Raw genomic sequence first — 287,650 nt, forward strand, 5'->3', positions numbered from 1 at the left:
GAAGCACTTATTTTTAAGGGAAAACTCTCCCCGTGCAATTGCAGGCAAGCTTCGCGCCGCGGAGCGCGCTGGCGGCAGCGCCCTCCTGCCCTGGGGACACCCCCCGGCAAGGGAGGGCACCGCCCCCTCCCCGAGACCGGCACAGAGCCGGGCTGGGCTCCCCGCCCCAGCCGCGGGGCTGCCCCAGCCCCCCGGGCTCCCCCCACCCGCGGGCGGCTGCACAGCACACACCACGCAGCCTCGCAGGGCTTTCCTGGATTTGTCAGTCTTTTTTATTTATTATTACTGAAGTTGTGGCATTATTTGCAATGGCAGTGGTACAGACCGGCTCAGGAACCATTGAAACAGATTTGTTTTCAAGTAAAGTCTAAAAAATAGTTTGATTCATAGCTACATCCTGTGAATGCAAAAAAAAAAAATTCCCACTATAAAAATAAATTTACATTTTGTAAATAACAAAAGCAAATATAGTGCCCTTTGGCTTAACCAAAAGAAAAAAAGACTATTGGATGTCGAAGTTATCCACATTTCTGACATAAATAGAAAATATAAGTTAGTATAACTCTTAAAAAAAGTTTTGTACAAATATACACTTGCTTTTTCCGTTTTTCTTTTTTTTTTTTTTTTGCACTGAGATCAGCAGAGATTAAACATTTCATATAAATGACTTTTAAAGCTTTACACTTCTGGCCAGTGTACTCACATCAGGCATAATACATTTCTATATAAAACGTAATACATTGCACAGTTGTACGTTAACACTGCTCCGTGCGCGGCCGCGGCCGGCGGGCAGGCGCTCCGGCTCCCGGTCCCAGTCCCGGTGGGCGCGGGGGGGCCCCGGCTCTCCGCGCCGCCCGCCCCGGCCCCCCGCACCTCCCAGGCGCCTTGCCTCCGGCGGCGGCGCGCCTCTCCCGTGGGTGCCGTAGTGCAAAAGTCTGGGGAGGAACAAAAAGGGGGGGGGGGGGGGGGGGGGAAATCAGGAAAAATAAAAGAGGTGGGGGGAGGGGGAATAAAAGAGCGACGCAGAAAGCGGCCGGAGCCCCCCGCCCACCCCCGGGGCGCGCCTCACCTGGCTCACCGGAGCCGCTTGCGGGGGGTCTGCTCAGCCGGCATGGCGGCGGGGGGCGGCGGGCAGCCGGCCGGGCGCTCCGCCGCCGCCTTCGGCTCCGCCGGCCTTTTCCTCCTCGCAAAGAAATCTGGACGGGGGGCGGAGAGGGGAGGGAGGGTGTCCGTCAGCCGCTGCGGCGGGACGCCCACCGCCCCCCACGCCCCCCCCCCCCCCCACGCACCTGTGATGCGGGCCGTCGGGCCTCTCCGGCGGAGCCGCATGCCGCGGCGGCGGGGCGCGGCGCGGTTCTCCCGGCTCAGGCGCCCCCCGGGCCCCTTGCCGGCAGCGGCGGGGGGCGGCGGCGGCGGGGAGGGGGGCGCCCGGCGGAGGGGGACGCGGCGCCGCCCCACCTGCAGCGTCTCCCGATAGAAAGCGGGGACGGCGCCGCCCTCCACCTCCTCCCAGCGCAGGCGGCCGGGCCCCGGCAGCGGCGTGTCGGTGTGGAAGTTGTAGTCCCAGCGGCGCTGGTCGTCCTCCCCCATCTCCCGCAGGCGGTTCCGTAGCTCCCGGCCCAGCTCCTCATGGTCCACCGGCCCGAAGAGGCTCCTGCAGACGGGGCTGCGGCCGTGCCCGGCCAGGGCTCGCCGGGCGGAGAGGCGCTCCAGGGCGGCGGCGGCAGCGGAGAGGTGCACGTTGGACATCGCCGCCGGGGAGGACGCGGGATGGGTGGGGGGTGGGTGGGGTGATGGGATGCGGTGGGCTGGGAAGGGGTGGGCACCCCCCCCCCTCCCGCCGCTCCTCTCCTCGCCTCCCGTCCCCTCCGCGCTCCGGCCAGCCCTGCCTCCCGCTTCTGAGCCCCTGCCCCCGGCCGCCGGGCTTTTAAACCCCGCTCCCCGCGAGTGCGAGCAAAACAACCATTAGCATAAGAGTATTTCCCCGCCACCGGCCCGCCGCGATTGGCGGGGACCCCCCCGCCACCCCCCGGCCCCCGGCGGCAGCCCTCCTGCCCGCGCCCTCCATTGGCTGCGGCGGGCAGCGCCGCGCCGCCGCCGGCCGCATTGGCCCGGCCCGGCCCCGCCGCGGCCCGGGGGGGCGGCCCCGGCGCTGGCCCGGCCCCGGGGGGCGGCCGCCGCGCTCCCCGCCCGCCGCCGGCCCCGCTCCCTTTGTCTGCCGCCGGCCGCGGCTCCGCCGCCGCTTCCTCCCCGCCGGCTCCCGGGGTGGGGCTTTCCCCCCCTCCGTGTTGCCTTTTGAGCGTGTAGGTGTGTGTGCGGGCGGGGGTCGTCTTCTTTTTATTATTACTGTTATCATTTTTCCCGAGGGGTGTCGCCGGCAGGTTTTCCGGCATCCGTGGGGCGCGGGGGTCTGGAGCGGGGGAGGTGATGCATGTGGAGGAAAACGGGATCGTTTCTAGCTCGGTTTTCTTTTTTTTCTTTTTTCTTTCTTTTTTTTTTACGCTGCTGCAAAACAAAGAGATGCTTGCAGATTTCAAAACAAGCTGAAGGCTATTTTTAAAAATAGGGCTTCTCAGCCTCATGGAAGTAATAAGTTGCAGCCTTACTGAATAGAAATACATGAAAACCACAGCATTTTCCTCTCCTAACTTTAAAACCCACATAATACGTGTTTGTTCGCTGCAGATGAACTAATCTCGCTATTGTGTTGCCAGGGATCAGCTGGCTTGTGCTTTACATTTTCTGCAGGTCACTGCAATCGTTGCCTTTTGTTGTTCTGCGATGGGGGAGTATGATGGGAAAAGGAGGGGGAGCATAATTGACATGGTGCTAAAATTGGGCCCAGAACATCATCGTAATTTTGATGCACGCTTTGGAGGCTTATTGCCACAGTGAGATTTTCATCTGCAAACAACAAGGGAAAAGACGGACCTTTATTGCTCCTTGTGCATTTGGGTACACCTGAGCTCTCCATGCACCTACGGCTCTTGCCTCTGGGAAGCTCGAACCCTTGAGCAAAGACAACTTGGATGGTTTTACTCCCTAGAGGGAATAAAATTTTAAATCCTAGGGCGGTGCTGCCTGTGCAGGGCTGGAGGGGTTGCAGCTTTAGGCCCCTTAGGGCAATGCTGACCGCAGGCAGGTGTCTGCTTCAAGAAGAGGGGCAGTAGTCTTTGCACCCATGGAAACCCCTTCCTTTTCCCCAGCTGGGCCAAAGTAAGCCAACTTCCTCTGTGCTGTTTCCACAGGCAGCCCACGTGTGTGATGGAGCAGCCCTCCAGCACTGCTGAGGGCACTTGCTCCTGCCCTTGCCATGCTGGTGAGGAGTCTGGGAAAGCCGGGATGGCCCCTGTGGGCTGCCAGGTCCTGCACCTTCAATGGTGCTCCCAAAGACTGGCCATGCCAGGAGAGACCAGCAGCGCCCGCGATTTCAGACCCATGGACCTGGGGTTGGCCATGGCTGGTGCAGAGAAGCAGAGAGGAGGCTACAGCCTGGGTTACAGTGCAGAAAGGGTCTTTCCATGCTTGGGCTGATGAGCAGTGAGACACTGTAGCAGGTTTGATCTCCTGAAATAATTTTCTGATGTCCATGGGGGCAGGTGGGCTGCTCAGTGGGAAAGGTCTGTAGCTTCGCAGTCGAGAGAAGACACAGTGAATGTCTTCAGGATGCAGATCCCCGCTTGCTTCCTGGGCAAGTGTAGAGTCACGCCTGGCAGAAGGCTGCTGACTGGCGGTACAGACAGACCACTCTCATTACACAAACAGTGTATTTCGGGATACGTGAAAGCATTTTTTTAATTATACCAGTTTAGATGTGGTGTTCTCAAACAGATATTCTTGGTTTCCTGTGTGAGTTGGACCACAACCTACCAATGTGGCGATTTTAGGTAAATACTACCACACTGTCCTTCCCAAAATAGCCCTCAAGGGTGGCCATGCAGAGGTCTCCTGGCCCAAATGATGTCATTCAGCAAGCAGATCATGAGAAGGCTCTCATAGTTCCTTATCACTAAAAGCACATCATCTTAAAAAAGGAGGAGGTGAGCACCAGTTAGCAAGGGTTCTGCCATGGAGAGAAGGGGTGGGTCCTGGGCCAAGCTGGGACAATTGGGGAATGTGTTGAACATGGCACAGCGTTCAGCTGGGACTTCTGTCAGCAGCCGTCAGATGCACCTCTTGGGATGTAGGATGGGGTGGTTTTAAAAATAAATGAGCTATGCAGAGAAAATGCCTTGAGTTCCCCAAGAAACCTGCTAAAAAAGTGCCTTCTATTCAAGACGCAAGGCAAATGGCAATGGCCGGGTCCCTGCAGACAGGGGCTCTTTGTGAGGAGTCCTTGCGAACCTGCTGCCATCCACCCCCAGCGCCGGGAGAGGCCAGCGGCTGCCTTTCCTGTTTTCTGCCTCCTCGGTTTTATACATTCCTGCAAGGCAACCCAAGCGAGCAAACCTCCCTGCTATTTGCAATATGTGGGCGTGCCCTCTGCAAAATCCACATCGTGGTCCTTCCAAACCGTTTTCAGAGGTTCGCCCATATTTACACAGTGCTTGAGGGATGCTAGGAACTATGGTTTGAACAGGAAAGAATTTTCAGGGGTTGCCTGCTGTTTGAGGCTGCTTCACCTTCCAGCTCACCTGGGAGGTAAAGCAGCTCAAGTGTGAGGTTAGCAGCTCTTTTTTTTTTTTTTTAGCTCATCTTCCTCACTGCCAGTGCTCCCCATTTCTTTGACCTGTTTTTTTCCTGTCCCATTACGCACTTATGTTTTAAGCTAGTGGTGATGATGCTGGGGACTTTCCGCTCACAGTTGCCAGTTCTGGCAGTGCCCGTGCTTCTCTTCTGTGTGGAGAGAGAGAGCATCCAGCCCATTTGAGGAGGAAATACTGCCTGCGTGGAGAAATGTTTTTAATTTAGTGAATCCGTGAACTCTAAGGCCAGAGGGGTATGTTATGATCCTCTAAACCAGCAGTTTGCCTAACACGAGCCACAAAATCTTACCCATGAGCTCCTACCACCAAGCCCATTAGCTTCTTTAGAAATTCTTGCTCCAGAACACTGAGTGGAGTAATTACCACTATGGTTAGAACAATGCCCCATAAGAATGAAACATTTTTGCTCAAAATATCCAAGTCGTATCTGCTTATGTCAGAAGAAACAATGACTTTAACTAGCGTGTATTCCTGCTGCCTGCTCTGCTTTGAAAGGGTGAGGGGAGGGAAAGCAAACTCCTTTATGGCCTGTGCATCACTGCAAAGGGATTGTGATTGCAGGTTTATTGCATCTGACTATTTCTGTTTGGAAAGAGTCCAGGTTGACTGTCAGAGCCAGAGCTGAGTCTGATGGCTTGGAAGATGGGGGAAGAAAGGTCCTTGCACTGTAAACTGAGCAAAGAGGATATTTGATAAGTTATGAAGGTAACAAAAGAGAGAGCCTCAGCACTGTCATTCCGACTGGGCTGGTTGTTGCAAAGCTCCGGGTTAACTTCTGCAGCACAGAGGGCCTGGTGAGACGTTTGTGTATGGAGGTGAATAGGTCCCCATGACATGGTGCCGCAGAGGAGCACTCCTTCATCTTCTCGAGAGTCTCGGGGTGCTCATCTCCTGCAGGAATTGTCCTCAGCATGCTGTCAGACAAGCAAACCCATTGTTGGGCCCCTGAGGCTTCAAGGTTTGTGCTTTGCTCCCTTCTCATTTCCTTTAATACACCATTATTGTATACGCTCAACGTTTAACCTGGGATTCTTCAAATGCTGTGCGATTCCCATGCAATTGCTTTATTTCAGAACATGTTATATTCCATAATTGCTTTAGCAGAGACGCAGACCAATAAACATCAGTACTTTACCTCCCGTGCACTTCTCTTACTGTGCTTGCGATCACAAGCAATTTGCAGCTTTGCATTTATTCCAGTGGCAATTTTGCTTGGTACTTTGGAATCCTGCTTAAGGAAGCCACTTGCAACTAAAGTTCAAGTTAGCACAAACTGCCTGAGCTTCTCATCGAGGCTTTTTCACCAGCAAAGTAACTATTTGAATTATTAAAGCTGGTGTACATTCAGAGTTTTCCATTTCTTGACACTATCATAAAAAGTCAAATTATTAGACTAGGCAAAACTACACTAGTTCAGGGGTTAAAATGGGAAAAGATAATCTGAACAGAAACCTGAAAAAATTCTGGTAGTTTTAATTCAATTTGAATTGCTTTTTTGCGTTCTCGAAAATATGCAAAAGGTAACATCTCAGAAAAAATGCGTTATTTCATTTAATGTCATTTAATTTTTAAAATTATTCTTTCTGTTCTTGGTTGCTAAAAGAAGAACTAGCCTTGCTGTCCAGCTGCTGCCATCATTAGGGTAGCACAAAGGTAGCAGTGAATTTAGCCTAATCTATTGATGGACCTGCCAGTGCACCAGGGGCCATCACATTCTCTCTTCACAATTTTCTTTTCTCTTTCCATGATGTTGTTTTACTAGATGAAGTCCACTCGCCATCTGGCCCTTCGTGACTGATTGGAAGCCTGACTGGTTTGTGGGATGCTCTCCGTGAACCGTGGTGTGGCAAGCTTTGCTGACACCGTGCTGGAAATGGAAACGCTTGGAAAGCAGGCTGGGAACGGTGGGTACCAAACAGCATTTTGGCCTCACAGTATGTACCTGTGGAGGGTGGCTCTTTTTTCTGACTGTCTGTGTAGTCATATTTGAGCAGCAGTTAAATACTCCATTTGTTTGTACTCCCTGCCTTCCTGCTGATATCATTTTTGTGAAAGTCATGCCCTACGCTCATAGGTACGGTTCGTTGCCACTCTGCATAGCGAATGAGAGGTTTGCACTTTGCTTGTTTTGACGTTCCCCTTGCCTTTCATCTTGATCCATGGTAATATTATTTTTGGAACAGTTTTCCATAGGTTATTTCTACTTTCTGTAGTGGGAGTGGTGGTGAAGGGGCCATTGCACAGGTTTTATTTTTGGTTTCATGTTTCTTAAGTAACCATTTTAAATGTTGATAGTCTTGCACAAGTCCTGAAGAGATTGTCCATGGCCCAGACTGTTGCAGAGGGGGAGTGCCTGGTCCAAAACCAAGCCCAAGAGCAGCAGTAAGTGCATCAGGGTGGATCCCAGCCCATACCTAGAGGAAACAAAATCTAATAAGAGTAGGGAAAAAAAAAAAACCAAAACACTGAAAGATGCTTGAAATCTAACTATGAAAGCAACAGACTTGCAAAAAGTGGAGCGTGTCTAAAGAATCCTTATGATAAAGACATTAAAACTAGTTTCAAGGGAGGGGAGATGAATCCAAGTCTCAATCACCCCGGTCGTGTCCTTTTCCCCGCCCCTGGCCACCTATTCCCGCCCGCTCCCGTGCGGGCTGAAGCCCTGGGCGGGCGGCGCCAGCGCGGGCAGCCGAGCTGGCTGAAAACTGGCCGGGGCAGCGAATGCCTGTGCTCCGGCCTTGCCCTCCCTCTCGGCTTGGGCACGCTTCTGCCCCTCCTCTGCTCGGCGGGCCGGTGGGGGCCCGCGGTGCGTCCTCACCCTCTGCCAACCTCTGCCTGCTGCAGAATAACGGGGCGGCAGGAGCATCGGCCTGGCTGCAGAACAACGGGGAAGCACGCGGCGTGCCCCCCCCGGTTCCCGTGGGCCCTGCCCCCCTCCAGGCCGGGGGGCCGGATTTGAGGCAGGGCGGCGGCGGAGCTGCCCGCGAGATGTCCCCCGTGCGTGGGGCAATGGTGCCCTCTAATGTCGGCTGGGCCCGGGAGAGGCGGGTGCTCGCCCCGCTGCCCCCGCTCGCCCGGGCCCCCCCGGCCTGGCCTCGCGGCGGGGGTGGGCTTCCAGCGCGATCCCCCCCGCCCTCCCCCGAGGCGTTTGCGGCAGGTTGTGTTGCCGCACCTCGGAGAGCCCTGACTCGTTGGCGTAGCAGCTCCCGGAGATGTCTGCGTTTGACGCGGGACTTCAGATGCCGCTCGGTGCATTGCGGGAGCCCTTGGCTGGGCTGTACGTAATCGTAAGACGCTCCCCACTTTCTCGCGGCTCGCCCAGAGAGCTCTAGGTAAGGTTTGCTGGGGAGTCTGCCCTCCATGCCACCAGCCTGCAGACAGCCCTTTGCAGCTCAAGGGAGAGCAGCTTATTGAAACGTGCGGGTTTTAAATCTATGTGGTGTGCACAGTTCTTCTAGAGTAATAAAATATATTGTAGCTATATTCACTGTCCTTTAGATTTTTCAAGTTGTTCAGAGTCCATATGATTCACAGAATCACAGGTTGGAAGGGACCTCAGGGATCATCTAGTCCAACCTTTCTGGGAAGAGCACAGTCTAGACAAGATGGCCCAGCACCCTGTCCAGGCGAATCTTCGAAGTGCCCAACATGGCTGAGTCAACCACTTCCCTGGGGAGATCATTCCAATGGTTGACTGTCCTCACTGTGAAAAATTTTCTTCTCATGTCCAATTGGAATCTCCCCAAGAGCAACTTGTGTCCATTCCCCCTTGTCCTCTCCATGGGACTCCATGTAAAAAGGGAGTCTCAGTCTTCTTTGTAGCTGCCCCTTAAGTACTGGTACATGGTGATGAGATCCCCTCTAAGCTTCCTTTTCTCAAGGCTGAACAACCCTAGTTCTCCCAGCCTTTCCTCACATGGCCGGCTTCCCAGTCCTTTGATCATCTCGGTGGCCCTTCTCTGGACCCCTTCCAGCCTGTCCACGTCCTTTTTGTATAGCAGGGACCAGAACTGTACACGGTACTCCAGGTGTGGCCTGACAAGCGCTGAGTAGAGCAGGATAATGACTTCTTTCTCTCTGCTGGCGATGCCCTTTTTGATGCAACCCAGCATCCTAATGGCCTTCCTGGCCGCAGCAGGACACTGTTAGCTCATGTTGAGCTTTCTGTCCACCAGGACCCCCAGGTGCCTTTCCACAGAGCTGCTCTCCAGCCAGGTGGATCCCAGTCTGTGCTGCCCTCCCGGATTATGTTTTCCCAGGTGCATGACCTTACACTTGTCCTTGTTGAACTTCATAAGGTTCTTGCTGGCCCTTCACAGGGCTGCTCTCAATCCACCCTTTGCCCAGCCTGTATCCGTGTTTGGGATTTCCCCAATCCAGGTGCAGGACCTCATACTTGGTCTTGTTGAACTTCATGAGGTTCACATGGGTCCACATCTCCAGCCTGTCAAGGTCCCTCTGGATAGCATCCCTTTGTTCTACTTGGTGTCATCTACAAACTTGCTGTGGGTGCACTCAGTCGCACTGTCCATGCCCCCGACAAAGCTGTTAAATAATACTGGTCCCAGTACGGACCCCTGAGGGACACGACGTGTTACTTGTCTCCATCTGGGCATTGAGACATTGACCACAACTCTTTGAGTATAGCCATCCAGCCAATTCCTTATCCACCGAGTTGTCCACCCATCAAATCCGTTTTAGAGACAAGGATGTTGTGCAGGACAGTATCAAATACTTTGCACAAGCCTAGGTGGATGACATCTGTTGCTCCTCCGTTAGGCTTCAATGCTGTAACCCTATCAAGAAGGACATCACATTTGTCAGGCATGATTTGCCTTCCATGAAGCCATGTTGCCTGTCACCAATCACCTCTCTGTTTTCTATGTGTCTTAGTATAGTTTTCAGGAGGATCTGCTCCATGGCAGAGGTGAGACACACCAGCCTGTAGTTCACCAGGTCTTTCTTTTTGCCGTTTTTAAAAACTGGGGCTATGTTTGCCCTTTTCCAGTCACTGGGAACTTCACCAGTCTGCCACAACTTTTCAGATATGGTGGACAGTGGCTTAGCTCAATGGTAGCGCAAACCCTGGAAGTCCAAGGGAAGGCGATGCAGTTGCAGAGGATGCAGACCTCAAGGCACATACCTGGTTTAGTGCAGGGCTGGCATGCCATGGGTTGTCCTGGGAGCTTTGTCTCCGCTACATCTTTTTGTGGCTGGTTCCCTCTCTACGAGCGGGTGGCAAAGTAATACGGTGCTGTGGGATCTGGCTGTTCCTTCTCTCACTCCCCAAGTTGGATTCCCTCTTATTTGCCTCTCCCTCGGGGCTTGCTCCCTCCTTCCCCTGTGATGAGGTGTTGAGATATCATGCAATGACGCAGCACGATGAGATAATTTCTCCCCCCTCCCCACCCCTTGGCTTCTTGTTTGTATTCTGTAATTAATTTATCTCCTTGCCTACAGCTTTAACTTTACTTTTAGTGTAATAACGTTCTGAGGACACTGCATTAAATTTTATTTGCTTTTAATCTTGAAAAGCAATCGTTTTATAATCTCCCTGCTAGATTCATAGCATTAATTTTGCTGCATGCGTTGAATGTGCACCACAACATAACCTAGCCGGTGGTGAACCTGCAAAGGGGGTGGCTCGATGAGCTCCCTTGGAGGAGTCCATCATGGTAATTTTACAGCCAGTTGCACTATAATAAGGCTGCCCTGCCCACAATACAGTATATATTCCTATAAAATAGAGTTAGTTGTACCTGGATCGAGCAGCGTACTTTAAACACATTTGTGTCATGCAGAACAATTAGTTCTGTGACTCAGTGCTGGGAGCTCAGCCTATGTTATATATGGGGCAGTGTTTAAGCATTTGTACATGCCACCCACAACAGCAGTCACAATAAATCCTGCTAGTGTTTGGCATCCTGCAGACCCAAAAATAAACCAAGTGCCATATCTCCTAATGGAGCAAAGGGGGTGGAAGAGCGTGGCTAACACTGGCTTAAAGGCTTTCTAATGGTTTGCATTACATCCACCAACATAGCTATTTATTAATGAGCCAGTTTTCGAGTTTTGGACAGAAGCTGAAAGGACCTGCTACCTTGTGCCGTGGTCAGAAATGTTGCTGAATACTCTGATTACATGCAATTGTAATGCCCTTTGGTAGATGGTGGAGGCCAGGAGAAAGCTCCTTTTTTTCCTGCGCTGTGACCAGGTTGAAAAATCATCAGGTCATTCTGTACCCTTAAAAGTGACACTTACCAGCTGCTCTGCCACTTCTTGCAGGAACTATTGGTAAAACAAGCTTGTAGGGCAGTGAGCTCCAGGTGCCCCACCTTGAGTTTCAAACAGAGTGAGCTTTGGACTGAATGAGGACAGGAGGATCAGGCATCAAGAGATGCACTAGTACCTGACTCTTGATTAAACTTTAATTTCATAATGGTGCAGTTAAACCCACACCCTGGTGCTGTGCAGGATAGCAGGTATCTCACTGTCCCCAGCAAGCGTGCAGTCACACGTAAAGGCATTTCAAAATGACATGGTACAAATTCTTCTAGTGTGAGCCATGAGCCACATTCTCAAACATAGTCATGACCAAATGAGCCTGAAACAAATGTTTTCCTAACAGCAAAAGCAGAAGAGGAGCTGGATGAAAGACCTGTCAGCCTGGAAATCGTAGGCAAAATTCCTGGTGAATTGGGGTCAGGGTTTGAGCCTAGAGCCAAGTAATCCAGATCTTGCAGCTCTTCTCAAAGAAAAAATGAGTCAGTTGGTCATCATTGGTATTCAAAGGGAAAATATAAACCAGGTGAAATCATTTAAGCTGACAGTGGCCAAGTGGTAGTAAGTTTTCTCTGGAAGGAAAAAAATATATCTGGAGGTGTTATGTTTATGAAGTCTTATTGCTTTCTAGATCAAATGCACTTGCTTTGCAGATGGGGGAATGGCTTTTTTTTTTTTAACTGCCAGCCTGCAAACTTAATCTAGAGCCTTTCCTTTTCATGCACCACAACCATTAAGCAAGATCTTCTGCTGACCTGCCCCTGCAGTCCTGATGAGGTCCTTGGCCCCTCCACAGTCACGCAGGATTTGAGGCAGTTGTCACTTCACCTGAGCACAGCCGGCTGAATTTGGCAAATGATTTAATTGCCGAGGCTCAGGAGGAGTATATCCTACCACTCCCCTGGCTGTGCTGGGCGATAAATAAAAAGAAAAAAATCCTTATTTTGTCTTGAAGCAATGAGGAGAGATCCTGGGAAGAGCTGCTGAATAAATGGGTGTTGGTTTTATTATGAGTCTCCAGGACCCAGCCAGGTAGGATGCCAGGGGGAATTTCTTCCTAATACCCTCCCTGGGGCAGTTTGACAGAGATAATCCCTTTGCTGTCTGGTAGGGCATTAGGAAAATGAGTTGGGATAGGCCCCTTTTTCTAGTGGCACTTTTTCTTTGTTTCAAGTATCCTGATTATTTACAAAATCCTCACATCCAATCACTGCTTTGTCAGGACTGATTCTTAACCAGTTTGGATTGAAAATTTGCAAGACTTGCTTGATTTCTGGAAAAACCAGATGGTGGATCCTGGTTTTAGCACATGGAGACTTTGATGTAGGGAGCTGTGTGTTCCAGATATGGAACATGTGAACCAGGGAGCAGAGCTCCAAGTGAGCTCTTCTTGGGTTATTTCTACCCTCTCCAGAGTGTGACAAGATTGACGAATGCCAAGGGTACTGAGAAGGTGAATGACAAGGGTCCAGCGCAAGACTATGCAGGCATTGTTGTGTATGCTAGCCTTGCATTTGGCCTTAGGAATGGCATAGAACTAGGCAGCAGCATCAAAGCAAAAAGCGTCAAAAACAAATATCGTGACAGTAAATGTTTAGCGCATCCTGGTCACAGCCACCATCCGGCCCTCCCGTGAGCCACAGCCAGCTCTGGTTACTCTTGTCCTTTAGCAAGTTTAGAAGCACTTATTCCCTCTCTGTGCTCTCTCCAGGACATAAATGCTTTTGCCACTCTTTGCGGAAGGGTCTGGGTCTCTCCTCTGGTGGCAAGTCCACAGCAAATGCTAATACATTTGCTCAATGACAAAGAGTGAGGGGGGTTTCAAGCCTGCGATCATCATGGGCACAAGCTTTAAAAATAATTTTAAAGTATTTTTAAAAACTAACTAGTTCTTAGGGTTTTTCTCTTAGGAAAACTTCTGTGTCCCACTCATGCCCTACTTTACATTGTTCCTGATGCCAGAGTTGGATCCTAACAGTGTGCAAAGTTTGCTCTGATTCTTTACAGAGAGAAAAAATTCATTCATAGCTCCTGGTGTTGTTCCAAAATAATTCTGAGGAATTATTGTAAGCAATGTGTTTTTAAGAGAGCACTTTAAAGACACAATTGAGCAGGTTTGGAGTTTTTTTGTGTGTGTGTCAGACATACCTGCAGCATGTTACAAATGCATCATCACCCTTTGCTCTGAAGAAATGCCATGCCTATACAGATTGAACTGGAAAGAAGAGAAGTGAATGGTACCAGGCAAGTGCTGGCCTCTTAACTGCAAAGTTTCAGATGTATTTGAAGTGGGACTTATTCATATGATAGATAGAGTAGATTGACTGTAGGGATGTGTCTTCTAAACTTTTCCACCTCTTATCTATCTGTTCATGCTACAGTGGTATTCAGTGCTCAACACTAGTTTAACTGAATTACCTTGAAAATTTTCCCCAAACTGCTGTGAATATTCCTGATATCCCACTCAAGAGCCATTAGTGAGTCCCCACTACAACCTCCACGCTAAGGAGCCGGCGAGGAAATTCCACCTCCAGCAAAGGAGGTTTGATTTCTTTTTGTCTCAGGTGAATTCAAGTGAAGGGTGATTGGGAAGGCCAGGGGGAAGCAGTGAAGGGTCTCCAAAGTCTTCTGGTGGTTGAACAAAAAGCCAGCAGTCTTGGGACTGTCACCCCTCTTGTATTCCTAATGAAAATCAAGATTGTAAGCGTTCTCCCCAAGCAGGCTTGGCTATAGCCTTTATTGCTGATGCAGGGCTGGCAAAGCAAATACTGCCAGCAAATACTGCTAGTATCTTCTAGACCTTTAAAAACTGCATTTTTCCCAGGTGAGTTGAATGAGAGGCAGGAGGAGTATGCAATCTGCTCCAACTTGTAACTGCAAACTCGGGAATTTGCTCTGGCCATACAAATCCCATTCCAGACTTGAGCTGAAATCAAGTTGTGTTTGTTAGAGGGAAAAAATTACAGGCTAAAGACCTTGGGTGAGGCTTTGAAAGGCATTTAGAGTCCAGATATATTAAGAGATGTCCAGCCACCTTTGGGATTTGACCACCTCTGAGCTGCTGATAAATCCAGCCCTGTGTGACTGTGGATACCTTTGTCCCACCTCTTCTGTCCAAGGGCAGCAAATATCTGCAATGTAGGATTGTCTCCCAGTCGCATGGCAGACATAGCCAGCTGGGCACAGGGGTAGCCGTCACCTTCCCTCCACATCCCACATTGGCTCCACACAGGTCCTGAATCCACATGGAGAAACCAGCCAGCCAAATGGAGCAAGGCTGGGAGGGTACGCACGTCTCCCCTGGCCCTGAGCAGGTAAGGGTTTGTCTGAGGATGTAACACAGACTCTCCTCTGTGTGGGGAAGCTGTGGCTGGGATGTGCAATGTTTTACAGACACATGCTTTGCCCTTCTTTAATTGCTTTATACAGAAACATACATTAGCAGACACACTGAATACACAGCCGTATTTTGTTTGTGCTGTGTATAGCTTCGTCGGAAGGCTAACCGACAGAGTGATTCTTGTTACATTGTGTTGCTGGTGGTCTCCCGAATCCTCGAGAGTTATAAATCAGGCAATTGTTTGATTCTGACACAGGAAAATGTTTTGGTAAATGCAGGAGGCTCAAGACTAGCCGAAAACGTCTGGGGCTCCCATTGTGTGCAGAATGTAATGTGTGCAGAGGAAATCTGCGGCATTCCTACAGCAAACCACAACAAGAAGCTCCATACAGCCCCAATCAGTTACAATTCTCATATAAATTATAATGGCTTAAATGTTATTTAAATGATAAACAGCTTTTGCATTCCAGACATTACTGCGATTCCAGAAGGTGGCTGTATAATACCAGCTGAATGAAATATTGCATATTGCAGGCTAAGTATGAGGCTTTATTTGTGTGTGTGTTTGTCACATCTAGCGTATTTTTTTGGCTATAAACCTTGGACTTTTAACACATTGTGTGTATCTTGGAGCCCAGCGCTTCATCCATTATCCAGCAGCGAGTAGTCTGAAGGTTGGTCACGCCAACATGCCAGTAAGCTGAAGACGCAACCACAGAGGCGCCAGAACTATCCATCACTTCTGGGCCGTCACCATCCCTTATTAATGTATGCAGTTTTGCCTGGACCCTGCTCAGCAGCAGATGATATAATCACTCCTTTATTCACAGTTTCCTACACAGATGGCCATGTCGTGCTTACTTAAAGCAAGTGTGGCTTGACCATTAGGAAGAAGAATGGCAAGTCTGGGGGAGATCATCCCTTGCTCAGGAGAGAGCTCACCCAACAGTCATGGGCTTTCACTATGGGAAGAGTAATTTTTTTCTTACTAGTTCATCAGTGTCCTAGCGTAGCAGACCACTAGAGGCTGGTGGCACTTGCTGGCTTTTGATGCCTTCACTTGAAGAAGAAGGTCAGAGGCTGCTTTCTGGGCAGCACAGCAGCCCTTCTCCACTGCATGGCAGCAGCTTATTGAAATTTGAGGGATTTCTGTTTGCCCAGGAGAGATTTTAGAGCAGAGGTAGGCTGCAGCCACGGTAGCACCTGGGAGATGACCCTGGAGGTGGTCCTCTGACTGAGCTGAAATATGTCCTAAGCAAGGTGCCACTTGGTGTGAGCAGGCATGAGAGGCTCCAGCGAGGTCCTGCTGGAGCCAATGAGTCTGGGTGGGTACAAAGAACTGAGCTTTTTCTTCCTATTTGGTCATGTTATTCTTGGTGTAACTCTTCTGAATTCAGGCCACGGGATTTTTCCAAAACTCTTTTACAATTGACACAGTCTCTGCCCCATCTGCATATTTTGTTGTCAAATTCCAGCGTTCAGAAATGTTCTCTTTTAGTTTAATTTTTCTAGAATATTAGAGGGGAGAAACTGCCCTGTGGTTAAACAATGGGACTGGCATCCAAAGGATGATGGAGTCTGACTCCAGCCTCTTCCACAGACTTCCTCTGTGATTTCAGGCAAGTCATTGAACCCCTCTGTCTGCCAGGGTCCCATCTGCAAGACAAAGAGGATCTAATTATTTTCCATCATCTGAGCCTCAACCTCTTTTTGTGTTTGCAGGGCACCAAACAGGGCCTTGATATTAGTTAGGGCTTTGGGGCTTTACCATTAAAAAGTTAATAGTAACCAGCCATATTTCAGATAAAATGTGATTTGCAGTTTAATATGCTAAGTAACAAAGACTTTACCAAAAGAATGAACAATAGCCTTTTCCATTTCACAAAATAATTTGCCAGGCAGAATAAGCGCACCAGCATTTTTATAAAAACAAATTATAAATAATTGCTTTTTGCAATTTAATACACACATAGAAAGAGCCAAAAGAGTTCAGCAGCCACTGGGAATCTGATTTCATTGCCGATTTGGACTGTCTCCGTAGTTTTTATGAAAATCCCCGAAGACTGTGCTATTTTGTAAACTAAACATGGCTTTTTTTGCTGGCCATGTGGAGTCTTTTTCCATTCATTAGTGAACTGCTTTTTTTGTGAACACAATTAGACAAAGGAATAAATCAGTCAACAAACATGGGACATAATTTTGGCAATATGGGTCTGTCTATGCTTAACTGTATAAATCTCTCACCAAACCACAAATGAGACCGGTTCTCTTAGGGTCAGGGTCAGGGGAAGAGAGGGATCAGGCCAGATCCTGTGGATTTGACAGCTCACGCCAACCATGGCTGGTGTTGAGCGGTTTCCCTCATTATGGCAATTCAGCATTCCCGCTATTGGGAAATTGCTTCAGGATATTTCTTCCCTTTCCTCTCTCATATTTCAGAGCATAAGAAACATCACCAGGATGATAGCTCCCTGAGGGCTGTGTCTCTGTAAAGGGTTTTTATGTCTACCCTTGCCTGAATATCTGCATGCCTCACTGGTTTTGGTGCAATGCTCTTGCAAGGAAAGGAAGGTATGCTCATAACTATTCATCTTGCACCTCACATCCCCCCTGGCACCCACCAGCATGCAGCCCATAGAAATGCAGTTTCTCTTTGCAAGGAGAAATGAAAGCTTTGTTGGACCCAAGAGACAGTGATTCTCTCCCCAGCATGCCCATCCAGCTGTCCTGCCTGCCATAGGTATGGGTGCATACCCCCAAGGGCAAGGTGAGTGACCTGTGCTGGAGCGGGATTTGGTTCATCCTACTGGGATTTTTGTGTAGCTGGAGAGACCTGCCAGCGCGCATTCATAGAGGATTTGAGGCCTGAGAGATGCCCTTCATCACTGGGCAGCACATCTGCACTTCTATCCCTCTTCAAGGCTCTTTTGAGGCTGTGAGGCTTCTTTCGACCGCTGCAGACAGGTGAATCCCACCCAGAGTACCTCATGTTGCTAGAGATCATATTAAGCTTCCTCTGCAAAAAATACACATTGAGAGAAGGATTCAGGATTTATTTTCCCACAATTTATCCTTTTTCAACCAACATTTTCAACTGCTGGTATTGCTGTGGGTGGATTTCCTTTCCTCATCCATATGCCCTTTCAGCTGGCCTTGCTTCCTGTGTCCAGGAATTTATGAAGAGATTTCTGCCCAAGTAATATAAACAGTAAGTCTTTATAAGTTTTTTTTTTGGTCAATATGTTCCCAGGTTTCCCACTCTGTTTTTCCAGAGATCACCAGATAAATAGGCCTCAGGAAAGGTATACCAGGAAGGCAACTATAAATACTCCAAAAATATTGAGAATAAGTGTCAAGACTTAATGCATAGCTAATGGCCTAATCTACAGTTTCATCACAAGGCATTTATCTCCTTGCATGCTTTCACTGTAGTCTCCCTGAAATATCTGTTCATTTAAAGTTTATTTATCCTACCCAAGAAAAATAATTTCCTATTCATAACCTATTCCTTCCCAGTTTTTGAATTAATCTTTATTTTTTAAAAGTGGCTTGTCAGTATCTGAGCGCTGCCAGTGTTGTAGTTTAAAACTGAGCCAGGAGCCTTTAGATAAAAATGCACCACCAGCCTATTCTATCTGTCATTAATGGTGCATTATCACTGAACTGGCCCCTAGCTGGATGACTACAAATGCAGTGTTCAGTGGGCACAGCTGGGAACAGAGTTAATCTCCATCATACTTCGGTTCCTGCAGACATTTTCAGACGGGAGGAGGAAGATATGCTTGCTGCCAGTCACACTGGCTGTTTTTCCATTGGTGCTCATGCTGCCACATTTAGTCCCTACATAGACTGATTCATGGGGCAAGATTTTAAAGATCAGGTGCTGAAAGTCAGGGAAGTCCAACTTCCTGGACAGAAGACCTTGCAGGACACCAGGATGATTTGGGGCTGCCAACATCTTCCAAGTTTGGTGGTCATCCAAACAAGCTCATCCCAGCATCCTTGGGGCCAGGGCAGTATGGACATTGCTTGGCTCATGGCTTGTAAAGGTGGCTTAAAACTGCCACCCTCTTCCCTTTGTCCTGTCCATGCCAAAGTGCAGGGATAGGGAGATAAATGATCCTGCCCAAAGAAACTATTGCTAGAAGAGGATTGCTGAGTTGGGCCCAGGGCACTTTCTTACTTGCAGCGTGACCTGGGACGCTAAGGAGCACGCTTGGACCCTGACCCATCAGGTGGCATCCAGTGATGCACAGGGACTGAGTCCAGTGATCATAGCTCATTCTCTGTGTTCATCTCCACACCAGGCACCGAGTTTAGGTCCCCACTTCTCAGAACTGTCTTCTGCCCCAGAGGCTGAAAACTGAAGTTTTGGGGGAGGGGTTGTTTGTTTGTTTGTTTGTTTGTACACTCCATTTCCCTTGTCAATGCCAGTAAAAAGAAGCTAAATTTGAGTGAGAGCATGTGGCTGGTTAGCTGTCTGCACTGCATGCCCCGGGCAGGACAGGGCTCGTATCTGGTAGAGGGTAGCTGCGTCTGCAAGTCATTGCTTCCCTCAGTCGCCTTGCTGGGATCTGTTTTCAGTTGCTGCTGAGACAAACTCACCAGTCAAAATATTGATGCTTTTCAAGTCCAAGTCAGCAAGTTTCCCGTAAGCAGTGTTTTACATTGCATTTGCATGAGTTGCTTTTTTGGTTGTCTCAAAACCTCCATAAACAGAGTTCTGTCATTAATTTTACTCTTCTGTTCAATGCTGGTAATTTGTACATTGTGCCTGTCCAGTGCAAACCAGGGAGTGATGATGTTGGTGCTGTGCTGCAGGACACTCAAAGTGCAGGCAAATCCATTGTTTCATGCTGAGATGAACCAAATGTTGAGCACTGATCCTTTACTGAATTGGGATACATGCTGGGTAATCTTCCTTCTTCGGTACAAATAGCACTTCTAGGGCATTGTAAGTTGGGTTTGTTTGAAGGCTGGTATCACTCTAGGAAAATAATTCTTTAAAGGTGCTTTTTTTACTCATGCTCTGGCTGAGTTTGTGAAAGGTTGTTTCTGTGCAGCCTCCAGCAGTACGGTACCTGCCCATTAAACCTTTGGCCTTCCCCCTCCTTCGCTAGGAGGTAGAGCCTGGCAGCCCTCACCAAATCCTGGGATTCTGCAGCGCATGTGTTGAATGAAACGGTGTGCCTGGAGATCTTACAGTTCTCTCTCCTTGGGCTTGGTTGGAAACCTGGGAGCCCTGACAACTCTGGATCCAAGCCAGCAAGCGTCTGCATATGTCCCTGTATTGATGTGCCTGTGGCAGCCTTCTCAGTGAGTCAAGCCTCTGTTTCTGAACAGAGGTGTTACTAAGTTAGAGGGACTGGCTGACATGGTCAATGACGGAGCCTCAGGCTGGAGGCTCTGCATGAAATGTGAGAGCTGGACCAACCAAAACCTCAAGGTATTCAACAAGTTGAAAGTGGCAAAAATTTGCCCTAAGCTCTGGACAGAATATCTACCTGCATCAATGCTGACTGGATGTGTAGCAACCCTAGTGTGAGGACTGTGGGTGATGGTGGTTCTGCGTGAGCCAATGCTGCATGCTTATCAGGAATAAGGCAAACCATGTAATAGGTCATTTGAGGAGGAGCGTGACCAGGACATCCAGGGAAGTTGTTACTCCCCTTTGCTTGTTGCTGGTGAGGCTGACCCAGTGTTGGGCCTCCCAGTTCCAGAGTGTTGTAGACAAACTGGATTGGACCTGGGGGAGGGCTACCAAGAAGGACAGGGGTCTAGAGTCCATCATCTTTGAAAGAGGTGGAGGGAATTGGGCTTGTTCAGCCTAGCAAAGAGGAGGATGGGGTGATCTAACAGCCACCTGTAACTATTTGAAGATCCAGAGACAATGCAGCCAGTCTCTTCTTGGTAGTGGTAGCTGGTACCATGAGGGACAAAAGCCATAGCTTGAGAAATTTGGATTGGACACTAGGAAAAACTTCTTTCCTAGAAACTCAGGGTAGGAGCAAATCTCTTTTCTTGGAGATTTCAAAGTTTGTCTAGAAAAAGCCACAGCTGAGCTGATATGTTCAAGCAGGAGACTAGATGAGATCTCCTGAGGTCCTTTCCTACCAGAAGTTGTGTGATTCTGCAAAATTGTGGCACTGGGATCTCTGCTTTCTTTTTCTCTTTAAAATAAAGATAATACTCAACTGGACTTCCAGGCTTCAACAAGTAAGAAAACAAACTCCCAAGCAAACAAGCAAACAGACAAACAAAACATTATGTAAACAAACAAATAAACAAAGGATGAATGGGTGTTGTTTATTTACTTCCACTGTTTGCAGTCAGCCTCATGAACTGTATAGATTTAATACTTTTTTAAAAAATGTTTTTTGTATTGGCTGGTAATTTGTAGTCTGAGTGGAGTCACATGTGAACGTTTGCTAGCTCAGTCTTGCTAAATTTGCAGCACCTGGTGAAAGAGAGAAAATGGCTCAGCTAGAGGTGTTGATAAGAGCAGCTCTAACTGTATATAAGATCTATGCTTGTTCTAGGATATGTATAAATCTACTGCAAGAAGCATCAGGACTTGGAAAATCTGTTTTGCCATAAGCTTCACTTGCAACCTCCAAAAATAAATTGAAGAGCCTTTCATGAAGAATTAAAATAAGTTGTCTCTTCTGAGCCACCAGAGGCAGTAGAACTGAAACAGTTAAAGAGTTGCAGAGTTTGTCATGTGTTTTTGTTTGGGGCAATGTCCACTTTCACTCCACTGTGACTCTCAAGCTGGTCTTTGTTGTGATGGTACTTGAAGCAATAAGCCCACCTGGGACAAGGCTGAAGAATAAGGTCTGTGGTTTGATGCATGGTTACCTCTGATCCTGCCTGGCAAGTAAGTAAAGGGGAGGAAAAGAAAAAACAAACAAAGAAAGCAAAAAATATCCCTGGCATGCTGACTCAGCACCTTTCACAATGTAAGCTTTGAACTGTACACACAGGTTCTGCACCTTACCTATGCTCCATGTTCCTAGCTAGAAAGCATCTTTGTGTCATTTTCAGCCTGTCAGCCTGCAGTAAGTCATTCTATGAGCGCTATGAATGCAAAAGCCAGCTCTGGAGGTGAGGAAGAAGCCTTGGGAATCAGGAGCAAGACCCTAGGGGAGAGCAGCTGCTTGGGAGAGGTCAAGAGGGAACGAGCAATCCTTGCTGCCTACCTGATTGCAACCCTAGAGCTGACCTTCCTCTTCATGCAGATGGGAGTCATGCCTGTGAGTATGGGTTGTCCTGCTTCACAGCACGCCTTGCCTGTAATGCCAGGCTGTATAGTTTTCCAGCAAAGTCAGAAGAGACTTTCTAGCAGGAGAGAGGAAAGTGTATTGTTACCTAGCAGGCAAGTTGTGCCTGTGGTCAGGGTATGCCCAGGCAGTAAAAACTGTTTTATTACTTGTACTGCAGTAGCACCTAGAACCCTTTCCTGGCCTGATGGCCCTGGGTGAAGCTTCTGTAGTTTGTGTCGTCTTCCTTGCAGTGGGAGAGTGACTCAGCAAGCAGGCAGCAGAAATGAGAGGTTTCAGATCAGAGGTTCATTTTTCGGAGTGTGTAATAAACCAGCTGTGAGTGGGAATCATTGCTTCTCACTTACTGGACTCTTCTGTCTGGTTTCATAGAATCATTTGGATTAGAAAAGACCCTTAAGATTGAGTCCAACTGTAAATGTAACGCTGCCAAGTCCACCACCAAACCATATCCTTAAGTGCTACATCTACACATCTTTTAAATAACTCCAGGGATGGTCACTGAACCACTTCCCTGGTCAGCCTGTTCCAATGGTTGACAACCAGTTTGGTGAAGAAATTTTTCCTAATATCCAGTCTAAACTTCTGGCACAGCTTGAGGCCATTTCCTCTTGTCCTATCACTTGTTACCTGGGAGAAGAGTCCAACACCCACCTTGCTACAACCTCCTTTCAGGTAGTTGTAGAGAGCAAGACGGTCTCCCCTCAGCCTCCTTTTCTCCAGACTAAACAACCCCAGCTCCCTCAGCAGTTCCTCACAGGACTTGTTCTCTAGACCCTTCACCAGCTTTGTTGCTCTTTGGACATGCTCCAGTACCTCTATGTCTGTCTTGTAGTGAGGGGCCCAAAACTGAACACAGCATTTGAGGTGTGGCCTCACCAGTGCCGAGTACAGGGGCATGGTCTCTTCCTTACTCCTGCTGGCCACACTATCCCTGATACAAGCCAGAATGTTGTTGGCCTTCTTGACCACCTGGGCATACTGCCAGCTCATATTCAGCTGGCTGTCAACCAATGTCCCCAGGCCCTTTTCTGCCAGGCAGATTTCCTGCTCTTGTGAGCACCTGGATCTATGATATGCTAGCCCACCCCTGCCTCTGGTGAGCCCATGCCTTCTGGGAGATCTCTGTGTTGATTTAGTGCCTCCAGAAGCAAACTGCTCCCTCCTCCTGGGACTAAACCAGCCGATGGTGCCCTGAACCTGTAGGCTGAGAGAGAGTTTTTTTGTGGGAGATCAGTGTAGTTGATCACCGATCAGTTATAGGCGGCTTGGGACATGGGTGCAGAGCACATACCAGGGAAATGGGCAAGACTGGGACACCTCCACACCTGCTGAGAACTGAACTTGGCTGACAGTTTTAAACTCTTAGCAGATAGCACAAAACAAAAATGTGAATCAGAAATAGCTGTCGCTTGAGCATACAACTTTTAAGTAAAAAACCTCAAAGGATTGTGCATTTGTGGTTTTTTGCAAGCTCAGGTTGGGTGTGTGCCATCCAGATTATAAGTAAAAGCAATATTTTGCCCATATTGTTCTTGCATTGATTCTGGCTTGCTCAGTTAAACAGCTCTAAGACCTTACCGCAGTCATCTCCTGGGTGGTGCTTGGGCTGCCCCAGCTGTGGGGTCTGATGGAAGAACAGCTACCTAAAATCTACCTCACCCCCCTTAGCTGAGGCTGAATATGTTCAGCTGTGTTGGACTGCAAAGTTAAAGGGTGGTTCAGATTTGTTGCCTGGTGCAAAACTGATGGTTTTGATCACATCCTGCTGATCTTCATTAGCAGATGGTGTGGGATGGAAGGTTTTGGTCTTTATTAAGAAGCCTATGTCTGACCCGTTGAAGATTTCATCTGTAGGTATGGGGAAGTGAAGGAAGTTCTTGTTTGGAGCTGTAGTCCTCTCCACACAGATGTTAAGCTCTTTATTCAGAAATATAGCATACTTCATTTCCCCTGACCTGTTGGGTGGGTTTGGTTTTTTTCTTTTATAGTACTTGGCAAAGAGCCTAGGTTTGGATTCAGTGGGGTTTGGCTACCTCCAGACAACCTTTGGTGTTCTCCAGCTTGTGGGAGGTCCCATTTTCGGAAGGTAAGTGAGAACAATTCTCATGACCCTTTTCATAGCTGAAAAAGGCCAGGCGTTTTTATACTTTAATAAAAAACTGTTTGGTTCGTGGTCCTGTTGAAATGTTTGAAGATTTCATAAATGGGCAAGGGGAAAATAAATACTATAATTAGAAATACCGCAACATAGAAGCAGCCTTTATATTAACTTAGCTTAGTTTTAATGACACACATTTAAGCGTAACAATATACCGGGAACAGGCTTAAACCATCAGAGTCCTCAGAGTCCAGGTCCTAATGGCTTAATCCTGCAAATGTTTTATAGCTGTGTGTAACCTTAGAAGTGTCTTGTGACTGGGAAATCTAAAAAAAGATGGTATTTATTGATGTTAAGTAGAGCTGTCAGTGAAAATAATTGAGGATCATGTTATTTCTACAGCTGAATCTCACTGTATCTACATCAGTGCTTAATACAAAGCTAGACTTGCATGACTTTAAAAAGTGATGCATCGATAAGCTCGTCTATCAAAAGAAGAGACGAGGGAAAAGGTTCAGGTTTTCTGCCTCTCTACCCCATGGGACATAGGCTCCTGTTCCTAATGAAATGTAAATGGACCAAAAAAATTCAAGTAGTGGGGGAATGCATTCACAAAAAGCAGAAAAAATGTGAAAGAGCAATGTAATCCAGTGCTATGAAACTAAAATTAAGCTCAGAAAATCTAGCTTTTCTTCTTAGTCCTGCTACTGATCCACAAAGTAATAAATGGATACGGAGCTGGTGTGTGCCTCTGTTTTCCTGCATGGGATTTACCATTCTGGTTGATGTAGATTGTGAGCTCTACGGGATCCTCTGGTACATGGTGTGCAGATCCTTCAAGGATCTGATCTCTAAAAGCCCTTGGACACTACTATAATACACATTTTAAAATCAATAACTGTAACACTAAATTCTTCAGTGCAACTTGGAAGAAAAATGTGTTCCTAAGAATGGAAGTGCTGCAAAGGCCCCAATTTGTATGCTTTTTCTATCTATATGAAAAACTAGAGTAATATTTCAGTTCTGGATCTGGTGCCATCTGAAATCTGGTTTTCCTCCGTGCATGGCATTCACTGATGTCCAGAAGAGATGCTGAAGAGAAGGAAAATGTCAAACCAGAATCTGTCTGGGTCTGCATTCCCACTGGTTTAGATGGAACTGAAGGTGTATGTTGCCAGACTGAAGCCAAAACTTGCAATGTAGTTTTGAGATAAAAAGGCTTTTCCTAGACATGAGGCTGCTTTGACCTCTGTCTGAAGGTGAAGTGAAAATGAGAAGAAAGGGTATAAGAGAAAAAACGTGTGGTTTAGGTTAGTTTTCCTTTTGCTTCTTGTCTGATGCTGCTAAACAGCTATGAAGAGATGAAGCACTGAATTTACTCATAAGAAACAAAACCAAAAAAGCCCTAGACTGTCTGGTTAATCATGGTCTTTAGGTTACAATCAGCTAATATAAACTTCTCTGGCTTTCAGGTAGGCAAAGAAGTTCTGACCTGTACCTCTTCCTCCACACAAACCCCTTTATGCTTAACTTTGTAGACCAGTGTTGGCAAATTTTTTGGTTGTTTCTGTTAGTGTAAGCATAACTAATTGCTATGCAAGGTAACATTTATCTACCAACTCTAATATGGAACTTCAATAAAAAGAAGGAAGGAGTACTTAGGGTGAAAAACTTCATCTAAGGCCTATTTTATGGTCATCTTAGTCCCAGTTGCTCAGAACCCTTTCCATGGTACTCTTGGACATTGTCCAACTTAGCTTTTTTAAGTATCTTGGAGTTGAATAAAACCAGAACAAAAGCCTCATCTGGCTGTTCTGGATTTTTTCCTCAAATAGAAGCAAATTTGAGTCCCTGTTGTGAAGTCCTTATTGAACCTAAATAGAAAGTTATTTATTTATTTTCTTTAAGTGGTGCTGAATGAGAAATGTTGCTTTGAACATCCTCTGGAAAGCCATTGGAATAACTTCTATTATTCTGTTATAACTTTGACCTACTAACTAAAAATTAGCTAGCCTAATTCCCTGGTCTGAACCAACTCAAAGAGTTGCAGAGTATAATTGGAGGGTGCAGTCTGCTCTGAAGTGATAATACTGGCTGAGTTACTGAGCTGCCGTAACTGCATCTGCCTGTGGCTGGTCTTCAGCAGCTATGAAATAGCATATATTCATTGACATGCCAGTGGAAGGGACTTAAGCAAGCACATGTTATCTTGTGCTTACAAGTGGTCTGGAGACAGGCCGAGTGATGGCAGCTGTCTGCACATTCCCCTGTTACACCAAACTGTCAGTACCCACGTTCCCAGGTGGGCAACTGGTGCTTCAGCACTGGTCCTTGCACTCCTACTCCAGACAAGGCTTCCCGTTTTGGGGGGCTTCTTTTGGGGTATTTTGGGGGTTTGGGGTTTTTTTTGCAAGGCAAGGTTTTGTATTGCCAGTAGTCAGCAATGAAGTAGAGGTTACCCAGTGAGCTGAGCTCTGCTGAATATCTAGTCCTTTTCTGGGAACTAAGCACTTCTGAGAATCTGATCAGTACTTCCCATGGTGGATAAATGAGAGTGAGATGGGCATCCAGCTCTGCCCATCTGGGTGCATCATGCTTGCAATGACCTGCACTGTCCCACTTCTGACAGCCTTGTACCATTTCTGTATCAGGTTTGCAGATCAATTTGGCACCCAAACTGCCTTAATTCTCTCCTGTGTGTCTGGAAGTGCCTTCTTCCTGCTCATGTCCATCTCCACCAGCATCCCCCTCCTCTTCCTTTCCAGGCTGCCAGCAGTGTTCATGCAGGGGCTACCAGGTAAGGTCGGATATGGCTGAGTGACTTTCCAAATTGTTTTTATTACACAGTTCCTCTTGCTCATGTTGCTGGAAATCAACAGGCTCAACAGCATGAAGGAAGGCAGGAGGAACATTTGATGGTTATTGGGTGAAATGGTGAGAACATGATACAGCAGGTGTATTGGTTATGGAAAGCAAGGCTGGTAACCTGTAGTCCCAGGTCCATTCTCCTGTGTGATCTTGAGCAAATTGCTTGGACTACACCATTCAGATGCAGGTGATGACTGTGTGCTGGCAGCAGTGCTATCCCAAGTTCTCAGCTGCATTCTGGTAACCAGGATATTTTGTAGGAGAGCTTTTCTCTTCCTCCTGGTAAAATGAGCATATTAGTCAAAATGAAAGGTGGTTACAAAAATACCTTCCATTACTTACCAAGCTGTTCTGCTTTACAGAATCACAGAATGGTAGGGGTTGGAAGGGACCTCTGGAGATCATCTTATCCAACCCCCCTGCTTGAGCAGGGACACCCAGAGCAGGGGGCACAGGAACGCGTCCAGGCGGGTTTTGAATGTCTCCAGGGAAGGAGACTCCACAACCTCCCTGGGCAGCCTGTGCCACTGCTCTGTCACCCTCACAGGAAAGAAGTTTTTTCTCATGTTTAGCTGGAACTTCCTGTGTTCCAACTTGTGCCCATTGCCCCCAGGCCTGTCATTGCGCACTACTGAAAAGAGCCTGGTCCCATCGTCCTGACGCCCACCCTTCAGATATTTATAATTATTGATAAGATGTCCCCTCAGTCTTCTCTTGTCCAGGCTGAACAAACCCAGATCTCTCAGCCTTTCCTCATAAGCGAGATGCTCCAGCCCCCTGATCATCTTGGTAGCTCTCCGCTGGACTTGCTTAAGCAGTTCCCTGCCCTTCTTAAACTGCGGGGCCCAAAACTGGACACAGTTGGCCTTTCCTAGACGTTTCCAGTAAAGACCATAGAACCTTTAGCTACTAGAAGTCCATGTAACTTGTGCAAGAGGGCTCAAGCTGATAGGGTGTTAAGGGTCGTCTTCCCACCTGGGAAGTGGTTTACTTGAGTGGTTTGAGCCTTTAGTTTCCTGCAACTGAGGGACTGAACAAGTTCCGCTCAGTGGTGTGCACGAGCATTTGCCCTGGGGTTGCAAGGACTGTTTTGTGGCAGGCACAGATTCTGAGGCCTAAAAATTTATACCCACTGCTCAGACCCTGTGACAAGTTTCTTTCAAGGGATTTGTTTCCCTGCAGGTGCTCAGAAGGTTATTACAGACCTGACTACTCCTTCCCAACGTGCTGATGCTTTGGGGAAGCTGGGTCTTTGCTTTGGAATAGGCATCATCATTGGCTCTGCCCTGGGAGGTGTCCTCTCCACCAAGTTTGGGTGAGTGGTCCACTTGTTCTGCGTTGGCCTTGTTGCAACCATTGAGGGAGCTGCCTAGAGGTATTCTGCTTCCCCCCAGCTTTTGATGGTATCTTACTGCTGGTGGTAGTAAGGGGCTGTACCAGAACTCAAAATTTTGCTTTCCATCATGTTACAACAAATTACTCCCACGGTTTTTAAGAGGACCTTGTTGAAAAACTTATCTTCTCTCTACTTAAATTGATTTTAAAATAAGTTGAAGTGAGAAATTAAGTCTGTCTGTCTCTCAGTTGTCTTCTCTTTGGAGTGGAATGTGCTGAGAAGCAGCCCATATTGCATCACTCACTTCTAAGACACAGGGTTGAACAACTGAGAAATGGAAATCAGGAGCAGTGTGAAACTCATGGGGAAACTGGTGTGCTTGGAGGGTGCTCAATATAGAGCAAGACCTTTGGAAAGGAGGAAGCAAGCTTGGGACAGCAGGGGTAGAAGTGTGAGGAGGTCTAGCCCTGTCACATGAAGATGAAGCACAGGCCTGCCGCTTGCTGGTTTGCTTTGCATGGCCTGGCCCCTTTGTAGCATGCTGCCTCTTTCTCTTATGTGCTGCAGTAGGAAAGAAGTGCCTGATTTTACTGTATTTACCACTCTGTTTATTATTAGTAAAGAAAGCTCAAAAGCTGGTGAGCATCAGAGAACTTTGCAGGCAGGGAAGTGCACGTGGCTGTCATCTCCCTGGAAGATTTCAGCATTTCTATGGTAGGGGAAAAAAATCCTTTGTCAACTTCTGAGCGTTTGTTTTGCTCTATTTCTTTTATTATGGACACTTGCTTCTGCAGATTCAGGTTAGCATGGAAATAACTTTTTTGAACCTTTGCGAGCATTCTAGCTGCTCTGCATCGTAGGACAGAGGCTAAAAATCACGCGGGGAAGCTCTGGTTTTCAGGAATTGGGCTCGTCCTGGAAGGCATCAGTGTCGCTGGTAAGTGTCAGTGTCCACCAGGTGTCACCGCCGGCGCTGCTGCAGCCGCCTCTCACCCTCACAGCGCCCCCGGCCGCCCTAGCAGCCTGTGTCCCACCCCTCTCATTTGTACAGCAAGGCTAGCTCGTTAAAAATCAGTTTGCATGAACCTCAGGCAGCGAAGCCAAATATCATTGATTTATTTTTTTTTTTCATGATCCTTTTCCTAGCGTCATAAGCACTGCGGGCTGTATATGGTGCTGTATCACCTGGGCGTTTTGCATAGGGCACACTTGGTTATGGTGTCAGGCATCATGTGTTGGTCTCTGAACCCCGTGGTGTGTCCACATGCATTCAGGTGCTGCAGTGATGCTACTTTGCATCTCAAATCTTTGTAAAGCTTCATCGAGTAGAAGACTTTAACCTCGCTGCCTTAGGGAGTAGCCCCTGAAAACTCTGTTGCTGTACCTTGGCAGTGTTGGGACAAATTAATTGCTGCAGACAGTCTCAGGAGTTTTCTCCCTCTCGCTTGAAACCTCAAATTGTTTTCCTTAATTCTTTTGTGGTCGGTGCCCGTTCTGTGTTGGCCAATTGACACAAGGCTGGCTGGGAGGATTAGTTTTGTCATTGTTATACAGTTACTTAAAATGAAAATTGGGGATGTACATAATATTAGTTCAGGATTTTAAAGTATTTATAGATGTTGATGGTCGAGTGGGGTTCTAGTAAGTACTATTTTTAATCAAATAAAGTGATTGTATCCCTCCTCTGTGTTAACTGTAAAGGTTACCTCAGTTCTCAGCTTAATCTTTGGTTATATGCCCATACTTTAATATCAACATTCAAGTAGCATTGTTACCTAGCAAAAATCTATGGGGTTTCACTTTCCAGCCTGTGCATCAGTCGTTGGTTTATAGAAAAATCAGCAGTGGGAGAGAATCCCCTGTTTCAGTTAATTAGTTAGAGACACTTGAATGCAGCCTGGCTTTTGGAAGTCAGGGCTTGGTGCTGTCAGACAACAGGAGGCTTCCCCAGGTTGCTGGATATTTTGAAAGCTTCTGGCCCTTACGTTTTGTGCCTGAAACATAACGCTGAGAAAAGCGAATGTTGCCCGTAATTATGGGGAAGTAAAGGACCTGCACCTTGAAAAACTACATAGCTTTTGACTTTCCCATGGCGGGGGGTTGTTTCCCTTGCATCCGGCGGAGGGCAGCTCAGGCTCGCAGATCACATGCTGGTGCATCCCATCGCAGCGGTTTTGGGGCTGCTCCTGCCATCCCACAGCGGGGCTGGGGCAAGCAGCCCGTCTGCCGGCAGCATCTGGTTTTCTCCACGAGGATCTGTGCCTCCCCCTGGAAGGATGGTAGGAATTCCCATTAACAAGGGGCAAATCCCAGCGTGCTGGCAGGATCTTTCTGACCATCCTGATGTGCAGAGAGTTGATTTGATTTTATAAAAAGCAGCTCTAGGCTGAAGGACTGCACAAGGAGGCCATTCTGGGCAGCTGGTAGCTACCTTTGCCACAGCCAAATCCCACCTTGCTCTGACATGGTGCTTAGCTCCTCTGCCAGATTTCTGTGCAAAGATTAGAGGAGTAATCTACTAATTTTTAGTATTATGGCTGATATTGGTGGTGAGTGGGAACTCAGCCCTGTGAGCAGATGAAGACAGCTCTGTGCCATGAAACAGCCCCCAGAACATCCCCAGCACCTCTGCAGCAGTGACCTGGAGGAAAAGGAGTGGGTGTTGCATTATGGACATACCCAAGGCTCCTTGGCCCTATTGCCATGTCCCACAGATTGCCTGTTAATCACCCCTGCCTGCTTCCCACTTTTCTACAGCTGTACTTGGAGCTGCGTAATCACTTCCAATTTTTTCATAGAAGAATGACCCAATCTCCTTCCTTTGAAAATAAGAATTTCTGCCATGTCATGGAAGAGCAAAGCTGGAGACTTCTGTCCACTCTGCATTCTTCGTTCTCCCTCACCACAAAGCTGGCCAGCATTCCCCTTCTGTTGTTGATAGCATTATTCATATGTTAGCAGTGGTTTGTATACAAGAGAGGGGGTAGAAATCAGTCTCAGTTCCTCAGCTGATGTCATTTTGGTATTATTCCACTGTATTGTTTTTACCACTGATGTACTTGACCTAAAGAGCAGGTCTGTTGTTGTTTTCATTGTTGGAATATTATTTGTCAACCCTTAATAAATAAGGGAGCCCCAGGGAAGTTGAATGGCTTGTTCTGATTTGCATAAGATTTTTTGGATGTCAGACCCTGATCTCTGCTCCTAAGCTGTAGCCACCAGCTCCAGCCCTTCCTCTCCCTCTCTCTGAAGTGCTACAATTTCCCCCCATGTTTTCAAAAACTTCAAATGAAGTAGTAGCAAAGGAATGGTGACTTTTAGTCAGGTCTGGACATATTTAATCTGTGAAATGTGGCTGTGCCTTTTGCAAATCAAGGAGCTGCTTACTAGCTGGCTTCACCCTACTGAATTTAATTGCTGGAGACCTTGCTCTTAATACACAGCCCTGTCCACTCACCTCTGTACAAACAGTGCATACAGCTTTGAAGAAGGTGCTTTCTATGGGCAGGGTGATGACCAGGCAAATTTATACCACCTGAGGATCACATATAAGCTGATTCATTAACACAAGCATTTGCAATCTTAACCATTTGGAAAGTGTTTTCATGTTCGTATGCTTTTTTTTTTTTTTTTTTAATTGGTGTTTTCTGGTCAGTTGGATCAGGATTGTAGATATAAAATACCTAGCTTGAAAATAACTTCTATAGTTCAGCTGAGGTCACCAGGTTCTTGGAGAGTCTGCAAACTGCATCACAGCTCATCCACACAAAGTGACTAAGAAAAGGAGCTCTATTTGCTCTCTGCATGTGTGCCCCCCTCCCTGTACGCTTACTGGAAAGCTGTTAGGGGACCACAGGCTGTGGGTAAGTGTGTACCCCTGGAGAGAAGTGATATGGTATTTGTAGTAGGCTTTTGCAGCAGCACTGTGGGTGAAGGGTGAAAGAAGAAGGCTGGATTAGTCTTCAAAAGTGGAGAGATGAGCCTAGGTAGCTAATTACAGAGAATTCATCCTTTCTTCTGGGACTATGATTAATAACATTTGGCTTCTTTCTTCTTTCTAACAAGGACATACAGAAGCTTTGCTGCATGACCCAAGATTTGTTTGCTTTCTATGGACAAGGAGAGGTTTCTTCATTTTAGTGACTCAGCTGTAGGCTTAAATCTCTTGGAGCAATTATTCTTTTGAACTTGGGATTTTCCTGGCCAAACCCCTTTGGTCTCTTATTTAATATTATTACAGCAGGCTTTAGGGATAGGTTTTTTTCCTGGCTGTGCTATTATCCTTCTATCTCCAGGGGAAAAGAAGGAGCTTGTTTGCCCGGAGTAGAGAATTGCATCTCTTTTCAATAAGCCATTTGAACAATGTCCTCTGGCAGGGAATTTCTCATCACTTCACGGCAGAGTGGAAAGACTGTGGGTGTTGAAAGGGCTGAAGGTTGGGAGCTGGGAAGGCGGGTGGGAACGTGGCAAAGGGTGAAAGGGTTGCACTCTGTTTCGGGACAAAGCAGGGCATTCTGCTGCTGGGAGCTACTCCTGCTCTCTTCCAGTAGAAACAGTGGTATTTCTCTGCCTGGGATGATGTTGATCAGCCAAGCAACATGGATCAGTGACACTTGTACAGGCGTTGCTTTGTCCTCTGTATTAAGGGACTCTGGGGAGAGGGAGGTGGTGTCTGCTTGCCAGTAAGTCATCCGCAAGCTGCAGTGTGATCTGTCGCTGTCGGTCAAGCTCTGTGGTGCTTTGGGAGGCATGAGGAAGGAATAGTGAATGGACTGTTTGTCAAGGAGCTGATGGTTTGGGGAAGGTGCAGAGGACCTCAGTTGTGACCTTCTGTGAAAAATAAACCAAAACAAAACAAGATCCAGAGATTCTTTTTCTCATTTACTCTGCATGACAACAATCATAGTTTTGAAAGCCATGGTCCCAAAGATTGTCTGTAAGGTCTGTGTTATCTGGGTCTGGGTAGAGGACCATGCATATCATCCCTCCACAGCTTCTTGGTTCAGAGTTCAGGTCTAGGGCACTTTTCTCCCTTCCTCTATTCCCAGCACCAGGGCTTTCTAGTTCTTATGACTTGTTTAACCTTTTCTTGAACTTAAGAAATGTCTCAGTGCACTTTGGGTGGAGTTCACCTAATCTTAGACATCTACAGTGGAGACAGCTACACCTAAATTTGCTGCTCAGACTCTGTGTGGTTAATGGAGAGGTACAGGTACTTCTACAGCACAATTCTTCACCTCATGAAGCAGGCCTGAAATAGCTCAGTGAACAGACTGCTTCGCAAGCTTTCTGTTTGCTTAACAGCTGAGTCCCAAAACTCCAGCTCTGGTAATCAACACATTGTGCCTGTGGTCACAGTCGTGGAGTTTGATGCTGGATTGTGAGTGTACCAGAACTCACCAGGATGCAAACCCTGAGCACTTTCCCCTGTCTGTGCTGCCTTTGTGCAACAGACAAGTCTGCACTAAGCTCATCCCCAGCCCTTCCTTCCTGCAAACCTCTACTGCACCTACCACTTCTGGCCACCAATTTCAGATTTGGGTCCGCTGGCTTTCTCCTATTTACCCACTGGTAAACTGGAGGTAAATACACTGACACTGCAAAGGTGCCCTCGTTCCTGCTGTGCAGACCTTCAGAAAACCTGGCGCTTCCATCCTCTCCCTACAACCCCTGGTCTGAACGTCAGTGGAGGAAAGCATGATGATGGGGCCAAGAGTTCTTCTTTGGTCCTTCACCCATAGGTGGGGCCCTTTCCCAAGAGAGGAAGAGTGGGGTTCAGAGCAGGAGCTAGCAGCTCATGGGAGGGAGAGCCCAAGTCTTGCGGCTGCCCTCAAGGGTATGGGCTATGGCTGAGGAGGGCTGGGCTTGGTTTGAGTTAACAGGGTGCTGGTTGACAGCCCCTTCCTGAGCATTGTCAGGAGCTCCCAATTTTCCTTCAAACCCCTCATTCTCACTTAGCTTTCTGCAAGGATTTGGTGGGAGGGCTGTGAGTGTGTCTGTGCCAGCACACAAGGGATGTCCACCTGTCCCTTCTCCCCACAGCACCCTCCTTCCTCCCAGGCATCTCTGCCCTCTTGGTTATCTGCTTCATCTTCCTGAGGAAACCATGATGAAAGGCAAAAAAATACCCCAAAACCCATAAAGGGAGACCTTCCTTGTGTGGCTCGTTTGTGCTGCTTAGACAGAGAGTTGGGTTTTGGGGGCTGCTGGGAATTGACTTGCACCAGAGCCACGGGAAGTGGGGCTCCTGGCATGGTTTGCCTGGTGTCCCTCTGGGTTGACAGTGGTTACCTCAGCAGAATGACAGGAAATAAAAGGGGGGGGGGGGGGGGGAATCTATGGGGGAGCTAAGGAAATGTCCTTGCTGCCTTCTCCACCTTACATCATGCTTGTGCATGGGGGGAGGCTGCCCTGCCTTGCTGCCCCATGCCTGGAGTCAGAAAGTGAGGGGGCGTTGGGTGAGCGAAACCCTGTTTTGTGTGCACGGTGGCTAGATTGCAATCAAAAGTGCGTGTGTTTGTGAAGTTACCTCTGCTAAATAATTATGGCTGTTTGAACACCACTCCCCTCAGCCGATGCTTTGAAAGCTCGGGGTTTCTGTGCGGCACAGTGCCCTGCCTGGTTGATTGTTAGCTGTGTTTCTGCAAGGTTGCATTGAGGTGGTGGCTGATTTTTCTTGTCAAGCCTGGCTTAAATGTGCCAAGTAATAAGTGTAAAAAATGAAAAAAAACCACCCCCAAACAACCCAAAAAAACCCCACTCAAAACAAAAACAACAGAAAACCCAAACTGGAATTTTATGGAAAGGCACATGCTATTTTGGGTCTGGCTCTGCTAGCAGAGGCAGCATCGAAGGGCTGAACATGACCATTGCCGTGGAGGTTGCACAATAAGGCAGCCTCTGCTCATGACTCACTGGACCTTCATCTGCTTTTCCCACTCCTGGAATATTTCTCAACTGGGCAGCAAATCCAGCCATATCACTCGGGATCAAAATCTATAGAAATACTGTTTTCTTTGTTAACAGAAAATAGAAAGCACAGAATAAGCTGTGGTTAAGTCCCTGAATTGGGATTTGGGACTTGGCTCTGCTACAGTTTTCCTGTGATGTGAGTAAGTCATCTTGTCTCTCTGCACTGATGTTCTTCATGCATAATACGGGGCAATGAGATGGTTTTTCCTTCCCTCTCCCAATACATTTACAATATTGCTATTTAGATTATACAGCCTTTGGGATGCAGACTCTCTCTATCACGAGGTGTGCTGATGCAAATACCTACTACCTTGGGGAAATGTATCCAGTTTTTACTGGATGTATCCTCTTCTTCATTCCCTGGTGTCCTGGGTAGGCAGAGTCTTTGTGAGCCCAGCTACTATCCTGTGTTTTGGGCTTTTTTTTTCTTTTTTTTTACATCATTTATCAACAGCAATAGTCAGCCTTTTGGTGTTTCAGAAAAGCAGCAGAAGGCTGGGGGCTGAAAAGCAGGGCTGCAGAGCTGAGCCCAGCAAGAGCTAGCAGAGGGACCTGGAGGGCAACATGGGGCGGCACAACCTTCCTTTGTTCATGCCTGCACATGTTCATATGGACAACTCTACATTTCCTAATCCTTTAGATCCAAAGGGTCATGCTTCCATTTCATTTTGATCTGCTTTGGTGAACAAATCCAGCCTTGTGGTGAGCTCAGGGCAGGAAGGATGTGGTGCTTGTGTGGGAAGGACTATCAGACAAGGGAGGGAGCGAAGGTCGGGATGAACGGAAATGTGCAGATTTGGCATGTGAAGGGTGGACTTTGAGGAGTTAGGATTTGGGGACCTGAGGAGTGAAGCTCTGCAGGAGAAAGACTTAGTGCTAAAGATGTAATCTAAAATCTAAAAGATGTATTGCGTCATCTGGGGCGGTAAGATTGGGGCAACAAGGGGCTTGCACTGGAAGGAAGTAGTTATTTCCAAAATGGACCTTAGTTTGCTATAGGGGAAGAAAGGAGTCAGCATATCCACTGCTGCTGCCCTCCCCTGTTTTGTTCCTGCCTGAAATATGGCTGCTGTAAAGGATGGGTGGAAAATCAGCCCTTTTGGAGGAGTTTGGGGTTGGGTATTAAACCCTTCCTGGTGCTTCTCTTGGCCATTGCTGCCAGATGGATGGGACAAGCAGGAGGCTGCCAGGTGGATGGGGAAATGCAACACACTGTTGTCACAGGGTGCTGGTCCATTGTGGCCCTGGGTGAAGGCCAGGCTGCTCGGATGGGGTGCTCAGAGGGTAATAAAAAGTGTGTGACCTTTGCATGAACTGTATCAGCTTCCGTGGCCCCACCCGGGTTTTTATTTCCTTGCAGGCTCTTTATGAAGCCCTGCTCCTAGGCAGCCACTCCACCAGCCAGTGAGAGCCAAAGGTATGTGAAGCATCCAGGCAGTGAATGCAGCCAGAGGGCAAAGGAGTTTCTGAATGGCCATCTCCAGTTAACTCTAGCTTGCTGGGGCTTGTCTTTTTAACCTGACAAATCATGGGTATCACAGCCAAGGGAACATCAGAAATGTTCTCTGTAGCATTCAGAATGCAAGCTCCAGACTGCTCGGGCTGAGCCCTGTGCTTTGCCAAGTGGTGCAGCAAATGCCCTTAAGCACCACTGGCAAGCAGAGGTGCTGATCCAAAGGGAAGTTAATGCTAACGGTGTGATCTGAAAGGCTGGACGCCAGGGTGAGGGTCTACCAGTGCACAGTGGCACAGTGCTGTGTGTTAGGCCAGCAGCGGGTCTGTGCCATAGCACATGCAGAAGCACTCCCAGTTTGCCCAGCTGATGTTTGCAGGAGGCAGGGCAACATGCCCTGTAAAGTTGTATCCCATTTTGGGGGATATGGAGTAGCAGCTTTAAAGGAGTAGCACGTCTCATTGTAATTAACTTTCTTGGGAGGTGGCTTGGACGGCCTGGGAGAGAGACAGACCCTATACACTCGTTAGAATCATTTGCTTTGCTTTACAAACACCTAAAGGGGCTCTGCTCTGCTCTCCAACTGTCCTCTAAAGCAGAAGCACAGCGATCAGGCTTTCCAGAAATGACTGTGATTTTCTTTCAGTCTCCCGCTTGGGATATCTAGCGTAGATTTTCAGAGGATAGGAATTTAGCACTTTTGGAAATCTGGTCTATTTAAGGTAGTTCAGGATCTGTAAACTTTGAATGTGTTTGAGTGTCTGAGGTTTTCTTGTTTACTTGTTATTACAGCAACTGTTGCCTCGATTTTAATTTATTTTTCTTGGTGGAGATGGGATTATACATCTAATCCTTTGTGGTCTGTATGCAGTATTAACTTTCTCAGTCTCACTAAATATTCCTTTATTCCATGATATTCTAGGCTGAAACTTTTGGACTAATTACTTTACAAAACTTCACTATGAATCCTTTTGAAATCTGCATCATCTTTAGTTTTATGGGATTTGGTTCATTTCTCTTTCACCCCAGGATATGTGATCTGAGACTTATTGAAGTTATTGGAAGTGTTTCCTTTGAGTTTGGTTTTAAATCAAGCTCTGGGTAAAGAAATTTGTAAAGGAAGGAAGGAAACCTAAAAGATTCCTGCAGGATATTTCTTTTAAAAACCCAAATAACTAGAAATCACCTTGGAAAAGCCATCTGGGGAGCATCTGAGCAACGCTTACAGGAGGCCAGAGTCTTAAATGCTGTTCTCAGACTTTAAAAAAAGGGTGGGAAGAAAGACAGTGATGGTTATTAAAGCTGAGGGTGCTCGTGTGTCAGATGTTTAAGCTTACTTCCTACAGAAGCTTAGAAAGGCTTGCTCCTGGTATAAAGCTGTATAACAGATTATCTCTGTTGTGTGTGATGGCTTTCCTCCCCTCCCCTTTCTAACTGTTCAGACATGGTTGGATATGAGACAGACGATGGATCAATTCTTCTGGCTGATGTTTTCTAGTGAGTCCTGGATGTTTCCTGGTCTTCCAGGAATTACTTTTCATGTTAGAAAGAGACGTACTTCTAGATGGACCTATTGATGTTTAGAAAATAAATTTTGAAACAATTTGTTGAAGAACTTCTTTAGGATAACTGGAGGAGCCTGTGGTTGGTGACACCAGGCTCGTGCCTTGCACTACATCCATGTGTGTTCTCATTGCATACAATTATATGGTCTGGGATGTCTAATTGCCTCACTGTAATCTGTCCACCCTACCAAAAGTTGCATCATTTTGATTTTGCCTGGGTGCTGTGTGGCAAGCATTTCTCAGATGGAGTCCCTTGGCCCTTAAAGGATTAATAAAGTGTTTCCTGTGCTATTGTATAAAGCCTGATTATTATTTTTTTTAGTTGTTTTATTTCCTTGGGATGGAGTTTTAGCAGTGGCAGGGAAGAATTTGCAATAGCTAGAAAAGTACATCCGTGGCGCAAAGCTGCTCTGAATAGCAGTGGAGCTAAATTGTTTGAAAGGTTTCCAAAACACAAATGCTGCCTTGACTGTTACAGCATCCAGTGTGAGCAAATCCCATTTGCCCTTGTCCAGCTGTGCTAATTCTTCCCATTCTGTGCTGGTGAGAAGGTGGGTACCCACCAGGAAAGGGAAAGCAATCAAGAGCCACATGCGTTAGTCACCTACCTCAGCCTAACAGGACCCAAGGTCAGATGATGAAAAAATGACTGCCAAATACCTACCAAGAACAATCCAGCTAGAAGATAAGGCCTCGCTTATCTGCAGGTCTGCCCTGAGAGGGGGATGTGGCAGCAAGCTTGGCGCCAGACAGCGGCAGCATCTTGTGAGGGGGAAAGCACAGGAATGCAAATGGCATGGAGTAATGGGGCAATGAAGCCGTCTGATGGCACACCTGGCCACTCTTTTACTGTGGATGAGGATCTGTTTCTGGACTTTGGAAATGAGCCATCCACAAGTAAATGTTTAGTCAGCCTTGCAAGCTGTCTGAAATGTATGACGTGCCTGTGACAGGGTAGTTTTATGGGGATGGGGCTGACCTTTCTTTGCCAAATGTGATTCTGCTCTAAAGAAATTCTACTTGCAGAAGAGACTCTAAGGTGAGGGTAAAGTTTAGCGTTCTGTCCCAGAGAGCTGAGCTGTAAGGGAGGAAAGGGAGTCTGCCACTTCTGCAAGGATTTATAAAGGACACAGGGGGCTTTCCCTTCCATGCAGGTTGTGCCCTTCAAAACAAGCCCTGACTCTGTGGTTTTGGCACAAAACTGAGGGTCACTGTCAATATTTAGCTTGCAGGCATGAGTGGAGCTACTTGATTTTGTGTAGGGGCAGGCTTCTTGCTTTGGACAGGAGCTGCAGCTGTAACATGTGAAGGCAGGTAAAAGGCAGTGCAGTGGAAAGCAGGGCTTGGTCACAGTGCTGGAGACACCATGGTCTCTGGAGCAAATGGGGATGTGCTGCCAGACACCAAACAGCCATCTCCACCTTGAGTCAGTGACCCAGGGGCATGCTGCCAAGAAGCAACAGCTAGCTCTGTGGGGTTAGAGTGGGGCAGAGTGGGCCCCCGGGAGGCACTGGGCAGTGTAGGGTGAGGGGGGCAGAGAACACCACCAGCCAGGCACAATGGCTTGGCCAAAACCTGGTTAAGAGTAGAAAGCCAGATGTTCAGGCTTTGGCTGTTGGAGACCTGCAGCTCAGACTGTGATGGTTAGATCTGGGGCTAGGTTTTAGCTCACGTGGGAGAGGAGCGAGTTACAAAATGTGGATCTGGGTTCAGGTTACAATGTGCTCCCCAGGGCTGTTCCAGGTGTTCAAATAAGAACTTTTGGCCCAGGCCCATCTCTAATTAGGCATATTCTTTAAAAGTATTTTCTTTCCCTGGCTCCTGTGCTCTTGGCTTGTCTCCACTAGCCCTCTTTGTGCTAGAGCACAGTTTGCTGGATATATTAATTGAGCTGTTTACACACCTGGTTTCCTGCAAGAATAGACACCTAGCTCCTTCTTTTGAAAAATCTAGCCCAGAGGCTGTAAACAGGAATTGTGCTATGTCTGGAAAAGCTGAACTGCTTCTTATCTGCACTCCCTCGGGCTGTGGGAGCAGCAGCAGCAGCTGCAGACATGGGTCAGTTGAGCATGGAAACCAGCTTGCACACTGTTCCCACCAGTCCTGTCCTCCTGCCTGGCTCAGGTCGTCCAGCAGCTGAGGAGCCACCTTCTCCACAGGGTTATTCCCTTTTATTGTGACAGTGACAGGAGGGGGCCCCACCTAGCATTTGGGTCAGCTCAGATGCATATTTTGCCTCATGTATGAAAGCTGCGGATGTCATCCTGGAGTTATGTCCTGTGTAGGACTGCTGATGGCACCTTTCCTTTCTTTTCATGGCTTTACCTTCCAAGGTTAGTTTCTGTCCAAGCTCCCCAAAAGCAGTGGTGAATTCATCACCCCTTATATACTCTTCTAATCATGGCTGAGGGTATCTTTCATAACCTGTTGTGTGGCTCAGTGAATGACTGTGGAAAGAAAAGGTTGGCAAGGTGCAGATCAGAATAAACACCTTGTGGTGTCTTTGGGCTTAAAATATATAAGCACAAATGAGTGCCATTGCACAACTTTGATTTCAAGGTAGAAGAGGAGGAGGAGAAACACAGCACAAAATCACTTGGCTGTTACTGTCAAGGATTTTTTCTTCTGAGCCACGTAGTATTGGAAAACCCCATAGAGCTTCCTCAGATGCTAAAACAGACTTTCAGACTCTGCTGGAGGGTCCCCCTTCACACCAGCGTGCACTCTGTACTGCCTTAAAATAAGCCGATCTTGTGGACACGCTATCAGCTTCTGAATCCCACTTTGCAGCCATTGTTTTACTGGGTGATATTGAGTTTTACTCTGCTGCTTCATTTCTTTGCTGAACATTACTTGAACTTCATCTGGAAGATATCAGCTAACCCCTGTGTAAGGCCATGAGTTGGGATGGTTGGTGTACTGTGCTGTTGGTGGTCCACAGGCTATCAACTGTGATGCTGATGTGCTGGACCTTGGCACCTTTAACTATCTGTACTTCTTGAGGTTTCTGAAGCACTGCTGGTGAAGGTCCATGGAGGAGTCCCCCCTAGGCAGGCCCTTGGGAAGGGGCATGCAGATGCCTGGGCTGGGAATAGGGAACAGGAAATCAGATGCACCTTAGGGTAAAATTTGCTATCCAAATTCCAGTCCAGCTAGGAACGGAAAGTGCTGCTGTTCCCAAAGCACTGGGCTGGACTGGGATTACTCCAAGACCCCAAAGGGGATGCAAGGGCATCCAGTGGGGAGTGAAAGAATGCATGATATTAGCTTTCAGGTGCTTGTGCAGTGGGGGAACTCCAGCAGCTCTGTCCAGGACTGGCACAGCTCCTGATTGCCCAGCAAGCAGTGACTTCGTCATTGAACTTTATCTTGGCGTTGATTCCTGCTTGGCTGCTGAGTGTTGGTTATATGCCATAAGTGTTACGAGCTGTAAGGGCTGGGAAATCTTGGCTCTGGAAAGAGGCCCAGAAGGACGAAGGTGGCAGGTGCTTTTATCCAGGCTTGCGTCAAAACCATTTGTGGAGGAAGAGGAGAGGACTTGCTTACCTTTTCCTCCTGTGTAATCATGCCCTTTTCCAAAAAAAGAAATTGGGGCTTTTGCTAGAAATCAGTGGTAGCTGGATCCAGTGTGAAGTGGCATGACCATTCGTGCTGCGCTCTGTGCTCCTGCTAATGGTATCAAATCAAGCAGGAAATTGTTTTTGGAGCAGTGAAGCATGTTGAAACCCAGCAGAAGGCAGCTGTTTGCGTAACTGGAGTTGTGGGAGAGCTGCCTCCCTTGTTGCCAAGCGCTTGACTTCCTATGCTGGTGAGAAACCGCTTCTCTGCTCCAGGCGGCATGAGCAAATCCCCTTAGGCTTGGGAGGCTGGTCTTGGTCCAGCATCCATCATTCCTGTGGTGCCTGCCTCACCACTCTGAAAGTCTCCAGATGCTTTTCTGCAGGGGTCTGAACTACCTGATTCTGACTCCTTAGATCACCACTCATCCCTCTCCTTAAAAACAAATGGCCTGCAAAATAAAGGATTTTTTTTCAGAGTTTCAAATGCATTTCAGTTAACTCTCAGCAGAGGTCCACATCTGGCAAACAGCCTGTGCTGGAAGTGAAACATTACTTATGCCTCAATCTGAGCATCTGTGTCATGTTTTTATACCCTGGCTGGGCTTCCAGCACTGGTTCAGTGCCCTGGTGGTACTCGCAGTGCTTGGGTTGCTTTTGCAAGGGTGCGTCCTGTTTGCATCTCCTCTGGCTGCACTTCAGCAGCTCCTTTTCAATTTGGCTCTTTCAGCAGCTCCCAAGTGTCTAATAGGGGCTTGATGTTTTTGAGGGGCTGTCTTGGCATGCTGCTGCTTTTTTACTTTCTGGCAATAATGTTTGTACCTCTTCTTTCCACTCTGTTGTTGTACACTGGTGTCCAGGCCCTGGCCTTGCTTGTTGGAGGTGGCTTCATCTCATCTGTATGCTGATGGAGCCTCTGTGCAAACAGGTTGGCCTCCCTGTATTCTGCTTGGCTCTTTAGCCCTTCATCCCAGGGCAGAAATAAATCCCTACAGTACTACAGCAAGACATCATGGCCCATAAAATAGCATTGTTAACATGGGTCATAAGATTGCGTTAGCCAGAAAGAATGAGATAAATCTGTGCCTGCAGAGACAGCAATTGGCTTGATGCAGATGGGGCTTAAATTCCTGCCCCCAAAGACTGATGCTTTGGCACAGAAGGGAAGGACCAAGGCAGTGCTGAGAGGTTTCCAAAGCTGCCATGGAGGTATAAAGCCTTTTTTGTGTGCAGACTTATTATGTCATTCTTCGGTCATGCAAATGTCACCCCATAAGAAAGACTTTTTCACATTACTGCCTTGTTCTGGAAAAGTCCCTCCCTGATTATTCATGACTGCTGACTCCTTCAGCCATGTGCCCCTTTCCTAAGGGCTGTAGGGTGGAAAGAAATTCCCTGACGCACTGAAAGGCAGGAAGAAATCCAGTGCACCTGAACTGAGTCAGTCTGAAGTATTTTCATCTTTCCAGTTGGGTAATTAATTTCTCAGGCAGCCCAGTTACGGTTAGAAAAGTTGTCTGTTCTGCACCAGTTACACAAATGTATGTTGGCAATGAGACCCCAGAGTTGGGGTGATGAGCAGGGTGATTTCCATACTCTGTAAAAGCCTTGGTGAAGTAGATTAAAAACTAATTTTTAAAAAAGCTGTTGTTTCACTTTATAGTAACCTTTCAGTGTAAGCGCTTGATGGTTTCTGGGTGGTTTGGTAATAGATGATGAAGCCTTTTTATTTCCACCTGTCCCATCCATGTTTAGGATTGGAGCTGTCAAATATTTCACTGTCTAGGGCTGTTTAGTGTCTAACGTTTTTAAGTTGCAAATCCAATTCTTCTCCCCTTGCCACTTAATTGCTCCTTGTGGCATTGTTATGCCCTGCACCTTCAGTTTTGCTCATTTGGTTTGGGAGGAAGACAGGACAGGGTGGGTGGGTGCACCCTCGGAGACTTCCCAGGTCCATCCCAAGCATGCTCCCTGTCTTGCTTTTCAGCGCTACTTCTTTTCTTTGTTGCACTAAGCTGACCTTCCATTGGCCTATGTCTTTTGTGCCCAAATGAGGGGGTTAAAGAAAAGCGGTCAAAACACCCTGTTCGGTGGCTGCTTTAACTGGTCCCTCAGGCTTTGCCTGCTCCAAAGCCATCCTACAGTCTACAGTGCTTTGGCCCAAATTTCTTGGGATCTAAACTGAAGCACTTATTAAGTTGTACCCCAAAAGGGAGTCACATTTCCTGATAACAAAATACTATCCATCCCATAAAATGAAGTTAGTATGAGCCTTAGAGGCTAATATTCCTGCAATGCAAAAGAAGGAAGCAGCTGCAGAATCTGAGGAGCAATATACTAAATTAATCTCAGTTTGAAACCGCTACGGTAAGGTCTATTTTCTCAGATGAATGCCATAGTTACAAGCAAAACCATGCCTCTATTTCTCTGCTGGTATTTTACCAAAGGGTAGCTGTAGGGAAGGGTTTAATTTCTTTTGTTGCTTTATCTCTGGGAACCACTTCAGTTCCGTTTCAGTGACGTTTCTGCAAAGCGTAAGACTAAAAAAGGGTTTATTGTCTCTTTGAACTGCCTTTTGCTCTGAGGAATAAGGATATAATTGTAACGTAGGAAGGACAAACTGAACATGTTCAGGCTTGTCCTGCCCAATCTTTCCTCATTTCTTTTCTCTCTCCCCCCTCCCCCCCCCCATAGCTAGCAGTCATGATTGGGATTTTCCAACCGAGAAAGTCTTGGCTAGCCTAGGAGATAATATGCTCTTAGCTAAAAGAGCTCTCTGGATGGCTGGATGTGCAGTTTCTTTTGATGCCAGCCAAGACCAGGGTTTGCCACTTTATTTGTGTTCGCCACCAGAGCATCAATCTCTTGCTGTTTGTGTCTGTGGGATGAGTGCAGAGGGAGTCTCAGGCAGATCACTTTCATATTCCCTCTGGGATAATTTTTTCCATGTGTTTAGTGATCTTTCAGTATTTTCTTATCTTTTTCAGCCATGTTTGGATTTTATGAGAAATAGGTCTGTGGAAGAAATTAAAGGCAAATAATAACCAGACTTAAAGCAACCTGAAAAGAACATCTCTAAAGCCTTCAAAAGTTGTGGTGTTTTTGCTTTTAGGAAATCTCATTATTAGTGTAGTCAAAATATGGGGTTTGTTCGCTCTATCTGTAAATACAATAAGTTGTATTTAGTTTATGTCATTTAGTAAAAATTGCCTTTGACTGAGGCTGGTTTATCTACTAGCCTTGGTCTGAAGCAGGGATTAAAGATAAAGATGTTGGTACTGAACCTATACCATCTTTTTTCTTCAGCTGCTGCTACCCAATGACTTACTAAAGAGAAATGAATTTCGAGTCCTTTCCTGCTGCTAATCCAAATCTTTCTTCTATGGCTGGGCTCTTTGTACCAGGTGCTGCCATTTTGATGGATTTTGGCAGCCATCATATCTAGACTGCTGATGTTGGGCCTGATCCTACAAACCATTTTCAGCTCTTACTGACTGTGTCTTTTCCATGATGCCCCTGGTGGATCTTTTCCAACCCCTTTTCCATTATGCATCCGGGATTGCAGTGTTTCTCGCTAATTCCTTAGGATCCCCATGGCTTGTTTTACTTTGCCTCTGTGGTTCTTACTCAGTCCTTCCTCAGACAAGTTTCCACTGACTCAAATTTGTGCTTTGAGTCAGGGATCCAGAATGCGTCTCCGGGGTGAAGCCTGTTTCTGGGGCAGCGGGTTCCTGTGGAGCTGGGCCAGCTGACATCAGCATGCGATGGCAAGGGTCCTTGGGAGGAATTCTTGAAACAGTAATAGGGATGTCACACACTTCCCAAATTTACTTATGTGTGCTCCTCCCACCAGCGGTGCTGTAATGCACAGTGCTGGTGGTGTGTTCTCAGGGTGCTGCAAGATGCAGTGAGTTGTGGGTTTCCATTCCATCGGTGTTGTGGCTAGGGCAGCAGAAAAGGCTTCTGGGGGATCCAGGGAAAAGAAGGAGAGGAAAAATGTGGTCCACTGGTCTGAGTGCTAAACTGGCATGTGAGAGACCTGATTTTTAAGGCTTCTTTTCCATCATGATCTTTATGGGACCTTACCAGGGCACTTGGGTTTTCTGCGCTTCATTTCCCTGTGAGAATGTATGGAATGTTTGCACCACTGTCACCCATCCGGGGATGTTATGAAGATAACCTGTGAGATTTAAAGGGTGAGTTTTTCAGCTGCTACTGCATTAGTTCTGTTTCTGTATATAAGAAAGGAAAACTTTATACAAGAGCTATTATGAGGACTGCTGTGGATCCAGATTGGAAGATCCTCGTACTTCGGACACCTCAATATTTTCCTGGTGCTGTACAGATGTACATCCAACAGGCTTGGCAGCACTTTGAAGTCCATGTTTTCTCCCTGCTGAAAATAAAATTGAAGTGAAACAAAAACATACAATTCTTTTTCATTGTGCACTGAAAAGAAAACAAAAAACCCCAAGAACAACAAAAAACCCAAAACCAAACAAAAATACCAAAAAACCAAAAACCCCAAACCAACAACCCACTAGTCACCTCAAAAGGTAAATAATTTCCTCATCAACCAGTTTGTCTGTTTATGTGGACATATTTGGTGCACTGAAAGCAGCCAGCCTTCTGCAAGGCTCCAGGATATAAACAAGCACCACTCTAAAATCATTGTCACTGCCAGCCACTAAAGAACATAACCCATTGCTGCCTTGAGTTACCTGGTTGTAGCATCTAAAATACAGGTGTTCCCTAACATGTCCTGCCAAAACAGTGTGTGGCCTCTGGCTCTTGCAACACCAGATGGCTTGAAAAATAAATCTTCTAGGTACAGCAAACCTCAAACCGGGCCAGTGCTTTGCTCACTGGAGCTACAGAAATGTATAATCGGAGGTTTCCAAACTCCTCTGCAGACAGCTGGCTGTTCACACAGTCCTCACCCCTCCTTTTTTACCAGCTGCTAGTTACAGTTAAATGCAACTAAAAATACAGTAAATGCTCTGCTTGCAATTTTCCACGCAAGTCTGTCAGGTAGCTTGCAGTTGCCATCATTCGGTGGTGAATGGAGCAGGTTTCTGCTGTAAGCGTGTGGCTGGGTGGAGAGGCTGCCCATGAGGCTGCCTAAGATGTGGTTCCCACCAAGCACTCCTGTAAATACCAGTTCAGCATAATGCAGCTGATACTAACTGGCATCCCTGTAGGTGGTCTCTGTAGTGGGGCCAAGACGAAACGTGGTGTGGAGAATGAACGAAGTGCTTTTTCTCCCTAAGGGGAGTGCCTTCAACTGAGAGCAAAAGTGTGTTAGGCAGAGTTGGAAATGCAACTGCTGCAGCAGGTCTGCAGGTAAAGAATGTTCTTATTCAGGACTTTGGCAATACTGAAATCCACTGAAATATGCAAGATGCGTAGAAGATTCTGCAACTACATTTGACTGGTATGAAGTTCTTTAAATCTGTTTTCAATTCATTGCTCCAAAAAGTGCAAGCAACTTCAGTTAATATTGAATGTGCTTTTTAACCCAGATAAATTATTTTCTACTACGTGAAGCAAAGTAGTTGAAAATACATTATTCAGTGCAAAGTATCTTAGCTGTTCCTTGGCTAGCGTTTGTCCTACAACCTGTGTAGGGGAGAAAACTACTAAAATTTGCAAATATGAAACACCTCCTTTCTGAATATATTTAACATGCAGAAACCATTGCCATTATGGCATGAGGGAAACAAAGTACTTAATTGGGAGAGTTCAATAAATATAGTAACAGTGAGACCGCTCCTGGTTTCAGCGCAGGAAGCCTGCCCAAGCAAGCAAACAGTGCACCTTTAATTAATGGTTTCACCATTATTGAAATGGGATGACTCACTCTTTTCATTCAGATGCCCCCTTCTAGGGTCAAACTCTTCATGAAATCAAATCAGCTGCACCACAGCCCTCAGGCTCTGTCTTTGCTGGGGAGAGGGTTGTTTTCAGGGGGCTTCTTGTGCAACTGAAGAGGTTGGACTGGGATGCTGGGAAGTCTTCCACCTGATGTGTGAAGTGCTTTATTTGTGACCTTTGGGTATTAGCATTCCAACGTTGCTTCCCGTACAAAATTAGCCCTAATGTGTCCTATTTCATTAAAAGGTCTTACTAGACAAAAGGCACTGGAGCCCTTGATGAAGCACAGCAAGACTTTTCACACCTCCGGGTGGGAGGTGTTGCCTCTACTGTTGCTGCCACTACTTGTTCCAAGGCAAGATCAGTCTGTGCTGTACCTCTGGTAGGGTGCTGCATTTACAGTTACCTACCTCAAGGTAAAGAAGTAACTTGTTTTGCTAGGGATTGTGTAGCTTAAAATTGTCATTCACGTGAATGCGGTCCTGGTAAGAGATGAAATTTAAGTGTCGGACTTGGTTAGTCAATGACTTCACTATTTACCTCATTAGCCTTTGGATGTGGGGTGTGGAGAGAGCCTTTCCTTTTGTGTGACATGAGGATTGCTCTCCTGCATTATTGCAGTAACCTTGCCAGTGCCCTACTTGCAAAAGGGACTGGCAGAGGAAGAAGCTCAAGTCCTTTGGTGGGCCAATGATGGGACACCTCCAAGCCCTGGCAAAATAGGTAGTTGTCTGCGGCATCGGACTGTCCACCCACAGTCCTGTTGCCGACTTGCCTGTGCCAGAGTGGCAAGAATGCATGCTCGTTGAGGAAAGCCAGAGCATCTGGTGTCTGTGTCTGGTTTTGGAATGTGGGAGAGGTACACTTGGAAGTAGCAGTCACCTCCTGTCTCCTTAGTGCCAGCAAAGGCAGTGGCCCTGGCTTGCAAGAGCTTTCTTCGTGCTTTCTTCCCCAGCCAAATCCTACCCCTTCCCCTCACAGGAACTATTACGACCCCACCCCTCATCCTTGGGCAGCAAAATTCAGCTCTGCCCACATGTTGCTTTGAGCCAGCTCTGAGTGAGTGAGTGCATCATGATCGATGAAAGGTAACAACTTCAGCCAGCGCCAAAATTGTGGATCCTCCAAAGCCACTGCCGTGAGCCAAGACCTGACATGCCGGGAGTGCAGCCCAGGTTACTATAGCAAATCCTCAACGGTTTCCTGCCCAGCCGAGTCTTCTGGAGTGCCATAAGGCTTCTGGTTATGAGCGTTGTAACCTCATAAAAGCTAGAAAAAGAAAAAGCTTGAACTCATTCAAAGATTATTTCATACCACCTACAGTACTCTATGAAGTCAGACATGCTGTAACGTATGATTAATGATGCGTTCGGTGGTGAGTCACCAGGTAGTCTAGCAAGCACTGATCACTTTCTAACCAGTCTGTGCGTGGGAGTCCTTACCCAGCGACACACCCAAAGTGAGCGTTTTAATAATTTACCACATTCTGAGCTTGGAAGAGCAGTTTTTGTTGCTTAATTAAAAAAAAAATACTTAAAGGTTTTGCCATGCATTAGGAGAAAACTTTGATCGTGAAGAAGAAGATGGTGGGGGACACCCCAAAAACCTGTTATTACATTTTATGGTTACACCATCCAAGAAAAAGACTGGGAAAAATCTATTTTTAAGAGATGGGGGATTGCAGCTTTGTGTTCTAGTGAACAGTCATTTGATAAGATACATGAACATTTCTTGGACTGAAATCTAGCATTGTCCTTTCCCAAATGAGTGTCCCAAGTGCAAAGTGAGAGTTGTGGTTATTCTTATTTATTATCCAGAATGTTTGAGGATTGTAGGAAAAAGGCAGTATTTTCCAGGGAATGAGTAAAAATGAGCCTCTCTGGTTTGTGAGATGGTGGTGGGAGACATGGTTTTGATTCCTGCTGCAGAGGAGGAAATTGCACTTACGTCTCAATGTGATCTGGTATCCTTTCTCCAATAAAAATCGTAGTAAGAAGCCTAGGGAAGAGAAAGAGTGGGACAAACTTGCGTAATACCTCATCAGTTACTTTTGTAGCTTCCAACTGTTTTCAGCGCAGGGGATTTCCTGACATGAATGAATATGGGTCATGACTCTTTAGTAACCTTCAGTGGATCTTTCTTCCAAGTGCTTGTCTAGTCTCCCCTTGTACCTGTCTAAGCCTTTTGCTTCCACAACACCAGTAGCAACAAACTCCACTGATATTCTGTATGATGTGGGAAGAATTAGGCCTTTCTCCCTGTTTTGAACCAGTCTCTGACAGCTTCATTTGGTGCTTCCCAGTTCTTGTGATGGAAATGACCATGCCAGTCACTCCCTAACTCCCTGATCCAAGTCCCTCACAGACTTGTGGAGGTTTATTAGATGTCCGTTGGTCATCTTCCCTGGGTGAAGGCTTTCACCCTCCTCAGGTGCCATGAATTGTCCTCGTTGCCATCCTCTGAGCTTGTCCCAGTTCTTAGAAACCTTTCTGAGGCAAGAAGACCACGATTGCATGCACTAGTCAAAGTACTGGTGAACCAGGAGTTTATACACAGGTCTAACGAGGTTCTTTTCTCTGTTCACTTGCTGTTTCTTTCATGGTAATCCCTAATATTTGATTAGCTGAGCACTGAGCCAATGGTTTTGTGGAATAATCTATATGATAGTCCAAAGGTCTCCCTCCTAAGTTAATAATAAGTAATTCAGAAACCATCATTTCATATGTGAATTTAAGACTTCTTTTTCTTGCATGCATCCCTTTAGATTTAATCTGCAGTGACTTTCAGCTGCCATGTTATTGCCCAATCCCTCAGCCCTGTAAGAGCCACATGCAGTTCCTCACTGACTACTCTTTTCCCCAGTACTCTTTCAGTTGTGTATCCTCAGCAAACTTTCTTACCTCGCTGCTGCTCCAGATCACTCACAGATAGATCGAACAGCACATGTCCCGGCCTCACCAGTGGGATGCCTCTGTTGTGAGAACTGACCGCTTACACCTACTTTCTGATGCCTATCTTGACCTGCCCCAGCTCATCCAGTATTAGCTCTGCTGGGATCAAAGCCAGATGTTGCAAGCCCCCATTCAGGGAGGGCAGCTCATCCTTGTCTAGACTCCTCCATTTCTAGACTTACAGGGTGATACCACAGAGCGTGAAGCAATCAACACCTTACCCAGCCAGCTGGCTAAAATCTTTTGGGGAGTGCAGTTTATTCACCCATTTGTTATAAATGCATGTAAATGTGCAGGTGCTCGGTGCACTGAGATGCCAGTGGGACTGTCTATGCCGTGCAATATGGAAAAGCAATAATCACATACAAGTGCAAGCTCTGAATTAGCAAAGTGCAGTATTTTGAAATAGAGTGTTTTACCAGAAAAGAGCACACAAGAATAAATGACACTCAAAATTAGTGGTGGATTATGGGCAAAGCATGCAAATCCTCCCATGTCTTATTGACATGTAACTGATATGCGTCTTCTGGCATTTAACCAAGTTCCTCGGAAGAGCGTTGCACTGGATCAGGCAGCAGGATGGGCTGGCCCAAGTAGGCTGTTCCAGCTGCCTGGGAATTAGCATCCTGCCACAACCATCCCCTTCATGCCCTGGCAGCAGGATCTGCCGTATTTGAGCTGGGTCTGTGGCAGTGGCCAGTTAGTTCAAGCTGCTTTGCATTGCTGGGATTCTTTCCTGCAGCCTCGTTGCTGTGGAGCCCCTGATTGACAGCCAGCCTCATCTGTTCGCACAGATGACCAGACCACTTACATAGGGAGCTATGCCAAAGGAGGATTTTCTCTGTGGGAGAAGCCCAAGTGTTTTTATTTAATGCCCTGCACTGAGCTAAAGTGTTTTTTCTGCAACGTTGAGTGTCAAGTCCCACCAGCAACCCTTTTTGTGCTGGGTCAGTGACACACACAGGAGCAAATGTCCCTTAAGGGAAGTTAAGCTGCAGATAGCTCCGATGACTTTGGAGATGGCTGTGAACTTCTGGTCCCATCCCACACCTGGTGTCCCCAGCACACAGCAGCTCTGATGTGCCCTGCTGCTGCACTCCTGGCTCTTTGCCCTGCTAATGCACCAGTGCCAATCTTCAGTATCCCTCCCTCACCCAGTTCCAACAGAAATGGGTGATGAAGGATGCCCAAACCCCCCTTCATCTTTTTTTCCTTTCCCACCACCCAAATTTTCCAGATGTGGCTGCCACTAGAAATAAGCGGTTGAACGAGCGCTTGTCTATGGTGACTCATTCTTGCCCTGTAAGGAGCTCTGCAGAGGGTGTGGATGCGAAGTCTCAATACCTCCTTGGATAGCCTGCAATAGTGTCAGGTTCACTGGAATGAAAAAAGCCTCCAGCTCCCCCCAAAGCAGCAGCAGCAGCCAACTTCTGCTGCTCCTCATCTAAAACATATTTGGCAAAAAGGAGACCCTCGTCATGGTTTCCAGTTGCGTCAGGGCAGTGAACTCACTCCTTTCCCTGCTGATGCATGGGTGGGGGTGGGTGTCCGCTCAGGTTTTGTGTTCTGTCTCTATACAAAAATCTCAGGCTCCCAGTGAAGGAATGGGAAAATTGCAACCAAAGGAGTCCCACTGAGGGGCTACAGTGAAATACGGGTGATTCATCCCACGCAATTTGTCCTACCTCTTGAGAAGTACCTTCTACCTGACCATAAGGAAGCAAGTGAGCAAGGGTATCTTTCTCCAGCACATGTCCCTTGGAGGCTGCGTTTGTTCCCACTTGGGATTTAACACTTCTTCAGCTGGCATTAACGTGTGTTCCTTGCCTCACATACTGTTTTCACATGGGCATTTGCTTGGACAGGAAAGCCAGGGGGAAGGACTCCTGCCATGCTTATGCATGGCTTTGGGTGATTTTTTTTCTATGAGGAAAGGGACTAGGAATTGTGAAAAGGAAGGTTTGGGGTTTGGTTTTTGTTTTTCTCTCAAAGGCACGGATAATGTGATGGGTGGTACTGGCTGCATTTCACCGGCAGGGCTGCATTGAAGTCTGCTGAGCACTGGGCTGTCTGGGTTTATTTGTGTTATTGTGCCATTTCTTGCCCTGGGCTGTGGGAGCCAGGCACATGTATCTCTGTACATTTGCATGAACGTCCGAGGGAACTGTGATTTTTTTTTGAGGCTCAATATATCTGTTTTTCATTGAGGCTTTTGTGGTTTTGTTTCTTTAAGGAGCCTTGGTGAAATTTTGTGCTTGCTTTTTTGTCTTTAGGAGAAATCCCAACAACATAGACCAGACCACAATTGGTCAAATATGAAATACATTCAGCAAGCGTTGTCAGTGCAGTAAAACAAAGTTCCTTGAATGAAGCCATCCCTAATTTACAATAAGTTATGCACTAAGTTTATGTATCACTATGTTATCAGGGACACAGTGGCCATATGGACCTAAAGCTGTTTAGTGGAGAGCATGGTTTGGTGTCATGGTTTCACCTGAGCTTTTTTTTTTTCACCTCAAGTTTTTTGCTTTTCTTTTCTTTCTAACTCACCAGCTGTTTTTCACCCATAGCTGCCCCTCTAAGGGTGTGAGTGGATGAGCGGATAGTGTGGCCGGACTGCAATCAAAGAAATATTTTGAGAGTCCTTTCAGAGCTCTTTAAGGAATCTGGGCCGGCTGTGAATGCTGGCTTTATGCAGCACTGTTTTGAAGTAGGAGTGAGTCACTAAAAAACAATTTATGCTCTTTCCATGTTCAACTTTGACTTTATTAAGAAAAAGAGAAAGAAAACAAACACAATCCCATTCACTGCTGAAATACACATTGATCCCTTAATCCTCAGGGAATCGTTGGGAACTGCTTCCTCCTCAAAAGAATCACTGTATTGACGCAACATTTAATTGTGCAATTACACACGCGTATTTTTCTCCTCGGCTTTGCAGAGCAGGTCTCTGTGGCTGGAATGCTAATCAGAAAGCAATTGATACCATCTTGCGGCACACACAGCCTGAATGCAGCCTCCTGGCTGGCAGCAGCCCTTAGGTACGTACCTTCATGGGCCTGTCCCAGCCTTTTCAGGCAGGAAACCAAAGATGGGAATCACAGCCCAGCAAGGTCAGAACAAGGACTGAAATTTGGGCTGGAGCTCAAAACTGTGTTCTGTGTCGGTTTGCCGTAGCTTTCCATGGTGGAAGCAGTAGGCTCTGGCACCTGTCCCTCCTTGGCACTGCTTGGGCGCTGTGGCTGGCAGGTACCAGCAGGGACTCTGTTCAAACTTCCTCATCTGTGAGCTGAAAATGTTACCTGTCTGCAAATGCCTGGTCAGTGGCCTCTGTCCTGCTTCTGTGCCACTGCCTGATCTCTGCATGGTGCACGTTCCTTTGTTTGGATTGAATTTTTCATGGAAGTTTTGCTTCAAAGCTACTGGGAAATGCTCTGCATATGTGTTTGTACATATATATATGTATGTATATACACGCACACATACTTGGTTGGCCAGGCCCTGCTTTCCAAGATCTGTGTTTGCTATAAACTCTGCCAGGTTTTTCTGATACTTTGTGTGTGCCACTTCTGATTTCAAGGGATTGCAACACTTGGGACAGAGCTGCAAAACATCACTTCCAGGAGCTGGGGAGCCTCTGGGAGCCTGTGCTGCCGCCTGTGTTACTGCCTTACATCTTGATTCAGAAACTGAACGCTGATTGCACTCGTTTGCCTCATACTAGTTGACCCTGGTGGGAGTGAGTTGTGAAGTAACATAGAGCATGTCCTTGCTTTGCCTCACTCAGAGAGCATGGTGCATTGGGATTTACAGTTACCTGCAAGTAAATACAGAGGCTGGTTAAGCATTAGATGGAAGAAATGCAACCCCTCTCCGTCTGGTTTTGCATGCTAATATTTTTCTTTGGGTTTAATCTGTTTACCATGACATTACTATTAATGGTTTCATCATCAGTTCTGCTTTCCCACCAGCGTTAAAGATGGAGTTTCCAGATGGGCAATCCTAGCTGTCAGTCCCTTATCCATGGCCACAGGCTACCAAGTGAGCCTTGTACCTGGCCTTGCCATTGGTCCAGTGGCAGGTGTGCCCTGGGCTCACCATCCCACTTTTTGAAACCCTTTAAAACTCTTTGAATGGATGTTTTTAATGCATCCACCACACTTGCCTAATGGCCTCAGGAGAATGAAAAGAGGAGGTTTTTGTTATGTTGTTAACCAGCATTTGGCTAATGTTATGGCTCCTGGCCTCCAGGTCCCTCTGCTCATGTTTTCTTATTTATCTGAAAGCTTTAAGTCAGGGCAAGCTGAGGCTGCACCTGTTGGTGAAAACTAGCAAAAACTGCTCTTCCTCCAAGTTCAGCTGTTTGCTCTCTGCAGGTGATTGCTCTGCACCCTCCTGGCAGCAGGACCTTGGGGCACATCAGTCCAATGCAGGACAGGGTGATGCATTTTGTTCCTCCCTTTCATGGCAAGGTTAAAAACACATGAAGAAGAGGGGGCAGCTGCGATCTTAGCTGACAGCCTGAGAGGAGCTTCGCTAGTGGAAAAGCCTAGGGAGGAGCATGGAAGGCTGCTGGCAAAATTCAGCAAGGGACTCTCTCTCCAGATGCAAGAGAAGCAAAAGAATGATAAGTAAGATGCTGAAGTACACAGATAAAGTTACCTGAGTTATTTTGCCCATAAAGCCCAGGATGGCAAAGGTTCTTAACCTCTATTAATCAGCAAGAAACTGGAAGAGGCCGCACAATGACATCAGCTGCTGAAGCTGCTGCGCCCTTTTGCTCCCTTTAATTTAATTGTATTAATCCTGCCCACGTCCTTTTTTCTTCCACGCCACTCAGGAAATCTGCTGCTGGTTTTGGCAGAGCTCACTCTGGCTTCACGTGGCTGCTTTGCAGACAGCCAGGAGGAACGAGAGGGAGGGCAGGAAGGGGAAGAGGATGCGAAAATGTCCCACGGGATCAACCTGCTTAATGTGCCTCATTTGTCTTACTAGTGCCACTCTGGGTACCTTCCTGCTGAAACTTCCTCCTGATAAGCCAAACAGGCAAAACTGAATGCAGCAGGACTCCCATTGATTTCAGCAGAGATGAGATTTCAAGCTTAAATTTAAAAAAAAAAAACGCAAACAAACCAAAAACAGACAAGTGCCTACGAGCCAAGTCTTGCACAGCAGGAGCTGCCAACGCAGTGATCGTTCCTACCCTCAGCCTTTGGCTACGCTGAGGGGTTGGCATGTCTCAACTTTAGGCTTAGCTGTTCTGGTTTGTACCCCTTGTTCCTCATCAGACCAATTAGAAATAAGAGCAACAGCTTAGCCCTTGGTCCTCCACTTGCTTAGCATGCAGATAAGGGTCCAGCAAGCACAACAGAGGGATTATCAGTGCTAACTCCTGTCTGTTTTCTCTGCTGTGGCAATAGCATCACCGTACCCCTTGCCAAAGCACTGTTCCCCAGGGCTGTTGTGGGGTGCAAACCCTCCTCTGCCATCTTGCTGCTTGCTGGACTCCTCCAAACCACCACTGTCTCCTTCCCACCTACCTCCGCAGGACTGCGGCTCCCCTCCCAGCAGCATCCAAGGGTGTGCGTAGAATTTTCCCTAGTGCTGGTGACACGAGCAGCTATAGTTGAGGGTCTGGCAGCATCATTCCAACTTCACCAGTTGCCCCAGCAAATGCATTGGCCTCTGGCCTCCTGTTCAGCATCATTGCAAGAATACTGTCAGGTCAGCCTGGTGGTGTTTGTCTTCCCTGCTGCCAGGAATAATGATTCAGCACATGCACGCTGGTTTTAGCACTCATGTCGCTTTACATGACAGTGTAAACATTTCTGTGTCTTCATATAAGAGGAGAAGACACCATCTACAGTCCCTCACCTACCCAAGGCCCAAAACAAACATCATGGGGAGTTCAGAGGTGATGATGTGTCAGGGCTTTAGGAAAGCTGCCCTGCGTTGCTGCTTTGTAAAACAATTGCTTTTCACTGTTTGAGTGGCAGGATGCATCCCACTGATGCTGTTGTGGAGGGGCGGCACAGGAGATGTTGTCATGCATAATTCATGGATTGTAATGGAAAAATCAGAAAAAAAAGAAATTGAGATACATCAGAAAAAAAGTGAATGACCTGCTGTGTTGATATGGCATTTTTTATGACCCTTGGTTTTACTTCATCTTTCTTAAACAAGCAAACAAACAAATGCAAGAGGTGATTTCCTGGACACAGATGTGTTATCTCCAATTCCAGAGTTGGTCCCTGCCATGGAGGACAAGACAACAGAACAGCTAACCCAAGGGTTAGCTTCATCACCTTTCCATCAACAAATGATAATGCTTAATATGTGGAAAAAGATGAAGCGCTTACAGAAAGCTGTGGCTAAGGAAAGGGATTTTCAGACAATTTTCAATGCTTCGGGCATGATTTTGAGCTCTAGATGTTTATTGGATTTCTCTGACTTCAGAGTCCAGCATATAAAAAGCCACTAATCAATTACAGTGAGCCCAGCTTTTCCCAAATATGTAAAATATCAAGGTTCTCCTTTCCCTTTCACAGCAATGAATTATCAGTCGTATTCTTGCAGTGAAGTAGTGCATCATTTGCTTACTGGTTTTACAGGAGGATCCTTCCCTCATTACTTGCTGTAGTTCTTGGATCTGGAGAGTAAAATATATTTACATTGGCATATGGGAGTCTGGAAAAACCTCAGGAAAAGATAGGGCTGGAAAGGAAGACTTTCTGTCCAATGAAAATTTGTGATGTGTTTTTTCCATATCAGAATGAAAGCTTGAAAGATAGAAATCCCAAAAAAACATTAAGCCAGCTGCAGCTACTTATTTTGGTTATTTTATACTTTCTATTTTGTTAGTAAATTTACTTTATGTTGCAATGCAAAGTAGAAATTCTGGATTTTTTGGATAAAAATGTGGGTCCACAAAGTTGATTTCAATAGATTGGGAACTGTTTGGCAGATAATTTTAAATCAGAGAGTGGCAATCTGCTGCACTAAAAATAAAAAATAGCGATCCAGTAAATGACTAATTTTGTGGTCCAGGGGAATTAGCGGAACAGCTTGGCAGATGGAAGGCAGCAGGTCTAAATTACTGCACTAAGTCCATTTGCAGGAAGATATTATCTGACTTTGTTGTTATTAATAATAATTAATGAGAATTAAAATATTCAGCTGGGATTTTTGCCATCACAGTTAGCGGGAATACGTGTGTGTGTGTGTATGTATTTGCTCTTTGATGCTTTTCTCAGTTGTTTGCATCTCAATCCTTGACTGTCTTGCTCTGGGACTTTAATAATACTCTAGAAATTATTTAGGCTGTACCTTTGTCTAGCACAGAGGAAACACTAGGCTTTTACAATTAGTGCTGCTAGTTATTGCACAAAAAACATATGCCATGGTCTGACAAGGAAAGCAGCAGTAAAAAGTCAGGCAGTAAGTAGTCCTTTATCAGCTGGTTTGTGGGGAGCATCAGTTGGCAGCTTGCAGCTTGCTTTTGCATCCTGATTTTGCAGCAGAGGTTGCTGGAGATGCAGGGACAGTACAGTTGCCTCTGAGTCTGCATGGACTCATATGGCTCCAAAGCCTTCTCTGGTGAAATCCAGGTATTGTTTGCTGAAGTCCAAGGTGCTTTTATGTCAATGCCCCAAACAGACCATGATGGCCACTTAGTTTTGTCCCTCCTGTGACACCAGCCCTTGGTGTTTCTGCTGGGCATTCCCACCCAAAACCTGTGTCCTGTGGTAGGTTTTAAGCACATGTTTTATGAAACTCTTTGGCTAGCCAGGATTCCCATGCTGGGAAGACTTTTAATGAGCTGGTTTAGTGGATAATTGCTCTCACTGTTAAAAAGAAAACATGCTTCTCCCTTTGTTTTCAGCTCGACTCTCCTGAGTTTCAGTCTTCCAGCCCTGGACTTTGCTCCATCTGTGTTTGGCAGAGTTAAAGTCCTTCAGAGTCTGAAATCTTAAAGCTAGGAGGAGTCATTTCCTAATCTTCTCTTTGAAGAAGACAGTAATAATTGAGGACTTATTATTGATTCTGTTGACTTTTACATGGTTTGTGTTTGGGTTTTTTAGATAAGTTGTAGTTGTTCCTTTTTATAATTATAAAACTACTGTTAATAATTGCCATTCACTGGGTCTAAGTCTAAGGTTGTGGCACCACTTTCGTTAAAGATCCAACCTTTGGGGCTCTGATGGGCAGTTGAAGGGGTGCTGATTTGGTTTTGGGTACCTTTGGAGAAAAGTAGGTGCATCAATTAAAAGTGCTGTTTGCTTACCTCCTCAGAAGGCTTGGTAAATCATGTTTGTAATTCTTACAGCTCCTTTTCAAGTGGCATTTTATCTCCAGTAGTTTCAGTTTTGGTTATAGGCTGGGCTGTATTCTACCATCCCTAATCATCTCGAATACTTTCTTCACTTTCCTTAACTTCATTTGATTTTGCTGAGAAATTTCATGGAGTGAAGTGATACTTAGATGAATGAAACTGGGGATTAGGTGGATCCTAACAAGCAGTTGCTGCGCTTTCCATGGGAAGATTTCTAAGCTTCATTAAACCAAGAGGAGCTCTTTTCCCCTGGCATTTACAGATGTAAAACCATTGTATTATACTGTATTATTAATACAAATGATAAACTATCTTGATGGCAATAGCCATCTTATGGTGAAATGTCAAACTGTGGTCATATCTAAAGGCCCAATGAAAGGATGTGGGCTCTTTTATAGCCTTTTGTACTGTGACTTCAAGGGGATTCTTCCTCATCCAAGTGACCAAGCCACTGCAGGACAGAGGAATAATTGTCTTGTTTATGCTGTTTATCCACTTACCTGTATTTTTTCTGTTTGCAGCATTTTTGTTCCTGTGTATGTCGGGCTGGTGGGAAATCTCATAAATATCATGATAACAATGATTTGGATCCCTTTGCAGTCTAAACCAAAGTCAGACCATCATGTGATGGAGCACAGTAAGTATTTAGTGTTTCTGATAAATAGCACATGAACAGGGACAGGGGACTGACATGCCGTAAGGACTCTGCTAAAGGACTTGGGGTTGCATTTAAGAACAAAAAGGTGCCAACCTTGAAATGCTGACACTTCAATGCCTAAGCTGTGGTTCTGGAAGAATATTATTGCCTACCTGCTGACCACTCTGCTGTGCAGAGTTGCAGGCTTCCAGCCCAGTGCTTGCCGCACATCTTAGAAAATGTGAACGTGGAACCCTCACTGGGGGTTGGTTTGGCCCAGCATGGGAGGCAGTTCCACTGTCTCACAGGGGTCCTGTGCATTCAGACCCAACACCAGCTCCCAGCCTCCTCTGTCGGCAAAAAGCTGGTGCTGCAGAGACTCACCTTTTCAGAAAGGTGGTGGTGAGCCTAAGCAGATGGTCTCAGAGTATCTTGCTTCCTGCCTCTAACATGTATAAATAGAGTATTAATCAATAAATCATCTCTTGTAGGAACATCACAGACCGGCAGTGTGTTTAGCATCAGAGAAATCCTATGCCTGATGAAGCTTCCAGGAGTAATGGAAGTTTTCATAGTCAAGGTCTTTGCTGGACTTCCCGTAGGTAAATCTCACCCATTACCTGTGATTGCTGATGTATTTAAAATAAGATGACATACCCTGTAGACCAAGCTTATCTCAAGTTACTGAAAGCATGTTGCATTTGATTATGGAGCAGTGAGGATTCACCTCCTAGCTCGATGCTGGTTACTTTCAAATGCTCTCAGCTACATCGGGTCAAAAGCCCGGGACTTAATGTAAAACAGACTACTTGCCACAGGCTGCTTCTGCGACTTTTGGCAAACCATTTAATCTCTCTACCCCATTCCCCTGGCTGAAAATGTTTTTCTTCCTCTTGTCTGTCATTTTTGTTTAGGCTGTAACCTCTTCAGAGCAGAGGGAAATAATCTGTACTCTGCCAGGAACACTGAGGTTCTTCCTGATTTTACTGAATGATTTTAAGGGGTATGTTTACCCTAAATTTTTTCCGAACAAATAAAACTATTGCTGGATGAAAGGCTGCAGCTGCTTTAACTGTTCACTGCATGCAGGGGAACCACAGAATGTTTTTTCCCTTGTATGTTGATAGTGGTGCTTGTTCTTCTCTTCTTTATACATTCTGCTCAGATTTTTTGTGTCATGGTAGGAACCTGCTGCTAACCAAAACCCACCCCAAACCTGTCTGTTTCCCTACTCCCTTTGAGTCAGTTGCTGTCCTGGCATAGTCCATGTCTCCCAGTTTGCCTGGTTATATGCATCCTTGGTCACAATTTAATAATCTTTAATTTTGCCTATCCTCCAGCTTCTTTCCGCCCCCCCCACCTAGCTTGTTTAAAGACAAGCCAGCATGACAGCCTTGTTAGTGGTGGTGTAAGGAAAGAGTGGTGTTCTCTGTCCTTCCACACAGAGAGCCTTCACGGCTCTTTTCCCGGTTAAATCTAAAAGTGCAGTTTCTCTTGGTTACACTTCCAAGGATTGAATTTTGTACGCATCAAAACATGCTCACATCATGCATCTGAACAAACTAAGGCAATTCGCTTTTGAATAAGTATCCTAAGAGAGGATTTAAGGTACCTTAACTTTTGTATTTTGTATCTTTTTCTAATTCATCTATGTCCAGAGAAGCCCTTGAAGTTTAAATAAGATGAAACATAATTTACAAATTAAGTTCTAATTTGTAAACTTTAAAACCAGTTTACAAATGAAAGTAGATTAGGCTGTGGAGAGTGGCTGAATCAGAAGGGGATGGCATTTCTGGGCTTGGCCAGGTTCCTCTGTTATTCCCTGCTAAGGTTCTGGGGGAACAAGTCCGACTGGAGCTGTAGAATAGCATGCAGGGAAGTAAAGGACTTCTGGGAATTTTTTTCTTTTTTTCTTTTTATGTGTCGTTGGCATTGGGTGAGATCAGTAATGCCAGTTGGTCCTACCACCGCCACTGGAGACAGGATACAGTCTTGATAGACTGGTAGATTGTCCTAATGGTGAACTTTTTAGATTCTTCTGAAACTAAACTTTTAAAATTTTATTTTTAAAAGTATTTGTAAAGTGTCAGCATTTCACAGAATGAGATAGTCAAGTGATGTTTTAAGAGGGTTTTCTTTGCTGATTCTGGCTCATTTCTCAGCTTAAGGTAACATTCATGTCTCTGTTTAAAAATGCCATCCCAAGACCGCATCCATATGTAATCTGCACAATAATTTCCTGTGCGCTCTTCTTTTTCCAAAGGCCGGGTGAGATGTATTTTGTTTTAGTTGTCCCTGCTGAAATGCAAATTCTTCCCTGTTGCAGAAGACATTCTTCTTTTACCGTTGCACAGCAAAAAAGCCCACCCAACCAAAATAAACATCTGCCCAAAACTGCAAGGGAACTTCTAGGCAAAGAGGACGGGAGAGTGAAGCTGAGAGTTAAGACAGGACATAGGCTGATAGTCTGTCACTGAAATGGCTGGAGTATTTCAGTAAGAATAGGAATGGATTCATCTGAGACACTCCTGCTGCAAATACAGTCCTTGCACTGCAGTGAGGAGTGATCAGAATCCTAGTGACTCCTCTTTGCAGGTGTCTCTTCAGGTTACTGACCATACAATGGCAGCTGAAAGGGGATTTGGCCATCACCTACTTCTTGCAGCTCACAGCTGGAGGCTGATCGCCTCATGAGCTCATTTACCTTTCATCTCCTGGCTTCAACTGTATAATTAATTAGATCACCCAAATTACAGACTGTTCTCTATTTACTTTGTAAACAAGTTTGTGATATACACAGAGAAAATCTTCTGTTCCTTATGGATCTCATTGTTGTCTAAAATTAGCTTGTTTGAGACTGAAAGAACCTCCCCAGGAGGGCTACAGGGCTGGGAACCTCCTCCCTGTGTTGCATAAAAGCAGAGACACGGGCTCTGTGCTGCTTGCAGGAGGTTAGCTGCCAAGGGACGGATGGGCAGCAGACGGCTCCAGCACGGCCAGATTACATCCTCAGCTGACCTGGGAAAAGCAAGTCTCATTGCATTGCGGTAGATAAGAGACAGAAAAGAAAACAGGAGGATAAAAATGCCAAACATACCTCTTACCGACCAGAAATGACCAAGGCCTTGAAAATACTGATAAATAGCGTCTTGTGTGAATCTTTGGCTGCCTAATCCTTTGGAAAACCTGGTTTTAATCCAATTGCTTTAGCATCCACATCCCATTTTTAAAGGGACTTTCTTTCACATGCAGAGCAGGATTTTGCAGTGGGCTCTGGGGCTCTGCATCCCATCATATATGCAGTCCAGGGTAGGAGGGCTGAGATGGGCTCCCAGAGGCTGTGCTCACCTTTTCACATAGGATCTTGGTAAGGATTGCTAAACTGGCCCTCCCAAAGCCATGGGCTGCTTTTAGAAATGTCATGTCATTTTTTTGACAATACAGTTTGCACTCCTATGTCTCACTGGTGTTTTTTCTGATCTTTATAGCATCTCACAAACCATTTATCTGCCTTCTGCTCCATAACCCTAGTTACTCATCCCTTTGATGCCATGTTTGCTAAGGAGTTCACCCCTTATTTAGACCCCTCACAAACAAGGCGAGGTTTTTGAGGATATTTTTTGCTATTTTCCATTTTTTTCCTGTTGAAAACCTGAGCCTTGCCTTGTGGATTGAAGCTTATTCCAGCAGCTTCTGTGTGGGGTTTTGGTGCCCCCAGAAGAGCCCTCCCCAGGGTTACATTACTCACATGGCTGCACTCAGCTGACCTGCAGCCTACCCAGGTGGGACCTGCTGAGGTCTTTGTAAGAAATGCTTATGCATATTCAGAGGAGCAGAAAATCTTTTGAATTCAATCTGGTACTGCCCCTGCGTGTTTCACCAAGAAATGTGTTGCCAGTGGGAGAGATGCCCTTAGATGCTGAAAGCGGATGGAGCACAGGGGGTCTCCCTTGTGCAGGTAGCTTTAAGTGACCATGCAGGCAGGGGGAGATGACACCCATCTAAAAAGAGACCTTTGCATCTCCAGGGAAGCTGTGCAATGTGTAATGCTAATTAAAGAACACGGCCTATCCCCCTGCTCCAAAAGAAATCAGCTCATGTGGAGGAGAAAAATCCAAATCTGTCTTAACTTGGTGAGGGATTTCAAAGAGGAAAGGAGCTGTAGAAGCTGGCACATGGTACCAGGAAGAAGCAACAGGTATGTAGGAAGGTTGAACCCCTCCTAGGTGGTACCTGCAGTGGGGTAGCAGGATGAAGGGCGAGCACCCGCTTCAATCTAATCTTCCTGCAAGTGAAATGAAGTGTGGTTTTTCTTTCATTTCTTCACGTGTGCCTTTTATAAACATGTGCGACTCTGTTGCCTCGTTTGTATGTTGTGAGTAAATACTGCTATTTGCACGTTACCTTAAGCTGGCTTGGGCTAAGAGTGATTTCAAAGTAACTGGGTAACAATGGAGTGCTCTCCATGGAGGGGTGTGGTGAAGCCATAAATCTTCACAAGCCCCAGCTCCCCAGCACTTTCTTCAATTATATGGAGAGTAGCAGAGTGGGGCACTCCTCCTGCCCCGCATCCCTCTCCCCCAACAGCATGGGGCCAGCTGGGATGCAGCTATCCCCATTAAGGGGATTAAGTGGAGTTCAGGAAGACTTTGTGGCAGGTCCTCCTGGGGTGGGAGGGTGGTGGTCCCTCCAGGCAAAGTCTTGGGTGCTTGGAGGGAGGCCCTTGTTGCTGCAGGTGCTCCACTGGTAGCATCACCATTGGGCTGCTGGATGCAGTGGAGTTGCACTGGTTTGTTAGGGTGCAAGTCCTCCACCACATTTTAGTCAGCAATTTGGGATCACTCTCCTCACACTTCCAGGAAATGCCAGCAAATCCTTCCCATAAAGTGGGGTTAGTGACTCACTTTGCCAGGCCACAAGCTGTCTTCTGAGTCCACACACATTGCCTCCTGGGCTCTCTTTTCTTCAGGAAAGAGAGGAATGCAGCTCCCTATTTACCCAGTCTTTGTACCTCAGAAGATCCTACAACAAAGGGACCCCTAAAGGTTGTCTGCTTTCTTCTCCTCTCCCCAGCAGGATCAGTGCTTTCTGATGGGCACATTGTGGGGGTGTCCACATGCAGAGATCCCCAGTTTCCTACTGTCTCGGTCCACCTCAGGTGCACAAGACATTAGGGGAGGCAGCAGCCTCCTACCCCATACCAGCCCTTTGAGAGTAATGTTTTGCCGCAATATTTTTGATTTAGTGGCTCTTTGTGTACGAGGGGAGCAAGTGTACATGTGTCTGTATTTGTGTATGTTTGGCATTGGGGGAAATGCACACTATTGTTTTTTCATGTGAGATTAAGCGAGTGGGCATTTTATATTATGCTTTCCAAAAATTGCCTTAATTGAAAAGCAGACCCAGCCTGAGCTATTTCTGCCTGTACTTTCCTGGCTGCCTGTGTCAATACTGCTATCGGTCCAGGAGAGTGAGAGATTTCACCTGCCACCAATGTCACTGCCGAGGTGTGCAGTGAAACGCTGTATTTAGGCTGATGTCACCAGGTTGTTTCCCAGGCAGTGTTCCCCATGGTAAAAATCTAAATTTAGGCAAAAGGGGAGAAGAATCCAATCAGATTATTTTTATGGTTACGGTCTTGTCTGAACAAATGTTTTCTCGCTGCCTTAATGGTTAGTTTGGCTTTGGTGATAAAAATATTTACCAGTTTATAATAAACAGCTGAATCTACAGCCTACATAGTCACATTATTTTAAAGATGAAAGTAAGGAGGATAAAAAAGTTAACATTTAAAGATTAAATTACTACACTGACTTTGAATAGGATTCTGCTCGTGTTTATATCCAGTCCTGGTAACCCCAGGGAGAGCTACTGACACATACTGGAGGTGACTGGGAGCAGGGTCTTGGCCAGTATATGCAGTGCAAGTATACTGATGTATGCTTTTCATTAACCCTCCCTCTAGGTTTGTTCCTGATTATGTTTTCCATCATCTCTATGGATTTCTTTGGCTTGGAAGCAGTGGAGTCTGGATACCTGATGTCATATTGTGGTGTCCTTCAAATGGTAAGTGAAGTGGAAGTCCCCCTCTTGCCACACTACTCTTTCATTTGCTACCTTTCTGACACATGCTCTCCCAAATCCAGGCGTATTATCGGCAGGCAAATCCTACCTCTGCCATGTGGCACTTGGCTTCAAAAAACAAAAGTGATTCCGAATCTATTCTGTTCCTTGGAATGGGAAGAAATCAGAGCAAGAAGTATCCTGAAAGCTGTCTTCCCCTTGTCCCTCTTTGCAGGTCTTTAAGCTGTGGAGCTAAATTTCCTTGGACCGACATGTCCTGGTTTTTGTAACAAAGCTTACATTGAAGCTGAAGTGCGTTGACTCTGCTTTTAATTGGTGCAGGTTAGCTGATTTACATTTACTTAGCAGCACCCTGTAAATTTACGTAAGTAGACAGTCCTACTGGCGTTTTCACGGATGCCTTCAGTGTCAAGGAAGGACTCGTTTCTGCTGTGTGGAAACAAGCACAGCAAGCTTGTAATTTTAAAAAAAAATTAAAGATGGGCAATGGTACATGATTAGGAGACTTGCAAAATGGGTAAGAAGGAAAAGTCAGCTGAATTAGGCAGTAAGAGGGCCAAAAACATATCCTGTAATACAGGAGAATTTTCCTTTTGGAGGAAAAGGAAGATGCTAATAATTTTGTAGAAAAAGTAACAGATGGTTATAAGCAAGCCTCAAGGTAGGAATGCAAGTTAAGCAATATCCTGATGCAGGGTGGTCTTGTTATTAAATCCACCTTCATTTCCTGGGCATTGCTGCAGAGCTCCTGTGGGATCTGGAGGAGCTTCTCATTTGGGAAATGGCAGCTTTAGTTCCTGCCCTTGTGATTTGGATTTGGCATAGTGTTACTAGTTGCTTGGGCTCTGCTCTGGTCTCACCAAATCTGGGCACCTTGGACACCAGCTGATGAGCGTGGCCGTACATCAGCAAGTGGAGCCTGCAGAGTAAACTGGCTGGAGCTGAAGAGCTAGTGCCTTTGCCATGGCAGTTCTGGGAGCGTGGCTTTGGACGAGCTGTCGCTCACTCCCATGAGCTTAACATCTGCTACCAGCTGGATGCACCCTCCCATCCAGGCTCATCAGAAAGAAAACAGTTTGCTGCTCCACATCATGGAAATGCCGTGACAAATGGGGTTATCAGCAGCTGCTTTCCAAAGCATGCTTCTGATCCAAACTCCACTGCTAATAGAGACTTTCCCTATGTCAGCCTTTGTATGCCGGCTCCTAGACCAGGGTCTGCAGGAATCACTCAGGTTTTAGGGGGCTGAGTCACCCTCTGCTATCTTCTTCCCCCTTTGAATGTAGAGGGACTTCCCAAGAGCTATGCTCCTAACTTAGACCTATCAGTTAAATCCCTGTTATATATGTCTACACCGAAATAAAATTTGGGATTGCAGCATGGATATGGTGTGCTTGTTTCAATCTGGCTAATGTGGGCAGCAATAGCACAGAAAGTAAAAACAGCACTTGTACAGCCGGGACAGGATTGGCTTCGTGTTGCTAGATGGAGTTTGGATGCTGCTGTTAGGTCCAGGATATCTGTCTTCAGGACACTGCTGTTAAGTCTGGGATATCTGTCTGTCTTCATTGCTATTGTTTCCCAGGTTAGTTTGGTTGAAACTACTGTAGATAAGGTTACCTGTGCTGCTGTGCTGGTGCACCCTATGTATAGATACAGCCCTGGAAGATGGGAATTATAGCGTTCACTCTGCTTCCTAATGAATAATCAGATGTCAGTGCTAACCAGGGACCTGCCCCTTCCCATAGTCACAGAGTTTCATCCTGCAAAGGCCAATCATACGTATTACCATGCTCTAATCCAGCAGTGGCCTACAGGCTCAGGTGCAGCATCTGCTTTGCTGGGGAGTCTTTGCCTTGGGACATTTGGCACAGAAACTAGCTTTTGTCAGCCAGGCAGTTTTCTTTCATCTATCTGTGCAGTTTCTGTCCATGTTGCTATGCATATTCTGTAGCACATGACTCTGGACATCAGAAATATAGGAAGAGTGAAGCGGTCATAGGGTACAAAATTCATCATGATGCTGCATTGGGTTTTGCTGTCAGAACACCAAAAAGGAAAAGGGAAACAAATGCTTTATTTTTTTTAAAAGCTCAGGACATGTGATTCCTGGTGGCAGCAAAGCCATCTTGCCTGAGAGCTTGTAATGCACTGCTTTCTGCTTTGTTGCTTGTTCTTTCCACTTTATTACTGGCACTTCCAAGCTCTGCTCTGGTTTATGCAGGACCAGATCTTCAACTGGTCCAAACAACACTCTCATAATCTGGCTTTTAAATGATTGTAAAACCTTAGAATTTGTGTCTTTACTTTCAGATCAAGTCTCTGTCTGGAACCACCCAAAGGTGTCTCTTGCAGAGACTGACTGGGTTAATGTTTTACAGCTGCTTGCTGTTGGGGTTCCTTCAGTGGAAGGTGTATACAGGGAATGCAATGTGTGCCAGCTCTGCTCTGCCGAGTCCCAGAGCTGCTTGCATGCCTTCATCTTGCCTCAGCTGGCATTTCAGATGCATTGGTTTCTGTTATACAGTGAATTGATACTGCTGGAGATATAACTGCAGATGAAAGTGCAAGCAAATTCCACCAGTCTGGATGGGTGAACGATGATTAATATCTGCTGACTGGCTTCCCCACTTCACTGAGTAAATTATAGCTTTATTCATAAGGACTATAATGTTCTTTTCAATGAATTTCATCAACCAGATCCTCAGCTTTGATTTCTCATTCCTCAGTTTGCCTTTCCATGAGATATTGTGGGGGTTTTCCCATTCTTCTGGCCTTGCTCTGAGCCAGCCTGTTAGAGGAAATATCTCCCTCCTGTTTCCATCCCTCCCTGGACCTGAAAACCGGTCACGTTTAAGGACTTTTATAGGTGGGAGCAGATGTCACAGAAATGAAGGAGAAAATTAAAATCGAGCCATGTTCTGTTAGCTTTAAACCTCCCTGTAGACATTGAACACAGTGCCTGGGCAGTGCAGGGCACAGCCAGCTGATATGCCCAGCACCGTGTCCCAGGGTATCGCCTGCTCCCAGCACAGGTTGCATGCGCTAAGCAGCTTCAGAAGCACACCAGGAATAGCACAACGAGCAAGGTTTAGATGAGCCCGTTGCTCAGCTCTTTCCCAAAAGTCTTGCACCAAGAAAAGCATTGCCTGATCTGCCAATTCCTGCCAACTTTTAGTAACATTATTGCTCTGTGTTATTATAGTTTCTACTTTTTAATGAGATCGTCTAAAAATGAACGTCTGCTTCTAGCACAGAAGGTGATATTGCAGCCTCCTTTCCCAGCCCGATCAGTAATCCCAGGATGACTTGAATAGCAATGGTCTCTTCCCACTTTCCTCTCCTGCCCCATGGATATTATGCTCCAATTGCTTAACCTAATTTTTCAGCTTCTCAGCCTCATTTAAGCTACTGTGGTGAGAAGCAGCCAATGCACTGTAAACATCTGTTTCTCACAGTTCCTCCCATTCAAGCCAGCTGCAGAGCACCTAGTGAGGGTAGCTGGAATGCTTTAGGTTAGTCCACCTAATTTTCAGTAGGCAACCCAAGTACTTTGTTGTTGGTATCTCAAACACCTCTTTGCAGGGGGAGATCAGCACAGAAACACTGACCCTGCAGGAGGTGAGGCGTTTGCCACCTTTGCAGATGGAGGATGTTAGTGAGCAGCCCAGCTAATTCAGGTAGCTGTCCCAAGAGATCCCATCTGGAACTCCTCAGCCTCACCTCATTGTGCTTCACAGAATCACAGAATCACAGGTTGGAAGGGACCTCAGGGATCATCTAGTCCAACCTTTCTGGGAAGAGCACAGTCTAAACAAGATGGCCCAGCACCCTGTCCAGGCGACTCTTAAAGGTGTCCAGCGTGGCCGAGTCAACCACTTCCCTGGGGAGATTATTCCAATGGTTGACTGTCCTCACTGTGAAAAATTTCCCTCTCGTGTCCAGTCAGAATCTCCCCAAGAGCACCTTGTGTCCATTCCCCCTTGTCCTCTCCATGTGACTCAGTGTAAAAAGGGAGTCTCCATCTTCTTTGTAGCTACCCCTTAAGTACTGGTACATGGTGATGAGATCCCCTCTGAGCCTCCTTTTCTCAAGGCTGAACAAACCCAGTTCTCCCAGCCTATCCTCACATGGCCGGCTTCCCAGTCCTTTGATCATCTTGGTGGCCCTTCTCTGGACCCCTTCCAGGCTGGTTGTCCACATCATTTTTGTATAGAGGGGCCATCCCATCTTGTCACTTTATGATTCTGCAGGACACCAACATATGGGGGGTTGCCTCATGCCCAGCCAGAGAGGCTCCCTGTGGTCTTGAAAGGCAGATTCGGGGCTGGTTTTTGGAGCCCAGGAGCCTCGTGGGCTTTGGCCGGCCACTCCCCAGAGCACCTGTCTTGGTTGCTCCCTTGCTGAGCATCAGCCCTGTCCACATGGGAATGGTTCACAGCACTTGTCAGCAGGGAAGTGGCTCAGCTGGTGCTGGTGGTGGGTTTGTCCTCACAATGCTATGCATATAGCACCAATGACCAGCGCTCATGGCATGGGGCATCCTCAGCACCCTGTTCCCTTTGCCAAGTTGGTAGCCCACAGCATGGTCACCCTTCACCCCAGTGCTGGTGGTACATCTTCTTGCTGCCACTTGTACCCCTGCATGGAGACATGAGTGGCTCAAAGTAATACATATGTTGATGTATTGTTGTAAAAGTTGCAATGGGAGTAACTGCCCATGGGGAATGGGGGCGTCCTGGCTCTCTGGATGAAGGAGCTGGTGCTGATTTATTGTTTGTGGTTAGGCAAAGAGCATCACCTAACAGCAGAGAATATTGGAAAGTGTGGGGCAGGCATAAGTGCAATGAGGGTGGGAAGGGGGCTCACCTCTGGGTCGGAACAGAGCCAAAGAGGTCAGAGAAGGGTGTGTGGGAAGGCAGTGTCACAGGATTGGGAGAAAGAGCTGTCTGGTGAGAAAACAAAGTTGTCATTTAGAAAACGAAATTCAACCAAAGCTATAGCTGGCTGGTGGGGAAGTGAAAATAGCAAGTGGAGGATAGTTTGAGCAATCCAGGGCTCTGTAGTGATACTTGAAGCACCCTGATAGCGGGGGCTGTTTGATGAGGTGGGACTGTGCCAGTGTAAATTGAGGAGGAGGAGTCAGGTGGGAGATAATGAAATGAGGAGGGGAAGGCAGACAGTAGGAGGGGTACCTCTGTGCCAGGTGTCTTGCATTGCAGAGATTCCCTTGCTTATGATATATCTGAAGAATCTTTATCTGATTGCTGGTGGGTCTCCAGGAAAGAGGTGTAAGAGCCTGTCAGGGATGCAATCCCCCTGTCTTCCAAGGCTGGGTTTCCCAGAGTCCTCTCATCTCAGAAGTCATGCAAATGAAATTTCCCTCAGAGTGAATGCCTGGGAGTGTGAGATGCCATTTGCTTTCCCTCGAGAGAATCATTAATTTCATAATAACTTAAAATAATTTAACTTTACATAATGGTCAGGAGTGGACCTAGGCTCCAGCTTTTTTTCTGGGCACAATAGCATGGAGAACTTCCAGGCATAGTATCTGCCTTGGAAAATGCCGCTGGGGTCCCTGGTTGGTATCTACAATCACATCTGATGCTTAGATTTCAAACCACGGGAGGGGGTGGGGGAAGCTTTTCTTTAAGAACTTTTTCTCCAAAAACCAAAGCAGAACACACTAAACAAAAACTCTAAGTGGGACAAAGAGGTAGATATTTATTACCCTAAGGATCAAGAAATCATAAGACATCTGTTCTATTTACTGTGTTTAAATTTGTATTGTTATACAAACTCCACCTCTAGCTGTGCAGCTTCTGGAGGGACAAGTTGGTACAGAGTGATCATGAAAAGATGAGAGAGATTCCTGGAGGAGAGATTTACATTGTGTATCGTCTTATCACCAGTCTGTCCCTCTTGCTTTTTTTTTTTCTCCTCTTCACAGCAAAGGAGATGATTAAAGAGCCAGGGATTTAATTACAGCCAGGTATGCCTAGGGGGAAAACCCACTTGGTGAAAGGACCTTGCAAAAACAAACAGAAAGTTCTCCAGTTTCCTGGCTTTGAAGGATTTAAATCTGTGGAGGGGGGCAGACTGGAGGGGGAAAGCAAGCTATCAGGCTGGAGTTTGCAAAACATATGGTCCTCTTCCCCGTTTGGCAAAGTGCTGCCTTCAGCAGTTTGGTCCTCACCATCAGCTCTCCTTCCAGTCCCTGCACCCTCCTGCTCCTCTGCAAGACCTAAACTACTTCTCAAGCACTTTATGGCATTACTTTATGTCAGTAAACCAACTCCTTTTTCTCCCACCCCAGGTTTTGCACCACCTTCAGCCCATGCAGAAAAGCCTCGTGATTTTTGTTGCCTTCTGCAGTCTGCCCCAGCCAGTGCCCACCTGCGCATCGCACCCCAGCTGGCACTGTGCTCACCCTGGGAACTGCCAGCTGGGCACAAATTCAAAGGCGAGAGAGAGAGGTCCAGTGCATGGGAGGCTGCCTGTGATGTGAATCATACTATCTGCACTAAGGATGGGGCCTGCATCTTCACTGCTAGGCTGTACCAGCTTATCTGGCCTGCAGTGCCTGCCTCTTGGACCTTCTTGTGCCTTTTCATTTCCAGTCTGTTGGGTGAAAGGGTATTTATTTTATTGCTGGGCTCTGTCAAGCCTTTGATCAGTGCTGATGTAGAGTCCTGTGTGCACTGACCATGGAGGACCAGCTGAGCATCTGCGTAACTCCGGTAGCCTCCACTGATGAGGTTAGCTACTTGCAGGTGCCAGCCCTGCTCTGCAGCGACTCTATGCAGCAAGGCTAGTGCTTCACCATTCAGAAGTCTTCCAAAAACTAGCACCCTAAACCTTGAAACAGCAACAATCTTTTCCATCCCGCAAGGGATTTCTGAAATTTGTTAATGAGGTTAACAATAAAATGGGCAATTGGCTCTTCTGAGCAAAATGGGAGCAGCTGTCTTCCCAGAAATCAAATACAGTGATAAGGGTAAAGAGTATTTTATTACATGATCAGCTGAACTAGTGTAATGAATCCCCAGTTTGGTGAATCCAGCATAACTACAAGGAGAGATTTGGCTGCTTTTATGAATTTATTGGGAGAATTACTTGCCTTTAAAGAAGGAGGGGGGAAGGAGAAAAAGATGAGTTGGTTTATCCTGTGACTTGTGTACACAGCCACGGGCAGTGCCTGTTATTTCACTTGCAAACAATTTCCTCTCTCTTTTGTTTATTGATGACAGAAGGCATTCCAGCCAGGTACACTGGCGCTTCCCCGACTTCAAAGGAGGTTAGGTTACAAAGGCAAGTACCATTCAGGCAAAATGAAATGCAGAAGGGGAAGGCCCATCCCAGTAGATCTTAATGGGAGGTTGCATGCAAGGGAAAGGCCCAGAATGAGCCAGCAGGAATAAAAATCAGGATAAATCCCATTGCTGCCTCTTCAGTGCTAGCAGGGCTTATCCATGGGAGTGATGATGGCCAAATCGTCTGGGATGCCCCCATTACCCCCTGGCCATGGCAGCACATGTCCAAAACCTTGCATGGGAGAATGTACATGGACCACCTTTTGCTTCCTCCTTCCTAAATGTGCCTGTACAGGCAGCTGCCACTCATGCAAACCAGGGCACTATGTGCCCAGGGAAAATTGCAGGCTGGAAGTAATGGGTTTTCAGGTCTCAATTCAGACTGGAAGTGAGGCCAGAGCTGCAAGTGACTAGAAACATTATTCAGCACCTAAATCAAGGCACTGGTGTTTGATAGCGTCCAAAGTCAGGATGATGGGCCTTGCCTACTTGGGGCTCATGGCTGGACTGGCAATGACCATGCTAGGATGGGAGTCCGGCAGCCCAGATAACCAGTGGGGAGGCTGCAGTATGTATAACGCAAGGATGGCTGCTCAGCCCTGAAGGGAAAGCAGGTGACTGGGGCTGACTCTTGCCCTCGGAAAAAGTCCCAGCACTGAGTTGGTTGGTTCAGCAGTGGTATTTTACCTTGTGCTTGTATTGCTCCAGTCTGAGTGATGTGGAAGCCTGTGCTGAATGCCAGCCTTGGAACAAGAACCATCCGTCTGCCCCGCTCACTTTGGGGACAGCCCTGGTGGCCTCTGGTTTGCCTATCTCCAGATCCTGCTTTGTGGCAGCGGTACTTGTTCCCTGCACTTAGGTGCTCATTGTGTAGTGATGGAGAAGTTTTTGGGTACGCTGCTCCCATGGCCATCAGGTCAGGCTGCTCTGGGGTGTTGCGGATGATCTACCCCAATGACTCAAGGAAGGGCAGGGACCAGGCTGTGCCTGCACGGTGTAGCCTGATTAAATATGCCATTCAAGTCTGGGCAAACTGAGAAACGTTTCCTTTCCTCCAGTGGCTCAGCAGAGCTGAACTGGGGTTTGGGTGATGCCACCATCGAGTTAAGCCATGCCCTGCAATGGGGCTCAGCCCACATCCCGCATGACTCAGCACAGCCTCAGCCAGGGTGAGCCAGTGGGAGGGACTGGGAAGTTGCAAAAAGTTAATGACGATTTTTCATTTTAGGAGCACTCAGCTTAATGAAACATTACTCAGTGGCTTTTCCACGCCTCCCCCCATCCCCCTCCCCGAGTAGGAGCCACCAGGGCTAGTATCAGTCTCCTCCCATGTCCATGGCAGAGCTTTCATCTGGGATGACTCAGGTCACCCCATGCATCGTCTGAGCATTGCACAGCAGCAGGTCCACCAGTATCCACAAAGCCACTCGGCGGGTGGCAAGGTCCAGGAGAAACACATGGGGCCCATGCCACTGTCACATGATGGCCAGGCACGTGTGAGCCGAGCTCTCAAGCCCTGCCTGAGGGTGGGGATGGGGACAAAAAGGAGGCAGGAAAAGCATTTACTGGGAACCAAAATGTCTGCTTGGCGCGATGTGCCCTCATGTCAAAAATGGCTTGTGTTCTGAAGCAATGTGAAGAGTGGAATTTTAATTTTTTTTCCATTAAGTTGTAGCTTGTTGGAAATGCATTTAATTTGTAACTACTGTCCTTTACGTCAACTTTATTTTATTTTCACTCTATTACTATTTACTTTTTGCTCTTTTAATTTATTTTAATAATTAAATTGCTTTTTCTGGACTACTTGCCATAGATTAACGTTTTCTTTCTTTTTAATAGCTTTCTTATTCATTGTGTACTCATTTCCTTTCAGATGAGTTTGGGTTTCACCCTTAGGACTAACACAGCAAGGTTAAGTGTGGCATAGCATTATTCCAAGTCCAAGCAGAGCACTAAGGTTTTCTCTGGGCTAGACTGCCATTGAAATGAAGCCATCGCACAAAACAAGGGATTTTGAACTAGAGCTCTTCTTTCAAGTTGGAGGGGTTTTCACTTGGATCAAACAAGCTTGGCAGTGATAGGTTAGCAGTTGGACTCAATGATCATAAGGGTCTTTTCCAACCTTAACCATTCTATGATTCTATGGCAGGGAAAACTTGGTAGATTCCTATCTGTCCCTCCCCTGAAACACAGTCAGTCAGGGTTTATTTTCAAAGTGGTGTCTTCCAATTTCTGTCCTCTTGTGTCCACTTGGGCCAGTGTCGCTTGAAGTATGGGAGATGCCAAACAGGGAAATAAAAGAGGAAATCTTTGCTCTGCAAAGTGCTGGAAAAGCCAAATAGTTCCTGGCATTTAAATTTTTTTTGCTCTTCCTTCCCTCCCCCTCTCCCCCGTTTTTATTTAAAATATGTAAAACCAGTTCCCCGTCCCTCACATCTGCACGTACTGCTGGGGCTGGGTATTAGCATCTCCGTCATACTTGCTTTCTGTCTAAAAACGATGAACCACCCAATTTGTATATTTATAATTCAAAATAATGGCAAGAGAAGGTACAGGAAAGGAGGCATTTTCATCTTCTGCATACAAATGTACAGCTTTTCTTTGGAAGGGCTTACCAAGAATGAAGATCTTAGGATTAGTTTTCTTTCACAAAAACATTACAGGTTAGAAAAATTTATTTTTATCTGCAAGTGTCTTTAGAAAGTTTCAATCATCACTGGTGAGTCGGCAGTGATGGTAAACACAGGCGTGCACCCTGAGTAAAGACTTTGAGCTTACAGGACGGATCTATCCCTAGGATGCAAAATGCTTGAAATAATGGGTCATGTCTTCCAACCATTTACTGTGACAGCGATGTCCCTTTTTCTCTAAAGAAGCAAGGGAATAACCCATTTGCTGCCTTTCATTTGCTTGAAGCACTGTAGCAGTTCTCTTTTGAGATTGTTTAAATTGTTACAGATTGGGCTTAATGACGCTAGTGTGCTTCTTTCCCAGGTTATCCAGGGTCTGGTTGTTGGAAAACTCACAAACAGCTGCACAGAGAGGACCCTGCTCAGGCTCAGCGTCTTTGTCTTTGCCAGTGTGGGCCTAGGCATGGTAAGGCTTGGCATGAGATCACCCATGGTACCTTTTAATATCGCAGCAGCACAAGGTCCGTGAGACCTGGCTCTGCCCCTTGAAATGACATGACTAGCTTTGGTGGGTGGTCCTCGGCAGGGAGGGAAAACCAGCTCTCCTCTACCTCTGTGAAAACAGAACTGTGCTCAGTGTAAGCACTGCACCAAATAACAATAAAGACCTCCATGAGTAATAGGTACAAAGATTTTTAAAAAAATTAATCTCACACAGAAACTTGTAAAGTCCCTCCTGAGTCACTGGATTTGCGTAGAAATTCTGCCTTTGGTCTTGTCAGTGACTGTATTTCCTGAACTACCCAGAAAGTAAATTAAGATTATCGAGGGGAAAATCATTGCGGTATGTGGCTGGGAGACAGCGGAGGTTGTGTGCTCTGCTTCTGGAGCTTTATTTTTGCCTAATTTCCCCAAGATGAGAGTATCTGGGGAAGGAGGTAGCAAGGCAATAATTTTGTTCCTCCGTTTTGGTATGAGTGTTACCGGTGCTGATTGTGTCTGCATGGATGACAGTCGATGCCAATCTCAAATGGTAATCGGAAAACTGAGTTGATGTAGGCAGCTCTGCCGGTAATCGTGTTTGCTCAGATAAGCCACGCTCAGGGAACTGACAAATCTGCCCAGGCGGTGGGGATGGAGGAGGGGTGTGTACCGATTGGCCCAAAGGATGGTCGAGCTGCATCGTCTTTTGATGTTCCCTGCAGGATTTGGCCTCAAGCCTTGCTGCCAGGGTGCCGGTGTTCCCATCAGTGCAGGTGGGATGGTTGCCATTGCCACAACTGCACCACAGCCATGGGGAGGTCAGGACCAAATCCTGGAAGGTATCGAGGCTCATGGTTCCCAGCTACATGCATGAGATGAGGCACTAATGCACCTTTGCTAGTCTGAGGCTAAATTGCATATCCGAGATGAGACTGGGAAGGGAGGACAGATGCAGACAAAGGGTTGGTTCTGCAGATGGAGCGTGGTCCCCCTCTCTGGGACTTCGGAGCTCACAGAGATGCTGCCTGGTGGGGTGCTTGGGAATGCCCCCCCCCCGGCTGGTGTTGTGTGTTTTTGTGTGGCATCCATGTGCCACTGATTCGCATGGGACATCTGTGTAGGGCTTGGTGCTCCTGTATGTGGCCCAGGAAGGGCTTTGAAGGTCTTGATTTGTTTTTTTGGTCAGGGTGGAAGCAACTAGGTGGGACTAAGGTGAGCCTGGCCCATTTGGAGACCTGAGCACCCCTAACTGGGCACAGGGCAGGGTGCTGCTGGGACTGACTTACCATGCCGAAGCCCAGTCCCACAGCAATCAGGCAGAGGGGCAACCATGGAGTAAATGGCTTTTGTGCACCAAGGTCTCACTGAGAGGGAAGGCTGGAGTTGGCTGGAGGTAGGAGAGGAAGCCTTGATGGCAGTTGCAGGGGCACACAGGGTGGCTAATGCCCCAGCATGAGGAGGCTTACAGCAACTGTGTGGGGAAGGGAAATTGCTGCTGGAAGTTCATTTTAGACTTGGCAATTACGCCAAGCCCGGAGGGCTGTGGACATCCTGACAGCATGGGCCTGGGGACAAGGGTCAGCAATGACTTCCCACGAGAACTATTCATAGGCAAATGCAGCTGCGGTCCTCTGCACCAGGGATGCCTTATTAAAAAGCGCTCTGTTCAAGTGGCTGCCGAGAAAACATCCGTTTCTGGGGTGGCTTTCCGTCTGGGTGGGGATGAGTGCCATCACAGCAGCAGGCCCCAAATGCAGAGATTAATGTGTGAAGCTTTTAATCCTGCACAGCCGCTGGTGGAGGAGCATCCCACCCGCTGTACCCTTGCTACATCTGGCCTCCAGATGAAGCAGATCCCCTCCCCAGAGGGTGGAAGTGAGGAGAAAAGCTAGCTGTTAATAAAGGACACTGTGAAACCCATCTTCATGTCACTGGGAGGTGGGCTGAAGTGTTTTAGGAAAGCAGGCACTGGCAGCAGCAGACAGACAGACCAATGGTGGTGCAGCTGGGAAGAGGCTGCAGGATGTTCCCAGCAATCGGCAGCTGGAGAAGGGAAGGGGTGGGCTGCGAGCTCAGCAATAACACCTGGAAAAGGAGGGGAGGGGAGAGCTGAGTTTGATCTGCAGATACAAGCCAGGAGTGTGTGGGCAGGGGTGTAGGAAGGCTTGGCGGTTGCAACGGGGAAGTTTTCCTCTTTGTCTGAAGGCATGGCTGTGCCTCGTCCTGCCTTGCTGCCTGCATTTCCCAGGCGTTTGCTTTTTGAGTCTGTCTGCTGAAACTCCTGGTTCTGCCACTCTCACCTGAAAAATGCCTTCAGATCTGCTTAGGTCAAAAAAACTGCTACCTACATGGCTGAGGAGTAGCAAAGAACAGGCTCTGCCTGGCTCCATCCTTTCCAAGTCCCAGGGGAGTGAGGAGCTATTTCCCCTAGTTTTACAGGTGGCACTTTTCTGCCCACTTGCTTCAGCACATGAGGGAATTCCTACAAGGCAGGGGAGGGTTAAATCGGTTTTTTCCTATGAGCTCTGCAATGTTGTCCTGCAATGACATTTGCCCTAGCAAGGAATTATTCTCCCTCCATCTGAATGTTTATGTACCAAATACCTGTTCCTCTGTCTTTGTTCTCCAGTTCCTTAATCAGAAGTGCCTAGATCTTAACCAAAATGTAGGCTAAGAGCCCCTCCAAGGAGAGAAACCTGGCTGTGTGTGACTCTAGAGGGGAACTAGGAACAAACCTCAATATTTCCAAGTCATTAGTGAGCAATGTCTCTGGGCTTCTCCATCTTCTGTAGCCAAGAGGCAGGGACCAGATCTTATGGGAGAGAACTCCAGAGTATGAAACTTGTGGCTAAACCAGTGACAGAAATGTTTTCTAGCCACAGTAACACATATTGAGACACTGGTGAGGGCAGGAGACTTGCAAGAAAGGGGGAATTTCCTTTCCATGCCCCAGAGAAGTCCATTAATTTGACCAGCAGGGCTTGTGAATGAGCTGAGAGCCGCTCTAGCCCCACGGCTTAGGGAGCTTCACTGCTTTTGTTTAAGTATAAAACAGCTGGAGGGATGTCTCCACTAAGAATATGTGCAATAACAAAATCATTACTCTCCCTAATTATGCTCGCTAATGGCACTTATGGCCAGAAGACCTATTCCAGATTACTGAATTCAGTGAATTTATTAGCAAGGAAGCAGCAGAACAGGATTAGAAATCCCAAAGGTATGGCGTTATATAATGCACGGCGCTCATTTATTTTGGCAAGCTCGGTTTAGTTTTAATTATTTATGATAATGAGCTGAAATGCCTTCTCTAGGCTGTTTTGTATAAGTAATGGAGGCTTCCTGAAGTACACCACATGCATCTGCTCTTCAACGTTTCCTCAGGAGTTGGACAAGAGCAGAAGATGGGGGGAAGGGTGCGGGGACGTCGCTAATTCCCAGACACTAAAAATAGTTGCAGCAGTGCTGGAGAAATGTGCTGCCAGATTGTAGGGTATCGTTTGTTACTTGCACTGCATGCTTGGAATAATTTGTTGCAGACAAATGGTGGGCTATGAAAGACCCAGCAATGGCCAAAGACTCACCATCATGTATCAGTTATGGCTTCCACAATTTACCTAAGTCATGGGTTTGGCTCATGATGTTTTTCTAGGTTGTTTCTTGCCACAGAGCCACCACTGGTGCTCCTCATTGACCTGTGGTCCATTTTGTTCTGCCCCTTAGGCCCTGATGCGGACTGTGTGGCACTACTGCATCATTGTGGTGCCACTGGTGTTTGCCTTCAGCATGCTGGGCACCATCACTGACAGTATCCTCACCAACACTGTCCCTTCCTCTGACACTGGTAAGACTCATCAAAACAGATCAGACTGGTCTTTTCTTGTTTTTGAGTCCATCAGGTGCTTCCCAGCTCACTCTGCTGCTGTTGAGTGCTGGGGCACATTCACGGCAAATGCCCAATTCCCCAGGAAATCTCACTTGACAGTTGCGTGCAGTGGGTGTCAGCAGAGCGGATGAATAGGGACCAGTGGGACTAATACAGGATGAGCTTGAACAGCATTGAGCAAGTGTCCTGTGACCCAGTGTTCCCAGTCCTGTGCTGCCCGCTGACATCCATAGTGCTGGACACAGTAAGGGAAGCCTCTCCCAGACTCCTTTCCATGTGAACCCAAGATATGTTCAAGAAAAACAACAAAAAAGCTGCTTTTCCACCATGAGGGTGACTGAGGGGGCTGTTCATTCATACCTTTTAACATAGGGCATCTCAGGTGGGTATTCTGGATCACTGTTTGGAAACATGTTTTGCCTGATGCAGTAATTGTCCCCCTCTCTACATTTTGGCTGTGTTTCAGTCAGAGAGTTACTATATTTCTCTGTACAAGGGCTTTGAAATGCAGTGGTAGACACACAAATCTTTATACCTGTTTTTTTTCTTCTGTCAACAAAGGAAAGATGCCTGTGTTATTGTCATGGGAGCCTTGCTGAGTTTGTCCCAGGAGGGAGCTGGATTAACGGGGTTTGGTTTCTTTTGCTCAAGCTCTTGCAGGCTTTGCTCCCCAAGCCACGTTCACCAGGCACCTGAGAGTTTCTTTGCTCTAGCTGAGTCTTTCTGGGATGCCAGAACCCTTCATCTACCCTAGCAGCTATCTGAGCAGACACCTCTGCACAGACCATACCGATAATGGGAGTTATAGTTTGCATGGCCCATTAGTGGAGTTTATAAAGCACTTTTGAGATGCTTCTGGATGAAGAGCTTTTCTAAATGTCACTTCATTAGTTTATTTGTAGAGTTGACCACCACATCTCCTACAAATGGTGGGAGCCCGCGATTTCTCAGTGTGATACTTCTACCTGGGAGGACCACTTAGTTCCCAGGGAGGTGAGGATGAGGGGTGTCCCAGCCCCTGCGCTCAGATGGGAAGAAAATCTGCTGTTTCATGAGTTGGAGCAATATTCATGCAAGCAGGGAGAACTGGGGGGAAGGGCACCAAGTGGCTTTGGGATGTACAGCCAAGTTGGAATTTATCCAGGCTCTTCTCAAAGGGGCTTTGTGAGGAAAACCAGAGGATTGCTTGGCTTTTAAAGCCCAGAGGCAAGCTTCGGTCAGAGAGGAAAATGGGTTTAGTTGCCTCACCCAGCTCCCCGCTTGCGTATGTTGTTAGGTCAGCTTGTGCCTCGGTGGGACGGACGGTCTCCAAATGGCAGGGCAGGCCGGCAGGGCAGGACAGAGGCAGCCCACGGGGTGGCATGGACAGTCATGGGACAACAGGAGATCCATGGGTTACCTGGGGCTTTCTGCTGCCTGTCCATCCTGGGCTGATGCCATGCCAAGTGCTACTACAAATCACAAAGTTACAGCTGGCTCAAAACTGGGCATGCCAAGGAGGTATGCTGCTGGCATGGAGCATCATGGCACTGGGGGAAAACCTTGTCTCCACTGCTCCTCCCTGACTGCCACCTTTCAAACCCTACTTCCTCCTTGCAAACACTTCCAAGGGAAGAGGCATCTGATGGTTTTGTGCTTGTTTTGGATGCACCCGGGCAGGGGCTGGGGCAAAGGCAGGAATGTCTGACACAGCAGAGCCATGTCCCAGCGAGCTGCCTCTCCGCAGCAGCTGCGGCAGTGATGGCGTGGGTGTCTCGCAGAGAAATGCGGCTATTAAAATGCCTACCATCCGTCTCTGGCCGTGGGTGGCACCCCGCGATGGCTGCTCCACCCGTACAGCAGCTAGAAGGCCACTCCTTCCTATGCAAGCCCGAGACCAGCTCTGCAAAGTGAGCATTTTGGTGGCATGTTAGAAATCCCCACTTTTCTAAGAGCATGGAAGTCTGGCTTTATGAAAAAGCCTTGCTGTCACAGTGTCAAACACCTGAGTGCTATCTTGCAACAACTTTTAGTTAATGCAAGGAAATCACATGTTGGGAATTTGCTTTTGGAAACACCACTTTTGAGCCTTGCTGCTGTCTTTTCCTGATGTTTTTGCCAGTCTGGAGCCAGCAGAGCCCATGGAGGTTTTTCTTTGGGCCAGGGAGAGGCTTTCCAATGAGCTGGAGGTTGGGCTGAGCTCAGGTGTCCATTTCATTGCGGGGCTGGAACAGATAGGGCATTGCAGGAGGATAACCTGTCCACCCTTGGAAGACACTGAGTCACTCATCCTTGCCTTTTAAATAAGTGTCTCAGAAAGGGAACAGTGGGACGTAGGATGGTACCATCCTTTGCACTCATCACCCTGCTTTCAGGACTGATCCAAGGTCGCTTCCTACCACGGCTGATGCCTTTGCCGACTGCTCTTTGCTTATGGCTGGGGCTTTGCACTGAAGAGAAGAGAGTGGAAATGATTTCATTCATTTCCCTTTGATGTTTTTTTTTTTCTCTCTCCTCATCTTCAAAGGCAGGAAGGGAAAATTCTGCCCCACGTGCACATGCTGTTCAGCTGGGTGCATGAGCTGGTGGGAGGACAGCCCTGAGCCCAGGGGGACTTGCATTCGCACAAGCACTCCTTGTCAACCCCGGTCCCTCCCTAAGAATGGAGGTCTTGTTTTTGCACAGAGCCCTCCCACCCTCGGAAGAGGGAGGGAGGAAGCCCAGCAGGGCCTTCCTGTGTAACGGGTCCATATTTCGTGATTTTATTTGCACGTCAGACATGAAACTTTAGGAGGAGAGCTTGCAGCCAGGCAGGGCTTGGCGCATTGATTCCCCCCAGCTTTGCATGGGTTTGCTGGTTTGAAGGCGGCCATTGGCAACGATGACCTAATCATTAAATTAGGCCCAGCAATTGCCCTGTGGGCGTGTGGCTGATCCAGACCAGCACCATCATCTCAGTGCAGCAACAGGATGTGAGCTGGGAAGGAGGGTGAGCCGGAGCGTTCCAGCACGGCCAAGGGTGGGAGGAGGGACGGAGCCGCCCAGCTTGGGGAGCCTCCAGCACCCAACCCTGAAACCTGCGGGAGGAGAGGAAGGCTGGGCAGGAGGGGAGGATGGGCTCCCGGCGGGAACAGGTCATGCCAGGTATGGGAAAAGGGGAAAAAATGCTGGGGAGAGAGAAGAAAATGTCAGAGAGGTTCAGAAAGTGGGATAGCCATGATGAAGGTGACCATGCGCATTGGCAGAGCTGTGCAAAGCAATGCAGGAAGTTTTCTGCTGATGTGGTGACTTGTCCCAGTTGAAGTTCCTGCCTTAAATGAGATCCATCACATGCACATCCTTGCAACAGAGCTAGGGCCATGCTGCAGAGCCAAGATATACAATGTTCCAAAGCTCAAGGGTGTCTGACATGAGTGCTCTAACTGAAATCCATTAAATAGAAATTATCTTTCTCGGCAACATGTTACAGAAGTGCAGAGGGAGAGCCTGGCTTTTTAAGAGGACAGATTTCAGCTCTAGTTCAGCTCCAGGAAAAAAAAAAAAAAGAAAGGGAAAAGAGTGCCTCCTCAATCATAAGAGCCAGTTTGGCAGCTGTACATAGTAATTAGTTTAATTCAAATACCTAGAGGGGAAAAAATAATTGCAAAACCTGCCCAGAAAGTTTGGTGGTTGTGGGATGATTCCCATTGGCAAAGGGTCAAGGCAAGGTCCCACCCATTGCCTTTGTGTTCCCATGCGCGGGAGGAGCACTCGCCAGCGCTTCCTGGGAGAGTTCCCTCTCCGCACAGCTACACCCTCAGCTCAGGCTCATTGCACAAGTATTTTAAGCATGCTGATAAAAGCCCAGCAGTTGCTGGCCAGAATTATGTGAACACCTGGCTGCCTCTTCTCTCCCGGAGTAAGGGATCATTTCCCCTTGGCTGCCCACGTTAAATATTGCACCCAGCTCCACATCTTCTTGCGTGAAGGACAGCATCCTCTTCCCAAACACTGCTGGCCTTGTGCAGCAACAACACCTCAATGCGTGTCTTGGTGGACAATTGATGCCAACAGCCCGAATAACCACACTGATATTAAAAAAAAAAAAAAAAAGAAAAAAAAAAAGCAAACATCATTTCAGAGCAGGGCACAAGATTCTTGCATATGCTGCCAGCTTGCCCCTCCTCCCAGTGTTGGGGGCTAATGATTTTCTGGCTGGCGGGGTGTTTTCTGCTCCCCTGAGCATGACAGCTGTCATGCATGAAGACTGCAGGGCAAAGAGCACTCCGACTGCACGGGACATCTTTGTGTCCCGTGGGATGTCCTGGCCATCTGTGTGTGGAAAAAAAAGAAACCAACCTGCCTTTGCCAAACTGGAGGTGCTTCCCCATCTGCTGGGTTCCTGTTAACAATGCAAATGGGAGAGCTGCTGGAGGGGGAACTGGCCCAGCCAGGTGAAGGGCTGGCATTTCCATCCAAATTGAAATATCCGTTTTTTTTGCAAGGGCAGGGTGGGGGAGTAACTCAAGAGGGTTCAGTCTGTATCTGTGGTTTTATTTATTTATTCTTAAAGACCTAGTTAGACCTAAGCCTCTCACTCCTGCTAAGCCCTTGAGAACTGTTCCTCTGTCCCACACTAAAGAATAAATGGCAAGAGCATCTTGGGTGGAACGGGGCCCTCTTGGATGATTATGATATTGGAAGAATCTGTGATTTGCTTGGAAATCTTGAACATGCCCACAGAAATTACCTCTCCATCCCTAAACCCATGCAGTAGTTACCAGCCCTGTTGAGTGCAATGTTCAGAAGCATCTTCTGGCGCTAAAGGCATCCTAGGAACCCAGTGAAGGAAGCAGTGAGCACCGGCTTGCCTTTCGGGCAGCATTGTAGTCGTCCAGGCGGCTCAGTAAAGAGCGTGGTGGAAACTAGACCCGGTGCCGCCAGGAGTCCTTAGCCTTAATGAACTCTGATTGGACCGCTATAAATTAATGCAAGAAGTTATTTGAAGTGATTTGCTACTACTGCAAGGGAATGCCATCAGGGGTTAAGGGGCTCCCACTCACTTTTCGCTGTTTTCCCATCCCAAGACTTGCCCTCGCCCTGACGTCTGCTTGTCTCTGCTATCTCTCCTAGGTACCATGCTTGGGCTTTGCGCCTCGGTGCAGCCCTTGACCCGGACGGTGGGCCCCACCATCGGTGGATTTTTATACAGACAATTTGGAGTCTCCTCCTTCGGCTATTTACAGCTAATTGTCAATATAGGTTTGTTTGTTTACCTCTTAAAGAGTAAAATCCTGCTGAAAGTGATGAAAAGCCAATAATTCAGCTGCAAGAAAGTAACCCTCTTACTTTTTCCATAGAAATAAAGATGTTCTTGAGTTTTATTTTTTATTTGATAAACCTGGAATAAAACCATTTGAAGAATTCCTTGCCTTTCAGCAACATTTGCATCTAGAGTAAGGGGCAGATCGGTTTGCAAAGGCTTTGGAGCCATGCTGAGGCAGCTGGTGGCCACAGGAACCTGGGACCTATCAGGTCATCCCCCTGCAGCGGTAGCTGTCATTGCAGGCAATAGCTCCAGATCCTCAGCTGTTGTCGGGCAGCATTCCCGCTCGGATTCACTGAAACTAAGGGGATTAGGAGCCAATGCCTCTGCTCTGGTTTGACCTTTTATTTCACCCCCCTGCGCTGGTACCAAGGAATATCGGGGTAAAACACATCTGCTTTTGAGTGTCGTTTTTGCTGCATTAAATGTACCTCTGGCATTCTTGTGCAAGAGGGGGATTGAGGCCAAAGGCTTTTGAATGCTGTGGCCAAACATTTGCTACACCTACAGCTCAATCATGTGCAACCTTGTCTCTGCACAAGCCCGGCAGGAAGCAGGGTAGCTGCCAGAAGCATGCAAGCAGGTTGCAAAGCCCCAGTGTAGCATCCTGTAGTGCCAGTGTCTCCCTGTTGCTTCCAGAAACAGGAGCCAACCCTCCTTCCAGGTTGTTTTTTTTTTTTTTTTTCCCCTCCCTGTACCAAGTGTCTCTTGCTGTTGCTACAGGCTGCTTGTAATTACATACTTTACAACTTCCTCTAGTACAAAGCCTCCTGCAAGAATTGCACTGATATTGGGAGGGGGAAATTACCTGACTGAAATTACCAAGTTTGGAGCATTAGTAGCAAGTACTTCACCTACTAAGCTTATCGTCCTTACTTCCGGAGCCGACTCATGTGCTGCAGCATTGCTCTCGAGGAAGCCCAGGTTAGTTAGTGATAACTGATCCTCCCAAGATAAGAATTCAGTAGTTTTATTTAAAAAAAAAATAAATAATTCAGCTGTTTTTTTTTTTCTCCAAGCTTTTTCATCTGGGTGCTATCAGAAGACAACCATCTCCATTCTTCCCAGTTATCCTGTATCAATTTAACTCAGTCTAGAGACTGCCGAGGTAGAGGAAAAGGAGAAAGCAAGGAGTTCAGCCTGCTTTGTTGCAAAGCTGAGGAATCCCATGGAGCATTGGCACTGTGTTATTCCAAAATCCAGTTTTCTGCCTTAGCACAGCACTAAGCTATGGGGGCTAGAGGAAGGATACACGGCATTAGCAGACAGCAGCATTTTATTGTCGCAGGGAGCTCTTGCGCCTTCTGTAGCCACTGTTACTCAATTATATGGGAAAGCACGGCAAAAAGCTGCATTTATCCAAATTGTGGTAGGCTTTTCTGTTTCCACTGCTGACCAGAACTGGACCTCAACATGCTTTGCCTCCCTGTTCAGGAGGCGAGGTCAAACGCAAATGTGTTATCTGGGCTTTCTCCACCTCCCACTGCCCACTCTGGGGCACCAAAAAGCTGAGCTTACTCACTCTTTTTAAGCCACTATACCACTGCTGCTCCACAAACATAAGTCAACAAAAGATACTGCAGCCCAGAGTATAGTAATAAAAAGTGAACATTTCAAGTAATTTATTTGGAATGGACATATTAATGCAAAAGCAATATTAAGACCAGTAACTGCTGAAAGACATTCGTCAAAATAAATACAAATATAGATACTACAAATAATTTAAGTTGTGTTTAACACCACCAGTCAGTTTTGAATCTTCCTTGCATCTCATAAATAGAAGATAATCGTTCACAAAGCTGTGCCACTCAAAACACGTGGACGCTTTGCTAGAAGTCCTTTATGAAAGTCTTTGGTTTTTCTTTAAATGCATCTCAGGCAAAGCTCAGGGCTCTTTGCTCAGCAGCCTCAATGGGCTTGGAGAAAACCAAGCTGCTTCCAGCTCTCTTCTTCGCTTTCCTTCATTGGTACCCTGTCCCATTTCAGTCCAAGACACTTGATCTGGTTTATCATCCAGTGGTATGCTCTAAAGGCAGCAAGAGAAAGCAGGTTAGTGAGGCGAACAGGACAGCAGGGCAGAAAAGGAAGGGGGAGACTTTAAAGGCAGAGTGGGCGTTCAGCATTACTTTTCACAGATACCGTATTTTTAGCAAATCCCGTAAGGAAAGCACCGCCGCGTGCCATTTCTTATTTCCTTCCTAACATCTGCAACTCTCGGTGCCCTGCATAAGCAGGGCTCCCACCAGAAATTCCCAGTGCCGCATGAGGAAAGGGGGAGCGAGCCCCGAAACTCCTGTGCTGAGGCGGCCGGACAGCGCGCCCCGGTTTCGGGGTGCGGCCGGGCACCCCCGCGGGCCGGCAGCCAGCTGGAGAGGCTGCGGCGGGGGGGGCCCGCTGCTAAAACACGGCGGGGTGAGCGGTGCCAGGGGGGGCCCGCCGCCTGTCCCCGTCTGATCTCCCAAAGCAGGCGGGGTGGGGGGCCATAATGAAATTTTTTTGAACACTGACAAGCCCCAGCGGGAGCGGGTGAGGGGCCGCGGAGGGGCTCACCTGGGGCCGGGCCGGCCGGGGCGGGGGCGGCGGCTCAGGGCGCCCGGGCCAGCCGCCGCTCCTGGGCGCCCGCCGCCTGCTCCATCTCCTGGCGGCTCTTGAAGTCCTGGATGGCCCGCTTGTTCTGGAAGTCGATGAGGGCCATGGTGATGGAGGCGTTCCAGCAGCTCTGGTCCGGGCACCGAAAGTCAATCTCCTTGCGGTCCTTGGTGACGATGGTGAAGTAGATGTACTTGCCCGTGCGCTCCACGCAGTCCACCTTGAGGATGGAGCCGAAGCCCAGCTCCTTGCCCTTGGCCCGCTTGTGTCCGTCGGGGAAGAGGCTGAGGCTGTCCTTGGTCAGCACCACCAGCTTTTTCTTCCACAGCTGGAAAAGGCTGTCGCTCCGCTTCTCCAGCTCGCCCTCGCGGATCACCTCGGCTTGCATCTTCATCCTCCCTCCCCGGCGGCCTCGACTCCGGCTGTGGCTGTGGCTGTGGCTCCGGTGCGGCTCCGGCTCCGGCTCCGGCTCGGGCGGCGATGACCGAGGTTCGCCGCGACGGGAACAATTTATTGCAATGAATCAGCGCCGGGCGCCTTCCGGTGCCTCCCCCGGGGAGCCCGGCCCGCCGCCCCCTCGCCGCCCCGCCTCCCGCCCGCCCCCCCGGGCCGCGCTGCCCGCCCGCCCCCGCCCGTCGGCGCTGGGCTGCGGGGAGGGGGGATCCCCGCGAGCAAAGGGCAGGGTGTTGGATGCTGGGTGTGGGGAGCTGGGTCCCTCCCTGAGGGCCCCCATCTCAGCTGCCGCTGTGGGCAGGGGGACGCTGGCCACCCCGTGAGGGGACCCCAATTTGCGCCCCCCTGCCGTGTGTTTCCTCTGCCCCGCAGGGATAGCCCTCCCCCTCCTCCGGTGAGGATGGGGCCGCTGTGACCTGATTCACTCCCATCTTGCCCCTCTGAGCACTCCCTGCCGCATGTCAGGCCCACTCTGGGGTACGCGATGCTCCCAAAACGACATCCCTGTGGTCCTGGGCCCGGGCATCTCTGCCACATCAGGCATTCCATGGGCATCTGGTTTGGGCCTCAGCCCCTGGTTGCCCCAAGAGGCTCAGCCAGGACCTGACCAAGTCCACCAGCTTCATTTGAGGCCCTGCATCCAACCGGCTCTGCACCGTCACCATCAGCTCTTCCTGTATCCTTTCCTCAGGGCACCCCACCTCTCCAGTTTTGCATTAACACTGCTCCCCCTTATCTTTTTTGTTGTGCCCTGCAATCACTGGATTTACATCCTTTTCCTCCCCCCCAATGGAAGGCACCACAGTTTGTTATAGTCTGACCAGTGCCCAGTGTCATGGGGAAACCAGTAAAGGCTGTGGCGGTTGGAGGTGATACTTAAGAAGAACACACAAGCCTGCAGTCCCTTCCTCTTGTACACCATTCATTTTGTCATCCCTTTACGAGAGTTGACACAAGGCTGATCCAGCTTCCTAGCCACTGCCTCAATGGTGCAGCCAAGGGCAGGGCTGCACTTAATGAACTTATTCACCCTGCTTCCAAAGCAGTATTTGCTCAGCTACGTACTTTTGCAGCATCACCCTTTGGACTTTGAGTCCTGTTCCCCCTCCATCGTTTTTCTTGAATGACCGACACTTCTATAGGTGTTTGCAAGCCAAACCCCAGAGGTGAGTTTACAAAGCGAGGCCTGGCTCCTTTGAAGAGCCTGGCAGTGTTCCCGGGGACTTCTGCAGGGTCAGAAGCCCATTCCCGGGAACAAATTAGAGCTACAGCCAAACTCATTTCCGCTGCAAATCACTCATCAGCTGGAGTATACGGCTGCCCTTTGATAATTCACTGCAGCGTGCACATCTGTGGGGAGGGCCAGAACAAAGCGGGGGGCTGTGTGGTGCTCTCAGGGCTGATGAATGAGCCAGGAATGGTTTGGCTGAGCTTCTCTGGGTGGGACGGACTGGGGAACGGCTCTGGGAAGGCCACACTGACCATCGCTGCTCCTGTAGTGGGGCAGAGGCCGCAGACCACACGTGTGGCTGTGTCCTGGCATGAAGACCTAAGGGCTTTTCCCTGAAAGCCAACACTATAGCTCACTTTTTAGTGTGATACAGTTTATTTTGATTGACTAACCATCAGGCTGCACAGCTACTACAGGTGTTTTCTGGACAAACGCTGGTCTGATCTGTAAAACAGCAAGTTCCTGCCCAAAAGGCCTCATAAGAATAAAGAAGCTGGAGCCAGCCAGGAGCAGAGCTGGATCTTAAGCAGAAATAATTATGATTTTTTTAATTGGGCTCCAAAATACAACAGGGTATGGTCTTTGTGCACAGGAAATGGGACACCACTTCAAAAAGAGCAAAAAAAACAAGGCAGCAAGGCAAGAGCATTCAAGGAACATCTGGAGGAAGGCTTCTGGTGCGGAAAGGCTGCAGGACTTGGCATGTTTGTGCACACCTTGCTTCAAAAGGTCCGGTAAAAAAAAAAAAAAAAAGAATTAGCTTTTAAATGAAACTCGCATCTGTGGATGCAGGGTCAGCAGCCTGCTTTGGTCTCTGTCTTTCCACTTTTGCTTTCATCTAAGTGATTTTTCTTATGCATTTATCCATCATTTTGAAAAATTCAAAGCCTCCCCCAGCTGTCACTGCAGTCAGCTTGTCTTAGCACTGGCCAAATTAGAAAACTGCTAGAAAAAGAAAAGATTATTAGGAAAAAATGTGAAAAAAACCTGCTCAGATTGCAGAAAGGGGTAGGTTATTGCAGAACTGGGACTCTGGTTTCCAATGCATGTCCATTGTAGGAAGGCTGCACTTTTTTACGTAGCACGGGCTTGTTAAATGGGTAACCACATAGAAGGAAAGCCCACTGCATTAAAATACCATAATTTTAGACCTCTGAAACTCCATAAAGTAGGTTTTAAAACCTATTTACCTTTACTGAGACAGAAAGCAAAAGTGACTCTCACTGAACCCAAAGTGGGCAGCAAAGTCGAATCATGGGCAATCTCCTATGGGAACACATCTCGAGAAAGAACAGAGAGTTTCAAGGAGCTCAGAGCAATCTGTTCTAGGAAACATGTGGCAATTGCTTACAAATAAGTAGCACAGCCCTAATCCTAGTGCATGCTATGGTAGCTGGTCACTACGGTTACAGTATATAGCACTAGTTGTGCTTGAAAAAAGAAAAAAATATGTATATTACCTTATTTTTTAAATAATAAGGCTTAATAACTTAGGTGAGGACCTGACAGCAGAGTGCTAATTTAATCTCCAGTGCACTTGGGGAGAGGGATAAGAGATGTGATACAGCCCTCCACTGTGCCCTGGCACCGAAGTTTGGGACAAGCATGGGATGAGTGCCGCGGGGCAGTTTGAGTACATGTAGGTTGTGGGTGCTGTTGATAATTAAGGGCCATGACCCAGCTTTAGCTCTGGGTGACTGCAGCTATCTCTGCCCAAGCTGAGGTTGGTGGCTAGGATAAACTTGTCGCTGCCTTTAGTTTGTGTTTGGTTTAGTTGTGTTACCAGCGAGAGCAAGAGAAGACTTCGGTTTTTTTCTTGCAACCCACCATGTCACCATGCCCGTGCCTTGGCAGTGTATGAGCTCCCAAATACTGTGGCTACTATTAAAAAAGGTCATCGGACACCAGCTCTTCATTACCCCCCAAATACAAGAAATCTGCAGGAATTTGAAAATTTAAGAATGTGTCTTGCGTCTTAGAAAGGGGGGAAATATAACACAGTGGAGAGTGTTAACCAGAGGGAGGTGATGGGATATGCACTGGCATTCATTTACTGGATCCTTTTCCCGCATGGCCATCTCCCTTTTCCCACGCTCATGAGGGATGCTCGTACCATGCACTGCTTTGCCCCAAAGCAATTTCTGTCCTAGTAAGGGCATTTTTAAAAGCCTATGTGGCAATTTGGCATGCAAGTGTGGCTTCAGCGCTCTCCCAGGTGAAGGGAATAGCATTGGGTCACTGCCGGGGGATGCTTGTACACGCATGTGTGTGTGTTCTGTATAGGAATTTGGTTTTATGGGGGTGGGGTGGCCACACTCAGCCTCGATGGATGGGCTGGCGGTGCCACCTTTTGCAGGGTGGGCCACTGGCTCTGCCACAGCACACGTCACTTAAGTGAACACCTGCACCAGAGAAGGGATTTGATCATCATCTCAGAGTCTGAGGGTTCATGTACTCTGCTGCTGGCAACATCGGGTTGCCTTAGCTACATGAGTCATGGTAACGCAGCACAGCAGCCACGCAGGCGCTGCCAGGAGAAGCCTACAGTCCAAGGCCAGGGCTGAGGATGGGTAGGGCTCACGCTGAGGAAGAATGTGAAAAAATGGGGTTTTGGTGATTTACCTCTAGCTCCAGCTCTCCCCATGTGCCCATTGGTGGGAGCTGCTAGCTTTCCTGCAGGATTTAGCAATGTACCTGCCTGCTGAGGTCTCTGGCTGGCCCTGACATCGCATCTCCCTCCCAAGAGATGCAGGAGCTCATGCTGCAGCTATCAGCCATTGCAGGGTACTGGCATTCCCACTGCTGTTGTGTTTTTATTCCCATTGTTGCTCCGTAATCTCAGAGATGTGCATCTCCTTTCCAAGGGCCATCCTAGAGAACGACCCCTAATTTCACTGGTGTTACACCGGTGTCTCAGCAGCAGAGGAAACTGGAGACTCAAGGTTGTATAACTTCTTTTATTATAATGATTTAAACATTATATCTGTTGGGAAAAAAGTTGGTTTACAGGACTGACATAGTAATCCTGCCAGCTAAAGTCAATTAATAACAGAGAAACATATGCTCTTGCATTGTAAATTGTTGCCCTCCAAGTTTATATTAGCGTGTAGACGTATCCACAGGCACATAAAGCTAGAGCTCAGTATAGTGACCACTGGGTCTCCTAGGAAACTTGTACTCAAAAAAACCCCAAGTAGCCGTAAGCGAAGGGTGTGGGTGGCTGCTGTGGAAATGTTGTGAGGAGCAGCACTTTTTTTCACATCTTCACATTTTTTCACATTTTCATAATCCTTAAAATGTATATTTTTAAAAATCAGACTATTTCAGAATATCTCTGGGAAGCTCTTGGTTATAGTTCCTTATTACTCTACTCCTTCAGAAATGTCCTGGGACAAACTGGTGCCATTGGGTCCCCCCAAACCTCACTGGTCAGGTGGTGGGTCCCAGTCCCTCTGCAGGCAGGACTTCGTTGAGGGACGTGGAGTCCATCAGGGGCAGCCGTCCAAGATGGAAACACCCTGTGAGGGGGCTCAGTATCACTTTGGGGGTGTTCAGGTCTTTCTGTGAGTACAGAAGGAGCTCAGGTACTTCTCTCCAAGATGGCCAAGATCAGGTTGAAGAAGCTCTTCTCTTACAGGCAGCTCACTTAGAAGGGTCTCAGCCAGAGAGACAAAGGCCACCAAGGTTGTTTGTTTAACGATTACAGCAAATGAAACACAGCAGTGCTGGAGCTTTTGGGTTAATTTAAACAAGAGCAGCAGCGGAAGCTCGATCTGTGAGAATTTTTTTTGTACTATACGCAAGCCATGCATTAATCAGCAATATCACGTAATCCTGCTTGCTCAATTTACTAATATTTATCTGACTAAGTCTCTTTTTTTCCTAAGCAGCTCGAAATGTCTCATCCCACTGACTCAGTGTGTTATCATTACATGTTGTAAACTGCTGCAGACAGTCATGGAGCAGGCGTGAGGGTATGGGGAGAAAAGATGTCATTTCCAGTAAGCCGGTCCTTGGTTGTGCTCTGAAGGAGCCAGCCAAATAAGGGCTGTCCGACACAAATATGTGCCAACTCAAACCTGCTTAGGGGGACTTCAGGCACTTTTCAATACTGCAATAAAAACTGCGTGGGGGACAGTGCTGCTTTGTGCTGTCTCTCCCCAGCAGCCTGGGTACAACTGTGTGTGCAGTACGTTCCCCACTCTTGCACATTGTGCAGGTGTTTAGTTTGGTTACCAAAAAAAACCAAAAAACCAACAAAAAAAAAAAAAAACAAGAAAAAAAGGAAAAAAGAGGCTTGTGTTATCTGGTCTTTTGAGCTGTTGGTCATGCAGTTCCCTGTTCTGGTCCCCCAGATAATACACGTAACTTTGAGCCTCTCAGCCCAATTTCAAGCCCATGTGGCAGATATACAACAGGTGGAAAGTTGCTGCAAGGTCCATGTGTAGCTGGGCAGGGCTTGGGCCCCTGCTCAGAGGTGCCCGGATGCATCCTCACACAGGCAAGGGGAGTGTTGACCTAACTGGTTGGGCTTGGTCCAAGACTGCTGTCTAAACACTGGCAGACCTGGATATAGCCTGTTCTCATGCTCATCTTCACGAAGCGGCTTGCTGAGTATCACAGGGGGATCCACAAATACCTTGAGTCTTATGTCAGCAGGGAGGAGAGAGCCCCATTGCATGGCTGCCGTCTGCCATGGGACCCATGGTGACTCAGTACTTCCCCTTCAATAAAGACTTCTGCCGAGAGCTTGGGAAGACCAGCAGCTTGCCAAGTGCTGCCCTGAACTATGTGGTTATTTACTGGCCCTTTTGAACACTGTCAACATTTTTTTCATGTCTAATGAGCTCAGGAGATGGTTTAGGCTACAGCTCATGACTTTAAAATGACGGGACATTGCCGCTCTGAAGTGTTCGATTTCCCAAACCAAGTCTGTTTGGATAAATATTTGGGATGGCCTTATTTTGCAGCAGCAGCAATAAATGGCTGAGACCTCAGCCCTGACTGATGCTGTTATGCTCTTTGCATATGAAGTCTCCAGTGATTACAGCTCATGCCATTCATTCAGCCTGACATTGCCTGTCTGCTACCAGCCAGCCTTTTATTACACCGGTGTGTTACAGCAATAACATTTACCAGAGATTATGAAGGGCCAGGCCTTGTAGTAACATGATGACACCACATGCTGAACTGAAGGTTACCACTCCGGATAACCTGCCCTTTCGAAACCTGCAGAATCAGTGAAGTGGCTTTTAGCCGTCTTCTTCCCACTTTTACCTATGTGTGGAGACTCTGGCAGGTCCAGCACTGAGACGCACATACGAGTGGGATGTTCTGCAGCACATCTGAGCGCATCGCTGGGCTGCACTGCCTGGCGTCAGTGTGGCATGCGTCCCGGCATCCCGTCCCGGCTGTCCCACCAGCAGGTGATTGAGCTCCCTGCTTGGCGCAGCCTTCTATCCCTGTTTTCTGCCTTTTGCCTTTTTTGTTTTTAACAAACAGTGTGTAAACTTTAAAAGTAAACACTGAAAGGCAGTGTAGGATCCCCTAACCACAACATCAGCAAACTTGACAGAGTTGGGGGGGAGGACAAAGTCATGGTACTGTCCAGATTTGGGATGTTTCCCTTCCTCAGGCGGGCTTGAGAGTCATCAAAAACAAAACCTTCCATCATTCCCAGCATTGCCGGGCCAGGCTGTGGGGAGGAGCTGGAGGGGGAAGAGCATCCTTTGCCTCCTGGGCAGCCGGCGTGCATGGCAGGACAGGTGGTGGTGCTGACATCATGTTTCGCATAGTCCTTTGGCCACCAAATTTTCTTTTCTGAAGCCAGGACTCTGCATTGTGGCAGGTGTGAAGGGAAGTGGTTTTTGGCATCAGGTGTCCTCTCCTGAGGCTTTCTGCTTCCTTGCCAATGTTTCCACTGCTGTGACCTTTACCTGCTACTATTATCCTGCAGCTCGCCCCTAAACACACACCTGTGGTCAGCTCCCTGCTGGTGCAGCCAGGGGGAGCTGGGGATGCCATGGTGCCTTGCTGGCAGTGCCTGGGAATGCTGGATGGAAAAGCGTGTCTGATATGGTGGATTAAAAAAAATCAGAAGCACTCTCCATACATCAACTTCAGGTGCTTCAATGACATCCAAAAACCATGGGAGAGAAAAAAAAATCCTAAAACTATGGGATAAAAAGAAGGGGAATCAGCCATATGTAGTTTTCCAGTTTTGATTGACTTTCCCAAATCTAACCCATTGCTGATTTATTTCCCCACTCCAACCACCAAATAAAAGCCTATAGGGTGAGCTCAGCAGCTCTGAGTCATAGAATTTGGTGTGCGTAAACTCCAGCTGCCACGCCATCTGTACTTGTCCTTTGCCTTTTCGGTTGTACGGCAGGGGATAATGGCAGCCCACTTGCTCTGCAGTGCCAGGGTTAATATTTGCTGATGGGGCTAACATGTAAAAGCCAAACTTTCTTTTTTCCTGCTGGTTACTCAGCCTGTCTCATGTTTGAACACCCGGCTCCACCACAGCAAATATTTGCAAAAAGTAGCTCAGGGCATGTCCCAGCCCTAGGTCCTGGGGCCGAGCCCAGCTGTCCCGCTGTGAGGAAAGCAGCAAGCATCAATGTCTCCATCATGCTCCTCCTGGTGGTCCCCATGCTGCTTGGCTGAACCAGCAGGTGGGAAAGGGAAATCCTAAGTCATACAAAGCTGAGGATTTTATTTTTTTTCTGCTCTGTTGAAGAAACCACAGTTTGGTGGCAGGGAGCATGGGTTTGCAGAAACTTCTGTGTGTGCTGTACTGAGAGCAAAAGCCAGCACTTTTGGGGATGGACACGAGCCTGGTGGCCTGGTGGCCCAGGGGCAGCCTGTGCCAGTGCTGCTGGAGGCACCAGTGACTGCAGCCTTTATGAGTGGAAAAAAGATGAAGCGAGAAAGTTTGTGATAAAGCAGGGAGGCAGTTAAGGGGAGGAAATGAGGGCACTCAGCACATAACCTTGGCCAGGCCCTGCTCCCTGGGAATGAGCCAAAAATATATTTCACTGGAGCCAGGTCCCAGCACCCAGGTTAAAGTCCCTGCCTGATGAGCGGTGGGAGAAGCAGCCATGATACGTACAGGGGATCAGAAGGGGCAGAGATGTATTGCCCAGCCAAGGGCATCCTGCTGCTTTGCTGGGGGCAGCTTTGTCTCCATCTCCCCTTCCTGGGGGTTTCCTTGGGAGCCTGGCACCTACGCTTTCCCTCTGCGTGCCCTCCGTCAGCTCAGTGGGGCTCCAGCCTGGTGCCTACTACAGCTGTGGGAGGGAAAGTTATTTTCATTGAGCTGAAAATGAAGGAACCCTCCTAATGATGTGTAATAGCTTAAAACACAGAAACCCCCTTACTGTGGTGTAATCACTGAGTGCTTGCTGGGCCAAATGTCATAAAAGCTTAGCTATTAGCCCCAAATTACTGGTGTCCTTTAGAAGAGGGGTCTGAGCAAAGACAAGTAGCACTGACTGTCATTTACCATTCCAGGATGGGTTTATCCAAGCTTTTCCGGAGGTGTTGTAATCAGAGGAGTTGCTACAACAGGGATAAAATGCTTTAAATTCCTTGTTTCCTCAATCTATTTATTGACTACTGGATATTTAAAGTACGGAGTCCTGCTAGCAGGCAGGCCTTTGGAGCCAGGAAATAACCTCCAAATGGAGCAAAGCGAGTTAAATGCCTTGGCAGGTGGCTGGGATGACTAAGTCATTCTTCTAGCCTTACTGGAGCAGGAGTCAAAAGTCATGGAGCTGGACGCATTTCCCATAATTGGAAACCCTTGGCCAGAATTGCAGGATCCAGGGTTGCAGCAAAAGCTGTGGTGGGCTGAGAGTGGCGGGTGGGCCACGGGCAGGGCAGCTCCACAAGGGAGATGCGCAGCTGTGAGTGTGCATGCTTTGCAAAAAAGAAACAAATGAACAAAAATAACAAATCATGCATTTGGCCAGAATAGTGGCAAACGAGGCTGGAGTTTCTGATGCGGACACTGCCAGCCTGGTTTCATTGCCAAGGTCTTTCTAAAAGTCCCTTTGGGCTCACACAGGCACCTCGCCAGCCTTAGCTTTTCTTATGAGACCCTGAATTGTGAAGCTATGTGTGAGGGCAGGAGGAGAAATGCTTGATTTCTGTGAGTCCATCTCCTTTCTTCCTTCTCCTCTACCAGCTGTGTAAGAAGGATGTGGCAGTGCCAGTTGTTTGCCTGGCCGTTGCCAGGCTCACTCATTCCCTTCCCTTCCAGACAGGACTCCAGGACTTATCTGTGGCCACTCCAGCAATGCGTGACAACAGCTAAGCACCTTGCGGGGAGCTGTGCAGGTGCTTCACCACCCACAGATTATTTAACTGCCCTATCGGCACCACTTGGCTCACAGCACCACCAAAACCCATCACCATTATCATCAGGCGCTGCTGGGAAACGCAACAGAAGAGAACGAGGCAGTTGCCCCCAGCGTCCCCTGGGCCAGTTTCCTGGGTGGAGATCTCCCCAGCACTAGGATTTTTGTCTCCAGCTGCCCTCTGAGCCCATTTCTTTGCTGCATGCCAGCCCGCAGCCTGGCCTCTCCTGTGGCTGATAAGAGGAGGAGATTGGCCTTTATCTTTGGTGACTCATGGCTGCTCCTGCTTCACTTGCGCTCCGAGGCCTGCTTGCCTCCTTCATGGGAAAGCTCCTAAGTGTTGACCAGGGGCAGGAGAAGCACAACCACACCTGGACCCAGAAATCCCCCTTAGCCATGGTCATGCGATTGCTTATTGCCCTGCAGTGCCTCACTCACTGCTTCTGCTGCTCCTCTCATTGCATAAAGCAAGGCTATAATGGTAAAGCCATGGGACAGTTTGCTCAGAACTGAATGGCGATTGTGTTGGCATGATTATTAATTAAAAATAAAAATTCTCTCTTATTTATGCCACAGGCCATCACCAGGTGACCAATGCCTTGGGTGGCTGAAGTCATCGCATCTTTCTCAATCCCTGAAAAGCATCTCCTGGTGTCCCAGTGTCACGGGGCAGCTTGTCCCCATGCTGTCGCCAGTTCAGGAATGGGGACACCCGGATGTGCCACCCAGCTGTGTGGCGCTGGGGACTTTGGGTACTTTCCAGTGAAGGGAAGGGAGGTCCCCAGATAGGGGTAGGATGCTCAGAAGCACCACGGCCCCACCGGAGGTGTGGGGTGTTGTGTTGCCATGGAGGAGAAATACCCTCCCAGGTGTAGTATGTGCCCAGTGAGTCACTGCCCCATGCTGCCACCACGATGGGCAGTGGGGGGGAGACTTTATGCTTCCCCCCAGGTTTTTTACAGCCAAGTTTTCTCCCAAAGGCTATTTATTTCTGTGCATGCACATGTTGCATATATGCAGAAGGGGTACTGTACACATGGGGTACCAAGGCGGAGGCCTGGCACCCCCTTGCCTACCCTTGGCTACACCAACATGCCAGCCACAGGGGCACGGCCATGCACAGGGGAGAATGAGGATAAGGGTGAGGATGAGGGTGAGGAGGGGGCTGCCCAAGGGAAGGGCGGCTGCTCAGCGCCACTGGCACACAGCACCCTGCTCCCCTGCCTGAAACAGACCAGGGTGGTTTTATTTTCATTCCCCACAAGCAATTGCTGCAAGTCATCTTGAATGATAAGTGATTTCTCATCTGACAGCGGGGGGGGGGAAAAGAGGGAAAAAGGCCTTAACCTGATGAGAAAACTGGGAACTGGGATGGGGACACAGCCATCCCCAAGGGAGCCAGACTGCATTTCCCTGGGACATCAACAGGTTGTGAGTCACTGGAAAAAGTCCCCTCCACAAAGCCAGGCTGTGATCAGTGATTGCTGTGGGCATTAAGGCCGATGAGCTTTTTTCAAGCACCTGGGACCATGGGGCAAAGGGAGCAGGAGGGCAGAGAGGAGGTTTGGGTTCATGGGGGGCTGGCAGGGAGCCTAGAGTGGGATCTCAGCCCCAACCTTCAAAACCCAGTGCTAAGTGATAGACCTGTCTCCCAGCTCTTGCGTGTTACTCCCATCCAGGTGTTTAAAAAAGCAGGTTTCACTTCTCTTTGGTGAAAGGCAACCTTGTTCTTCCATGTGCCGCAGGGCTGGGGCGGCCTGTCGGCAGCAACGGAGTGACTCAGCCCGCCCACGCAGCAGCCTGCCATCCAGCCCCAGCTATATTTGCCGAGCAGGTGAATGAATCATTGCACAGAAAGACCTTAGACCTTGCCATCTTGCCCATTTTTACTCCTTTTTTTCCCCCTTCCCCTCCCTGGAGCAGCACCAGCCCAGCAGCAGCCCTGGGTCCCTGCCTGCCCAAGGCTGGTGCTCTGTGAGGGGCAGTGCATTGGCTGTCCCGCCGGGCTGTGGGCAGCCCAGCCAGCAGCTCAGAGGTCCCACGGCCGCCTGCAAGCCAAGGGCAAGCCCAACAGCACCGGCCAGGGGTGGAGGAAACACTGAGGGCACATTGCAGCTACAAAGCTGCCGGGTCTTTTTTCTTAATGATTTTTTTATCTCTGGCAAGAGGAAGTCATAAAGCCATTACGTTTCATTGAAACATGAAGAGGGAGGGCATCCCAGCACACAGGACTGAGACAAGGCCAAAGCTCCGGCCTCTGGGTTGCCAGAGAGAGCAATAAAATGTGGAGGCATCGTGGGACTAAGCTGACAGTTTGGCCTCTGCAATTCTCACTGTTTCCCAAGGGAGATTTCTACCACATGCCTGCCTTTTTCCCTCCCTGGTCACGCATTAGGACTGACAGACAAGGAGGTGCCTACAGGAACAGTGCACACATGGGCTGGATGGGTTAGTCCCACCTTGGTGCTTGCTGTGCAGGGTCACAGAGCACAGGCAGGGTGTCTCTATCAGAGTGCAGCTACCTACTGCTTGGCGTAAAATAAAATAAAACAAAAATAATAAAATAATTACTTTTTGAACTCCTAATTGTGGCTCTGCTTTTGCTTTCAGACATCCATCCCACCCCAGCAGCTCCTCCTCCTGCCAACAACCACCCAGTTTTTTATCCAGGAGGTGTTTCTGACTGATGCTCTGTGTGGGGAGGGCTTGGCTTGGCTTCGGAGCGTTTTTTTAGCTGTTCACTGCCCCTTTGATGTGCTGGCACTGACACCAAAAAAGCTGATTGCAGCTTGCCTCGGGGTGCTGGGGCAGGATCCGAAAGTGCCGGCAGCATGGCTGGGAGGCAGCCAGCTTTGATCTGATCCCACCAGTCACCCCAGAGCCCCCAGAAAGCCCTGTCCACCCAGGGAGGCAGCAAAGGCGCCCCCCACAAACCCTACTGCACACTATGCCCAGAGATCTCCTGTGGTGCCACTGACATGCTCAAAGGGGGCTGGTCCCCCCTCCCCTCCACCACCCCCCCCTTTAATTAAAAATTGAAATAATGTAATTGCCTCTTCATTAAAGCCAATTAAAGCCCGGCTGACAAGGGAGGAGGTGGCACATTTTGCAACTCGCTGTGGAGATGAGAAAGCGCATACCGCAATTACGGTGTCTGTTTGCTTTGCCTTCACCCTACACCTTAATCAGGACTGGCTTTGAAATCGGACCCGGGTGAAATGGTGCTGGCGGGTCCCTCGTGCCCAGCAAAACCTGCGTACTGGTCAGGCTGGGTGCTGGGGGAGGCCACCACACGCTGCCACAGTGGGAAAGGGAGGTGAAGCTCCCTCCTCTTCCTCCTCTTCCTCCTGCCCTGCACCTGCAGAGAAGGGATGCTAGGGGGATGAGGGATGGAGAATGAGATTCCGTCATGCCTGGCTGAGGAGCCCCCAGCACCAGGGGCTCTCTGGGCTGGTGCTTGCAGCTCTGCCTTTTGCTTTTCTCTCAGGGATGCTTCAAAGCTGGTGGCAGCTCTTCACTGGGGCCAGAAGCACCCACACGGGTGGTCCCCACCCCTGCTTGTTTTGAGGAATGGCACTGGCCTCGCCCTGTGAGGTGGGAGTGTGTGTTCAGAGGGCTCCACGTTTGCTGTCCCTAGCCATAATGGTAATGAGTTCACAGGGAGCCCAGTCCCAAATGAAACAGGGTATTTGCTGCCTTTTTGGCCTCACTGGGGGAAAGAGACTGAAACCCCTGGTTCCCATAAGATGAAGCTGGGGGCAGCGGAAGGGAGGGTGCCATCCCCTCTTTTCATTGGCCAGGAGATCCTGACACAATCCAAGCCGTCTTTGGGACTGCAGGAGTTTCCAGGCAAAGAAGCTCTACCCAGTCTACAAGTGCAGAGCTGAATATACGTGTAATGCTGCAGTGTTGCTGCTCAGGATGCCAGATCCGTGATTTACCCTCTTGCTGCCCGGCTTTGAAACACCTGAGCAAGCAGCCCTTGCGAACGCTTTGTTGCACACACTGCACTTGCCTACGTTTTGACCTGAACCATGCCTATTAACCTCTTTTTTTTTCTTTTGGTATAATAACAGTCCAGCGTCCTTTGTAGGCGATCTTTCTTCAACAATCTCCTTTTTGATCTTTTCATAGGCTAAGCAACAATTCATCCTATATAAATCTTAGTTTGAAAGTACATAATTTGTTTTTCCCTGCTTTTTTGAAGCGGTAAGAGATGAAACAGCTTAGGGGAATGTCAGCAGCAGTTATATCTTAATTGGTTTTTCTCTGCATCAAACCACCTTGAACTATTAACTTGTGTGCAGGAGCTATATGTGACCTTTACAGCAAGTGCTTTACCTCCCTTAACAAGTTATATCCCATCACTGACTTCAGGAGTTTGCTTTGGTAGTGGCTCTGATACTAATATTGTACCCAACCCTACTTCTTTCGTGCTTTTTCTTTCAAGGAAAATCAGAGAGTTTCAAATGTGCCTTAAGTCAGGAGCATGAAAAGGAAAAAGAAAGACTAGATAATTGGGTGAAATAAAAAATAATATAAAAAAGAAAAAAAACCCAAACCCTTCCTAAGTGTGCCCCTACCACTGTTGGCCAAGTAGATGTTAATGCTAAAATACCAAGGCACTTTCCTCCTTTACTCCTAAAAGTTGGATGAGCGTGGACTCAACAGCCACCAGGATGAATTTACTTTGCAAAAAGATCAGTTTAACAGCTCACAAAGAATATTTGCATGGTGCAAGACTATTTGCATTGGTGATAGACCAATGGTCCTTCTTTTCCAGCATCATTCTGTGCTTTTTGGTTTTTGCCCCCAGTAGGGGCAAATTATTATTTTATGTTTGTGGGTTGTTTGGGGTTTTTTTTCCTTTGGGTCATGTTGCATAATGAGTAAATTCCTTTCCATGCCGTTACCCTTCTCTTCAGCCCTTTTCTTAAGCTGGGATGGGTCTAGTATTGGTTATGTTTAACTTGCAGATGCTGGGGGCAAACAGCAAGGCAGGGCGAGCCAACAGGAGGCCACGGCATTGCTGACACAGCTCCTTTGGGAAAGAAGAATTGGTAGGAGGGGGTGGGGGTTTTTTTGCATTGCGGGACTGTTATCAGGAAGGCGGGTATGAGCTGGGAGGCTGCGCAGAGACGCTCTGGCAATTGGAGCTCGTGCTCACTGGGTTGTGTTAACCTGGCTTGGCATCCCCACAAGGTGTCCCGATTCCCACGGTAAAAACCAGCGCATAAGGCAGCTTGTGCAAGAGGTGAGCAGGCTGCTGGGTGGCGCATGCATTTTTGCTTGTGTAATGGCGAGGTGAACAAGCAGAGAGGAAAGCTGGTCTGGAAACAAAAGCTGGCAGCTGGCAAACAGCTCAGCCTTCATTCACATGATGCTTCATAAAGAGCACGCAGGCATGGACTTTTTTTTTTTTTTTCTTCTTTTTGAATGCTTGTCAAACCTGAGTGACTTATGGCATTTATTGTTTGGGCTTCCTGGCCCTGGCCTGCAAGAAGCTGGAAGTATTTAGGACAGCAGTATAAGCATATGGAAAAAAAAAAAAGCTCTGCCTGTTATTAGTGTGATGACTATAAACTGGGAAAGGCAGGATGAAGGTTTGTCCATGCGCTGCTTACAGGTACAGCAACGGCTGTTTGCACACTAATTATAGTGAAGAACATGGGCAACAAAGGCAAGAAATGTGAGGCAAGTGTTCAGCTTCAGGGTAGAAGCCCTGAACAGCTATTATATTGACACAAAATCAATGCCTCCCAGACTTCATCTGGGCAAGAATACAGATATTTATCCATGGGAAGAGGCAGAGGATAAAGCAGCATGAATGCAGCACTTTTTAAATTTTTTTTTTAACACATTGCCATTAACAACAGGCTATTGAGAGGGGCTTTGCAGGAGCCCAAATCAAATTTAATGTTTTTCCAAAAGCCACATATTGGTGGACATGAAATGCCACAGGACCAGGTGAAGCTTAGTGATGGCAAGGCTTTGGGGCACATAGCGTGTGCTCCAGCAGTGGGAGAAGTAAGTCTCCCATCTAGCTTGCATAATACACTATTTGTGCTTATAGGCTCAACTAGAAAAGACGTTTCTTCCATTTTCTGGTTGAGCTATAATCACTTCCAAAAGCTAGGATGCTTCAGAAGAAGGTATGAATGTTACACCTCAGCGTAACATCAGGCAGCCAGGGCATGTCTCACATTTTAAACTCACCTCCTGAATCAATGAGCTCACAAGGACTGAGCAATTTCTTTGCGCCGTAACTCGTCTGGCCTCTTCTTACGCGCTCCTCTCCAGCATGGGCCTCCTCCGGACTGCGCTCTGCTGAGCTGGCTCCCTCGGCAAGACCTCATTTGCTTGAGGAACTGCCATCAAGGCAGCATTTAACCAAGGATGAATTTATTACGAGTCTTCTTTATTTTAAAACAGGAAAAGCCTGTTTTATAAGGAGAGTGGAAATACGCAGAGACCATTTTAATTTTTCCAGCTGCCACAAATCCTAACTAGATAGTAAACCCCAGATAACTGAACTTACTGGAATTGGACCGAAAGCCTACAGCTCTCAGTTATCCCAAATACAAAGCTCCCATGAAGTTACCCTAACACTGTGCAAAAGGCTCCTGAGAAATCCCTGCCAGTCCCCAATTTTCAGCTGCAAGCAGAATATTTGCCATTTGCTTCTGCATCAGATAGGGCAGCGGGGTAGTACCTCCAAGGCTTTCTTCCTAGACAACCAAAGTGCTGAGAAGCTATTAATCACGCTGTAGCCCGAGTAGGCGACATGCCAAATTAATCTCGCTTGGAGCACTTCCAGCTGCTTTAACTTTCAGACCCAGAAACAGAGATTTTTTTTTTTTCCCCCCTCAAATGAGAAGTTACCAACACGAAGACTGCGTCAAAAAAGCGTGTTCTCACAGACTAAACTTCAGTTTCTTTTATCAGGTTGCTGTGAGGGTAATCAAACATGTATGCATGTAGACTCACTCTTTCGGTATCACCTCAGCATTTTTAAAACTTACCACTTTAATTTTGCATAGGGACCCTGATTTGTCTTCAGAAAACAGCAATATTTTTTTTGTCTTTTCCAACAGTTAATCACTCTTATCTCCTTTTCGTACACCTGCACTCCTTTTATCATCCAGCCTGGATTTGTCCAGCCATGACCTTCTGATAACCAATGCATCGGTCCTTGATACTCTTTTCCGCTGAAGGAACGAGCTGAGCTGTTCAGGTATGGGTTAGTTACTTTTCCTGTAGACAAAGTCTATAAATAACCATCTGAAAACAGAGAAGAGTCTACAAGACACTCATCCTTGCCGTTATCAGCTAGATCTGTAATGGCAAGAGCACGCTTGGTTTTGACAAGATCTGTTTTCTATTTGGCTGCAGACTGGAGTTGACTCTGCTTTAACGAATCCCAGCCCAGCTTTCCCATGGCTTTCCTGAGGATGAACGCCTCGCCAGGCAGCTTCGTTACCCACCCACCTCATTCGCGCTCCCTGAACGCTGGCACATTTGCTCTCCATGTTCTGGAATTTCCCGTTTTCATAAAATTAAAGTTAGCCTTTCAGGATTCATGCACATAAATTACTTCAGCGTGCTAATTTGCAGATGTTTATCTCCAGGTCGCAGCACTCCTATTTAACCATGTAGAGGAGAGTACTTCTTTAGGATGGGGGAAATATAATTCAATTTCTTTTGATACATAAATTAAAAAAGCTGGTCAAATACCTCTATTTGATGTAACTCACATCACTGGCACTGTTATCAGCCAGTTTGCATGTGTGGAAACTCCATTCATCACTCCTCCCCAGTCAGATGTGCCTTTACACTGTTCTGTGCCTGCTGTGTGGTACACTGCAACCTAATGATTAGTTACAAAATCTTATTTTTTTAAATAAAAGTCCAGAACCTGCCTTCTTCCCTTGCTCCTGCCTTAACACTGTAACGTGGCACCAGAGCATCAGTGCTACACCTTTCCTGACTGCAAGGTATTGATGTGGGGATATCGTCACAGGTCATAAACCGCTTTACATCCCCCAGCACCTCATTTAGTCCATGACCAAGCTGCACAGGTCATGTGGAGTCTGCAGTAATGATGTTGCCCCCCAAAAAACCCCAAATCCTACAAAACATTCCAGACTATTTACTTGCAAATTGAGCAAGTTTGTTCTGATTTACATCAAAGAACTGTGTAATCCAATATTTACAAGGACTCCCTTTTCTTTGGGTTTTCACAAGAAAGGAAAGCAGCAGGATGTTCAGCCAAGAGCCGTAGCAGGCCAAAGAGGCAGCATGCCCCTTGTTAAACACCTCACCCTCCACTACCAAAAGCCAAAGGGATCTTCATTTAACCTAGGAAGCATTACGGACCAGACAGGCACCAACGATCATGTTTCACAACTTTAATAGAATATTCTATCTATTCTGTACAAATTGAAAACACTGTATTAAGTTACAAATGTGTAAGGTAAGGCTGGAGCACTCTACATGCCTGGTCACAGTGTTGATACAGCTGCTATTCAACTGCTGCCAGAGGTTGGCAATGGATGCTGAAACTAGAAATGTGTACCCGAAGTGCCACACAACAACAAAAGGTAGTTTTGAAGACTTCAGAGCTTAAAATAAATTGTGGAATGGAATAATTTCAGTGTTGCAAGTAAGACACCAAAACTTCAGATTTATTGAACTTTGATAAATTCCTGTGTTCATAGTGAAAGGTCCTTCCATGCTGGACACTAAGCAGTAAAACTACCGGAAAATATCTGGTTCTTTGGCTGCAACCCACTTCCATCAACCGCAACAGTTTGGCCTTTGTGTTTTGATCTTCATCCAGAAGAGCTGTCATTTTGATGCAAGTTCATTTCTTCTGTCTAGGCTACTACATTGAGACCAATTCAAATTATTTGTTTTACAAGTACCCATTATTGTATGCAAAAGAGGAAGATCTTTCAAGTATATTAAAAACTATTAAAAAGCACTAATTCTGTCAAAGTACTTACAAACATGAATAAATAAATAGTAAGATGAACAACTAAGTTTCAAATATGACACCCCCTTCAACTGGTTTTACTGAGATAATAAATATGACATTTAAAGCTGCTCAAGCACTAGTTCAATCTGTAGGTTGCAAGAAACATTAAAAAAAGGGGAGAGGGAACTAGCAAAAAAGTCATATTGCTCTGTTTCAGCTACCATACATGTAACCCATTTACTTTAGCTTCTCAGCACATTGCTATTCCACAATTTTCAATGGTGAACAAGAAAATGGATAATCCTCGCTTGGTAGGCCAGACTAGTCCCCTATGCATATGGCAAAAGGCTCTAAAGGCCTATTGACGTACTTAGCTACGGTGTACCAACGGCTGTAGAGTGTGATTTATTTAAACCTCATATTTCCCAACTGCATTGAAGTTGCCACTGTACATGTTAAGCGATAAAGAAAAAGTTAGTGAAAATCATGCATTTTAAAACAAATTAATTTTAAGCATTGTTAATAAGATTGTGCTGCAGCGATGGAATATCCTGAACTGCAGGCCAGGTATCCAAATATTTGTTAGAAGTTGTTCAAATATCACTTCCAAGTGGTATTTCCTTGTTACTGTTGTTTGCATTCAGCAGGTTGGCTGGAATCTTTCTATAGAAAGGGAAAAAAAGAAAGAAAAAAAAATTAAAAATCAAAATGGCATCCAAGAAATACCTCAACAAATAGAAGAATTTGGCTATGTGCTTTTGAGTTAGCTAGAGGGACCATTAGCATGCACAAAAAGCTACATGTAAACTCAAGCTACATCCTAAAGGTCTGAACAGCAGTCACAGTATTTATTGGGTTCCCTCCCCCCACCACAACTGCTTGGTACCCCATAATATTTTTAATCTACATTTGCATTCTTTACACTCCACTTTACATCCAGTAGGCCAAGGCTCAAACAAACAAAAGAGCAAAACACCTTCTACTTCCCCCCACCAGAGGCTCAGTTTGACTCTCAGCTCCTACTAAAGAGTTTAACAGCAACCTGCCACCTCCTCACTAACTCCGAGGAGGGAGGAAGGCAGGCTGCTTATTCTAGAGCACGTTTGAGTTTTTCCCTTAGAAGCCTTGCCCTTTCTGCTAAGGTGATAAAAATGTAATTAACGTGTTGATTTCTTCTAGGTTCTGCATCACCAGCAGGTAACTATTCAACAGTTTAACAGGAGGCAAGAAGTCCACATGTTAATCAGAATATGTAAATGTAGGAACACCTTCATTAGGTAGTAAAACAACTTCCCCTTTGGCAAAAGGAAGTGTATTTGGGAAGGAGAACAAGTACTCAAACAGCTAAGAACTTCAGGTTTTACATGGTACTTCTTGCCTTTTTTTTTATTCTTAGAAAGCAGGAGAATTTATTCAGTGAATTTCCTGTTTGCTTCTCCCTTTACCATTCTTAATATAGTTTATAATAAGCAAACAGTGGTCACATAAACCTGCTGAATTCTCGTAAAGAAAAATACAGATAAAATATGACACCTTGAATGTCACTGATCACAAAATAAAATGTTACTTAGTAACAATCCTAAAGAGCAGCTTTATGTGTTGTAAAGGAAGCAAACATGCAAGAATGCATTAAACATCAAGTGGCCAAGAGCTAAGACAACTTAAGTGTTTTGCCTGTAGCAAGGAAGAACAGGTGCAACTAAGATTCCGTTCCATAAGTTTTTTCCTTGATAATCTGCACTAAACTGACTATTTTTCTCTTCCTCAACTAAATTGCTTTAGGGTTACAGTGGTCACTATCATTCCCACTGGAATGCTGGATTAAAGCCAAATGCTCTCTTCTGCACAGATACGCCAAAGACCTTTCAGACTTCTTCCTTCTGGTTTTCCTCCCCCAGCACATCTGGCTAACTCCAACTTTGTACTCTCTCATCTGCCTGGGGTTCCAAATCACACTGACATGAATTCATTTTCACTGATCTGGGACTAAATACAGCACGAATTCCCTCTTGAAAAGAGGGATATGTTTACACATAACACAAAATCAGCATTCTGTCTGTTAAAAAAAAAAAAAATCTGACTGCCACTGGTGATACATTGCATGCTATTCCACTTCATTTAGAGGCAGGCAAAAAATGGCAGCATTTTTATCAAAAAGCGTTCCAGAAGTATCTATTTTTCTTGTAACTGCTTTGTATTTGAACACGGCCACGCAGCATCACATCTCATTCCCCGTGCATTCTGGATAACAGCCATAATGAAGTAACTAACCAATTATTTAGAAAGTACTTAAAAATCTTTACATCTCCCTCCTTCCTTCCTATTCACCAGTTATATCAGACACACTTAGGTTGACCACTGCAACCATTTCAGCCAAATTTTAACGATCAGCCAAACCCCTTATTATATTTTCTAATAAACTTCATTACTCTTTCTTTATACTTGCCTTTATTTCTGTAAACATTTGACTCATATTACTGCATATAAATCTTTATCCTGTAAAAACTGAGTCACAGAGATTACAAAGTTCCTTAAGGACCTTTCAGCGTTGATTACTGCTCTCAGACAGAAAAAAAAAAATACAGTTTAAGGGGTTCTCGGATATGAGTCAGTTGTTGGAGAATTTTGACAGTAATACTGCTAGCTTATGCTATTTTTAGCTTACAGCTGAGGGCATATCTATCTGGACCATATATATAAAAATGTTTAAGCAGGGCATAAGCAACAAGGTAGTATCTCAGATCCAGATTCCAACATAACCAATTTTCTTCCACCATTTCAATAGCACAGCACTGCTCCTCCTGAGCAAGACACCACGTGAGCTCCGTATTGCTTTCAGTTACCCATCAGCCTCGCATAAAGCATCTCAGTCTAATCCTGAGATGACAACGGCACAGGGAGATGACCACAATTTTCTTCGAGTTACAGCTGCCTCATCAGGCACATGCATGTTGAAACTTATCTCTGGCCTCTAATGGCTCCTGTAAGATCAGGGACCAGACCCCAAACTGCGTGTGATCAAGATACTACATCCATACTCCCTCAGGCAAGGCTATTAAGCTTGAGCCTGCTCTTCCTGCTGTGCCCAGACTGCTGGTGACATTTGGTCAGCCAACCACTACCAACCCATTTATTGGCCTTAAACAGACATTGTGCTCTTTTTCTCCCCATACTAGCAAGATTTCCATTCATGCTGTATTTCTCTAAATTAACTTCTAAAGATATCTTAGAAATGGCAAAGTGCATCAGCCAGGCAATAAAGACCAAAGAGACTTTAACTGGCAAAGATAAGGAGGAATTGCATTTTATTTTAAAATAAATTTAGCAGCAAATGCATGTACTGAAGTTCATTACCAGCACTACAAGAGACAAGTAAGAATTCCTTTTGTTGTAAAGAGATTCTCTGTAGTATATAGTCATGAACAATGACTTAAGTTCATATGAAAAGTGGCAGGATTTTTTTTTTTATTTTTACATCTTTGAAGTATTTCATTATTGCTTATTCTGTGCAAGTTGTTTAAACCACTCTGGGCCTTTGATTCCAGTCTGAGACACTGTTCCAACAGAGATATACAAGCTAAATAACTGAGACACCCACCTGTTTTCCCTCTTTTGCTAACAAAAGTCAATATACAGCTTTTTTGCCACTGCCTCTTATTTATTGCACCACTTGTTCATGCCCATTGTGCCAAGAGTGTTTGGGTTGGTTTTTTTTTTTTTAATTCTGAACATTTTTCTTCTGGCACTTGATTACCCAGGAGAATAATGCAAGAAACTTGAGCTAATTAGCTTATGTACAGGCCACTCGCTCAGACATCAGCAATTACATCAGCTAAACTGCATCAGCTACTTATGGACATAGAGGACATGCATCAAATTTAAACAGGGAATTTCACCTAAAATTTGCAGAATCATAGGGCTAAAACGGATGAGGAAAGCAGGTCTGAAGTAATATTACTTTCATGACCTTCATACACAGCCCACTGCTTCTACCCATCCAATTAATCTGGTGTCCTAGAGGATGCGGGCATAAGATAAATGGCATGGATACTTTGGACTTGGCGATTTAGTCCTTTCAAACCAGATCTTTTTCACATTAAGTTACTGCTGAAAGAGACACTGAATTAATATTAATCTTCAATGTTTAACCAGGTTAGTTAGGACACATTCCTAGGTGATTCAAAGAGCAAATCCAGCCTTCACCACCTTACTTTTACAAATCACTTCTTGGGAAGCTTCCCATCTGCTAAAGTAGCACAGGCAGCCCATCAAGATCCCATCTGACTCCCAAACGGACTTCACTGCCAACACTGGAATCAATGCAGGCAGTAGGCACTTATCACTAGCAGAGAAGGAAAAAAGCCTTTCAATAATTCACATGTCCTACCATGAAATAGTCCAGCTAGGAGTCCTAATGCTAAACCTCACCTTTGTTCATTTCCTAATCTATGTTATCAAATGAGAAAAAGCAAGGATATCAAACTTATGCATGGAAATTCAACACAGAGCTAACCGGAGCTAAGCAAGCAAGTGGTCTGAACTGCCTCCTCCACAACTGGACAGAATGCTTGAAAGGTTCTGAAAATGAATTTGCTGCTAGCAGGCCCTTCTGCCACTGTTGCTTAGACAGACTAAGCACCTTGGAGCACATGTAGTCCCCCCCCACAGCAGCTTTTTAGTTCATAATTCAAGACAGCATTCTACATTACCTTGTCAGCTATTTATCTTTTCAAGCTTAGCGTCAGTAATGTGAAATAAAGGCAGCTAAAGGAATAGGGCATGCAAGCACATAGAAAAATACACTAGAAAAAACAAGCTACATTATCTGTTTTTGTAGCATCTTCTGAACCTACTTCCAATCACCTGCTCAGCCTTCCAAAGCCACAACTTATATATAGCACAAGTGCTTTGTGTAAGAGATGATCATAACCGGAGGGAAGGAGGGAAGGAGGGAAGGAGGGAAGGAGGGAAGGAGGGAAGGAGGGAAGGAGGGAAGGAGGGAAGGAGGGAAGGAGGGAAGGAGGGAAGGAGGGAAGGAGGGAAGGAGGGAAGGAGGGAAGGAGGGAAGGAGGGAAGGAGGGAAGGAGGGAAGGAGGGAAGGAGGGAAGGAGGGAAGGAGGGAAGGAGGGAAGGAGGGAAGGAGGTTTAACAAAGCAGAAAGTGTTGACATTTATGTAGCAAATGAGTATGACATAAAAGGAGAAGGTAATATGGAAGTAACTGAAGAGGAGAAATTGAATTTGAATGGAAAGCAAACCAAAGAACAAATTTTTTTGTTGTTGTACATGAAAAGGAAGCTATTCTAAATATAAGAAAAGCGGGGGGAACTGAAAGGCAAAGAGTGACAGGGAGAAACAGGACCAGAAAAATGGAATGAACAGAAGAAGAAATGGAAAACAGGATCAGGGGTATGAGTCTTAAATGACAAAACAGAATTTCAAGTTGACTTGAAAACTGAAGCCAGTGGCTGACAACTGTTAATTGTAAAAAGGGAAGAGAGCTGTGTAACAGCTTATATGTTGTCCTGCTGCAGTCTGTTGTGACAGATTTCTACTACTGCAGCTGAATAAACAGTGCACGTGTGTTGAGGCAGGGTGGCTGGCTTCTCAAAGCTTACCAGATTGGAATTAAAAAAAAAAACAACACACCAACACCCCCCCCAAACACACAAAAAAAAACCACAACAAAAAAAACACACCCCAACCCCAAACTAAAAAAAAAAAACCCAAAAAACACAAAATGCAGCTCAAGTTTGAGTTTAACGAAGGTAAAGAATGGCATTATCTATGCAGAGAGGGAACAAGTTGGAAAGACTAGAGCTTCTCCTAAATAACCAGAGAGGTGGCGGCGGGGGCGGAAGATACAAGTTTAAAATACAGGGGGGAAAAAAACTGCATGGAGCCTGTTGCAGGCATTGTCCTTTATGAGCCATGGGGTGTAAGGTAAGATGACTGTATATAATAGAAGGAATTTTTCTTCTTTTAAATGAAGAGACAGATGAGCAGGAGAGTAATACCTGTGCAGAATCATGAGCTCAAGAAAAGGCCTTTAAGAGTGACTGACTGCCTTTGTCAGGCAGCATAAATAAGAATTATGTTGGAAAAGACATACTAAGGAAGCTGATGACTTACAAAAGTTCTTAAGAAGAGCAGAGGAGATATTTAATAAATAATAGAAACACTAAAGAGACACAACATCAAATCAGAAACCAGGAAAAAGAAGTCTGACAAGTGTCACTATCTTTTATCTTGTATAGATAATATAGTTTGACTGCTACAATAGCAAAGCAGAAGTTAAGCCAGGAAGGCAGAGAGGTCATTCTGAAAGATCTAATTTAATTATATGATTTAAAATGCATTCATCTCTACACACTTTTTTTTTTGTTACTAATAAAACCTAAACTCTGAAGTCACCACTCCCCTATTTCTTTTCCCCACACAAGGAAATAACAAAAACCAAAACAGAACAGAAAACCCTAGAAAACAAACCACATTGCATGGCTACAAATGGGACTCTTGGAAGTTAGGTATGAATGGAATTCCACCTTACCTAGAAATGTATGAATGATAAACAGACTTAAATTTACACCTAAATGGGAAAAAATTGAAAGGAACTGTCAGCATGAATGAAAAGTGAAACGTACAAAATAACACAGAAGGCAACAACTATAACCTTCCAAGATACTGTAAGCTTTTTTCCTACAGAATACCAAATCCTTTAAAAGGATATTTGATACTTAGCACAAATATACTTCAACTCAGAACTAACATTTTGTTTCTCAGCTGTCCCACTTTTTCCCCATTACAGGTACACCACTGCAGTTTGATCCTGCAGAATGCTCATTTCTGCCACTCTAATCCTGTTTGATCGATCTTTCCACAAGACAGACATTCTTTAGTATACAGTGTTTCTCATAAAAGAAAAACAAGCTCAATTCTTGATACAGTGACAAAAAGCATTTACTAGTGATATGACGATGTATCTGAAATTCTGCTCAGAAGAGTGACTTGTTAAGCTGCTGTTAAGACTTTCATCCAGAGATCAAGCAGTTTTGCATGCCTTTGACTTTTTCATCTGTACCTTCATAAAAAAATTAAAAGCTGACGTTTTAAGAACTAAACGAACACAAGCCTGTCATCAATGCCCTAGCTTCACTAAATATAAGTGTCAACTTTACAGTGACTGAAGGACTGAAAAATACCTATCAGAAGGAGCTGAATTTTAAAACCCCAGGTCTCGTAAAGTTTGAAATTCAAAGTTGGGGACTAACTTTTTTTTATTTCTAGCTAAGTACAGACACGTGGAGTCTAACATGCAGCCATCAGGACAACCAGAAAGAACAATTCTAAAAGAAAGAAAATAAACAAGCAAACTAGTTGAGATTTGTCAGACTAATTCTAAGTTGAAATCCAGCCACAGAATATTTGAAATAAGACCTTTCTAAAAGAAGAATATATATTATTATACAGAGACACCATTAAGAAGTAAAGGCACACAGTTCAGAAATTAACTTTTTCTTGGTGCAGGTTGGAAGACAAAACCTGCGTTTTCTCGATTTAAGGAAACATTGACTTTTCTTTTAAGAGCAATTTGAGTGCTGAAGAAGATGAAAACATTGCAGTCACAAACTAGGGTGGTTTTTGTTTTTTAGTAATTTATTTATCTTTTCACGAACTATTACAACCTTAGTTACATTGCTCATGATTATAGTCTGCATTATGACTATGCACACAAAAATCCGTACCTTAGGGTCACTCTCTGCATCTTCCTCTTCTTCTCCCTCCTCTTCCCCTTCCAACTCCTATGACAAAATAGAGATAAACTAACAGAAATTAAAACAGGTTAAAAGTGCAACTTTTTGTAATGGAGAATAAACAAAATAGCAAATTATATTATAACTGTATTCCACAGTGTTTCAGATGTCAACATTAAAACTACTTGGGCTGACTTAAAAGAATTCAGCATCTTCAAAATCTTAAAGCAAAATCTTTAAAAGAAGATTGAAAACAGATTTAAAAGATTCAGCATGGCTTAAGGCAACCTTTCTACATAAGCTGCTGCAGTCTCTCAACAATTTTTTAACTTGTACCTGAGCTATTATTTGGAATTTTACAGTTCTGGTAATAAGTAAATACATCTAATTTTTTTTTGTTTTGGCCTCCTTCCAAAGAGTCTCTATCTATTTGGATTACTATGGGCAGGCTATGTATTCCTGCACAGGATTTTGCAGTATTTTCACACTCTGTTGTACACATGCCTACATCCAAGTAGTAACATCTGGCACTAGAGGCACATTAAAAATACACATACACTTCTATCAAGACCCAGCTTAAAAATAAAAATAAGAAAACGTTTAGTCAATCAACAGCCTAAGCCCAGAGGTCTGCATTGCAGCTTGCAAGGAGAAAAAAAAAGAGACTGCATGCTGAAGGTTGCCAGCTCATGTCAGACCTCCAGCTTGATAACTTCTGATATACTCTACTATGGTGAGCTTGTTGACAGTCAGGTATGTACCTTTAACCAATCAGCAAGAACACCACAGTAAAAGCAGTAAAATAAAAATATCATTATCTGTAAAGGATATTATTTCATTTAAGTATGGTACCATTTAGTGGTTTTGTGCAAAGCCTTTTACACTATGTTTGTACTCACACAACACTACTGTAAACGGACCAGAGGTCTTGGTATACTAGAGATTCCAGCCTAAATTAAGTCTTTATCCTGAGCAGTTGCTCACTCTTCTTTTTTACTTTACATTTAGCAATGCCGAGTCTTCACGCTTATGACAACTGAAAGCTAACAGCTGAATTCCACTACTGCCTAAGCAACAGATATTTAAAAATAAGACTGAAGGTTCATATCATGCAACAGTCAAGAAAAAAGCTCATCTTTAATTTTTGACTCACGTCAGAAAGCAGCTTTTAAAATACTAGGGGGAAAAAAAAAAAAAAAAGGTTAAATGTTCTTGCACAAAGTACTTCTGTGAAGAGGAAAAACAGCCATAGATTTTGCAAGTAAGGAATGCTGAACTCTTTTGGAAAGAAGTATCATACACAAGAGCATTTATGAACAACTATTTTTCTGCTCCATATAGGACTATTTCTGGAACTGGAACATAGTAGGTAATTAGTTATCCATAAAAGATACAGTATGCATCTCACCTCCTCTTCACCTTCTTCTCCTTCTTCGAACTGAAAAACAAACCCAAGGTTTTATTAGCTCTGCTAATATTTGCATAAAATCTTCTGCAGTAATAGGTCTAGCACTTTCAGACACAGTAACTGGAACTAAGCCCCTTAAAGACGCAAAGATTAACAACTCATAGCAAATAGTTGTTTCTCCTATTGTAGTTGCCTTTCCTACTCCCCAGCAATAGGAATCTCTTCCAGTTTTTTCTTATTCTTATAATTAATACTACACACTAGTCTAATCAGAAAAGAAAGAGAATGCTTCTATCTACATGGTGACTAATAAACAAAATGGTGATAGCATACATACATTATCATCATCCTCTATAGCTTCCCCAGTGAAATAAAGCACAGCACGAGGGACTATCCTTTCACGGAAGAAGTGTCCAATTTCAAAATCTGCTGCTAAAGTAAACTCTGAATCTTCATCCTGTAAAGCAAGACGGTTTGATTTTTCTACTAAAAATGTGATGTGCTACAGAGGAACAAACAAAAGTATTTCAAAGTTACAGGTTTGAGAAACATCACACTGTCATCAACATCAACCTTCAGGTCATATGTACTTTCAGTATACTTAGCTTTGTAAGAATAAAAGAAATATTGCAAGTGTAAATTCAGATTTGCAGAACTGAGGTTTATTTTAAAAGTTTCCTACTTTATACATACAGGCTACTCGCCTGCTGCAACACCTTCTACGAAAAAGGCTCATACAGACTCTGCTGGTTCTGACACCTGATGTTATGGAACTGTTCAGACTGCTTCAGATTGATTTTTAAACAAAAATCAAGATACCAGCCACACATTAGCACTAACTGCCTAGGGAAAATAATGACCTCTTCTCAACAGTGACCATTATAGATGTATTTGATCAGCAAGATGTATAGCAGCAAACTGTCAAAGGATTCCTTGGAGGAGTCAATACTACCTCATTTTATCAAGATGAAACGCAACTTTGTCAAAAGCAAAAACAACAATAAAAACACACAGAACTTCGTAAAAGAACCCAAACAGGCGCTACAGAGATGTTCAGCACAAAAAGATATGGCAAAGCAATTGCACCATTTCAGAAACAAACTTACCAATGACTCTCCATCACCAGATACTGCAAAAAGACAAGACAGTAAATTTAAGAAAGTTTGTATAGTCTAGACCACCTCAATATTCAAGAAGACAAAACACAGCAAAAATAAAGACCTTCTCATACCAGAAAAAAGACTGGGGTTTGTAAAGTCTTCACAAGCTATTAAACCTTTACAGGCAATTGAGATTTATCCTAAATTAAACCCAGAGAAATTCCACTTGCAAGAATTTTATGTGCTGTAATAACAGCATCAAAGCTACCATTTTCATGTAAAGATTTTTGCACAGGAAATAATTTTTCTAAAAAGATGGGATCCAAAGGTATGCAGATCACATTTCTCCCCTCAAAGAGCAACACATTTTGTTTCTATATTAATGCTGTAATTACAAGAACTTTATTTTGCTAGAGCACTACAAACCCTCGCCTCTCTCCGAACACAGATGCTACCAAGCAGGTTAATGTTTTGTCATGAATTTGCAAAGCATTGTTGGGAAAAGACCTGCCTGTTACTATAACCAGCAAGGAACAGGGTGGTTTTGGGTTTTTTGTTTTGTAAGCAACGAAAAAAACAACAGAAAACCCCCTAAAAAACAAATTTTCCTCCTCTACTTAGGTGCCATGGTACTCTGAAAGTGATAATTTGGCTCAGTCTCAAGTTGAAAATGCAACTATCAACTGCCAGCAGATGTCATAGTCTTATTTTTCTTATACTGCTACCTCCAGAGTATGTCCTTTAAGTATTTTAAAAATACTACAATACTTTGTGTGCATCATGAGACATACAAGTCTCCATCCCTTTCTGAAAGCAGCAACTCCCTGTAACAAAAATATAAAGTTGTTGAAGTTAAAGGACATTTCTATACCAAACAAACTCTGACTTTGGAAATACTTATCACTTTTTCCTATCCCCATGCAACACAGGGATTTGCAGTGGTATTTAGAAGGGACAGGTAGTCCATAATAGCCCAATGCATGAATCAAGAACTAGTGTCCATTTTGTTCAGTACACCTCTGAAGTCCAAAGTAAACTGCTTCTTCCACTCGTGTTTGGGGGAAGGGGGAAAAAAAAAAAAAAAAAAAAGAGGTACAATGGGAGATGTATCAAGAAGAAGTAATTATTTTGGAATCCATGTAAATTGTTTTAAATATGTGAGTGCGCATCTTACATTAGATAACTAGGAAAATTAGGAAGGTATGTATGGAGCATTAGGGATCACTAATTGATCGCAGAACAAGCCACAGGAAGTTCCATCACTTAGCACAAATGTTTAAATGAAACCAACATGCTAGGACATGACCAACACCAGAATAGATTTCTTTTACAAGTTAAAAACCTCAGATTGATGCATGGAGCCATCCTGTGGTAGCACAAGTCAACTTCTTTAGGGGGTTCTACATGAGGCTCTTTCTATACTAGGAATCCCGTTTACACAGCACACCTAGAGACCAAAATCTACAGAATACCATCCAAACGAAATGACCTGTTTGGATGGACTGCAGTTTGCTATCTTCCTCTAGTAAGAGCAAAGTACATAATGCAACAGCATAAACAGTTTGTAGGTTTAAGCTGTATAAATACAAATACATATAAATAAAACACAAGACATTAAGAATCCTAAATTCTCAATTTCCAGGCTTACCCTTTATTGGGCTGAAGAAGTTAAAAAAAGAATCATTAGGTACTTGTTTAGTAATTGTCCGAACTGTGCCTCGACCCTTGTGTTTCTGTTTTTTCTTGATTGTTTTAACTGTAACATTTTTTCCTTTCTTCCAGTCAATAGTACATCTAGAGACAACACGTGGGAAACAGCATTTTAACATATGACATCAGTGAAAATACAGAACTGAGTATTAGAGCAACAAATATCAAGGCAAAGATGGCTTATCATTCTTCAGATAAAGCTAGCTTTACACACATTGTCAACTGAATCTGCTTGACAAGATGTCAAGTAGATGCACTGTAGTGCTAGAAACTGTGTGTATGTTGGACATATTGGGTATTTCCCTAAATTAAAGGGCTAGTTTGTCTTCACAGAGTAACCACTACCCCCACCCCACCCATACTTTAATACCTCTTTACCCTGTGCTACCGAGGTTTTGTAACCAAGGATGTGATTAAGCTATTCCAGAAAAATCCCAACAGTTGAGAATCATTCTTCCAACAGTCAGACTAGTAGAAAACAATACATTATGTTCTCTCACTACAGGCCAAGGCAGTGCCCAGTTACCCTAAAATTAAATGCACAAAGAGTGGCCAGGGAGAGGCACGTTTTAGCTCTCCAAAGAGCAGTGCTCAGACTGCCTTGGCAGTCAAGTTCAGCAGGAAGACCTTACTTTTCAGTTCCCTTCTGCTACTGTGCAAACAGACGCTTATCTCAATTAAAAGACTCTCTCCATCCACCTACAGTTTTACCCAAAACTGCACATGGCAAAGCCTGTGTGGTAAACACAGCCACTCTCTTCTAACTGAAATCATGGTGTCACCGTAACCCTTAAGCGCCCCAAAATAACTTGTCCTATAGATAAATGGTCAAAGTCAACAGTTTTATAGTTAACCTGTATAAAAAGCCACAGAAATATTTTCCTGCTCTACTTATTCCAGTATTTAAAACCTTCATCAGGAAACATGAACTGAAATCAAAGTTTTGACATACCAGCAATTTTAGAAAGGGATTCCTCTGTAGGGCTTAAACAGAAAACATTTTGCTGTAATTAACTACAGTTTTCTTCAAAATGGACTAGCCTTTTACCTAGGCACAACTTTCACTAAACATGCAAGTAGACGTTTTGACTCACTGTAGGTGAACACTCAATTCAAAAGCTAACATATACCACTAGAAGCCAAAAACTTTTGAGGTTGTCAGGGTGCCTTCAATAAAGCAAGTATTTGGCATTTCTTAAGCGTTTGTTTTTTAAACTAACACACACACCCCTCCTAGAAAAACCCAAAACACATCCTTCAAGGGGAAAAACCCCCAACCAAAACCCAAAAGAAAAAACACCATGGAAGCTAAGAAAAATAAGGTACAAAAACATTTCAGTTGTGTCAGCTCTGCTCTGACGTGGCACTGAACATTGGTTATAGAGCAGAGATCGCTGATGGGAAGAGAAAGCATTACGTTAGATGGAATGATCTTTTACCCAATGAAAAACTGATGTGGTGTCCAACTCACTAGGCTTCCAGAACAGAGATGAGAATTTGCCATCCCACAGTCAGTTTCTGAACATATTTTACAAAAAAAAATAAATTGCTGCATTAGCCACAACTGCCAGAACTAAACTGCATGGCCAGTATGTTCCAGCCTCAAAACAGGCTTAAAGAGCAGATCACACATATGACCAATTCCTGTCAGATTCAAAACAACTGCTGGAATAAAAATTGCTGAGGAGATGAGCAAGAGTCCAAGAGAGTCTAAAGCTACTTATCAGACTGAGGATGGGGGTCTATGAAATGTAATGACTAGAAGGAATTTACCCAGTTATCTGGAAATACAAGGCCTGTTACCTCATTAGCAATCTATTAAATTTGAAAGGTGTAAGCTACCTTGAAAGCGTGTAAAATGCACACTATGTTAAAATGTATCTACATATCTGTTACTTCTGCATGCTGAAGCTAAGATCATCACCATCATCATCCCTACAAACATTCCCAGTTTTTAAGTTAGCAAAAACTTTATTTGATATTAATCATTATCACAGTAAGAAAAAGCAGCATCTGGAAAATGCAGACTATTACTTCAGAAAGGTTTTCAAATGTTAAGTTTTCCTTACCCCTCACAATCAACTATTTCAGGTCCTTCAAATGAAAAGGGATCTGTCTTGTCTGGCTCCGACTTCATCTTGTATGTTTTTGTCAGGACTGAATTAGAAAAGTAGTCATTGGGCCCGAAGTGGAACTCTAATGAGAAAGACTGGAAGAAATTTCCATTATAATTTTGTTACCACTAAATTTTACCATGGTAATTCTGCTGATGCAGTTATTTCAATTCATTCATTCAATTCAATTCAATTCAATTCAATTCCTCTGAACACAGGAAAAGAATTTGATGGCAGACATCTTTCAAACTACAGCAGAAGCAGGAAATGAAGAATGTCAACCAATTCTGAACACACAGGATGATAGAACAACCTTGGGTAGTATTAATATTCAACTTAAAATAATGTAATTACTACATTTCATTCACCTTTACATATAAAACTGCTGTCTTAAAAGCAACCTTAGAAATAAGTACTTAGAGAAAAGTTTTGGTTTTGTTTTCTATGGAAGCCTAGACATCATCCTTTGACTAGGGATGATGAAATCGTTATTCTGAAGTAATTCTGATGTCAGAATAACACTATCAGGAGGTTCTGTTACTCACCCAACTCTGATCATTCAATGTGATAAACTTAGGAGACTGAAACAGACTTTCTACTTAGAAAGAAAAATCTAGGTTGCAGGTCTGTATTTAAACAGTGCACTCCACCATGAACCAGAGGGGTTTTTCCATTTGATAATAGAAAATCCTGCAGAACACTACTGACTTCATAAACTGAAACCTGAAATTACACGTCTTAACAGGTTACAGCCTGAAGCAGGTGTTTCTGCTTATGTTTGAGCCTCCTGTGGCACCTGAAAATTAATTGCAGAACTTCAGCTTCTTACACAGAGAGAAAAAGGCTCCAGTTACAGAAAACTCCAGCATATACAGTGCATCGATTTTCAAAACTGTAAAGCTTTCAAAACCTGCTTCCACAGTGCTACATATTCCCACTTTGCACTCAGGATCAACTATGAGCTACGTAAAAGTAAAAAAAAAAGCTGCCTCAGAACAGGGGAAACTAATAAAGGTTAAATAAAGCAGCATTGCTTTAGTTACTTGAAGTTGGAAAAAGTCTGCAGGTCAGTTCAACAACACAGAAGGGTTCAAAGTCAAAACCCCCAACATCACCATACCTACAGCACAGCATGCGTAACAGTTACCTTAAATATTTTATTTACTCCACCAGAAATATGCCATAAAAACTAGACCTAGTGTGAATACAAAATAGATTAGATAACTGCCAAAAACACTAGACTTGAACATACTTCCCCAGGCACTCTTCAGACTCAGGCCAGAAAATGGTCTGTAATCACCCAAGTCTGCCTTGCCATCCTCTCAATCACATGCTCACAGTTTAAGGAAAGGAAGCCACTGGGAACCATACGTGCACTGGAATATCTGTGTTGGCTTCACAACGTCTACTTCAGCTTTACTGCTATTTTAAAGCAATATGAGAAGCTAGTAAGGTTTGGAGGGTGTCTTCAGCTAGGGCAAATCTCTCTAGCAAACACGCTCAGGGGAAGAGTTACAAACTTAGCTTATCCACTACCAGCGACTAACACTCATACCCAAATAAATGCACAAACCATCACTGGGCTATAAATAGGTAACCAGTAGCACTACTTAGCATGCAGGATCCTGAGGACTAGCAAGACAAAAATATCTGCAGGGACTGCATTTCAATATTTCATTCTATACCTGCTAACCAGGAGACAATAAAAAGCTTCAAGTTTCACATACTATTTGAAGTGTTGTAATAACCTTTCCAGTAGTCTTTATTTGGACATCTTTGCTTTTGATGTCAGCTTACCTTTGGAGCATGTATTTCTAGATTTTTCCTGTAATACGAGATGTTCTCATGAAGTTCAAAAAAAGAGAACTTCCTTATTTTAAGCTACTTACTGATGTTATACCCAGATGCATCATCCAGGTCTGAAAATGCTAGCTAAGATCCTGATGTCCAAATAGATATGTAAGTAGAAATCATATTTATGCAAATGTATGTAAGTTTATTCATATGATTATAATTAAATAAAAGCAAATAGTAATAGCTTATGCTTCATGCAAATAGAAGTTTATATACACAAGCTATAGCAAACTGAACTTTGAAGCACCACTGCTGCAGCCAGGTAAATCTACTTTTGGAGGACTGTAACTACAGTTAATTACTTTGGGTCAATATTAAGTCAGAAAATTCCTATTACATATGTATATTTATTTTAGCGGCAAAACATAATCCCCAGCAGAATTAGTATATTTATTATACACTGGTTATGTGAACTTTTTAGGGTACAAAGCTACCACTGCTGCAGCAATTTTCATTAGCCAGGGAACTCCGGACAAGACAGTCACACACAACTGGTTAATAGGTTTCACTCAAGTAGTTAGGGATGCATCCTTTTGTTTCCAAACACAGAAGGCACATGGAATTTGTCAGCCTTCCACTATTGGATTTCATGTAGCACTGGAATGGAACCTATTCACAGAAATATGCTGTCAAGAGGTTACGAACAGTGCAAGACAAGATAAATCCATTGATCTTTAAAGAGCAGTTCTTCAACTTAAGGTACCGTAAAACAAAGCTGAATGTGAACACAAAAATGCTGTAGGCAAAACCAATTATTCCCAAATAATCCAAATGCCACCAAATAGATACGCTTCAAGATAAAACCTACCAACTTCTTAGAATACTTTACTTTGTGCTTGAACGATAATTTTCTTCATAAAACTCACATCCTCTCCTTCAGCCCTAGCAATATTGAGGACTTTAATTCCCAGTTTTTCCCTGCCTGTACTACTTCCCTTGCCTACTATCAGCGCAAGTGTTTTGCTACTAATAGGAGAAAGACAATAAGGACTAAAACCAACTTTGCTTCAGCCATTATTAACCTTTAAAAGGTATTTTGAGGAAGTCCTTCCATCTTTCTTACGTGAATCTTCAGTGAAGCATTTCTTGCATTTATTTTAGATTTTGTCAGGAGACTAACTCCGTAAGACAAAGAATACCAAACATAAGGAAAAAGCCACAGGATGAAGTTTAAAGAAAGGATGTGCTGGCTCAAGTCCCATCCTTCTCCCTGCCTCCCCCTCAAAAGGGGTTCAGGGAATAAGTATAGCCTGCAGGAATTAAACAAGCAACAGAACAACTTTTCAACAGTGTCTGTTTCTCTGTACACTGAACTTAAACAAGAAAACAATTTCCAAATCCAAAAAAACAAAAGGCAAAGTTCTACTTTAAAAATTACTCATTAGGTACACTTTCAGAAGACCATCTAACATATTTTTCTAACCTTATCAATAGGCACAATATCCATCATCATTGTTTTTGATTAATACTACTAAGTCATATCTCTTCTTTTGATGAAATGTTCAATATAGTAAGTAGCACTCAGAAATTTTTTCCACAATTCATTTTCAATCCAAAAGAAGCCATGTAACTTTATTAGTAAGAATAGCTAATTTGGAATTTGAGAGAGAAGAAGAAAGTGAAACCTAGACAGAATCGAGTCAGAATTTTAATCCAGAAAGTACAATGATGTCAGAAGCATCCAGGCTAAGGATGAAGGAGCAAAAAGTCAGGAAAGCTGAAGGTAAATCTTTAAAAGGCAAAGCATGAAGGTATTAGCCTGGAAAGAAACCCTCCACACACATTCCAGTCAAAGAAAATGGAATGAAAATTTTGAAATGCTGTTCACTTCATTACTACAGTCTTCATGAGAAACAACCAGAGAAAACTCACCATAGGCTGTCCAGGTTCAGAAAACTTAACTTTAATATCCTGCAGATGTTTCAAGATTGGTTCATCATACTCCTAAGAAAAAAAAAAAAAAAAAAGAAAAGACATTCCTATTCAGCAGGCAATATTTTTAAGAACAAAATTTTAACCTAGCTTCCTTGTTCAGCCTGTTCTTAAGAAAGAACCAAACCTTGTAATTATTCAACAATTTCAGCTAGAGTTCAGATTTGGATCCAAATTTCTTAATCATAGTTGCAGATACCATGTGCCAAATTCTCAATTATCAGGCCTCATCTTCAGCGAATAAAGCTGCTGCCGTGCTAGACTGCACAATGGTTACTGAATATAAGATAACTTCATTCAAGGTATTTATTGCCAGCAAGATATACTGAAAGATACACTTCAGGGAAGTCTTCCTTAACAGTGTTAAAAGCAATTAATATAACTGAGGGAAAAACTACATAAGCTATTTAACACAAATTCAACCAGTCCATGGTATGCTTATAATATCGTTGCAAAAATAATCCTTTTGGGGCTAAATTAACAAAACTACAGGGGAATAGCTGTTGCAAGCAGCACATAAACTTGCATTTCAGTAACTAAAAGGGTTGTTACAAGATAATTTCTTAAACAATCCACATAGTGTTTAGCAGTTTGGGTCAGCTGTTCTGTTTGTCCCTCATCTGCCTTCATATTAAATATTATTATATATATAATATTATATTATTATATATAAATATATAATATAATATAAATAATATTAGGGATTCTAAAGACTCAAAAATTTGGTGCCTCGCACACATTTCACAAGCACTCACTACTAATTGGGAAAAGCAGCAACTCATTTAGCATAGGACAGAAGTTAGTCTTTTCATAGGAGAAACTTACTTGTACTAATTCACTTAGCATATCTACGTTCCTAAAGATAGTAAACCAGAAGTCTGGAATTCCTTTGACATTTGTCTCCTCTGCTTCTGCTTTTTCTTCTATTACCACTACATTTTTCAGGTCTCCCTGTGAAACAAATACAGAAATATTTAAGAAACAAAATGCAATAACTTAATATATTAATGAACAGAGGTAGATGTATGAAACATTTGCCATCTCTGAAGCTGTGTTTAAGGAACATTTGAAGTTTACACTATTTTTTTCTGTAAATGAAGTTAAGAGGCACAAAGTTTATTTACACAACTAAACATACACACATTTAATTCAGATTTACTTTCAACTCATCTGGAATTCTTCTGTACAAAGACTATCAGACCAAGTGACAGTTTCACCAACTTGACAAACAGAAATAATTAAAACACCTCTATCTTTCTACAAACAGGAAAAAAAATATTTATAGTTTTTTATTCATCTCATTCCTGTGGCTTCATGTGCCATTTACAGTGTTTCATCTAAAATCTTAAATTTTAACTTTGCCCTCTGAAACACTGTTTTAGCTTCCCAATTTTACAGACTACTTGGTAAAGTTGGTTTTAGTGTAATAATAAAAAATAACCAATGTCTTCAATTATTCATCTTTCGTGATACAGGACTCCCTACACATAACTGACATCAGGTATTATAAAAAAGGGGAATGACTAAGTCACTTCTCCATCCCAAGAGGAAATTCACAGTCTGAATTAGTTGCATTGCACCTTTCCTTTTACACCACTAGATAGCAGCAAATATATAAGATCTTCTGAACAGCAGCTACGTGGGTTATGACTAGCCAGGAATATGAAGCAGCAGTTTACTTGCCATCTAGACATGTTTCTGATGTTATGATTGCATGGAATATGGCCTGTCAGTGCTGCATCTACACAAAGCCTAACAGACCTTTTTGCTTATCCACATGGAGTACCATGTCATGCTAAATCTCATGAGATTAGTAAAAAAAAAAAGAACCATTAGCTTTGTATACAAAAGGAAAATGAAAAGTGGGCCAAGGGAAAAATGCGAAGAAAACCTGACACAATGGCAAACAGCATTTTAAGTAGGTCACTTCTCTGAGAAAAAGCAGCAAGCCATGAGTATACATCTCCAAAAACGATGACAGGAGAGTAAAAGGCATCTTACAGATTATATTACCCCTCCTAAATCTAGATAGCTCCTACTCACTAGACAAGTAGGAATCCACTAGCCAGCACACATTTTATTAGGTCAATTCCATTTTATGACTAGGTGATGTGTGCCTAATCTGTATTTATGGAAATGAAAGCTAATTATGTCCCCCAAAAATAAAGGGAACAGGCAGACAAACAGCCAGCCTTCTATTATCTTGGGGTATCATGTAGCACTGGAATGGAACCCATTATCAGAAAGATACTGTTAACAGGTTACGAACAGTGCAAACAAAGGCAAGTTTTCAATTCACTCAAGTTACAAACTTGAAAAAAGTCTAAACTAAAAGTCTGAAAGCTTTCACTGGACATAACAGTGTCTTCATCATAGGAGCACATTACTGATAAAATCTTTATTTCCAAGGATTAGTCTTTCAATGTAGACACTGTACAGGAATTAATTCTGACAATCTGATATCTGTAGCTCATTACCCAGTTTGTACTCACAGCTAGTTTGTCTTCTTCCTCATTTTCACTGTGCCATTCTGACTCTGCATCTGTGGGTTCAGCTTCTCCATTAATAAACTCTCTTCTCTGTGTTAGACAAATAAAGAATGTAATTGAAGATGTAAAATTACATGCATGCAAACAGAACTGACTCAGCTAGGGGACAAAGATTAGATACATAGTATTCCCACCTTATCAAAAAGGGGTTGATAGAGTGCTGCATATTTTCTCTCTAAATCATGTACTTCTTCATAGAATTTAGCTTCTATATGGGCACATTTCACCTGGAGCTGTTTCAAGGCATCAATTCTTCTTTTCACTGCTTTTGGTAAACTAAAAACCAAACCATTTTTTAAGGTTAGAATTTGGTTGCCTCTGCATTATTTTACTGTAAAATAGGCTGCTTATAACTAAATAACAGTTTTAAAACAAAAGGCTTATGTCAGACACACATATTTCTTCAACACCTATTCTAGAAAGTTGAATCCTCTCGTACCCGAGTTGTTCTCAAAGGCGTTATCTTCTTTTTCATTCCCTGGAGCCACCACCCTCCCCATGTAGTTCAGAGATCTGAAATAAATACCTTTGTTTACATGTAAACTTTGAGACTAGAGTTGTTCTGATCCATCTATAAAAAATATGATCCTTGCATTCTACAGGGGAAAATTTTGATTCACAGTCATACTCAGAAAAGTACACATTGCCCATCTGTACATATAAATACTTAATAATTTAAATAGTAAGGTAAAAAGAAGTTTTTATAGCTTTTTTTTTTTTAAGAGGTCTACCAGCTATTCCCAGTCAAGGAAGAAAAGTGTGAATATCTACTAAAGGCAAAATTTTAAAGTTTAAGTCTACTCTACAGTTAATATAAAACTAAGGTTCAAAATAGGGATTTACAGGTCCTGAACTTTCCACTATGCCCTGGACAGCAATCTTACAGAAATCATCCATCACTGCAATGCATACCCTGTCAGAGTAAGGGTCACAGAAGGAAACAAAGGGGGGGCAGGGGAATGATTTCTAACCACAATAATAATAGCCAAGGAAATACTGAACTGGACAAAGTTTTGTTTGCAATTTTGTGCAAGTAAACTAAAACTTGACTCTTCCCTCCAGAAGTAGGCCACTATGAATCATGGTTTAAGTCAACCATTTTTCTTAGTGATTCATTTGTTCTAATTTCCTACCTTAATTATACAGTAATAACTTTCTATTATGCTTTCAGTCTTCCAAGACTTTTATTATGCCCTGTACTTACGTTTCAATGTAACTTGAAGGAGTAAGGGCTGTGTTGTCAAGACGTTCCTGTAGAGCTGCCAGGACCTGCGGATTTTGCATCACTTGGTCTGCGAGCTTTTCTATGAAGATAGAAAACCAATTTTAAAACAGGTTTGAATATATTTATAGTGCTTTTGTCACACTGTGTGTCTTACTGTACTCACAGTAAAAATACTATTTTCCAGATCTAATATAGCACCACCATAGTTAACTAATAACTCAAGCAAAATTATTTCAGGATCAAATTTCAGAAAGATAAAATTGGGTAATGATAGAAAATGCACCTTTCTTTTGGCAAATATATCACATCTTTGCTTTTAGAAGCAAGTAGTACATTGATGACATAAGCAAATTTTCTGTCTTCCTTTTTATGTAAGAAGGTGCAAAAATAGGAGTTTCTCCATACTCCCTCTATAGCTTATAAGGCACATACAAATTTGCAAGAGAACCACCACTGAATTATACTTCCAAGACATTTGTAAGAGTGTTTCCCAGTTAGTCTGACTCCTGAAAAAAAAAAACCAACCTGATGAAAACTTTGTGCACTGTACACAAAGCAGCATGGCACTATGACCATTTCCTTGACAATTGCTGATTTTTTTACAACAAGATACTTTACAATCTGGAAGACTCCTCAGTCATCACAACAGTTCACAGAAGACTATTTTTATGGGAGGTCAGACCTAAAATGCTTCTGGTTAGGAGTTAAAAATCCTTACTAATAAATGCACAAGTGGTCATAGTGGGAAAACTTTCTTTTCAAATCTTTCTATTCTTTCTCATTGCTCTTCTCCCCAGACATTAAAAAACAATAAATTGCATAGCACACACTAACTTGATGAAGCTTTATATAGGTGGGTTTGTGTGGTAGTTGTTTGGTTTAGTTGTTTCTTTGGTTTTTGTTGGGTTTTCTTAATCCAATTCGACTATAAGGATTATACAATGGTGTCTACCAGTTGATATGTGATTTGCAACTGCTGGTCACAAAGGCTTTCTTAAGAAAAAGTGATACCTAAAAAACATTCAGTGACCGGATACATGAAACATATTTCACTGTAGCTTACAAATTGAGCATTCAGGTTAATAACAATGGGACTGTAGCTCTTCCAGGCACAGCAGAATTAATTTGAAAAGCATTATACAGCAGTTATCTGTAGACCTCCCAAATGGAGAATAAAATCCTCAAGAGGTCATATTATAAAGATGCACTTTCCTACAAACAAGATAGTAAATAACTAGCACACATACAGGACTGCTCATTTTAATAATTATGCTGCTAAAAATTACATGTTGTTAATGTTAAAATTTAGTCTATACTATTGCAAGTGTTTAGTAAGTTATTTCATGCAATAGTGAAGCAAAAACACTTCCACTGTTACAAAAAATATAGCCTTTACTTTGCTCTTGCCTGCAGTAAACATGGAAAATGTCAGAAAGTGAACAGTTAGCCTAGGAACCATTGCTTTGCTTTCAATAGTGAACACATCTGTGGTTTTGTCTGTAAAGGTTTTGGAACTTAGATAAAGAAGCTTGGGCACTAAGCACAGACGGTAGGCTTGTTCTACCTTTGTAATGTTACCTATTACTATGTATTTCTTACCTTTTTTATCGCTTGCATTTTTAGCTGCCTCCACAGAATCTGAAGCAGTATCTTCTGTTTTACTAAAAGAATTAAAAATGTAACATTAAAAAGGCATCATTTTATAAAAATGTCAACATTTAAGAACAAAAGTATTCTGAATTTTCAGTGTTTACTACAGGACAACTTCCATAAACTAGCATCACTACTACAAGACATGTATTTACATCTTCAAGCTTCTCAAAACTGAAAAGTTTGGATATGAAACTAGTTCTCCTAAGATGAAAATGATACAAAGCAAACGCAAAAAGAAAACCCAACCCCAAAACAAAAACCAATGACAGATGAATTCATCTCATTAAGTGCATGGCTGGTTTTCATCTGTACTGGGCTCATTCTGGACAGGAAAACGTTATTACTCACAAGTGAAAAATACAAGTCACCCTTTTATTGTAAGTAATGAAGAAAAACATGAGAAAGGATACACTTATGAAAGGAAAATAAACAATAGATCAAAGCTCTTTGTTTCCAATTTCTATATCAGGTTGTTTTGATTAATAGTAAAAACATTCACTTCTCTAGAAAGTGATGTCCCTGTCCTCCCCACCTCCCTGCCACAATGTCTTCCATCACACTTCCTGTGTTGGAGAAAGAAAGGGCCCAGAATGAGTCAATAGCCAGCAAGCACTCCCTGTGCTCCCTGCCAGTTTATAGGTCACAAAACACATAGTCGGTATTGCCAAAATTAACCCTAAGTCAGGTACAAAAGGAGAAAAGATATCACATATGCAAATGGGTACTGTAAATTACCAGAGACTAGCTTATCCAGCTTACCCTGTGCACTGTGAGCCTTGAAAGGCCCACATCACATATGTATTTACACCAGTTTAACAGTTATTTGTCCCCAAAATGCTATAAAAAATAGAAAATAAAACAGTGCCTTTCACATGCTTAAATCATATTGATCAGAGAAACACTGAGGATCAGTGTTCTTTTCAAGTCTTTGGAGCATTTAAACACAAACACTGAAAACTGCATCAAGATAACACAAATTATGTTAATCCAATAACAGAGTAATTCTGTATCCAATACACTACAATCTCAGCTCCTCCTGTACCAAATGAGCATTTTGTCCTTGTTGTAAGGAAACACAGTCTAGTAAGAGAAAATATTACCATTTTATTCTTATCCAAGTTTGGTAATCCATTCTTCATAGGTTAAAAACAAAAAATACTCTCCCACAGAAGACCAAATTTCAAGAAAACAGTCCAGCATACCTGTTATCTGCCATCTGTGTGCCTGTATCCACCTGCAAGTTGAAAAACAGTGTTTAAAAACACTTTAATGGTAATTTGTTTACCTCAACAGAAGATGAAAATGGAACAGGTCATTGTTTAAAACCTCAATATCAATTAACAGCTGCTGGTTTTGCTAAGAAATTCATCATGCATAATCTCCTGCAGTAAAGTTAATAGCTCCCATAATACCCAATCCAAACTGGAACTTGCTCATAGTTTTTAAACAGTCTGTTAGGTGCTTTCATTTAACCCTTCTACACGTATTTTTTTCTATTAAGTATTCCAGATGTTCATCCATTTCTACCAAATCATAAATCTTCAGTCTGAAGACAAGCATCACAGTATCCTAGACTAGCTCTGCTCTCTATTAAAAAAAATGCAAGCCAAAGAAACAAATACATTATTTTCTAATTCCTTGACAGTATCAAGGTAAATAATTTTTTATCTCTGCATATACTACACTACTATGCCTGATCTGAAAAAAATGAAAGTTCAAATGAATTAAAACAACTTCAGAGTTACTTTTTTCTTACGTCACCTGAGCTGAAAAACATGCCTCACTTGTCTGCCTAATCAGGGCAATCTTTGTGAATACCTGTTTCCACTGCACTAAACTGAACAACAGCCTAAAACTGCTGCTACATAACGAGAAGCAAAGCACTGAAGGAAAGAAAATTATTTACCAGTCAAAGGGGTTTCGACAACAGCTATGAAGGCAGAATCCCCTATATAAAAATTTGCCTTGATTTTTTTTTATTGGGAGTAAGAAAACGAAGAGGAAACTTAGAAGTTGAAGTCTTGGTATTAGCAATGATCAGAAACAAGTTCAGCACAGCTGCCCTGGCCCCCAAGATCTAAATTAGCCCTCCTGAGAAACTAGAGGGAGCCAGACTGCCCAATTTAACTTTTCTGTTATTTCTTTTCTGGGGCAAAATACCCAAGCCTGTACATCTATTTTAGTAATACAGCTTGGGTTCCCCCCCTCCCCATTATGAACAGCTGATCACAAATCCAAGTAATCACTCCATACCATGGCAGAAGCATAGGTAATATCCTCCGCTATCAAGCTTTCAAGAAGCAGATATTATTAGTCTGCAAGTCAAATTTAGAATAAAAAGTACTTTCCATCATTCACAAGAGCCAACAGGTCCAGTTTCTTAGATTCTATAAGAGCCAAACAGGCTGATCTTTAGCCCAGCTTCCTATACAGAGCTACCAAAGAAGAACCTAAGTGCTAATGACATCTTGAGTGGCAGCCAGAGCAAGGGGGACCAGAGATCCCATGCACTCTCCCATCTGGAAAATGCTGATTTTTGTTCTACGCTAGAAAAGCAACACTTTCACAAACACTTAAGTAGAGTTGAAAAGCTTTGTTCATTTACAAAAGTACTAAGAGTATACATTAGATGATTCCACAAGAAGTAAAGCTGCTTAACATCTGCCAAAAAAAAAAAAAAAGCATGAGCCTACCCTATAGTTTAAGTCCAGAATCAAACAAAAGGGGCTCTTTGTAGACTAGGTGTTTCAGCAACCCAGACACATTTATTTGCAAACACTTATTCTTGCCTTAAACATAACAAGAGAAAGCGGCAGTGCGAGCAAACACCTGCTAGAGCAAAACAGAAGAATTTTACTATCTTTCAGCTGAAGAAACAAAGGAACTTACACAAGCCTTTCCCTCTGTGGCAGAGGGCAGGGGGAAAAAAAAAAGATACACTATTAAAAAGTTAAGACTCAGAAAACTGACCTAATAACAGAGTTCAGCCAACAAGTTATACGATCCTAGTCACTATTAGAGGAAGCAATAGTAAACAACTAAAAATGCAAACTTGCATTGCTTAAAAATTAGCCTCCAAGACTTGTCTCTTCCAACATAGGCCCAGTGACAGAGCTAATGGAAAAAATCCACTCCATATACAGCACAAACAACTGAGCAGAAGAATTTGTATTTCCTGCAGGGAACTACTTCTCAACCCCGCTGAGGGAAGACAAGAGTCTTATTCCATCTTCATTTGCATTTGGAAAACATGGAATAAAGTTCTGGTGACTTGAATAATTTTTAAATAGCAGTTGAATTAGTCTCCACTGGTACAGGCATGAATTGGGCATATTCTGGCAAAGCCATTCACCTAAGAAACAAGAAACAACAGCAAGAAAGAAGAAAAAAGGCACCAATCCCTGGTGCAAATACATACTTTCAGTCTTGTTTCGCTCCTCTTGAGTTGTTCCTTCTGTAACTAAAAAGTAAACAAACATATAATTAGGAGAAGCTTTCTTATAAAACTGCTTGCAATTCCCAGTTGCATTAAAGTTGTCTTTCAAAAACTTAACTGCCGCAGAGTTACTAACAAAAGTGTTTGGTGAAAGCTGGTGAGGGCAGGGAAGGGGAGAGCAAGGTGATTTTAGAGATACAAAGTTAAATGGACACCTGGTTGAAAACATACAACAGCAAAGCCCTGAGCCTTCATATTTATTGCCTTAGTTATTTTCCAAGCAAGGGAGCTCAGTTTACAATCAAGACATGAGAAAGCTACCAGAATTCCAAGAAAATAATAGTATATGGTCTTGTTATCACTACCATTGCCAATAAGAGACCAAATTCATATCTTATTTCTCCTGGACAGTTCACTGTTTTCAAATAACTAATGCAAACATGAAGCTTTGGGGAAGGAGGGGACTACACCAACCACTTGTCCCACAAATCAGACTGCTGCAATTTGTCTAGCACAACTGTCACACACCACTAATCATTTAAAACAGCAGGAAACTGTAAACTCGATGCACTCTATAATAGCAAAAATTCATTATAAGAACAAGTAATATCCTGAAGGATGCAACTTTAAAGGAAAAGTCTGTATATTTATGGCAAACCACATTCATAAATGCAAGTGTTCATAGAACAGTTTTTCTCTGCCACAAAACGCTTATGTCTTGCTGTACAAACCTTCTAAACACAGTAGAATATGAAGCAGGAAACTAAGGGACTCCTGAACTCACAGGAAGCCTCCTACCCATAACTGTTACTGCTTTTTGTAACTACAACAAATCAGGAGGGAAAGTTACGACTTCCTTTTCAGAGCTGCTGGGATACAACCCTGTGGGAAGCCACAAACATAATAGTCTGACACTTGTTGTAAGGAAAGTCAGAAGCAATAATGAAAAAATAGTCACGAGGAAGAAGCTCATTAACCTGTTCCACAAGCCCAGAACATTAGCAATACTTCAGCTCACCTTGGAAGTTTTCTTGAGGGAACGCTATTTTGGTTAGAGACGACTTTATAAAAAAAATTGCCTAGTGGTTCTGGTTTCACCTATAACTTACATACTTTCTTCACTACATTTTTATTCTGAAGCCTCGTAGGCAGATGTTAGAGGAACAGAGCCAGACAAATCCTACAAAGTCTGGCATCGTATGCGGTAAACAACGGCGGCAGCAGCACAAACTTTAAACAGGCCCTCGTTTGGGAGACGGGGACCTCGAAATGAAATACTGAGCCCCCAAAATCTCACACCACGCTGAGGGAATACGAGATCGCGGATGAGATCAAACGAAAGAACGGCGTCTGACCGGGGCGGCTAAGGGCTTGACTCAACCCGAGCACCGCGGGGTGAGACACTGAGAAACTGTTCACCACAAACAACAGCCCTCCACCCTCTTCCTTCCCCGCTTCCCGCGGGCGGGCGGGGGAAGGGAGGGCTCGCCGCCAGGCTCCCCGGGGCGGGCGGGAGCGCCCATACGCACGGCCGGAACCGCTCCATGCCCCCTCCGCCGAGCTCAGAGCAACGCGGACCCCACCCCTTCCCTCGGTCCAAACTTCCCAAGCCAGCCTTAAAATGGTGCCTGACAGGGCCGGGCCCGCCCCTCCCGCCAGGCGGCTGCAGGCGGCCCCCGCCGCCACCGAGCTCCACCCCGGAGCAGGCCCTAGCGGCCCCGCGCTGCGGCGGGCGGCCCAGGGACTCCCCGCCAGCCCCACCACCCCCCGCCCGCCCCCCGCTAAGCTGGGAGCTGCGGCCCCGCGGCGGCCTCACCTGCCCGCGCCACCTCAGCCCGCAGAGGCAGCAGCACCAGCCACCACAGTCCTCGCAGGCTCACTCAGACTGCGCCGCCGACCTAGAAAGCCCCGTCCCATTGGTCGAAGCGCGTGCGCCTCCCTCAGTAAAGACACCACCGATTGGTCCTGGCAGCGCCGCAACAGCCGCACACGCACGCGGGCCATGTTGACTATCCGAAGGCGCGGCGCTCGGCCAATCAGAGAGCGAGTGCGGGTGCGGGGAGTTGTGGGGGGAGGGGCAGGGGGACGTGCGCGTGGGGCGGGCCGCGCGCGGGGAGAGCGCGTGATGCAGGGCGGCGCAGGGGGGGCGGTGGCGCCGGCGCGTGCCTCCGCCCTTAAAGCGACAGAGGCCGTGCTCTGGAAACGCGGCGGGCGGGTTCCTGAGGCGGTGGGGTCTGGCCGGCCGAGGCAGGGGAAGGCCGACCGGGCCGGGCGGTGCCGGCGCGCTGCGGTGTTGGGGGGGAAGCGGGTTGAACGCGGTTGTGTGATGCAGAGGAGCGATGAGCGCTGCCCGGCCAACCCGCGCCCGCCGCGCCTTCGGCGTGTCCTTGAGATAATCCCTGCCGAGGGCCGGGAAAGGCGGCTTCCGAGGCGTTCTGTGGCCGGCTGCTGAAGTGTGGTGCTGCTGCCTTCCAGTTTTTTCAGCAGCAACGACAGGCTTAGCAGCGCCTGTCCTGTGCTCGGTCACCCGCCTGCACCGTAAGGTTTGCTGTCCTAGCAGGTACACTGAGCGGGGTTGGAAGGCTTGCATTTTAACTAGATTAATAACACGATGATGGTTTTAAGAACCTGTGTGTCATCCGCATGGGTAAGGCTACACTTGAAAGGTAAATAAAAAAGCTGAGTGCTTCCTATTAAAAAACAAACCAAATCCTTTTGATGCTTCAGATTGAGCACCTTTTTGAAAATGTTAGCCTTTCCAGCATTGTTTCCTCGTCTAGATATGGACATAATTTCATCTTCTGTAAGAAAAAGAAAAAAACCCAAAACAAGCCTCTAAAAAACCCTTACTAGCCCAGCTTCTGTTTGTATGGCAGTTTGTAAGCAGCAGATGCTGGGTAGCATGGTGTTAGGAACAGTGCGATTTCAGCTTCGGAAGCCTCTTAAGAATCTTAGTAAACTTTCACTTGGTAGGAAAAAACCTCTAACCCAGTGGATTCCCTTCTTCTACAAAAGGTTTTCTGCAGGTCTGCAACTTAGTCTTGGAGTTAAGTAATTAGCGACAAGGATTTATCATCACAGTCCTTTCATGGGTAAAATTAAAATTTGGAAATGATGAGACCAAGATCTTATTAACAACTACTCAGTACATTAATGTTGGATTAGTTCAGTTACTATAGGAATGTAGTGACAGCAATATTTAAGGAATTGTTGGTTAACTAGGTACCAATACTGTAATTAATAAGATACTTGCAGGGATGTTGTGGAGTCGGTTGCACAAATAAGCAGATCTGGTGCACCAGAGGTCATGCTCAGTGGAAGGCTCTTCCATTTCTTTTCTTTGCTTCCAACTCCCTTTCCCTGTTCCTCCTGACCAGTCCTTTTTCTAACATCAGCAGGTTAACGGCCTTCCCATAGCTCCATGAAGTTTTATTTTGGGACACCCTTATTCATGAAAGCAGCTACACTTAATTCTCAGTCTTCCAAAGAAAGAACTCTGAAAGGAGGATTTATCTGAAGGTATTCCTTCTCAACCTTTTGTTCTTGCTGCTGGTTCACAGCCATCAAGTGTTCTAAGTTTTTCCTGTCAGTGTCCATTTTCTTAAAAGCTTTCTCTGCCTTCCACCCAGAATACAAACTCCAAACTGTCTCCTACAAAAATGTAGGAGGTTTTGCTTAAGTATGTGCTCTAGTGGCACCTTTTTGCTGTTGCAGGAATACGCTGCAGCCCTGTTCAGACTATTTGTTGCACTACTGCATCTTCTGTGGCATGTGCAGAGTTTGTCTCTCTGCACTAGTTGCTAGCTTGTTAATGCAGTTCTCAAAAATGCTGCAAACCCTCAACTAAATTAAAATTAGGATGGTCTTGTAAAAGATTTGTTTTCTTCTGGACGAATTATTGAAGCCTTGAGGCAGGCCGGAGTGCTGGAAGCATTTGGCTCTCTTCCTCCACTGACATATATCAAAGTAAACATACATTTACATTACATTACATCCTTGGATTTTTAGTGCCCCTCTCCAAAGGCATTACTCTCTCACGATCAGTGAGGGGTTTTTGCTGATTTTTGTCTAACCTCTCATAGCACAGCAGTAGACTTCAGGCCTGTGGATAAGGCACAATCTGTGGAGTCATCTTGCTGTCAGGTGCTCCTACCCTGCAGAGAGCTGCAAAGAGATATTTGCTGAATCACCCTGGCTTGATTTAAACACTCAGCCTAGCATACAAGACAACTTGGAGAACCAAAACTGAGAGAAGGGATTATGGCAGAGCTGCTGAACAAACGCACTAGGCACTGGAAAGAATGCTCAGGCTGAGATCTGTAACTGGCATTTAAAACGTTTGTGTCTTCTGCCCTTGGGTGGGTATTAATGGAAACTGCTCTCAGTGAGATGCCAGACATTCACAGCCTAATTTGAGAGATAAGACTTAGTTTGTCAATTACTTTTTCTGGAGGGGGAGGAAGAACTTTGATCATTGCTAAGTGGAGTGTTGGTACTAAATAGCTAACGTGCTTCTTAATTAATTTGTTCTGTCTCAGGAGACACATCAAGTACTATGCATGTGGTACAGTGTCCTGTATAGAAATTGCCCTGTGAAATTAGAGGGAGGAGTAAAAATTCTTTTCTGTATTTGTGTGGTAGAAATCGTGTAATTAAAGAGGGAGCTGAAGTTGGTCCAACAACTACCACCACCTGAAAACGTTAGCTTAAAATGTACAAAAAGAAGCTGAAGGTATGTACTGCATGTGGCAGAGATTTGGTTATCTGCACATTTAAAATGCATCAGTGGCTTCCTGGAACAGCAGACAGTAAATACAAACATTAGGATAAAGAGGTCAAAGAGAGTACCATAAATGTAATTAGAAACTCATTAAAGTCTTTGAAAAAGATTGGTGACAACAAGACCAGATTGAACAATTCACAAATTTTTTTTCTACCTCCATCTGAGTGATGGAGGAACTTGTTCTCTTCAGTGGAGCAGTATTCACATTTGATGTTAATTTGAATATTCACATTTAGAAAGGCTGAAAGGCACACTCTGAGCAAAAGACAGAAAAAATTTGCTGCTGCCAAGTTTGGCCTTCAGCCAAGGGTGCAATTAAAAACAGAAACGCAGCACTTTTACCTTGCCATCTCTGAATAAATTCTGTGATAGGTGGGAAGTAAAAAGCTCCGTGTTGTACAAACATGAGGTCTGTGTTCTAGAAAATTAAAATACTAAAAATTCCAAGGTTTTGCTGTGGGGATTTTCATTTTCATAATGCTTAGAAAATCACATTCCAGGCTGGCTTCCCTGAGGAAGTGCATGCATACAGGCACATTTTAAAATAAAAAAAATTAAAATACTGTGAAGTCTGTCCTCTCCTTTTTCCTTGCTGCCAGACAGGTGACTGAGACAATGAATGCAGACCACTGCTGCTGCACTCTTTTCTCCTGGTTGCCAGGTCACTCTTACTAGGCAAGTGCAGTGGAATTCACTTAAGTGCCACCTTGATGGATGCCAGGGAAGAGATAATTGTGCTGTTCGGGTTTCACAGATGGCACACATCAGTTGGCACACCTTCACCACAAAAGTCAATTTAAACAACGTGCATCCAAGCCTGGCCGCAGTGTTCTGTCTGCTAGCAAGTTTTCCTTCACCAGGACTTTATGAGTACTGTTATTTTTTTGCTAACTTGTGGCTGCAGAGAGGATAAAAGTGACTGATCTGTGGTAGCTCTGGAGCTTGTTTTTTGTTACAAATTCTAGGAGACTAAGTCTGTTTTTCTGACTCTCTGCCAAGGTCATTGTTTTTATTATCCTGCTGCTTTTGGAAAAAAAGAAAATATTTTACTATGATTTTATTTGGACAGAATGAATTAACTTCCTGTTTGTGTATCAAGGTAAAATACTTTAGCAGCTTCTTTACTGGTGTTACCAATTTGTGTGTTGGTTTTTTTTTTTTAATAGAAAATACTCAGGCTTGTCAACTAACGCACAGATGCTTTGTGAAGCAGACATTTTCCTTGCTGACAATGCTGACTTCCAAGGACAGCTGAAACAGATAGGAAGAGAAAATTGTAATTGGAAGACCAGTTCAAGTATGGGAAGAAGAGTTCAAGTATGGGAAGGTTTTGAGGGCATTATTGCTGGAGGAGTCAAGTGACAAGCTTGCTTGAAGAAGGCAACTTCAGAAAGGCATGAACTAGATAGCAAAACACTGTAAAAAGCAGGGGAGAATACATTGCTGTGTGGAAGAACAATGATCACCCAAGAGGCAAGGTGAGCCTGAAGAGGAGAGGATTGCAAAGGCTCTGAACCTTTATGATGACTATGAAAAGAATCCCATTGATTTTAGGAGACTTTTGACTGTGTTCAACAACAGGAATGCTGTTTCTGCTGTAGCAGAAGAAAAAGATTACTTTAGCAGCACTGACGTTTTTGATAAGGATTCTTTCAAATTATCTTAGTTTAAAATAAGCAAATTGACAGTGAGACAAAACACAGAAATGGCTGCTAAATAATTTTGCAGGTAGAATAAGACCTTAATGGGGCAGTAAATACAGCAGAGGCCCTTATATGACATGAGTATGTATTTAAAAAAAAATACTGAGTGAGGAAGGAGTGTGTGCATGTGGGAAACATACAGAAAAAATGGACGATAACCTTTTGAGAAAGATCTATGCAAGGAGAGTTGTCCCATAAACAAATTGAAGCATTTGGGAAGGGAAAAGGGCATTTAAAAAAAATTATTCTATACTGATGGAGTAGATAAACAATTGAATTGAATGAGGTTTTTCTAAAAACATAACAGGAGGAGAAAAACTAGTGTGTGTGGAGGGAAAGCCAGGATGTTATTATGGAGATGTCATAAAGAAATTAGAATCCAGGACAGCAGTGGATTAACAGCATCTTCTCCATAGTTACATACTAACTAGCTTTAAGCAAGTGCTAACTTGGATCAACAAAAAAGAATTTCTATAACCAAATTACTGACATTATTCGATATTAAGTAGCAACTTCAGAAGCAGTTCATGTTCAGGAAAGTAGTTAAGGCAGTGAAGTCTATGGTTAGAAATCATTTAGGTCTAGGTTTCTCAGTAAAGTTTGTAGATCTAGCCCTGGAGCCTGTCTAGACTGCAGGGAGTTTGGAATTGGAGAACATTATCTGACTGAGAAGCAGTATCTTGCAAATGCAGCCTAGGCACATCCCATCCCTTCATGGATATTCTGAGGGCACATGTGTCTTGGGGGAACATGCTGGGAAGAAAACGATGAGCTGATCATGTTGAAGGGGGTTAGAATCGAGAGTGGTGTAAAAATGCAACTGATCCTCTTCTGTTCACAAACCAAAGGATGGCGAAGTTGCCCTTATGGCTGTGGCTGGCTATTTGAAGTACCACAGTGAAGTTTAAATATGCATTTATACAATTCATTAGAAGTTAGCAGAATAATCAAATACTGAATGCAAAATGAATTAAATTTGTAATAGGAAACTAAAAGGAAAAGTTCTGTAAACCACATTTCAAAAAGATGTTAATGGAATAAAGATAAGCTGTATATTCTTCCCACTATACAAAGGTCACACAATTTGTACTTTACAACAGATTTTATTTTTTGCATAGAAAATGCATGTGCTTTACTGACCTTAATATTATGTGTGTTTTCAGAGGCAAATATAAACTAGAAAAAAAGCCCTACTAAACCTTTCTGTTACTCCAAATATGTTCATTCCTCAGAAGGAGGAATATAAATATATAAAGCAAAGATGTTTTAACTCTGAATTAAGGAAAGGAACATAGCCTAATGGTTATAGCATGAACCTAAGGTTGAGAGAGGTGTCACAGTATGACCTGCAAGTCACCTTGAGGCTTAAGAATACTTGAACATAGTTATGTATGTTGGGCACTCAGCTGTTATATGCAGTTGTGAAGTAGGTGAGGTATTTTTTAGGATTTTATGAATTAGCTACTGCCAGTGAAAGGCATTAGTAGGCAACAGACAACTGTCCTTGCAGACATAATGTGACCAGGCTACATCAGAGAGATTATTAACTCTGGGTTAAACTGTCATGTTAAAAACATCAGTCTTGAATAGCAACCAATTTATAGCTGTATTTCCTAATTGCAAACCAATCCACAAACTGTATCTCAGTATGAAACCCTCTGTTAATTCCCCTTGGCTCTGAACAGGTGATTAGGTACTAAGTACTTTAGGTAACCAGGTGCTTTGGCAGCACTGCTGTTTCCTTGGAGGGATAGCTCCAAGAACGCACCACCCTCCGCCATTAGCCCTTCATGTCTTCCCCACCTGTTTGTTCAATGTATGTGCATTTGCCTTGTACTTACCCACTTGATAGCAACTGCAGGTTGAGCAAAGATGATGATCTGTTCCTTTTTGCAACAAAGTGACCATTAGCTTCTACTATGCAAAGTGTTCTGGGTATACTTATGAAAGTTTTTAATAACAGCAGCTAGAGTAAGTATCATAGTGGAACTACCCAGTTTTTCCTGCTTATGTAAAGATACTAAAGTCATCTGGAAAATACTGTTCTTACTGTGGGACTAATTACTCAGCTCCCATTTAGTAGTAAATTTTGCTGACAATGATGTGTTCCAGAATGCAAGCTACAGTGGATTTTAGATAGAAATCAGTCTGCAGGACAAATTAACCAAAACCTGGACAGCTATAAAAAACAACAATCCTTATGTGGATTTGCTGACTGAGCAGCACCTTCCCAAATTGAACTGGCAACTATTCAACCTGCTACTGTTGTTGCAAAGAAACTTCTTACAGGTTGGCTTTTTTAAAGAATGGATTTTTATTGACTTTCCAGATGACGTTATTCATCCACGTAAACAGGATTTTTACTTTGCACATAACAGAAAGTGTAAACAGAAATTTGAGCATCGGTATATGCTCATTTCTTCAATGGTGACCCAGCACTCGCCTTCTAAAAAAAAGTCCTGTTGTTTTCAATTTGCACTTCCATTCTGAACCATTTGTAGATACTCCTTGTATAGCTTCTCTTGAGTTTCATAAAGCTTCTTTAGCTTCTTAATTTGTCCTTTGCTGAGTTCTTTGCCTTCTGTATCATGGGTGGGAAATCCCTGAATAGTTAAAAGAAAAAAAAAGAGGATATTTAAGATAAATTCTTGGGCTGCTTTTGCTCCTTATGGAATTGTGTTTTAATAATGTCACAATGACAAGCTGTCAGGATAGGGTGCATTTTGGCTAATTTTCTAGAAGTTTGACCACTAACTTTTACTATTTGTCTATGTTGCCTTCTTTGTTAATGAAGGTGCAAAGGGTGTATTTATTTTCTGTCCTGTACTAAGTAACAGAAGCTTAGACAACTAACTTCTAGGTGGTTATAGTTAAGAGAATAATGACTAATCCCTTAACAGATGGTTAAGAGACCACTGTTAATCATACTAGCATATCAAATCCAAGGCTTAAAGCAAAAGCAGTAAGAGATTTGTGTTCTCAATGGAGAAGCTATGATCAGAGTTTTTATGGAGGTTCGCCTTGGCTTGCAGGGGTATCTTCCAGTATTTATGCTCTCCATTCTCACTTGCCCCCCAGGGCCTGGACATCTGCATGGGTGAAGAGGACAGGCAAAAGCAGGATCAATATCCCAGACCAAGCGCTGAAGAAACAGTGCTTTAAGTTTTCCAAGTAATGCCTTTTATCCCCAAGGGGAGCAATCAAGAGCAAAGCTACCCATACAGTGCCTTCAGAGATCCTTTGCCCAGGGAGAGCAGAACAGTGGGCAGAACTAAAAAGGAAGCACAGGACCCAGGACCTCTCTGAAAAAGATCAGTTCTGGCAGAGTTGGCGAATTTGTACTTTTAAGTTAATTCCTTGCCTTGCAACAGGGTAATATATCTGTGAATGAACATCATACATGTTCCTACCCAAAATATCTACAGGGACTTTTGCTCTGCGATGAGTGTGGCCAAAGGAGACCAATGTACAGTGAAAATACCCTTGAAATGATGACTAACAGCTAGAGAACTTTGTTTCCCAATGCAATATGTATGTGCATTAAAATTAATCTATCGCCTTTTCTTTCTCTCCTTCCCTCCTCTCACTATGTTAATGGCACTGCCCTGGAGGTTTTGGAACAAGATCAGCTACGTACACGTACAACTGAGTACGTACAACTGGGGAAGGAAAACCACTCCCTGTCTAAAGAAAAGTCTCTTACGTTTTCATCAAACATGGAATATTTTTCATGCTCTGATTTAAACATTTCATGTGGTGGAATCTTCATTTTTGCCAGTTTTGCTGCCTGCAATATAAAACGTACATTAACAACCTGTCACATATGCAAAAGGAAAAGTAGACTATAATTTTCAAATTAAAGAGCATTTAATTCACAGTTGTTTGTCATGTGAAAAGAAACTTTCAGTGAGGAACAACTCAGTAAGTCTTAGCTGTGCTTGTCTTGGGCAGGGGGGAATATGTTTTTCCTGCTGACAAGCACAGGTTTCTATGCAGGTCACAGCAGGATCAGGATGCAAGTATTTGCACTGAAAATAAACTGAACTTTCACTTATCTGTAAACAAGCACATCTCCACATCCCTTCCAAGTAATTTATACCCAATGCAAGGGAATCGCCTTTTTGAAAGAATGGAGAAAGCTACTTGGAATTTGTGGATGACAAATGCTGTTTATCTGTTTTTCTCTCTGTACACGGTGCTCTCTAGAAGTTTACTTCCTCTTTCAACCCAGGAACGCATTTTCTGTACTGTTTGAGTCATCAGTGTGGCAAACAATCTCTTCTTCTTGTGAGTTCATCTCTGGCTGTCTAGTCCTCATCCAAAGCCTAAAACATTTGAGCTATCTCAATTCCAGCTGTAGAGATAAAATGTGTTTTTACAAAGCACTACATTTCAGAACTCAATCATAGGGAACAGGTGGATTCTTAGAGAGAAAAAAAAAACCCTGTTTTCATACATACCTACAGCACTGGCAAGGGAAGAAAATAATAAATGATACAAGCAAAATCTTCTCTAACGGGCATGTGAGATACTACTTTGGCAATTAAGGAAGTAATTCTGTCTACAGACTGAAATATGTGCTACGAGATCTTCTAAGAAGCTTTTGCAGCCTTTAGGTGCGTTCTCAAAGATGGCTTCTCTACATAAGGAGCTGACTATTCAAATCTGAACTGCAAGCCAAAGTCATTCTGAGCAGACAATGGCAGACAAAAAAAAAATAAGTGGAGGCCCAGTTAAGGCCGGGCAGAGAGCCTGTGTTCTAATGTAATCTTTCCTGCATGTGAGTATTGCTGCTAACACTTTTCTTCAAAACCCGATTAAAAGGATCTGAACACTTACTTCCTGCTCTTGTTTTTTCCTGGCTCCTTCTTCTTTCTTCCTTTTTTTCTCTTCTTCAACCTATGAAAGGCAAAGTTAATGAGTAAAAGGTAACTAACTACTTCATTTGGTTGTTTTCTAAAAAGCTGAGCCAGCTAGCGCCCCCGGATATCTTATTACAGACAGAACTGGCAGCATGACCTGCAGCAAAAATGCTATGCCTTATAATTGTCCAATACTTCCCACTGCACAACTTTGATTTCATTTTCTCTTATTCACAGTTAAACCAGTTTTAACTGTTCAGGATGCTTTTTTGCATGCAAAGTGTATGCATATGAAAGAATACCTACAACGCCTGTAAAAAGAAATGGTCCTGCCATTTCACAGGGAAAAATGTTTTGCAAATGACTTCAAAAAAAGACCATATTTTGCTGATATTTTAAGCTCTTGCCTCAAACTGTGAAACACTACGGTTTCTCAAGAAGCAGTTGTATCCCTTGATGTTCCTAGGGAAACAACTATCCACGTTTAGCCAACTTATAAAACTTTCAAAAAAGAAAAAAATCTCATCTTGCACTTGCTTAGGAAAGAGCTATCAGTTCTCCAAGGGTTCTGCCAGTACTGAACATAACACCGTTTCCAGGGAAAACATACTCTAGCTGCAGGTTCCACCCAGCAGCTATCCACAAACTGCCTTCAAATGTCTTTTTGATGAAAACATCTGGAATTGGCTGAAATGAAACTTTACTTCTCCTTTTTCTAAAAAAACTACTACATGGAAGGAGAAATGTTGGAAAGTCTTTCAAACATTTCTAATCATGATGGAATTTTATTATTTTTTAAAACTGAAGAAAGTGTTACTTTTAAACATTACAAAGTCAAATATTAATGCTAGGAAGTGTCAAAAGGAGAGTTTCTGTACAGACCTTGTGCATGTGAATTAGGATTCACCATCTTTATATAGTAACATGTGAATTCTTGCCCCCAAACCCTGAATATCTCACTCATCCATACTACACTGATTACAATTTAGCCAGCACATTTTCTTCTCACATATCAGATAAATATGGTCTAGTTCTACGGAAAATGTCAACTTCATTTGTACAGACAAAAGAAGTCTGAATTAGCTTCTCATTGGAATCATTCTTCCAGAGAGGTAAGACAGTACACATGCAATACTTAGCATCTCTTAATTATATGAATTAACTCTTTCTCAGCCAAAACCAGCACAAGATCTTAAAAAAACAAACAAAAAGCTTTAGAGGTATTCATTAGGTCCCATACAAAATTTTCAAGAAGCTACTGTTTCAAAAATTCTTCCCCTGAACACCACTCAATTTTGAGTATCAATTCTCTTATTTTCCTTGTTGCTAGTCTGTGAAGATTTTTCTTACAAGTTATCAAAGAAGTGTAAAAGTATCCCCAGCTTACACATTACTTTAAATTTTAAAAATATAGAATGCTTAAAATAATAACCTTTTTCTTTTCTTCTCTTTCTTTCAATAACATGTCCTTATCCACTAATTTAACCACAGTTGGAAGTCCTAAGAAATCAAAAACAGATGAATGAGTTTCCAATGCTTGAATAATCAAAGATAAATGTATTTACCTTAAGATAACTGTTTTCTTTTTGCAAGCTGAATGCAAATACAACTGAGTAATTACACAAAAGTGACTAAGAAATTAGGTGCTATACGAAATGTTCAAAAAGACTGCAATGTATATTTTTATATTCTAGATATATACACCAATATACAGTTCTATAATATATATTCATACATCAGACATATGATATGCTGTAGCTCTGCAGTCCTTGAGTTTGTTGGATTATTCCAGATTAGTCTTGACAGGTTGTTTTCCCAATTCTCATGAAAATAGCAATGTACAAAGTTCCAAGATATATAATTGGGTACCTTCATGATCTTCAAATCGAACACCAAGTTCAGGAAGGATGTCGTCTCGAAGAGCATCACTCAACTGCAGCACTTCAGTTACTACAGAGCATGAAAAATACTTTTGGTGAAGTAAGATGTGGTGAAAGTATACTTCTACCCTGCTACATAGTTATTTAAGTGTAATTAGGAAATTGCCACTGTCTCACACAGGCCAGAGAAAAATATTTTGTTTTGAAGTGATAAACCTTTTAAGTAAGTTCCGCCTTCTTTCAGCTACACTGAAAAGAAGGATGTTTCTTTGCGGGGACTTGAAATTCATAAATTTCTCCCAAGATACCTCATTGTTCCTGAAGGCAAACAGAAAGAAAATTCAAGGCAATTCAGGAATGATGCAACAATTCTGCCAGGGTGTAGTGGAAGGGTATATGACGCAGGAAGATCCTCATGGTTGCTGTAGGATTTCCAGTAAGAAGGGTTAAGAACCCTGTTTTAGAAAAATTACCAATTAACATATCCTGTGCTACACCTAACAGTGCCTTTGAAGGGCTATGATTTTGTTGTTTTGATAACTACACATACGTTTGTCAGAGCACCTGTAATCCAAACATCCTCTGATTTTACAGATAGTTATCTTTATCACCTCGTCTGACCAAGCCATTTTTTTCAAGCAAGCCAGTTGCAGCAGAACATAGAATTTTGATTTGGCTTTCTGGATGCTGATCAGGATACCATGACTAACATTTTTTTTTCCACCTTGCAATCTTATCAAACAGCCTATGATGACAGCAAAGAGTTAAGAACTCAAGGTTTAGCTGAAATAGATGCTATCAAGTCTTAAGAGGAAAATAAATCTTCATACAAGATATTTACTTGGATGAGAAATTTTAGCAGCCAACAAGCAGCAGAACAGTTAAGAGGAATTAAATGCATCAAGAAGACCCACTATGTTGCTGTTGTGAACTTAATTCAGTGGCATTTTTATAGACGGTCTTGCATTTATGAGGCAACGCTTACCAAGCGTGACAGGAGAGATACTTGGTTTAGATGATACCATGTGCTTATAATAAGCAAGTGTTCTCCCTTTCAGCAACTCCCAGCTAGTTAAATGTAAGAAGTAATAGGGGTTTCAAAGGTGATAGTTCTGGCAGTAGAAGCTACATCCAGACACTGTACTAAACACTGCACATATCAGCAGATACAAGTACCATCCCTGAGCCTTCATTTCTTCCATAATTCTCAGAGGTTCAGAAAGCTGAACAGTGAACACAGCACCGACCACCCTAATCCCATAAAAAGGAACAGCCACCCTATTTCATTTCATCGTAGTATTCTGTGTCTCTCTCTTTGTATAGGAAAGCAGTGCATTTTATGGAAGCTTTTTTGTCTGCCATGAACTAAGTAATTATTTTTCTTGTTCCAGAGCAGTTATGCACAGTGAACCACATTCATGTTTGATGCAACTCTAAAGAAGCCTTTAGGATAAACATGGGATAAGATTACCTCATCGACTGTTAGCACTACAAGGTGTTGAGTCTAACCTAGGCAAAGAAATTACACGTCATATCAAGAATATATCAGATACACCTACTGTGTATTCAGTAAAACAGTGTCTGCTCAGTTATAAATATTTACTTATCTGAATTCATGAATAATTGAAAGTTTAAGAAGAAATCCATCAAGGTAGAGAATAATGAGAAACTTATAACTAAACGTATTATTTATGAAAAGACACATCCTCTGATCAGTCCTCTGCCATCTAGAGGAGTCAGCACTGTGCTTCCTAGGGCTGAAACGTGCCCAGTTTTTGCATGTGGCACCTCTACAGCAAAGATGTTTAGGGATTGGGTAGGGGGTTGTTTATGGGTTGCCCCAAGATATAAGCCTTTATCCTCACTGAGGACACTGATCAGGAAACCAGGAGGATAGTAACTTATCACCAGTGCCCATGACCACCCTGGCAACCAGGCAGTCCTTGAGCCTGCGAATATTTCCCAGATCTATTTTCACATTTTCTGTGAACTGCAAGCCAAAGAGACTTAGATGTGAAACAGACGTTGTGCTGATGTGAACAGGAACACTGTGATGGGGAGGAAAAGGAGGAGCTTAAAAAGCATCTTGAGCATGCTGGATGTTAAGACTGCCAGCAAAAGACAAGAGCAGGCATGGTTACAATGAACAAGTTTGTCCTGGTTCTGGTCAACTCATGATACCTTAGGAAGAGGGCAGAGGGTTTCCCACTGTGTCCTAGAAGCACCCTAGAGCAAGGTACCACGTGGCACCAGCACCCATGGCAAGAAATGAAGATGCAGGCAGAGTGACACCTTTACCACAGGGCAGTCAATTTAAGCAGATGTCCTGGGGTAAGTAACCAACAGCTGAAGAGCCTTGCTTCTTTTGAACATCTGAATAACAATTCGTTACTAATAAAAATTCTTCCCAAGCATGGGAGGCTGCACTAGAGCACAGATCTGCTCCACTGTGCATCCTCGCAGAGACAACTATATGGGGTCTTTGCAGTTGGTCAAGTACTCAGATAAAAAACACTGGGATGCACAGTATAGAAATGCTCTGACCGACCAACCGTTGATGTCTTTTGCAGAGGTTTTCTGCAATTCTTTCCCTTGTACAGCTAGCATAGTGTTTTCCATTTTCTGTTTACCACCACTGCTAGATATGTTCACAAATTAAGTCAAAACTCAACTGCAAATGGTAAGTGCAGGTCTCTAGTTTGCATACAATTAAGTTTATAAAATAGAGAATTAATGTTATTAATGTGTTAGCCACTCTCTGTGATGGTAACATTTCTGTAGCGTACATACATTTTGATTCTTACTGAAAAATAAAGTTTTACAAATGGCTATTCTGTGAAATGTTTTGTAAATATAGATACATTTTTAAAAGTTATATGATATGGATGGGGAAATTTGTATTACTCTGTAGGTTTTACAGAAGAAGCATACTTTTTATTTTACTTCTAAGAATACTTAAAGCAATATTAGTTCCTGTTATTTAACATTATTATTATCATGTTTAATATACATTCAATATACATTATTCGACAACGTTCAATATATGTTATTATAATGATTAATATTTAACACCACCCTGCCAGCATCAGGCTACGATAAGGAAACTCCCTTCACTTAGAATCATGCAGAGGCAATATCCCCAGCCATTATTCAGAACAACTTTTACAGTAATTTAACACTACATGCAAGCAAGAATTTAATGGGTAAAGGGAAACAAATCCGTAGCATGTCACTGTAGGTCATGCCAACCACCACTCAACTTCCATACACCAAATAGCTTAATGAAAGATGCCTCCCTGGTCAAACTGCAGAGTGCTCTGTACCCCAACCAAATAGCAACTAGATCCAGCTTTATTCTTACTGCCCAGTTTATTTCAGGCAAAAAAAATCAATACCTTCCAAGTAAGAAACTCAAGTGCCAGTAAGCAGTCTAGCATTATGTTCTAAAAACTATGTACAGGAAGCCCTGTGATATTTAAACCTTTATCACTGTTAAGAGTGAGTATCAGTTTAGCTCAACCATCAGAAAGCAAGGGGGAAAAAAAGCCTCATATAAAATGAGTATTTACGTTAAATATTGAAAGACCAAAGGTCACATTTTTGCCTGAGGATATACACACCAACTTCCCGAATTAATTCAAATCACAGAAAATATTTGCTGCTGGAACTAAGCAGTGTATTTCTCAGCCTCAATTAGGCCTATAGGAGTTTGACAGTAATAGCTAAGTAGTCACATTAACAAATACAGTTCTGTGCTTTTAAGGTAAGCTTATTAGCCCTTAGAAGAACTCAAAACAGTAAAAGAATTAGGGTTCAGGTTCTTTGCCAGCTGAATAGGTTATTATCCAGACACTAGAAGTAATTTTATATTTCTGTATAATATGTGGTTTATTTATATATGTTTTATATATTAAAAATGCCCTATTTTGCCTTCAAGTACAAATCCTGGTGTAAAAAAGTTTTAAGAAAACAAGAATCAAACACACATTGAAGACATGTAAAATTCCACAGGGAACAGCAGAAAATAGTAAGAGCTTCATTAGGAACTAATCAACCAGTAAAATCAAAGAGGTCTTAATGGAGCAACTTTTTTAACACTATATAGTTCTGCTGCCAACACACACAGCATGATCAAAGCTTTTCAGAGGGGGAAAAAAAAAGCACCCAGAACAACTTCTAGCAAACTTCCAAATGAATTCTCCAAAGAGAACACTCAATTACCATCCGGGACCTACAATTCCAACTATGCTAACAAATAAGAACTAATATCTTAGGCTATTTAAACACAAACAGTACCATTGTGCAGCAACCTATGCTTTTAAGAGAATGCAACCTTCCTGGGGAAGAGATCATGGGTACTTTCTTACCTAGAAAGCAAGGATTGCCCTAATGTAGAGAAACAACACTAGTCCTTGTCATTCCAGAGCTTTTGGATTCTTTAGGAAATTAAAAGAAAGTTTAGCAGCCTGTAAAAGATTCCCAAATTAAAGAGACAGGTAGTAGAGATGCAAATATTCAAACCAGCTGATCTAAAGATGTCTTACTTTTATTCTCTAAGCAAAGAGAGGCTGTATCAGCTGGCTCACCCCACCCCACCCCCCCAGTTTGATTCCTACGACCTCTCAGTCTCATGTGCAACAATACAGGAACTCTCACCTTTTCTCTCTCTGGCAATTCGTCGCACTCCTTCTCTGAACTCAGAAAGAACTTGCAGGTATGGCATCACTGTAGATTCAATCTGCAGGGTATTTATTTCCACAGTTAGCTAACCATCATTTAGATATATAACATGTCCTTACCCGCTTCATATTTATATGCTGTTGGATGCAACTTGACCCTCCAGGCAGATCTGTATCAATAAAAATTGTCATTGCTCTATTGAAGTCAAAGGATAGATGATAATTTGCATTATCTGTCAATTTTCTTTTGTGCAGATGAAATTAACTTGTGAAGTTCTGCCTCTCCCCATTCCTTTTTCATCTCCTTCCAGTTACAGATACATCAGTTCCACAGGGTTACGCTACAGTCCAGCTAACTATAATGCCATATAGGGATAAAAACAGCACACACATGAATTTGCCCCTTCATGTTCTGTCTTGTCTTACTTAGGTCCGACTGCCTGTCAGACATAACACCAAGTGAAACCGATGTTAGTACTTATTTTTATTAGAAGATAGATCTGTTCCTCAGATGTTAGCTTATGTTAATTGTATTTATTTCTGATACAGTCCAGTTGCCTGTATTCCTCATACAACCACTTTCCCCACAAAAAGTGGGGAGAGGTTACCGTTGAATTATTTCACGTATAAGTAAATGCTGGTCATGAAAGCACAAAGAAAAAGTCCTGAGAATCCTGCTCTCAATTGTAGTGAATAGCAACAGCAAGCAATTAATGAACAGCAGTAAACAATTACAAAACCAACTTCAGATCAGTGCTGTCTGCCAACACTTCTCTGGAATCCCAAGAGGAGAAGCCAGGCACCCAGGGGATTGCTTAAGTTAAAAGTTTCATTACTTTGGAGGGTGGGGAAGAGAGAGAAAAAAACCGCAATCTTTTGTTTCCCCTACAGTTTCCACGTGTCTTTCCCATCTGTTAAATCTCCATGACAGATTTCTATATGATTAACAGACAAGGTAGTCTGTTATGCTCTAAAAGTGCTGATACGAAAGGAGCTGAGTGGCTCCATTAAAACTTCTCATAAATGTGAATACTATGTAATCAGCTTCACAACTGGAACCATTGCTGACAAGTTTGGCAGGAAGAACAGACCCCAGAAAGTGAGCAACAGTCACATCTCCACTACTCCCTCTACAATGAAACTAGCTCAACATGCAAATCAAGCGCTGTCAGGAAAGCATGCGCTGTCACTACTTTATCAGTCATTTAAAGATGAAAGTTTTTTATTTCCAGAATAACTAACTTGACAGCAACACTTAACTCATTTGGAAAATGAGACTATGGAACCTGAGTTTTTTTGACTTCAAATCTCTTCTATCCCCTTTAATGTAGACTACTGAACCATGGTAATTACGCTAGTTGTTCTTTCAGAGCTTTTGAAGAGGATTACGACTTTTTAGGAGATAATGACTCTACTGGTTCCTTCATCTCCAATTTAGACAAAGAAGCAATAGGCCTGATCCACAGCCTTCTGTAAATAATACGTTTTCCAACTTTGAATGTTCACCTGGCAATTTTTGCTAAGAAAAATAATATCTGCATGGAAGACTGAAAGAGGGTATAACATTTAATGAAACAGCCAAAACATTTGTGATATTATGCATCTTTATATTATAATGCTTAAAACCAGTGAAGTCCTAGGTGATAAAAACAGAATTTTCTTGTGCAAAACAGGTGTTAGCACAAAATCCTTCTGACAAGTGTGCTAACAGGTGTTAGCACAGCATTCTTTCTGCACAAGATTCTTCTGACTCTAGTACCCTTGGCAATGTTACTTTAAAGGAGTGAAAGGACTTGGTTTCTTGTTCCAAGCTATTGCCAATCCTTCCATAAGGCATATCTGTTGTGAATACTGCCTGAATGAAGTGCTAAATACAAATTTAATTTTCATTTTCCCTAAAAAGGTGTTAAGGTGATGCCTTTCTCCTGAAAATAAAAATAATTCTGAGCTAAATTAAAATTCACTGTTGACAGGTTTTGGTATGGAATACTGAGCATCTTCTCTATTATCCTCCTTATATCATTACTGGAGATTTCCACAGCACAGTAATGTAAGCATTTGCATGGGCAATTATCACATGAGTGTTCATTCACATTCTTCAACCATAAGCAAGCTTTCCTCTTCCTTTGATGAATAAAAAGTTTAGCTTTTTTGTTACACCACAAATGTTTTAAATACTCCTTCTAAGGAGGAACAGAAAAACGTTTTTTCTGCATTCAAAGGTGTGACCATACTTGAAAAATAGCACTGATTTGTTCATGTCAAATTTTCTGCATGAACAAAGAGGGCAAAGTTGATAGCTTTAATATGGAGTTATTTTTCCTGCCTGCACCACGAAACATTACTGTTATTACAGGGCCCATCAGCACTTTCATCAGGTATCCCCCAAGTATTTCCAGAAAAATTCTGCATCACAGTGGAACTGCTGGGTGACCAAAGCAAAAGAGCCTTCAAAAGCCAGATAAAAACTGTGGGTACAAATGAGATGAGAAAAAAAGATTGAAAGGCGGATAAAACTCCAGCTGCCTCCAGGCTGGTTTTTGGTGTACCACAAGGAAGTTTAATCAGTGTAATTATATTTTTGAAACTACTGAACATACAAATACTTGTAATGAGTCTTTAGACTATAGCATGTGCTGTCTGTAGTTAACATGTGGTTACTTAAACAGACTCGTCATTCAAAGGACAAGATAATTCTTTTTCTGGTTGCTATACAATTTGTCTGTCATTAACTCAAACAAACCTATTAAAAAACCCAACTCTCATAAAAGAAAAACCTTGCTTCCCAAGCCAATTAATTACTTCAGACTCAAATGTTAAAAGCAGAAAGAATGTAATTCAGCTATATATCAGTAATGAAATCACTTTATCTAACCTAAGCTTTCAAAGGACACAGAGTAATTTTGTACAGTGTACTTTGTCCACCACTTACATTTATGTTTTGACTATTCCCTCCAACAGGAAAACCAATTGCTTCATCACTTTCTATGGCACCAAAAATCTGGTCAAGGAAAAACAAAAAAAGAAAAGGAAGAAAAGAAAAGATTGTATACATCAATTCACAGGTATGTGAAAACTAAGCAAAATCACATGTACTAGGGTTTTGAAGCCACCTAGTTCTCATTTAACACACAATTCACTGCTCTAATTAGAGGATGTTTTGGTTTTTAATTGATAAAGCATACTAAGCATTGGCTTTTAGATTTAGGTCTAAAGCTGTCAGGTTTGACATTCTGACTTCAATTTTTTTTCTACTGTCTAATTTTGCTTGCATGTATTAGGGGTTCTCCACTGTTCAACAAAACATTAGCTGAAATTAAGATGTAACATAGAGGACTCAAATTGTTCCTGCTGCAGCACACACTGCAATTTGGGGTTGTTTTGGTTCATGTGTGTGCGTGGAAGATCTATAGTTTCCTACAAGGTTTAAACAAAGTCTATACAGATCCCTACGTACTTGAAAAATACAACAGTTAATTGCACAGTGCAATAGCAACATGACTACTTGCTATTACATACCTTTAGCATTTGAGTGAGATAGGAACTGATGTTTTCTAAAAGAAGTCTGTTTGGCATTTGTCTGGAAGATTTCTTTGCGGCAATATAGGAGTTACTCTGACTGACTAACGAACGCATTTCTTCTAAGACAGAGCGAGTGTCAATATTGTCACACAGTGCTTCATGAATTGCTGCCTTCTTGTCGTAAAAACTAAGAAGAGAAAGATTTTTTTTACTACTGATGTCAAAAGTATCTGCAACCTACTCTGAAGAACTTCTGTTAGAAGAGTAAGGGGACCTAAAAGTGAGATAATCTTCTGTTGGTCATAGTTTATATTTAAAGGAAAAACAGATGAGCAGGAAAATGGTATTATCACGATGCTGCTGTTTTGCTGCTATGGACAAAGGCAGGCAGGATAATCTAATTGGCAACAACTATCCAAACAAATGACATCCAACACTTTTTCAGCAACTGACCATTTCAAGCTTGTTTTTAAAAGCAGTAGAAATTACTTATTTAGTACCTTCTTGTAATTATGTTGGGTTTTTTTCAATATTGCTCTCCTATCCCTATGTATCAGCCAAGTACTCTGTTTAGTATCTTTCCAGCAAGGAGCACCAATTTGGAAGTTAACTTACCACAAAGTGAAGTGTTATGAAGCTGTTACAAGCAGATACAAGGAATAAATTAATGTAAACCTTTGCAATGTTCATGAATAGGTGTAATAAGCAATACAGTATGTAAAGTACCATTTCATCACACAAGGGGTACTACTGTTTCAAACAACATACTTTTTCCAGAGAAAAGAGAATGAAAAGCGGTAAAGAAAGGAAACAAAAACAAATATCCATGCAGCATATTTTCTGTTCCTCCCACTCCTCTGTCCCTTCTCTTTGACCTCTTTATCTTCCCCTTTTTAAAAAAACTGTCTTTACCAACCTCAAGTTGAAGACGAAATTTTCAGAGGACATTATTAAACAGAAGCATCTGTACTTGGTCCTTCAATAGTCACCATCTCTGTCCACAACAGTGAACGGAACTAGGAACATTATTAGTATTGCAACACAAGATGCTTCTATTTTAAATTTCTCTCATAATGAACTCATATAGGAAGCTGTTCATATTATAAACAATAATGTAGTTTTGTTATAAAAGAGAAAGACTGCAATATTGATACCACTGTCTCTCTCAGTAACACATTTTCAAACATTGGCACTCTGAGCTTTTGTGCTTTTAGTCAGGTCATTTAACTTCTGTTTGTCTCAGGTTGCTCACTGCACTATGAAATGTGTAAAATACTATTTTTCCAGTTGTAACCACTGTGAATTATGAGTCACTTCTCAGACAGAAGGACAGCATTCCAAGTAGTGAAGAAAATTACAGCCATCTAACAAAAAAGTTCTCTTTCCCGTCACAAACAGGGCAACGAGGCATGTGAGAGGCCATTGTACTTAACATAAACAAAAGGGAAATAAACAATTTAATCTATACTTCATAAAGCTGTTGCAAGATGAAATTCACTAGCTTGTATAGAGTTGGGTTACTCAGTGGAAATGCTAGAGACTTATAAATATCACTATATACGTAATAAGTCATTTTGCAAGGAAAAAAAAAGTTAAACACATAGCTACACAACGGCTATTCACAGAGGAGTAGGAATGCTCCACTCACTTTTTGTTCAGTTCCGCTTCCTGATTTTCCCATTTCTGAAACTGGCCTGTCACATCAGTGGGAGCTCGAAGAATATCCTTCACATTTAAAAAGAACTCCTATAAAAGAAGAATATAGCTAAAAATAATTTTAAATTAGACACAACCAATATTTGCTATGAAAAGGCATTATTTCTTAATTAGCCTCCTGAAGTTTATGGTTTCAACACTGTTTAAGCCAGGATCTGTAGAATGTCTGTCAAAACAAGGAAACCCACACATTTTGCACAACTCTGTAAACCACAGTTAGACTGTAATTCAGAGTTCTATCTCTTGGCTCTGCCACTGCATGATACACTCTAATACTCTAACACCAAGCTGCTCAAATACAATACCATTGTAAAAAAGTTTAGGCAAGAGTTCTTCTGGCAGATTTTTAATGTATGTTGCTAGTAATGGAAGCTGAAGAATAAAAATGGCGTTATAGCGAGGACCTATTTTATGTAGGCATCTAACTTGGTGAAAAGTCTTTTTCACTTATTCTGTGGCCCAAACCAAACATTTTACATAAAAAGCAGAATAGCTTCAGCTGGAGAGACCAAGATCAATGATCTCAAAATGCTGTACAGCCTCCTTGTGGTAAATGTGGGTTTAAATCATGGCTCCAAATTAAGCAGGGAAAGGAACTGTACCTGACCCCTTACATATGCCCACAAGGCACAGAGGCAAATGCTCAATGTACGTGATGAGGAAACAAGGTAGGAATGATACTCCCTTTTCCCCTTTGGCTATATTTGTGTAAAGTCTGATCTGGTAGACATGTTATGAGAGTGTCTGTTGGACTGAGTCCTATGAGGAAGCTGAACTGAGAAATTGATCTTGCATGTAAGTGCCAAGCTGCTCAGAAATGTCAAAACTTGGAAAGAGCACCCAGCTGCAGAGAAACACAGTAGTGTGTGGAATTTGTAAGACCTGAATGTTCAATGGTAGCTAAACACTGTGACATCCTGCTTGAATTCAGAAGGCAAACTCAGTCTGTGGATATGGCCTAGATATCCTTGGGTTCTATTCCTTGAAACACATATGGCAACACAAAGCTTAGAGAGCTGGAGGAGGAACAGAAAGCTTACTTACATTCATAAACTTCTCATACTGAATAGCTGACTCCATGGTATTATTTGAATAATCCAGTGTATCCTTCCAGGAGTGCATGAGGAAAGCCAACCGTAACTGTCGTGCTATTAGGAGTTTCAAAATAAACAAGGAAAATAATTATAATCAAAAGCATTTTTATGGCCTCCAATAATGCAGTGGCTAAGAACATAATTTTTAATATTCTTACTATCAATACATCTACCAAAAAACCAAGAACACTATTATCCATACAGATAATACCAACAAGGAACAGAAGAACAAGGAAGCTGTTCTAAAGTTAGTGAAGAAGAAAGACAACTGAAATTACCCGTTTTTGGAAACTCCATTATGTGCCTGAATAACAAAATGACCACAGTCACCACTCAAGCACATCAAAAGCATTCAAATTCCGAAGTAATTTTTACCTGTATGTTTCTTCAGTGCATCTTTTATGGTAATGAAATTCTTCAAAGATTTGGACATTTTACAGCCAGCAATTGTTAAGTGGCCAGTATGAAGAAAATACCGAACCCAGTGATCATTTTCAAAGTATGCCTGCAGCAAAAACAAAAATCCCCGAAGACTGAACACTGTTTATATACATATCATGAAGTAGGATAATTTAAGAATAAAATCCTGAGAATGAAAAGTTATTCTTATATAAAACACACATGATGTTTGAAAAATTAATTGATGGGTTTGTGTAAGTTGCAGTCAAAGCAAAGCATGTAACTTTTTCACTGCAGAAACTGAAGGCCAGTTCATTCACCTCAGACTGTGCCAGTTCATTGTCATGGTGGGGAAATCGGAGGTCAAACCCTCCTCCATGAATATCCATCGACTCTCCTAGAATGGATCCAGCCATCGCAGAACATTCAATGTGCCAACCTGGACGACCCTGTTGAGAAAAAGACATTATTTGGATAGTAGTTCGTTGTCTTCCTCTCCTGCTTATATATCCTTCTCTCATTGTCTGCCCCTAAGCAGCTACACACCTGAGGAGATGAGATACAGTGTTACCAAGACAAAAAGATTCTCAGCTTCATAAAAGTATACCGTTGAATTTAAAGATCAAACATACATCTGTGATGCTTTGACTATTCTGCTTATTATTCTTTTTAAAATTACATAAATATTTTTGATCACAAGGGAAAAATGATATAGAAATTACTGCAGACAAAGCCTGTAGATAAACAGGGGACAAATGACCAGTAACAGCCATTGCGAGCCTGCATACAGACTTCTGTTTTAAAAGTATCAAACAGCCAGATTGATACACATTCTGAATTATTAAAAGAACATAGCAACAGAATCTACAATTGAATACAAGTTCTCCATGATCTATACATTATTAATATGAGGTGAGGCAAAGTATTTGTGTAACATGCCATTTAATAACGTGTAGAAGATCTAAATCCTGATTATAATGTCCTTACCTTTCCCCATGGAGAGTCCCATGAGGGCTCCCCTGGTTTGGAGGATTTCCACAAAGCAAAATCATTTGGAGAATGCTTCTCACTTAAGCGATCAGCTGAAATGCTCAGGTCACCTTTCAAAAGAGAAAATGTAAATATATACATTTTATTTAAACACCAGCATTATGGATTTTCGGCCTCGCTATACCTCACATCAAGTGAATTAAAAGAAAAAGAAAAGAAAACCAAAATACTCAGCCCTCAAAATCCCTCATAATTACCTTGATAATCCTTTGGGGTTTTGATTAATGTTTGGTTGACAGAAAATCTGACAACAACTATCAGCTGCACTGTTTTCTAAGTTTTGACATGAGATTCATCTACAATCTCTCTGCAGGCACAATTCCAACATTGCAGTTACAGAAAAAGAAATACAGAAACAAAAACCCTATACTCACAGATAAGTAAGACTGCAGAATCAATTCACTCCAAAGTTAAAAGGATCCAAATTAAGACTAGGATTTTCTTAATCTGCACACACAACATGATCATAAGATATTTCTTCCACCCCTAATCTCAGCTGCTGCACAGAATGGCTAGTAGTTTGTCAATAGCTATGTTTACAGTTTTGTTATCATCACAGATGTGTTATGCATTATTTACTGTTAGATCCTTACAATCATTTAGGTGGTAGTCTCTTTACAACATCTTTAAAACATAGGCAATTTACCATTTCTGCAGTACTGTCCAAGACCAAAAGTGGTTAACAATACCACCTACCACATAAGAATCCAAGACAGATTAAAGACAAAGTTGTCAAGGTTAAACTTGTCAATTAATTTTGATGTATAGGCTGAGATACCTGCGATCTCAATTGTTCAGAATATCTAACATTATGCACTTCAAGTATAAAAGTACTACACTTTTATTTACATTAATTGCAACTTTCAAAGCTTCCCATTTCTGTTGCCTGTAATAGTCAAAATGACATTATCTGTCAGGGTAAGGACAATCATCACAAATAAGTCAAAGCAGCTAAGCTGACAAGCAATAACTTGATGTATGCATACTCTTGGTTAGTGACATTAATCACTCACCATCGTTTCCTATTTGTAAAAGGACACAACAATTCAACAAAAGTGACTGGATATGTTGTGGAAAAGATACATTCATGTTACCACAAGGACAGTGGTTTAAGGTAGCACCTTTTAGTTCAGACAGATTTCAGCTATGAGGGTTTGAATTAAGAAGAAAAAAAAAATCATATAAATTTTAAGCTGCATCTCTCAGATATTGCTAGTTTCACCTAGTATGAGTGCCCTAATTTTACCTAGTATGAGTGTTACATAAGAACCTTTTAATATTCTTCCACTAGACTTCATGGATAATTTGATACTAAAACTGTACAACCTTAGGAGCAGATAAGTAATGGGTCTGGTTTATTGAGCATTTTAAGCTACTCCTCTGCTATGGCTCAACTCCAAAAAATAAAATCTAGATTTGTATTTAGTTCAACACAACAAGGTTTATAAAGTAAAAAGGGTTCTCAGTATGAAAGAGGAACCCAAATATTTGTCATGAAATAATGACAGCCTTATGTGGAGAGCTTTCACTTGGCTTGTGGAAGACCCAGCTTCAAGTCTGTGTTCTTCCTACTTTGAATCAGATGAACTGGGCTACAGTCAAATGACTGAGCTATTCACTATTCTGAACAAAAAACCACCCCAAACAAGCAAACAAACAAACAAAAAAACCCAACCCACAAACATACTAGAATGAAGAACATTTCTTGGTATTTTCCTATTAAAAATTTTCAGAAAAGTGCTGGCTCAAGCTACAGAACTTTGGAAAAAACATGTATTGGTAAAGGAAGTGCAGCAGGTAAACCATTCAACTCTGACAGTAACTTCCATCCAGATGTCAGTGAAATCAAATGAAGAGATCAAGACATCATCAGTTTCTTCAGCAACTTAAGCAAATGTTATTCTCCCTTTTTACCTTCACCCTCCTGAAGAGCTTTTTGATCACCTACAGCTTCAGGAACCAACTTAGCATAGGAGTGTTTTTCACTGGAATCAAACTTCGTAGTATCGAAGTATACAGATCCATTGGAAACATACCTGAAAAGTTAAAGATCATTATTTAGCTAACTTTCTACCAAGACTTAACTGAATCTTATCCCAAGAATCACTGTCTTAAACTTAAGTTCTCTAGCGAAACCACATACACTATGGTACTGCTCAGCATTGTAAAGATGACTTAGGTGAGCCTAAGTTTTAAGGCCTTACCATAAAGACTTCAGACAAATCATTGAAAGTCATAATAAAATGGACAAAAGGGAAAACAACTAACGTCTTTTGTTAAACACTTAAGAGGCAAGACACAGATATTTCTTCTCTTCGGCTCTGTTATCTGACAATACATCTGGTCCCTTTTAATATTTTGCAATAATATAATATGAATCGTGTTTGTTTCACAGTCCATTTTGTCCTCCTTCACTTTGCTAATTTTGTCCAGCTACAGCCATAACAAAAACTCTGACGCAAAGCTAAGTCCATAATAAAATCTCTGACACAAAGGTAAGTCCTCAATAAAAACTCTGTCACAAAGCTAAGTTTCAGGACCACCAGGAATGCTGATAATTCAGTAAAAACAATTTTGAACTGTCTCCTCCCCCCCTTTTTTTTAAAGAAAATTTTAAAATGCAGGTTTGAAGGAAGAGCATGCAAGAGAAATTATGGCAGTCTGAACCACAGGTTTGCTTTTTTTTCACAATGAAAAGACACCCATGTCAAAAAATTGAGGCTATTAACAGAAAAAAGAGCTCAAAAATTTCAGACAGGACTCTAGCGTGATATGTAGGAACTTCTGGAGTATTTGCTTGATTTTCACCAATATTAGACAATAGCAGAAAAGCAGTTCACAATTCCTTTTTATTTTTAACTTATGTTATTTACAGCTGATTTCTAGCCACCTACTCAGGCACCCATTTTTGAAATCCATTGCTGAAGGCCAGAATTCAAACACAGTTCAGGTGAATGGGACTTTACCTATTTATTTCAATGAATGAGGATTTCACCCCATAAATTTAATAATCTAACTTCTCTCTTTGTAAGACATCATAAGAAGTATAGAACAGCACATTTTCATCAGGTGAGAAATAACAGGTCTTTTACAAAGGAACCTGAAGTTTCTTCATTTGATGAAACACTACTTCTGGAAAAGACTACTATTGCATATGAAAACAGTTCACAGTTAAGTGTTGAAAGCCATCATTCTAAAGCAGCCAGTAGCAAACTTACCCATAACCATTATCCACAATCTTTTTCACAAAATCTACAATTTCTGGCACATATTCACTAACCCGTGTTAAAACATCTGGAGGTAAAACCTATAGATAAAAAGCAGAATTTTATATTTTATATATCTATAACAAAATATTTATGCATATGCAAATATGCACTAAAAATATATGTATTATACATTGGTTAAATATTGGCTCAAAAGCAAGTGACAGTAGAATCTAAGATTCCTATGTCGGGCTTTCTGCTCTGAAACAATCTGCTGTGGCCATTTTTTTCCTCAGCCTTTAAGATGACGTTAACAAAATACTGCAGGAGATGTCAGCTCTCCCACCTATTGCACTTCTGACAGAACAGGCAATATGTCCCTCTGGTTTGTGGTAACTAAATAAACCTTCACTGATCTGAACGACTGCATATGGCATGGTATTTCACCTGTAACAGACAAATCTGTCCTTGATTGTTATCATCACATAATTTCTTAGTGGCTGAAGACTGTTAAGTAGTCAGTCTAAATGCTGAGGTTGGCCAGGCTCTCTTGAGCAGCTAAGACTCTATCTCAAGCTTGTTATCAGTTTATGAACCCATGTTACACCAAGGGGAAGGGACAGAATGCACACATCAAACTTGATCACCAGTTAACTGGCTCTGGTAACATGCACAATGGATTTAAGATTGTTGGAGTGGAAACAAACAGGTGCTAATTTAACAGCTACCTATTCAAATTAAAGAAAATACTTTATCAAGAAGATTGAAATGTGAGGTTTTCAAAAGCTATTAAGGAGCTACACTGTATTCTGGGTATTGAGGCATGGTATGTACACTTTTAGAACAGAAAACAGTTTGTTCACTTACATTGAGTGCTTCCATATCTTTATGAAATTCCCCTTCCCAGAATTTGGGGAGCTTTGAGAATATGGAATTGTCAGTCACCTGACTGCCAAATTTTGCGTCCAACCAGTCAGAAAGCAAATCTTTGGCTTCTTCCAACAGTATCTATAAAACAATAATTGTAAGTGCAACTGATCAAAGACCCCGTTTAAACCCTGCAGAAAGATCTTATTCTAACCAGTGAGGTTTGCGTAAGGAAAAAGACACTTAGCTATGAATACAGAGTAATCTGTGCTTCTACTGTACTTTTATCATATTGCCTTTTATAATCATGGATGAAACAAACAGAGGAAGGAAGATAAATTGATAAGTGATATCTGTTTTGATATCAATCACTTAAATAGGCATGTGGAATTTCTGCTGTAAACAGTGGATGGGACCTGCAGTTATATCACAGCATCTGTTCCCCTCATTACTACTGGATAATCCTAACAAAAGCCTTACTGTGCACATTGCTAAGAAGGGCTTGAAAGACTAATTTGAACATCAGCAAGGACACATTTCAGTCTTATACTAAAAGATGACTTTTTTTTTACAATAGGATATAGCCCAGCAGGTGTGACTGCTTAGATTTTAGTTGTTTTTAAAATTCTGTCACGTCAGTATACACTTTTATAAAGGCACTTGATATTAGAATAGCTGGACTTTTTAACAGATAATTTAAGAGAGAGAGTCTTCTCAAGGTGGGAGCACATACCCTATCCTTTCTACAGTAATTACCACAAATAATCTGAAAGCAAGAAAAGGTGAAAGTGGAAACCAATTACTAAAAGACAGTAGTTATATTGACTGACTTGGTTACTGGGACAGTACCAAAGCCCAATAAAGTGAACAGGATTATTGTCACTAGATGTAATGGTCTTTGGACAAAAATTATCCTGAGCATAATTTTTTGGGATGTTTTTTCTTCTCTGACCGGAGATGGAAACACTTGTGTAGAAAACTGCCACCAGTCCTAGAATGTCATAAATGCATGTTCAGCAATTTATACTGAAACTAATTCATCAAGACAAAAAAGTCAAACAGAAAGTCTAAATATATGCAAGATAAAAATCCCCACTGGAAAGTTAAAAATAACTGAGTAATTATTACAGTGGGAGAGGAAAAAAAGACTGATAAAAACAGCATCCAAACACTACATAGTTGAATTCAAGCATCAATTTTCCTATATTGAATGTAAAGTACTAAAAAGTCCTCAGGCCCACCATTCGTCTTTATATAAATAAAAACTTCCATAAAGTTTCAGGGAATTACTACATGCTAAATACTGTTTTTAAAAACCGTAACAAATACAATTTAAAATTTAAATACAATTTAAAAAGGAGCGCAAACTGACCTCATGACATCTGTTGATCTCTTCTGCAGGGAGTTTTGCTTGCACAGCTTCTTGTAGAGGGTCAAAAGCAGACTTCACTGCATTTTGAATTCTTTCCAACATTTGCTTTTTATCTGGGTCTGTTGTCTCACTTAATTTAACTGAAAAGAGCTACAATGAAAAAAAAAATTTAGAAAGCAACTTGCAGTACAGTAGCACTATGTTCCATATACAATATACTATCTTAGCCACATAGTACCCTGCTAGTGATGAATAATAATACATTATGCCACATAAAAAGCTTTGATATTAAACTGCTGAAATATACTCCTCATCAGAAATAAAGGTGAAGTGAAAAGATTTTAGTTTACATCTGAATTAAGTTTTTCAGGAAGACTTTAAGAATCACTACATCATCATTACTGTTGTTTAGTGATTTTCATTTGCTATGCAGTTGATCACCTGAATTACACAGTTGATTATCACAAATCTGAAAAGGAGAAACTGTAATGTGAATCAGAGAGAGCTTAAATGCTATGCTTAGAGAGTATGTCAGGCAATGGTAGTTGGGCAAAATTTCCAGGCCTCCTATTCCCCGGATGGTATTCAGTTCATTAGACTGATAATCTCTTTGTGATCTGTAGTTCTAAAAATGACCAGAAAATCACCTTCCCCCACCTTCAGGCCAGCAGACAAAATTTATTAAATCCTTAAAGCTTTGGAGACTTTTCACCCTTTCCAAGGCCATCAATGGTACAAAAGAGAAATCTCACAAGCTTTAAAAGATTATGAGCATACCATCATTTAAAAAAATATTTGAAAGAGTTATTTCTAAAATTTGAATTCTAACACACAAACATCCGAATGCTTTTTGACCTTTTTCTCCCAATACCCCAACAACAATATACATACTCTCATGAACAAATTCTATAGACATAAAAATCAGGCATGCCTTTTACACGGATAGCTCTTGTCAATTCTAAACCAATGGAAAATCAAAGTGATGTGCATTTCCAATGACATTTCTAATTTGTGTGGTTCCAATTCAACAGAACAACTGAAAAAAGCAGAAAGTTTAAGGAGTAGCAAAGTCAGAGGCGTTTTTTAGATGCTTTGCTGCATTATTGAGTAAGAACCTAAGACACTAGCAGGGATTAAATACCATGCCCACCTCTGAGGCAGTTTTAACATCTTCAAGTAGCTGATCTGGTGCTGATTTGTTCTCTCTATACCGTTCAAAAAGGTAATTTTGTCTTGCTCTCTTGATGATCTACAAAGCAGAAACATGAAAATACTTTTGTGAGGCGACATATAGTTATAGAAAGTGCAAATAAAATCTATTACATACCAAAGGCATTTCGGAATCCCTATAAATTTAACAAGCTACAAGAATTACATGCAGTTAGTACAAATTAAACACACCATACATAGTTAATCAGCTACCTCAACAGAGTTAATTAGGTACCTCAACAACTGGCAAATAATGTAAGTTATCTTTGTAAAATGCTTAGTCTTCGTTATTTATGACAATACTAATTTATATACAAGAATACCACAGGAATGCTACAAAACTGAGAAAAATCAATGACTTTGTGTACAAAATGTATGTCTAAGTTAATATGTGTAAGATTTATCTTGCCTTATCAAATGGCAATTACATATGACACTGACTTCCATGCTCAAAGTACAGGATTTTAGATTGCAATTTAAAAAGACCTTACCTTATCATCAATATCTGTAATATTCATACAATAAAAAATGTCATATTTAAAATAATCCCTCAAGATTCTTCTCAGGATATCAAATGAGATATATGACCTAAAAACATAAAAGATATAAGGGTAAGGGTGTTTTTAGTGAACACCTCAAGTCTATTTCTACTGTATGCACAAACTACTTTAATCTCAGAGTCAATTTTACAGCAGTTTTAATTTTCCCTCATCTACTAGTAAGTTTCTAATCATACAATGACATAATATTATAACAGGCTTTTAATTTTAAATGTCAAGCATTGAGTCTAACAAGACTGTGTTCTAGTAATACACTCACCTAAACAAAGTACCTTTTCTATTAATATTAATTTAATATTAATTAATATTCATATTCATATTCATATTTTGCTTATAATAGGCACTGTTATTACCTATATCGAAATAAGGAACTGCAGTACCTGGCATGTCCCATGTGAGAAGCATCATAAACTGTTGGACCACAGCAATACCACAAGACCTTTTTTCCATTCTGAGGCTGAAATATTTCCTTAATTGAAAGGGAAAGTACAGTGATCAGAAGAAATTGAAGACATGATCTCAGCACAGTAGCAACATATTTGGAGATTAGAACATGAAAATGTGGATTATAATTAGGAAAAAGAACAGTTATTCCACTCCCAGTTTTACCATAGGAAAAGATCACCACTAGCTTTATTATGTAAGACAGATAACAGGATGTGGATACTTATATCATCTGTACTCTTGTCAATCAAGATATCAGATTACAAAGATTTGGACTAGGCAGGGCATTATTCAAGCTGTGTTTCTAAAAAGGAAGATGAGGCTTTCTTTTGCATTGAAAAATGTTAGAGTATAATCATTTCACACATACTTGGATACTACATCCCATATAAATACATTAGTATTCTTAATATTTCCTCTCTTTCCCGAAGGACCTTCAAATACAACCACGAGAAGTTTTACCAGTCTATATTACAATAATATAATTGGTGAGACTTTTTTTTTTTTTACACAGATAACATCTAAAGAAACAAACAGTTTAACGTTTCACATTTCATTCTGTTCACATTGTGCATACTTACGTGTATTACAGATGAACCCCTGGATATTCTTCATGATGATAACTTGCAACTGGGAACTATATATTATGCAATATGCACATACATACACACAATTGTAGTATATGTATATTTATTGTCTATATTATAACACTTGCCAGCAAACACACTTGACTTACACAGCATCTCTGGCACATGCTTGTTAACATTCCACAAAATACAACCCAGAAACCTGACTACTGATAGGGTAAGCACTTAAGAAACAAACATTTGATGACTTCTCTATTTGTGTTCCTATGGAAACCTCCACTTTTCTTCCCTTTAGTCACCTTATTGCGAGTCAGGCTGTTGTAGAGACAGAGCCTAGAATGTTTTGTCCCTTCAGGGGGAGACCAGGGGGGCTGCACACGCTTGCCTTTACCTAGGGGAAAAAATAGTAAAGAGAACTGAAAAGACACCTTCCACAAACAGATTTGCAGTATAACATTTTCTCCTTACCATATCATTATTTCAAAAGAAAAAAAAACATATATAATTAGACAAAGCAGCTCCAATCCTAGTAATCCAACTACTTCTGTTAGAGCTTCCTACAAATCCACTAAAACCAAAGTAAATTATTTCAGTCTAGTTTATTTTCTACTCTCTGACTTGCCATTCCCACTAACTTTTGATCCAAGTAACAGGAAGGAAGAGGGTATAAAAGTAAGAGCATGCAATTCAGCTAAGGCATTAACAAGAACTTTGAAATTTAATGAATTATTAATAAAGTGTTATATGGCTGTCCTGGGCTTTCTGCAATGCCACTGATTTTACTGTGACGGCATATCACAGATCTCATACAGAATTTGCAAAAAAAATCTCCAGAGACCAGGGTTAGTCTCTAGAGCCAATATTGACAGAGTATGTGTACTCAGGGTGAAAGGGAGGGGAGACCGAAAGGTTTAGAAAGAACCTCAGCTTTCTATCATACATTGTTGCTATGTACACACAGCATTTTTGAACACGCTCATTTACCACAAATATGCTCCAATTCAGCAAAAGGCTAAATTTTGCCTTTAAAGAGAATAGGTAAAATCCAGGGTAATATTAGTGATGATATTCTTGCATTTGTTTTCTTTTAAGTTTTTAAGAAGCAACACAGTTTTTAAACTCGTGGTTTTTTCAAGCAAAAGTATGAGTATGTCATCAGTTGAAGAGTTGCAGTTGGCCATGCACAGGGCTGCTTACAGCTGTAATGATGTTAAACTAATTATCGCATTAACTAGGAATGAAAGCAAACCAGGAAATTCAAAAATACAGTAAGATTGCCAGCTTAATACACACAGCCCTGTCTTTAGGAATTCTCATGGTATGCATTTTAACTGCAATTAAAATATTATATGAATAATTTGTTTTGACAACAAAATTGACTTTCTGATCCTGTGTATCAGGGTGCTCTTCATTAACTCTGTCTCCCTGATATCTTTGTATGAATATTTTGGCTGAAAACCTTCAAGTAATGTAAACACTCATGATATAAAAATTTAATCTCTTCCTCATCCTCCTTTTTTGAATAACTGCCTAAAGAAGAAAAAAAGATACTAATTGTAGTACCCTGTCTCACAAATGGACTCCATTTAAACTCCATGTTATAGATACACGAAAATATGTGTTTATTCTAAACATTTAATTGTATGAGGTACCCCTGAACAGAATACCTCAAGTTTAAGAGCAGTCTATCCATAACACAGACCATATACCAAGGCATGAAGTGGTTTAGTCTTTGATTTACAAAGATTACACTGGCATGCTTAATTGTGGCTAACGTTTCCCTCAGGGAAGGAAGCCTATGTGGGTTAGTCTAATAAAAGATAAATCTGTAAAGCTTTCTTTACTTACAACCACACTAAACATAAGAAAAAACCCAGATACTGCACCCTAAAGTTCTCAGCTTATGACTTAGGTGTCATGTATATCCGCTACATGGACACCAAGGGCAAAGTAAAAGCTATACTGTTTAGTCTGTTCGAATATGTCTCTGCCAGCTACAGTCTTCTCCCTGGTTGAACTGACGTTCATTTGCTCTAATCCAGCCCTGCAGCACTCAGACACAGATAAAAAACCACCGATAAAATATCCATGGTCTAAGAAGTGTGTGAGATTCACATGTCATTTTCATAGTGAACACTGCAGAACACCATTTCAGGACTTCTGATACATACATCCAGATCATGAAGATAACAAGCCATAACCCTTCAGAAAGACAGACTGAACATTATAGATTTAATGGACAGGAAACTGGAAACCTTTTCTGCTATTGCTCCACTCTGATCCATGAAAGTCTGCAGACTAGTTGTAGTTAGTGGCATTAAATCTGCTATCAGAGCCAGCCGTAGGGCTGAGATCCCTTCACTGCTGAGAAGAAATCAATAACTAGCACAAATGCATGCAGGCACACAAACATATACAGAATCTACTCGCAGCAGTCTGATTTTAACTGCTGGTCTGCTAGGAATTGAGAACACATATGATGAGAGGTTGTGAGAAGATGGCATTGGAGTAATATTAGTCAACAATCATCAGCAAAAATGACAGACATTTTGCATTCATTTGTAGGTATTGCAAGCACTGTACAACAGCTCTGTGTTGTTATTAATTATTTCATGACTCCCTGAGCAAGGAACTCACTATAAAGCAATTAAATTAGACTAGCTCATTGGAAAACAACTCAGGAAGGTGATGCAGCTCCCAAAAATGCCAGCACCCATGCTTACATAATGACCTAGATTAACCAGTTAGTATTTCCTCAAATCATCAGCAATACCTCAATTACCAGGGTTAAAAAAGAATCCCAAACATTATTTTTGAAATTCTGTGTTAATAACAATCATAAGAGGGGGTATTCAGTTTACTTTATTATGAATTTGTACATTACACAGCAGGTATTTAGTTACTCTTGCAGGGAAAAAAAAGTGGACTGAGCAAATCCTGATATTTTAGAGAACAAGCCAAAACCCACATATTATTTTACAATCCAGTGGTTAGCTTTTTCAAGAAAATACACATAATAAAATTCTGTACACTGAGGAATTTTAAAATTAAAAAAATGTGGAAACAGAGCTTTAATATTTAAATAGGTCAGGATCTATCAATTATGCAGTATGCAAGAAGAATTTCATGACCTTGCATACAAGTTGATACGGTAAATTTTAAAGTTTGCAAGAGAGTATGAAAGGGAACTTCTAGGAATTCTCAGCTATAAAAACCAATACAATGTCAGCTAGTCTACAACCTGCCCACCAGTTTTGAATTACTCACTTGTTTGAAGTTTACAAGGCTCATTTTTTTCACTGCTGCCATCATAGATTGCTTCTATGTGTCTGTACCACCGGACAACATGGATATACTGGTCCACAGGTGGCCCCGAAAACTTTCTGAATACCTCCACATCTGCATGTGAAAATGTGAACCCCTGGATATAACTACGAGTGCTCAGGTACTCGTTCAAAGCCTTCACCCTGGCTTCCTCTTCACTAATGCTCAGAATAAAACTGTAGCTGGAAGCTGTAAAGAGAGGCACAGGACATTTGGTCAGCATTAAAAGAAGGAGAGCCCATGACCAGAATATAACCTTATACTATACACCTCCCACTCTAAATTAGCTCTGGCAACTGACAAGAAATCTGAGAAAAATATAATTAATACAAGCTACTGAATAACTACATATTTCCTATTAATAGGATTATGTTTATACTGTGACAAGTTTTTTGAGACATCTTTACAAAGAGCAATAAGGACAAAAGCACAGGTCCTTTTCATGAAGAAATACTATCCACTTAAAATTGGAGAAAATTCTTCACACACAGTAAACCTAATCTGTCATTCTTTTCCACGCTGCTAAAACACTCATACTGCAAATATTTAACATGATTAATTTTATACACTGTGGATCGGCTGTGAATATGTCTCCTGAAGTTCAGCATATCCTTAAATCTTTGCACTGGTGCTCACATCCAAGCTCTCATGCAAGCTCCCAGCACAGTGCGCAGTTACTCCTACTTCCTCTGAGAACTCAAAACTTAAGCTGTTGCTGTATATTTCCATGCTTCTCCTATACCACCTTCTCTCCTCAGACATACGAATAATTTAAAATTAGTAAGATCTACACAAATGAACAGAAAGGATATTAGGTCATGCTCCTCCCTCACAATTTTTTAATTCCATAATTTACTTGGCATACAGGCAAAGCAGGTTCAATTATGTTTTATCTTTACAAACGTACAGACAGAGAGGAAGCAGTGGAAGGGTTCTGTGACTTGGTGGGATGCTCACGGTAACAGCAAGCCCTGTGCAAGTCAGTGGGTACGAAGCACTGTAGAGGTTACGGTATCTGGGCTAGCACTAACATGAGATAAGCCTAGCATTCATATTTTCCTGCAACAATTCAACATTTGTAACTCCGTTCATGTTCAAAGTACTGTATAATCATTAAGCCGATATCCCGCTTAGGTAGTCAGCCAAAAAAGTAATATAAGATGTAGCCAAGGCCATTGTGCAATAAAGTGAGAGAGGCAGTATAAGAACAGCTGTCCCCGCTCCCAAACCCCGACAGAGACCACTACCACAAGAGTCACTGCTTACACTAGCATGAACATCTTCTGCAAAAGTAGTTACCAAAGCATTGGAGGTGCTCATAGACCAACACTCTTGGAAAGGGAAGGATGAAAGGACATGCGAAAGCCATGGCTAGGAGAGGATGTGAGGAACTGCAGAACTGAAAAGTTTTTCCAAATACCATCAATATTTCCTATATGGAAATCAACTATTAAAATATTCTACAGGAAATCAGGATGACAAGGAAAGGGCAGCTAGATACCAAGTATGTTTGTGTTGGACTCTTTTGAGTATAAGTAAGATATAGTGGCACACCAGAACTAATAAAAAAGATCAGTGATTAAAAAAATAATAATAAAAAAATCAAAGGTCACAAAAGATTTTTAAAATTCACACACAAAAGCAAACTCAGATTCATGTAAAGTCTCAATCCTTCTCAAGGGCTATCCATTAAATTGTTCGGTATAAATAAGGAATAACAAGTAAATAATGGTTCATAACTAGACCTTATGGGCTTGCCTTACCCAGCTGAATGGGATTCAGCTTTGGCTCACATAGTTAATTTTAGTATAAACTTTTCAGGCTCCTAAATATTTACTTATTTTTATCATCATAGAACTTCACATGTTTATACACACCAAACAGTTTGAAATAGTTATGTTTATTAACTATGGAAACCTAAGACATGTCTTCCCTGAATGTGAACTTTGTATTCATGAATCATATGAGGGAGAAGGCCAAAAAAAAAAAGTATTACAGGAATGATCTGTGTAGAAGTGAAACTATATCTCAAAGAAAAGATCTTTAAAGATCTATTGCAAGGAAAGCAACATTCAATTTGCTAAGTATTATTAGGGTTATTATGACCATTATTCACATACCAGGCTGCTAATGGGAAGCAAGTCAGTGTATCTGAAACAATGTAAGTGCTTTCCAACCACATCTGTAAACCAATCTAAAAGGAAAATTGCACGAACTTACACACAAATACGACAAAGATGCCAGAACTCACACAAGCTAATTTTGGTAAGGAGAGATGGCAAATACTGCCTGTGAATGCCAGTACCAGCTCAGCCCTGATAAGCTGAGCAGCCAAAACTACCTTGAACAATCTCGGCACACACATTAATACTTGAAATTATAAAGTTTGACATCATGTCTAGTTGCAAGAGCACCAGCAGACCTGAAAGTGTAATACATCAAAGAAACCAGTTAGCCCAGGGAACCTAACAGGAGGATGTGTTTATGCTGAAACTGAGCACTGACTCAAATTCAGCCCAAACTCACATCCATGACAGCACACCACAGCCAGTGCAGTACAGCATGAACACACCTGAGCAGCTGTTGAACACAGCAGCGGCTGAGCCACAGCAGTTTTGAGCTCCCAGAAGGTTCATTTCACAAATATGAGCTTCCCACCTTAGTTTCACGGGCTGTACTGAGCTCCAAACTTCCTTTTCTAGACTGACGGCTACTTTTCAAGCCATGAGAGCTAGCTTAAAGCTAGCACAGGTGTGTTCTACTCTCTGCTGCAGTCAGATGCAGAGATAGAAGCAGATTTGCTGTGTTTGAGAGAGGGCTGAGGGCTGAGTGCTATCGCGAAACATCTCTGAGCATCCTATTTCAGTACATACAGGACAAAATCATTCTCACTTCCGGCTCCAAACTGGACTGAACTAACGAAACAAAAGCTCTTCTCCTGAAGCATAGGGTGCTCTCCTGGGAGGCAAAAAGGAACTTGGTAACACTGTCTTTTTGAAGGCAGTATACCAGAGGACCATTTCTTTTAAAGCAAAATAAATAAGTCAAAACAATCTTTACATAAGTCTGTTCTTATTTCATTTATATTACTACTAAAAACAAGAGTAGCAAATCTACAGAATGTTGGTTTTCTGTGATTTATCCTGCACCCCCAGTCCCACCCCCTTCCCCCCAGTGCCCCAGTGTCTTGCAATGCTTTTAATTCATCACACACTCCCACTGAAATACTTCCTGGTACCTCCCAAGTGCTTCATCCCCTCTCCCCATACACTTCAGTATCCCCACTCTCTTGTACAGCTCCAACCCATCTTTGCTCAGTCTGCCAACTGTGTGCAAGAGGCAGCCTACTGTGAAATGTAATTAATATCAATGGATTCAAAAAATCTTGAGGGAGAAGGGCCAATGGACACACATAGGTCAGAGCTGCTTTATCCCTGTTGCTTTAGAAAACCAGGCTAAGAAACAGCCCTTCCCTCTGACCACAATTTTTTCCCGTCCCAAAACAAGAATTTCAGTTGCTACTATTCAGTTGCTTTACAAAGTGTCTTTTGACAACAGAAATGTAGGAGTATTACCGAGCTGTTGCACAACATTGAACATTAACTCATGCGAATGGAATCATCCGTACACATCAACTCATACCCCGAGAGCAACTCTGTTCAGAAAATAAGCACTGAGCACAAGTATGGGAGAGGTAGCAAAATAACCTTGAAAAATCATATGAATTAACATTAATAAAATAACACTCCCCCCACATTAAGAAGTTATTTCAAAAAAATTTCACTGTAGACATTAATACGGTTCTCATACAATAATTGCCAGTGTACGATCTCTTTGGGCAATCTAATTGTCATACATGCTTCTTTCCATGCATGGAGCGCTTTGGAGACTACTAAAGGACACTGGGAATTTGCCTGCAAGACCGCAACAACACACAGACTCAAAGGCATAAGATTGCTTCTCCCTTTTATTTGCACATAAAATACCTTTTGAATCACAGAATCACAGGTTGGAAGGGACCTCAGGGATCATCTAGTCCAAGATGTGTAACCCACACAATATCAAATCTGATGGAAATTTTTCACTTTTATGAAGTTGAAAATTAAAACCTCCATTCCTCGAAGGTGTTGACAGCAAAGTAAATACAGAAAAGCCATAAAGTAGGCAGTAAGCTAGCTGACACAAAACCAGGGAGTTACTTTGCTTCAGGGAAAAATTAGGTTTCTTGGGCTTCCCTGAACCTGCTAACCTTGTCAGTCATAATTAGATGACAACTGAAATGTTCAGGGATTTCTGCAGAGGCATCCTCTGAGAAGAAATCTTAGACATTTCTGAATATTTTAAAATGTCATTTATCTTCCAGCTTCGCTTTCACAGATTTAAAACAACTCATAAAAGGTAAGGGTAACATGCCTCATTATTAATATGGCTCCAAACTGGCCATTTATCGTTCCGGCTGGCTACTCTGGTAGCTGTGGAAAGAAGTCGAACTATCTGCTCAGCCAAGACAAATTATCCTTTTACATAAAAATTTCAGAAGAACTGAACCAATGCAACTATCTCATCTATGCAAGACACAGCATACAGACAGAGAGCCAGAGAGACAAAGGACTTTTCAAGGCTCACACACAAGGATCGAGAGGCTTTTAGCAGAGCAGGGATTTTTAACACAGGAGTATCCCATCAAGGAAGAGCTTGTCAGTCCTGTTCACTTTAGCCCTGTGAGTTCCACTTTCATTTTTCCTGAACTGAAACTAAACTTAACAATCACAATTTACGTAAAAAGCAAAGACTATTTGCCCATTAATAAACTTAACTAAAAATTTCTTAAAGTGGTCATGAACTGAGCCTTTGGTGGGTTTCCCCAGCCTACCTTAACTAAGATACAGAAAACACATCTGAAAAAGCCTGTCCTTTGACAAGAATAAATGTTTCTGGACTCTCTTATGTAGGAATGTTACTGGTGATAAACAGAGAGGAAAGTAACTTTCAGTAACAAAGAAAAGGGGTAAATATTTGAATCTATGGATCCTTAACTGGAATGACAGAAATTTCCAACCCCTTACATACCATAATGGTATTTCATACTTGTGAGACTGGTATTCCAAGTTTCCATTTGCTACAGTAGTGCCAAAAATTATAGGACTACCCTGGCCCTCCTTCCATATGGAGGAGTGTAGTATAACCCATCATTAAAACACAACCACCAAAAAATGTCCGGAAAAGTAAAAAAGTTCAGACATGAGTTCAAGGGAGAACATAGATGTCTAGAGAAGACAGTAAGAGAGACAGAGGCAGGTGAGAGAGAGCAGACAATGCAGTGATAAGCACAACTGACTGAGTGGTCTGGCAGACACCAAGCATCTCTTTGAACCCATCAGGCTGGAGAACAGCTGTTTCCAAACTTCAGTACTGAGAAGCTCCAAGTTTTTTTGACAAATGAACATGTGTCATCATTAACCTTTACGTTAGAGGCGAGGTATGGCGTGGGATTGCCTCCCATGGTCTTGGAAGGCACTGGAGGTCCTCTGATCCATAGGCGCCAGCATGAGAGGTGCAACTGGAACCTATAGATCTCCATGTTTCCCACTATCCATACACGTACAGACCCGGTCACATGTCAAACTCCTCGCTCCTGACACCCTGAAGCGGCATCAGGAGCTGCTTACGTGTCACCCACCGATGAGGGAGACAGGTGACCTCCACAGGGGCACCCACACAACAAGGGGCACGGCGGGGCGATTTCACACATTGACCTTTGACCCAAGCGTGTCATCACGGCTGATGGCCTCGCACCTCGGGGGTCTGCAGTGGTGGGGTCCCCCCCAGCGCACGCTGCCACAGACCTCGAGGAACGCGTTAAGGAGACCCCCCAGGACGACGCCCCAACGCCCCCAGCCGCCATCTCCCTCCCCGACGCCTCAGACCACCGTGACAGGGCGGTGGGTCGGCGGTTCCCCCCCCCCCCGCGCCTGACGTCACGGCGCCCACCTGACACCGTGACAGCGGCGGAGGCGTGACGCCAAACCATGACAACCCCAGAGGACACCTCGTCTCGCCTCAGCAGGTCTCCCCGGCGCCGGTCACCGACTTACCCTGCTCGGCGGCGGCCGCTGCCATCCTGCTGCCTCCTCCCCTCGCTCAGCGAGCTGATGCAACAGCGTGTCCGGAAGCGTCGCCCCGCCCCGCCCCGCCCGCCTCTACGCTATTTCCGACGGGTGCCCCGCGTCACCACGGCAACGGGGGAGCACCGCCCCCCCCTTCCCGCCAAACCGCGGCCGTCACGCAGCCAATCTCTCCTCAGGGGCGGCCGTTGCGTCGCAGGGGGTTACCTCAGCCGGGCGGCCGCAGAAGCGACCTCGCAACACCTCCCACCCTCAGACCACAACGTCAGCGAGTCAACTCCAGCTTTTAGCTCAACCGTCTTTTATTACTGTGCATCAAACATAAGTTATGAGCAAAAAGATACAAAACAAAATGCAGTCGTTTCAGAAACCGAAGCATTGCAATCCTCTCAAAAACAGCAGCAGCCTCTTCATTCCCACTGCCTGGGGCTCAAACAGCACGGTCCTGCCTCACGCGAAGGGAAGCGGGAGCTGGAGCACCTTGCTCTGAAGCTGGCATCCGGCGCCTGAGTTTAATATCATACAACTCAAAAGACCTTAGTGAACATTGCAACCGGAGTCCATGTTAACGCCGACAGCATTAAATCACTTCCAGCTCCCCGTGTGAAGGTGAGCAGGATATCAAGTCCGTGCCATCACTTTTACTAGCAGTTTGTCAACATCCTCATTTACAGGAAGTTTGTAGACATATATATGTACACAGAAACATTTTTTAAATTCATTGTAAACATTAATCTGTACCTTCTAATTTACTTATAATGTTATTACTTTTTAAAGTGTTCAATACATTATCATAAGCCTTGATATCTAGATGCCTTAACTCATCCAGTAACTTAATAATAGATTGTTTCTCTCCCAGTGTGTTTTTCCAGGTGAGAAGCATCTGATAAGACTGCTCTTCTGTATCATTAGGGAAGTCATAAATAATTTTTAAAATATCATTTTCATTAAGATGAGTTCTCATAAACCTCTTCCATTTTTTTGGTGGTACTTCATTTATGAATGCCCAAAAGCTATCTCTCAGTTCTGAAAGAGAAAACACACATCAGCTTAGGTTTTTGCAATACAGGGTTTTTTTCATAGCTAACATACATCCTTTCCCATTAGATTTCAGCCAATACACACACAGACTAAACAGCAGCAGCAAGGCCAGGTTTGGCACCTAAAAAGCAGCAGGACGAATAGGTTTCCTACTGAGTGATCTTGAAAGAAGCTAAACGTATTAGTCTACATATCTCAAAAGTAGTCTCTTAAGATGAGATGCCATTCAATAAAGGTGGTTTTGAGGAAGGTGTCATTGGCCTGCACATCTTCACTTAAGCTTAATAGGGCTACTCAACAGTGGGCTTTAACCACTTCACTATGCTACTGGTATAGTGGGGTTTGCCATGCCAAGATCAGCATAAGCAAAACCCATCACTTGGACATCCAGCGCATCAACTTGCTGGGCACAGGCAGATGTATGGGGATTTGATGCAGTCTTCCACGTGAGTGGACATCTGACAGAAAGATTTCCTGCTCTGACCTACACCTCACTAGTTAATGCAGAGTACACTGCCGCAATGCAGACTTGCTTAAAACATAGAAAAAAATTTTGCACCATCGTTATACTTAAAAGCACTATTACACTGTGGGTTTAGAGGAGAAATGGAGTGAGGAGCGGCTAAAGTCACTTAGTTTGTTCAGCCTAGAGAAGAGGAGACTGAGGGCAGACCTCATCGTGGTCTGCAGCTTCCTCACAAGGGGAGGAGGAGGGGCAGGCACTGATCTCTCCTCTCTGGTCACCAACAATAGGACCCAAAGGAATGGCAGAAGATGTGGCAGGGGAGGTTTAGGTTGGATATTGGGAAAACGTTCTTCCCCCAGAGGGTGGTGGAGCACTGGAACAGGCTCCCCAGGGAGGCATCACGGCACCGAGCCTGACGATATTCAAGGAACACTTGGACGATGCCCTCAGACACTGGGAGTGAATTTTGGGTTTGCCCTGTGCAGGGACAGGAGTTGGACTTGATGATCCTTGTGGGTCCCTTCCAACTCAGGACATTCTATGATTCACTGTACCCCGTGCCAAAAAGCCGTGCTTTAAAGTAGAACAATTCGCCACAGGGATTACAACTTCTCTCAAACGTAATAATAATCCTGTTTCAGCACATTTTTACAAAAAACTGAACGCCTTGTAGCACTGAGCAATATTCTTTAGCCTCCCTACACTATTCCTTAAGTAGACGAAAGTCAACAGGGGGAAAAAAACCAACAACAAATTCCAAGTGCTGCCAATTTATGGAATACTTACCTTTCTGAGAGAGATCTTTAACAATTATTCGATACTTTGCTTCTCGTACCTGTAATACAAAGTTGGACTGTTACTCCAACATATCGGACCACTTCACTCACGATTATTCCTCAGCTACTTGATAGCTTGCTTCAACAGCACACATGCCAGTAAGGGGGAAGGGGGCAGATTTCACAGCACAGCTGAAAGTATTTGAGTAAAGAAAATTGCATACTGAAACAGCCACACTACTAGCTCCAAAGCAAAACAACAAGGTAACACATTTGCTGCTATTGCAAAATAACAGCTTCTGTGTAAACATTGAACGGGGGCAGAACAGTTAAATGAGGGACTAGTTTGCTTTCTCAAGATATCACTTCCCATACTTTCTATTACATCTTTAAAGCAAAACCTCCTCTTCCCTATCATTCTGCCTGAAAACAGCATCTATCACTCAAGGAATAGCTAAGAACTCTACTGAAATTACACGTGTATGAGAGAAAATACAATAATTTCACACACACACTTACCATACAATTTTCTGGTATCCTACCACTTGCTGCATTCTGATGAAAAGCAGGATTCTGCCCAGTTTTTGCTGGTAGTGAAGACTCAGCAATCCTCCTCCAGCACCTTTTCATGTGTTGCCTCCAGCCCCCGGACAGGATAGTGCCCCGCTCAGAAAGTGCAACACTGTTTTCCTCTGGCGACCTGGTTTTTACTTCCAGTTTAACATTGGTTTCCTCTTGCCCCTCCAGGCTCTCACCAGAGTTCTCACCCTCTGGGCTGGTTGTGTTATTTGCATGTGCCTCCACTTCTGGTAAAATCAGGCTTTCAGTACTGCCCTCAGACTCCTGTAAAGAATAAGAACATATCTTAAGAGATGTTTCACAGGTAGGCCTTCAAGGACAATCTGGAGGAAGAAAACAGGATACTTAAAAGTTACCAGAAGCCAGAGAAATATTAGGAGAGCTGCTTTTCTGGCAGAGTTACAAACACACAAAAGTTACAGCCTTTACAGACTTGAATTTCAAATGGTTTCAGAGCTTAAACTCCCCACTTCGCTGGCATTCTGCTCCCACTGGACTGTGGGGTAAGGCTCACAGGCTACCTCCATGACAAATGCAGGGAACTTTTCCTGATGTTTTTACTGGAGCATATTGCTACTTGCTCCTCTCTAGGTATGGAAGGTATGCACCTGTCCTGAGGCAGGAGGAAATTAAATTGCCTTGCTGCACCTGAGCTGACTAACAGCAACAGGGTCCTGAAACCTATAATTCTATCAAGGCTGATGTTCTCAGAGCTTTTGCCAAGCTGATAATAGTCTATAAGCTCAATGTAAGTGCCCTAGCTTGGATTTCTTTTGGCATGATAAGTTTTTCTGGGAGGCTTACAAACTAGAATCAGTTGAAAGAAGCCAGGGAGTACCAGTGTGCATTGCATAGTTTTGTGAGAGGACAAAGAGGGAAGGAAGCAAGGAGGGCTGTATCAATTTTAGCATTGTGAATACATTAAACAAGCACGTGCCAGGGACTATAGCTCCAACTTATCAAGAACAGTATAATTACTAAGGAGACCAGCATCCATCTGGCATATAAGCTAGTGCTAAAACTAGAAAGGTTTAGGATTTTTTTTTTTTTAAGGTAGAAAATGAGGGCGAGGAGTGACTTTTTCCCAACTTGTGTTTGTTAAGGAACAGTTTTCCCATGAGCATAAGCCAGTGTGATTTCTGTTTCCACAGTCAGCAACCCACGTGTGACACCACCATGTGACCAACACACATAAGCAGGGGTGTGAGGAAAACCACCCCCCGCATCACACATGTAGTAGTACATCATCCTCAATGAATCGACTTTGTTTAAGGGTACAGACAGGTTAAACAAGTTGATCCTATTTATACAGAGTAGTTCTTAAATAGGTAACCAAGTGACCAAAGGTACACAGCACGGCTAACTAATAGCTGCTGCTCTATTTTGGAATGAAATAAAGTATCAGCAGTATTTTTTCTTGCAGCAGTATAAATTCACTGGTACTTTGGAAAGGACAGCATGTTGGTCCCAAAACACCTGGTTGCAGGACTGGATCAGCATAGCTCTTCTTAGCAAATAAGCCTTTTGTTACAGTAGCATGAACACTCCAAGTGTGCAGATGTTGCAACTCAAGTCTGTGACAACTCATGTCAGAGCTAAGCATCACCATACACCAATTTGTGATTGCATTATTCTACCTCCATTTTATTCAAAATTAAGAGATGTTATATTTGCCTATTCCTATGCTACAGCACTTTGACCAGGTTTTTTGTTAGGTTTCTTCATCAGCTTCTACGAATACACAAAGCGCTGCAAGTCTGGCCACGGCGTGGGGGGAGACACAACCCAACAAAAAGCCATGGCTGATTCATATATTTGAGCCACTTATGGACCTTAAAAGAGAGAAGAGTTTAAGGTGATGTTTTTAACAGATCTTTCAATCCTGTTTCTTCAGTCTTCAAATATTTGTGACATAATTAACATGAATTTAATTACCTGTAATGTTCAACTAGTAAGATTAGACAAGAGCTCACACACTTGGCGAGTAGTGCACGCATTGGGTGGGGGATAAGGCAGGCAGCAGGGAGAAGGTGCTGTACACATGCTACGAGATGAATTTGGATGCTTCTCTTAGATCCTCATCAAGACAAATATTTGTTTTACAGCTTGGTGTTACACATCATTAACTACACTAGTGAAGACTGAGCTCATTTTTGTCTCACCATGCTGTTAGGAGTACACCTTCTAAAGAGAGAAGCTAAAGCTAGACTAGCTAAATACAAGCTAGTCTCTTACCTTGCAAAATGCTAGGCTAGCAATAATTGTTTTAGACTGAAACAGTATGGTTCTGAAATAGTGTTTGACTACAGGATGCCAGGGTAAGCCTAGCTTTAAAGTGGAACATATGCCAGCGGCCAGTCTCCACTTTGTAAACCCTTTTCAGGGGGGTACTTCCGAACTGGTACACTCCAAGCCCTGAACACCTCGTCTTATGGGGCTGTCTAAGACCAAAACGTTGAACTGCCGTGTTCTGGTCTGTAGCTTGTGACATGAGCCCAAAGATAGGAAGACTCAGTCACTTTGCTGGATCATGAGAAGTAAGCCTTATGAACAAAAAATGTTGTCGTCAAAAACCAAGGCAAGCTAGAACACCACCACACAGGGAAGTGATAGCTGACTCTGCCCAGGGAATACACACATGAAGCAGCAAAGAACCAATTGGATCAAGGCATAACTTGGAGAGAGTTTGAAGTGAAAGCTTGCACTTTAGGCAAATTTTTTTCCACTTTCAAAACATCCTGGCCACAGGCTCTGGAATGTTTCCAAGGGAAGTACTGGAAAGGCCAACTGCAGTGGACACATGCAGCTAACGAATGCATCAGGCCCTTGCTAACATCTGGCCCTGTATGAATCATAACTTGTTGCATCACAGGAACACATCCTACCAGAGGTCTACAGTGAGGCAAAAGTTGAGAGCTGTGTATCAGCTACAATTAAGCTGCACAAAACTGAGATGAAGCACTTGATCCATCAAATACTTACCAGACCTTTCTCCATATCTTTATCAGTTGAAGCAGCTGGAAAACAAGATAAATGTCTAAGAAACTTAGGAATTGCAGCAACTTAAACATAGCTGAATTCATACACAATTTATATGCAGTAGACACATTGATAACAAGCCAAAGCTCTAAGACAAGCTATTTAATTTCCTTGACCTGTCATACATTTAATGAGAGCACTACCCTCAGCTTCCAAAAATGGCACAAACACTGTGCCTTCATACAGGGGATGAAGCATCCCTTTTGGTGAAATACAGACCACAAGATGCAGTTTGGCTTTTGAGCCACTCTTTCAACCTCCCCCCTTCCAGCTTATGCTTCTTGGTATTTTTGTGGGCTATTGCAACACAGGAGAGAAGGCAGAAATTTTCTTTACTGCAATACAATCAGTAAGACACTATTTGAACAAAAGTTAACATGTAAAATTCAGAATAATTTTCAACACTATTCTAACTAAACTAGTTTCAAGAACTTCAATATACAGTAGTAGAAAGAAAAGTTTCTCAGGAAAATATTTCTATTTCCACTATAAAAAAAAAAAAAAAAAAGGAATTCACACAGAATTTATCAACCTAACATTCCTGTTAAGGGACTCAAATGATGAAGGGGAAACAATTTGTAGAAAAAGCCTCCACAGCCAAACACAGTGAATGAAAGTAGTTAACGATATAATTAGTTGCTACTTCTTGCTTCATACATCTGAGCTCACACACAGATTTCTCTTTGCCAATAGCAGAAGTCCTTTTAAGGACCTTACACTAATCTTGCTTTGAAGCAAAGGCATCTGCCGGCAAAGAAAGAAAGCTCATAGCTAAGTTTATGCATTTTATTTACTGAACAAAACTAGATTCCATTATATGGGAGTTGCTTAATTGAATCGCATACTAAACGAGCTAGAGCTTTTGTGTTACCCTATAAGGTAACACCAAGGCCAGGGATAGCCTTAGCACATGCTTTGCCTAGTTCTGGGAAGTTATGGACAGTAATCAAGCAGTTACCTTTATCCCTCTTCAGCTTTCTAATTCCTAAGAACATCAACAAAACAGCAACCACTACCACCACAATCACAATAATCCAAACAAAGGCTGTACTTCCTACAAAAAAAAAAAAAGGAATAAAATTAGTACCACAGCAGTCGCCAAACAAGATATTTTGAAGTGCAAGTCTTCCCCGCTCACCTCAAGAGCAGCCAAAGCTCAGCACTAGTACAGTGACCCAGCTAGCTTGTCCTGGCAAAGGCACTGGGACTATCAGCTGACCTGAACATGCAAGTACTTGTTTGCACTGCACATCACTATCCCAAAGGCAGCGGGGGATTCTGTATAGAGCTGCAAAACAACTTCTACAAGGTTTTCTGAAGAGGTATTTAAGAAAAGGGGGAAAACAAATACGCAAAAGACAACAGCAGGCTTCAGCTGCTGTAGTGTTGGCAGCATCAGTTCCTTTCTCTAGTGTAGCAGAAGCTGTCTACCAGCACAAGAGAAAGCCACTCCATACACATCTTCTCAGACACAGAAGACATGGAAGAACTCTTTGCACTATCCATAACTTTCAACAGTGTCACTGTTGCAGCTCTGAAAACCCTGGCAATAAACGCAGCTTTTTACTGAGTGAAATTTAAGATAGTTTGTCACTCCAACACCTTTGGGAACTTGTCCCTAGCAAGTAACTTCCAGACCAAAATATAGAGGCTCTTAAACTTGTTACAGTAGTTCAAACCACCATTTTGCAGACTTCTCTGGTGTTATTAGCCTGAAGCCACACACCCAATAGAGCAAGCTGAGAGGTATTTGTGTACCAGACCTTGATCAGGTAAGCCACATCCTAGGTCCATAGTAGCATTGCAATTCCGCACAATTTCTTTCCCTTCCGGACACCTGAAGTGGATGGCAACACAGGGTTGTATCAACATTTCCAGAGCAATATGCAGCTCCACCCAGGCCTATTGGTTTGGGGTTTTTTTTTTTTCAGGCACAACTTAGAGACATGAACAGAACATGCATAAACAGATAGCTTTGTTGGAAGTGCACCTTTAAACAACCCAAGATAACACTACAGTATTAAAGAGAAGCAAAGCAGATAGAGGCTAACATTTATGAGCCTTAAGTGGCAGGGTAAAACCCCCCACAGAGCAGATGCATTGTTCATGCACACTTAGTTTCCTTCAACAGCTGGTTCTACCTCTCAAAATTTTGGACTGGCTTCTACAAAGCTCATTCAAGTGTGTACGTGAGGAAGTACTACTGTGAAGGCAAGAAAAGTGTAAGCTTATAGTCATAAGCAATAAGCACAATACCAAAATACATATCTTTCTAGGCCTCAACATCATGTATTTTGATGCCTGAAATTTAAATGCATGAACAACACATTTGGCTTCAGGGTAGTTATTTACAGCTTAATAATGCATTAGGTATTGGCACAGATTGGGCCACAGCTCCAACGTTCCCTAAAAGGAAAACAGTCACTTACATTCATTATCAAACTTACATTTTACTGCATCTCTGACATATTTCACAGCCCTCAGCGGGGCAGAAATACCCTTGTTTGCATTGGCATTCAGTATCGTGCGTCAGAGTACAGGGTCTCAAAGTTATCTGATCTAAAAATAAAATATAAGTTACAAAGTAAATATAAGAGTTGCAACTCTACAATGATGCAAAAATTACTCAGGCCATAAAGGCAATTTATTTATAAGTTCAATATCCTCAATGACTGGAAGTGCAAAAAACCCAGAGGACCAGGCTTTCTGCATTAAAAAAAGGGGAAAAGGATTAAGGTTGCATCAAAATTGTGCTTGGTACCCTCTTTGCACTGTCTGCACAACAGGCATTCTTCCAAGCCGTTCTCATGGGCAGTATAACCCTCTCCTTCCGTGCAAGGGACACATCTTCCTCTCAAATGTGAGGCACTGCAGTGCTGAGCAACATAAGTACCTGTGGAAGGTGAGAACGAGCAGCGGCAGCAGTCTCAAGGGATCATTTAACAGGCAGAGGACTATAACAGGACATTACAACACAAACCCATTTTTGGTGAAAGCTCAACTCCTCCTCGCACGCGAACAGTGCGCCACGCAAACCAAGGAGGGTCAGGAGGCATATTCGCAGCTCGCTGCTCCAACAGGGAGTGGTGGCAAGCAAGGCATCCAGCCAGGCCTCTGCCGGGATGCACCAGCAATGAGGGTGACTCACTGCAGCAGCTCACAGTCACCCACATGGCCAGCACCATCTTCTCTGAAGGGAGATGGCAGGCACAAGGAGAATTGCTCATGACAACCTCTTTTCCTTCGTTTGAATTATCTTTAAATACATCCAAGAGCCCTCCAATGCTACCTAAGGGCAGGGTGCTTCTGAGCACAAGGCTTGTAAATTGTGCACCCAGCGAGCGAGGAGGGGAGAGCAAAGGCAAACCAAAGTTTTACCTGCAGACACAGAAATATCAGAATTCCCCTAGGCATGTTCTTTGTGCTAAGTGAAGGATTTAAAAAAAAAAAAAAACAACACACACAAAAAAACCCACACCGCCACCCGACTTTGAACCTCAACAGTGGGCAGAGGTTTCCTGGCTTGCCGCCAAGGCGCCTCTCCCAGTCGTCATCTATTGCGTAAGGGGCTCTCAATTCAAAATGGAGCCCCAAGAAGCCACCACAGCTCCAACCAAGCTAACACTTTCAATGGAGGAAATGTAAAACACAATACAGTGACACAGTCATTGCCACAGGGGAAAAAAGCCACAGCCATTAGCAGCTACAAGTGCCTAAAGCCTTACCTGCTGGACAAGCTACACAGCAGCGACCTTCATGTAAGTATTCTCCCACTCCACAGTCCTCTGCTCCAGTTCCAGGCATCATCAGCAGTATAACCTACAGCAGAAACAAAAAGGCATCTGAGTGACTCATCCTCCCAGGACACGATAACCATCTCAGGGAGATGTTCCTGTAAGGACTTGAAAACACCTTCAGAAGTTTATGGGAAGCCACAAAGGAAACCCAAACTAATTTCTGCTAAGTGTGCTGCTCATGGAGGTAATTACAATCAAAGCCGTGGGATTAGAGCAGCACCATGCAGCGGCTGTTGAGCTTTAGGCAGCTGTTCACCCAGCTCCCACCCCCATTTTAAACATCTATTTCTTTTTACTAATTCACCACAACTGAACTTCAGAGGCCGAGGTTTCTGCCTCGTCTAAGGGGTTCGTTTCTCCCTCAGCTTTTTTAGTTCAGGAGGGCCAGCGTTAGCCTCCTTCCTGCACAAGGGAGGAAACGCCCCAGAGATCCCATCCAATATTTCTCTGCAATCTTTGTCAGAAGGCAAGTAGTTCTGACTCATTAACCAAATAACTTACTGCAGCCACGGGAGCATTAGGAACACCGGGTGTTTTAAGACCCCGTGAGCCGCAGAGCCCTCGGCAAGCCGGAGCGGAGCAGAGCGGGGCGGCGGGGACCACTACGGCGGTGCGAGGCCTCCAGATGCCTCCCAAGGAGGCCAGCGGGGAGCCCAGAGGCCGCGGGTTTCAAGCCACCGAGGTACCTGCCTCGCTTCCAGCATGGAGGCGAGAGAGAGCGGTGAAACAGAAGCAGGGGACGGGGCGACCCGGCGCTGATAACCGCCTGCGGCCAGTTTCTAGGCTGAAACCGAGAGTCCCCGCTCCCCGGCTCCCGCGGCGCCACTCTTTGGACCACCTCCCCGGGGGACCGTAAGTCTCCCTCATAATTGTATAGTTTCGAAACCCACCATCTTCAGAATTAGAGGAGGAGAGGGCCTTTGAAGAGCTCGCTCCCGCCCTGCAGGGCCCCCGCGGGGAGGCGGCACGGGCTGCGCCACCTGCCTCCCCCAGCGCGGAGCCGAGCTCAGGGGCCGGCTTACCACCACGGCAGCTGCACTTCACATGCTTTTCAGGCTTATAAGAGCTGCGCTAACGCCGGACACCCGAAACTTCAGGCAACACGCAATAAAAGTTACGGGAAGTTACTAAAGTCTCCTGAAGAAGAGGAGGGTAAAAAACCCCGCAAGGCTCCTCCACGCTGGGCTTGGAGGAAGGTGTGGGTTTTTTTCTCCCCCTCTCAAAAGTAAGGATTTGGGGCTGGCTGCGGCCAGGCGCCAGCCTCGACTCGCGGGGAGCAGGTGGAGGACGAGCCCCTGCCCGCACACACCGGCCCGGGCCCGAGACGCCCCTCGCCCCGTCACTCACCACCAGCACCCCCGCCAGCGGTCCGGCTCCCATGGCGGCCCCACGCTCGGCTCGGCTCAGCTGGGCTCGGCTCAGCACAGCCTGAGCTGTGCCACCGCCCCTTTATCCGCCCCCGGGGCGGGTCGCGCCCGCCCCCGCGGGGCTTCGGAGCCCTCGCGGGGGAGAGCAGCGGAAGAAGCGGGGTGCGTGTACCCCCAGAACGAGCTGCCCGCTGCCGGGGTCAGCGAACACCCCGTCGTGTGTTAAGATATGGCCTGGTACCGGGCTTTGCGCCTGGTAGGAGCAGGAGGAAACCACGCTAGGAAATGGCCCGATCCCTGCCTCCCCACCCACAGTGCACGTGTCGCCGCTCCCGGGCTGCTCGCTGATCAGGAAAAGGTGGGGCGAAGGAGGGAAAGAGGACTTTTCCAAAACTGCACAATGCCCATGACCGGTGGATAGCTGGGTTTTCTAAAGCCCTGAAAGGGTTCTCAACTTTTTCGCCAGCAGTTGTTGCTCCTAGAGAAATAACATTTCTGGCCATGATTTTCCTCAAGAATACCTTTCATCCTCCATGTGCTCGTAAGTGGCATGTACAAACATTCACCTCCACATGTTGTAATTGGATTAAAACTAATGGCACAAAGGTTTATAGATTGTTCCTTTTGGGATTATTTTTTAATCCCCTGTGGCAGCAGCAGTAAATGTTGGAAACACCTCCTCTGCTAATGCATAATTAGTTTATGTAGGTCAATAGACTCTTTCTTTGAACAGTTCTCACGGTAATGGCATTTGTTTTATTTAACTGCACTAACAAGTCCTGGTAAAATCCCTGCGGGCGCGTAGTTTAGTAAAATGGAAATGATCCAAAGAATTTAAAGCATTTGCTTTACACCTAGGGAAGGCTTCCTGTTCAGCACTGCTACTCTTTCATTTAGGTGGGCTTGGGGATTCTTTTTTTTTTTTTTTTTTAGTAACTATTTCTCAGTCCCAGAATACATTTGTACCCAAGAGATGCAAATATCCCTACAGAGAAGAGAGGTTCCCGTTAGCAGCTCAAATGCATGGTCCCACCAGGGGATGTACGTGATAAGGATGGCTGCGCAGACAGGCCAGAGGTGTGCGGACTTGCTGAAGCATTCAAAGGGATATTTAGGCAGGAAATCAGCAGACATGTCTGCACAGCATTAGGAGCCAACGCTTTCAAGGTGCGTATGGGACTTTTCATAGCCAGGCAGGCATTATTGTCAGCTGCACGTTCTTTCACAGGCAGAGGTCAGAGGCACTCCCCTCACCGAGGCTACACCGCATGTGGCACAGTTCAGACTTCCTCAGAAAGGAGTTACTAGGATGACATCCTTCAAAAAGGCACCCCATCTGGATTGACAACCTCAACATTCTTCAAGGATGATTCCTCGGGGATGAAGAACCCTTTGGTCTTCTGGACACTCGCTAGTAATGAAATCACTGTCACCCGTTATTTTCTGTGGTCTCTTTCTTGAATGTCAGCTTCTGGATGCTGGCTCTAATCCTCTCTGTTCGTGTCACTATCTATTCTCTATCATGAAGTTACCTCCTTAATATAAAGGCTTTCTAAGTCCAAGACAAGTCTGTATGACAGTGAAAATCAAGGCAACCACTTTTCTTTCTGTTTTGAGGAAGTTGCTACCATTAGAAGACATGAACAATTTGAGCCAGAGTGGTATCAAAATGCTAATGCCGGTCTAACTTATGGCCTGTGTCTGAGATTCCTGAAGGCCTTTTCCTGTAGCTTTTCCTCTAAAAAGCAGGGCCTATGAGTTGTTTACTTGTAAAATGCTATAAAACACAAAACCGAGTTCAAGCACACAAATAATTTCTCTGATAGACTGCCACTGAAAGTTGTGTGTAGTTTTATTTCAACATATCCAGCACAAACAGGTTTCCCCTAACTGGGGAATATGACGAGGAATGTACTTAAAAATTCGGAAACATTTACATTGAAAGATAGCCCAGACTGGCACCACCACTAAGTCTTTTAAGGCTGTATATATAGCAGTACTTACCACTTGGAACTACTTCAGGCCAGAAAAGAAAGGCTTAGTATTTTCCGCAGTCTACAGAAAATATTGCAAATCCTTAAAAAAATGGTGTAAAGTAGGAAGACTATAAACAGAATTGAACAATGCAGTGGCAAAACCCTTCCTCCTTCCTGACCTTTCACAAATGAATGTGCCTACAACCGAACACACGTACACCTATATTGCTCCTGTCCTCACCTATCCTGGGCAGTGGATTCCTCTCTACAATGCCAGTGTGTGGTATTTTAAAACAGCCATATAGCAAATAATAGTAATAATAATATTAAGTGACCAGGTTTGACAAACAGGCATGTCTGACGTTACACTCGAAGGGCCCGGTCCAGGACACCAGTCAGCTCCCTAACCGAACAAGGAGCTTTCACTGAATACTTCCCATTTCCTAAAGAGGAATGGCTCTAGGAAATTGTGCATATTTACAGTTCCTGTGGAATGGAAAATAAAACGCATCCTGAGGTCCCATTCTGTGTGTGCTGACAAAACAGATCATGACTTAATATCCCGGGGGTGGATCTTTTTTGGACCAAGTGTGCTCCCTCCCATAATTAAAGGCAGCCAGGCAGGCACCGTGGACATCAGTTCTTTACAGCTCCCCAGCTGCGCTCCCTCACTCATAGAGCTATGAACCAGGACGGCGTGACCTTTCTGAAATGCTGGGGTGTTTACTGATTTGGGGGTACCAATACTTCTGGGTAATTATTAATTGCATCAGAAAATGACAAGACATAGAAAACAAATTGCACAATTAAAGCTACATTTGGCTTCAGCATTAAGGCCCGTACAGGTTAAGAGGTCCTTGAAGATGTACATGTAGAAGGCAAAAATGACATAATCTGCAGGAACAGAGTTTTGCAGGTTCCTAGGTCCCTTTCCAAACTTGTTTTTCAACTTTCTTCCACCTCTGCTGTGTTGGCTCTAAAGTGCTTTGGTGCCTCGCTGGGCTCCTTGCGTGAGTGGCTCCCCCCTCCTGCAGCCAGTAACCATTATTGCTGCCAAACGTAGTGATTTTATTTGAAGACATAATTAATGAATAGTTGACACGTAAGAAAGATGCAGAGGAGAAACCAACAGCGAGAGTCCAGGAGGAAGCTTTCAGGAGAGACCTTCCTGTGGAAGGACTTTTTGTTCAGCGCACTGAGGTTTCTGGAAAAGAAAGCGGTGTGTTTATTTGGGTGTGTAGGGAGGCGTGCATTCACACATGTGTGCGTACCCCGAGCTTCCACACTGGGAGGGATCCCTGTCCTTCAGAGACACCCTCACAGGTACAGCGCTGTGCCCCACAAGCTTTACCTCCCCCCTCTTTTTGACAGAAAGATAAGTACTCCTAACTGCTGCTGGATCGGGCAGAGCATGCTGGTTGGTATGAGAAGGTGTAAGGGCACAACCCCCCAAAAATCTCTTCATCCAGCACCCACTCACAAAACCTATGCCATAACCTTCCCAAATACAAGAACTTGCCCTGTACAACCCCAAGAGCAGCACAGAAAAGCTAAAGCCATATCACCGATGGCTCCGGCATCTCGAAACGGTGGGCTTCATGTGTGATCCCACCACAGCAAAGCCTCGGCAGGGCTGGATAATGCTCCTTATGCCGAGGGGAATCAGCAGGGCTCCCTGGAGCAGATGTAGCAGTTAATACTTCCCCTGCCCTCCCCACAGGAGTCTGCAGTGCAAAGCCGTTTGGCAGCAGCAGGTTAAGCAGGTGTGCTCACTGCTTACCTCAGACAGCAACTAGCATTCTACACAAAAAGCTGGATTTTAGTGCTTTTCACCCACAGAGCCCAGTTTTCTGACCACACGCAAGCAAATTCACAACATACTTGATGAGAAGGGAGACCCCGCACCTTCTTGCCTAGCAGAGATTTATTCATAGCCAGGACCTGGCCCAGCCCCTCCCAACTTCTGCAGCTGTTTTGCAGTTGGGAGTGCCAAGAGATGCTTAACATGCTGAGGTGATGCTTTTTGCCCCACAGAGTCTTAAGAGGAAGGGATTTCCTCACTGTTTCAAGTAGGGGATAGTTGTGCCTTTTTGGTGTGTTAATAGGTTACCTATTGAAACAGCTGTTAACTGCATCCCTACAGCCGATAGGGATGCTCCAAAGGCTGCAGTGGAGGAGTTAAATGCCGCAGGTTACTTTTAGTCCATTAAGATCATTGATTTGATGAAAGAAAATGGCTACCTGTGTATGTCCTGTTGGGCTCTCTGTAGGGACAAGACGGCTGAATGAATTTCCTTCAGGTGATTCATTTCTTTCCCGCACTGAGCACACAGGCTTTCAAACCCTGTAGCAAAGTATGGAAGGACATTATGTCTTGCATCACTATCTTTGGTGGTGGTGCAAAACACAAACCAGGTTCACCCAGCAAGTGGCTGGCTCTGATAAAATTCTCGCAGCCCGGGGGACACTCTCAGGAGGAAACTTGGTGAGAAGGAGGCAGGGGACATAATCTTTCACTCCAAAGACACAGGTCAATGGAGCAGGTCCTATAACCCTGGCCTGAGGCCCCTTCTTGGCTCTTGGGAAGCAATTTTTCCAGCATCCTCCCCAGCTGAGGCATGGGAGGGGAGTGCTCACACCTGCCCCATCTCTGAAACATTCAAGGTCACCTCCAACAAAGACTGAGAAAGGGAATGAGAAACATCAATTGGAATATCAGTATATTTTCCAACGTGTTCATGCCACCTTGTACCTGCTGGAATTACAGTGTACTTTTGCAACGTGTGTGTCAGGAGTTGGGAAGCCCATGTTGGCATGGATAGCACAAGGCAGAAAAAGAAGAATGTATGGAGAACAGAAAAGCAGAACATTCTCTGTGTTTGCCTGTGGGCTATGGGCCCATGGCATTAACTGGGCTGGGAAATGTCCCAGGGCTGGCTCAAGGAATAAGGTACCGAGGGGAGAACATTAATGCCTGACCCTGTGATACCCAAATACTTGCCATCATCATCTGAGAGCTCCTGTACCGACTCTGGTGTTGAACAGCTGCTTTCTGTATTCTGGCTGTGGTTGGACGGCTGATCACTGGTTTTGCGGCGCCTGCAGTCTTTGGCAGACCTCTGGATAAAACAGGGATTTAAAGAGACTCGGTCACTGTCAAATTGAAGACTCTTGTGTTTGGCTTTAGACAAGCCAGACTTTGGGGTGCTGGGGAATATCTGTGAGATTGCAAAGTTTGATTGCTTTCTCAGCGACTCCTAGTAGTTGGACTCCTGGCAGCTACTTAAGGATATTACACACATGCCCTGAACAGAAGCATTTCCTCAAACGATAACATCCGTTAGACACACATCCAAGTTATTCTTGTTGTAGCTTTAACTAACACATACTAGTGATTAACCTTATAGTTCTTTTGCTGAGTTGTGTACCCACCAACCAGATATATAAGAGAAAGGATGCCAAGAAGAAAAACTTAGAATCAAACTTCCTGGGGAAGATTTTTCAGAAGGTGTCTGAAGGATTTAAACATCACAGAACTTTTACGCCTAATTTCTTGATGCACTTTGGAAAGTTTCTCCCCACCTCTCCAATGGGTAAACCAAACATATTGATTCAAACTTCTCACTGGAGTGTCTGAAAAGCAGTGATGAACCTCGACTGTCCCACTGTTTCAGAGATGTTCAGATTTGGGGTATTACAAAAGAAAAGTCTACATACCTAATAAGATAAAAGTTCTTCAGTGTAATATGGGTTATATCCAGCTAGTTTAGCAGTTCTACATTTACAATGCATTTTATGAATGACATATATTACTCCAAAGATGAATGCAATGAAATAAGCAAGTATCATCTCTGTTTAAGGGAAAGGATGGAGAGAGGTTTCTTGTTTTGTCTGAGAGGAAGTAAGTGATAAGGGCAGATGGAAAGACCAAAATTGAAGTTGCAGGATCTCTGTTGTGTAGTCCAAAACCTTGCTCACACCCTTGCTATGGGAGTTTTTCTGCTTTGCAAACACTAAACAGTGAGGATCAGCTCAGTCACATGCAAAACCCAGCATGAGTCACTGTCACTAACACTGGGTGAAAGAAAAACACCAAAATGGATAGGATATGTCAACCAAGAATTATAATTATTTGGAGGCAATGATGGTATAATATTGCAAGTCTAGATTCATAAGCTGTATTTACCCAAAACAAACCTTTCAGCCTATGCTGCGCTTACATGAAAATGCTGCAGAAAAGGGCTCTGTATCTAAAGAATCATAAAGAATATTACATTACCAAAATCAGGCTTTTTACCTTGTGCCGTGTAATTTGATTGTTTATGCATGTTGTTTTGTGGTTTGACATCCTTGTTGACAAGTGTCTTTCCATGGTCTGAAGTATCCCATTCTTCTCAAATTGGGCAATGTCGTTCAAAGGATCCCAAGGTCTTAAACTTTAGAGACCAAAGGAAAAAAACATCAGAAAAGCAAGATTCCCACAGCAGGAGTGTTAAGAGCGATACACTAATTCCACATGCATCAGAACAGGCATTCATCCCTGACAATAACCCAAATTTCCACAGATACAGCGTGAGGAGTAACAGATACTTCCCCCTACATTCACAGTTGCTAGCAATAAATGAGGGGGTTCAGCCTCCAAAGGTTTCACCCTTCTGGCTAGGGGAGGAGAGCACAGTTGACAACTCTGCACGCACAGTGCAAAAAATCCCTGCTAAATGATACCACACTTGATTGCAGCAATAGGGATTTGTAGCAACGGCAAGGCACATTTTCCATTGCCAAGCCCTCATTTCCAGCTATTCCCAGTTAGTATCAGGAGCATGTATTCTAATAACGACATGGAGCTCAGAAAGAGCAAGCCCAGGGCATAGTTGGGGAACAGCAGGACCTGAATTACAGGTCTGTAATCTTGCTTGCATCCCTGGGGACTCAAGCAGCAAGGTTTGTTCATAATCCCCAATCCCACCACTCACTCCTCGTATTTGTAGTGCCATTCGTTAGTCGTGGCATCGTGCCGGAAGAGTAGTGGTTTCCATTCTGTGCTGTTCTCCCTCCGCTCCCGGGCAGCATTCCTCTGCTCCTCTTCCAGCACAGATTTTTCCTGCGTCGCCTTGTGTTGATCGCCTTTGTTTATTGCACTTGTAACATGCTGCCAAAGCCTAGAAATAAACAGGGAAGCAAGTTAAACCACCTTTAAACCAACAGTGCATTCTGCCAGCTGGAGCCTTAGAGCAGACGCTTTTCTGGTCTATTGATACTCCAGCGGAAATGTAACAGGATTGCTCAGCCTCAGTTTTGGCTTGTATATTAAAGTAACATCATGAGAATGACAACAGTGAATGCTGTATACAATGATCTACTGAAGAACAGGGGAACTCTCCCTTAGATAACATCACCTACAATTTCATTAAAATCATCAGTGCTGTCTGTGTGAGTTACAAGATAGTTATGCTCAATTCGCTGAGGCCAGTGGCCTCTTTAGAGGTGATTGATGTATAATAGAGAATCTGTTCTCTTCCTCGCCCTTTCAATCACTTATGTTTAGGAGCCTTTGTATTAATGTGTATCCCTGAAACAAAGGCATTGGAAAACAAAATCATGTGCATGGCTTGCAGCTGTACATGCAATGTTTTACTTCAAAATAGGATCAGCAACCAGATCTGTAGGAAGCTAATTCAATCTGCAAGAAATGGACATGTACATGTGCTCACAGACTGCAAGCATGAACACAGGCTTTCACTGGCACTTGCTTTCAGCTGCCAAAAGATACGTGATCTGTCATATGACGTCTCAGTGAGCCTCCACCCAGAGGAGAGGATCTGACTTTTACTAGTAAGAGAAAAATCATTACCTTTTCTTTCACTAAAGCCAAGCTGTGATAGGCCTCTCCACAGTTCCTCTAATCAGAGCACTCTAATCTTCATTTCAGATTGGAAATGCTTCTGAGATTAGCAGCTAGCCCTCCCAAAACATTACCAAGTGGTTTAGCAGTTAGAATAGGCACTGGAGATCCAGGCTGTTCCAGTATTCCCAGCTCCACAAAACACCAATCCTCCATTCAGAAGATGAATACATTGCTGCATTTAATTTGGAGCCTGCTGTGAAGCTCTTAATTTAAAAGGGATACTGATGCTTTCATTATATTTCTATCACCGTACGTTAACACAACACTTCCAAAAAAGCAGCCTCTTAGGTAATTAACTGAAGGCAGAGGAACACTTTCCTGTCCTTTTTGTCACGTCACTCCCGTTTTTCTGTGCATGGATCTTTTCTCCCAGAAAAAAAGGAAGGAAGCTCAATTCAAACAAAGTGATGGGGGGGGGAGGGGAGGAGTGAAAATAACAGCCTGAGCAAATACTGCGGTGGCAGTAGTGTAAAGAGTCAGTCCTAAGGAATGCAGCGGCATAAAGAGCGAGACCTCTAATTCTAAGAACCTCAGAGGGACTCGCACAAAATTATTTGACAAGGAAGGGCAAATTACTCCATCAAGAGCTGCATGTGTCAGACAATGAGACCCTCCGTGGTGAGCTGCATAATGGTATGAGCTTCAGAGACTCTCTGGCATTTGTGAAAATAGGTGATTTTCAGCACTGCAGGAAAGACTAAGCAATTCAGGCAGAACACAACCTGGATTAGATGGTATTTTATTCATGCAACTGTCAGCATAATAGAGAGCTTGGTGGAATGTCTGTTAGGGATCTCTAGAATTTTTCCTTTTGCCTCCTTCCCCTGGACGCATGTATCGTAATTAATGCATGTATCATGATTAATCTCTGATGTAGCAAAGGGATTCAGCTCTGGCAGTACCCTGGTAAACACAGAAATGGAGATTCTTTGTCCGCAAGACAGAGATTTCTCTTCTTTAAAAGAATCTTCTTCAGAAGATTAACAGAGAAATACACTGTGGTCTGCTCTGCTCTGTGGCAATGGCAACTGCATGACTATAAGTTACAAATACAGACGTTATTGGCCATAACGTCCACTGCTGTCCAGAACAAACCAAAAATTCATGTGTTTTTATTTTCATGCAATCCCTTTCTTTACCCATGAAAAGGGGAATCTTCTTAGTGTGATGTGATGCAACACCAAAATTAGACGCCCCAGGGAAGTAGCCAATGTAATGCAGAGCCAGGCAGCAAACTGCACGTACTGGCTTGGGATGTTAGCTGGTACTGGCTAACCGTGTTGGCGACATGGCAGGACTAGTTGGTTTGAAGCCAGGTCATGTGCCAGGACTATATTTTTAGGTAATTTAGCTTACCCTAAAAAAACTGGTGCAGACTTCATTGGAGATCTCAGCTGAGATTATGAGGCAGGGTTAAACATCTGTTTAATTACGTTCTTTCATAAAATCCTATTATGTGGTTCAAACTACTGCTCTGCTCATGCCAGGACTTTCCACATGATTCTTGCACCTAGTTTAAGAGCCTGTGGTTGAAACAACCCTTCTTAACAAAACATCCAACCTCAGACTGACATCTTGCCCTTCCATAAAAAAACTGCCCTTCCAGCAGTTACAGAGACTCCATTCACGATCTCTGGAGTTCAGGGAGAGTTGTTATTTTAGCAGAAAAAATGTAGCCTCCACTATTTCTCAGCCCAGTTCCCTGGTTATTTCAGAGCTATACTTCATGGAAATACTCCAGAGTTAATAGACTGGAAAAAAAACAGGTAAATGGCTGGGTAATATGTGCAGGCAAGGAAGGTCACTGCCTTTCCAGGACTGTGCTGAGGAATTGGAGTCTTCCGATTGAAGTCCTGCTTCCAGCAGGGAAGCGGCAGCGAGACGTTCCCAGGGCTCCTCACCTCTCCGACTCAAAGTCTGTCTGTTCCTCAAACAGCACAATATGGCGCTTCAGCCTCTGCCTCCGTACTTCGCTGGTTGGGTTCCAGAACATTTCTGCGTTCCCGTTTTTCAACTCATTTATATGCACTTCCCCATCCTGAGAAGGAAAGTTAAGTGAAAAGGTTAATGACAATCAGAAACACAAGGCAGAAAATAATCCTGACAAATGGAAGCTGCTTCCGGATGATGATCAGGGATAGGGCTTGGTTAAAAGGCTTCTTTCCTCCCCTATCCCATTAAATCTCACTGAACACTTCCTGAAAGTTTCTAAAATGAATCAGGCGAGATATGCCCGGAAACACTGTCTGAATTAATCAGAGAAGAATTAGAAAGGGACCTGGTCCCTTTTGTTAGTCTTGTTCCCAGACAAGGGTACTCACAGAAGCCCTAAGGTGCTCTTCTTTCCCTACTATTCCTCCCAGGTACCATCCAGCAAATATACACAAGATCCCTAACTCCTTTTCCAGTCTGTCTTCTATTCCTCAATGCTGAATTCTCATGCAGAGCCTACTGGAATACCATCCTCTCTAGAAAAGAGAGCCAAAGCTGAGATATTCTTTTTTTTATTATTATTTTAAGTTTAGCCAGGTTTTTCTACTATTGCACCTGAATTTCATTTAGCACTTCAAAATATCAGGGGTCTTTCATCCTAATTCCTTGCCAATTTACTTGGCAACCAACTATTAAGCAGCACTTCTCTGATCTGAGGCTGGCTAGACAATATTGTTGTGCCCTTTCTTAACTAAGCTGCTTCCCAGGTTTGCTCACAGATGCAGCAATGCCACAAAGCCAGACAGGGGAGTTTACAGAGCATATAGTGAACAGCATGACATTGGCTGCAACTGGAATGAATCAGACGATTACAGCTGCTGAACAGCATGTGCATTGGTGCCATTCAGCTGCCTGGACATGGCATGAGTATCATGCAAACCTCATCTAGGTCATGGCTATCAGCTTTTCCCGTTGCTGCCTCATTTCTTTGCATCCCAGCTGCTGCATTTCTTCCCCTGCCACAGTCCCTTGATGCATATCTTTAAGTCCACTTCCCACATCTTCAGCTGTGAAACTCCCTCAACCCTGAGGGACTCTCATCCCTCCTCAAAGTCTCCCTCAGGACTTCCTCTGCCATGTTTTCAGGTGCCAGTTCCAGGACAGATGTTGGGTCCCCAAGAGCCCCCCAGCCGTGGACAGGAGGAGGTAAGCAGGCATTTCCAAACATCGCTACATGCATCTCTAAGGGGCATATATACAAGCCTGCAGCTGCTGCTTTGATCCTGGGGCTGAGAAGCATTGGGATTTGCTTCCCTTCTTTATTCAGGTGGGTTTTCAGGTCCTGAGGCAGAGAATTAGCCTTTCAGCTGTGAGGGTTTCTGTCAGGAAACTAGATGGTGCCAGAGAAAACCCTGCAGAGCTCAAGAGAGCAGGCCAATACTCTCAGCAGGGAGGGAGGACAAACATCGTCCCTACTCTGTACAGCAGATACTCTATTCACAGCACGCAACTGCAAACAGGGGCTTATGGAGCCACCCTTTCAAAGCCATTTAACTTCTTTTATACATAATTCTAATTTTGTGCAGCACAAACAGCCAGCACAAAGGACAATGGCAGAATAAATTATTTTCAGGCTGATGAAACCCTAACACAGAAAGCTGGAAGCTGAGCAACATGCAACCATGTGGCTCAGCACCTCAGAAGAGCCACTCGATTACATGCTGTCATGGATGGTGTTCACAGGACCCACTGCAGACAAGGTACTCCACAGTTCAGCACAACTCACAATTGCCAAGGCTCATCCTGCAGGAAAGAGAGCTCAGAATGGAAAAGCTACCCAGGAACAGGGAGCAAATCTCCTTGTCTACATCTAGAAAGGGCAAATCTCCCAATTTCAAAATGGTCATTAGCTTTTTATGTAAAAAGACAGATTGTCTGAGCGGAGGAGTCCAATAACAAAGGCTATGCTGTGGTTAGGACCTCACTACAGAAAGGGCTTTATCCAGGCACATTTCACCTGACCTACTTTAAATACTTGTCTTAGGATGAGATAAATCTTGTCTCAGGAGTGACAGTTTCTGTGGAGTGGAGAGGGAACATAGGTCAACCATAACAATGTCTAAATGTAGCTGAGATAAATACCTAAGTGTCCAGCTGAAAGCCAGGGCTCACTGCTTTTGCCTCGGTTACCAGGAGTTCCCAGCCAAAACTCCAGTCTACATCCTTCACCACGCAACTTTATTCTTGCTGGATTTTGGCTTAGGGACGCCTTTGAATCATTCACTTGTGGATACTAGGTGTGCAAAGGTGCTAGCTGCTCTGCTGACTATTCTGAGCTGCCCATACAGATAGACCCTCACAGAATCTGTCTCTTGGTCCTTCATCTCATGAACAGAGGAATAGCCATCTTCTGTCATAAAGGTTTACTGTGAAAATAATGAAATTTAAACCCTGTGAAGTTCTTCCCCAATACTGCCATAGCTGGAAAAGTATTAAACACAAGACAAAAGGAAGCCTCATGATTTTCACAGACACACATAAGCCACACTATGTCTGCTGCCATCAGTGCTTATCCTAAGCCTGGGAACCTAAGTACAGAGCTCCTGGCTTTGATGGAAACCCACTTCACCAGTCCCAGCCTTGGCCCTGGCTCTGGGAGTGCAAGTGTTAACTCGAACTGCAGGTGGATGGGACTACTGAAGCTTAAATGACCTTGAGAGGTGTGGCCATGGCCAGGAAAGCTCTGCTCACCTTTGCTCCCTGGGGATGGCGGAAAGACGCAGGACATGGGCCCTCCAGAGCCCCGGCTCCAACGCAGGGAGCCTACCAAGGGCTGCCCGTCCTCCCACGCACCCTGCTGCCACGCGCACTTAAACTGTCAGCAACTTAGGTTATTGTATGTTACCCAGTGTCCACTGAGACTTGCTAACACTTCTTCTCCTGATTTAATCTTCCCAGAGATTTGATTAATGCTTGCACTGCCACCGAAGAAGGGCTGTCAGGGGAGAATAGAAATAGAAAATATGATCAGTCTAGTGAGAACTGGAAGGGAGCCAAACACAGTCATGCAGCAGGAGGGAAGGGAAGTGCAACCTGCTTGATTTCCAGTATTTCTGGGGAAAGGCAGAATTAATTCTAACACAGATTTTGACTGTCTAGCATTGTGCCTTCCTCCTTTTGTTTGCAATACCAAAATCACTGTAGGAGCTGCAGGAAGAGAGATAAGCCTTTAGGTGCATTACGTTCAGCAGTGCAAGGCCTCGCCTTCATTGCAAATAAGTTTACTGTCAGCTAGACATCAGCATGAGTATATGTGGGCAAGTCCTTCCTATTGTCCAGAATCACATTACCATTTGCACCCTCACACTTGCAGCCTTATCCAAGGAAAAGGAGCAGTGCTAATGCAGTTGGTGACTTTTCCTGCTTATGGGACAGCAACAGCAGTGTGGCACTGCTGATGGCTGCATCTGCATGAAGTCTCGAGCCTGAAGAAGCTCTCGTCAGCAGCAGACAAAAAAAGAAAAAGGGTATTTCCAGAGTCAAGGCAAAGATTCTCAGAACAATGGAAAATTCCCCTCACCTCCTGCCTGCCAAACACAGGAAACAGCAGTGATAGAGTGACCAGCTCTTCCATTCATACCACACAACATTTCTTCAGATGTTTTAGCAGCTACTTTCCAATAACGTTTGTGCAGGGGAACTGTTTTTTTTTTTTTTAATAACAATATAAAACCAAATTTCCCACAACACTCATGGAAAAAGAAATCACAAGTATCTCAAGAATCACTGTTTGCAATCCAGTGGAGAACTGGTCCATATCCAAATTAATAACAGAGTTATGGGGTTAACCTTTAACTTCTCAAAATTCTACTAAAAAAGGCGGCTAAGAGATATTCAAAGCAGAGCATGTAATTAAGCCATAGGGACCTTTCTGAGTCATGGTTGGACTAAGCATATTGTTTTCAAGCCAGAAAAGAAGAGCCTGCATTTTAAGCTCTGAAGCATTAGAGATGACCTGACCAAAGTCAGGGGAAGTCAGCCATTGGCCTCAACGCAGTATATCAGGTCTATGGAAAGAACAGGCTTTACAGACAAGTATATGCAAATGTCAAGGAAATATATGGGGCAACAGTTCACTTTGTAAGGGCAAATAAAGACAGACAATTGTATTGCCCCAAGAAAAACACAATCTGGAAGAAAGACTCCCCTAGCTCCAGTAATTTCTCACACTTATGTTGGCTAAGACTGCAACGCTGAAGTCCTGCAGGCTCTCTGTTCTCCATCTTCCATTTTATGCCCAGGCAAGAAATTGTTTGTTGGAATAAAGAGAAATGGATGTTCCTTAAAAAGCAAGTTAACTGTCTAAGAAAAGTTACAGGTCATCACTTTCCCTCCCAAAGTTTAACACATATTAAGTATAGGAATGCTCAAAGATGTCTCCATTTTATGAGTGTACCATAAATTTGTATCACCAGGCTTTCTAGGGGAGGGAATAGCTACATGAACAAGTAAGTACAAGTCAATGACATTGCGGCTTGTCAGTGTGATAGCCACTCAAAATTATCTGCCTGAAAATGGGCTCTTACCCTCTGTCAAGGCAAGGTCCTGTAGCCTTGAGAAACACTAGGTACAGTTCATTGTAATACCTGCAAGGTAAGAGTATGTATGTGATGTCTGCTGGAGAGCTATGCTGAAGGTCCACGTCCTAACTTGGCTCAAGTAGTTTGTGCGCCTCATTGTATTTTGCAAGCAAAATTGTACCTTCCTAAACAGTAGCCACAATGTCATTGGCAGACATTCAGAACAGAGTTTGGCCAGTAGCCAGCTGGCTGGCTGTGAACAAGTCATGTGTAAAACTCCAGCTTCCTGTGTTCAAATCGAGTTGCACCAGGAAAAACTGGCTGTAGGATGTTGCCTTCTCTCTGGGTGGGCCACCCCGTGGTGCATGCATACATTGCTGATACATAAATGACCAGGTGTGTATGGTCAAACCTTGCCTGGAGCACAGGGCAAGCCTGAGACCCATTCAAAATGGAGGCCACAAAGTATCTTACCTTTAGCTTGAATTCCAGTTCTGCCCTGTGGTTAGTTTTCTCACAGCTGATGGTAACTTTACCTCCAAGCTCCATTGTCATGGTACCGTATAGAAGTCCTGAAAGGGTAAAAAGGGGCTTAAGAGAGCCCCCAATGAAAGCGATCTGCTTTCTCAACTCAAATTGGCTCTCGATGACACACTGTGAAATTTGCTACTTGGCTTAAAGTTTTGAAGAGACAGAAACCAAAGTTTCTACAAAATGGCTCCTTACTGTAAGCATGAATAATCCTCCCCTGAGCCCATATTCCCCATTTGTTACACCAGCTAGGAAACAGCTTGACTGGCAGGTGCTGACAGTGCATCTGTGGCAAGCTGATAGAGGGAAAGGAAAAATAAGGGAAGTTGTTCCCAGCAACTTCAGTTATACTAGTGCTTAAACAGGCCCAGTCGCTTCTCACAGGGTGGATGGGGCAGAGAGGAGGTGTAATGGGATTCAGCAGAATCTGGAAGACCAGCAGTCATGTAGGGGACCCCTTTTTACACATGCCTACTATTTTCTGAAAAGGTCATTTGCAGAAAAAGAAAACTTGACAAGAAGAAGATTTATGCACAGGAATAGTTCACGGAGGGTGCGATTTATGGAAGTTACTGTTTTCAGGTAGCTAGTCTCTCCATAAGTATTAACTTAGAGGTCAACATGCCAAAACAAAAAATATTCAAAAACCAAAATTGGATCAAACTGCTGCAGGAGTGATTTTGCCACTGACACTTAGTGTCCTAAGGAGAAATGCAAAGTTACAGCAGTGAATCAGCAGCCACCCCCAGCCCCAGCGTACATTCAGCTCAACAGAGCAAAGCCACATGGTAACAGGTATCAGCCTCACTGAGGCAGCTCATATGCTGAGGAATATCATGATTAGAGTAACAAAGAAATCGGAAGCCAGGAATTTCCTATATTCTCAAAAAAGCCAGAAAAAAAATTAAACAATTTCAGTGTTAATATTATACAACCTTTTTATCCTCAGAAGCTCAGAAAGGTACTCTTATTCCTTCTATCTTCACTTTATCTGTAGTGCATATACACAGAATATTTTTGTTTCTACATAGTGTTAAAGCTAACTTAGGTGGGCCTAATTCTGCCCTTAGCTCTGCACTGACAAATCAAAAAGACTTCAGTGAGGATTACCAGTCTTCTGCTGAGCGCTATGACTCGTGTGGAGCAACTGCTGCCTGGAATTACCAGTGCCTGCGGTGCCAAGTGTTCGGGAGGGAAGAAGAGAGCCAGTGCAAAGTTAGTCAGCAAGATACCGTTATATTATGCTTTCTGTTTGCTTCCTGTTTGAACAGTCATAACTTACCTTTACAGTGGGCGTATGGCATAGTAATTATATAATCTTCTCCCCTGTTTAGAAACATAAGCTTTGCTTTCCCATCCAACAGTGCAGAGAGTGAGTTACCTAGAATTTAAAAGAACGAATACATATATATTAAAAAATGCATGTTATACTTGGTCACTCATCCTATTTTAAATAAACATTTCCATTTAAATGTAGGCCACTAATGAAAGAAGAGATATGAAATGTTAATTCAGGACACTGCAAATCATTTACTGTTGGAGGCAGGCAGTTCTAATAGATTCTGCTGTACAGTTCATATTTGCTGTGGCATTTAGCCCCTGTTGTGGAAAGTGGTGTAGATTAAGTCAGTCATTAGTGGGATGCAGAAAGCAGTTTCAGTGCTTAAAAGTTTTTCAGGTCCTTCTGTTCTCACAACTTTTCTGATTGTGTATGATCCCAAATAACAAATAAAACTGCCAGGACAGCAATGACTATTTACAAGTGTTTCAGCAAATACATTCACCAGAGGATAGTACCTGAGAAGTGTTTGTCTAAACAAAAAGCCTATTTCAAAAGCAACAATGTTTCAGAGCCTGCAGTTGTGCTGTCTCCATTGTGGTTAAAAGATTCAAGTACATTTTGAAGCTCTAGGGTTCAACACTCAGAAATCTGGGAGCTAGATAAATGGTTACATTTATACAGAGGCTTTCGAAAAAGTCAGCTGGATGATCACATAGCTATAAAATGACTCACCCGTGAGTATACGCAAAGTAGTCTGACAACCAATTGCCCATACATTCTCATGAACCTTTGCCTTCTGAAAATCAGATTTTTAAAGCTCTCAGTTTTTTTACCTGTTTTTTTTTATTATTATTATTTTTAAACATCAATGTGATCTTCCACTGAAATGGTAGAAATGGGAAAAACCCAGGAGAGCCAAGACAAGGAATAAGGGTGTCCTGGTGGTAGATGTCTTAAGCATTTCTTTGTTCTTAACTCCCAACACACAGAGAAGTGATTGAAAAAAAAACCAAAACCAATGCCACGATGTTACCTGGAAGATGCCTAGGCTTAATGCCTTACCATAAAACTTGGACCTAGCTAGAATGCTGCCAGTAATGCAGAACCCGTCCTTCCTATTGCTGACGTGAAAAGCTGACACTGGCGGATGGTGGGAGACCTATAAGAAAAAAAGAAGAATAGGCACAGGTGATTTACAACAGTCTTTACAGGCTAAGCAGAGAAGTGGGTGCATACACAGCCTCACATGGTGTTACACATGCTTTAGGGAAAGTAGAAGACAGAGGCCACGGGACTGAGCAGAGTCCTCTAAGCCCCATCTGTACCATTAACCTCAGTGTTAAAGGAAGGAACATTATATGTGAGACCATTATATATAAGAGCATATTATATGTAAACTTTCTCCCCCACCCAACGTTTTCTTGTCCTTGTGCATTTGAGATCACTTTAGGCCAACAGGTAAACTGTCAGATTTTCAACACAATAAATGACAGTGGAGAACTTTTTGGCAGCATCTGAATAACCTCCGTAAAATGGATGCAGTGGCTGAAATAAAATAAATAAAAATTCTCTGATTAAATAGGAAAAAGAAAGCATGTGAAACAGGGACTCCCTATACAAAAGTCCACATGGTCTTCAAATCCCTTTATTAACACTATAAATCTCAAACTATATTTTGTCAGGCCAGTTTACTTGTGATCTCTGCTCGTCCTTTATCCCCAAAGACATAGAGATAAGCTCTCAATTTACTTCTGTTAAAATCATTATAGAAAGTTTAGAAATAAAGGAAGGTAGGATTTGGTTCTGTGTTTTACATCCCTTTTGACAGAGGCAGCACAAACTACGTTTTATTAACAATAAGGAAACAGTAGGGCAGATTCCCATGGAAAAGGTCTTTATTGATGCGGCTAATGTTATATATGGGAGACCTCCTTCTACAGTCCTGAGTACCCACCAAAGCTCACATAATCTCTGTAAAACTAAAAAGAAAAAAGCAGCTTGTTTACCCCATGTCCTACTCTGGATGTTTACACAAAACTCCAAGTTCCTCTCCTGGGGTGACAGGAAGAGCATGTTCCTATGCACGGATGTGCAAGCAGGCTGCTGTTTACAACACCTGAGCATCCAAATAAAGCAACTTACCTGTTCTGCAATGTAAAACGTGTGACTGTTCGTCTGAGGGTGAAACCAACAGCAGCGAAATGTCTCTCCTAGAATAGGGTTGTATGGCTTTTTTATTCCCTGCAAAACAAAGTAATCAAAACCTGCTACAAATGAAGCTTTGCTATCCAAGTCTACAGAGGTCTCCACAAAACAACATAATACTTTTCTCCCTGATGTTTTAAACTAAGTCAGTCACAAGAATCAAAACTGAAGAACTGGTTACATATATCCTTCTAATCTAATCTTTTAATCTGAGCCATGGATTCATCTGCTATTCTCACCAATTTATTCTTTGATACTGCCTGATCAAAGCTTTACAAGATAATAAAACTTTATTATTTCTGCTACTACATGCAGGAGGTGCATACATGTCACTATGGTACTAATAGGCTTGAACAGTATCTAGTCTGAAGCCAAATGCAACTTCAGTTTTAAAAGTAATGGTCAAAGCCTTCTGAACAATAGAAGAGGTAAAGTGTCAAAGGAAAGGCAATAAAGAAATACACAGCTGTAGCGGAAGATTTCAATGCCTGTTGCAACCCCAACTTCATGCCTTATTTTACCTTTGGCTTCTTATAGAAGCCAGACAGGTACCACCTCAAAACTTGCTTCATTCGACTGTATGGATCATCTTCAAGGACAGCCCTGCAAGACAGACCATAAAATGCTCTTTATCCTGCTGACACATCACATTCATTTCATACCAGTGTAAAAACATTAATTTCAATAGTATTTCCCCAGCACTAAAGGGAAGTAACTTCTGTGCTGCTGCCAGTGAAAAAGGTGTCTGCCAGCAGAAATAATTTTTTTAAGTAACGTACTTCATACAACACACACGTAAAATTAAGAAGAGGCACCTCTTGCCCTGCACTCCTGCAAAAAGCCTAATAAAAATTCTGGAGAGTATCAGGTTTTACTGGACATTCAAGTATGTTAATGTGGGACTGCCACTCACACTAGCATTAGTTACAGATAAAGTACAGCGTGACTCATAAAAACAATAACACTTATGCCACCAAAATCAAAGGCAATTCTATTTTTCTCTTCTTCTTTGTTTCCCTCTTCCTTAAAAGATCTTTAAAGCTGCTGTGCTACATGGCCTCTTTTAGTACTTTGAGATTTCGTACAATAATTTAGGTTGGAAGGGACTTCTCAAGGTTATCTCATCCAACCCCTCCCCCCTCAGAGATGAAGTGGGAAGTAAACATAGAGTTCCTGGTATTTCCAACCATTTAGTCAGATTTGAAAATCAATCTGGCAAAGTTCTTGCGAAATCCATTTAGAAGGATCATCTGCACCACAAAGAGGTTCATTTAACAAAACCCCCAAACCTCTTGAAGTTCTCTTAGACCTCAGCTCTGAGGAAAACAATTTCCATAACTTCAGATGTTACAAATACCACAAACTAGGCTTGAAAATACCATGATTCTAAAATTACACAGAGGCAGTGGAATAAACATGAGTAACTAGAGCTGCTATGTGGATATTGCACACACTGGTTTTAAAATATACCAGGCATATCTCATTGAGAAAGCTGGTCCTATCTGCAAGCATAACATTTCCTATTTTCCACTTTGCTGCTCCGAGCAGGTCTCTCTCATCAATGGTGTTAAAAAGTGTTTCTTATTTGTTTATCAACCAACATAATTTTATTGCTTTTGGGGGCAGAAGTGCTGACAATTCTGTTTGCTCTCTGTCCTATTCCCCTCTGTACCCCAGCACACCAGAAGGTGGCACAGCTCTGTTGCAAGGTGCTCAAAGGCATGAGATGAATCCCTATCAGTTCCAGACAACCCTGGAAAACATGTGCATGGGCAAAGGTAGTTTTGTCCAGAGTTTAACTGTTTTCCTTGCTTCCTGGCCCCTCACTGGCAGCAGTCCATCTTTAAAAGGTCAGCTGGCTCCTGGCTTGATTTACATGGAATCCAGCAACCTGGGTATTATTTGAGAGCCTTTCAAGCGTACAGACACACCCAGCCAGCACCAAGCTAACACTGTAACACATTTTCACAGATATAAGGAAAGTGCCCAGGTCAGGCATGCTCTGCGTCCTCCTTACTGGGAAAGCAGGTCAGCATGGTAGTAGTAGTCAGAGAGTTTGTTAAGGAATGAGCGTGGCTCCAGGATGAAGGTGGGCAGCACTACCCGTGACAGGTCCATGCCGGGCCGCAGCTGCTTCAGCAGGATCCACATCAGGCTCTTGTTCTCCTCAGAGACAGTTTCTGTTTGAGACGATTCACCTGTCTATGATGGGAAAGGGAAGTTCAGGGCAGAAAAAGGAAAATAATTTCTTGTTGGTGCATTTACCTGGAGGGTCCAAGCTCACCCAGGCATACCTGGCCCTGGCACAAGGATGAATGCTCAGCTACACGACTGCAAAGAGACATCAGTTCTGTCTCAGGAGAAATGAATCCCCAAAGCACTGAAGTGAGTGGTACAGAAAGCCCCGGGCCTCTGCAGGAGCTGGCACTAGGCAGGGAGCACACCTCTGCCGTGCTCCTTCCCGAGCCACTGCCTCCACACACCTTGGGATGGCCAACCTGGACCAATGTTAACCAAGGAGACTGCACCGCAGTCCCTCGGGAGGCATTGACATGCCCAGGGCTGTTACAGCATCACTGCAGCCTGGTGGGATGCAGTGCCCTTCGCAGCAGAAGTGCAGGCAATGGTAAAAATGCCAGGGATTATGTTGTGGTTTCAGCTATAACTGTGTAGCTCCTCTGCATGCAGTGGGTCTACATGAGGTGTAACATGGGGGAACGGGCCTTTCAAGCCACTGGAGAAAGAAAATGAAACTAAATTTTCAAGCATTAATGTCTCTTTAATGCATCCTAGGCATAATAATTTAACAATGGAAGAGAATACTTAGGCTTTCTACTGTTCTTAGGCATGAGATTTCTATGAGAAAAAGGGCACAGATCCACTTTTGGAATGGACTTTAGTTTGGGAGAGAACACACAGCATATCCCAACACAATCTGCAGGTGGTGTAAATCACTAAACTCTCATTTGCACCACCTAAACATTCCCAGCACTACCTTTTTGGCTCCTAATCAGCCCTTTTGCTAGTCATGCAGAAACATTAAGTCCAGCTTGCAGGCTGAGGGGAATTTCGGATTAAAGAACAACAAAGGTCTCTTCATTTCATTGCTTTTCCATTATCATACCATTCTTCTTGTGACAGTCTGATGCAATACACAGCTTGAACCTCCAAGAAGAAATGGAAACCATTAAAGAACGTAACACCACAGCATCAGCTAGGGCTTACAATACATATGGGTCTGTCAGAGCTTTCATTATTTATCCAGGCTCTCAAATGTGCATGTATTGGCAATATAAATTAATGCTGTGTTGAAATTGCTGTATGATGGGTTACTCAGAATGAATCACTGCAGAAAGGATGGATGAAAATGGAAGGATGAGAAGGTGCAGGAGGAAGAGAATAACTTCAAGACATTCTGGTTTGCTTTCCCCTAAAATACATCACCCTCAATAACCCTTCTTATAACTTGCTATAATTAAAAGCTTGGAAAAAAAGGTTTTTGGTTATCAACCTACCTACTGAGGACATGTCTTTTTTATACTCTAGACCAACTTTTGCAATCTCAAAGTTCTCCTCACACCTGTCTCTGCCTTCACATTCCTACTGCAAACAAGGCAAAGCAGGAATGTCAGATGCACAAGCATGCACCTTACAAACACATACAGGTGTGCATATATACATGCTCACCTTTGAAATGAGCTTTCATAGCCAAGCTGAAAATTTGACAGTGATAGTTTGCATCTGTGACCTTTAATCTGAGCCACACACACAGGCTGAGGGGCAGCAGTTTCAGTTTAAGATGACAGTTGATGTTATTAGTTGGCATGTGTTTACCTTGATATATCTCCGCCCGTTGCTTGTAGCAAACTACGTCCTTGCATCCAACCTATTTTTCCTTATGTTACTGTGAGCAGCGGGACAACCAGTCCTATCTGTGTGTCCCAGGTGACAACAGCCCCATCTCTTGGCCAACATCAGAAATCTAATAAAACACCTAACGGCCAAGGCTACATGGCAATTCTTTTTGAAAGCCCACTGGACGTTACCTCTGCCTGAGCACCCACGCTATGGTTAGCCTTATTTTACGCTGCACAAAGTGTCACTCTACAGCTGAAATTTAGTTCTTTCCATGTGGTTTGTACTGCTTTTTTTTTCTATTTTAATGTAAAACTGCAGAGATCTTGCTCATTCTCACATACCCACACACACATCGGTGCTGCCTGTAAGGCTCTTTCAAACACCAAAGTATCAGCCTGCCCTACTAACACTTCTAGGACAAGTTTGTCACGTGGAAAAAGTTCATTTCAGAATAAGCAGCTGACAGAAATTAGGTTTGCCTTCATTTTGCTTTTGCTTAGTTGCTCAGTTATATTAAAAATTCCCTGTTTTGACCCAGTTACCATTTGCTGTATGTCTGGGGTGAGATTTGAGGGGAGAGATGCACAAGGAGGAGTTGGGTTTTTTTGTCTCTGCAGACAACAGTTCTGTTTGCAAGTACAATTTCTACAGCAGGGGCTTGCACCTCACACCTGACATCTGAAATGGCAGCAAACAGATGCTACCTGGATTGGTGGCTCCAAACCACAAACTGCTGCTCTTGGGGGTGGTTGGGCTGTGGAAAGGAGGAGGCAAAACTGAACCCCTCCTGCACCCCTGCAAGGTGGTACAGCAGAGATGTTCTTTTGTGGTCTCTCATGTAGGTTGTCCTGCTATCAGGAGCTGTGGAGAAATAAACCAGAGTAATATAATCTGCGTGTGGGACACCTAACTTTTCTCAATGTTCTAAGTAATCACTTAGTGAAACACAGACTGCAGTTAGGAGATATTAAACTATATTTCTTTCCTCAATATTAGTATTACACTTTCAGGAAAACATTGAAAGAGAAGCACAAGAGGCTGGCGAAGGGTCTAGAGAAAAAGTCCTATGGGCAGTGGCTGAGGGAACTGGAGTTGTTTAGTATGGAGAAGAGGAGGCTCAGGGGAGACCTCATCGTTCTATACAACTACCTGAAAAGATGTAAGAGATGTGTAGATGTGGTGCTTAGGGACAGAGTTTAGTGGTGGACTTGGCAGTGCTAGGTTTATGGTTGGACTTGATGATCTTAAGGGTCTTTTTCAACCTAAATGAATCTATGATTCTATGAAAGAAACAGCTTTCTAGCAAAGTGGTTTTCTCTGAAGCACCAACAAGGCTTCAGCTTCCTGGTTGAAGCAATGGGCAAGGGAGTGCTCAGAGCCCTCCCAGCACTGGAGCAGAGCTCCTCTGCTGTGTGCTCAGACTGATTCTCACTCAACACACTTGGCTCCCCCAGCTTTCTACCGCTGCCTTTCTCAGAAGTGTCACGGTGACATCCAGCTAACTAAGCTCTTACATGGAACAGAAACGCGTCCTCCTGCTGTTAAATGACATGAGAATTGGCTTTCCGGCAAGAAACTGTCATTTAGGAATCAAGTGGCTCAAATGCTCCATAAGGACACACAAAAACGATGTTCCATGCATAATGAAAAAAGGAAAGTATCATGTTTTGTATCATGCAAGGACTGAGCATCCTTCTTGGCCAGGACACATGCCAAGAATAACTGCCCCTCCCGCTGGCTCACAAAGACCTGTGCCAATGCTGTGTGGCTCTTTAATGCAATAACTGGTTAAAGCAATTGCTGATGCTGGAAACATGCCAAGGCACAGTAGCGGAGCTGCCGTTCATAATGCATAGTTATTAGAGCATATGAAAATTCAACATAATTTAGCATAAAGCTGTGCATTGCTTTATCTGTAAAACATTGGAACTCACAAAGTTGGTTCTTAACTGCCATGCATCTAAAAGGCTGAATGACAAATACTATGAACAGAGACATTTTAACAGAAATAAGCAGTGATTAAAAGATTTTTTTCTTTTACCTCCCCAAATTCCTCATAGATCTGCTCAATATAAGTCGTCCCTTTCCTTCCTGGAGAGGCCTCTCCATGGATTTCTGACTGATCGCTCTCACTTTCATTTGTCTTCCGGCTGTTCTCATGCATTTCATTCTCCGACTCTTCTACATTGTCTCTCTCGGACTTGTCCGAAAAAGCATCATTTTCCAAATGGTGGTGGTTCTCCAGGGCTGATTCATTCAAACTGCAACACACAGTTCATTACTTGCTTCAATTTGATTTACAAAGCCAGATTACTTAAGGCCCTTTAGATAAGGTAAAAACATCCCCCTGGACTCAAAATAGGGTGCGCAGCCCAGGAGAGTGTAAGACATTGATTTCCTGAATAGCAGGGGTTTTATCAAGGAAACAGTGAAATATTTTCCATCAAAATTCTCCCCTCCAAACTGCACTTTGCAAAATGTACCACATAGCTCCACTTACCCACCCTTATGCAGTGTTGCCATTGGCTCAGGATGGGAGCCCACGTATCAGAGGGTTACAGAGCACACACTAACAACCGTATGCTGCTGATTAGAGAACTGAAGTGTCAGTCAGGAGAGAATTTTCCCTTTACAGAAGCAAATCAGTGGATTGCAGCATATGGGAAAAATATGACATTATGGGATACATTTTCTTTTCAGTACTACTGTTACTTCGTTTCAACAGATGGTGGTCCTAAGTCAGCCCTACACTAGAAAAGGCAAATTTAAAAATCAAGAGAAGCAAGTATTTTCACATGCGCACACACACGCACACTTATGTACCCAAACAAACCTGGGGAACATGCTTCCTCCAGATAATGCTGTGTGGAAGAACTCAGTTGAAAGCATGGACTGGACAATTACACGTAAGAAGAATACCCAGATTATAACAGCATCCAAGAGAAAGCATGGAAGCTGTAGCAAGCTTCCTACTCAGTGATCCAGGCTTTAGAGAATGAGGAGAAAGCTGAAAATTCTCTCTCAAGTAGCCTATAGCGTCTCTATTTGAAAAAGCAAATGTGGTTCATAGAACAGATGGCAAACATGGTTAGATGGGCCAGAGGTCAGATGCTGAGAAGTATTCACTAAATGCCTGTTTTTTCAAGTAATATATAGCATGGGCTTCAGTCTTCTCTATTCACACATGTCTCTGCACACACATCACCTCTTTCACAGCCTAGCCTGGCTCTCAGGCGCTGACTGTCTCAGCTTGACCTTCCTCTGAAAATTCATCACCCAAGTCCTCACACAAAACTGCTCTTGGATAGAGCAATAAGAAAAGATTTGCAGCTGTACAAGGAGTTTCAGAAGACCTAAACAGGCCCTGGCTCTTGAAGAGTTTTGTTACTTCCTGTAGTCCACGTCCCTCTCAAAGCAAGATTTCTCTCTTCTGTACGTGGGAATGTTCTGTCAAGCTTGAAGTGTCTCCGTGATGGGCCCTTTCTCAGGCCATTCTGGGCATGTTCCAATTTTGATTACAAATTAATGCTGAAAGTTCCTATCCCTTGTTCTCCCTCTCTTTTTTCGGTTTTTGAAAAGATAATTAGGCATTGCTAGTTAGAGCCAGATTAAAACAAAACCAACAGAAGAGTCAGAACATGCAACTGGCATCAGCTTTTCAGAAGATCTCAACTTCCAACTATGCACTGAAATAAGCTCATGATTTTTAACATGCCAAGCAAGCCACATTGTGACAGTCACAGCTCAGTTTCTGGAGAAGCTCAGTTTCTAGAGTTCTTTTGAAAGTGTCGTCTACAGCTTTCTGTGCCTTTAGAAAATCTTTCTTTTAACTCCATTTGTATATGTATCTATGTATGCATATATATCTATATGTGTATATACATGAACTACAAGGTTTTTTTAATTTACAGTTTTACTGTAAAATAAAATTGAGATAAGAAATCAGGGAGTCAATGACCACTATACTCTGGCACTAATAATTAGCTATTAGACATTACGTGTCTTTATTGTTCGAGTGCCAGGAAGCATAGAGCATAGCACATGCATGAGTTTAAGATAATAAAGGAGAAAAAAGGTGAGGAGAGACCTTTCTAGAGAGATTATCCCATGATTCCTCAGCACAGATACTTCCTGGATGATTGTTATTAGTTGCCGATCACTTAAATACCTAATTTATTTCTCATTTTTCCAACGATCAGCTAAATATGTGAGTGATTGTTTGTGGTTGCTGTGCTCCCTTACCTAGTGAAAGTTTTCTCCATGGGATAAAAATGCTTGAAAGAACAGTTCATTACAAGGCTTAGGGTACATGTCTGAGAAGTAGCACTTATTTCCATTCCACATTTATAAGAAGAGCAAGTGTTTTTCAGTGTCACCTGCCTCACATTTGGCAGATATTTGAAGGTTCAGTGGAGCAAATGACTCTTCTTAGTTTCTTTGTGCCCCCCCCCGCCCCTATTTTTTAAGGATTTCAGATTTAGTCCAAGAGGGAATTAAGTTCACATGAAATCCCACCAGCCACAAACAAGGCAAGATTTAACACATCCAGAGCCAAGGAGCTGCTCTGTGGAACCAAAGGGAAAACAGATGCTCCTCATTCTGAGGAACAAATTTGAGATGTTGAAGTGGAGCCAGGCTCTTCTATTTCTCCAGACAGAATCATCACTGAATATGTATTACATGCTAAAAACAAAAGCCACACCACAAGCTTGAACTAAAATCAATGTAAAGACTTCCCAGGGTCTTCCAATGGGATTTGGACCAGGCTTTAAAAGCTGAGAGGGGATGACTATGCTAAAAGTCAAGACTGGATTTCCACCATTAATGTGAATAACTTGGCACTTTTCACAGCTAATCTACCATTTCAGCATATTGGAGTTGTCTTATACCAGTGCTTTATTCTCTACGGGCATTCCTGGAAACTTCAGTCAGTGACCAGGACTTCTTTGAGTTTGATACTGCCCTTCTACACAAAGCAAAAAACCCCTTTGGCTCTTGTCAAACAAGTAAATCAGCCAGATTCCTGGGGTTGCTGGAGATAAGACATGGAAGCCACACGAAATAAAACTTCATATTAATAAGAAGAGTGCCTGGAGCCCTAAGGGCCTCTTGTCTAAACTCACAGATTTACACAGTACTTTAGCCTTTGATTTGCTTGCACAGTTATTTCTCTCTCATTTTTATACACTACTAAAGACATGGATTTTAAAATCACTGTGTAATCTTGACTTCTTTCCCAGCAGGAAAGGAGCAAAGCAGCCAGCAGACAAATGCAACTTTGGCTCAACGAAGATTCGCCTTTGTCTACTCCCTTGGCTTTTGTTCTCCCTATAATATCCATCATCTCCCTTTTCTTTTTCTTTTTTTGACAGAGTAGTTTGGCTAATTTGAAGATAGAGTTAAATGTAATTAACTGTCCCCCTAACAACAGCGTGCCAATTTAATTGGTAAGATTCCCTGTAGGGAAGGCATTTAATTAGAATGATTGAATCCCTATGAGGAAGCCACTGTCAGTGGCAAACCAAAACCCTTTGCTCAGCACTTGCACAGTTTTGGTTTTGCATTCTCCCTCATTTAAATGTTCTTTATTTCTCCAGGGATGACAGCAAGTCGTCCCCCTCTCCTGCAACCATCAAATTCCAACGGGCTTCAGGCACTGGGGAAGGTCTGGGTACACATTAAAACCAGTGGTAGGACTCAGAAAGGAGAGTGTATTGTCCAGATGACCAGACACTGAACACCCAGCTTGAACCAGACTCAGCTAAAATCTGAGCCCGTCAGAGAAATCTGGTTCCAATCGTGGGTACTCTGTCCTGCTGAAAACTCTGCCATGTGTGGTACCGCTGAGCCCCATCGTTCAAAGGGCTTTTAACGTTTAACAACTAAGAGGTGAAACAGAGGCATCATTTAAGCATCATTTACACATCATATTTTGAAGAAATATTTTAATACAGCTTTAACTCTATCTTCTGCAGTTCCTCAGAGTAGCCATGGGTCTGCCTGAAAGTTCTCAGTGCCACAGGCTCCATTTTAATATTGGACTTCTGTACATATATCCATCAGCTGAAAAACAAATCCACTGCATTCCTGCATTCATTATCACAGTGAGAACAGTCCTAAGAGACTCTCTCTTAGATAGAAAGAAATCAGAAAGTCAAGTATCACAGAAGAAGCCCAAGAGCAAAAGATGTATATGCACAAGTACTAGGGCACACGCCCTGCTGACACATCAGGTTTCCTTCTCTTCTCCCATTGCTCTTCAGTAAAGCTCTTCTTCAAACTCTAGGTAAAAACCCAAACAGCAGGACTGAAGAATACATGCTGGGAATACCAGAGCCTTTCTGACCAAAGTGCAGACCAAAATGTTGCCATCCCTTTGGTGCCTTGGGAACAGAGATACCTCGACACTCTGAAGAGGACTCAGATCCCTGCTGTTATAACAGAGCCTGAGAAAACCACTTAAAGGCAAGGGCCCGCTGTGCGAGGCATCATCTTTGCAGATAGCAAGAATTGCTACCCTAAAAACTGTGTAACGAATGGTGCATTGCTGTGAGTCCTAAGCATCAAATTTGTATCAGCAGGACTAGAATTAGATACTACATCTCCCAGTTCCCACTCCAAGGGCCAAGCATCTATACCAGAGGGATTTTTGAAGTTGCCTATTTAGCTGTAAAAAACAGATAAGGCCTGGCTTTTTTTAATGTTTACAGAGCTTTGATGTAGTAATACATGCTGCAGTAATACTAGGACTATGAATAGAAAGAAGGCTGTGGGGACTTTTTTCAGATGCATCAAGGAAGAAATTGGAAACCACTCAAAACCCCTGTAGACAGAGAAAGTAATTATAAAACTAAGGATGCAGTGTGTGCACTCTGTCGACTATGACACGGTATTATTAGAAAAGAGAACACATTATTAAAAAATAGATCAGACTCTCAGAGCCATATGTGCTAGCTAACAGACAGACATTGTTAGCGATTGTGTGTGTCTAACTACAGGTCTACTCTAGTAGCTAGATTCTGCAATCTTTACTCAGGCAAGCCATTTTTCATGCTAGCATCTCCAGACAACATTTTGGCCCAAGCAGGGGACAGAAGAAAATTGTTTATGTACACACTAACACAGCTGAGGTTCCCCCCAGTCTGTGTGCTCAAGCGTTAGGTGACAACAAACCTCATATGCACCAAACCCACATATTAGTGACAGATGCGGCAGAAGAACATACAGGCTGGTTTTTAAACAGGTTTCCTTAGTGGACTCTGGCTAGATTACACTAAGGTTAAATGAATGACCAAGTGTAAGCCATGCAACACCTCTCTGTGCATTAAGAAGTGACAACCCCATCTTACTGGAAGAACTCCTGGTCTGAGATAGCACTTGTGTGCAAGAGGTGGTTGAGCCCCGCATGTGCGGAATCACTCGAGCAGTTTGTTTCTCCATCCTTGCCCTGCTTGGAGGCACTGAGCCGGAAGAGGCTGGAGCAACGCAGGGCAAGTTCTAAAGCATCCAGCCAGCATCGGCCTGTGGAAACAAAAGGAATTATTTAAGCACAGGAGAGTAAATAAGACAATTCGTGCACTGCTTCTCAAAAGCTTCTCGCCTGGGAGAAGTCACTGTGTACAATAATCTATTTTTCATATATACAATCCCTAGGTTATTTTACCAGAAATTATGTGTTTCAGTGGCTGCATGAGTGATAAATCTGCATGGGTAACACAGTGGGAAGTTCACACCAACCCACCCTTCCCTAACAGCACCTCTTCCTCTGATCTCCCACAACAAAAGGGGATCTGTTCACATCCCCTTTTGCCCCTTTCTGATGTTGTCCGAGATGCAGGGAATGTGTACAGGTACCGTGTTTTCAAACCACCTAGCATCAAGTAATACAGCCTGAAAACATTCAGCATTTGGCATCCCCACCATACACACTACCCAATGGCAGGGAGATACCCAGGTACTGCGCTGCACAGGAGAGGCCTCTGCTTGCTATGGGATCACTGAACTACAAGCCGGCTTGGGGGTCCCGTGCAGGGCGTAGTGCTGCAAATAACAATCACTTTGAACAAGAGCCAGGATGATCAATACTTGCCAGAATGATTAAGACTAGAGGGAGTTACTTGTCAGGCTCTTTATTTTTCCTCTTTCTCTGTATTTTTCCCCTTTTCTCCATTCCTTCTCCCTGCCCAGTCCGTTAGATAATCTGGGTGGAGTATCAGTTTTTATCTTGTCACAAAAAATCTTTACCTGAAGGTCTGCTTTGCAAATACCAGAAACTATAATCACATCACAGAGACGAGACAAACTGTGGTTCAAACTGTCAGTCTCACATCTGTGCCTGGTAAAATTATGGCAAAGATTATTCTGGGAGTTATTGAAAAACACCTGAAAGACAACACAGTCATGGGTCCCAGCCAGCATGGGTTCACAAGGGGAAAGTCCTGCCTAACAAACTTGATTTCCTTCCATGACAAGGTTACCCACCTAGCTGACCAAGGGAAGCCAGTTAATGTGATCTTTTTGGATTTCAGTAAAGCTTTTGATACTGTCTCTCACAGTACCCTCCTGGACAAAATGTCCGTCATACAGCTGGATAAACACGTAGTGCAGTGGGTGAGCAATTGGCTAATGGTTCGGGCTCAAAGGGTCATAGTAAGTGGGGTTACATCAGGCTGGCAGCCAGTCACTAGCGGGGTTCCACAGGAATCCATCTTGGGGCCAGTACTCCTTAATCTCTTTATTAATGACATGGATGCTGGACTTGAAATAATACTAATTAAGTTTGCTGATGACACAGAATTGGAAGGAGCTGTTGACACGCTCAAGGGCGGAGAGGCCCTGCAGAGGGATCTGGACAGACTGGAGAGCTGGGCAATCACCAACCATATGAAGTTGAACAGGGGCAAGTGCCATGTTTTACACCTGGGGCACGGCAACCCTGGATATACATACAGCCTGGGGGAATGAGAGGCTGGAGAGCAGCTCTGCAGAGAGGGATGTGGGGACTTTGATTGACAGCAAGCAGAACATGAGCCAACAGCATGCCCTGGGGTGCATCAAGCACTGCATTGCAGCCAGTCGAGGGAGGGGATTGTCCCGCTCTACTCTGCGCTGGTGAGGCCTCACCTCGAGTGCTGTGGGCAGTTTTGGGCGCCGCAGTACATTACAGATAAAAAGCTACTAGAGAGTGTCCAGAGGAGGGCCGTGAAGTTGATGAAGGGTTCAGAGGAGAAACCGCATGAGGAGCGGCTAAAGTCACTTAGTTTGTTCAGCCTAGAGAAGAGGAGACTGAGGGCAGACCTCATCGTGGTCTGCAGCTTCCTCACAAGGGGAGGAGGAGGGGCAGGCACTGATCTCTCCTCTCTGGTCACCAACGATAGGACCCAAAGGAATGGCAGAAGATGTGGCAGGGGAGGTTTAGGTTGGATATTGGGAAAAGGTTCTTCCCCCAGAGGGTGGTGGAGCACTGGAACAGGCTCCTCAGGCAGGCATCATGGCACCAAGCCTGATGATATTCAAGGAGCACTTGGACAATGTTCTCAGAGATATGGTGTGAATTTGGGTTTGTCCTGTGCAGGGAGAGGAGTTGGACTTGATGATCCTTGTGGGCCCCTTCCAACTCAGGACATTCTATGATTCCTATACACAGCCTCACTGGGTTTTCTTAAGGCCTGTGTAGGTCCCACAGGCAGGCAGTAAATGAAAGCCATGGGAACCCAAACTGACCCTTGGTTCCTTTTGCAATGATCTATACAAGTCTACAAAGCTGTGTGTTAGGGTTAAAGCCTAACCACCACAATGCTGGGGTCACCGTGTTCCTGGAAGCACCTGAAAATAGCCTGCTTCTGTAGCGCAGTCATTAATGAGGCCAGGACACCTGCAAATTGGCTGAACATTCAAGGATTGAAGTATCGAGGGAGTTATCCTCTAATTTCAAGCATGTAAAACAGAGCTCTTCATTACACTCAGAATATATTTTGCAATAATTAGATATGCGCTTGAGAGGCAGTGAAGAAAACAAAAGGATTTTGCTCTAGCAATGGCAAGTGCTACAAACAGGTTTTCCCTGGATCACATTCATTCCTAGGTCCCATTTGGGAAATGTTTCCATTACATTCAATTCTATCATTCATTTAGCATCAAGCATACGCATAAATCTCACTGGAATCCTGCTGTTCTCTTGGGCAGAATTCCCATCAACTTTGATACGACCAAAATTTGGCTCTATAAGAAGATCAATGAGAGTTTTTAAAAAATCCAGATCATATGTATATAAATAAATGTTTATAAATTTGAGTAGCTTTCAGTGCTTGGTTTGATGCAAAGCTGCAACCAGTAAAAGAGAGAAAAACACCCCTGAACTCTGAAGAATTGCACTTGAACACTGAGCCACAAACACTGCAGAGCCCAGTCATTTATTCTAATTTCATCCCGTAAATTCCTTCATCATCAGCTTATGATTTAATAATAAAATCACACATAATGGTTAATAAAAGATTAGGAAGGTTGAAGGCTGTTGGAATTGATTTCACACTATTTTGTATTTAACAAATATTCTTGCATTAAGGCTTTACACACAGAGATTTATTCCCTTCTCGCCATGTGGAGGATTTGCATGGATAACCCATTAGAGTTAATGGCTGCGCTGAGCACAAATCTGCTTCCTCCTACGTATCCCCTCTTCCCCAAACCCACCAAGATGAAAGCCTGTTGCAGGCTATTCCGTACAAGGGAGCACACTCCTGCTTAGGCTCACCACCTTTGACTTTCCTCCTTCTTTACCTTTGCTTTTCTTTTCCAGTTCTGTAGAGTGAGGACTGCATGATTTGACATTTGGAAATGCTGCGTATGTCAAGATATTTTTATATTCAACTGGCTTGTAAAATCAGGTGCTTTGATAGGTGGCTTGGTTTGGAACAGCATGAGCACTTTGGAGCAGTAACGGAGATCAGCTCCTCAGCACCCTGCAGCACTCACGTACGGACGTTATCTTATGATGGTTACAGCAATGCACTGGCTATGTTTATGCTTTCTAACAAGGGTGGCAAAGGTGACCCCAAAGTCTCCCTCAGCCATCTCCCTTACTGTGCCCCTGCAGCCCACCCTCCTATGGGGCTGTAGGCAGAGCAGGCCATGCTGGCTGCAAACCCACTGCCACTGCCACAGGTGTTTGCTGGTACTAACATAAGCTTACAGGCTTGGGCAAACCTTTGGGGTTCACCACATTACCAGAGGAAATTTCTACATATCTAGGGTTTTTATCTCTTTAGATAACTCCATGGAAGAAGTTATGAGTAATTTGAAACTTTTCTGAAACCTTATCCAATGAGCCTAAATAAAAAAACATATTCACTTTAATATTCCAAGATAGAGACACAAAGCTTTAGAAGAACTCGCTGTGCGTTAGCGGTCAGCATTTCTTGTGCCCAGCAGAACACAGAAATGGCATCAGTGTATGCTCTTGTTTTCATTTCTAACAGAAATGGAATTCAAGGGATGCACAGCAACCCCAAGCTAAGAAATGAGCCTTCAGCCATCAGGTGGTGCTGTGAATCCAAACAAATATATGCCACAAAACCAGACGTAAAATACGGGATTTCCTCTGCAAATGAAAAGGTCACACTCTCTGCTAGTCAACAGCATGTTAATTGCAGCATAACACTGTAAAATTATACCCTCTCAATTTCAGGGATTGCACACAAGATAAACCTGTTTCCTTGCTGAAGGCCTACATGAAATGTTTCTACATTTGAGTGATCTTGCTATTGAGTAATATTCTTCTTATTGTGAAAATTATACAAAAATGCTAGCATTTGGATTACTTAATTGCTTACCTGACAAGTCTACTCACTCCCTCAGGAACTGCAGAAGGGGTAAAAACTATGTGGTCACGTAATTAAAGGCTGTCATCTACAGTCACAGTAGTCTGCATGAAGGCTTCATGCTTATCTTAATTCTCACATTTTCTAATTTTGAGTGGTTGACTCAAGTCATGCTTTTTTGTATGCAAGATAATTAGATCAGAGAAGGATGCAAAACATGGGTTCCTTCAGAAAGGAATAGCAGCCCAATATGATGCATATAAAGGAAGCAAAGAAGAGCTGTTAAGGAGTTACAATGGTATTCTTTTAGAAGGTTTGAGGTTTTTAAAGCTGCAATATAAAACACCGCAATCAATTATCAGTCATAATTTTCCACAAATTGTGGCTTAAAACAAGCATATGTTTAAATTCTGAAGGAAAACCCAAGAGCACATTGTCAGCCTATGGCAGAACGTTCCCATAGGCTTTTAAGCTCTTTTTCTATCAAATCATATATCACTCTCTCCACCACAATGATTACTTTTGGACAAGTTCTGCAGAGATCATGTTGTCTCAAAAACACCTGCATTAGTTCCTTCCACTTGGGAGCTGTGAACTAAGTATTGATTTCAAATGTTATATCTAAGCTTGACCCTTTCTTTCTTCATTGTATTTAGTATTTTGTCCCTGACTTCCAAGAGACAGCCTGCAGAGTAAGCTCTGGCTCTTACCTGGGCTGCAGAAATGGAAAGATGAAAGAGGGAGAGAGTAAAATCGTCCATCTATGTACACATAACGCTCCCCTATCTCTCACAAGCCACAAAGAAGGGTTGGCAGAACTCAGCAACAGAAATCTTTCATCCAAGCTAACAGAGTTCTCAGTGAGGAAAATAACAGAGGGAAGTGACACCCCACCCAGAAAAGATCCCCAACTCTGCTGTGCAAAGTCAAGTTCAGCTAGCACAAGGAGGACATTTCACATCACCCATCTTTCAGCACCTGAACTGGTCAGGTAGGCTGGTAGCGCAGCCTACCTTTGGCCCCCTCCAGGAAAGATGGGGAAAGAGTGAGACTCTTTGACAAGGTTGTTCCTAAAGTGCCAAAAGTGGATGTCCTACCAAAGTGCTAGTGCTAGTGCTAGCACCGATCATTGGTTTCAATATCCATCCCCTACATCACTTCAGCAAATGATGATCACAGCATTTGACATGTGACAGATGTCCCGGGAAAGTGGGATGTCAGAGGAACACATCTGCACATCACTCAGCTATAATCACTGACCAAAAAAAAACCAACAAAAAACAAAAACCCGAAACAGAGGTGTCTCCCCTGAGTAGGTCTGTAACTCTTTTTCTCTGTTATATGTGTTTACAGTAAAATGACGACAGTCATCAGTGGCAATTTGAAAGAGGAAACGCTTTGAAAAATCAGTTAAACCCAGCTGGGTTCCGAAGTTCCTTCCTTCTTGAAAGGTTTCAGAAAAAAAAGCTAATAAAGGACACGTGCTGCCTTGACTTTGCAAAAAAAAAAAGCTGAATGTGTATCCCACATATGTTTTGAAACCTTCTGTATGCTTTCTCCAGAACTTTTGGCTCAGCAGGCTGGAAGAGCACCTTGTGGTCCTTCGAGATGACTCCTGCAGTACAGCTGTGCAAATGGGAATCATTACGGCTCCTTGCAGGACGATTCCCAGGTCCACAGCTCACTGCTGGCACCATACGGAAACCTGGAGGCTGCAAGGCTGAACAGGAGCAGGCATGTGCTCGCACCAACTCTTTTTTTCACAGACAAAATGAATTACTAAAACCAAGTGACAAAACCCATTTCTTCTCCCCATTGGAAAAAAAAAAAAACCCAAACCCACAAAACCGCCAAAGGTTGCTTATGCTGCTAACCTAGGCTCAGTTCAGGGAATAACTTGAGTCTGCCCTAGTCTTCAAAGACATCTAAAATTACAACAATAGCCCACAGAAACAAAAAAATCCAGGCAGTATCAAAAACACTGAGCTATTCAGCTTTGAAATTCTTTTCAGTGACCATCACTCACCTAGAACAACCCATAATTTGACGTGCCAAGTCTATCTGCCGCATTTTGCAACAGCTGATCACAGAGGAGCTGGCCAATGTTCTCTCAGCGCTCACCAATAACAAAAATCTGCTTAAGATGGAATCACATCCTTGCACATCGAAATCTCAGTCCAGGCCTATACTTTTTTTTTTCCATTGCATTCCTGTAGCTATAGAACATCTGGGATTAATCTCTTGCCAATTAAGACTTCAAAAGCCTCACACCTAGTAACCATACATTCCTCCAGAGAGGCATCACTACGGGAGTATTATTTTCTTGAATTATTAAAGTCATCTAGCTTTTGGACTTGTGCCTTACTCTTACAAGATAGATGCTTTTAAAAATCAACCTGAAGTAGACTGTCACCTGGAAAGCATGAATTCTTGCTCAAGTGCACACGAATCATGAATGATGAGGAAGAGGCTGATTTCATTCTGTCAGTGAACATTGAGGTCATCGTATTCAGCTGACTGCTTATTTTGCTGTACCACTTGGGTGCCTGAGTGCATGATTTCTTACACTTTGGCTGCCAAGATGCAAGGATGCGATCTCTCAGTTAGCTGCAAGTGCAATTTATGCACAGAGCTAAAAGAAGTCTGGTTGCGAATGCCTGGATTTTAAACTGCTGTGAAAGGGCTAAATAATATGAAGGGCAGAAATAAAGCTAAGGTAACTTCTATTTTTTTCCAGTACTTCCAGGATCCAGTGATATATTTCATTGTGAACTTGGTCTCAAATTGCAGTCTTCCTCCTGGTTCATTGCTTCTGTGTGTGACCCTTATTTCAATAATCTTATTTCCTCCCCAGATCAGAGCATCAGTTCTGGGGCAAGGGCCAGATGCCTAGCAAAGAAACAACACACTGTAAGCCAGACCACACAACTCCATCCACATCAGGCAATGGAGACTACCTGAAGCATGCCTGAAGGAGAAGACAGACCTAAGGGACAAAATATAAGTGTGGTTTACAATTCCACTGTTGAGCCTTTAACCCTTGGCTATCTGCCACTTCGAATTCCTCTGGTAACCGCTTTGGTGGTAGTGCCCACAGCAAGGTGGAGATCTGCACTACGAGATTTAAGCAGGTGACTCAAAATGTTTAGGAGGCCTGGAGCACTGGTTTGGAGATCTCAGGGGCAGCCCCAGAATGGTCTGGGCAGGAAGCTTGGGACAGGTTTAAAATACTAATTCTAAGCCACTCATCAGCATAAATCTGAAATGCACACACAGTCAATGGTTTGGAAAAAGCAATTTTCTTTTCTGAAATGGTAAGAAAGACAGACACTGTGTTTGTACAGGTTGAGCCCTGTAGGCTGACATGACCTTCCAGATGTCTTTAAAACATATCACAAAGCAGACTGCTGCTGCGGTCTGTGAATGTGAAATCTAGTGTAGCTTGGCAGTGGTTCTGCAGGCTGTCCAGAAGTCAGGACCTTAAATCCTACCAACAGTCTGTCACAGATGGTACGGCAGAGGGGAAAATAGGGATTCTGAAATGCTGAGATAAAAAGTAGGCCATGTAGCTGCTGATCACAATATAGTTGCCTGGATAGCAGATCTGTACATCTACCATATGCTTCAACTCAATATCCCCCAGCAAGTCAGAGGCCTCCATGAATTACTGTTAAATTTGCCAAATGCTCTTGTGGTTCATTTTCCACTACTAACATGGTAGACTGCATTAATAACAGCATGGTCAGGACACCTCCTCAGAGATGCTGAGATTCACACAATATTGCATCTACACAGGAGACACGAACATACTACAAATACACGCTAACATTATGCAAGGGAACAGATTCCACCTGCCCCATTTGTGTCAGCTAGCTTATCTCATTTCACCTTAGTCTCCTGTCTTGCTTGACCATAACGGCATCCTCTGTGTTTGCCCAGTGCATTAAAGAAATGAAACAAACTCAGGTACACCCTCTTGCAGATGCCTCTTTACAATAGGTAAAGCTATATAATGGTCTACAACCGTTTCAGTAGTGTCTTCTGGGCTTAAAATAAATCTGTATTAACTGCAAAGTACAAGCCTTAATTTGCTGCAGTTTATACAGATTACTTTAAATGTAACAGTTTCTGTTCCTTGTGCCTTTGTCTGCATATGTTTTACACCACCGACTGACTTTAACGCCGTTTCCAAGCCACTCATCTCCGAGTGTGACACCCCTGTGTTTGGCCATTTGTCAGCACATCTACGCTGCTCAATGGAGCGGATACTCCCAAACTGCCCTGATCAAGGATAGCTAACAAACAAAAGCAGCAAAGCACAGTCATCATGCCAGGACAGCTCTTGTGTTTGGGAGGGAGGCTAGCCTGAGTGTATGAGCTGTTCTGCCCTCTCATCTGCAGATTCACATCCTTCCCTTCCTGCACAAGGTACAGCCACTTCTCACAGCTCACTGACCTCCGCTGTGAAGTCAAATACTCTCATTCAGCTGAAAATTACACCATTTTTCACGCTAGTATTTCTGGCACAGTACTATATATAATTTTTTTGTGAAGTCCACTGCTAAATGGACAGACAGATCCCAAAGCTTCACTTCGTGTCGGCTGTCACGGTCACCTCCTCCAACCCTCAGGATCTACCAGGCATAATGTGGGCTCTCTGAACTTGAGCAAGTGGCTCTACAGCATTGCTGGTGCTGTTCAGGAGCATTTTCTACATACATGTTTATGATATTTGACTGAGAGGTATCTCAGTTCTTCCTCTGTCCCTTGATCATATTAGCTTTCCATATAACCTTAAGACCCTACTGCACAGAAGCAGCGAAGTAAAGGAAAATCATACTAAATCCTAAAGTAACTCTGCTTTGATCTGCCTGACCTCTGCATGCTTCCCAGGAATCTTCGCCAATATCTTGGCTTTAAAAATACATTCCAGTAACTCACTATTTTAAGTTCTTATGATACCAGAGACATGTAATAATTCACTGGGCAGAAAGCTTCCCACAGACATTTAAATATTGAAAATTCCACGTGCCAGATATGGTCCCTTTTGTGCTTTTTCAGCATGTGGTATATGACCCAGGCAGAGAGATCACAGCTAGAAAAGTCTTACCTCTGATGATCTCTTGGGAGCTATTGCTAGCTTGGGAGCCTTTATGGGTAAGGTTAGTTAGAACAAATCTAAGCTGTTCAGCTCCACATAACTGGCCTATGGCAGTTGTTGTAATAAGAAAGAGTAGAAGTTCAGCCACAAGTCTCTTTGCCAGACTGGCTTTAAGCTTTAATCACTAAATTTCCACCAGAATTAAATTTTTCATTTAGAAGATAGCTGAAATGCCAGGAAAAAAAAGTACTGTATGAGACAGCAATTTGTCTTGGACATATAGTGACCACATTGGTCCCTTTGCTCATTTTCTAATTAAGCTAATGGAAAGACAAGTTACATGGATCTCTAAGGAAATAATAGTTTAGAAAATCCATATTGACAGACAGTTGCTGAAGCTTTTTGGTTGCCAAAGAACTCTGTGGGACTGTTCTGTGTATCTATTCTGCAGGCTCTCTGTATAACCAGGGTTTGAAATGCCTGTAATTTAGCAGCTCTACCCCAACACCATTTTTTTTCCCCCCAAGAGACTATTTCATCTATCTATTGCTTTCTAGACAGGTGATATTTAGAGCCAGGTTGGAATCCTGTATTCCTTTACACAAATAAGACATGCTGTTCCATATGCTACACAAGCATAATGTTCAAAGAATTAGATGTGCTTTTATGGGTGTATACAAGTTCCACTTATTTTCATACCACCTCACTACAATGGCACCTGCAAGCAGCTCTCAGTGTCGAGATGGTATCCCTCACTATGAACAGCTCTCTTTGCACGGTAGTAGGAAGAACAGTACACCAAGCCTGCAGTGAAAGGTTTCCTCTTTGAGTAAGTGCCACGTCAAAGGTCCATTTGGCATTGTCCCATTTCCAGCCTTTAGGAATATGTGAAACTCACTGGACCAGAAGGACACTGCTTTCAAAGCACACTGTACTTCATAAAAAATCCTTGTGTCCTTAAAGTTACTCTAGATGAGACCCAAAGGAGCACATGGGCTACATTTGCACCCTTGGTGGGGTAGGTGAAAAATATCCATAAAATTAACAGCCTGGGTTAATTTGCTATGGCAAAAAAAAATTTACAGTAGTCTGAAGGTCAAATGGAAATAAACCATGTTTCTAATCTTCTTATCTACTTATAAATCACTGATATTTTAGGTCCGCTAAAGTAATTTATGGAGATTTTCACATAGCAAGCTGGCATGCCTGTTATATATTGACCTTAATTTACCTTCCATAATTTTGCGAATTCCCAGAATGGTATTTTACATGTGGAGTCACCAGCATCTGGGCCTGCTACACTGTAAACCATGGTACAGCCAGTTTACAGCAGAATTCTGGTGGTCGAGAGACATCCATCAACAGTTCTTCAATATTGCTATGTCATTTTCCTCCAACAGATCCCTACCTAGTGTAAGACGCAGGCAGATAACCCACTAAAGTCTCTGCTTGGACTGAGGAAACAGTTAGGCCCCCTTCTCATCCCAATTTTGGGATCAACTCCTTTCACCCTTTAGTATATACTGACTTTGTGTTTTTTCCCCAGCTACAAGCCTAGGTCCTTCTTCCACACACATGGCTGTCCAGTGAAGAATATAAAATGTGCCTGTAGTCTGTGTGACCTATTCTGACCATTGCTAATGAACAGCATCTCAAGCTGGGTGAGCCGCCTTTTTTTCCTTACATACAAATTTTTTTTTGAATCAATCTTTTTTCTTAACTAGCACAGAGTATGCAATCTGGAGAAAGCAAATGAAGACCAAAACTTACCATCCGATTCAGAGGCTGCTCTGAAAATCAAGTAGCTGCTGGGAAGAGGCTGAGTGATTGAACCAACATTTTCTCCCTTTGGGCCCTGGAAATGCACACAGACAAAAAGACTAAGGCACAGAAGATGCAACGGACTGCTGAACATCTTTCTACCCTTCCTGAGTAGAGTACGCTTATGATAGGAAAGAAGGAAGGAGCAGATGGAGTAATTTAGAGAAACTCATTAGTAATCATGGTATTGCTGCTGCAGCTCCAAAGCAGTAATGAGCTGTGTTGTAAATGGGGCTTGGTCTAACCTATACTCAGCCCAAAACCTACTCTGTTTATTCAGATCCTCAGGAATGGAAGAATCTCATTCGTGTCACCTTGGACAAAACCATTCAAATATTTGCTATTAGCCATTTCCTGCAACACCTGAATGGACTGTTTCATGCAGTGCATGTCAAGTCTGTCTGCAGCCTGACACATTAGCAATGACACCCTTTATGTGTCACTATAGAAGTGGCAGAGCCCACACCTGGTGTTGTGAGTGCCTCTAGCAGAGAGGCAATGGCAGCTTTTCTGGAAGAAAACAAAGGGGAAACTCCATCTTGCAAACCTGCCTGTGGGAAAGGAGGAGACAGGGAAAACCACAGGCTGAGGTCCAAAGGTCTCCCAGCACAGGCACATGCTGCTGGGTTGCAGCCCTTCACCTCTACATCCAGACCCTTGACAACCTTTATGCCATGGTGCCTGGGGTGACGACCACTTCAGACTTGAACAAAAACAGGCTTTGCTTGTTTATGTTGCCTTTAGTTTAGGAGCTGTGGCAAAAAAAAAAAAAAAAAAAAAAAAAAAAAGATTACAGTGTCTTGTAAACATCCTGCCACAATCCCTTCAGCATTGGCCTCCAGAAAAGATCCCATGGAACCAGAGTCCATCTTGGATCAGGCACTTCTTTGAGCAGAACCAGAGGTTCCCACCCTGATCTCCTCTCTGTTTTCTCCTCTCTTGAACTCCAGAAGCTGCTAACAAAAAGCAGTTCCCGTACCCAGTGAGCACAACTTCATACTCTCCATTGTATGGACTTTATGCTGTGACCCAGCTGAAATAAATAGGAGTCCCTCCTCCTCCCTTGCATTTCCAGAGTGAATCAGCCTTCTTCAGTTCCTTCTCCTCCTCACTTCGTAACAAACAATATGAAAGCAGATCCTTTTTCAAATATGCAGACATCATGTCAGAAATAAATGCAGAGCAGAAAACATCACCAATACTTGCATGACCGCTATGCCAGCTGCAGGGTGGAGCAAGCAGTTTTCTCCAGGATGCTCAAGTATAGATTTCCTTGAGTTTCTAAGAGAATGCCACACAACGCTGAAAAACTGAAGGCAAATTCTTCCAGTTTGAGTATGACTCTCCTCCCTTAAATGGGCCTTTATAGTATCCCATCATACTCCTAGAAAGAAGGACTTTTCCCTAGCATTAGTTTGTAAGCAGAGAAACCGTGACTGCTACTGAAAACTGATCCTATATACAAGTGTCTGGTAGTTAAATGGTGGGTTTATCTGGGTTTTTGGTTTTGAGTTCCACTCAGGAAACCAAAATTTGGAAAGAATGGGGAGTGCAAGCATAGGACAAGCATCAAATTGTATCTGAGTCTACGCCATGAAGATGCTGTGCTGAGAAGCTTCTTGTTCTCACATCTGCAGGGTTCTGCTGCTGCCAGGAGAAACTGGGATGCTTGTTATTCACTTCTTTTTCCCCTCCCCTCTTTCAAAAGAGTTTCACAAAATTAAGACTGTTTAAAGGCTTAATAGTCAGGACTGGCAAAGTTGAGATTTGATTAGTAAACCAGAGCAGAGCAGCTTAAGAAATTACTAGTGACATTAATGCAATCAGGCATCATTCCCAGTGGCATTTTTCTTTTCAGTAGCTTGCAGCTGAGCAGGGTGTTCGAAAACTGTTGATAACACAATTACTTATGGTTTTGGTGCTGAGGTTGATATTTGCTCTGTTGGAGGAAAAAAACCCACAACCAAACAGTACAGATCCAGAGAACTGTTATTAAAAAGGGGGGGAAGAAGGGAAGGAGAAGGTAGGAACACAAGGGTTTAACAGACATTTAGGCATGTGGATAAACACAAGGAGCAGCCAGGTCGCTCTGTCAGGGAGACGTATTCAATATGTAAGGCATGCTCATACAGGGAGGGGCTGTTTCCCACAAAAAGAGAAGAGGGGAAGGAGAAAAGAGAGGAGGCCATAAAAGTGAAGTCAACATCTCCACAGACTAAATGAGGTTCTGTATCTGCATGGCAGAGATGATGCTTTCTGTCTCCCAGCCTTTGAGCATAATGTCTGTTTAGAGCCTAAGACCTCCACGACAAAGACCATCTCTCTCTGAAAGTGAATGTTATCCCTGCTACACTAGGACCTGGAGCTCAGCTGCAGCCTCTAGACAGCAAAACTAAGAAAGGATCATCATTCCTGTCTTTACATTTGATTTGAGACTTGAAGGCATTATTAAACAGGGGTTGATTAGGCTTTGAAAAATGGAGTAGACTCACACTGTTTTAGATACAAGACACATAGTCTTGGAGAGTCATAAAACAAAGCTTTAAAAAGGGAAAAAAATCCCTTTCATTAACAGTACTGTGGATAACTCTAAGGATGAGGATGAAACTAACTGTGTTGTGTTATGGAATAGAATAAACAACTGTAAAAGCAGCAGCACAAGCCCATTATTAGAACTTTTTTCTTTAAAGGAATGACTCAAAGTTCTTAAAATAAAAAAAATTTCAAATTATATGTATTCCCAGATTCAGTGGGTCTGACCCCAACTCATTTAGTGCTCTAAATAAATGTCAGAACAAGCTGCTGTCAATACAAGCCTTCCCACACCACGCTGTTCAGCTAGCTTCTGAGCAAGCTCAAAAGAAGAAATGGACTATTCCAGGACCTTTTTTTGGGGGAGCCAGGCAAACCCTGCCAGCTGATAGCCCTACATTCCCTCTGTGAAGCAAGAGGACAGACACCACAGCCTCGCACTAATTACTAGGTTGGCATTCCCCAGTCTCCTGCAGTCACCTCAGGAAAAAGTCTCTTCCCTGAAGCAGCGTGGGATCACGCTGCCTTCACATGGTGGACCAAAGTGCCACTGAGGCAGTATCTGGAGCATGAGGGGGAAGCTTTCTTACTGCTGCTTGTGCTGCTGACTGATTTTGAGACCTTGGCAGTTTTGGCCTTGGGTTTACAAAGGCCTGGGTAGAGCAAATAGGTAAAAGGTCTAATCCATTTGCACTGTGAAGGAGTCTCAGGCTAAGTCTCGAAATGCCAGCGATGCAGTGTAGAATAAAGGACTCTCTCCCATCAGCGGTATGCTTCTAAGATAGCTCTAGGTGGCAGAGTACTTTATAGGAAAAACAGTTCCCTGGTGCATATATTTAGCTTTCAACTATAAGTGATGATCTTACATCTTTCTTACCTGCCATTTGAAAGGCACCCCAAAATTTCATCCTGCTCAAACTGAAGTTAAATGCCTGCACATCAAATTTAATTGGCTAGCACAACTATAAATGCCTTGGGCAGTGCTCGAACCAGACATTTGTTTCAGGGCTGAACCCCGCAGTTAGACCCAAACATCTGCTGTGCAGCCAGGCCAACACGTACAAAGGTGCTCATTAATCACCCTAAGGTAGCTGCAAGTCCACTGATGTGAGTCAAGGCTGGACCATCAACTCTAGTCTGGAAAATCCTTGTAAATTTCATAAGTCATTTTAGCCAAAAGTGAAAGTTGTTTAGCCAGATCTTATTTCTATTGTGATGGGCAGTAACTTGAGTTTTTTGCTTAAGCTCAGGCTAATCTATATTTCATGAGAAACAGGCTTTCTTTGTACAGTTATACACAACCAATTTAGATCAGTCAATTCTGCTCCAGTTGCTTTAAAAGAAGGCCATGAAATGACATAAAACAAAACAGTAGTTTTAGCAGTTTCAGCCTTAAACTGTTGTCAGAGTGCAGACAGCTTCTTTGACATCAAGCAGTTCACTGGTGGATTTCTTCTTGATGTGTATTTTGGTGTTCACCCTGTGGCCGAAAGCATCTATCACCCATAACAATCCATGCTGAACTCAGCTTTCAGGAAATATCGCACTGTGTAGCTCAAATGTAGCCTTCTAAATATCTGTCTCATGTGACTTAGAATATTACTTTGACTTTAAAATTCAAATCTCTTAGGACTTCCTCTAGTACACAAATATTTTCAGAGATGTAATCCCTTCATATTTAATATACTAATTCCTATTTCTGTTATATATTTTCTCAAGAGACACAAGAATTAGATATATATACACATGCAGAAATATATACATATTGATAAAAACTCCTCTTCTGGATGATTCATATCAAGGTAGGGCATTCTAGCACAACACTTCAGGTCTGTCAGCAACATTACTTTTCAGTACCTGACTGCACTACTGATTCTACTTTTTCACTACCTCTCCTGACTGTGCTTTTCAGAGGAATTCATCTGACCCACCAAGTCACAAAGAATTTTTTTGTTGATGGACAGCAAATGATCAACAACCTTCTTGGGTGCATGCTCTGAATTAAAAACGCATCAAAACTCGCAAAACTGAGTAAGAAGCAAGGTAGCAATGAAACCTTTGGGACTTAAAGCAAAAGCAATGCATTGAGGCACAGATCAGAGCTGAGCTACTGTCAGAAAACAGCAGCTCTTACTGCTGGTTCTTCAGGTTAATTTTAATTCTCTCCTTATTAAAAATTGCATGACTTTTAATAGTGATTGTATAGCTGTGTTTAAAACTGTTCAATTAACTGCAGGAATGAGCAGGAGTCAGCCTGCTTGATCTGCTCCCACAGGGCTTCCCCTCCATTTTGTTAGATCTTCTAATGCCAATAACAAATGCCTTCATTGCTCTCACATGAGTCTTTCCAAGTAGATTTACTCTGCTGACCATGCTGCAGCAAGGCACTAGCTTGTAATGCCTTGCTTACGCTGGTGATGTCTCCTAGACAATTTATGTCTGCAATAACTCTGCCAAGTCACTGCTTTTAATGGGGAAACAAGTTCAAGAACATTTGAGTTTAGCTTTCAGGGTATCCAACAGATGTTGCTCTCAGTGCCTCTCAGGAGCTACTGGGGTCTTCCTCTTTGCTCATAGGCATTAGATAATGTTTTTCTTTTTGCCTATTCTTAAAGGAAAGAATTAAAAAAAAGCAGCTCTTTAAAATTTGCAGAGCGTCAGTTTAAGAAGTGTGAGAAACTATTAATCATTTGCATTACAGGGAGATCCAGAGGTCACTGCAGGAGCTACTGTGTGTACAGGAAGAGACTGCCTCAGCCTGTGAGTAACAACGGACTGAAGAACAACTCAAAGTGAAGGGGAGAAGACCTTGCTATTTCCGTTTCAAAGAAGAGAAAATTAAGGCACTCTATGCAAAGTCACACTTCTGTGGAACAGTCAAGGCTTGAGCAGACCACTGAGTTCCAAGTCCATCACAAACCAACCCAAACCTCAGAGGCATTAGAAAAAAAAAGTAAAATTATTAGACTGGTTTTTGTCACTTTGCCAGCCCTCTCCAGTGCTGTGCAAAGCATTTGGTACTTTGTGTGTCCTTATTTTGGGGAATTCAGTTAATTGGGTCTATTCCTCATCTCTTTTAAAAGATGTAGGCCATGGCTTGATATAGCTTCTAGGTATTGATCTTTTTTGATGCCCTAACATTTTTTCCCCTTTCCTCAGTCTGCATTTATACACCAAGAATGACACATTTGTATAACTAAACACAATGCACGACATTCCTCTGATGTCATGTCATGACCCAGCTTCAGAGTCTTTAATCTTTTTATGCAGTCAACTCACCACCACTAACAGCAACTGAGTATCTGCAAATCTAGATAATATCATTGCAAGGCAATACTAGTGCTCAGACACTTTGGTGACCAAGACAAGGTGGTTCAGCTCATTAGGATTGTTACCTTTACAGCCCAGATTGATTGATCCAAAGGATGAAAAAGTTTAAAACAAAAGCCATCCTTTTTGGAGGGTCTCTCAATCAGCTCACAAGAATGGAGCAAGATTGTCCCAACCCACTGTCCAATCTTTGGCGTCTTATAAATCAGCAGGACTCCTGGTTTCAGAACACACCACAGCTTAGTCCAACTCTTCAGAGTCCCACGAATCTGGAGGGAAGCAGGGAGAGGAAAAAAGTTGCATTTGTGTTGCTCCTTAAAGAAAAACAGCATTTATTCAGTATTTATACAGTATTTCCAGTATGTGTTTCTCCCAAGGCCACGCTACAATACACTTCCTTAGGAAAATACACTGCATCATCTGAACAGTCTTAGGGATCCCATAGCAAAATCACAGACCTTGTAAATCTGGCTATCAGAATCTAGTCTTCATATTTTTGTTACTGGTTTAGTGTTAGCAGCTTGCTTAATTTTTTACGCAACAAACCAGCACTGCTGGTCCATGTGAGAGTGCTTTATTAATAATCATGGAGGACATGCCAATTAGAACATTGCATAGAAAAATGTTACAGCTAGTCTAACTTGACTTATAAGTAATTTTAATAGTGTCCTGCTGAACAGAGCTATTAATGGGTTTTGTCAAATACCCCATTTCTAAAAGCACCTTCTCCAGCTGGCTTACTTCTCTGTCAAGCTCAAGGCACACTCTCTCTTGTATAGAAGACATTAAATCTTATAGCATATATTAAAGATAACAGCTTTAAGAATGGAGAAGTTTCTCAGTAAGGTTAGATTTTGCCTAAGATCTTCTTGTCTTCATTGTACATAGGCCAAACCTCAAGTCTTATGTCAGTGTTCTGTTTTTGTGGCCCAGCATTATTTGTTGCTGAACCAGAAATTTCCAGACACTGCAAACATGCAACAGGTATTTTGTATTTTAAAAAATCTCAGTATTTATCTATCATCAACACTAAACAGTGTGGAAACGTTTTGTTGCCAATCTGATTTCTCAGAGAAGCCATACGCATCTCATTTTTCTGGCTTCTAGTAATGATTGTAGAACAATGTTGGAGGTTTTTCACACCGGTCAAATGTGATTGTATTGTTTCATGAAATCCCTAAGTTACTGTTTTTCTGTTGTGTTTTTTTGTTTGTTTGTTTGTAAGAGTTCTGTGTTCAGCGATGTTTGAAAACTAAGTTTTGCTGTTATAAAAAGGACAACCAATTCACTATTAGTCAAGAAGACTATATGGCCCCAAATGAGGAGAAAAACAGTGCTCAAAAGAGAATATCTCTCAATGTCAATCCAAATTTATTTTGCCACATACAAAGTTTCAGGACTTCAGTGAGAAACTGCCACTAGTTGAGCCTTTGCACAAGGAGAAATTACAGTTGTCATCAGGTCCAATATGTGCTGTGACAACATAAAATCCAACTGTCAATAGAACACGCTGTATCTGCCCATTTCCAGGCTGTTCTTCTGACTACTCTCTCTTCAGTACAAAAACCCATCTATGGGAAGAGGCCAGGAGACTCTTTCAGAAAGGAAGAAACAAACATCATCACTTCCTTTTGTACTATGCACTTTTTGAGACCTTGTTGCTACTTAAGGACACAGAATAGATATATTGAGTTAGGTTCAGATGGAAAGTAAATATTCCCCATGACTCCACTTTTATAGCAGTTATTTAAGTACACCTTTACCGCAACTTCCACTCAAAATTATTCAGTCTTCCTTCACTCAAAAAAGTGCTAGTGCATAAGTCTCAGACACATCAACTACTTCTCACTTATTTTTCCCTACAGCCTCAGAAGCAATGGTCTGTATTAAATACCTTCAGCCAGTCTGCTGTGATCACTACACTGGGATCCTTTAGAGCACTGAAGAGTTGTTTGGTGGCTCTTTTCTTCTCCTGTCTGTAATTTTTTTTTTGTACCTGGTTGAGAACAGAAAAAATATAGCAGCTGTAATCATGGCCTCTTTTGGGGAGGAAAGAATATAATGCATTAAGGACAGCTATGTATAGCACAGCTAGAACTTGACCCAGCACAGGTTCCCCAGAAATGAGCACAAGGAAGAAAACAATGAGATAGCAGGCATTTTCTTTGCTCCTGAAGTTCCACTAAACATAACCTAATTTGGCTTTTCTTTGGGGGGAATGGAAAGAGGCTGAATACCCCTCCCCACCCCTCAAATTAAAGAAATTAAATCTAACTGCATGCAAACCAAATTATTTATACATTTGGTTTGGTAGTCAAGCAAGTGTTGAAGCAATAATTTGCTTAGATTGCCTAAGCATACCCCTCCTAACAAGACCAATGAAGGATTACAATCCTCTTCAGGTGCCTAACAGCTCTGGAACACACGAACAGAGTGAAATAATTACACTGATTTGTTCTGTTTTCAGTATATAATCTAACCCTGCATATAAAGCCTGTAAATGGCCTTGGCCTATAATGACTCCTAGAAGAGTCAGAGGCTTCTCTGGGTCTTGGGAAATGACACAGAGCAGTTCCCAATGGTTTGTGTGGAAGGTACTACTTGTTTTGTAACAGAAAGTCAGCTGATGGTGACTTGGCTGCTTTGCACATACCTTCAGTGTTTCCTTCTTTGTGAATTTGGCTGTGGGAGACACACACTCTTTGTCAGACCCATTGCAAAACTTATATTCAATCTAAAAAGAGAAGGAGAGAGGAAATAGGAACGTATGAACATGAAGATGTTCAAGTTATGCTTTAATGAAGAGTCACTTTTATCTTCCAGGAAGCCATGAAAAAAGAGCTGATTGCAGACTTCAGCAGCAGAACACTAGGCAGGCACAGAAAGTACGTATTTGCAGTGCAGTCAAGTTTCCTTTTATACTCATAGTTGGAAAATTCCCCACCAAATTTTCTTCATATTTTCCCCATGCAGACATTAATCTTGGTAAAATAAATAAAATTTTAAAACTCCATCCCTATTCTTATTCCTAACTTTGAAAACTGCCCATCTCTTTTCAGATCTGAAAGCATTCCAGTTACTGGAATAAAAATTATGGGGAAGCTGGTATAGATCTTTCAGAACTAGACTTGATATTGGCAATGACTGTTGCCCTTGCTGAAATGTCCAGAAACATGAGTGGGCAAGAAATGACATAATCATGTTACAGATAATAGAGGAAATCATCACCGTCATCACCATCATCTTGGCTTTGTGAAGCAAGGCACAAAATACACAGTCACTTCCAATCACATTTGATAGTGTCAGTGCTGTTTAAATTCATTTTCAGCAGCTGCAGCCTGATCTCATGATTGTGCTGATGGGCTGAAAAAATGCTTTACTTTTGTTAGACGCGGTCACAATATTACTGTTCCCAAAATAATGTACACTGAGAGAGTATAGCTCTCTGGAGCCCAACTCACAATGAGGACTCCTACTCAGATAGGTACTGTCAGCAAATTGGCCAAAACTTGGGGAGGGTTAGTGGTGTGAGAATTATGGTACAGTCTGGACTCTGCTACTTTTTATGTGACCTTGGGGAAGTTACTTTCTCTCTCTGTACCTCTTTTCCTTCCAACCTTTCATGTGTCTGATGCATTCAGATTGTGATCTTCTGGGGCCAGACACTGTCTCTCCTACTTATGCACGACAGTTTTATAAAAAAGCTCAGCCCTTGGCCACCTTGATTTAACGAGTATGACACAAAAATGAGCTGTACTAAGGAAAAAAAATATATCAAATATAGTTCCCATTTATAAATTCACTGCTATGATGTGAAACAAACCCACTGGGCTCTCAGACCCTCTCTTCTTTATGTCATGAGTTGATGTAATTGTTTCATAGTGCCTTCAGTTTTGAGAACCCACTTTCTTTTTCCCTCCCAGTGACACAGAAACCCCTCCAGCTACCATAGCCACAAACCATGCTGAACATTGGTGTGAGCAGGAAAATATTTAATGACAGCCGGATTAGTCCTCTTCACATGACGTCGATAAAAACATGCAAATGCATGACCGGATCCCAGCAAACAGGCCATCAGCTATGCTTTGAAGACTGTGGCAGGAGCAAAAATGGGAGATAAGGGTGCATGCCCAACTGAGCAAAACTCTTTATGGATGATGCAGGATTAGAAATTAGGGGCAGAAGGTGCAATTTGCAAGACAGACAGGGTCACTGTAGAACCTATTATTTGTTCTCACATACCCTTAGAGGAGTCTTTCACTAAAACCGAAACTACACATGGTACTTAAGAATAGAGAAATCAAAACTCCATGATGGCGCACAAAGACCAGTGAAGTCCCTGATCTGACTGTCCAGTTTACAAGTCAACTTGGCACTGGATCCACTCAAAAAAAATGCCAGCTCTTACACTCCTGCAAACTATTCAATATTGTCATTTTTGTTTTAATAGAAAGCTAAGCCTGCCTCCTCCACCTGCAATGCAGTCTCTGATGCATATTCTGTATTTCTGTGCATGGGACTTCACTGTAAAAACTTAAGATTTATGGTAGGGACCACTGCAAAGATACAACGTCTGAGCAGAGAATTGTGCCCACAGGGTCTTTATCACATTTCAAAGGTTAGTGGTAGACATTTGGGAGATATGCTATAAGTGTTTCTTTGTGAGGAAACACTTCTAAGTGCTTAAATGTCTCTGAGAAAGAATCCTTTGGAACTATTAGGAGATTATGCTTTCATGATTCGAGACGCGTGTCCTCTGAAACTGGTCAGAAGAATTCTCCCCATTTCTCCCAATTAGCAGGGAGAATGTCCTGTCCTTGGGATACAACTATGAGCCATATGTTTATTGGTAATTTCACTCCCTCCAGCCTGAAAGATCAGACACAGAGAGAAACACTGCATACTATTCTTCATTAGCCAGCATGAGAAACAGAAAAAGCACAGATGTCCCTGAGATTCTAGGAAATCCGGGTCAGGTGTACTGCAAAGCATCAGGATATAATGAATGCTTTTTGCTTAACTAATTAAAACAAGTTATGGTCACTTGTAGTCTAGACAATTACATATTAGTACTTATATAAAGAATAAAATTTTGGCCCCTAAGGTCACTTGGCTTGAGGAAATTTACTTGAAGATTCAGAAAGGCTTCCAACAACCACCACAAACCATGCCAACCCGAGCCCTAAACCCGCTGCTTGTGGGCAACCTGCATTAACACAGACAGAAGTACTTTCACTGCTCTACCAGCCACACCTGCCTCCTCCTGGGAGTCTCTCTGGGCTATGCTAAAAATAGAGTTAAACACCCACAAGACTTCAAACCTGGGAGGTTTACACAGAGGGACATTGATTTTGCCTCCTCAGGAGAGCTGACTTGTAGCTCCATGACCAAGGACACCGCATGCCAATGCCAGCCAATACTGCTCTGCACGTTATAAAGCTGCAGCACACAACAGCAGATGAAGGGGTAATCTCCCCTTACACCACCATAGCCTTTAGGAGCTCAATACATATAGTGAAACTTGTCTGAAAGCCTACAGAGTAAAAAGCATTGCATTTCTGGGCTTAAAGTTCCTGCCTTTTCACAGGAAAAGTGGGGTCTAAAGCCCCAGGACTGCATACCGAGGCCCCTATGCTGCTGATAGCAACGTACAGTTCCTCCAGGTTTAACCTGCTAACTGACTTGAAGTAATATGATTTCATGTTTTTACATGAATCGGTCGTAATAGTTTTGATTGTACCTTGTGGCATATATAAGATTCAGTAAATCCAAGCCATCAGCTCTAAAGATCCCTGAAACACAGCAGGGTTTTACATTGCTAAGACACATCAAAAGCATTTAATTGCCCCCCCCCTTTCTCAGCCTGGCAGAAAACTAAGAAGCTATTTGTCATCACAGCAAATCTTTCAAGGACACTGGGATAACGCTTGTGCAAGCTATCAGAATTTGGCCCCCCTCTCTCTGCAGTAACATGTGAATAACATTAACCAGAGAGGAGACTTTGCAGAATGGGAGGGTAGGGAATTGGTGTCCTTTTTAAAAATAAAAAACCCCACTAGAATATTCTAATAGGAAAGCAATATGTATGTTTTCCATATACTGGTTCCCATAATTACAAGGAGGCAAGACTTAATCTGCCAAAAACTTTTACCAGGGCATGAGGCAGCACTGGCAGGGGTAGGATACTGTTGTCCCTCTTTAGTTCTCTAACCGGATCTGTCCTTTCCAGGACTGAGTGATGACCTTGCCGGCTGACAATGGGCTGTACTGTACTCAGAGACATGTGTTTTAACCCTGTTACGTTTCTGTTCCCTTTCATCTCAGCCATGTAGCTCTGGAGGTCCACTGCTGATTGTTAGTGGTTATCACAACACCCTTACTTCTGTTAGGCTTTGTAAGAGAGCGTAGAGAGTCCTCACAATAGTACTATTCTGGCCCAGTGTCTTTTTGGTGACTTCGTTTCCAAGAGGAAAAAAAAATCATTCCACAGAAAAAGAGTCTGTGATCAACTCTGGTGCAGGGGATGCCAGCCCATCAGCATGCCGTGCCTTGGATAACAGCAAGAGGAATATCCTGTTGTTTAGCACAAGCAATCCTTGCCGCACAGGATGAACACAAAAAATGTGTAACAAGGGACAAATAGACAGAATTATTCCAAGCCAGAAACATTTAAATAAAGTACTTCTCAGGTGGTGGTCTGCATGTTAACAGGAGTGACACCTTACAAGTTGCTCTTTTTAATTCTTTGCATCCAAGTGAGAGAAATATGAAATCAGATGGGAATTTGAAGGCAGAGCAAAAGTAGCTGGGGCCATAAGTTATGTTTCAAAAAGGCAAAAACAGTCATCACATGGGAGACACATCTTTGCTTACATGTACTTTCTCCATATATTTTCCACATACACTTGCTACAGACCTGTATCACTGCAGAAATAAAAGAAATGAAATGGAAGTTCCTGAAGTAGTATAAACGCTATGGAAGAGCTGGGTTTAACATCAGAAGTGAACAGCTTCTTGTTACTGATGTAAATATTCACAGATATCTCACCAGCATTTAAACAATTTTGTCTTCAATTTACTAGACGTAGTTCTTTTTAAAACCTTTGTTATTTTATTGTGAACCTACAGCTCATCCAAAGCACAGCAGAGTCAGTGAAATGACCCTCACTGACAAACAAGCTTTGCGTTAGGAAAGATTAGCCTTCAATTAATATGCTGCTTTACAGCAAGTCAAGTAATCTTCACCTCAAACTTTCTTGTTTGCAAAAAAAAAAAAAAATCCCCCTTATTTCAATGATGTGACAAAGACACAGCAACTGTGCTTACAACACTGAAATAGCATAATGATTAGCACAGAATGAAAAGCCTGTACAAATAAATAGCTGACATGACAGCAATATCTGGGGAAAATCATCACAGAACTTCAGCTTTCCAAGCAACTCCAAATATCAAGTTATACTACTGTTCAGTGGAACATGTTGCTCCACTGCATCAGATCATAGTAATTAATGAAAAAGTCAGAGAGCTCATGGGATTGCTGTATGATCATTTAAGTGTGAAAACGTTCTGCAAGTTTAGAATATTTAAAAAACATTTTAGGTGAGATGGGAAGTTGCACACTGAGAAAGACGCTGTTGCACATGACTTATACGATTGTGCTAAGCAGAAATCTGAAGCAAAGCTTTGCTTTCGCCTCTAGCTGTAGGTACAGCTTTTGTTCCTAGGCTGAGTTTAAACAAATCAAGAAAGTGAGCAATGAAAACCAATTAGACTTTCAGTTTAAAATATGCTTTGCTAAATTGTTTAATAAAACATTTCAATTTTTGCAGCTCCATTTACCCTCATCGCCCCCATTAAAAACACTAGAGTAAGGAATTATGATCGCCAGTGTCCCAAGGTGACATGATAGGACTGCTGTGGCTTACCCAAAGTTATCAACTTTGAGACTTCAACTTCTGTAAGCGAACACTTACTACTACCTGTGTTCCCCTCTGTGAGGCACCTGGGAGTTTCAGGGCTTGTATGCCCCTGCATAAGTTAGGGATGCTCTATGTTTCCTATCTCTTGGTGAAAAATCCCACCCCTCTTATATGCAATTTTCCCAGGGGACTCCAGGCTACATCTCTGCTTACTTGAAATCAGCTGCAAAACCCTCTGTGGACAACAGTGATTACCCTAAACTGTTGCATGTGGAACTGAAGAAGCTACATGAGTGTAAGTCTTGATAGCAACAACTAGCTCCAAAATAATTGCATCTACAACATGACGTATGGGTCCAGTTAACCTAAAAAGGCCAAGTTCTCCTATAAAGCTGTGCTTAGCACACACGGGGCATTTTGCTCTCCAAGCTGATTCCTGCAATGTCTGGGACTCTCTGACAACCAATTGCTTGGTTTGCTGGCTAAGGGAGAGCAGAGGGAAAGGTACCCTTGTAGGCTGCCAGATCTTTTATGATAGTCCCAGTTGTATCCATGGCTGGAATTAACTCAGAGGTTAAGAGCATGATTCATGGATCTAGAAGGATGAATTGTAGCTTAAATTTCAAGTGCTCGGTATGAACTGTTTGAAACTACTTCGCAGCTAAACTAAATTTGTAGCAGCCACTTATCTTCATATTTGAGATTACAAATCACACAATAAAGACTTGAACAATTCAGGCATGTGGAAAAACTCATCCATGATGAACAAAGCAATCTAAGCTTTGCCCTCCCATACCCCATATAACTGTGCACGCAACAGCCACACTCCTACAATGTGATAATTTTAGACTTCATTGTGACATTAGTGGGAGACTGAAAAAAGTGAAGTAGCACCGAGCACCAGCTTCAAGATTTTTCTGACTATTCCTTAAAATACACTTCAATTCTTTGAGAGCTCTGCATGCATATCAAGAGGCCGTAGCTGCTCTCCACCCAGTAGAATAAATAGATAAGCACAGGAAGGGAAGGAAGAGAAAATGCAACATTGCAAACTGCAATAAAAGGTGCCTTAAAGGACACTAACCATGCCGAATGAGGCACAAAATGGGAGGAAGGTATCTCCTGACACTATCAGGTGCATGCTGACTGTACTACCTGGCTGCAGAGGTTAAGCTTGAGGCTTAGAGATAGTTCTGTGATACTTTCACACTCCACTATGAGCACCGGGTCCAGAAAACAAGGCCAAAGGACTCTAAAAAAAAGAAGGAAACTAATACGAGAAACTATCTGAAATAAATAAGCTAATAATCTTTTTTCCTCTTGAAGAAGGAGATTAAAGAGACTCCACTTGAAAAATGAAGTAGGAGAAACTACACCTCAGGAAAGTTGGCAATGTAATATGTAGCTGAGCTGGGCCTTAAATTTGTTTCAATAAAATTTGGGGTGAGAAGCCATGACTGAAATCAGAAATACATATTAAAATACATATTACTAAGAACTGCACAAACACAGTGAAAGCAAATGTACGAGCATCAAATATTTTACTGTCTGTAGAGACAGAACAATCGGGATGTGTTCATACCTCAGACATAGACCAGCAGCCCATCTATGAGCTCAAGCACAGGGTAGTATGGTTGCAGTTAAAGTTTCACAGCTCACAAGTTCACAGACATTTATAGGGTTTTTATGGAATACTCTGCTCGGTGTCTGCTAGCCTTGGAAACCTGCAGCCTGCTCCATCATGCAGTGTGGATATGGCCTGAATGAACAAAATGTAGAACCGTTTCCACCTCACTGATGAAGATGTGAGATTGACAGAAATGAAACTGATCTGCCTGAGGAAATGCAGGGACTCAAAATCAGAGCTGGGAATTCAAGGTCCCCTAAGCCCCAGTCCAGGGACTGAATCACCCGACTGGCTTTCCTTTCCTCCTCATCACTAGGTGAAAACAGTCAATGTGGTGTGGTACATCAAAATAGCACTGCTGAAGGAACACTGATTTCTAACAAGGTTTGTTATATCCGTTGTGCCAAAAGAAGGGTGAGTATTCATAGTTCAGATTCGTTACCTAGAATATTTCCTTTTGAATCCATTAATTAAACCTGCGCACCCTACAGTTTGATTTCTAAAAATTATTTCCCCCGATATTAGGAATCTAAACATGACCCAATTAGTACACACTCTTTCCTTTGGTTCAGGTAGGTGGAATCGCTATTTATTTTTAAACTTAAATACTGTGACAGAGACCTACTTAAAGTTCTGGATAGTAAGGTTTCATTTTATAGCCTTAGAGCTGAGTGGATGTGAAAAATGAAATATTAAGCAAACTGACTACCAGTTTGCCTAAATTTTTAAGGTACAAGACATTTCAAAGCAGGGACTCCCTACTGTCACTGACACCGCAAAGCAAGACAGAAGAGAAGCTATGTGGCTGGAGAAGAACAAAGTAATCTACAACACAGCAAGGCAAAGCAGAGTGAAGTGAGAATGACAGGTGCTACAGCACAGATCCACTGAGGTGGAAAGTCTCCGAATCAAACATTGTGTGTCTGAGCAGAACATTCAGGAAAGAAAAACCTAGCTTTGACCCATTCAGGAGCCAAAGCAATTGCCTGCCAACACTGCAAGTATGCAAGTTCAAGTTTGGTGGTTTGGGGTCCTCATATGTGGTTTTAGTCCACTGGTGTATCAGAGCAATTTTGACTATTGTAAAACCAAAGTCTTGGGTTGGTGAAAGCAAAGCTCATGTCCAGGTCCAGACCCCCGTTTGTTTTGAATCACAAATCTGATGCAGCAGTTTTGTGCTGTGCATTTTCTCTTCTCCCTCCTTAAGAACTACTCTTGACACTGTCAAGGAGAGACCCAACACCTCCTAGGTGCACACAAAACATGGCAGAGATCTAGGTGAGCAACCAAATCTTCCAAAGGCGCATCTCCTTTCAAAAACACACCGTAGGAGACTAAATAGCAAGGCAGGCCCTGAGGCTGGGAAAACACAGCTGAGCCACGCTCTCACCCAGATACCTGTCATACGTACATTCATACTCTTTCATTCATCCTGCATCTCAGAAATCAAATTCCCTTTTGGACAGCATTTCAGTGCTCTGAGTTGTTCTGTCCAGAAAAAAGTCCTTCTTATTTACATTCCTAAGTCACTGGGAATTTAACACCCCTCCTTGTATGGTGTACAAACCATCTGGCTTTAAAACAAAGCCCTGGACATGGTTACCTGGTCCTTGGGCTTCTGCATTGCCAGGGTAAGTGGGAGGCTGGGTTCCCATGAGGAACCTGCCTGAAAAATCAAAACAAAGGTCAGTTTGCAGCTTGCCATGTTCCAACAATAGCAGAGGACATGTACGCAAGCCCTTGTTGCATACTCCCAAAGCTCCTCTCATCACCATCTCCCTGTGCTGCCCTTTGTCAGAACATCCTGGCAGAACAACCTGCAAGCTCCAGGCAAGCACAACCAAATGTATTTGAAGATGCAGAGCCTATTTTCATGTATTATAAGAAATCACTTGTCTGCAGCTGCTTTCTTCATGTTATGTTTTCATTTCAGCTGGTGTCATTTGCATTTTATAGCTTCGTAGATGAATAAATTCAGTTAAAAATTTATTAACAGGCCTTGATTCTATTTCTAGTTACCCTCCAGAAACATGTTAGGGAGCTGCAGCCAAAAAAGCCCGTACATGAATCTCAAAGCCAGATCTAATTTATGAGGTTGATTCCATTTTTACAGGAAATCAAACCCAGGCACTCAGTAACTCTAGATGTAGAGCCAGGTTTTGAACACCCAGATCCAGAGTCTTTACATCATTTTACCTCTCCATAACAGGCTGAATGGAAACGTTGTGTTCAGGAAATGTTGGTTAGTTTGCGTTCCTCTCCTGTTACGCCAATTCCCAGAGCTCTCTCCCTGGATCTAGGCTCACAGTTTGGATGCTATGCACTACACTAAATATTACAGCTTTCTCTTCCAAAACAGTTAAGGTTTATGATTGCCTTGCTGATCAGGAACAGCAGGAGACACCTCTGCTGACAAAATCACCTTTCCAACTGTAATTATTCATATGCAATTGCACTGCCAAATGAGGCCCAAATAATCAGGATTCTTCTGCGGTTGGTGCTATCAAGTCAGAGGAAAGTGTGGGCTTCTCTGACGTCCCAACCATGCAAAACCACTCATTTTCTTTCTCTCAAAACATGCACACACAGTTCCTACAGGGACACAGGGAGAGGCTTTCTCAATGACTTTAAAAAAAAGAGAGCAAGAATGATTAATAACAGTCCGAGAAGAAATGAAAGTAAGACTAGGGATGAATCCCTATCCCACAGTACCTTACTAACGGAGTTTGGAGTCTGTGGTGTCTCATCCTTCAGCACCGATGGGCTGTTTCCTTCCACGTCTTTTCCTGCAACAAATAAATGTGATTTGGAAACAGAGAAATTCTGTGCAAAACTGTGGCTACTCATGGCCTTAGAAGGGCTACTGCTAATAGCAAGCAAGAGAAGCTGTAATGAGCAGCAGCAGGCACACCAGGATCACAGAGAGGGACCTTGCAGAGCTTGAAATAGCCTGGATCCACATGCTTGAGCTGTGCAACAAGTACTGCTTAAAAGTTAGGTGTGAAAACACCATGGTAAACCAACATGATGGTTGCAAAGTCGAGCATATGAAGACTGGAAAAAAAAACAGAAATAAGGTTGCTTGTGCATCCTTAATCGGCTCCCTTCTGTGTCTGTATTATGACGCAGTCTTTAATTACATTACCACAGGCTGTTCTTTTCTTACATACCCCATGCCTCATTCAATGCAAATAATAAATGGAATTCAGTTAATAAGCAGCCATTCAATACATTATCCTTCTTGGTTGGTATCTGGCAACTCTACACAGATGCACTTGATAGCATGCTTTGTTTGACAGATAACCATGACCATAAAATGTTACAGAAGACAGAAGAGCATCTAGACATAATTAGTAAAACAAAATTTAAAAAACCTGAAGATCAATGTCTTCTGACCAAGTTATTTTTAAAATAAGAAACATTTTCAACTAACAAGTAGTATTTATGTACAATATGACAGTTTCTGATCATTGTAGATATATTTCCACTACCCAAATATACTAAACTTGCAGTACATTATACACATTATATACTGGTATGAGAGTGCGTAGTCCTAGTCCAAGCAATAAAATGTAACGATAAATTCTGTTCCTTTTGCCAACTGTAATCATGTCCTTACAGTAAAAGAAAGCAGAGAGTTTCTATAAAAAAAACAAAAACAAAAAATAGCATCTGATGAGACTAGCTTTTTAGTGCCAAGGCAGTCATTGTTATCCAATTGCAATGTAGTTTTCTTCTCAAAATTGTTAGCAATCAGAGCTTCAGAATACTGGACACAGTAAAGAGCCACAGGGACAGTGAAATATAATCCATTTGTAGCACACTGCAAACATGGGAACTGTGAAAAAGGTTTTTAAACATTGTGTGGGCCAGTCTTGGAAACACCACCAAATCCAAAAACAGCAAGGGAAAATCCCGATTTTCCTGAAGTCAGCAGAAGTTGTCACAGATGTGTCAGAAGCCATAATGTCTCCTGGAGTTTTCAGAGCAGCCATTTAAGCAGCCAAGCACCATTAGAAGAGTCAGCCACAGAAGCTTACTAAAAAATAAATATCCTCATGGCGATGTACTGCATCTCCATCACGGGACATGTGAGAGAACAAGCATGCCCCTTTATAACTGGAATTGCAACTGTGTTACAGGGTTTCACTGGTAAAGAGGCAGGACAAAAACCATGTTCTTTTTACAGGCATTAACAGGCAGTTTGGTGTATCAACTCTTAGATTTAAGAAAAGGCATTGCGGGACAACTGTCCCTAGAAGGTGTTCAACTTTCCACATGGTGACCAAGGGTGGTGGGTGTTTCAGATGTGTTTCTCACCGCGTGGCATAGTGCTGCACCGTGCCACGTGCACACAGCCATGCTGACGCAGAAAGCAAACACTTCCAAGCCTGGGAGAAGAGGGACAGCACGTGGACTGCTCACGTGGGGAACTGAAGCAGAGCAAGGACCTACACAGTCACACAGGAAGGCGGTGCAGCAACAGAGAACCTATATCTTAACCTAGTTTCTTAACTGTCACCCCTCCCTTTGAAACACTGAGCCCTAGATAACACACTCAGAAGCCAAATGTTCCCAGGCAGGAGAAAATCCCAAGTGGCCAGATATGTGCCAGTCGCCTTGTACTACCATGACAAATGGGAAGGCCATGAGCACTGCTGTGCATGGATCTGTATCTCTGTACTTTTTCTTTCTCTGATGGCGCTTTCTTCTCTATAGACCCCGCCCTCCCCAACAGAGGCAGAGGAGGTTGGAATAAACTCACAGAGCCATGTAGCTTCTGCACTTGTTTCCCATGAAGAGTTTTTCTGCGCATGTATGGGAAAGTAACATATGGTCTAAAAGTTCAAGTAAAGTTAATGGGAATCAGCTGCTGCCTGCTCCAAGGGAAGAGCATCTATTAGCATAACAGAATTCACGTTCAATTCAAAAAGAATTCCATTCTTTATTATGTCTCATTTCTTGACGAAAGCTTAACTCCAAGCTGGTATCCATACAAAAAGCCTGGATGTGAGAGAATTCTGCCTTCTCTCAGTAACACAATTAAAAGGGTTTGCACCTAAACAATGTGATTTTCGCTGTTCCTGAGGTTCTGGACCATGCTGCTTACAGAATATTATGGAAAATGGGAACATGCACCTCTTCACTCTTATCACATAATTTACAAGGATTCATAAGATATGTTTATGGAGCAGCATATACTGGTTTCTTACGCCAAAATCGTTAAGCCTATTGGCACTTTTGAGGGAAAGGCTGTTTTTCAGAGGAGAGCTATCTTTGCTGTCTGTCTCAAGCAGACTTTCTGCGGCCATACCGAAGGAGAGAGCCAGCCCTTGTTTGGAAAGCAAAGTTGATTGAAATAATGTGCAAGTTTCTCAAAAACCTGCACACATGGTTAAGTGCACAGAAAGCCCAAAAGCAAGAGACCCACCCACAGCACAAGAGGCCTTGAGAAAATAAATAAGAAACCACATAAAAACCATAAAAGCAACTAAATATTAACTGGCTACAGAAGCTGAAGTTCTTTTCTCCCTGATGAAGAAAACATAATGCCCACAACAGAAACAGAACTGAATCTGTCCTGACTTAAAGTGGTGGCTGCTAGCAGGGCATGCAAAGAAGGGTCCTGCACAAAGTAGCTCGAATATTTTGCACCAAATAACAAAAAAGATTTTTGGGAGGGGAATCAGTGGTCCTTATGGAAACAGCCTTCACCAGATTGTGAAGAAAACTGCCAACACTCCAGTCTTGTGGTTACAGAGTTCAATTACTGATACCTTCTTTTATTCCATTACTGTCATGCACAGGAAAAATAAATATTTAGTTCCTTTCCAGAACAGTAACTATTCCTTTTCTCTGGTTTTCTGCTGGGCATTAATCCTACAGGTGCATTTGCCTTTCCCCTTTATAAAGAATGATAGAGCCAGCATGACTCTGGTAGCAGGAAGAAAAATTACTGGGTTTTTGAGGAATTCATTATTAGCTCCATGCAGCATGAACTATTATTTTATAGGCTTTCTGATAAAGTAACTGGGTAACTACAAGAAGAAATACAGGCTCTGATGTATGGTAAAGCCATCACGAATGAAACCTGTTATTCTTGCAAATGTCAGCCACGTGGCCCAGTGAGTGCATCAGATTGAAATTTAGTTCCATGTATCTGTAACAGTAAAATTCCCATATTCTTGAAAGCGCATCTCTTAGGATGCAGATAAGCTAATCTAAATTTGTATTTAAAGACACTGTGTGATCTCGCAGCCTAGTCAAGAAGAGATTCTCTAAAAGTTTTTTTAGCTACTCCTCCAATATATTTCCTGCCCTCTGAAAGAGAAAACAGAGAAAGATTCTCTCTCCGTATTGCTAAGTGAAAGACAGACATGGACAAGGAACATGAATTCATGTCTCTCTAGTTTGTGAATTTCCTATAAAAAGAATGTCTTCCTTGTTAGCATTTTTGTATGCAAGTGAGAGGCAAAAAGTCCAAAGTGTTATTTCAGATAGTGCCCTCTACATTTCTCGTACGTTTCCTTTAAAAAAATATCCTCTTGCTGAACTGAACCTTTGTAGCGTAGCTTGCCTGAGGTGTAAAGTCTATCACTTCCTTCTCACTGAATTATTTACTTGCACACTTTTGTTGTTGGAGGGCTAATCCTAGGTGTTGGTGCTGTGAGACCTGCAGCTCAGCCACCTCACAACTCACCACATTCCTGGCAGGAAATCACTGGGCTTTCCTGCCTGAGCTGCCCACAGCACCCGCCCAACACGATCATCCCAGTGCCCTCATAAGGAAAATCTGCTGAGTCAGGCAGCAAAACACAGAGCATTGGAAAAGCCTCAAGAACAGAAAGTTCATGCAAAACAACAGAGAAATATGTAAGACAGAGAAATATTGGATGCCACTTATGGATGTAGCCCTGTGGCCTGGTGATAGCAGCATCCTTCAGAGTGAAGGGAGAAAGTGACACGCGAGGCCCAGAGGAAAACAAGGCAGAAGCAGCAGCAAAGGAGTGAAAGGAGAGCCCAGCACGGGAAATGGCAACAGATGTGAAAAATGACAGTTACTTCTTATGGGAAATGTGAGGAAAACGAAGAGACAAGGCAGCTTTGTGGGGACCAGGAAAAAAATGAAAGGACTAAAAAAAAAAAAGCATAGACAAAACCCTAGACTCTCTGCAAGAAATCCCCTGGCTGAAGCAGCAACTTCTGTTTGTTTAAAGGGGCTATTCTCTCCTTTGCAAACTCTCTGGCCTATGCTCTTCCTTTGCAATACAGAGGGCTACTGCCCTCACTGACGCCAGTGCTGGAGGTTACTCGGGAGAACTGTGCAGTAGAACAAAAGTTCCAGCATGGCTCAGGACACTTGTGCTGAGCCCAGCAAAGGCTGTTTGGTCCAGCTGCCAACCAGGATCAAGGACAAATAAGGTGATGGGGGAAGCTGTGGAAGAGACAAACTCTTCCAGCTACCTCCTCCACACTGAAACCCTCAACCTTCCCTGGTTTCTCAAAGATTACAGCACTGAAATACCTCTGTGAGGGAGTCAGTAACATTTTTAGTACTGAAAATGATGGTTAAAACTGAAGTATGGGCAAACCCTAAGCTATAGCTCTCCATCTCCCTGAAACAAGGGGAAGCAACTACTGCCTGAAAAATCAGCCTTTCAGCTCGCAAGGACAGCAGAAGTAAAACAGCTATTTACTTACCAGACAATTGTATGGACTGTACTCATGGGCAGCTAGCTATTCAGAAGTCCCTAGAGGTTTGAAATGTATAAATCTCTTTATTAATGACATGGATGCTGGACTTGAAATAATACTAATTAAGTTTGCTGATGACACAAAATTGGAAGGAGCTGTTGACACGCTCAAGGGCGGAGAGGCCCTGCAGAGGGATCTGGACAGACTGGAGAGCTGGGCAATCACCAACCATATGAAGTTGAACAGGGGCAAGTGCCATGTTTTACACCTGGGGCACGGCAACCCTGGATATACATACAGCCTGGGGGAATGAGAGGCTGGAGAGCAGCTCTGCAGAGAGGGATGTGGGGACTTTGATTGACAGCAAGCAGAACATGAGCCAACAGCGTGCCCTGGGGTGCATCAAGCACTGCATTGCAGCCAGTCGAGGGAGGGGATTGTCCCGCTCTACTCTGCGCTGGTGAGGCCTCACCTCGAGTGCTGTGGGCAGTTTTGGGCGCCACAGTACATTACAGATAAAAAGCTACTAGAGAGTGTCCAGAGGAGGGCCGTGAAGTTGATGAAGGGTTCAGAGGAGAAACCGCATGAGGAGCGGCTAAAGTCACTTGGTTTGTTCAGCCTAGAGAAGAGGTGACTGAGGGCAGACCTCATCGTGGTCTGCAGCTTCCTCACAAGGGGAGGAGGAGGGGCAGGCACTGATCTCTCCTCTCTGGTCACCAACAATAGGACCCAAGGGAATGGCAGAAGATGTGGCAGGGGAGGTTTAGGTTGGATATTGGGAAAAGGTTCTTCCCCCAGAGGGTGGTGGAGCACTGGAACAGGCTCCTCAGGGAGGCACCATGGCACCAAGCCTGACGATATTCAAGGAGCACTTGGACAATGTTCTCAGAGATATGGTGTGAATTTGGGTTTGTCCTGTGCAGGGAGAGGAGTTGGACTTGATGATCCTTGTGGGTCCTTTCCAACTCAGGACATTCTATGATTCTATGCCTTTAGGTGTCCTATCCTAAGTTGTTTTCAATTTGATTACTGAAAGGTTGTTGAAGCTTCCAGCAACCTAGGTGACAGCCAGGATTAGTCAGCAGTGCTGAAAATAGAGTCCCCATTGCTTTGAAGCAGACACCCACAAATAGAAATATCTGTAAAATCAGAGGCCCTTGAAACCTTTGCACTTCATTAGCTCAGGACACACAGACTTGGTTTTGCTCTACATCTGCAAAGCCCAGAGAGTCTGTTCGGTGTTACATCTATATGAACACTGAAACCTTTTGACAGATACTATGTTCTTTCTCTAGATATCGGTGTTCTGAGAGGTCAAGAAGGTGCTGTGAGGTTTGACTATTTAGCACTGACATGGCAGCTGCAAATGACAGTGCTACAAACTTGTGACCCATCCCTGAAGCACTTGTTTACAGACTGGAACAGAAGCATCGTTTGCAGACTGCAACCAAGGAAAGACTTGAATGTTTACTGCGAGGAACAAATTCTGAAACAATAAAATGAGCTCGAGAAGGGTGCTAGGAAATTTCCTGCAAAAAGGGTGCTAGGAAACTCAAAGCAAAAAAGACGTAATGAGAACGCTTAAAGCCAGCATGCCATTCCCTGCAACCTGTGAAGATCCCTGGTACTTGTAGTGCTTGTAGATATTTACAGAACATTAACCACAGAAAGTCTGCTCTTGTAATATTTATCCTGGGCTCTAAATCTGAACAGGGAAATCTGCCATTAAATGGCTGCAAATGGGGCCAGTAAATCTTAAACAAGTCCAATGCTTAGGGGGAAACACATCAAGTGCTTCAAAGTGGAAGTGCCCAAAAACATTACTGATATTTGAAATATGAGGCCATGCAGTGTTCAAACAGTTACAAATCCCAACTCTGAAGCCCTCTGTCCCCACTTAATGACACGGCAATGAGACAACAGCATCATGAGAATAGCACTGTCTGGGATCCAGTAACACCTGCATTGCGACAGCTTCTCTCTCTTTTTCACATTCACTTGTTTCTTTTTATTTCCTGGCAGCGTGCTAAAATACCTACTCGCAGTGAAGCACCTGAGACATGTGACTTTCTGCACTGACACACCAGAAACCAACCTGGGCTGAGTGGGTAGATGTCATTGTCGGCCCCGAAGAACAGATTGCGCGTCAGTTTGCGAGGATCGACCTTCTGAGGGGTGGACGAGGCTGGACAGAGGGAGAACCTGCGACGAAGAAAGTTCTCCTCCTTCATGGCATGAGCTGTGGGGGTTTTCTGAAAAAGAGAGAGAGATATAACAGTTCATTTCAAGACACAGGAAATCAGTGTTTCACACCTAGATGACTCCACTGCTTCAAAGCCACCTAATCCTATGCAGTGTGCCAGATCTTTTTATAGAGTGCCAGAAGGCTATGCAGGAAAAAAAAAAGTGATATTAGTTTGAAGCTACAATTACTGATTTGCTGACTCTTGGTATTTACGAACTGTAGGAAAGCAGGACACTGCTCCTTGGTGAATCCAGGCAGTATAACACCCTCTTACCTACACGGATTTATCTAGGATAATAGCTACTTACTGGGTCCAGTGTGTGCAGCTAAAATTAACAACTTTTTTTTTTTTTTAAAGGTTTTGTAGTCTCTTTCATAAATGTAACTCCATTGGTGTCAGCAGAGTTACACCATCTCTGCAAAAATCAACATTTACTCTGAGCTGCATGAGCTACACGGAGGAAGACCAGCTGCATTGGCTACAGAGAACAGAAAATAGAGATAATGCCAGCCATCATTCCTACTCTTCCTTCCAATTTCAGCACACATAAATAATTTTGGTTTTCTTTAAAATGGCATTTCAATCAGCCTTGCAGTTTGATCAATAAGATAAACCTTGCTGCTCTGTGCAGGTAAGGAACAGTGTTTGTCTCCCTGAAAGCCACCCTGCATCCCCATACAAAAGCCTGGTGGTACTGTGCTCTTTACCACCACTTGGCTAACACATTAGACTATCCTGGCTAGAATTAAAGGTTTCTTTTATACACATCCAACAAGCAGTTCTTTCTTACCCATTACAAACAGATATTATGACTGTCTCCTCCTTGAGTTACAAGCTTTATTCTCCCTCCAGGTGCAGCCAGAGGCAGGGCTCTTCCTAGCAGTAAGAAGCATTAACCCAGCCTTTGGGTGGGCATTACAGACCATGAGGTCAGCTGCTTTTCCAGGGGACAGTTATGGTGGTAAGAAAAACCTTTTAGGATGCTAGGTGTTTCCTGAAAAGAGCCTCCAGGTTTTCCCATCTCTTTTAGGCTACTGGGAAAGCAAAGGGGAAAAAGTTGCCCAGAGTAATAGCGCAGTTCAGGAGAGCAGGACCAGCATGTGTGTAAGGTGATCCATGTGGCACTAGGTGGAAAATGGGCTGATTAAGGGCTAGAACATCCTGCTCTGCTCTTCCTATTCCCAGTACCACCCTAGTACTTGCACTGGCCCAAACACCATCAATTTAATGGGGAACCCTCAGTGGCCTCTTGGAGCTCAGCCTTCACAGCTGAGACACTGCTCGGGAAAATGCCACAAACATGGCCCAGCGTGAGAAAACCCCTTCCTGTGTTTTACCTGAGCTCTGTCCCTCCACCTGCCCTGCTAATCCCTGTAGAAAGTAGTCCCGATGTTTTAGGTTTTGGAATTTTTTCAAAAATTTATTTACAAAGCAAGCTGCATCAACTTTATAAACCAGATTTACAAGGCACAAGAGAATCTGCTCCTTCTTTCCCGCAAGAGACAGCCTCAGTGCCCAAAAGGTTAATTTGATCTAAACCAGTCCGGACTCCAACAATGAGCATGGGTTACCAAAACCACTTTGAGCAGCAGGTCTTTCCGAATCCAGCTCTCCATGCTGGGATGGGTGAGACATCAGATGTGAATGTCTGTAACAGCCAAAAAGGGGCTAATGGTTAGCAGCTGGGACTAGCCCAAAAATGGGACTCCCCCAGGCCATACAGCTGCAATTTGACAGGGGTACGTCTCCTGCTGGGCCCACATCATCCACAGAGGACAAACTAAGGTCTGTGCAGTGCTCTGAGGACAGAATGTTCCCTAAAAGCCCTACATGTTATCATGTGTCCCCCCCATGAAGCAGCTCTAAGACACTACAGATTCAGCAGCAGCTTTTCACCATAATCACTTCACACAACTCTTGGTGCAAGGCTTAATATTTGAGCGCCAGGACATGGTGTGCTGGTTGGGGCTGCCATAGACCAACGCTTCGCACAGCGCCTCACATGAGGCTGTGTTTCAGGCCAATGGCATGTGATGACAGCCAGGTGAAATGAGGTGGCTGCAACGCTTTCCATTCGCTGCTGCCCTGCCTCCTGTCAATTCAACTGACCAGCAAAACCAACATGCAAACATACATCTGGGCTCAAAAAGTCCCCAGGTTCTCTTGTGGCCAACGGCATCTCTGAAGCAGCAGGCAACTTAGCTACCTAACTTTTAGCCATGTAAATAACCTTTCTTTTGCATAGATACTCTTGATTGCATACAGCTGGGTGGGGAGAAGATGCAAAATTAAAGCTAGCTTTAGAAAAAGACAAGAGAGAGAAGAGGAAAATGCAGCTAGTTACGTGTCTGAGAGCAAAATATTTAAAAATAATCCAGGTCTAAATAGCTGGGTTTGGAATGCTAACACTGAGCTATTTTCTGCCCTTTTTCCCAGAAAGGCCATCTCAGCTCTCCGCCTCTGGAACTGCCTGTAAGTGGCTTTGAGCAAAAACAGATCCATGGGATACTCTCCCCCAAAAGCAGTGACCCGGCAAGGCCAAGCTGATCATGCAGGAAGGTGTTGAGAAATCCCAGGTCCATTCAGTGGAAAGCAGGTTGGGGAACAAGTTACAAACATAAAACATCCATCCATCTAGCTCTTACGCCCTGCTCTCACGGTGGAGACTCTTCTTGACAGGGTAACAAAAAGGCTGCATTCAGCATCATTTTGTCTCAGCGGTACTGCAAGCCACGTCAGTGAACTGCCAGCCAGCTCACACTGGTGTTGGTGGCAAAACCTCTCCAGATGCCGGAGCAAGAGCAGGGTGTATACTGGCTTAGACATACCAGAACTCAACATCTTTCAACTGCTGCTATATTTACTGTGCAGAAGGACCAACGCTCTAACATTTCTTTCACCTATTATTTCACACTTTTCAACCACAGCATAATTGATAGGATTATTGTGCTGATGCTCTCTTGTTCCCACACTTACTCAAGACACAAACTTGACAGCGAGATATCCGGATGCCCTGTTCAAACTGGAAACAGCCACTGGGCAATAACAAAGTAAAAGACTTTTCTCAAGATTGTAATTTGCTCTGGCTCTTCTCTTACATATCTTAGTACAAACTTGTGGCAGCATCTCATCTTTTTTTGACCATAAAGATCAATTTGAGTAAGTTCCTCTTAACTGGGTCCTTTTTGGCAGAAGACCTCCAGTGACTGAAGCTCCCTGAGAAGCAGCAGTGGCAATGTGTCTGTCAGCCACACACACGCAGCCACGCCATATGCTGCGTCACCAACAACCCAGCCTGTTTTTCAAAGATCATCTAACATTGCATTGCTCCAGCTCATGGGCACAGATCCTTCCTACATTTGACCCTTACTGAGACAGGCTCTTGTGCCACCCACATTTTCTTGGGCTTCACTCTGACTGGAAGCTGACAGCAGAAGAGCCTCTCGTTCAGTGCACTATATGGGGTGCATGCAGTTTACTTGCTTTTCCTTTACTTTGGGTACAAGAGAAGAATTGTTGGCCTGCAATTCATTCCCTGAGATCGCACCATCTTAGATTACCATGACATTTCTTTCAGAGAAAGGCTGAGACAGACAGACTCAGCCTACAAGATTTTACCTCATTATTCAGTGCAAAGTGCAGCACAAAATCAGAAAAAAGGACTATTTTTTTTTTTTTTTGGGGGGGGGGGGGGGCGGGGGGCGGGGGGCAGTTTACACACCAGACACTTTTTTTCCTTGGTGGGAAAAAACATAGTTCACACTATTAAGATTCTATACAACACCTGAAATATTTGGCTTGGTTTCCAGAAGATATCTCTGTGTGTGCCTGCATCTGTATCTATCTTGTTTTATCATCCCTCCCTCCCAATATCTTTTTTACCACTGGGCAAAATCAAGGAAATCTGACAGGTATTAGGAAAGTTGGAAATATTAGCTTCTTAAAAGTTATGTGAAAATCAGTGGCTAAAGAAAGGAGTGAAATTGTATTGCTGTCCTCTGAAAGAACAACAGTACTATGAATCCAGCCAATCAATGAATCCAACATAAGCCACAAATCCACAAGAAAATGAGGCTTCATTAGCTCACTTAGAGCGCTACTTGTTACATCTGTCCATAAGGGTCTGCCTGCCCAAGATGGCTTGAAATTACATAATGCTCATGAGAGTTGTAGGGGTTGCTGAACAGTAGATGCCAGGAGCAATTTTCCAAAGGAAAATAACAGGAAGGTGGGAGGTGTGTTCAGTGTTTTTCATAACAGGGCTCTTTAGACACCTAAATAATCTAGCCTCTGGCCCCAAATCATCTTGCGAGACAGGGTGTGAAGGGTTCCACAAATATAGCCTTGTACTAAATCTACCTTTATGTTATTAATGTGTGATTATCCAGAAAACATATCAAAATGCACTGGTGATGATGTATTTGATAAGAAATAAGTAAACCTAGAAGATATACTTGCAGACATGAGCGCTTTTGAGTCTCAAATCTTGCATGACTGATTTGAGGATAATGTTGTTCTGAAACCCAAATCTACTTCTAAATCAGTATTTTGATGTTTGCTTCAGGGTATGGCAGGTGCTTCATAGAATAGAGAGAAGGTAAAAATCAAAATTGGGTCAGAATTACAGAAGGCAAAAAACTGCCATTTATGTTACCAAACCACTTATGTAACTCAAGGCAACAAATTTCACCCACTGCTCCTGTGTTCCCTCCAAATCCAGCAGATGAGACAGAGAATTGTTTAAGACAGGCATCATGTCTTGATTTGATGACGTCAACAGATGCAGAATCCATAAGCTCTCTTAGGATACTAACCTTGTTGCAAAAAATCTCCGCTCTAGCATGAATTTATATGTTTATTAGTCTTGATAGATTAAAGCACCCTGAAGTTTGCAGCTCAGGTAATTTCTGGCCTTCTATTCTGTGCTTTTGATCATAAAAATGAAGGAAACGTAATATAGAGAGTATTGACAAAGCCACTAAACAGAGTCTTTTTCAGGATCGCCCCTTTTTGTGGTGACAGCTCTCTAAGCAGTAATGGGCTACTAAATGTGGGCTGTTCACCGGAGCTTAAATAGGAATAAATAATTCAGCAGCAAGAAATAAAATTCTTGCTCACCCTGTCTTTGAGACCACTTTATCTTTTAAAAATGAAAAATATAGCAGATGAAACATCTGCGTCAAACCACCGTGAAACACAGGACAATGAAAGTGGTGAACTTAACAGGGTGCAATTGCCTAATGGGACTTTCACTCCCAGGTGGCTTCAGGAACAGCCAGCGAAAGAGCAATGGGGCAAGAATAAAAGTTATTTTATCAGCAAGTCTTGTGGCTCCCCTTAAAGCAAATGGGAACTGCCAGTGCTCTCCTCTTCTGGCACCAGACCCATTTTGCGTGAAGGTAGTAACTAATACATGTACAGATGATCAGCGTGGGGCAGAATGCCTTTCACATGGCTGCTCTGCATTTTGAGCCTCTTGTGCTTGCTGGGAAGATAGCGGCAGCTTTCAGCATTGGACCCAGGGCTTTTGGGGATGGAATTTTCCTGGCTCCATCTTCAAATTTTCTAAGTTCCTGATATATAATTATCACACAGCTAAACACTGTGCAGACATTACGCTGCCCCTACCCTCTGCAAACTGGTGGTAGGCTGGTTTGCTTACTCCCTTTCCCAGCATTTTAAAACAGATTGGAAATACTCACATCTCTATAAATAGTTAATTAAGGGTTTCGTATAGTCAAGAAGGCTGTCCTAGTTATAGGGGTCTCAATCTATTCAAGGCTTGTTTCAAACAATGTTTTCTTTTTCTAGTCACTAAATTTTTCCCAGAAATCAAATTAAACCATATTTTGTATTCACAGCAGTCATTCACTCCAGAATCCACATCGATAAAGAAATGAAATCTAAAGGTACTGACATTTCCTGATTCAATTAACCCCGAGGAGGTAAAAATTTCATGAATGAAAAGAGAAGGCAAATTGGTAGCAGATACATTTCTAGCGATTACAGTCTTAAGTATTCACCAGGAAAAGCCACAGCACAGATCCTCAACAAGGGTAAATTATTAGTTCAGTGCTGCACTGGTGATTTACAATAACTGAAGAACTACAATCAATTCAGAAAGTCTGTGATATCTGTTTCTGGAAGCTATTTCTAAAATACCTATTTATAAGATAGGTAATTGGACAACCAACCCCCTACTAACAGTTAAATAAAACCTGATACAGTGAAAAGTGCCTGTGCAGGCAATTTTTTTCTCTACCTAATCCATGTTTTTTGGTTAGGGATTTGGCAAAACTACACATATTACAGCTGACACTGAATGTTTTGGGCTGTCATGCTGTTAGCTGGAACCTGAAGCAAAGAAGTTTCACAATAAGTGTCAGCTATTCCCCAGAATTATTGGGGTCCCTCATTTCTCTGTGGTGCTGGCAAGGGGGCCTTCCCTCACCACCGGCGGTCTCTGGTAAGTTCATCCTAGACCATGTCCTGCTCTACTGGACCCCAGACCAGCTCCAGCAGCTTGATGGAGCCCCACTCTTTCATGTGCTCCAGATGAATACACTGAAATGCTGGTACTGCAGGAGTGCACCAATTTTACGGATTGCCATACCCTCTGCTGCATGCCGTATCACTCAGCTTGACAGCAAGTCCAGGCTGGAAAATAAAATAACACAGGTTGCTGAAGACACCCATCTGCAACAAGGGAACCGAGCTACTGAAAGCGAAGGCTACAGAGGGCTTTATTAAGATTATATGCAACAGGAAGGATTTCTCTTGGCTTCTTCAACAAGTTCAGGAGTGTCGCTAGTTCATCCCTACATACTCACATACCCTGCAGAGTCCCTAAAGCTGCCTCTCTTGTGCTGTTTTTGTGGAAGATGCCTACCACAGCCACCCCCAGCAATCTGCTCTTGTTCTGAGAACCACAGAACAACCTCTTTCTATCACCTTCTGCTGCTCTGCCTGCATTTTCCTGCACTTGGGCAGTGAAAATTATGTAGTAATCAGGAGACCAAAACTATTTCCTCCCTTAATTCTCTGTAAGACATCTTGATTAATGTTTCCTTTGTATACACCAGAACATTTGCAGCTTTAGGCACACCGGCAGCACTTACGGACATAATCTTCTCACAACTAATCTCTCTCTAAGGTGACCGTTATGTACAAAGACCACAAAGAGAACAACTACAGGCAAAACCAGGCACTGAATGACTACAGTAAGAAAAAAACATCTCAGATCATTCTTTTGGGGATCCCTATATGACTCGGGGCTAAGAAATTTGAAGGTAGGGTCACAAAGGGCAAAACATTTTTATCCGACATGTAAGAAAACCTCATCTTCAGAATCACCTCTGGTTTGGATAAACATCTGTAAGCAAACACCAGCCCATCACTAAAGCCATGTTGTGTTTGGGAAAGAGATCACTGCAACCTTATGGCTTAGAAATGGGCATTGCAATAAGTATTAAATACACAACCCTCATGTGTTCTTTTGTCTTAAATACTTGCAATTTACTCTGTAAACATTATGCTAGAGATTTCTTCCAACCAAGAATATAGAGTGGGTGATTGAAATGATTGCTTAATGATTTTTTCATCCACCTCCTCCACCCTTTAAACTGTAAATTGATTGCTATGCAGAAGGCTATTAACTTAACAAAGCATATTAAATTTCCCACTAGCACTGAGAGGCTTCTCCTGACTTAGCGATTTCACTTGTCTTTCCCCTTGCTAACTGTATAGATCATACCTCACTTGCTGTAATTACAACTAGTACATCAACGTTTTTTCCTGGTAATGGCAGGTGTGTGTAGAACTGAAGGTTTTACCCATACTACCAGAAGGATGAGAAAGTCCCCAGCACTCAGTGAAAGACAGGAGCAGGGACCTTTCCTGCAGACCTTTGGCTTAGTCCTCACTTTATTTTCAGTAAATCATACTTTGCATAATCTGTTAGGCCCCGATTTCTGAAGGCATGTCTACTGAATAAAGCTCATTCAAAGGTATTTTCTTGAGGCACCAATCTATGCAGGAAGGCAAGGTGCTTTCTTTGAATTCTTTTCAGCCCTTTAATCCCATGTTTAAATACATTCAACTGAAGACAACCGAAAGGTAAATCACAGCTGTTAAGCATACATGAAGCACCTGAATGCTTATCCATCTTACTGAATTTTCATTTATCACTACTTTTACTGGTCTCTCTAGTTAGCATTCTGCTAAGCAGGGAAACAAAGTAAACAGGCAGACTAGCAAAGACTCCCCACCAAAACATAATGTACAACCAAGCACGTGTGCAACATACAGGAAGAAATGTACTATCACAGACCACAATTGTTCTCCTGATGCAGTTTTTGTAACACACTAGTCAAGAAATTCCAGTAAGGATCCACTTCGAAACATACTCAAGAACCAGATTTGTGCCTTTGAATTTCTGTTTATCTAGAAATATTTGTACATGTCTTTAAAGTTCTGTATAGATGACACAAGGATTCACATGGCTATCACAGCTGCCTCTCAACAGTGAGCTCGAGGCTGTTGGAGATATGTTTACATCAAAATTAAGGTATAAGCACAACTTAGGTACACATACATAAATCACCTTTGAGCTAGATAGCTGGACTAGGGCTAATGGCATGGGCTACAGCAGTCAGGCACACAAGGCAGGCTAGAAATTATAGCTGAGAAATCAGGTAAGCACCACATGGCCAGATCATTCTGAAATTCGTGCTGACATCTGCTACTGAGCAACCTTGTTCAAGTGTTCAGGTAAGCAGATATAAGCCATCATCACACCTCACTTGTAATACAGACGACCCCTGAATCCTTGCTGTCTGCACTGGAAGCGTGGGCACAGCTCCCGGCCAGCCCACAGTGGTTTGGTGGCACATGCCCGAGCCAAAAGGCAACACTCCCTTTGACTTCCATGCGAGGCTTAGGCACAGAGACACAGTATGAGGTTAGGCACTAAAAAACAGTGTTGAAAGCTTTGTGCTAGTTTGGAAATAAGCACTTGGTTATGAATTTCAATATAAATAGTATTAGGCCCAAAGTGAAAACATTGGCCATATGACTCAAAAAATGTCCACCTGAAAAGCAGATCTGAAGTGCTCTGCTTCCTTTTCATTGCTGTTATTGATAGTTTGTCGTTTGAGGCACGATGTGAACACAATGTCTCCAAGCCTGAGCATTTCAGGGAGCAAGCTTCTGAGTCCCATGAACAGCATTAATGAGTTGTATAATGGTAAACCATGTCCACCTTTGACACATTGAGCTTTCCAGTAATTATCCATCATTCAGTACACACGCTACTTGGCAAATAGATATGCCACAGTCCCCCATGCCTTCAAGTTTTATGCACACTAATTGTTAGTAATACCCTCTGATGACCTCCCATACAATCCTTTCAAACTGTAGCTGACTACCTAAGAGCACAGCTTTTAAATAACCCAGTTTCTCTAGTGGTACCTTAGAGGCTAGAGATGCCGGACCATTATAAAGGTCACCCTGATGTAGTCACTGTGACAGGCCCTGGGAAGAGGGAGCCTGGCCCCGCATGACACCTGCCATCCCCACCGCCTGCAGGAAGGCTCTGATGACTATTGGCCATGGCCCCATGCCGGGGGTGACAGGATTTTGTATAGGCCCAGGGCGGTGAGGGAAATATGGTAGCAGGTACATGGAAACGTAAATGAGAAATTCACTTAGTTGCTTTAGCTAAAGCTCTTGGAGATGTAAAGCCATGACAAGAACCCAAGGCTTTGGACAGGCGCGCAGTTACATAATTTGCAGCAGGTCACATCTTCAAGGTCAGTTCTTGTCTTGATGTTTTTCTTTTAAAAGAACATATTAAAGGACATCATTACAGCTTCATACCACTACCTAAATCACATAATGAGATCATATTCCCTTTTAATGGAAGGATCCTACTTCAAGCTTTAATGACATTTAAAAAAAACCCTGACTACTGCAAGCCTTACTGATGGCTTTCTATGATATCCACCTCTGCCTTTATATAATTAAATCTAGAAAAGATTTTGCCTTGGGGCTACACTCCCACCACACAATTACTAGGAAATACCAAGCTAATTTTAAGACCTGCTTTCAGGTTTGATAGCGTCCTCCTGACATTATTCCCTTTTTTTGTGAAATATTGCCCCCCTGTAATGAAGTAAAACAAAACTGGACTTCTATCTCAAGTCCTGTTGAGCCATTTTCAGACCCAGGCTCAAAAGGGAACTTCAACTTGGCAGTAAAGCAAAGGCAATGGCAGGAAAGGATGTTTACAAACCATCTGACAAGAGAGAAAACAAGCGCTGTTCAATTTCATAAAGATTTTCCAGAATCAGCTCCAGATTATTTATGTCATGAGCATCCACAGTCCCAAACATACACTCAGAAAGAATGAAATGGACAATCTTAAATGCCAAGAATTTTAGATTAGACGTATACTTTACCTTGACATCCTGTATAAGCGCTAACTATATTTCCACCCAATGGCTCTGACCGCAAGCCCACTAAATCATAGCCAACCTGGCTCATCTGCTTCTGAAGAACAGCTAAGCGATGGAGAAATGACCACATCCCATGGTGCTCCAATCATGATGAATTTTCCACTCCTCTACTTTTTTGTTTCTCCTGTCAGATTCAGACTGGCTCTGTAAACCTCAGGGGCCTTCACAAGGACGACTGAATAAACAAGACCAAATAAATTTTAAGGAAGTACATCTCTTTTCAAAAACATCCTTATATGCCCCTGTTTAGCTTTTCAGACTTTTGGGTGTTGTATTATACTAAGACCTGCTGTACAGTGGTTTAAATTTAGCATCCACCTATACTTCCTCTGATACAGCTGCTCTCCCTGAAATTCTACAGGAAATTAATATACTGTGTATTTTTGCATAAACTTCACTGTTTCTCAGAGACAAGAGCATCGAGCTCTTCCTTCAACAATAGTTAAAAGATGGCACTGCAGTTATTTTGGTCCTAGATTTTTAATTAAAAATCTCTGTGGGAGGAAGGAAGCTCGACAACCCACAAAGAGCATTTAGGGTGGAATTTATGCTGTGTTAAATGAGCCCAAAGGACTCACACCGCGCACAGGCTGATGCAGCACGTACAACGAAACCCACTCTCAGCCTCAGTTCTCAAGTCAAAAACCTTTCCATGCCCACCACAATCCTTCCTTCTCTCCCAGTTTATCCATGACTTATCTGGTGAAAACAAGGAGATAGGATAAACTCTGCACTGGTGCTTTCCTTTGATTCAGCTGAGGGAGCTTTAGGCACGCAGGTGAATGAGCACACCCATGTCATACAAATTTAACTGTGCATTTGTCTTTGCTGGTCTCCTCCTACCTGTTCAAATAATACTATCCCAATATTTTTGCCAGTGATTGCTCTGGTACTTGTACAACTGTCCCGCTACCAGATGCAGCCACGTGTGTGCCAGGCGTAAGCCAGACAGAAACTCTTTGTGCGAGTTAACAGCCATAAGCTAAAGCCCCAGAGAATCCCAGCAAGAAAGTAGTTATGACAGAGTGTGCATTTTGCTTCTGAATTCACTTCAATAAAAAAAGGAAGATCCCCGAGTGACTTAAATGTGCTTTGTAGTGATTGCCAGCTTCCTTTTTAAGAGTATCTAATACATTTCAATGGAAATTAGTTGGAAACACCTGATACCAAAGACCTGAGTCACCTTTCCCTCACATTGCTTTTATACTGAAATAGTGCCGACTGTGGCAGTGAAATTCCTTCTTGCTGATGCCAGTGTAAGCCAAGGTAGGATACAGCTCACAATCTCGTGGGCAGCAAACCTGACAATATGGCTCTTGACAAAAGACAAAAAATCTGAAAGCCGTGGAATTCAGGAAGAGGACCCTTCTCATCACTTTAAAGCTAACCTATACTGACACCGGCTTTTTTCATCACTGAACAGAAAGATCCAAGAAAAAACCACAAACTGAAACAAAAGAGTACTGCTCGGCACAAACTCTCCTTGCTACAAGCACTGACAACTGGAAAAACAAGGGGAGTTGAAAGCACCCCTGCCAGGAGAGCTGGGGAGGGTAAGGAAAGCAGTAACCACGCAGCACAACACCAACACAAGGATGTCTATGCCAGCTCCAGCATTGCCACAAGGGAAGGAGGAGAGTGCCAAGGAGAACATGGGGCACCTGCAGACCCCCATCTATAGATTTATAGATTGCACTGACCTTCAACAGCTCCATGTTGAAAGCATAAAGGTGGCTTTAAATAAACAAAAATTCCTGCCTCCCACACAAACGTGAACTGAGGCCTGGCACAGAAGATCAGGTCCTCAGTGTCCAGGCTGGCCCTGGCTGAAAGGAAGCCAAACACAATGCAGCTGATTCACAGCATTTCTTTATCGCAGTACTAAGAGCAGCCAGACAATGCTTTCCAATAAAGACCACAGCAATTTATCACAGAGAGACAGGAGTTAGCAGGAAACACTCCCATTATCTCTGCTACAAAAAGGAAGTGGCAAGGAGAACAGCTAAAAGGTGACAGACAGTTTTTATGAGGCCAGACTTCAGCCCCTCTCCGGCTGACCAGTTCATCTTTTCCACACCAGAAAAAAAGTGATAGGCTTCAGCTGTGTGGGTCTTACAAAACAGGAGGTAAGAGATGTTGCACTGTGACTTTTCAAGATAAACAAACCAAGACAAATGAAAACATTTCAATAGCAACTGTGCTGCGCCAGATCCCCAGGCTGTGTAAATCAGGGAAGTTTTGTGGCCTCTTTAGCAGAGTGATGCTGACTTACAGCAGTGAATGCAGGGCTGGGCATCCAACAGGTAGAATGGAGGCAATCTCAGAGACCTGCAATGCCATAAGGAGGTGGCAGAGGAGAACTAGAGCCCACAGTGCTTTCTGACAACTGGTCTGTATTACAAAAGTAGGCTTCAAAGTAGTTCCTGCCTACAGCTCCAAACCCGGAAGAGTTTATAAACACAAGAGTCCAGATGGAAAAGATTTGAAAGGTTTGGGAGGGTAACATGGGAAGGAAGAAACAAATATCTCTGAAATGAATTAAAGCAGCACTTAAAATGGCAGAAGGCTAGATGGTCTATACAGACTTTGTGGTGCCTCTAAAAGGTACAAAACCTTTAACATCCCATGGCTGTGAACACATACCGAATTCCCCTACAGGGCGTAAACACAGACTGCTATTACCAGCTGCCAGCAATAAATACTATTGCCCAACCATTAGCAATCAGTTGGCACAGCAACCAAAGGTGCTAGGAGCTGTACAAACACATAATAAATGATTGCTCCTACCTCAAAAAGCTTATTGGGTTTCTAACTGTCTCAACTTCGACCCAAACATATTTGCTGAAGAGCAACAGACCACACCAGCTACTGTCTGAGTGAAGCAGAGAAAACTAAAGAACATAACATTTTAATGCCTTCCCCTTGCTCGGGTCAGCTCATTCAGTGTCTTTTTCCCAGCAAAACTAATCATCCACTGCAGTCATCCTTTCATCTTTAGGGAAATGTACGAACATGAATATTAATGACTTCTCTCCTGTGCCACTCACAACGCATCACCACAGACACCAGTGATGTGATTGCTATAAGAACAATTGGATGTTTTATAATGAACAATTTTGTATCTGGTTAAAAGTAGAGGTGACAAGACAATAAAAAAGTGCTTTTCAAAATTGCTCACCAATAGATTCTGTGGACTCCTGTGGGAGTGGGGCTGAGCTGATACTGCATCTGTGTCTATCAATCTCATGTAAACTGTCCCGACTGCAAGCCTTACTGCCAAGAACTGCAGGCAAGGACCTGTCTGATGCCTCTGCCTCTTCTTGCAGGGCTGCCAACGTTGCTGGACTCTTTAAGGTGAAAGATCAGCTGTTGACAGCCTGCAGCTCCCACCCGAAGCAAAGACAGCAGGCAAAAACTGTGAGTCAGCCCAGGGAGAGAAGTAATCTGAACTAGCAAAAGGACCGTCATAGATCACTTTCCTCCTAGAAAGAAGCAGCAAAGACCAGGGCAAGCTGGATGCTAGGCTGAGCTACAGCCCAGCTGCAGATTTGTCCAAGGTCAGCTGCTTGCTCTTGGCAACCATACACCAGCTTTACTGACTGCTACCTACCTGTGCCACCAAACAGCCCTAGCACCACCCAGCTGCAGCCCCAGCCTGCCAGCAAAAACCCCAGCCCATTCACAGGAGACACCTCTGCCACCATCATCAGAGTCATGGGGACTCAATGAGCTTGGCGAAAAATGGCAAAGAAGTTTTCCTCCCTGCTCTGCAAAACAAGCCCCTTGCAGTTCAGAAAGCTGCTTCTGAAGCAGTGCTCAGTCTGGAGGTAATGAAGTTAAGAAACACAGCATTGAAATGGCACTCACAATAAGCAAAGGTGGGAATTAAATGAGATGTAGGTGACACTAACTCACAGGAGGAAACTATTAGGTTCTGTGAACATTTATTTCCCTCAACAGTCTGGCAAGGTAACCGTGCCATCAAGCAGCACAATAAAGCATGTTCCTCCCAGCAAAGCTTTGCAGTCCACTAATGGCATCAGCTTCTCCTCCCCAGAGAATCCTTCACCTCACTGTCACCTGCCTTAAAATAACCTCTTATCATGCACAAGAAAAGGGTCGCATTGGTTTATTTACTCTGTGGTAGAAGAAATCCTATAAGTTTTAGATAGGTCCCATGTTTCCAGACACCTGTCAGTCATGTGCAATGAAGACAGCTCCGCTCCAGAAGACCCTAGTCTGTTGGTGGCACTGTTCAATTACTCTGAAGTGTTTCCCATACCAAATGTATTTCTCCTTTCTCTGCAAACACCAAAAGTCTTTCCTACATGGTTCTTCCTACAAGGCACATATCAGTCATCTAGATTAGCAGCAGTACTGGGAAAAATCCATCAATAAACCATGATATTTGGGAATATAGTATCCGAATTTTTTAAAAGTTTCTCTCTGTACCTGTTGCCCGTTGCTCTCCGGACTGCCCTGCCCTGCCAGTGACTGAGGTAGATGACCAGAGATACAAACGCCAAGAATTTCACAGCCATCACGCACTCACTTTTCACTGGCACAAGTGGCTTTTCGCGACTCAGATTTTCAATGTTGCTAGAACACCTCTATATTTCCCTGCCAGCTCAAAGGCACTTCCAAGTAAGCATTACTGGAATTTGCATCTTGCCATGGCCCTTTTACATTGCCAATATGCTGCAAATAAAAAAAAAGGTCAGCAACCAGTCTGAAAGTGAATAAAGTTTTACGTACTTTATTTAAAAATAAACTACAGCCGTGACTCACATGACTCACAGTCATGACTTTATAGCCAACACACCAATTAATTCTTAGTTTCTTAACTGTGAATACATAATGACAGTAACACTAAGTCTTTCCACTCTACCTCCAGTCACAGAGGCAAGATTATAATACACGGCATATTCAACACTTACTTGTCAAGGAGCTATTCAGGCAGTCCGCAGACCAAGACTTCTATACATGATATGGTAGCAGTTCACCCATATTAAATTACAAGTATTACGTGCTGGTATATTTCTGCCAATACAATGAAAGTGTGGATGTAGTCAGAGCCAAATAAAAGTGCTCTATATACTGGAATAGCTTGTTCTCCTTTCCCACAGGGGAACAAGCTATGCTGGTATAAGCATGTTCACACTGGCATACCTGAATTCACACTAGGGGAGGATTATATCAGTGTTACAGAATCATAGTTAAAAGTAGTGCAACTTGTTTACATAAGCAAGATCTGATTTTGTAGAGGATTTGCTCCTGATCTTGAAATCACTACTAAAACTCCTAATTCTACACGCAATCTAGACACATAGCAGAATTGGGCTGATCAGGGTTTTAGCTGAATAAAATATGCCACAAATCAATACAGACTGCTGAATAGTAACAACAACAACAACAACATAAGAAGGAAGCACATTTTCATGTGGGCTTGCACTTATAAAGCCAAATATATGTAGGGGACTCCATCCCTTTAAGCAGGTGAGAAGTTACCCAAGTTGTTTAGCAGCAGAGGGCAGTAAAAAGGCCAACCTCGTTATATCAAACCAAATTCCTGAAAATGTCAACTGATGAAGCAAATCACAGGATACCACTGCTACAGCTGCTTCTAGCAGCATTCAAGCTTCAAGGGAGCCGAGTGCCAGCAATTTTGAGCAGACAGGCGGAAATGTAAATAGGGTGTTCGGGTACTTCTAAATCTATTATAGACAATTCCTGTCAGTCAACAGTTCCCAAAGCATAAGGCTACAAATGTTCAAAGAACCCACTGCATTTGCATAAGAGTCCATCCAGCCTCAGAGGCACAGGGACAGGAACAAAGAAAGGGAGACTGAAAGGAGAGGAACGAGAGACGAGGGGAGAAGAGGAAGACAGGTTTAAAAAAAAGGAGAGATCAAAAGGAGTAAAGAAAGAGCCTGCACAAAGGGAGATTTGAAAGAGCTATAGGAAAGTAGGAAGGCTGGGATCAGTATCGGGGAAGGTGGAGGAAAGCACACTCACCGCAGCGCTCCCTGTCTCAGACGGCAATCATTCTCCTCTCCCACACGACACTTGCGTTCAGAGCCACTGCCCCTACCCAGATCCTCGCTGCTGCTACGTGCACAGAGGTTTGCTGGTCCCCTCCTGGATGCTACACTACTCCAAGCTGCAGATCAGCACAGGACCCAGAGAAGACAGCCGCACGCAAAGCCTCTGCTCCAGGGGCACATGGCAATGAAACACACCTCCCACACGCTGCCAGCACGCTGTCTACAATCCCAGCTCTCGCTCAGAAAACCAGAGCGACTCTCTAACCATGGTGACTGTGGAAGAAAATCCTGACAAGAGCAGCAGCTTGATTCAACCAAGCGATATGTCCAAAGAAAGCCCAAAACAATAGCCCTGACGGGTGTGATCTGCCACTGTTTGTCAGGGGAAGTTTAAACTGCAATGCTCATCAACAATAATTTGTCAGCACTGTTAACAGTTTCATTACTGATCAAAGCAGCGGGGCAGCAGCAAGAAAATTAGAGCTAGTTGCCGTCATTTATTAAAGTGTGCCAGCCATAAATAATCTGCAACTCTGTGACAGACCCTATTTCTGTCACACAATCTCTTGCACTCTGTTTCTTTTTAGCGGCTTCTTGGCACACAGAATCACTGTGCAATCAGAAGAAAAAAAAACCAATTCACTCTTTTCTGTAATTTAATCTGTAAGTAATAAAGTAAATCTTTGCAACAGTGGGCTGCTGGTTGTGCAAATCAGTGCATTCTGCACAGGGCTCAGATAAACCCGAGTTTGACAAAGATTTCTCAACTGATATAGCTGAACACAGTAAAAAGCATAATTTCCTAAGCTGCACAGAACCTAAATCTGGTATGCAGTGGCAGGTTTGCCAAGCACAGGAGCAGACATCAGGCACATTAGCACAGTATTACTGCTTTAGCTTTAAAAATAGTTCAATAGACATTGCTAGTTACAGTATCCTGTAGCAAGCGCACACATATTTCAGTAGGCAAGCATGCTTAATTACAGCCCTGCTTCTTCCCACATCATTCCACACCTGGAAAATATCCAAATGTTTTTCCTTCATGGGTTTTCCCAATATTGCTACATCAAGTAATAAATGCAAAACACACACCTTGGCCAAAGCTTGCTCCCAAGGCTATTTGTGTTGCTGCTGTTCTCCGCAGCATCTGTTCTTCCCTGGCCCTCACACTCTCACAGCAAGGGAAGAGTTTTGCAAGTAACATCTATATCTGCTGGTGTCACCAGCTGCAGTGTATCAGCCTGTATATTTTTGTATACAGTTTTATAGTGACTTGTCTGGGTTTGTGTTAGATCAGATTCCTCCAAGGCATCTGGCATGATCTGACTGAAAACAAGACAAACTAAAATGCTTTGGAAGAACTCCCACTTGTTGCACTGATTTCTCATGAATAACTGATATTTGAAATTATGGAAAATTAAGATGACAGTGGTAATAGTAGCAATAAGAAGCAGCATTTCTGAGGTATTTTACACCTTCAAAGTACTGTGCAAACAAGGATTAAAATGTATGCATAAACACCACCTTCTACACTTGACAGTCCATAGTTTGCTGAAGCTGCAGCATCTGCTGAGACATGAAGATCTTTTATTAGATCAGAAATTGCAGCTTCCAGAGACACCGTTGCTGCGGGGAAGCTGTTGAAATCCTTGTGGGAGGCAATGCTTATGTGTCAGGCACGAACACCACGGGGATCCTAACGCCACTGCCTTGGAGGAAGTGATACACCCCGCAGGACCCATGTAAGGCGTGATGCCAAGGCCACGGGTCCACAGTGCCTCTCCAACAAGGGGCTGGGAGAACCAGGGCCCCCAGAGACACTGCCTGTGTGTCCTGGGATAACTAAAGAGGAGCAGAACCACGTGGCGTGCACACTGTGTGCAGAAAAAAGTCCAGCCTCATTTAAGAGGGCAGAGAAATCCTGCAGTAAATTCTGGCAACAAATGAACAAAGACTGGAAAGTAACTTTTCTTTACTGCATGTACCAGAGGTGGTATGGGCAGGGGCACAGTAAATCCACCCAGTGCATTTGGGGTCTGGGAGTCAGTGTCCAGACAAGAGTGTTTCTCTTGCTTTCAGACAGTTATTAAAGCAGCCCTATGTAGCTGGGTATTATGAGCTGAGAGAAAAAATTGGGATGAATTTGAAGAGGAAGGCTCACAAGCAACTGGCCCTGCAAGAGGTCTGAGGTCTCCATTGAGCTGAGAGGATGCAGGTGGGGTCCTGGCTGGGAAGGACACCCTGAGGCCACGCTAGTTGTGAAGGCACAGTGGATTTTTGAGGACACACGAGACAAGGAACTCCCAGGAACAGCTTTGTCCAAGAAAAAGATTTGATGATCTCTGCAGGTCCCTTCCAGCCCTGTGTTTCCTTTGGTTCGTAATTCCCCCATTTTCATTGCCCAGTGCTGCAAAGATAAGTCAGTCTTTCAGCTTTTGCTCAGGCTGTTTGGCATTTGCAGCAACGCCAGCAAATCCAATGGTGCCGTGGCTGGTTGCCTCTCAGAGAGGGTGGGGAATTTTTGGACGTGTAGGTGCAGAGGCAGCTCTAAACAACCCCTTCTCTGTATTGAACCACTAAATGTCACTGCAGCTGGTAGGCTCCTCAAATAGTTTTGGACTGTGGTCTGCTCTTGGCAGCCATGAGAGTCACTGGCCATGCACAAGGCACAACATTCTGGAGAGGGGAACTGCCACTGCATCATTTGTGAGCAATGGCACATTAACTTCCGCCATCTCAGCCACGCCAAAACAAGAGGAAATCCTCAAATTTCTCCCCAAAAGGAAGCTAGTATACCTCCCTTCTAAGATGCCCTACCTCTTCCTTACACAGCCTAGTTCAAGATTAATGGCATAACAAAACTTGTTTCTGCAAACTGGTACATGGTTGCTCTCTTGCTAGCTTGTACTGCTTGGTTGGACTTGGGTAAGTGGTGACTTGCTTGGGGTCAGTGCAGACAGGATGAGTCTTAATGCTTCTTGATCTTAAAGAGACTTGCATGAAAGTCATTTCCCACATGCCTGGTAATCACATTCCCACTGTTTCTTTCTTTGTTTATGCTCCATTTCTGCCAAGCAACAGCTTCCTTCCTGAACTTGGACAAGCACAACTGGATCCCCACGCTTATCCCAGGTGATTTTCTCTATAAGTTTGGCTGAACTGTTTGCTTTCCTAAAAAGCAGGTAAAACAACTTGATCTTCAAAAAAAATGACCACTATTAAATGCTGTCAGAAAAAGGCCAACTAGCACACGCAGCTTTGTGTTGCTAAATTAACAATGTAAAACCATATCTTAGAGCAGACTCCCACACTTAAAATACCTCCAAATTCTGATGCTTGCCACAAATCAATGACCTGATCAGTTTACAACTAGAAATCAGCTGAGCTGGAGGCCTGGATTATGCCCGTAGGTTCGGCTCACATGCAGCAGCTCCATGGTCTGGTAGCGAAGCTGCTTTCAAAGCCATAAAAATTGGGAAGAGCTTGTTAACCTGTCTAGAAAAGTCTCAGCACACTCCCACCTCAAAGTCTACACTATACCTTTTCCTCTGGGCATGACTTACTTGGCCAAAGACAATGCCCAAATAACTTAAACCACAGCTTCTTCCTATGACAAAGTAGCAAAGGCCCAAAGGCGTCTCCCTTTGTGCCTTCTGATTTCCTGGAAAGAAAGGCACACCTTTTTCCTTCAAATCCTGTGAATCAACCAGAGTAGATGGGCAGCCCTTAACCCTTGTCTGGCCAGGCAGCAGGATGTGAGCATCGCTGGGGGAGACTCCCTACATTCCTTCTTAGACCTCTAGCCCCAGGAGCCTTCAGCCGTCCCAATGCCAGCCGAGTGCGGAGATGCTATGAGGTCTTCTCCAGCTGCTCTGGCAAGGATGGCTTAGCACAACTAAGCCTACCAGGCCTTCCCCAGATTATACAGCCTCCACGGTGTATTTCAAGCTCTAAAAAGACCCAAACTATAGCAAACAAACAAACCAGAAATAACTTCTTTTTCTTTCTCATTTTAGACCTGGAATCCTCTTGAAACATCACTGAGGTGAAAGAGATTTGGGCTTTGGGCTTTACACCTTTCTGTGGTCGCAGAGTGCAAACACACACATATTGATACAAAAGAAACATGCTGGGCTCTACCATGCTGCTATTCCATTAAGCAAGATGAGAAGGAGATGGAGGAAGATTTGCTTTCTGATGTACACCTCACGATGCTTTCTCACTGCTTCCAGACTCCCCATTAACTGCATGTTTTGGAATGACACAGGCAAGCCCTTGGGTTTCTCATAAGCAACAGATTAAACCATTTTGCATCTAGAATTTTGATAAAGAAAAAACTTTTGGTTCTAAATTGCTGTTCTCAGTCTTAAAATATCCTTCATGCTGTACCTTCTTATGCTATTTTCAAACTAAAGCTATTTTTTTAAACAAATATAATTAATTCATCTGTTTTCTTAAACTGTTTCCAAGATGCTCTGCAAACAGGGTCAAGTCTTAACCAGCTCCCTATCACGCTGTACAAAAAAACGAAAAGTGTAGAAACTAACATTTCATTTTTCCAAAAAATATATGCTATTACCCCTATGGTTTAGACAATTCTATAGGTTGCACCAGTGGCTTTACAACAGCCAAACCTATCTCCTGCTATTTCCCTAATTCCACACATACATCTCAAGTCTCTTCTATATTTAAATAGGCTGATGCAGTTTTTATTTGACATTCAGATATATCAAGACAACCATAGATAAAACACAGAGACCATAAAAACCAAATAAAGCTCTGACAACAACTTCAGCAGTAACAGCATTTCACACAAGAAGTATAATTTATCCCAATTCTCTCATTTATTCCTTTTCTCTCAGTTGTGTGTGATAACAGCCTGCTTCTGCGGCTTCACTGAAGTCACTCCTGACTTACACCAGTGACAAGGAAATCAGTGTGCAAACGTAGCAGCACAGCACCACGCTGCCAGATTCTCCCAGCTGCCCCAAGCCCTGGCTGGGAGAAGGAGCTTGCCTGGGAAGGGCCTGCGCTCTTACACAGAAACCTTCACAGCTTTGCTTTTGAGGAAGCCCTGGGTCAGAGGGAACAGGCTGGAGATATGCCAACCCTCCTTTATTATGCCAAAAGTCCTACATGCTAAAGAGTGGCTTTTGCCTAAATATTACCCTTTTATGTCTGTAAATTAATAGGACCACAGGAAGCATGTTATTGACAGTACTGAGGCATGCTTGCTGCTTTATACAAAGTACAGCTTTGATGGGATGCTGCTTCTCACCAGCAATGCTGCTGTTGTCATCAATTTAGCTCATGTAAAGAAAGTAATCTTACTAAATCACAGCACTCTCACTCCTGACACATAATAGAATTAACAAGAGCACCGATCCCATAACCAGGTCTGAAGAGGTGACTGTGGGCTTTCCTGTGAATGCAGTTCCCTGAAAGAATACAAATTCAGAACCTGGCAGATTTGTAGCATTAACACCTATTATACAACACAGGAACTTCCCTGCCACCACTGCTATCGATGTGTTTGATGCCTTGTTATTTCACTACAGAGCTCACTTTTAGAAAAGCCATATCTTCCTGCCTTCACAGGGACTCCACAGTACCTAAGCAGTAAAATACTGTAGTAACAGGGTAGAAAAGTGAGAAAATGCAAGGCGTTATGCACTAGTGGCAATTAAAGGATCAGATTAGAGAAGTACCATTTTGGAGATTCACAAGCAAACACTTGAAGATACCTTTTTTAAAAAAAAAAAAAAAAAGAAAGAAAAAAAAAGAGACAGACTGAAAGAATTACAGCCAGTATTTCTTGCAGTGCAAAGAAACCAGGATCCCAGGAGTCAGAGAGACAAGCAAGGACAGCTAGCAATAAAAGCATCCGGGAAAAAAAAAAGCTATTAGAAAATAATAGAGAAGTCTCAGGTGGCAGCAATGGGGGAGGCCTAAGCACAACAAGAAATATGTCCACCACCCATCCCTCTAGGCAAATTACTCTTCTCAGTATGTGTTTGGCTAACAGGCTAATCTTGGAAATACCATTTTTTACATTCTCTGTGCCTGTTTCTGGGAAGACAGCTATGAGAAATCAGCCTGCTAGAAAGTATGGGTAGGTCTGGGCCTTTAGACCCCAGTTTAGGAGAAAAATGTAAACCTCTTTCCAACTATGTGATTAGGTTCCATGATCCAGGAAAAAGCAAGAAGATAGCTAATGCATGTTTATAAATCTTGCCACATCTGGTGGCTGCTTCCAAACTCTCCATTAACAGCTTGGTGAGTATCCAGTAACAGGAGGTTTTCCAGGGCTAGGAGACTGAGGAAATACCACTGTGTGGAACGTGCACTATTGTAATGGTATTCCCAAATGACACAATGTTGTTGAGACAAGATTTGTGCTTGCCGCCCAGTTAGCCTGAATCACTGCCATGCTGTCAATAAGTGGCAGTGCTTTAGTTTTGGGGGTTGCTCTTTTTCCTCGGTTTAATAATCAAAAACTGCAAGGAGTCATCTTTTTCTTGAAGGCAGACTGTGAATCCGCAGAGAAGAAAAGAGCAGGAGAGTTTGTCTTTGAAAAGTAAAAGTAAAAGCCACAACAGAACTGTGAACCAAGGCACAGTTTCATGCCCACAAAAAACAGCAAAGCTTTTCAGCCACGCTGGAAGGTACCGAGAGTCCAGTGACACACCCCGCAAGGAGCACACAGAAACCTCTGCAGCACCCAGCTCGATCTTGAGGAATTACAGCAGCACGGGTTGTTTGCAGTGAGCAAAAACACTGCTCTACAAAGATCAGCCTCACATTGGGATTGGGGGCAAACAGGGGAAGAGTAGGTGGGCAAAAGTCCAACTACCCAACCACCACCAGCAGAAAAAAGACAAGGAAGACTGGCATCCCCAAAAGCTCTGGTTTGAGAACCAGAGGAAAATGGCCATTGGCTGGGCAAGTTGAGTGACCCATGAGAAATGGGTCACTAAACCAGGCAAACTACATGCCCGGACTGTTAAAAATCAGGGAAGAAGCTACTGGGACCCATTTCAGAGCCCACTACTCCCCAGCGCCGAGCAAAGGCAGAACAAGCGTGCTGCTCACCCAGCCAGGCACCTGACAGCTACAGAGCACAACAGGAGGTTTAGATTGAAAAACTCCATATGGTGAAACATGTGGACACTGCTACTGGGCAAAGTAAACTTTCTGAACACATCATTAACTATCATTGTTATGTGCAATCCTGAATTGTTTGTTGTAACTTTAGTTACTAAAACAGGTAGGAAAAATATTACCCTTTAGTTTTATACATATTGTGAGAAAAATTCAGCAAAAGGTATGAAGAGGAAATTGTTTTTTCTTGTGGCCTAACATGCAAGAGCTGAACTCCAACTGACTTCTGCAATTAAGAAGGAAGAATGGAAAAGTGTTGTTTATTAAATCGTGACCTTGCCTTCTCAGCAATGTCAGCCTGTTTCCACAAAACAGCACATCTCCCCATCTTTGGAAGGGTTTTGTTCTGAATCCAATCACTCATTTGCAAAAATTGTAACTACATCCACAGCTTTGGTCCGTTTTCAGATTCATACTTAGTGCTTGGTGCCAACATGTTTTGTTCTAAGCACTTCTTTATAGTAGCATGCTGCAGAGGACTTCTGGTAAGAAACAGGATCACTGAAGATGAAATGGCACAAAAAAGGCTTTTCTTGGTAAGATTTATTCCAGCAAAAGACAAATTTATCCAAACCTTCAGAAACTCAGCTTTCAAACGTTCAAAAGCTTGTGGTTTTCTATTAGAGAAGTTGGTAGACTGAAATACTTTTGATGCCTCCTAACATGACTTTGATACTACTTTACACAATAAAAACCACATACTTCAGACTACACCAATAACTTGTTCAACGGTCAGGTTTTTTTAGCACAGCCAGTGCTGACTAGCTGAATGTGCTGGGCACTTACAGTTAATGCAAATTAAGACTAATGAGTTGTTTAATGTAGCTGCTTAAAGATGAGTTAATTGTCTGGAGCTACATGGGGACACAGTGTTTTATTAAATTAGGAAGGAAGGAACACCCATAAAGAGTAAACAACCTTATTTCTTCCAACACTCCGGTTTCCATTATGGCCTTTTACACAGACAAACATTGTGTATTGTAGCTTAAAATGAAGCCAGAGCCATGGGACTGCATGAAAAGATGACCAATGTGTCAGCTTCTTTTGTGTCCAGCTATAAGCAGCCAGAGTCAGAAACAGCCTGTTCTCCTCCCTGTTCATGAACCCTTGTGCTTTAATGCTTTCAGATCCACAAGATTTTGCTTTTAAACAGCTCCCAAAGAGGGAAAGATGTTACAGGAATGGTAAGAAAGCCAATAAGAGAGCCAGATGCAGCAAAAAAAAAAAAAAGAGAGAGTCAAAAGCCTCAGTAAAGGTCACTTTAAATACCATTATCTCTGATGGTAAAGAACATACCATACATGTAGAGCCAGATCCATGGCAGATGAACTGACTTTTATGCAAGTGAAGCTATTTATACCATGACTTTTTATGTTTAGCAGAGTAGGATCTGTTTGAGAGAACAACCGTTAGGCTCCAGACTGTCTCTGAAGAGTTAACTTACCACTTCATGCTACAGATAGCTGGGTATCATGTGCTTCATTGGCTTCTGGTTTTAAACTGTACTCCCATGGTTAAGCAGAGAAGCTGCGTGGCAAGAAAGGAATGACTCGCAACCCAATAGAACCACCAGTGCCTGCACTCCAGCCACGAGAGTGCCATACATGCCAGAGGCTCAGGAGTATAACACATGGCAGCTAACTCTGACAGAATTAAGATTGTTGGGATTGAACCCTGTGATTTAGAAACCAGCCTTTTCCTTGAAAGGGTGGATGCCCAAAGGAAGGACCTCTGACCCCAAAAATCTGCTCTCCATATCAAAGGGCACGTTTCTAAATCCAAAGCAAGCGTGCTCAGAAGTGTTTCTTACAGAATATGCCATTTTAAAAATGGCAACATAATGTGTTTGCTGAAGGACTTTTTCTCTGAAACCAGACCTGTCAGGTTTTTTCTGCCAAGAAAACCCATTTCTGCAGCTGTGCCATCAGTGACTTGGATTCCCTGGTGCTGAGTCCCCAGACTTGTCCCATCAGCGGCACAGTGGCAGCATGGCAAGAAGGGGAGATCAGCTCAAGAGGGCAAGGAACCAAGACTTACACTTACATCTGAGCCAGGTTGGCTTCTGGAGTATTTTTTTCTTGTGTTAAGCAGAATGAATACATCAGTGAATGCAAAAAGAGATTGAGAGCTATGATCCTGTAGCTGGAACGTGGCAGTGGAAGAAGGGCCACACAAACACTCTTTGCAGCTCCCTGCATTGATCAGCAGGTGACCACAACAAGTGGAAGATAAGACCTGTGCAGTCCTCATGCCTGCTGCTCCTGGTCTGGCATTCTACGGCTTTTCCAAATGGACCGAGTTCACAGACTGCCATTATTCAGTTTAGGGCGTGACAACAGAAGAAACAGTGCAAGCAAAGTGCTTCCCTGTGGAGACAGGCAAGAAGGTGGCTGAGGACCTGCTGGTAGAAATCAATCAAGAAATAAAAGAAGCTAAGTGTACATTTACACTGCTGAAATCTGGCTTCAAATCTTGAATCTACAGCTGGTGAACCCCAGGTCAGGATTTCCAGGGACATTAAATAGGCCTGGGACAACTAAATGTGGCCTAGGAGGACCACATCCACATTACGAGCTTAGGACCAGAGCACGACAACCACTGCTTTGCAGGACCATGGCATTGAGCCGGTGCTTGGGGAAAGCCAAACCTGCAAAAAGCACCAGCAAACAGGACTGAAACATATTCAGTGACATCTGCGCCCAATCTGCCCAGATCTGCAGGCAGGACCAGCTGGGTTCACATCATCACACTCCTCATGATCAAGGCCTTCATCTTCTTCCTGAGCAATCTGGGTAACAGCTGACACTGACAGCACAACTGAGGTATTACAATGTGGATGAAGTTGGACAAAAAAGTAGGCAGAGGCTGTTTTTTGTCCTTAGATCTCTGTGATAACATCCACCATACCCTAATGGTTCAGTGACAGATCCAATATTATTAAATACAAGCTCTCCACAATTGCACACACAATACATACATTTATATATACACACATGTATGGATTCAGCACAATACTCATATCCTCACAGAAAGGCAGCAAAATCTAACAACAATATTGTGCTGCAGTGGCGATATCTTAACTGATTGTTATTTCAAGACACTGTCACTGGAAAATATTTCTATCCCTATTAATGTGCCTGCCCATGCAATTAGTCTGTCTTTGTGCCAAATTATATTAATGGACAAAAATTGGAAAATTTATATTTAAAAAATCATTCACAGGAAAAAATAGTATCTATGTAGATACATTACTAATAAGGAAAGAGAATGCTCAAGATTGAGAAAGTCTATGCTCTAGTTCCGTACATAAAAAGCACCAGAAAATTCCAATTACTGGCTTTCAACTCATGTATCAAAATTTTCTGTTTAGAAATAAACAAAAAAATCAGTGCAATTTAATCAGCAAGGTAATAGTTCAGATTATCTTATGGTGTGTGAAGAGGCATAGTTAAGCTTATGAACATGCATTAAAAGTAACTCTGAAGTGATAGAATCAAACCAGTAAAATCAATGACTGCAAAAATTTACCCTCCACAAGAGCTTAATGTCAATGGGTAGGTTTCTCCAGGAAACTAAAAGAAAGTCCCCTGTCATGCGCCTCTCTAGATGGACAAGCACTACTGAGACAGGAAGGAACCGCAGGCACCTTCTGGTGGCCTGTAAGAGGCTCTGCATCCAGGCTGGACCCAGTCATGCAAACTGCGAAGGAAGCAAAGCAGAAGGGAACATGCCGTCTCCTGCACCTTTCCAGAGGACTCCAGAGAAGCTACTCAGCATGACTGAGGACTTGACCCTAAACTCAGACTGCTCTGTATTGGGCTGCACAGGCAATAAGTGAAACAATTGCTATTAAATGAATGCAAAAATATGTCAGAAAAAATATATCAGAACTGTCAAAAGCACTAGGTGTGCATTCTTCCTAAAGAGAACAATAGCTAAATTTCTGCTGGGTCAAACAACAGGTTGCTATTAATACTGCGGTCTCCATCTGGGAGCACTGCACAATAACCTTCCAGTCACTCAGCTGGCAAAAGCTCCTCTTTGATCCCGAGTCACCAGTGAGCTACGGCAAGGCATTGAAGAGCAGTATCTGGTCTTAGATGAATTCACTGCTAGGATTTCATGATGAGAAAAGAGCTTCCCTTAACTCACCTCACAGTCCTTACATGACATTCACACACAACAGAGCTCAGGCTTCAGAAAAACACATCATCTTGGCATCTCACCAACTCTGTGCATTGAGCTGACTTTTACCAAAGCAGAAGAAAATTTCATAACAGAAGATTTCCTTGATCAGACCACTCAGCTCAACTGCACACTGCACAAGCTAACAAACCCAGGCATCTTCATCAAAGCAAATAAAACAATAATTATAAATGGGGCTTCTTACAAAGAGCGACACATCAGGTATCAGAGAGCCAGACTGGCAGGTGCCATTTATTTAATCCTTCATCAAATGCAAGGTAGGTGCAGCATTTCAGCAAAATCAGAAAAACATGTCAGGATGAATATACCAGTATTTTCACAAAGCATCAGATTCAGATCCTGCTCTGGTGAAAGCTGGAACCACAGTTCACCATAATATCTGCCCAGGTTTCCTTTCCAGGACAGCCTGAGTCCATGCACTTAAATCAAGAGCAGAGCAGTAGTTCCTAAGCTGCCACAACTGGACACCGCTCTATTGAAATTATGTCTTTTATACAAATGTTCCCTGAATAAATAAGGTGATCCCACTGGAAATATTCTATAGTGCAACAGAAGTTTTTTAATAGGGACCAATCTCTGATAATCTCCCCCACAGTGAATAATGCTGTGCTGCACAAATAGCCTGAGTGATCTGAACGGGTGGTTACGGTGAGTAAGGTACTACTCACAGTGAGCAAAGGGGACTGAAAAAAAAAATAATCTGTTGTGATAACCAGAAAAGAGGTGGCTTCTACTATTGCCACCTGTGACTGATGAGACTGACAGCAAGTAGGGAACTGACTCATGTTTTAGGTGTCTTGTCTTAGCAAGGCTGTTACAGACACACACAAAAGGAAAAAGTGGATTTTTTACCTTGTATACAGCATGGATTCAGGGTCTTCAGGTAAACAGGGAATGTAATTCCTGTGTCCTCTGCTTTACACAATTTAAATGACAGATACACACATGGGTAGGCTGAAAACATGACAGCCTGCCACAAGTGTTTGCTGATTAACACACTGAGTCAGCAAGTTTCAAATATCTAAAGTGGGTACTGCACATGGTAATAGCCCATCCTGGAGCTGACACTTCCTGCTGTCCTCACACCAAACAGCAGCCCAGGTCATGACCTAAGCAGCCACTTACTTGTTCCCCTACATAGTGCCCTAAAGTGTTTTGCTTTCAAACCAAGTATCCTGTGTAAATGCCCACAACAGCTTTTACAGGACACTGAAGTGATTAACACCATGACTTTGCAGAAGAGTAATGTTTTTGCACATATTGTCCTAAATGTATCCATTATTAACCTATTACTAAGCAGTAAAAAAGAAAGGATTTGATTGAAATGAACTCCTGCAACACTCCCCAAATTTCTTACCAACATACTACTGATTTTTCCATAAATAACATGAAGTCAAAAATTAAACCAAACACTTTGCTTTAACTTTCTAATACAAGGAAAAAATCTCTCCCACTTCTGCTTCTCTCACAGCTTCATTCTGAGCACTTCAGCTTTGTTTGCCCCAGAACATTTTAAGTGTCACCACACTGGGGAAGAGTCAGCTGATGTACTCAGCACTGATGCTGAATATCCAGATGACCATACACATGTGGCACCTTGTCACATAGTTCTGATGGTCTTGTGGATGTAACATGGGATTGGAAGTTAAAAATAAAAACCCAAATCCCTCACCTTCTGCACTTCTGTATTTCAGTCCGTGTTTAACTGTACAAACGTGTAGGGTGGGGACTTTCACTCTTCCTGTTGGGCAATGCATGAACATATTGAGTTTCTGATCTCATAAGAAGTCTTGATGTACTGTCAGACTTGTTCACAAGGGGTGTTATTCCACAAATGACAGCCCTGTGCAGATGCCTTTAATTTGGAAGAACGACTTTTTTGAAGATGTGTTCACCACCTAAATGATTCCTTGCAGTTGTGTTCCAGATGTGGTGGGCTTTCCAAGCAAACACAAGCTAAGGTGTTCCAGCAGTTCAGGTCATTATTTCCCAGCTTTCTTCCTCCTACCTGAAACTGTCACACACCATGCAACATAAGGCATTACCAACAAGCCCTTTCTTTACACTCACCCTACTCCTCTCAGGCTGCTCCATTCACAAATAAAAGTATAAATCTCAAACTGAAAAGAGAAAAAGCCTTAAGCTGGAGAAAGAATTTAAACTATTAGCAGGTGGAATAGAGAGGACTCAGAATGCATCTTAGGCCTGGATTGACAAGACAACTGATAGAAAACAAGCAACAGCCCAAATCCTGCCCCATGTTTCTTCTCTGGCTCTCTGCTCTGCAAATCCCCGATATGCAACGCCAGCAGCAGGGGAACGAAGGAGCTAAAAGACTATTGCTCCAGCCTGCAGAGGCCACAATGTCAACAAAAATGATAACCAGGCTTTCCAAGCAGACATCTGCTAGGGCCAGACCAGGACCTGGGAAGGCAAGCAGTACTAACACAAATACACTGAGAATAAACCCAGTTATACGCCAGAACACAGGAGCCTAATTTTGATAATAGCTAATGGCAAATTCAACCCCAGAGTAGTTACAGCAGCTTTCTGGTTGCCATAAATCATGCCCCACTAGCAGCAGACTCCAGAGAGCTGTACATCCAGTGGGTAAGTATTCTAGCAGCTCTCTCTTTCAGGAAGATCCTTGTTGCTGGACACTGCCCAACTTCTGGTAACCAATTATGGCTCCTAAATTAGGAAATTAGTCTTTCTGGTTTTAGTGGAAGGAGAGAGGCTCCTGCCAAGAATGACTAAAAGCAGCAGGCTCTCTTAGCAGAACAGTAGCATCCCTCACTCTTAGGGTACACATTTAAGTCAGACACCTGAAAGTAGCAAGTAAAAACACACACTGAAGCTCTTTTCCATTCCCCTCACATACATCTTTTTTTTGGGAAGGGAACACTACTTTTAGCTACACAGTTTTGCCTCCTAAACAGCTGTTTAAAGTATCCTTGCACCTTTCTACCACCTGAAGTACCCATGTAGGGATGCACCTGGGTTAAGACTGCATTACTCTCCCCCCCAAGAATGGCTGCAGCTCCATGTGGAAGCATAGCTCCGTGTGGAAGCCTCATGAACAAAAAGAAATACTGGGGGGAGGGGAGAATGCCAAGATTTGCAACTCATGTCCTGGAACAGAATTTGCAGCAGCAAGAGTGTAGCATTTGAGAAATGCCACTGCAGTGTCTCTTGATACATGCCATGCAGCATAAATGCAAGATGCAATCCAAGTGTTTGTGTGTTTGTGCACTTGGCTGTGCTTACTGCCTTTACCTTCAGTAGTACAACCAAAACCAACCCTGAACACCAGCAGATCATCATACAGACACAGCTGCCCCAGAAGATTTCCATTTGGTAGGTACACAGCAACAAACACCAGCTGATATGCTTTCCACCCAAACACTTTCTTCAAACAGGGTGATCCACAACAGCTGCCAGTACACACACAAAGCTACAAAGCCCATTTGTTGGGCTTTCTGAAGCTGTATCACTCTGTTGTCCTTAATCTACTGCACCTGGCAGGCAGGGCCAATTAACTGTAGTCATGGTGCCTTTTTGATAAGGGGCTGCAAGAGAAAGCAGATTACCACTTAAAGCAACATTCATTATGTAGAAGTGAGAGACATGTAAGAAAATTATGTGAGATGGTTATTAACTCATAAGCGTGTTATACTTCTATCCCAGGCTAAAAGATATCTCAAGAAGCCCTGTAATGCATTCTTCCCCATGCCTCTGCTCGAAGCAAAACTGAGTGTACTCAGGTCATGCCTGGCAGGTATTTCTCCAGGATGCTCTTAAAGACCTCCAGTGAGGAAAACTGCACAGTTTTTTCCCCACAGCCTCTTCCAACAATTCATCATCTCTATAGTTACATGGTTTTTCCTAATGCTACATCCAACTCATTTATTTACACTGAGAACAATTGCGCCATGGGCAGTGGTAGGTAAACTTACTAACATCACTGCAATGGCTTATAATTAAAGTTACCCAAGACTTCTACTCAACTGATCTTCAACTATTTGTGTTGAAATTCAGCATCTCAGTCACCTGCCTTAGGGCTGGTTTAAAGGATATTTCAAGCAGAGATAATCAGTGATTTCTATCCATTAGCAAAGATACAGTATATTTTGCACACTGATCAGAGACCTTTCCATTGAAAACTTCAGTACTGAAACCCTCCCCTTACCCCCCAGCCACACCTTTGGAAGCACAAACTTGCAAATACAGACTAGCACTGCTCCTAAGGAAAAGTACCAAAATTTGGCCAAGCTGTGTGTTTTCATTCCAGCCTTCCATCCCACCACTGAAGGGGCTTAGGAGTTAACTGCTGGTGCAGCCACTTCACAAGCAAAAGAAGGTAAAATAAATGGCAGCTGAACCTAGCTCACATGGCACCAGATCCAAAACAAGCCACAAACAGCTCACACACAGGTTGGACAACAGACATATCTCCCATGTTGAGCCTTTCCAGTTATCAACCAGGAGCCTGGCCTTGGCACATTGAAGGCCAGAAGTGTACTGACAACCAACAACGGAGTAAGATACAGAGGAAGATGCAACCAGAACTAAGTCTCCAAGAACAGTCTAGGAACTTATGCTATTCACTCTGAGTTCAGTGGCAAACCCCCTGATAATCTCAGTGGAGCAGAAGCTGGTTCTTGGTAGTTTACTCACAATCTGCCCTTCCACCTGTGATCCCTCCAGTTCAAAGATGAGGGATGAGGTACACCAGTAAGGCAGTGAAAAAGCATATATGCCTGCTTTGAGTGTGGCAATCTGTCTGCAAATAAATGGAGTACCAGAGTCCTGAGTGCTGTCATGTGTCTCTCTTCATGGGTATAAAGTTTGTAAAATTAATAGATCAAGCAACCTGAAGGCATGATGCACTCCGATCTGCAGCTGTGAACTGTCTTACAGGTGCCTGATATATCACATTAAATCCCACTCTAATTACCTTTTCCCATTGCTTTCCATCACAATGTATAGGATGGACTCTCACAGGCACACTGCCTGGAGGGTCATTCCATGAAAGCAGGAAGCTTTTCACAGCTAGAGCATGGGAAGGGGCATGAACAACAACAGGATTTTTCAAAGGCACCACTTAGGAAAAAGGTCTCAATTTGCAGTCACTCAGTGAACGGGAAACAAAGCCTTAAATGAGCTAGCAGCAGCTTTGGGGACACATAACAAGATTTGGAAAAAAACCCCCCTTTGATCTCTTATGGTGTAATTAACCATAATAACAACATACAACTAAAGAGAGGAAAATAAGGGCAGAACCCCTACACAGACCCAGTACCTGGCAACACCATCATCTGTCTTTGCCTATATGCAATGCCCTGTGACAGTTTGCACCTTAGGAGGGTTCTAGCCAAGATACAGCATTTCAAGAGGGCATACAGCAATGATTTTATTAAACTTGGACTAATCTCCAAATCTTTTCTTCATTCTGGATTTTACACTCACGAGTAACTTCATTTCTATGATCATTCCTCTTAGTTCCATCTACACCTATATCTGAATCGAACACATTATTTATGTATACAGCTTTCTGCATATATTAAGTTCTCTTTTTTCACTGCGGTCCTGCAGGAATAATATTGAATGACAAAAAAGAATCCTATTCAGACTGTGT

General features: G+C 43.5%; 7 protein-coding genes, 2 long non-coding RNA genes and 2 other non-coding genes across 27 annotated transcripts in view; 3 read left to right on the forward strand and 8 right to left on the reverse strand.

Annotated features, from left to right (window-relative positions):
* Positions 1-249: 249 nt before the first annotated feature.
* On the reverse strand, positions 250-1,869 carry CDKN1C (cyclin dependent kinase inhibitor 1C). Its single transcript, XM_075094580.1, has 3 exons — positions 1,290-1,869; positions 1,070-1,196; positions 250-935 (listed from the first exon to the last, which is right to left on the reverse strand). The coding sequence occupies exons 1-2, from the start codon at positions 1,747-1,749 to the stop codon at positions 1,075-1,077; spliced, it is 582 nt and encodes a 193-aa protein (XP_074950681.1). The 5' UTR covers positions 1,750-1,869; the 3' UTR covers positions 250-935; positions 1,070-1,074.
* A 101-nt stretch (positions 1,870-1,970) lies between these two features.
* On the forward strand, positions 1,971-7,769 carry LOC142057814 (uncharacterized). 6 transcript variants are annotated; one of them, XR_012660756.1, is made up of 4 exons: positions 1,971-2,307; positions 5,301-5,664; positions 6,469-7,088; positions 7,551-7,769. It is a non-coding gene; the product is annotated as an uncharacterized LOC142057814 (long non-coding RNA). The 6 variants fall into 6 exon arrangements; XR_012660760.1 differs by lacking the exon at positions 1,971-2,307 and adding an exon at positions 6,310-6,359 and having other exon boundaries at positions 2,321-5,664; XR_012660757.1 differs by lacking the exon at positions 1,971-2,307 and having other exon boundaries at positions 2,321-5,664; positions 6,469-6,640; positions 7,002-7,088.
* A 13,280-nt stretch (positions 7,770-21,049) lies between these two features.
* SLC67A1 (solute carrier family 67 member 1) lies at positions 21,050-85,029 on the forward strand. 2 transcript variants are annotated; one of them, XM_075094582.1, is made up of 11 exons: positions 21,050-21,205; positions 21,312-21,581; positions 23,600-23,697; positions 26,361-26,506; positions 27,760-27,892; positions 59,139-59,254; positions 59,746-59,856; positions 65,220-65,320; positions 75,646-75,747; positions 79,485-79,605; positions 84,739-85,029. In XM_075094582.1, the coding sequence occupies exons 2-11, from the start codon at positions 21,399-21,401 to the stop codon at positions 84,924-84,926; spliced, it is 1,299 nt and encodes a 432-aa protein (XP_074950683.1). In that variant the 5' UTR covers positions 21,050-21,205; positions 21,312-21,398; the 3' UTR covers positions 84,927-85,029. The 2 variants fall into 2 exon arrangements, with proteins under 2 accessions (XP_074950683.1, XP_074950682.1); XM_075094581.1 differs by having other exon boundaries at positions 21,373-21,581.
* A 1,492-nt stretch (positions 85,030-86,521) lies between these two features.
* On the reverse strand, positions 86,522-88,013 carry PHLDA2 (pleckstrin homology like domain family A member 2). The gene is made up of 2 exons (XM_075094583.1): positions 87,482-88,013; positions 86,522-86,957 (listed from the first exon to the last, which is right to left on the reverse strand). The coding sequence occupies exon 1, from the start codon at positions 87,912-87,914 to the stop codon at positions 87,516-87,518; it is 399 nt and encodes a 132-aa protein (XP_074950684.1). The 5' UTR covers positions 87,915-88,013; the 3' UTR covers positions 86,522-86,957; positions 87,482-87,515.
* A 16-nt stretch (positions 88,014-88,029) lies between these two features.
* On the forward strand, positions 88,030-100,095 carry LOC142057818 (uncharacterized). Its single transcript, XR_012660761.1, has 3 exons — positions 88,030-89,139; positions 89,797-89,933; positions 97,471-100,095. It is a non-coding gene; the product is annotated as an uncharacterized LOC142057818 (long non-coding RNA).
* A 5,865-nt stretch (positions 100,096-105,960) lies between these two features.
* NAP1L4 (nucleosome assembly protein 1 like 4) lies at positions 105,961-135,188 on the reverse strand. Of its 4 annotated transcripts, none has more exons than XR_012660763.1 (17): positions 135,095-135,188; positions 133,261-133,302; positions 131,045-131,076; positions 129,789-129,850; positions 128,169-128,268; positions 127,099-127,240; positions 126,908-126,994; positions 125,241-125,366; positions 124,356-124,427; positions 120,585-120,724; positions 118,454-118,599; positions 116,812-116,834; positions 116,043-116,162; positions 115,706-115,735; positions 114,289-114,366; positions 113,094-113,132; positions 105,961-107,207 (listed from the first exon to the last, which is right to left on the reverse strand). XR_012660763.1 is itself a non-coding variant. In XM_075094589.1 (17 exons), exons 3-16 carry the CDS (start codon positions 131,056-131,058, stop codon positions 113,127-113,129), a joined length of 1,125 nt encoding a protein of 374 aa, XP_074950690.1. In that variant the 5' UTR covers positions 131,059-131,076; positions 133,261-133,302; positions 135,095-135,188; the 3' UTR covers positions 105,961-107,207; positions 113,094-113,126. The 4 variants fall into 4 exon arrangements, 2 of the variants coding, with proteins under 2 accessions (XP_074950690.1, XP_074950689.1); XM_075094589.1 differs by having other exon boundaries at positions 114,289-114,345; XR_012660762.1 differs by lacking the exon at positions 113,094-113,132.
* Positions 123,015-123,135, reverse strand: LOC142058184 (small nucleolar RNA SNORA54). Its single transcript, XR_012660876.1, has one exon. It is a non-coding gene; the product is annotated as a small nucleolar RNA SNORA54 (small nucleolar RNA).
* LOC142058183 (small nucleolar RNA SNORA54) lies at positions 126,563-126,691 on the reverse strand. Its single transcript, XR_012660875.1, has one exon. It is a non-coding gene; the product is annotated as a small nucleolar RNA SNORA54 (small nucleolar RNA).
* Positions 135,189-142,059: 6,871 nt separating the features above from the next.
* Positions 142,060-176,737, reverse strand: CARS1 (cysteinyl-tRNA synthetase 1). 2 transcript variants are annotated; one of them, XM_075094599.1, is made up of 23 exons: positions 176,631-176,737; positions 170,479-170,724; positions 167,511-167,602; positions 166,561-166,649; positions 166,112-166,208; positions 165,562-165,660; positions 164,412-164,561; positions 163,040-163,180; positions 162,185-162,273; positions 160,881-161,002; positions 158,904-159,016; positions 158,237-158,365; positions 157,893-158,022; positions 157,468-157,571; positions 156,356-156,453; positions 154,705-154,894; positions 154,118-154,186; positions 151,163-151,244; positions 146,496-146,576; positions 146,059-146,126; positions 144,604-144,663; positions 143,468-143,551; positions 142,060-142,367 (listed from the first exon to the last, which is right to left on the reverse strand). In XM_075094599.1, exons 1-23 carry the CDS (start codon positions 176,653-176,655, stop codon positions 142,233-142,235), a joined length of 2,493 nt encoding a protein of 830 aa, XP_074950700.1. In that variant the 5' UTR covers positions 176,656-176,737; the 3' UTR covers positions 142,060-142,232. The 2 variants fall into 2 exon arrangements, with proteins under 2 accessions (XP_074950700.1, XP_074950702.1); XM_075094601.1 differs by lacking the exon at positions 170,479-170,724 and having other exon boundaries at positions 176,631-176,729.
* Positions 176,738-176,944: 207 nt separating this feature from the next.
* Positions 176,945-187,980, reverse strand: LOC142057827 (uncharacterized). Of its 2 annotated transcripts, XM_075094602.1 has the most exons (10): positions 187,706-187,980; positions 186,287-186,380; positions 185,323-185,454; positions 185,009-185,120; positions 184,325-184,398; positions 183,520-183,615; positions 182,505-182,539; positions 179,463-179,786; positions 178,954-179,002; positions 176,945-177,686 (listed from the first exon to the last, which is right to left on the reverse strand). In XM_075094602.1, exons 1-10 carry the CDS (start codon positions 187,736-187,738, stop codon positions 177,391-177,393), a joined length of 1,245 nt encoding a protein of 414 aa, XP_074950703.1. In that variant the 5' UTR covers positions 187,739-187,980; the 3' UTR covers positions 176,945-177,390. The 2 variants fall into 2 exon arrangements, with proteins under 2 accessions (XP_074950703.1, XP_074950704.1); XM_075094603.1 differs by lacking the exon at positions 185,323-185,454.
* A 1,579-nt stretch (positions 187,981-189,559) lies between these two features.
* Positions 189,560-287,650, reverse strand: part of OSBPL5 (oxysterol binding protein like 5) — a 141,586-nt gene continuing 43,495 nt past the window's right edge. For 3 of the 6 annotated variants that reach the window (XM_075094595.1, XM_075094594.1, XM_075094593.1), the window contains exons 2-22: positions 253,937-254,093; positions 246,859-246,932; positions 237,254-237,334; positions 236,495-236,596; positions 234,666-234,869; positions 228,688-228,772; positions 217,347-217,518; positions 212,039-212,258; positions 208,157-208,341; positions 206,661-206,742; positions 206,077-206,175; positions 204,997-205,093; positions 203,935-204,033; positions 202,596-202,693; positions 200,447-200,536; positions 197,511-197,647; positions 194,678-194,863; positions 193,999-194,137; positions 192,703-192,820; positions 191,943-192,045; positions 189,560-190,905 (exon numbers count right to left, since the gene is read on the reverse strand). In XM_075094595.1, coding sequence (XP_074950696.1) covers positions 190,770-190,905; positions 191,943-192,045; positions 192,703-192,820; positions 193,999-194,137; positions 194,678-194,863; positions 197,511-197,647; positions 200,447-200,536; positions 202,596-202,693; positions 203,935-204,033; positions 204,997-205,093; positions 206,077-206,175; positions 206,661-206,742; positions 208,157-208,341; positions 212,039-212,258; positions 217,347-217,518; positions 228,688-228,772; positions 234,666-234,869; positions 236,495-236,596; positions 237,254-237,334; positions 246,859-246,932; positions 253,937-254,072 — 2,643 coding nt within the window. In that variant the 5' untranslated portion in view covers positions 254,073-254,093 and the 3' untranslated portion in view covers positions 189,560-190,769. Of the gene's footprint in view, positions 190,906-191,942; positions 192,046-192,702; positions 192,821-193,998; positions 194,138-194,677; positions 194,864-197,510; positions 197,648-200,446; positions 200,537-202,595; positions 202,694-203,934; positions 204,034-204,996; positions 205,094-206,076; positions 206,176-206,660; positions 206,743-208,156; positions 208,342-212,038; positions 212,259-217,346; positions 217,519-228,687; positions 228,773-234,665; positions 234,870-236,494; positions 236,597-237,253; positions 237,335-246,858; positions 246,933-253,936; positions 254,094-270,616; positions 271,009-271,576; positions 271,596-287,650 lie in introns of those variants that run through there. The other 3 variants (XM_075094597.1, XM_075094596.1, XM_075094598.1) reach the window with 3 other exon arrangements.

This window comes from Phalacrocorax aristotelis, chromosome 5 (genome assembly GCF_949628215.1).
Source record: "Phalacrocorax aristotelis chromosome 5, bGulAri2.1, whole genome shotgun sequence".
Classification (NCBI taxonomy): domain Eukaryota; kingdom Metazoa; phylum Chordata; class Aves; order Suliformes; family Phalacrocoracidae; genus Phalacrocorax; species Phalacrocorax aristotelis.

Coding starts and splice junctions, on each gene's coding strand:
- CDKN1C (XM_075094580.1), bottom strand. CDS start 1,749: ATGTCCAACGTGCACCTCTCCGCTGCCGCCGCCGCCCTGGAGCGCCTC. Junction 1,197..1,289: donor CCCGACGGCCCGCATCACAG/GTGCGTGGGGGG, acceptor CCCCCCGTCCAG/ATTTCTTTGCGAGGAGGAAA.
- SLC67A1 (XM_075094582.1), top strand. CDS start 21,399: ATGAGCGCTATGAATGCAAAAGCCAGCTCTGGAGGTGAGGAAGAAGCC. Junction 23,698..26,360: donor GGAGGTCCCATTTTCGGAAG/GTAAGTGAGAAC, acceptor TTTCTGTATCAG/GTTTGCAGATCAATTTGGCA. Junction 26,507..27,759: donor GTTCATGCAGGGGCTACCAG/GTAAGGTCGGAT, acceptor GTTTCCCTGCAG/GTGCTCAGAAGGTTATTACA.
- PHLDA2 (XM_075094583.1), bottom strand. CDS start 87,914: ATGAAGATGCAAGCCGAGGTGATCCGCGAGGGCGAGCTGGAGAAGCGG.
- NAP1L4 (XM_075094588.1), bottom strand. Junction 128,269..129,788: donor AAATGCAAGCGATAAAAAAG/GTAAGAAATACA, acceptor CTATCTTCATAG/AAAAGCTCGCAGACCAAGTG. Junction 116,835..118,453: donor CTTCTTCAGCCCAATAAAGG/GTAAGCCTGGAA, acceptor GTCTTTTTGCAG/TATCTGGTGATGGAGAGTCA.
- CARS1 (XM_075094599.1), bottom strand. CDS start 176,655: ATGGCAGCGGCCGCCGCCGAGCAGG. Junction 146,577..151,162: donor AATTGCCAGAGAGAGAAAAG/GTGAGAGTTCCT, acceptor CATGCTCTGTAG/TAACTGAAGTGCTGCAGTTG. Junction 144,664..146,058: donor AAAGAGAAGAAAAGAAAAAG/GTTATTATTTTA, acceptor TGCCTTTCATAG/GTTGAAGAAGAGAAAAAAAG.
- LOC142057827 (XM_075094602.1), bottom strand. CDS start 187,738: ATGGGAGCCGGACCGCTGGCGGGGGTGCTGGTG. Junction 185,121..185,322: donor GTGCAGACAGTGCAAAGAGG/GTACCAAGCACA, acceptor TTTTATTTTTAG/ATCAGATAACTTTGAGACCC. Junction 183,616..184,324: donor ATGTGGCTTACCTGATCAAG/GTCTGGTACACA, acceptor TTTTTTTTGTAG/GAAGTACAGCCTTTGTTTGG.